General features: G+C 41.0%; 3 protein-coding genes and 1 long non-coding RNA gene across 18 annotated transcripts; 2 read left to right on the forward strand and 2 right to left on the reverse strand.

Moving 5' to 3' along the window:
* The first annotated feature begins 11,522 nt into the window (after positions 1-11,522).
* PAMR1 (peptidase domain containing associated with muscle regeneration 1) lies at positions 11,523-70,053 on the forward strand. 3 transcript variants are annotated; one of them, XM_063332297.1, is made up of 12 exons: positions 11,523-11,900; positions 23,848-24,024; positions 24,786-24,914; positions 31,098-31,212; positions 36,369-36,586; positions 40,591-40,698; positions 58,521-58,721; positions 61,375-61,587; positions 63,151-63,217; positions 65,436-65,668; positions 67,052-67,347; positions 68,841-70,053. In XM_063332297.1, exons 1-12 carry the CDS (start codon positions 11,828-11,830, stop codon positions 69,375-69,377), a joined length of 2,367 nt encoding a protein of 788 aa, XP_063188367.1. In that variant the 5' UTR covers positions 11,523-11,827; the 3' UTR covers positions 69,378-70,053. The 3 variants fall into 3 exon arrangements, with proteins under 3 accessions (XP_063188367.1, XP_063188368.1, XP_063188369.1); XM_063332298.1 differs by having other exon boundaries at positions 58,551-58,721; XM_063332299.1 differs by lacking the exon at positions 58,521-58,721 and having other exon boundaries at positions 68,841-70,052.
* On the reverse strand, positions 61,421-75,006 carry LOC134514453 (uncharacterized). The gene is made up of 3 exons (XR_010070738.1): positions 74,887-75,006; positions 65,062-65,166; positions 61,421-61,537 (listed from the first exon to the last, which is right to left on the reverse strand). It is a non-coding gene; the product is annotated as an uncharacterized LOC134514453 (long non-coding RNA).
* Positions 75,007-75,180: 174 nt separating this feature from the next.
* SLC1A2 (solute carrier family 1 member 2) lies at positions 75,181-173,440 on the forward strand. 5 transcript variants are annotated; one of them, XM_063332302.1, is made up of 12 exons: positions 75,916-76,602; positions 78,519-78,720; positions 132,391-132,530; positions 134,283-134,435; positions 135,080-135,330; positions 138,752-138,920; positions 141,877-142,003; positions 145,077-145,310; positions 149,001-149,195; positions 153,040-153,174; positions 160,587-160,818; positions 164,293-173,440. In XM_063332302.1, the coding sequence occupies exons 3-12, from the start codon at positions 132,401-132,403 to the stop codon at positions 164,365-164,367; spliced, it is 1,701 nt and encodes a 566-aa protein (XP_063188372.1). In that variant the 5' UTR covers positions 75,916-76,602; positions 78,519-78,720; positions 132,391-132,400; the 3' UTR covers positions 164,368-173,440. The 5 variants fall into 5 exon arrangements, with proteins under 5 accessions (XP_063188375.1, XP_063188374.1, XP_063188372.1 ...); XM_063332303.1 differs by lacking the exon at positions 75,916-76,602 and adding an exon at positions 77,905-78,018; XM_063332305.1 differs by lacking the exons at positions 75,916-76,602; positions 78,519-78,720 and adding an exon at positions 75,181-75,200.
* A 5,261-nt stretch (positions 173,441-178,701) lies between these two features.
* On the reverse strand, positions 178,702-240,139 carry CD44 (CD44 molecule (IN blood group)). Of its 9 annotated transcripts, none has more exons than XM_063333532.1 (13): positions 239,952-240,139; positions 216,136-216,301; positions 211,340-211,476; positions 209,838-209,909; positions 208,909-209,148; positions 207,245-207,340; positions 196,154-196,333; positions 194,233-194,394; positions 192,663-192,824; positions 191,632-191,811; positions 188,007-188,129; positions 186,499-186,577; positions 178,718-182,762 (listed from the first exon to the last, which is right to left on the reverse strand). In XM_063333532.1, exons 1-13 carry the CDS (start codon positions 240,016-240,018, stop codon positions 182,546-182,548), a joined length of 1,881 nt encoding a protein of 626 aa, XP_063189602.1. In that variant the 5' UTR covers positions 240,019-240,139; the 3' UTR covers positions 178,718-182,545. The 9 variants fall into 9 exon arrangements, with proteins under 9 accessions (XP_063189607.1, XP_063189602.1, XP_063189601.1 ...); XM_063333531.1 differs by having other exon boundaries at positions 192,699-192,884; XM_063333530.1 differs by having other exon boundaries at positions 192,663-192,884.
* Positions 240,140-288,358: the final 48,219 nt, after the last annotated feature.

Consider the following 288,358-nt stretch of genomic DNA (forward strand, 5'->3'; position numbering starts at 1 on the left):
ACGATGAATGGTAATCATCTGTCTCATGAAATACAGGCTTGCAGATTAAGACAACATTGCATTTTACCTTTTTATGTGGCATGCGGTCCTCACATAAATTCACCAGAGTGGGTTTGGGTTCACCTTATCTAACATCAGCCATCCTAAATTTCAGTGTTTACATCAAAGGTAGTCATCTAAAACCTCTTTCTAGTGTGTGGAGAAGAACAGAAAGCCTCCTAATGCTGATTTTTAAAAGAGTACTAAGAAATGACATACCAGAATTTTCTAGTTCTCTCCATTTATAATGAAGAGCACCTAAAGCACTATCTCAGATATCTATGTACAATCATCTACCATTTGGTGAGATGGATGCTATCCTCATGTCTGAAATGGAAGACCCATGAAAGACTACCAAATGCTAGAGGCCAGGACTGAGACACGTCGGTTGAACACCTTAGATCAGGAATAGAAGATGAAGCAGGAGAACCAATTTTCACTGATTGATTCCCACTGAAAGAGCAGAAATGCCACATATTATGAAAAGGAAAGTGATTGCTGTCTACTTTGGTTAAGCATTGTAATATTCCACCACATGCAAAAATCCTGTTAAGTGGGTCATTGAGTTGCTATTGTAGGCTTCTGCCTAAGATCTCTTACTCATAATGATGTGTGTGACAGTTGTATGTTTAGAGAAGAGAGATAAAAGCCGCATGTGAAAACTAATTAAACAGTTCAAGGCGCTGGTACTGGCTTCAGCCTTGAGATATTGCTGTTACAAAATAATCATCTAAAAGCCAATCCTTACTAGGTGACTTGGGAAAGATACATAGTTTAGAAATTTTACCATGCTAAAACATTTGGAAAACAGAGCTAAAGGCATCAACAGGAGAAGAATTTCCCTCAGAGATCAAATAGCTGGATGTACTCAGTTGTGGCCTGTCTTTGACGGTGACTACTTCTGAAGGCATGGAAAAGCCAACTTTGGATAGTCACAACATAAACAGTTCATACAGGAAATTTCTCTTTAGTGTTTGTTTTGACACTGTTTGGGAATATCCTTGTTCTTGAGCACATTTAATACAGGAGGAAATATTGTATTTCATTTACAATTTTGCCTATAAACACATGGATCTAGATGGTAAAGTTATTTGAAGTAGTGCACTCATATTAACTATGCCTATATTGCCTGAAAAGTATGGTCCAATGAGTGCCCCAGGACACGAATTGGCTATCTGCCATAGGGTGACCTTCCAGACATGGCCTGGGGTAAAAATGGAGCACCATTTCCATCACCATGTTCCCAGACCAGCCAAGAGGTAAGTCAAGAAAGGCAGAAAAGGAAATAAACCAGGCTCACAAACACTCCCAGAGGTTTCTGTTTCAATGTAGCATAGACATGGCCTTCAATTTCAGCCAAATTCGTATCAGATAATCATCAGGATCCTTATGGACCTGCTCTGAAGGCCACCATGGAAGGTCTTTCCATTCACTTCAGTGGCTTTGGATCAAGTTGTTTTGGATTAAAAATACATGGAGAAAAATCTAAAACAAACGTCAATGGCCAAGAGATTCTTCACATAGAAGACAATGACTGAATACAAACAATGGAATTATGGACAGAACCAAATATAAAGGAAAAACTGCCACATTCATCAATACTCATTTAGCACAAACTAAAAATTCTCTACTGGATCCAAGACTGGCACTTCTGAGGTCCTTCCTGACTCAAAGCATTTCCTAGACTACTCAACCCAAACTTTTCCATGCAGACTTCTCTTCCCTTGCACAATTTTATGTGTTATACTGCAATGGGAGTTCGGGAAGGTCTCAAGGAGCCATTAATAGATATCAGAAGTTTAAGGCTATGCTGTCATGAGACACATGCTCTCATTCTGGTTTCAAGATAGAGAAATAATAACAAGGAAGGAGAAATCTGGATTTTCTAGCAGGACCGAGTGCAATGGAATAGACTAGTACTCTTTTTTTTTTTTTTACTGCTTAAACTTGTAAGATTGAAGCCCTGCTGGAGAAAACAAGTTTCTATTATTTCTTTTCTACTCCTTTTTGTTGCTTCTCTTCTACAAAGAAAATGTTCAAAGTAATAAAAATCAATACCCTCTGTGTCAGCTGGCACGCCACCGAATGCTAACAGTCAAGGAAAGCAACAACGGTGCTTTGCTTCAACTGAGTTCTTTCAATCTTTAAAGGGAAGCAGCAATATTGATTTGTAATCCTGGAGGTTGCTACATAAATATTTACTAAAAAATCTGATACACCTATTAGCAATGAATGTTGAAGCCGTCCTATTTAGAAACTCCTGTCACTCTTTCAATGTTTCCGAAGTAGTGGTCTGGTGCTAGTCTGTTGGTAATCCCAGTGGGAAATCTGGTCTGACGGAACATATTTCTTTTTATTTCTTGTACAAAGCAGGGAGCACAATGCAAAATGAGAGCCTCATTCCTGTTTGCTGCTGAGGGTGGCAACTGCCGTAATGGCAGCAATACTCCACACCTCTGAAAGTGTAGGAAGTCCAGCCAGCCCAGGACTCGAGCAGAAAGCTTTCTGTGTGACCCCTGATGTTGTCTCTTCTACCAGTTTCAGTCACGGTCATCCACTAAGACTTTTAGGCTTCGAAAACTTAAAAGAAGAGTGTCATTTAGCCCCACTGAATTCAGTGGGATTACTGATTTAACTAAAATTAAGCACACACTTAAATTTTTGCTAGGTCAGATCTTAAAACACCATTGTGATCAGTATTGTGTAGTATCTTCATGGATATTTTAAACAGAGGTCTTATGACCCATACAAAATCTTCCATTAACTTGAATGAACATTTTGGCTAATTTTTTTGTGTGTATAGTCTTTTTCATTGATTAGCAGCTTATAAGTCTTCTAAATCTTCCCAGCTGATATAGCTGTAAGTAACAGAATTATATTAAGATGCATTTTTTTTGTGGCTTTAGACACACAGAAGAGGATTTCCTGATACAAACAGATCCTACTGCTCACCGAGCATGCATTCCTGAAAAGTGCAAGAGTTAGTAATTCAACAGATAGCAAAACAGATTTTCCCATAGGAATCAATGTAAGGGTGGTAGGTGGGATCTGTGGTTCAGAATTACACACAGTTTAAATACTGAGGGACAGTATGCTACAACAATATGGTATTTCTGATTCATATCCTGATAAAAAATGCCTAAAAAATAATAAAAGAAAAATTATTAGGAAACCTTTTTCATTTTTTTTTCCCAAGTTTTTAAACGAAACATCAATAGTGGTCTGGCATGCCAGAGTTTGAAGATGACAACGATGACATGGAGAATAATTCTATGATGTTATAACTGGTTGGCTGGATGAGGGCAGAGCAGCAGATGTCATCTACCTTGACTTCAGCGAGGCTTTTGACACTGTCTCTCATAACATCCTCCTTAGGAAACTGAGGAAGTGTGGACTAGACGAGGGGACAGTGAGGTGGATTGAGAGCTGGCTGTGTGACAGGACTCAGAGGATTGTGATTAATGGAGTAGGGTCGAGTTGGAGGCCTGTAACCAGTGGTGTCTGCCAGGGGTCAATGCTTGGACCAGTAATGTTTAACGTATTCATCAACGACCTGGACAAGGGGACAGAGTGTATCCTCAGCAAGTTCGCTGATGATATTAAACTGGGAGGGGTGGCTGACACCCCAGAGGGCCGTGCTGCCATCCAGCGTGACCTGGACAGGCTGGAGAGCTGGGCAGAGAAGAACCTAATGAGGTTCAACAAAAGCAAGTGTAGGGTCCTGCACCTGGGAAAGAAGAATGCCAAACACCAGTATATGTTAGGGGCGGACATGCTGGGAAGCAGCTCTGAGGAGAAGGACCTGGGGGTCTTGGTAGACAGTAAATTATCCCTGAGCCAGCAATGTGCCCTTGTTGCCAAGAAGGCCAACGGAATTCTGGGCTGCATAGGGAAGAGTGTGGCCAGCAGGTCAAGGGAGGTCATTCTCCCCCTCTACTCTGCACTGGTGAGGCCACAACTGGAATACTGTGTCCAGTTCGGGGCTCCCCAGTTCAAGAGAGACAGGGAACTACTGGAGAGAGTCCAGCGTAGGGCAGCAAAGATGACTGAGGGACTGGAGCATCTCCCTTATGAGGAAAGGCTGAGAGAGCTGGGACTCTTTAGCCTGGAGAAGAGAAGGCTGAGGGGAGACCTTATTAACGTTTACAAGTATCTAAAGGGTGGGTTTAAGGAGGATGGAGCCAGACTCTTTTCAGTGGTTCCCAGTAACAGGACGAGGGGTAACGGGCACAAGCTGGAACATAGGAAGTTCTGAACAAATATGAGAAAAAACTTCTTTACGGTGAAGGTGACAGAGCACTGGAACAGGCTGCCCAGGGAGGTTGTGGAGTCCCCTTCTCTGGAGACTTTCAAGACCCATCTGGATGCAGTCCTGAGTGATGTGCTCTAGGGAATCCTGCTTTAGCAGGGGAGTTGGACTAGATGATCTCTAGAGGTCCCTTCCAGCTCCAAAAAATTCTGTGAAAATCTGTGAAATATGCGGAAGCAGGATCATCGGGACTGCCAAGTGCCACATCAATGTCTGATAGGGACAGAAGAGGTGGACAAGATGCTACTTTTCAGTAACTCGTTTTTCAGCACATAGTTTTGCACTAGTTGAAGATGCGGATGACTTCTTTTTAAATAAAATTGAAGACATGGCTGCATATTGGTCTGAGGTTTTAATCAGTATATGTTTTTATATCAAGAGATCAAATTTTGCAATGCCTTGGTGACCTTGTGCAATTGTTCTTGGAATGGAATACTACTCTGAAAGATCTCAGCCACTTAATCTATTAGTTTGAGCAATCTTGCTCTCTCTTTCTGAATCATTATATTTTTATTGTCTTCATCATTTTATTCAGGCCCCCTCCTTTTTGTCAAGGTCAGTCAAGTCAATCAAGGGAGAAGGACAGAAAACTGGGAAATGATTAGCATAAGAGGGTGTTAAATGATGGATGGCAGAACTCCCCAAAGATGCATTGGGAAGATACATGGCATGTTACTGTACATTTCCAGATTATTTACTTGTATGACATGTAAGACAACTGTATAAAAGGTGAATTATTTCATTACTCCTTGTAAGTAGAATTTCACAGTTGTTCCTAACCATACTTTTTCACAGACCATTCATAAGGACATTTTGGCAAATTTGACCTACAGGGACAGGGAAAGTGAGCCTTAATTTCAGTTTTTATGGGAATGAATGAAAGGAGAAAAGGAGATCACAAAAAACCTGCACTTCAAACTAAGCTTTTAATTTGTTAGACAGCACTGCTCAAGTCTGACATCACTCCATTATCTAACTGCAATGCAGTTACAGCTCATGTGAATCATATTTCCAGAAGTGCTATAGTTTTACATGTCCAGTTTGGAAAATCAGACATTCAGCACCTCTGAAAAGTTGACCTTCCACCAATTATTTCCAACATACATTTTTCTGACCTTCATTTCATGCACACATTCATCTGGCTGGACTTCATGCTGCAGTGCTAGGCTGGCCTTCTAGGTGGAGAATGGTTCCTGTCTCAAAATCCTATTCTCTTCTTGGCTTCCACGATGACTCACATGTACCCAAGACCATAAAACATAAGCCCAATTTAAATAAAACCAAAACAGTTGCGAAATTTCTGTGTCTCTGTTGTTTTGGTGATCGGTTTGAATCTGCTATAGACACTAAATGTTTTATTCATGAACCTAGAAAGCCTTGTTTACTAACCTACAAAGCAAAAATGTACATCACAAGAATGTCTGAATCTACAGGTTGTTCATATCTACATAGGGAAATATGTAATTGCGGACCTTCTTTGTTGCCCCCTTAGACTGTAATATCAGTGTCTGACTGATTATTAAGAAGGCTTGACCACTGGCTAGTTTTAATTTCAAACCAAATCTTCCACCTGTTTCTTTTCTTACATGTTGCTATGGTGAAGATCATCATAGCCTGTATACAAAAGTGAAACACAGAAGGATCACTGAAAAAAAAATTGAGACAGATTAAGACATGAACTAACTACTGAAAAAAAGTGTATCGCTTGATGGTGCCATTAAGCAGTCATATTTTTCTGGCCATATTTTGCTGATCACCTGCCCAGAAATGTAATTGGAATCATAAACTTCAAACTGCCTTGATTTTCCTGACAAAATCTTTTTAACAAATACAAGCATTACCATTGTCATTACAAGTCCCATTAGGTCAGGGGCTGTAATGTGTATTAGCACTACAGTTCCTAGCTCTTTTGGCTTCTCCCATTCTCATCTGTTTAGATTTCCTGGACTGTGATGCCTCAGTCGCTGGGGATTAACATCCCTCACAGAGATGGGGATAATTTGTAGAGCTCAGGCCAGGAAAAGCTGCACAAAGTGCCCTTGCCTGTAGGCGCCTGTGTAGGTAGACTGATGCAATTCTACTGTGGTTCATAAATGCTGGATATTGCATTGCACACATTTGGCAGAACTTGAAGCCCAAAGGGCAAAGTATATTCTTAATGCTCCTAGAAACTTATAACATGTTTCTCAGGTGTTACAGTATTGTCTGGGATTTCTTTTAAAAGCTGTGTTTTAAGGGCAAACACTTTGTGATCTCTCCTCTAAAAGGTCCCCCTTATTTGATGATAATGTTTTGAGTGGAGGAATAAAATATTAGTGCTAATCTTTCATTAACTGCTCTTGCTGCTACTCTTAGAGCTCTAAGTCTGAGTCTCATTTGAACTTTATTTTCCCTCTGAGATACAAGCCATTTTCAGCCTCTCAATAGGTCCATTTTCTTTTACAATGTTTTTCAAATGGTTTCTTCAGATTTTGTTTGAGTGTGATGGGTATTATTGGGCAGTCACTAAAGTTCAAGACCTAACTCCACCAACCCTGCTGAGAGCGTGTTTGAGCTTAGATGATTCAAACTCGTTCTTTGGCAGAAGACTCCACCAGTTTCAGTGGGAAGCTTGCCTGTGAGAAGAGAGAGAAATGGGGTCCAAATGTTCTTGTAAGGACGTCCTGTGAAGGCATCCAATCTGTAGTAGTGTAAATGAATAACATTGAAAATCACAGATTTCTTTCCAGCAGAATCTCTGGAGCTTTGGAAGATCATTAGGAGTGTCTGGGATGGAATCATCTGAGCAGAAGTCACAAAAGAAGAAAGTTTTCTAATAATGTTCCAGTAACAGAAACAAGAGATGTCATCAGTCTGTGAAAACAGGGGAAAATAAAAAGTTCACTAAAATTTCAAAGACTGAAAAAAAAGGCCTTCTGGCTCTGAGACAGTGATTTTATTTCAAGTCAAAATTGATTTTATTCAGAACTATACATTCATCCCTAATTATTCTTCACTGAGTCTTCTCAAGCAGGACAGTCCAGAGCTTCAAGTACCAAATGAGGGTGAGGGTACTGTGTTCCCTTCTTGACCCGCCACTGTTTCAGGATATGAACTTCAGCTCATCTCCCTGAATCTCAGTTTTTCCCCACTATAAAATGGTGGCATTCTTTCTGTTCTCGCAGACTGGACCACACAGTGTTTTCATGTCTCAGATTTGATGGCAGATTATTAGAAGTAAAAGTTAGTGGTATTAATTACACATTAATTTTTCACTCAGTGGTCAATTATTGATTATCACAGGGCTTGTTTTACTCTGGGTTGAAATGAATTGCTAGGTATTTTAAAATTACTATTAAAATAAACTCTATCAATATTTGCAGCACTCTGTTTTACAATTCAGTTTCAGTGGAATGTAATTTTTAAACCTGTACTTAAGTATGTTCAGCAATAAGGCAGATACAAACATTGCAACCAAATGCTACAGTGAGATTCCTCAGCAGCACAGACACACGGTTAAGAGCTTTTAGCTTTCTTTCATGGAGTATTACATACAGCCTGAAATATCTGGACAGTGCGATCTGCCTGGTTTGGTGCCTGCCTCTTATTAGGAATGTGAGAAGTGCATTCAGGAGCACCGTGTAAGTTGCCCAGAGTCATTCCTGGGGCTAAAGCTACATCCCACCAGACAACCTGTGTAAACAGGCCACGTGCAAATCTGTGGGATCATGGCTGAATTCACTTCTTTGGCTGCTGAGCCGTTCTCTGAGGAGGCAGTGGATTCACCAACTAAACTGATTTTGCAGAAGTGCCAAGCTAAGTTAAGCACTGTAGAGTAACGCTGAGCGCAATTGTATTTCCTGGTGGCATAATTACCTTCCCTCAGAGACAAGAAAAACAAAAAGATATCATAGATCTATCAGTTTTCGCCTTCTTTAGCCCACTCCTCCATAAAACAGAAAGACCACTTTTCCACCCTAAAACAGAAGGTGTCCCTGCAGAGCTGCTCTTTGCACAGTCAAAGACACAACTTCAGCTACTCCATTTCTACCATGTTGAAAGTCTTGCCACAGGAACTGGCTCAAATAAACAAATATTTGTCGCCCTTGTGGGTATGTTTTCCCCAATGGTTCTGGCCTTTATGAGAAACCTAAGTATTAGGTCCTCTATATCTGGCCTTAATGCTCTGTTTCCCTGTGTCCAGTATCATTTGGAGCTCTGGGATTTCCCTTCACTTCACACACCAAAACCAGATTTTCTCTTACATCCTCATGAGGCTCCCCCTCAGAGATATCTGAGCCTCAGATATATGTAAGCCAACTTTCGGTCCAAAACGGACTTACTAGGTTAAATATCTTGTTTACTAGAAATAAGGGCTAGGAAATAAACTAATCATGATTCCACAGACATTAAAATAGTTTTGTGTTTCTTTGTGAAGAGGTAAGGGCTCCCCATTTTCACTATTTTCATATGGTCTGGGGGGCTTTGGTTTTTCTTCTTATTTTTTTTCCTCCTGCCACTGGCCAGCAATGACTTGTCAGAGGAACCCAAAGCTGGAATTATGAAAGAGTTTTGAGCATATGTGCAAGTTATCAGGAAGGAGCAGGAGGCCACTAAAGCAGGATTTCAGGGCTCTGGGGCACAAGATACCCATCAAGGGCTCTGGGGCTGTGGCCTATAATAGGGCCCCGTGGGACTTGGAGAGCTTTGGGAGCCTCCTCCCGAGCTGCCAAGCACCCGGAGCACCAGCCAGGCTGGCTCAGCAAAGATGGCTCATACACCAGGATCAGCAGTCAGGCTTTAGTCTGCTTGTTAGGACTTCTGATTTCAGATTGCTACGGACTGTCATTGCAATGATTCCTGTGCCCAGGGAAAGATTTCCACTTGACAGCCTTGGTTTCTTCACCTTTTACAAAAGCTGTGAACATTTTGCCTGTGATGTCATAGGGGGAGAACAGGATCTACTATGAAATATAGGGGTGTGTGGAATTACTAAATTACTGTACGGGTGTCCCTGGCAAGGTGCTGGCAGTGGGGACTGCAGGAGCTTCTGTGAAGAGAAGCCAGAGCTGCCCCATGCCCGATGTGGCTGGTTCCAGCCCGTTCCAAGCAGTTCCAACAGCCCTGTCACAGGGCACAGCCAAGCCCCTCAGCCAGGCTGGTGGCACCTCTGGGAAAGCCTGTTTAAGAAAGGGCAAAAACCACCAGACAGGCAGAGGAAGAGAGAAAAAAAGTGAGAAACAGTCCTGAAAACATTAAGGTCAGAGAAGGAGGAGGGGGAGGAGGTGCTCCAGGCAGAACAGGTATTCCCCCTGCAGCCCACAGAAAGCCCGCGCCCGAGCAGATATCCACACCACAGCCCCTGGAGGACCCCACACCAGAGCAGGTGGGTATTTTCTGAAGGACTGAAGCCTGTGGATAGCCCGTGCTGGACCAGGCCAAAAGTGTGAGAAGGAAGGAGCAGCAGAGAGGAGCTGCAATGGACTGATCGCAGCCCCAGTTCCCTGTCCCCCTGTACCCCTTGGCGGGGGGACACGTAGAGGAGTCAGGAGTGAAAGCATGAAGTCTAGCCTGGGAAAGGCAGGGGAGAAAACATGTTGGTTTACTTTTCTTTTTCGTTTCTCACTATCTAAATCTATTTTACTTATCAATAAATTGAGTCGAGTCTGCTTTGCCTGTGACAGTAACTGGTAACCAACTTCCTGTCTTTATCTTCACTGTACTGCTGAGAATGGGGGGGATGAGTGAGTGTCTGTGTGGGAGTTAGGCCCTTAGCCAAGGTTAACCCACCACAATTAATATCTATAGATCAACACTGAAATAGTTGAAAAGATGGTGTTTGAGAAGTGGAAACTATATGTTTATTGACTGATCATTACTGTATTTGCAGTTAGCATCGTTGCCACTGTTAGGAGCTATGCAAAAAGTCAAGCAGCAGCTGAGTGCAAAATGTCCTTCGAGTTATGTTATGTTGACATGTTATGTTGACATGTTCTGAATAGCACTATGTGCCACAACGGTTAAAATCTTGGCATCTATCTCAAGTCTTCCTATATTAGTATTCTCAATGGTGGGTTCGCATCAGTGTTAAGAGATTTAGAGAAAAAAGACAATCATGAATACTTTGGTATTGTTTTGTATGGAAGGCGCACAAACACGAGGAAGACTGTTCACAGTTAAAAGTCAATAGGTTGGTAGACGGACAAGCATAACCTAAAGAGATGTCTGGATAAAGGAATTCACGCTGTGAAAGACCACCTGAAGGTGTAATGGATTTTCCACTGCAGTAAACTACTCATGGTTTCCATTGGCTACTGCTCTCAAATTTTTGAGGTTGCTCAACATGTCTAAGAGCTTTACAAACAGCTGTAGGTATTTGTTAAAGCTTTTTGAGATACTTGAGTTTCTACTCCAAAGCAAGTGCCAATATTCCAGTTTTTCCCCCTCACAGTATATGCAAATTTTGAAAACTTGTTACAGAAAATAACAAGAAATCAGAAAGTCTGATTTAGAACTATGAAACATTTCTTTTGAATAGTATTGAAAAATTGTGCAAGAAAATAATTAAAAAAAGTAAAGTATACTGCTATGAAATGTGGGCTGAAGACCAGATAAGATCAGTAGCATGTGCTAATAGAAAAGGCAAACCAAAATATGATACAGAGATAAAATCCAAATTAAATGGTCTTCTTTGTCTGGATTGAACAGTTCCTCAATATCAACATGTTCCGACAAAACGTTTCAATATTGCCAAAATTGCAATTCCTGGCAGAAATGGACTCCGTAAGAATGTTTTGACTAGCTCAAGTGCGTGTATGCCAAGTGATTCCTTTTGTGTTTTGTGGTTTTCATCCACTGTGGAGCAAACTTTTAGTAAGCCTCCTTCATTCATCTGCCCCACCATAGAAATGCACGTCTATTTTAAGCACATTGTGAAGTGGAACAGGTCACTCGGCCAGGCTGCCTGCCCGGTCACAGGAACGTGGGCCAAGAATCCCTCTCTACACCCACCTCATGCCCAGCCCCACCGTCAGGGGAAGCACCTCCGGGATGCATCAACCCCTGCAAGCCCAAAGGGAGCATGTAGAAAGTGCCTCCTTCTGGAGACGTCCGTAACTTCAGCTCACCCACAGCAACCGGGATGACTCATACAAATAGATATTCGCATTTCTGTTTCTTCCTCCTCTACGATACCTTTCTTTCTGAGATGAAAATCGCTATCTCAGAGCTGAGCACTGAGCCAATAAACCCATCAGAAAACAGATCGGCTGCCAGAGTCCAGAAAGGGTTAAGGCAGCAGTTGGAGAGGTTTGGGGTGACGTCGTGCTTCTGGACGCCTGAGAAGTCTCTTGAAGGTAGTTCCCCTCTGGTGAGGATGAGAGCGAGCTGAGGTCTGAAATCCGAGATCCCTTGCAGCCTGGAGCTGGTGAGGTCCCAGTAAAAGCTGTTTGCCTGCTCTCCCTTCCCAAGCAGTCACATCGCTGCACCGGCCTGGGCAGTATGGAGCGAGCCCCCTGGACACATGTAGGACTCACTCTCCTCCAGTTCCTGCTCATCTCCTGCTTGCCAAGAGGTACAGTAAGTGAGCGTGTGCGTTACCGGCACGGACGAATGAGTCTCTTTCCTTCAGTGTGGTCACTGGGTTTTGATCTCATGTGCTGCCAGGGAAGCAGAGAGATCTGCAGGGATGGTAATAATAGAAAGAAGGGGCTCTGTTTTATTTATTTTTTTCTTGCCGGCATGGAGTGTGTGTGGGGGAGGTTTGCCCAGGGATGAATTCCAGGAAAACTTAATAGCCTTAAAGAGAAACAACTGGCTGGATTTGTTTGCCAATGGCCATCAAGAAAATGGTATGCAATCACTTCATTTACTACTGCTTTTTTTTTCTCTCAACACTCAGTGCTAAGGAAATGATGATAAAAAGAGGCATTTAAGTCTCTGAATTGTAAAGCGCAATTTGTTTAGTTTGGCAAGACAGACTTTCCTCTCCAGCCCCAACACCAAAAATGAAGGCAAGGAAGGAAAAAAGTGAAGGAAAAAAAGAAAACAAAAGCCACACATTGTTTCCAATCTGAGCTTTAGTTCTGCCAATATTATTCTTTCAAAGGGGAAGCCTTGTTAAAGCAGAACGATCTTTTTTATACTCAAGCCTTGCTCTAGTTTCTGCTGAACCAGCATGTATGCTTACTTCTTGATAAGGTTAAGCAAAAAGCATTTACTGTTGAGTGCAAATTTGCTGTTGTTATGGCCACAAATGTGGTCTGTTTACACCTGGAGGTGGCTGAGGCTGCTTGCAGTAGCTCGCTGTCAGCATCGCAGGCTGCTTTCTTGGGAGTTGCAGCCCTAAGGACTGGGAGGTGAGGTGCCCTCAAATCACTTACACTTCAAGCTGCCACAGATTGTGGCTCTCCTCGCAAGGTAGGCACCTCTTACCAGGGGAGCCGTCAGGTATGCGGGCCCTCTGATTGCAATGGCTATAAATAATCAGTGTCAAGGACGGCACTTCAGAGTCTGCCTCTCCAGGGGCCACAGCAGAGGGTCTGCCTGCCTCTGCAGTGTCCTTCCCTGCCAGCCCCTCAGGGCCTAGCGTGCAGGTGACAGGTGGTGACCAGGGACATCTGCCCATCAGGCTGGCCACCAGCACCTGCAACTGTACTGGGGGACTAAACTCCTGACAAAGTTTCCCCCTGGGGCACGAGCACAGACAGTTTCTCCACGCTTTTGTCCCACCTGAACTGACTTGTGCCCATGGTGGCTTGTCCACAGCCGTGTGCCACCTTGCACACTGGCCAGGCAAGGTGGCTCCATGACACCTGCCTTAGCGGCACAGAAATAGCCCTGCTGGTGGCAAAGCAGCCCTAGGCATGGGCTGTCAGCTGTAGCTAGGTGGGAAACAAATCTCTCTTGCTGTGGGGGCAGCACATCTCTTTCATGACAAGAAGCGGGCCCGCAGAGCAGGCAGGCACTGGACTGCTAGGAGCCCACTCGGAAGCAGTGATGAGGGGAGGCAGGAGGAGGGACGATGATGGGCAATAGGACCTGAGGGCTGTGGGTCTGCGAGCTTGGGAGGGAGGATGCTGGTCCCCTCCAATATCAGTTCCTCATGTGCCAGGAACAGTGCAAGAAGGGCCTGGGGGACACATGGAAAAAAGCTGTCCCCTTCAATCCCTCTCCTTCCTCCTCGTGCCTCCCTTGGCCTGCTGCTGGTGGAGGGGTGGCACAGGCACTTGCCCAGCACACAGCTGGCAGCATGAGGAGGGGACTAGGAGCTCCCCTCCAGCAGTGGTGGGAGGGGCATTCAGAGTCAGGGTAGCAATTCAAAAGTGCTGTGGCCATAGCATGTCAGGGCAGGTTGGAAAATAACATTTTGCCTCCTCCCCACAGATGTATCCAATTTTTATCCATATTTATCACACCCAGTTGCACAGGGCCTGCCTCAAGAGTTGGGGGCAGGAGTTGGGGAGGTCTGGGAATTGATTTTGGAATAAACTTGAAGTGCAAGTGACTCATATTTCCTTAAAAATATATGTGTGTTTCTGCCTATCTAAACCCTTCCCAACCTCTCTTCCCCTCCCCCTCCAGCCTCTGTCTAGAGAAGTGAAGGCCAGATGCACTCAGACGCATCCAGATGCATTCAATCTTAGCAAATGGGTTACTTCAGTTCACATGTTTAGGTTCCTAGCATGGACAATGGGAAAGAGACTTGCTTTTTATTTTGGACAAAAGCTGAAGTTCCTCACTCTCGACCCCAAGGTCACCTCAAGGGCACTCCCAGGAGTCCCTGCAAGCCTGCTGGTGCCCAGGATTTGGCTTTCCATCACCTCAGAGGGAGCCCTCACCACTGCAGCGTCGTGCAGGTGCTGCTGGCAGCACGAGCTCCCTTGGGGTCATGGATGCACCTCTCCTTCCTGCAGGACCAGAGTGCAGGGGCATACAGGGAGGGAGGCCACAGGGCAGGGTGGCAAGCTATCAGCAGGGACGGAGGGCTGGCAGCCTAAGGGTATCTGCAGTCCTTGGTTAGGGCTGGACTACACACCCCGGAGGAGCTGCGAGGAGTAACATTTGAGATGGAGGCTCAGGGGTTTTGCTCCTGTCTGTGTGGACTACTTCTATCTGGGCAACATGAACTGCAAATAAACCGCCAATATGTTCCCAGGTCTCACACCATTACAGCAAGCAAGCACTCAAGATGGGTCCAGCACCACTCCTCCATGTTTATAACACAAGCACATTTTCATGTTATGTGGTCATGAATTTCAATACCGTTGCTGCTGCTTCTCCACAGATGCCCAAATATTCTCCCCTATTGCAGAAGTCCAGCTTTGCCCCCCAGACCCTATTAGCAATGGCTGGGCTCTCTAACATCATTGATGTTGTCACTAACTCAAAAGTGCTACGTTCATTACCTGTTCCTGTTCCTTGTCTTGCAGCACAGAGAAAACAAAATCACTTCCTGATCACACTAGTATAATTTTTCCAGCCGGAATAAACTCCTCTATCCCAGAAAGAAATCAAGGCCTGAAGGGTAATGTGACAATCTCTGCGTTTTAGCCTTGCCCTTATCCTGTCACAGCCCTTCTCGGATAAAAACACAAGGCCACAGTGCTGATAATAAGATCACAAATGCCAGCTCAAAATTATAGAGAAGAAACCGAAGGAGGGGGATGTTTAGGGCAGACTTCTTCAGGTTGCTTTAGATGCTAAAAACATCTTGGCTAGTGGTACAGATGGCCTGTAATTTAAATCCAACTATGACAAAAAGAGAGAGTAAAAGGAAGCTGTGTGGTGTTTTGAAGGCAAGGGGAAGATGCATGCAGAGGAGAACGGGGTTTAAACTGGAACTGGGTCTGAAATGTGGTGAAAGCATGAACACACGATGCAGCTCTCTGGGCCTGTGGCTCAACCAGCCTGTGCCTAAAGGGAAAGGAGGGGATATAAGGGCATCTTGGTACAAGGCAATGGGGAAAGGAGTAGAGTTTTTGATTCCAGAGGTTTGGAGTATGCCTCTATTTTGCATGTTACAGCTTACCATCAGGGAACAAGGGCTGCTGAAATGTAGGGAGAAAGGGAACGGGAAGTTTCCAATAGGAGCGAGCATCCTACCCTAGAGCTACCTGTCAGTACTCTCTGCAGCAGTGGGTAGAGCAGCCAAGAGGAGGGGCTGCAGGGCACGCAGGTTTATTGAAAGTGGAAAATGGCGGGAATGACGCAACCGGTTGGGCATCACAACTGAGGCAATGTTGGCTGAGGGGCAGTGGGATTACTGAGGCTTTAACAGTCTTAGAACGACCAAATTGACAATCCTGTTTTCAGTTAAGACTGGAAACAGAAAATCCTAGAGCTATTTGTGTTAATGCTGGTGTTGCATTAACCCACCGTCATACAGCTTAGATGGGCAAAGTCTAGACCTCACAAAGAGGAAGCACAATTTTTATTTGGCTTTCCTTTTACTTACACCAAGATACTTGATTTTTAACATGGACACAGCAAAATGAGGCAGTGTGGAGAGAGATACAAGCTTTGGAAGTCACATGGGAAATCCTGTTAAGGACCTGATGGAGACCTCAGAAATAATTTTTTTATTGAACTAATAATTTTTCTCTCCTTGCAGGAGAAGTGTTGTGAGTTTATGATTTGATTGTCATAGCATAGCTAAGAATAGAAGCTTACAAATGTAAAAAAGGCACTACTGTAAAAGCACAATGAAGCAAACCTATGGCCTATCAGGAACAACATCAGGACTATTTATTTCTGAATTTATATCTACTAAACACTACATGACAACAGTAAACCTGGAATAAAGACCCTCCTATTTGAAAACATTAGGCAGACCGGAATTCCTGAATCAAAGGAGAATGTGCATTAAGATTTTTTTCTCTGTGAAAAATGATCTGAATTGTTAAAAAGGTAGAGCTTAAGACAAGAGTGGCCTTATCCAGCAGAACACGGTTGTACTTACACTAGACAGGTTTTTAATGCACTTCTTAAACAGAATATATTTTCTGTAGTAGCTTAGTCTGCTTTCAACACAATCCTGCACTTGGCACTTAAAAAGGACAGTTGAGTTAATGCACATTTATTAAGTGGACACATTCACCTTAGTATAGTAGATTTCCCCCTGTGTTCATCCACTGGTTTTGATTTTTTAAAATAGAATTCCTTTTCTTCCCCTCTCTCCCCCCCCCCCCCCCCCAACTCCTACTGCTGTGTGAAAGCATACACTAATGACCAGGAAAGGATGCTAATGGACTCTCTAGGAGAAGCAGTCTAATTATGCAGCAAAGGTCTGCAACCCATAAAGAAAACACACCGAGTAAAACTAAAATGGGGATGTATTTTAGCTCCTCCTTTAATTATCCCAGCTGCTAAAAAGAATAATAGGTACATGATTTCTAAAGAGAAGCAAGTGTTTTTAGAGACAGCATTATCCCTTCCATCCTATTAACACATCTATTAGGAAAAAAGGCACGATTTGCACAATAGGTTATCTGAGGCAAAAAGAGGTTAAGAAACCTGCAGTTTCCTTCATTGTTAATGGTTTGGGGTACACCGTTTTCCAAGAGCCCCAGTAAAAGCATCTTAAAGGGAACAAACCTTCCCTTCCAAAGTCTATTTCTCCGGGCCTTAGTGAAATCAAAGAAGAGTCTTACTATTCATCACAATAGAGAGTCAGTTTCACCCAATATGTTTCTCATTTCCAGCTGACAAATTCTAGATCTCCTGTGTGCTCAGAGTTCTTGTTGTTAATGTTAACGTCCACACACATGATACCTATGGGCTGGGGCCCAGCTTTCATATCCATGCAATGACAGTAGAGCTGAGTAAGAAAGGAGCAGGATAAAACAGTAATAAACAGGAGACAGACCTAAAGAAAATGTTAGCTATTACTAGATTTCACCTCTGTTGGAGCTATTTTTTCTTTAAATGAGAAAGCTTCATTTCAAAATTATTACGTGGCCCAACACGCCCTAATAAGAGCGTTAAGATATTTGCTCCTTCAAAATCAAGTGCTCGTTTCTTCTGCAGAAGGCAGTAATTGTTATTGAGCATCATGCTTAAAAATTAAAATACAATCAATTAAAAAGGGGCATATTCTCATCAGAGGAATATGGACTGGTTGAATAATCACTTTGAAAAAAGCCATACTCTATCAATTCTAATTTTAGAGACATATCTGTTCATATCTGCTTTTATTTACAATGCACTGTTAATTCGTACAGCACTTTTCAAAGCAACTTGAAATAATGCTTCTTTGAGCCTAAGTAATGTCTTACCAATGTGCTGATGGATAAATTGAGGCAGGGAAGGAGAACTCATTTTTGCAGGATAACAGAATGGACTTGTAGGATGGCAAGTTACATCAGTTTAGACCAAGATATGGATGTCCTTATAACGCACTTTCTTTCATCTTTCAGGAGTTATGATAAATATATACATCCCTCAGGGTCCTAAGGTGCTCTTACTTTTGGAGGGCTGTAGAGCACATGTAGGTTGTAAATTTTTTCCGCCCCCAAGGACAGATGGAGATGGCAAACTGTTTTTCTGCTGCATCAGTCCTCTGATCCCTCCACATAGCAACTAATGGCAGCACAAAGATAGAAGTGGGTATGGGAAGCCAGGGAGAGAAAGGAGGAAGGTGTCCCATCTCAGCAGCAGCATGGGCCTATATCGGCTTAAAGTGACTTGCAGCCTAAAACAGTCATTCTTCCAAAGAAGTGTTAATTGGTGTAATCAGGCTTGCTTCAATTTACCTTAGTTATTAGCCTTATAATTTTCCCAGCTCTCAGACCTTTGGAACAGAAATCCCCTTTCTTTCTAGCAAGGTATCTATGACTGACAAATTCACCATGGCAAAGTGTGCTGAAGCTGAAGTTTTACCATGATGAGCTGCCTAACCCACCCCTGAGGCAGCAATGTGCTTGTGAATTTGTTCCCGAATCACCAAAGCTTTAAGCCTGACCTAGTAAGATAAACCAAAATTGAAGTTGGTTTACTTGAATATCCCAAGGTACAAACTGCAGTTGGTTAGAAGCTCACTAATATGCAGATCACACTTTATTTGTTTCCACGCCCTCAAACCCTTGCTCACAGGTTCCCCATAAACAACCTCCCTGAAAATGAAAGCTAATAACTCACTACATTCTCCACCACTGTCTTACATTTCATCTACATGAAGGGTCTCTCTTCCTCTTCCCTTATTTCTTTTTTCTTTATATGGCTGATGAACCTTTTGCTATTATTTTAATTTCCTTTGGAAGGTCAAACTCAGCTTGGCTTTTGGCAGTTTTTCCTTTGTTCCTGAGCTCTAAGGCATAGCTTGTTATGATGATCAGTCTGTTTTTCCATCCCTGATAGGTCTCTGCTTTTCCCTTGACTGGGCTCATTGTATATGCCACAGGATTCATCACTATCCTTTCCAGCAAACCTTGTAGCGAATAGAACTAGTGCTTTAAGATGGTTTATCCTTGCAGCTATTTTTTATTACTTGGGCATGCTTTTTAAACTCAGTGGCATAAGAACAAGTAACACATTTCCAGTCTTCAGGGTGAGTGCTAGTGGAGCCTTCACTTATCTTACAAGGAGACTTCTGTCTTTTCAGAATGGTGTGGTAAAAACTAGCCTTTTGGAAGGTTGCATTTCCACTCAATTTCAAACAGTGTTCCTGTCAAACTTCCGTCATGAACCTTCCCAAGTACTAACAGAAGAATTTCTTGTGTGGTTTTTATCACCTCATTTTCTGAAGCCCTACAGTTTGGAACAGGAAAGTATTTGAGGTTTAGTGAGGATGGAGATGGCTGAGTCATATGTGTGCCCAGACAATGAGGGTGATAGTAAAAACAGACACACTTGTGTCAGGGAGATGATGACCACATTGCTAACTGTTCAAGCCCCTCTGCTGCACACCAGGCTGACCAAGCACACCTTGGCCAAGAAAGTCAGCACATTTTGAAAAGGTGAAGCAAAAATAAGAAGTTAAAAGGGAATTCTGGGCCAGAGAAATTGAGGGATGTGGGTGAGCCTGGCAAGTCAAATCAGAGCTAGATTTGCTGCAACTTTGTAAAGTGAATGACAGTAGAAGCTTGATAGTCCATCAGATTAAAACTATTTACCCTTCAAGCTATTGCAGCACCAGGAATAACTTACTTGCACTCCTTCCCTTCACTGGCTTCTGCACGTTCGTGGTACAGAGGCAGGCAGACAAGCATCACTTTTAAAAATGCAAAAACACTGATTCAAGTCAAAACCAAGAGCAAACGCTTTGCCTTTGCAGTTTTGAGGATCTGTGGAGAAACTGAAGTCCTGTTACTGACAGGGGAAGTCAGTAAGCATTAAACTACTCAGCAAATTGGCTGTGCGTTTCATTCGGTGCCAGCTTCTCTGTAGATGTTCTTCACGTCTGCTTTTCAGCACCTCAGCTCCCAGTGCACGCTCAGTGGAGACCAGAGCAGGATCAGCCGTCTGTGTGGAGGGGTCCCACGTGGTCCTGCTGTATCTTCTCCTTGCTGCGACTTACCACCCATGCACAGGTCTTAACAGAGGAAGCTCAGGCCCACCTGTTAGCGAGGAGGGCTCCCCAAAGTGAGGAACCTTTGGCTCCTCCAAAGCCCTAGCTCACCACTGGGGAGCAGGGGAGATGGCAGCATCGCTTTGGTGAATTGCCATCACTGTAACTCAACCCTCGGAGTGATGCTGCAAACAGGGAGGACGTTGATTGGAAACATCCCTTCCTACTGCTGTCTTACAAAATCCATCACTGAGAGACTTGAGGATCTGAAATGTGCTACAGGGAGTAGGCAGTCTCGCTAGGTGCAGATGTCGGCAAAAAGTATGAATGTGTTGCCATCTGAACCTGGAAACGCATGAGAATTACCAGCCACCCATGTATGCCTCGGTCTTCGTCTCCCACCTCACTTGTCCCTCAGGGTGGACTGAAGGCATTGGGTGAAATGTTGTGGTGTGCTCTGCCAGGCTCCTGAGCCAAGATGGTGTTCCCTCTAGCACCTCCCCAGAGGTTTGTGTCTGTTCCCAACACAGACATTTCTTGCTTGGTTTCCATGGTCTTGAGTTGCTTCCATGTGTGCTTTTTATGCCTAGATTTAATGAGCTTTTCTTCCATGATTAAAATCCCCTAAATTAATTACCGGTTTATTTGCCTGTCTAGAGACTTGTTTGTTCTTTTCAGCTAAATATTTTGCATGGGTTGTCAAGCAGCTTCTTCCTGCTTCTCCCAAAATAAAGTAAAGCCACTTTCTGGACTATGTTTGATGCTGGGAGACGCAGCCACTGTCTACAAGCTAGGCTGCCTGCTTTGGAGGATTATCAAAGTCCAGCCCACAAAGCACCCCGCAATTATCTCTGCCACAGCTGGCCAAGGCCTGGTTTACAGTATTTTATTCAGTCAATAAATCTCTCCCTGCTCTTCTCTGCCTCCTTCTCTTCTGTTGGGGTCATAATGGCCAAGTGTGGGTGTGGGGAGCTGCCAGCGGTTACCATTCCCCAAACGCACAAGGGGGAGCAGGGTTATGTCTCTTCCTCCCTGGAGTTCAGGCTAAGCTCGGTAACACAAACAAACATTCATTACACACGCTAGCGTCTCTGTGCATCAGCCTTTTAAACTTCTGAGGGAAAGATACTTATGCAAAACAAAAGGGATCCTGTCATTATTAGAGGTGCATAAAGTCTTCACACAAATTTCTTTAAAGAATAGCTTTTACAAAACTTCAGAATAATAGGTTTAATGGTTTCTGTGAAGAAAATCCCAGAGAGGAACACTTAAAAAAAATCTCAAATCCACAAATTTCCTTGTCGAGGCTATATGTGTTGCCCAAACTGCAGCACCTGAGAACCTGAAAGGCAATTACATTGTCAGAAAACCAAAAGACAGTTTATTTTCATTGTCTTGGTTCAGACAAGGGCAAGAAGTGAGCAAACAGCATTTCTAGGAAGCAGCAAATGTATTTTTACATTCTTTAAGGGCCAAGATCTGCTGCTCCCATCTTAACATTAAATATTACCTTAAAGTCAACTTACGCTACAAATACACCCATTTGATTCACCAAGAATAAGTGTGGTATCTGTTTTTTGGCCCCATTGTGTACACAAGCTATACATGTAAAAATAAATATCTATAAGCAGACACACATTCCCTCTACACACAGACAAACACACGTGTAGTATTTTATGGAAGCATAGAGAAATTTAGGTTGAAAGGCACCTCTGGAGGTGATCTGGTCCAGCCCGTTTCTCAGAGTTGTGTTGTTAGCAGCCTTACCTTGCCAGGTTTTGAATTCCTGCAAGGATGGAGACATGCGTTAGTCACCCCAGTGCAACTTTGCCTGTGAACATTTGGATCATTTTACAGATAGCAATTTCTCTTGGGGAATTTATACATACAACCCAAATGGATATAGCTATTTTATTAATAAGCTTTAGCAATCTTGAGAGAAATTAGATTTCTAGCTTGAGTTGGGAAACATGAGAATTTGAAGGAAGCTTTGCAAAAGCTCCTGAGTGTTGAGCAGTTATTCATTACTTGGACTTTGAGGAATCCTCCTTCAACAAGAAGTGAGACCTCCACCCCCATACATCACAGAAAGAGCTATTTTCAGTCATGTATGGTGAGATGTGTCAAACTGAGTGTCAGTTCTAATAAGATAATTAGACACGTGTAATCAATTTGCTCTGGAATCTGAATCAGATACAGTTCATAGATAAATGGCTTCATTAAAAAAGAATAATAGCCATAGGTTAAGAAGTCCCAACTTGGCCAGGTTGATTGACTGCTGTTCTGGGAATTAGAAGGCATGAGTTTGATTCCTGGCTCTGCTGTTGTTTTTCTCTGGGACCTTGAGCAAAGTCACTTCACCTCCCTTGTTGCTTCAGTTTCCCATCTGGAAAAAGGACTTTGTAGGTCTACAGGCAAAAGGCTATATAATTGCTAAACACTAAGGCTATTTTTATGCAAGAATTTATTATTGGAATAAAAAATTACAGAACCTTACTGAATGACAGAGGTGGTTTTCTTTTTCTTTTTGGAATGATTATGGAGGCGAGGAGGGGGAACAGGGGAATAGTAAGGATTAGCACAAACCGCCTCCTGGTTTCCAAACTCAGAGTGGCAGTGGACTCTCCCCAGTCAGTACACCAGGCACAAGGGAAAGGCTCAGTTCTGAGGAGCATGAAGGGCTGAATTTCATTTCCCAGCCAAAAGGAAAAACAATAAGAAACAGTTTGGTGGTCACTTCTATATGTAGTCAGTAAATATCATTAGGAGAAAAGATAAGCTTCCAGGACCCAGGCTTCATGAGGTCATGAAGAATCAAGTGAGACAGTGGGGCAAGGTTCAATGGTAGGGAGCTCCAGCAGACACAGTAATTAGGTTATGAGGCGCAATGAAACAAAAAGCAGCAGTGTGAGAAGGGAGCCAGGTACAGTCACGGACAGGAGTGCTGCACCTTAGAGATGTATGGCTTGTTGCAATGACAAGGCAGCCCTGTTACTCAGAGTTTAAAACAAAAGGAAAAAGGATGTTACCTAACCACAATGAAAGAAAAAAAGAAAACAGGGGAGGAGAAAGGGAAGAAGAAAGAGACATCTCATTATGTTTCCTTCATGTCTCATCTTTCTAGTCTGCACTCTCTCTTTTTATCATCAAACTCCATAAAAGCACCCATCAGGTCTGTCAGCTGATTAGGAGACACACTGACAGCACTGTGCACTCATCAGATTTCATTTTGTAGAATTTAGTCAGGATGCTGTTGGAGAAAGATGGGATCTGCACTTACTGTGGCCGTCTGGAGTCACAATCTGAGGTCATTTCCTAAAAGGGCACTTCCAGCATAGCTTAAATATGATCATATGAGGTTATGCTAAATAATAAAAAGATATTAACAATGCTACCATATGAGAAATGCCAGAAAACCCAAACTTTTAAAATAATGAAAAATCTTGTTTCCTTTGGCAGTGAAGCCGAGTGTAACACTGTGTGCTTCTGAGTGAAAATAGGGAGTTAAACCAGCTAAAACCCAGCCTCAAAAGTGGCTTTTCCTCGTGGACGCTCTAGACTTCAGGAGTAGCAAATTCACAAACAGAAATACAACTAAAATATGCTGTTATAGTTTAAATAATCTATACTGCATGTAAGGCTGTAAATCAATACTGCAATCTGAGTAAGAGATTCTCATGTGACGTCATCCTCTGTAGTTTTTTTAAACTATTTTTCTCACCACAGAAGTGGGAAGGCCTTGCAGTCAAAAGACTGACGTGAACATATTCCTTCCCTCTTTTCTGTTTGCCTCCTCTGGCTGGCACTGCAAAGCTGCCTGGGTGTCCTTTAGACACCCAAACCAAGCTAACGTTTTGGCCACATGTTACCATGTAGTTTAGGATTTCCTGGGCCAAAGACCTTGGCCAGCCTCATGCCACACATGATCTGACAATTGCTGAATAATAGATCCTGTCAATCCTCGGCAGATAATGGATTATTTCTGTGTGTCCCCCTCTCTGTTCCCTGCTTGCAGAGTACACAGTGATCAATGAAAACTGCCCAGGCGCCGAGTGGAATATCATGTGTCGGGAGTGCTGCGAATACGACCAAATTGAGTGCATCTGCCCAGGACAGAAAGAAAGAGTGGGCTACACAATCCCCTGCTGCAGGAACGAGGAGAACGAGTGTGACTCCTGCTTAATCCACCCAGGTATGCTTAGGGCCACACTGTGTTCACAGCAGATCTTTGGCCAAGGCATCAGTACATAATGGTAGCTGCTGGGCAGGGGAGCAGTGAGGGCAGGCACACCTCCCTGAGGCATGCGATTGCCCCACATCTCCTCAGGAACTCCCTCTGTCATTCTGCTGACAGTAGCAAGACACTTGGCCAGGTGCCCGTGCAGCAGCTAGCATCATCGCCAGAAAAAAACCAACCACTTTCTACCAGCAGTGTTGTCCACAGGGTGTCTTGGACAGGCTTGGGAGCTGCCAAAGGGTGATGTTGCAGCTGGCTTCACACAAGGAACGTTTCATAGGTGCTCTGGGATGATCTGCATCCCCAAGCCAAGAAAGGAGAGATGACTTGGAACTCCGACTAGCAAGGAGGAAAGGGCAAAGTGAAAGGCAAGAGCAGGAGACAGGACCAGGTTAGAAGACATCAGAATCACTTAGGATAGGACTGAGTGGCACCAGCATCCACATTCAGACTCCTGAGAGAGGCGTTTACAGTCACAGCAATGAGATTTAGAGCTTTGGACGAGTCAGGCTGGGAGTTTGACTCCAAATTTCAGAGTCTGAACTGCCTAGGGTTTGGGGGTGGAGGTTGGGTACAGTTCACAGCGGGGAAGCTGTCAGCACCACAGCAGTCACTAACATCATTGGCATTTTTTGTGGGAAAGAGAGACAGGCTGCTCTTCTGCCCACAGGACAATCCACTTTGGCTTTCCTCTAATGCAGTGGCTCTCCTTTCAGGCTGCACCATTTTTGAGAACTGCAAGTCCTGTCGCAATGGCTCCTGGGGAGGGACACTTGACAACTTCTACATCAAGGGGATCTACTGTGCAGAGTGCAGAGCTGGCTGGTACGGAGGGGACTGCATGAGTAAGTGTCCTACATGGGCAGGGAGGCATGTCACAGATAGCGAGCGGTGGGACAAAGCCAGAGCCATGCTGTGCCTTTCCAGCTAGTCCTGTACGGTGAGTCTTTCAAGGGGCACAGGCAGGAGAGAGCTAACACGACCAGGCAGTAAGCAGATCTGCACTGGGGAAAACTTCTCTCCCAATGCTCATATGCTAAGGATTGACCTGGGCCCCAAATCACAGGAGGTTACGACCCTACTAAATTTCTGGTTTGTTTGGGTTTATTTTAAAACTTTTAACTACTGTGCCTCTGGAAATCTCCATTCTCAGCATTTCTTGGACATATTTCAGCATAACTGATTCCCCAGAGGCCTTCACCAAAGCATAAACATTTACAAGAGCAACCACTATATCAAAGGGCTTCTGCTCTGTCCTTCTTCAACCCCTGGGCTGCAGAACTAGCCCTGAGGAAGTCCCAGTGCTCTCTTCCTCCTTCGCACAGCTCCAATGCACTCCAAGGCAGCTCTGGAAAACAGTGTCTTGCAACTGCTAACAGTGCCGTGATGGACCAGGAGTGTTTCAGGCTCTGGTCGCAATATCTGAAGGTTTTTTTCCCAACAGCATACAAAAGCTCCTGCTTCTTGGATTTTGCTAAGCTTTTGGTCCCAATGCTATCTTTCAATTATGAATTCCATAAGCTAATTGGATGCAGTTTAAGATTAATATTTCCTTTACCAGTTTCCCACTGGTGAAGGTATAGCCTTTCATCAACCCTCTTTCAATTTTTGTTGGCTGTCTCTTTGTTCACATTTCACTGAAAGGGATGAAAGCAGAGTCTGCTTTCCCTACTCTGTTCTGTCCATTATTCTACACACCTTAGTCTTGTCTCCTCTTAGTCACTGATTTTAAAGCAATGATTGAACCTGATTTCCCAACAAAGCCCATGACCATTCAGGAGGTGAAAGCAAAAAAAAATAAAATCATTGCTTCAAATGGCAGAATGTGAGGAATCAACGTTTCAGCAACAGGATTAACTCAACCTTGGTGCTTCAGAAATTGATAAACTTCCGTAAGTTGAATCCCTTGCAGTTTATGATGTGATTTCTAATAGCACTTTAAAGTCCAGTTTGCTCTGGGTTGATGCTAGAGCTCCCCTGGCACTTTTTACAAGAGCAGGGCCAAGAAAGAATCATTAGCCTATCCTTAGCTAATTAGCTTCCTCCTCTGCCCAAATAGATCCCTTACCTACAGTTTATTTCAGCCTGCTCTGCCAACTCGTTTTTTAAAGCAAATACACCCTCACGCTGGAGTCTGTTCTGACATTTTTGCAATACTGAACTTTTGCAGAGCTGTGTTTTTCCTACTCTCCTTCCTTGCTCTTTTGAGGGAAGCAGCGTGACACCGAGGATGTAGTCTCTTTTGTGTGGTTCTTTGGTACTTCAAAGGCATGGCAGGATGGGCAGATAGTGCTACTGTCTCTTCCACTCTTAAAGAGAAGCACAGGGGACAGCTGTGTTCCCAGCACACTCCTGAGTTCCCCTGCTCTGTCTCTCGTGGCTATCTCACTTTTGGCCTTAGCTCAGGCATGCAGAGGCTGCATGTCCATGCAGAGTGCTGGCCTGCAGGCTCACAGCTATGTGGCTTTGGGTCTGGAGGGTGGCCAGTGAGTAGCCTTCGAACAACAGCGCGCATTGGCTGCTGGAGCAGTGGATGTGCTAACACAACTCATTTCGGAGAGTGACAGCCATCTCTCTTTGCCACCTGGCAGGTAGGATCACATCTGGAACTTTGCAGCCTGCCCCAGGTGCCTTGCCAGTGGGAGAGTGCCAATAAATCTCAGAAACACAAGGCAGCGCAACCACAGTAACTGGGGGATGTAATCTGTCTACTTTATCCTATATTGCAAATGCCGGTGCCCTCTGCGAGCAAGTGCGCGGATGGCACACAGGACCTGCACTGACCAAGCTGGTCGTTGTCACAAGCCGCACACAAAGCTTCACCCCACACCAGGTCGGCAGCTGCGGGGAGCAGTGTTGCCGCAGTGGCCAGAAAGGAGGACTCCCCCGGGCAGAGCTGTCCCCAGCTGGAGCTTCTTCCCCACGTTTTACCTTCTCCTGCCCAGCGAGGCCCGCGTCTACCCTGCCCTTGCGCCGAAAGCAATCGACCCGCAGACTGCACACTCCCCGCCCACACCTCAACGCTTTAGGGCGGTTGCCCAGAGCATGGGCCGGTGCGGAGGAGAGAGCCGGGGGTGTGGGCAGGCAGCCCCCGGGCTACCGGCAGGGCTCCGGGCCAAGCCTCCGCCGCTGCCGCCCGGGGAGTGCCGGCCTTTGTCTCCCTCTCGCGGGGCGCGGCAGACGTTGCCGCGAAGCACCGGCCCCGGCCTCGGCCTCCTGCTCCCGGGGCCAAGTGCGCCGGGGCCGGCCAAGAGGGCGAGCAGGCACCCCACCAGCTCCATCCCTTCACTACCGGACCGCCGTAACAAAACACCCTGGGCACTGCACGGCACGGTCCGGACTCCCCTCCCGCCGCGCAGCCTCCGCCGCTCAGCCCTCCCGCCGCGCCATTTCCCTCAGGCGCCCCGGCCCGCCCGCAGGCGCCGCGCGGCACCGCTGCCAGGCGGGCGCTAGGTGGCGCACGGGGGCTCCGGAGGAGGACGCGTCCCCAGGCCCGCTCCTGTCAGACAGGTGGGGAAATGGCCGCGCGGGTAGGCACAAGGGGATAAGGGCCTGGGATGCAGGACGCAGCCGCGATTTAGCCTATGGGCAGGATTAATGCCTATTTAATACTGCAGTGGTGTGGGAGGGCAGCCGTGGGGCAGGCCCTGGTTACCCCCAGGGGAGCCTGCAATTGTGAGGGCAGGGTGGGCCCTGGGAGCCGTTTCTGGGAATTGCCAGCAAAAATGGTGATGTGCCTGGAGGGCTGTGGCAAGGAAGTATCATGGGACAGCCCACGCAGCCATCTAGTTTGTACTGTCTGCTGGCATAGCCAGACACATGGACATGGCTGAAAAACAGCCAAAAGACACCATATCGTTTGGTAAAAAGAGAAATGGTATAGGGTAGTCCAGAGGAATGTTATGAGGAAAAAGCACGCTGAATAGAGTTAATTGGGTATGGGGACATTTCCTAATGGGACTGTTTATTGGATTGGACTATCGTGCTCTAAAAGGCACATCAGAATCTAAAACTGGAAGAAAAATGACCCTGCAGGAACCGTTCTTCTATACCCTACACTCCAACAGCGTTTGTCAACCTCCGATTGTCACGTTGCTTCAGAACACCTACTTCATGCAGTCCCTGCGATGAACAACAGTACTTGTTGTTTTGAAGACTTTGCAAACATGAGTGTTTCACATGGCCAACAAGCAACAGGGATCAACAAGGCGTGACAAGTGACAGCTGCCTTCCCGTATCAGCCTGTTTCTGAATACCAGTAACGTTTTTACTCTCATTCTCCTCTGTTCAGTCCTCTTGACCTTTGAAGGAGCCCCACATCGATGCTGTAGCACTTGAACAGCAGATAATGAGTTCTTACGGGAGGTCTCCTCAGGACATCTCCCTCCATCCCACTCCATGGGCTACAACTCAGAGGTCTCCTGAATTGTTTTCTTTTCTGTTACTAACAAGCCTTAGAGGAAATCTTACTGTGGTCCTGAAAGCCGCCTTTTTTCACGAACAGGAACGGAACAAGGATGTCGACACTCTGCCAAAGTGGATTATTTTTTTGTAAATGAGGCAGAAATTGCCAGCATTTGTGTTTAGGATGTAAATTATTTTTGATAGCTTTCCAGGTCTCCTGCGGATTCGGAATGGGAAGAGAAAAGACTCCTTTTGATCAACAGATGATTGAACTCTTGGTCTGGGGAGTTAGCCTAACTTCTAGAAGGGCTAGAGATACAAGACTACAGATCTGATGTGATTGCAAAGGTGCTTCGTGTGGCGAAGGGCAGTAGATCTGAGAACTTTCTTTTGGAGGCGGTCATTGAATGGCTCCTTTTTAGCCTCTGAGCCACGTGCTTTGCTGGCCAAACCTTATTCCTTGGCACCAGTGTTCAGAGAGTTTGGGCTGTACAACTGCAAACAGAAACATGCATTTAATATGCTGTGCACACAAGTATCTCATTGCACCAGTTCTTTGGCTTTCCTTTGTTAAATGCATCAGAAACTCAAAAGCCCTTCAGGATGAAAGGGTAACTTTCTTTGAGGTGGTCCAAGCTCCCTGTCAAACCATCTAAAGATTTCTAGCAGCTTTGTCTCAGGTTGTTATTGAGGCAGGAGCCAGCAGCAGCACAAGGTCCTGTTTCTTACTGTGGGAAGGAGCATTATCATGTGCACCACAGCGGATCCTGCTGTACTCACTGAATCCTAATATGGTTGCTGGGCACAGTCATTAATCCTTGCCTTTTACAGAGGGAACTAAGCAAGCCACAGAGAATGAAACACTTTTGAGGAACTCTTCTGAGCAGGATTTCTGTTTCCTTGGGTCCTGCTTAATTAAGGGTAACCGAGGGTAAATGAACAAAGAATATTTCATTTGAGCAACACATTCTTAAGAAGAAAGAGGAGTAATTGACCTGCAGTTTTCACGTTTCCCCATAGACCAGATGCAGCAGGAATGATTTCCAGACACTGAGATCAATGAGAACCGCAAATTGGTACTTCACCAAATCAGGTCACTGTCACCCTCTTTTCCCAGAGGAAGGAAGGGCCCTGAGGTGCGTATTAAAACCCACCATTTCAGTAGGAAACATTCATCCTGTGTTAGTGGTTAAAAGTTTAACGTCCCTCTTTGGAAACAGATGGAAGGAGCAGGGCTTCCTGTTGGACTAAAGAGGCAAAAAAAGCAAGAGAATTGCTGTGGAGGTCTTTTGGGTTATTTGTCTTTTTACTTATCCTCATTACCTGTGGTGCGCAGCCTGTCAGAGTTCCCTGGTTTGGCGATGCTTTTAGACTCATTTGCAATTTCTGGCTTACGGATACAGCCTCATCCCCCAGCAAAGCAACCAGGCTTACCAGGGAATGTAGCCATTCATAAAGACATACTCAGGAAAGTAGAAACTGAGAAATTATCTCTGTTTGGTGCATAATTTTGCTAGCACTTGAATTTACAGATCACAGAAGGTTCTACAAAGATCGCTAAACAACTTTGCCTCTTGCACAGAGGAAAATACCATTAGCTATATTTTATAGCTGGGGGAAAGGTAGAGGTTACCAAAGGTGAGAGAACTCTCTGAGCTAAAAATGTTCAGCATCCAAGATGAGGAATTAGGACAACTATCCTTTGACAGCTGCCTAGGGACAGCTGCAGGATAGTCATGAAAAGATATTGCTTCCTCAATGTGTGACCTTATCTGCTGTTTGTTCAGGTCATTATCTTCAGATGGTTTTCTCAGACTGCGCTGAAATGACCAGAGTATTTCATCTTATTCTGTTACTGGGCACTGAAGTACATTTCATAGTATGGTGAAATGCTGAGAGTGACACAGACAGAGTGGGACAGGAGGAGAGGAAGGGTAGGAATGAACCTGAGAGAAGGGATGCGGACTGTGTATTATATATGTGTTACATTAAGTCATTGGTGGAGGAGCTGTGATGGTTATATGTCTCCATTGGCATGGTGTCATTAACATTGAAGGATGATGTGGTAAATCCTGAGGACAAACAGATGTCTTCTTTAGGAATACATCAGCTGTTTTTCCTCCAAGAATCTCCTTGTGAAGGACTTGAAACTATGATGTTGGGTGCAACGGCTCCTCCTCTCATTGTTTTACTCACTTGAGCTAATTCAAATGTTTACTGTACCTTTGGTGCTTTCCTACCATCTTCCTCAGCTTCAGTGATTACACAGGTCAACATGAGATCCATCAAAACTGTTCTGAGGTGGAGTGTCAGCCAGGTGGGTGGGTGGGCTTAATGAGGCATGGGACAAAAGCTGTAAGAAATGGTTTCATGGGGCTGTGTTGCAAACCAGCAATCAACTAAAACTTTTCTAAGGGTGCTCTTCACCTAAACGATACTCTGAGTCATAACTCTTTATAGCCATAGTGTGGCTGTCCCATTATTTCATATACTGCCTTGTAAGAAAGTGTGTATCTTCCTAAGCCATTCTGTCTTCTCATTCCAGTGTTTTTGCTATATGTATTGTCTTCAAATGCCTCTTGAAGGTCCCTTATACAGATTTTTTTTCTTCTTTTGCTCCTCAGGGTGCGGGCAGGTTCTTCGGGCTTCTAGAGGTCAGATTTTGCTAGAGGGTTACCCGCTGAATGCACAATGCGAATGGACTATTCATGTTCAAGATGGATTTAACATTGAATTAAGGTAGGTCACATTGACTTTTAGCCAGTGCTGGTTTCAGATGGATATTGGGGCATGTGGATAACCAAGAGTCAATGAGGAGTTGACTGGGAGCTCTGAAGCAGTGAAGGTACTGCCACCACTTTGCATTTGGTACCTCACCTCTTTTCCCTGGTCTAGTTTGTGATAGGCAGCCACTGCACAAATCATCAACACTATGCCTTCAATTTCCCTTTAGGACAGCTGGATGATAAGGAGAGTTTCTCTGATATTGGGCAAAATGTATCTCTCTAGAGGTGTCTTCAAGACCTTGACACCAAAGCACCAAATATTTTCTGAAGAGTGTACTGGGCTGAACTAAGACATTCTTTGAAGAAAAGTTGTAGGAACATTTTGATGTGATGTCTCATGCCAGGAGAGTTGCCGATGGGACCTACCTTGCATTTAGCCTACATTTTCCCTCTCTTATTTTTCTTTCACTCATTTTACCAGCCCTGTCCTTTACCAGCCTCCGTTATTCCTCTTACCATTCCTATGTAATTGGTTCTCCTGCAAGTCATTGCTCCTCTGACCTGTGTATACTTAGACCTGTTAACCCACCGCTGCTGACTCAAGCTCACAGTTTTTTATTGGGTATCCTGCATAGTGCAGGAGAGCCCCTAACTGGGGTAATTAGTACTGTTTTCACATGTGTGTAGCAGGGAGCTGACACATGGAGCAGAAAGCTTGGCAGGGGATTGTATTCAAAACCCACTAGCTAGTAAAAAGAGTAGCTAAAGCCTTCACGTTGGTATTTCACCAGCTTTGGAACTCAGGCAAAAGAACTATGCTAGATACACAGATTTTTTCCTATATGGTTAAAGAAAGACTTAATATTTAATAAGAGGAAGAGAAATCAATTGAATAGAAAAGAAGAGCTTGTGGCATTCCCACATTAATATTTTTTTTTCAGACTTGCAAATGCCAGCCTATTGTGTAGTTATGAGCAGCTGCAATTATTGACTGGATAGGGTTGGAGAATCTTGGCTCTGGAGAAATGTTTAGGAGACAGGGGAGCAGTGCTGTGAGGAGCAGTTTTGTGTTCTCGTGACACAATTTTGCATCAGTCTCGGCAGCTATGAGCTGTGCATACCTTGTTTTTAAAAGATGTTGTTGGGTAGGTGTATGATTTCCACAGCACAAGCTCAGAGAGGTGGTAACCTGGTAATTTTTGCATTTCTGAATACGGCTTTGTCAATTGTAAGGCTTAAAAAGTGCTTCAGGAGCTACAGGTGTCACCCTGTCTTTACTTTTATGGTGGTGGGTGTGAGAGTGAAATGGATCCTGTGCGTGCACATCACTAGTGAAAGCACCCAGCTCTGAGTAAAGAGTTGACAGCCAGGTGGCACCAGGGACAAGGTACAAGAAAGGGAGGAAAGGCAGACATAACAGCAGTACTTGCTGTGGCTGTGCTAAGGAGATTCTCATCTGTTTTCAAGGCAGATGAATGGGGAGTGCTGTAAAGTAAGCTAACAGATGTACTAACTCTTTGGAGAAATCAGACCTCCATTCTAGACCATGAGGACCACCTACATGCATGTTAGGAAGATGTTAGTGTCATGTGAGATCTGTACAGTTCACTCCATTTACCTTTGCTATTACCAGAAGATGTAAAACTTCAATATGAGGGGCATCCTGCAGAGTACCTTTTTCTTTCTCCCTGTATCCATTGTTCCTACAGGCAACCAAACACAATACTAGGCGTCTCCTTGTTGTGACATAACATTACATTCCAACTGTGGAAGTCTCCAAGAGCGAAGCCTGAGCTACCAACTTTCTGTTTTCAGCAATTACATTTATCTGAGCTTGTGTTGAGGTGAGGTTGTTGAGCTGAGGTAGTGTTGAAGAAGCCTAAACCCCAGTGCCCAGCCTGAGCTGAGCTTGATGTCGGGGTGCCTAAAGATCCCAGCAGATGACACGGCACTTCTAGGAACTGATCAGGAAGTGTCCTGAATGTCCACACTTAATCCTGCCACCCTGCAAGTCAGGAGGCATAGGAGGAAGCCTCCAGGGCAAACACAGAACATGAGGACCTGTACCTACCTCACAAGGTAACCCTGGCATGTGTTCTGAATCAGCTGAGGTTTTCAAGGTGGACCACCTCATTTGGCCACCAAAGAAGAGGTACTTCAGCAGTTAGATATTGTGGGAAACAGGTATATTTAGCCTAAGGCTCCTTCTTTAGGCTACCAGAGTCTTCCTCCTGGGTCTGCCATCCATGCTGAATTGTTGTCTTTGCTGCATTTTCATATAAACATGCTGATCCCCTCTGTGGGTGCTAACTCTGCTTAGAGTTGTAACACACCACCAACGTTGTGCTGAATCAGCACAACTGATAACAAAACAACTCCTTTCTTCATTCTCTCTGTGCACAAATCCTGTTTGCTGCTACTCTGATGGCTTGCGAGGGCAGGGATAGGGACAGTGTGATATAGAGAGGAATGAAGTGCTTTGTCTCTGCTTATATAGGGCAGGGAGATTAAAACTCTCAGGAGCATAAACAAATCTTCCCTTGCTTCAAGCTGTGCCACACAGTTATTTGGGGATTGGCTAAGCAGGGTTATTTTGATAAATGGTACCCAGGTTGTGGTGATAGTTTGTTTTCTCTGCTTTTTTCCAGCCTTATTTTTCTTTGGGTTGTGATGTATAGGCTCCCTCAGCCCAAGCCATTTTAGGGATGTCATACCACAGTACAAGTAGCTCATAACTTTCAATCATTTTCTTTAATGTCTCAGCAGAGATGCAGTTTTAAGTATTTTCCTTTGTCTAGAAGCTTTCCTTAGATGGGTTGGTGAATGTATTCACGCTGCAGAAACTGATGAAATCAAGACAATAGTTTGCATTCCATTTTGTATTTGATGACCTATAGCACTAAATTAGCATGCTTAGTTTCATAATATCCAAGCGAATTATGATACAGTTACAGTTTCACAGGTGAGGGAACTGAGGTTCATTACGTTGCCTGTACCTGTTATTTAAACAGCAATAGACCTCGTGGTCTGTAAAGGGTCCCGTCAACTGAGCCATAGCCAAGAACTTTTGAAAAGCTTTGGCAGGTTTCCTGACCTGCCAATTCTGATTCTTAATCATGAGATCCTGTGTCATCAGTACAGTGTATCTGCTTCTGTGCTAAGTTAAATAAAATGCAAATCAGAGCCCCCTATGCCTTTCACATCTGCCACCGTTTTCATGATTTTTTAAAGCAGAGAATTGTTTTTTCTGCTTTTCTCTTGCTTTTCTCTACAATTAAAAACAATATTCTGTGTATGGCACTCTCCTTCTGTGCCTTCACTCTGTGTGAGTATCTCTTGATATTCTTTGTTCAGGAACACACTGCTAGACAGTTTACATCTATAAATAGGACTGCTCCCATTATATGGTGAGGATCCCAGGAATTTTCTTTCTGTGCTTACACACATACTTATTTTTAATCAGAAATGTACCAGTTCAGAGAACCAGTAAATAATTTCAGGATTGAGTCAGGATAAACTGTAGCCTGATAAGTGAGACAAAGATAAATGGGTTAATTTGTATTGCTCTATAACTTCCATAAGGGTAGATCCCTGGGGTATGGTCTGCCAGTGAAAGAATGTTTTGAAGATGTAGTGTATAACATGATGCCTGTGAGGATATCTCTGGCAAACCTGACAGAACTAGAATTCAACTTGTGCATTTTATGTAAAGCTTAGTTGAATTAATCTCTCTCTAATGCATATGACAAGTAGATGTCATTTCTTTCTTATTCTACATTCTACCAGAGGATTTAAAAAATGAGGGGCTCTGCTCCATTGGTATAGCTTCCTACAACTGATCATTCATTTCTCTGTATGTAGTGTGTTCCTTATGCTCTAAAACCAATCATATGACCTAAACAAAGGTGACTGAGTGAAGAGGCCTCTTAAGTCAGCTCATAAGTTGTCAAAGAAATGTCATTCCACATAACATGGGGGCCTCCTTAGTATGGGGGCCTGAGTCCCACGAACAGAAGAGAAGGAAATAGGCTCCAGTACTTTCTTGCCTCTCCAAATGGTGAGATCCAGCAGCAGATACAAAATGTGTCTATTTGTCTCACCTCTTTGATGTGAAAATGCAGTCTTTGCAAACCACCAGGCCCACGCTGTAATATGCAATATGGGAGATTTAGCCAAACCCTAAATACACGTCTGCAGTGCTAGGAGTTCTCAGGAAGACTAAGTATACAACAGTTCATTTATAAAATATTCTGATGAACGGTTAGTAGCATGGCCTCTCCCAGGCCCACATCTTCTCATTCCTATCTGCTGTACCAAGGCTGGGCCCAGCACCCCTTGCCATTCCTTATTCTCCAGAGGCACTTGCTGTTTCTCACTCTGTTTCTCATTCATATTCTGGTGGGATGCTTTGGCTTCGTGCCCTACTGAATTCAAACAGCAGCATATAACATTGCTGTTAACGAACAAGAGCCTCGTGCAGTGGCTGGATCAAAGCTAGGAAAGACAGACATTGTGGGAAAAGGCTTTAAGTATTTCCCTTCTGCATTAGCTCCTTTCCCTTATTTCTGCTCTCAAAAGAAGGGCAAGTGCCAGACATTGGGGATTTATTACCATTTTGCTTTCTAATGCAAAACATGCTGTAATGTTTTGGATTCCCTTTCTCTGCCTATTTCTGCTTCTGTTACATCCCCGAGCTTTCCTTGTACCCCTAATTGCTGACTTCAGAACATTACAATGTAAACAGCTTTTGAGTCTTTGTCTTTGATACTGTTACTTTCAGTACTTATAGCTTTACTTAGGGGAAACAGAACAATTTTTTCCAACAGCCATGATAGAAATATGCCCCCTAGCGTGTCTGAACCTAGGCGAAAGTTCTAACATTGTAATGTGGTTATGGACCTGATGCATGTGAACAGACTGTGTGACTTCAATTTGGACTTCACTGTTCTGCCACTTAAATGCTCTCATGGAGCATCTATGTAGAGATGAGCTGGCTTCCAAAGATCATGATGCAAAAATTGAGATGAATTGCATGGGACTTCATGTGGTTAGGGACTTGTTGATTCATTGAGGGCGGGGAGGCACTAACATAACTAAACATCCAAATAAATCAGAGTCACGGTGCACAGGTGAGAGTATGCAGTCTGATTGTGTGTCCTTGTTCCCAAGATTTTCCATGCTGAGCCTGGAGTTTGACTATACGTGCCAGTATGACTATGTGGAGGTCCGTGATGGGGACAATTTGGACAGCCGAATAATTAAGAAATTCTGTGGAAATGAGAGGCCACCTCCTATCCGGAGCACTGGGTCTTCACTCCATGTCCTCTTCCAGTCTGATGGATCCAAGAACTTTGATGGATTTCTTGCTGTCTTTGAAGAAATTACAGGTAAAATAATCCAAAAGTGGAACATGCCACTCATTAATTCAATTTCACTAATCTCTTTCCCTGTTTTGCTTCATTAAAAACTTTCATGCTGTGTTGCTGACAGCAGCTTACACAAAGTCAGTGCAGTGAAGATTCAAAAGCTGTCAGATGGCATGCGAATGTGAGGTTCTTCCAACAAAGACTGAATTCCTTCTACCTGTACAAAGAACAAGCACATCAGCCAGTACAGAAAAGTGGCCATTTTGTGAGACTTTTCTGTTTGAATCTGAGAATGAAGAGCACAGAAGGAAAGAGAGGAATGGGCATGTGTATCTGCAGTTGCAGAATTACTCAGGTGTTGCGTGCAGGAACAGAGTCACTGTCTCGATTAACAAAAACCTGATGCAAAGTCTCATAATTAGCTCAGTGAAAATGCCCTAACATAACTCTTGTGTTGGCTCATGTATCATACCATTAGGGCTTTAAAAAAAATATTTTCTTTAATAAAAAGAAAAAAAAGAAAAAAGAGGCATTTCCCATTCTGTCATGAACTCAGTGTTATCAATGACAGAAGCAGGGCTCCAGAATTCCTGTGTTTTTGTTAGTACTCAGTGCTAGAGTCCCCCCACACTGCTTTCCATCGTTTCATTCTGGCTGCAAAATAACATTGAAAATGTAGCTGGCTCCTCATTTTGCCATTGCATTTAAAGCAGCCTCTGTGCTCTTCCTGGATCTTCCTTGTTTAGCTATGTAGGGAATTTTGGTCAAATATATCCACAGTACTCCTGGCATAGAAGGCTGATCAGATTGTGCTGCTTTGCCATAAACCTTACAGGATCTATGACACGCCATAACGTGCCTTCCGCACACCCTGGTGACTGAATTTCATTAGGTCATCCAGGGTATATCTGGCTCAGGAATTTTAGTTAGTTTGTATAATCCTTATATAAATACAGAAACCTACAGTGGACCAGCTGTTAACAATGATCAGGGATGTAACTAGCAATCTGAAATGTGCATACCACTGGATCCAGTGCCTGTGCCATTCCTTAGCCTGCGCTGTTCTTCAAATGTTACCTTTAGTACCTGTTAGTAACATAGCAGGAACAGTTAGCTATTGATAGCTCTCCTGGGCTTACAGCAGGAGAGGTGATATAGAACAAATGAATGTGGTGTGGTCTATGTTGCATAAGGGCTGCCTACACTCAGGGAACTAACATTTTCCATATGGTGCAAGCTGAATTGATTCCGTTTTCTCTGCCCAGCAGGGAATACTTGGTATTCGAATACTGTTGAGCACTTTATTTCCGCCCCATTTTTAGTGGTAATTATTCTGAGGCTGGGTGGCTGCAAGTGTGGTAATCCACACAGAGCACATTGCAAAGGGCTTCTTAGAATTTGTGAGAAGGTCTTATTGTGTACTTTATTATGAGGCTGTTCTGGCCTAATGTGTAGCTGCAGTGAAAGGCTTTTAAAACACTCCCAGTGTCTTTTTATGTGAAGCATTAACCTGGCCAGCAGCACAGTTTAGGGGAAGAATACAACGTGCACGGGGCAGCGTAGAATTGAAAGTGGGGGCAGCACAGGATCGAAAGCTCTGGCAGCACATTGCAAACTGAAGCATTTCCTCTGAAACACACAGCACTGTGGAAAAGCTGAGGTCCCCGCAACAGATTGCATGAGGATTGCTAGAGCAATTCCATGCTGCAGAGGAGAGCAGCAGCAGCAGCACATGCACTTACAGGATGTGGACCGGGCCATGGAGGTGATCTGATGTCCCCAGCACCTTAGTGCTGTAATGGAGGGGAATGAAGAAGTGTCTTGTGCTGTCAGAACTGAATTCCTTCCCTTTCTGTCTTCCCTTCCTCTGAGCTGTGCTGAAGCAGTGGCACTGACTGCACAGAGGTCACTGGTTCAACTGCCAGAAAGGTTTTGATTGATACGAAGTAAACTGCAAAGCCTATATCCCCTTTAGGAAAGGTCACTGCATGTGTAGTTATTAAAAGACAAAACCACAGAACCGGCTAGGCTGCCTGGTCTGGAAGCAGGTGTTAGGTCCCATCCCATGCCAAGTGTCAAATGGTAACCAGTAATTGGCTAGAGTTGAGTCACTAGAATTCACTCAACAGGCTTCAGATGAGAAGGATGGGGGGCTGGATGGGGAGGTATCAGGGTCTCTTAGGGATTAGACATATGCTGGATCTAGTTAGATGAAAGCCTGTTACTGAATTTCAATAACGCTTTACTTTCTGTATCGCCAAGCTAGTGATCTTTGACACAACATAGGGGATTTAACCTTTTGTAGTACTGTCCCACGTTGTTTGACTGAAGCCAGGAAATCAAGACTCCTTTAAAAAGAAAAATATTTAGTGTTCTTGAGTGTCAGGTGTTTTCAAGGGCAAGTATGTGGAACTTATCCTTGTTCACTTGGCATGCTTTTACAGAACCATGAGACAAACCTGGGACAAGGACAAAGCGGAAAGTTCACTGTCTTCAAACCAGTGACTACAATCTTCTGCTTCTCCCTCCCTTTCTCAGTGATATTTTACGTTAGTTGGATGCAGTACAATTGCCACAGTCAGACCTTAGTCTTCAGTGAGACTTGGGAGATGCTCATTGCCCAGCCATGTATGAATTGCTGTTACATCATCACCACATGAAACCTCCACAGAAATCCCTATGTGGCATCTATATATTTCTTGTCTCTTGCCATCTGGATATAAGAGACTCAAAGATTATGCTTCAAGTGAAGTCTTTGCAAGGAAAGCTGCTGATTCTGATATCTGTCATTCTGTACTGCAGCAAAACAAATGCTTTAACTGTAATACTACACAACCTCACCATAGGTCCCCCAGGGCTGGTTGCTCATGGTTGCAACGCTCAATGGCTGGTACAGATTCATATTTTTGTTATAATAACTGAAATAATCACTGTATTTAGTATGGAAGGACAAAGATGATCTGCAAATGAATTAGGATGCAGACCTTTCTAGCAATGATGATTTCAAAGTTTAATCCATAAGTTATCAAGCATGTTTGGATAATTCTTTAAGATGGCAAGGAATATGTTTCGTAGTCAATGTGAGCTGAAACTGAACTCAGCTTCTGGTATGGATCCAGATGTGAACTTTGCTTCAGTCTTTTTTTGTTTAAGATGGACTTGAAGCAGGGCATCAGATCCTGAACTCCTCAGGTGTTGGAGTTACTTGAATCTTAAATTGGATCTAAATCTTGAGATTTTGGCTCTACTTTCTGTCTGCTAAAACCCGCACTCATTTTGGAAAATAATCCAAGTTTAAATGATTTCTTTATATTTTTGACAGTAAATAATGTTCTACTCACTCATCTCCCCTTAGAGCAGGCACAAAAAAAAAAGTGTGTGTTATTGTACCTGTAGAATTTTCTGATATTAAATGGTGCAATTACACATTCTGATATTAATTTATCCTAATATGTACAGTTTGATGTCTATCACTGTTAGATTTGTGGTGTGCGAGAGCTTTCCCATGAGTCTTAGGGTCATCATGACCATTCAGAGCTTCCTGAACCCAACACCAAATAAGTGCTCCTCAGCAGCAAAGCAACTCCCAAAGCCTGGGATGACAAGATCTGAGACCTAAAACAAATGCCAGAACCATGGAACCCAAAACTTACCCCTAAACTTTGGGCTGAATGGCAGGAGACATGTAGGTTGATAATAAACTTCTTTAGTTTAGGCTAAGCTCTAAACACTGTTGGACCTTGCTGTAAATTACTTTTCTTCCACAAAGCTTTCTCACCACTTGACTATATTTAAAGGAAAATGGTAAGAGTAAGTGATGAATGCTGTGAAAAAAGAACTGCCCATCCCTATAAGATCCCCTCTCCAGTAAATAAGAAAGAAGAGCAGAAGGCTTTTTGACATGCATTAGGCTCTTGCCTGTGTCTTCCTAACTTTTAACCAGAATACGTAATTTACCCCAAGACACCATCAAGAGGAAAAAAATTCTGTGAGAGACCATGAACGTTCTTGCTTTTCTTTTATAGCTTGCTCTTCATCTCCATGCCTTCATGATGGAACGTGCATTCTAGACAAAAGCGGTACCTACAAATGTGCCTGTCTGGCTGGCTATACAGGGAATCGCTGTGAAAACTGTGAGTATACGCACTGTGTGTATGACCAGCCTCCAGGGTTGTCACTGATGCAGGCCATTAATTGTTAGCAGTCTCATTGATATGTAGATTAGGTCAGTCACAGTGCCAGAGAATGTACTGAGCTTCTTGTGGCATTTTTTAAGACACGTTGCTTGCAGTTTATGAAGACTTCCTCTGAATAGTTCTGGAGCTTTATATCTATGTGTAAAAAGGTAAAACAGAATTGGAGCTGGGAAACAACACACAAGAAATCTTGTAATGGACTAGCCTTATCAGACAGAGATATACCTACCTGCTATTTTTCATCGTGTGGATCAGCTGTTCTCTTCTAAAAGCACATACCCCAGCTGAGCCTTGTGCTTGATGCTCTAGCCAGAGACAGTCCTAGGAAGTTTGTCCTCCCTCACAGTCATCTGAAAGGTAGAGTTCTGGCACCATGAATGACAGAGACTTGGGATTGGAACAAATGAAAAAGGGTAGATTCTGTCCCTATCTGTGTTGGTGGTCCTCACTGTATGTATAGTCATATCCTGGTTTTGTCCTGCCAAGCAAATTGTGAAATAGCTGGGTTCAAATGAGTTCAAATTGATGATCTGTTCTAGTGATTTAATTCTTCATGCTTGAGCAAATGTCTTCATCTAACAGGGCTTGAAAGAGCAAGGAGGAGTAAGAATTGTGCAATATATGCTATGATAAAGGCTATATCATTGCTGCTAGCTGAAAGGAACATTGTGCAATATTTAAAGTCACTGAGCTAGAGCTCCAGCTGACCCTGGAGGATTTCAGTAATACTAATGAAATCCACTTGGGATCATAATTGGCACAAGAAAGAAAACATCGCTTACTGTGCCCTGTTGTGGCATTACTCTGGCTGTAAGGCACACGATACCTTGCCGACTTCCAGAGTTTTCAATTCTGTGTCAGAGCAGCCGATGTACACCAAACCTCACTACTTAAAAATCTTTTCCCCACATGTGCCATTGTCAGGAGTGGATTTCTCTCCTGGAATTGCTTTTACTTCATCAGGGGAGTTAAATTATGGTGACATAGTACCTCCTTGCATGGATCATTTTGAGATAAAAGACCTTTCAATTTCTACAGATCCAGAACTAGCTCATAAAACTTGACGTTTCTCCCAGCAGAACAGAGGAGAGAGAGTGTTACATTTTCTATAAATTTTTCGTTCTGAACAGCATGCTACATTCTGCCAGATTGCATAGATTCCTGATATGTTTTCTGTAGGGATGTTGCTGCTGAAAATCGAGGGTTCCTGACCTAATGTGTCTGTCTCTTCTAACAGCCTCTTTTCTGTGAGTAGTTGTTTAGCTTGTCATTTAGGGACTGGAAACTCCTGAGCTCTTTGAAACTGCTCCATTACTTTCCATTCCTGTCTTTAGGAGAGAGTTAAATAAAAGAAAAGATTCCTGTCTGTTTCAGAACCAACCTAAATTTCAAATTAATTAAATTTCCAGCAAACCTCAACCCTTGTTTTGTCAGGCTCTACACTACAGTCAAGGCAAGAAATTAAGCTCACATTCTTTAACTAGTTTCCAGCGTAGAAACTTCACCCATGCAGCACACAGAGCAAAAAACAGAGGTAGTCGAAAAACAATAGGATGAGACTTTTGTCTTATTGTAAACAATGAAGAGTATAGGTAATAACAGAATAAAAGGGAGGAAACACATAAAAATACGTACAGTAAGATTTTAAACATGACAGGAATCCTGTAGTTTCATTTGTGAAAGAACAGTTTGGGTGGATAAAATGCTGTTATTTAATGATGTTTGTGGCTGTATGCTTGCCTTTTGCTTATGCTAGGAAATATTTTTCCCAGCGCCTATATTGCTGCTTTCCATAACGTAGCTAAAGGTTGACTTTTTTTTTCTTGTATGTGAATAGCAAACCCCACAGTGGAAAACATCATGGAAAATCTCTGTTCTCTCTGGCTCCAAAAGAAGTTTTTTCTTAAGACATTTCCTTCAGTTTTGCCAAAACATATCCTAAGTATTTTCCAGTGTATAGGGGGGAAAAGGCAGAAAATTAAAGTTTGATTTGTTTTTTAATAGAAAAGGAAGAACTGGAAAAAATATCTGTGGCTGTAATTTTTTAAAAATTAGTCATGTAGTTTCCTGAACAGCATTGCAGTTTAAATGTTAAAGGGAGATCATGTCATGCTCAGAATCTTCTGTCTGTTAGGTCTTGCAGCAACTGTGCTGTCTTGTGAGGTGGAGCCAAGGGAAATAAATTTACTTCTGCAGAAAACAATCAGAAAATGGTCATTTTTGGAATATTGAATATGACTTTGGACACTACGAGGCTGATTCTTTCGGTCTGGTTTTCTTGGAGCTAGTCAGGCATAATCCCATTAAAGTCAATGAATTTATGTTGGTGAAAAAATAGGTGTAAGAGAGAAGAAAATTAGAGCCCCTTAATGTTAAGTGCACGTAGAAGATTTGAGGTGATGCAACAGAAGGTACCAGAGAGACATGAGGGTTTTAAAGAAATCCAAGGGATATACTTCAGAGGACGGGAGACTGTGGGACTATGTCATTGAGGAATAAATTAAGGGCAAATTAAGCAAATTCGGCATAGACATTTCATGACAGAATCAGAATTTTTCTAAGTCCCTTACCATCCCAATGCAGCTGTGTCTTTTTCTGTTACCAAGTTTAGTTTTAAAGCTGTGGGAATCACCATTAGAATTATGGAAATCACCTTAATGAGATAAACCACAAGGAACCTATTTTTTCCTCTGTTAAACTAAATTCCATCCATTCCATAATAGGATCATAAACATTGGTCAAGCTGCTTCCCTGCGGTAATATTCAACTCTTAATTACTGTCAGTTACAATTTGCAATATTAATAAAATAATTAAAGGCACAGGTTGCTTATAACTAGCAGTCTCTTTTCTCTTCTACTATGGCAGCCAGGAAATTGTCTTTTTGTTTACAATTTGAGAGGCTAATACAGTGATTTAAAGACTTCAACAGCATGAAGTGAAATGCAGGCATGTATCTTTCTAACAGCTGTTAATATCTTAGCCAGTGCGGTTTCAGGACAAGAAATATTTTATCTAAATATGTCTGATTTCACTCCAGAGACTGTTTTTTAAAAAAAACCCTGTATAAAATTGTAAAACAAATGCCAACCAATAGTGAGCTCTTTCCTTCGTCTGCCCTAAAACACAATAAAGAAAAGTCATAGAGATCAGCAACAAATGCCTTCTTACACATAAGCATGCTTTGTTATGATGATAGAGGAAGCAGAGAAAACTAATTCCTATTTTAAATACTTGGGCTTATTTCTGATATTAAACTGAATTTGCAGTATACCTGCATACCCCTCCCAGTGACCCCTTAGCCATGCTGACACGACTGAGGTCAAACTCAGCCTTTTCTGTCTGACCTCTGTGAATTTTAATGCAAATAATCCTGCAATCAGAGGCATTTAAAAAAACCCTAAACCAGATCATCTTGTTCTCTTAGCCTGCAATATTTTGAACACAGAAACAACTTCCTCAAAAGATGTACATTGGGGAAAAAGTAACAAGCTGACTAGTGACCTCATCCTGGTTCTCTGCAGCCAAGTACCACTCAAGTATCATACCGTCAATGACTGTACAGCATGGCAACTATTTGTTCAACTCAAACTAAGAAAGATCTTTTCCAGATTCTCAGTGTTGAGTTTGCCTGCTAAAGGTGCAGCTGTAGAGAGCCAGTACTTCTGGTAACCCATGGAAATTGCTCTCCCCCTCTGCTTGTCCTCCTCCTAGGACGGGGTGTTCTGACTCAAGAGTCCTCCTAGGGCTTGCTGGCCCCAGAGCAAGAGACCTTGACCTCATCCTGCCCTGAAATTTCCTGTTACCTTTATTTCAAACAAAGCCAGGCGAACTAGAGTTCCTATGCAAATAAGAGGAACTTGTGCTGAATGGGGAATTCAGGGCTTAGATTCGATTTCCATTTTTATTGTGTTTCTTGCTGCTGTCTGCCAAGAAGGAGAGGTTTGTTCTGCATCCTAATGAAGGGTCTAATCCAACTGACTAAGCTGTATAAACTAACTCCTTGCTGTAGCCTTTGATGTTGCTATGGCTGGCCTTACTATGTTCCAACAGGCCTCTGAATGTAGCTTTCAGGCCCTTCCCCACTGCTGATATAATCCCCTTCCATCCTTTTTGGCCCTATACAACTGTGACTTGGGCTGGTTCTTAGGGATGCCCTCACCCTTATTGGACTGATTGACTGATATTTAAGATAGGTAGAAAGCATTAATACTCCCCCACCGCCTGCCTTGTTCTGCTATGGGAGAAATGATCCCAGTTGTCAGGGCTTGGCATAGGTTAGACAGAGTTTTAATCCCAGCAGAGTCTAGAATGAGGCACTGGGGAAAGGTTATGACCATTAAACCTAGTTTCCTTACCTAACCATGGACATGTAATGCAGAGTCTTCTAAGGGAATGCTTGGAGCTTTTTTAAATTTTGTCAGAAAGATTCTCAGTAATAGGTTTCAAGGTGGGCTGTAATCACTGTCTATAATCACTGGTATATATTTTATCATTTGCAGACCACATGTGTTAGATCATGTGTACACTGTCTGTGAGCCCTTTCTTGCCACTCTGGCCTGGAAATCAGTCCTTTTCCAGCTAGGGAAAATGTTCTGAAAAGAAATATGACTCTTAATTTCCCTACTCCTAGCCCTGCCATTGGTTCTTTTGGTTGGTTGTTGGGTTTTGCTTATTTTTTCCAGTGGAAAATAGCCTATCACAGCTTTTTTAAAGGGACAGAGTTCTTCCTCACCTGTGTCAAGGTGGCTTTTTTCGTAGCTATGTCAAAGGGATGAGATTAATGCCACTCTTTCTCCATCACATTTCTACTGTCCTCCCTATAGGCTTGCATGTATAGAGTGGGAAATAAGAACCCAACTCCTGCTCCTGCCAAAGTACATATATATCTGGAGCTGCTAAGGAGTAAAGGCTAGTAGCCTTTTTTACTATCACAGTGCAAGAGTTCACCTGCCTTGAGACCCACACACTAGAAAAACCTTTAACTTTGCAGACCCATTAGGGGTTATAGGCTAAAGCTTAAACCAGCACCACCCTTCAGCCTGTCATACAGCAACCCTGTAGTGTGAACACAGGCAGGATGCTCTCAGGGGTGACTTGTTCTCCAGAACTTTCCTGGGGCTCCATCTGAGAGGCAATGTAGTATCGCTACTTGCGCCTTGAGCACTATTACTTGGTTAAACTACTCATTATGGGCAAGGCTGTTTAGAAGGACAGTTAGTTCAGACAGCGTGAGATAATCCTGCAGTGAAGACATGGCCAATGCAGTCATACAGGAAGCTACATTTACCCACATGTCTCTGCAAAGCTAGGTACTGCAGTCCTCAGAGAGGCTTTAAATAAGTCACTTTCAGAGTTCTGTTCTGGTGGAATAATGCCCTCTTTTGTTCTCCTGAGCTCATCAGAAGAGCATTGTGATGCTGGCTAGACAATTGCTACGATGTTATCCACGAGGCAAGATCTGTATTGTTTAGTGCCTAGTTCATGAATTTGAAGGGCTTGGCTTAAGATGGAGGTAGAGATTTCTGCTCTCAGTTTTCACTTCAGTGTATTTCCTGGAGGTTTCTCCCTTTGTTAGAAGGATGCTGGAACTGTTCACAGAGCAACTGTCAAACCACCAAATGTTATGTCTGGTGCTTTAAGGTAAGCTAACATCAATTTTGGGTTGTCTTAATTCACTGACCAATAAACTAAAGCTGTTTGGCTTTTTTAGCTGTTTGGCTTTACACAAACAGCCAAGATGCCCCATCAGAAACACCTGATAGAAAAACAAGGTTGATGGCTAAGGATGGAAATTGCTACGAACATCTGAAGCAATCAATAAACAACTGTTGCTTGTGAATCAGCCTGCAGAAAACTGCTCCCTAGGACTGCTCTTTCCTTCAACTCTGTCAAATCAATTGTTTGTCATGCAGTCTCTGTGAGGAAGTTGCTTTATATCATTTAGCAGTGTTTGATCTTGTAATATTTTTATATTGTTTTGAAACTCCAGTGAGTTAAGTGTAGCTGACAGCAAGGCTGAAAGAGACAGGACATCTGCTTTATTGACAACTCCTCTTGTCCCTGTGTTATTTTTTCAGTGTCTATTAGTTTTTCAGAAAGTGAAACATCTGGTAAAAAAATCATGGTATCTTGCCTAGAGCATAGCCCCAGGCATTGCTATCATCTAAATAAATCAGAAATTGTCTCTTTGTTAACATAATCCATTCAAAGATAGGCCTGCCATAGGAAAAGGGATGTATTTCTAAACCACATTAAATGGTTTCATAGGGAATCTCCACTTGCACCACCCCAAAACAATCCTGAGCTTTTTCCTCAGTCTGCTAACATGCCTTAGAGATAAAACCATCCACAGGATTCTCCCTGGTATGACTTGCCCTGTGGAAGGATGAATCAGTGTTGCAGGAGGACAGGTTGGACCAAGCTACATTCTAGGTATTCTTGCCACACTGGATGGGACAAAGGTAGGTACTTTTCCCTGTCATTTCATCACTGAATCACTTAGGAGACTAAGTCTTCCTGACAAGTCTGCTCTAATGTATGGCATTGCAAATCCGCTCTTCAGCACAGAATAACTGCATGCAGGCCAAAAAACAGTCTGCATCACTGGCACGCTTTAGGCTCACCCCAACCATTTGCAAAGGTCACAGGTGACAGCAGGGGTTGGTATACAGTTATAAGTTGCTGATGGAGATGTTTTCTGCCTCCTAGCTAAGGGGGAGAAGATGTATATTTTGGTTTCTTTGAAGCTAGAAGAAATGAGAGAGTAGATTATAGATTTGGGGTCTCTGCCTCTAACCACTCCTTGTTCTCTCTGAAGATTACTGATACACTGTTCATAGCTTCTGGGGTGCAAGCATACAGACTGCAAGTTCTTGCAGTGCTTTGCGGTAACCTTAAAAATACTTTGAAAGTTTGCTGGGGTAACCAGCACGCTTAAATGCTGACAGTTTCATTCTTCCGCTCCCCCCCCCCCAACCAGTTCCATTCAAAGGCTTTGTTCCTGCTTGAGGATTTTACTCTCAAACATCTCTGAGGCAAGCTACCTTGCCCACTTCCCTTTGTTGCGCTCATGGGCATGATTTCACTGTCTTGCATGCTGTTTGCAGCTGATACAGAGCGCTGCCAAGGCAGAATGGCCCCAGGTGGTACGAATGACGACACAAACAGCCAGGCAGTATCCCACTTTCTTATGGCTCCCATACTGCTCTTTACTTACTTCAAGAGCTCAGGAACTGCACATTTCACAGCCAAACAAATTGCCCTGCTACTTCCTTAGTAGTCTCCTGCTTTTTAGTTCCCTTCATTTTCTTTTTCCCTACACTCTCATCTCAACACTTGGTAACTGCCATCTCTTTTTCTTAAACAGGCGATGCCAGATCTTCCTTTCTCTCTGAAATCCAGCTCAGATGCCTGCAAAGGGCTGAATAAACTATTCTGTCAGCTATGCTAGAGTGAATCTGTATAATTAAATGGTGTTTTCCTGTTAACAGTTAATGCACATTCACAAACACTGTTTCAAAGCAACGTATATTTCTTTAGAGTGTCTTTCTCATCCAGCATTGCCTGGGCTTGTCCATGTTTAGCTGGAAAGCTGATATCTCCAAAATAAAACACTTTCAAGATGGTTTACTCTCCTTTGTAATTTGGTATAATAATGAGCGTATCAGCTTCTCTGTTGCCCTACAATCTTGCTCCTGAGCAGAAAGTGCTCTCCTCTGCAGTGTGACATTGTGCTGTTTTCCAAGGGACACATTGGGGAACTTATTCTAAATATTAGTTCTTGCCACTGATTACGAAAGTTAATGTTGAGGATCGTTAGGATTTCACTCATTCCAGTATCCCATGCACAAACAGGTCCAGTTGTATAATTAAATAGGCCATCCAAGTACCGGAAAGATTGTATCCAGAGACACAGCTTTCTAAGCGCTAAGAACAATAATGATAAAGATCAAGTGGCTAATTGTAAGCAACCACCTCCAAATTGCCTCCGGATGAATAAATCGCAGTGGGTGATCCAAGCATATTTTCACATGGATACGGTCTCATTCACAGAACCAGGGAGTTGGAAAACATCAGGGGTGAGTTCCAATTGGCTGGAATGGAATGAAAAGATTTGGATTTCAGTAGAGATTACGTCATAGTTTTCTGTAATTATTCCTAGCTGGTGGAACCACTGCAAAAGTGAAAAGGCCCAGAGAGCAGGGCTGGAAATCTACTATTGCTGGTACTTGGGGTTGGCTGATCTGCTGCTCTTGTTATGATTTTCTTTGACATTTCCAGGATAATGTGGCAAAATGCAACAATGAGAGGAGATTTGAACTTCGAGGACTCTTTCTTGGGGATAAATTAAGGCCAAAAATCTTTGTGGTGAATTGTCTGTCCCAGCATTTCTGGATGAGTTGTGGCTGGAGCTGGGCATGGATCTGGGAAAATGTGTCCTGGGGCATCACAGGAGGCATGAGGGAGGGTGGATAGTTTCCTTTCTTTTGAAACAGAAGTGAGTGAGGGCAGAGATTGTTTATCCAAAATCCTCCCTTGCTAGCAACCTGAATGGAAAGCTACTGCAATGCAGGGGGACGCTTTTGGGGAATAATCCTTGTTACCCCTCCAGGACTTGCACTTGATACTGAAGGCTAGTTCCTAAGAAGTGACGTTTAGGCACCTATTTGCTCTTTTAGTTACTGAAATCACCATGACATGGGCACCTTTGTGGAGCTGGATATTAGTATCTTAGCCTTGATGGCTAAAGTGCCTAGACAACGTAGAGGTTGGAGGTACCTCTGACAGCCCCACCTGAAGTCTCACCCACTCATTGCTGAGTCTGTGGTGACAGGCATGACCAAGCAGAACAGTGCTCCTTGGGTGCGTGTCTGTAGCTGTTCAGAGCATCCTTGTTCTTTGAGGTCCAAGAGTCTCCTTATTCCGGAAAACATTACTGTGAACACCTTTTTATCACAGTGGCTTCCTTGTCCTTTTCTGTACAGAATCTGCTGCAGTGTTTGCATGTATTTGTTCTCTCCTTTGAGAGTCTTGCTTTAAAAAAAAATAATTTCCAATGCAAACCTTAGCTCTTGGCTTTCCTTGTTCATCCCTTCTGGTTGTAAAAGTTGTGACCACACTCTTCTTTCACCTAAAGTGCAGAGCCTGTCAGGTCCAAAAAGTAAAAGTTCTGAGGGGCAGCAAACAAGACAAGCAGGTATGCTAGACATCACCGCGCCCTCAGATATGGCCCATGTAAACACACACCACCCCTGGAAGGCATTTCTTTCAGAGTCCTGACCAAGACCACCTGTCCTCCAAAGTGGTTCAGCTCCCAGCAGTGTGTTCCTGCTGTGGGGAAGAATGATCATCACATAGCAAAGTTAATGCCATCAAGCCTCTCCTGCTCTCATTCACATTCAGCTCTTGCCAGGGTCTGGAGGAGAACAGCTGGGCTACTTGTCAGTGTGTGGCTTCCTAGTCAGCAGCACTCTCCAATGTAGGAGAGGTGGGAGGTTCAGGGAGGTGGTGGCAAGAAGGTTAATATCCTTATGGTGGATCCCACAGTGTTTACTACCATTTATGCTGACATTTGATCTTGAGAGCAGCATCAGAAGATGCCAGGCTGTTTTCTGAGTGGAAGTACCATCACTATGAATTGAGCTCCTTGTAGGAGCAAAGCCTATGCTAAAATGATTGCAGGCTCAGGGAGAGTGTCAGCAGTGACACAGCAGTGTCCCGCACACTTACATATCTTGCTCTATGAGGTGCTGCAGGACCTCATGAATCCAATGTTGCTATCAGCAGACTTATGACATGCCCATCATCCCAGCACGCAGAGAACCTTGAAGGCAGACAGGAGCCAGACAAGAACGCTGGGACTCCTAAAGCATAAGTCTGGAGTCAGGGCTTCTGCCTCATAGTGTGTGTGACCTGATAGGTAAAGGTCTGGCAGCCCTGTGCAGAGGAGAGTGCAGAGCCTCACTGCTTCAGGATGGCCTGATGCCTCCTGATGCTGGCAGGCTATTTCGTCAAATCCATCGCCAAACTCATATGCTTGCTTGAAAGCCCTGCTCACTGCATATGAGAAGAAATAAAAAAAGTAGTTCTCCTGAGCACTCTGAGCCACAGCCTTCATAAAATCCTCACCTCATTCCCTTCTTGAGGACACAGCCATTCCAAAAACATTTTGACAGCCAATGTACTTATGCTTTTGGTTCAAGTTAATCTCTGTGGGTTTATGTGTTAGGCATTAACTGTCTCAGGGCTGGTATGCCAAGCTGCAGAGGGACGACGTCTCAGGAGAGCCATCTGAGTCCTCCTGCATATAATTTCTTTTCTGTCAGCAAACCCTGTGAGAACGTGGGGTGTCCTCACCTTGTGGATACATGCTGTGGAGAGAAGGGATAAGTGTAGGAATAAATAGTATCAGAGATTACATGGACTGACAGGGCTAATGGACGAAGATTAGGAAATAAACTCTGTCATGAGTGAAGGCAACGAATTCTGTAAGTCTGAATTCAGAAAATCTCTTTACTCACAGGGCTTTGCAATGGGCATTGCAATACCCAGCAGTAAGTGCTAAGCTGTTCACGGCTGGTTCCGTCCTTAACCGCTGTGCTTTGTGTTCAGGCACACTGAACTATCTGCTCCCAAATGGCTCTATCACCTTTGTGCAAAACACTGCGGCTGAGAATAAGGTGTGGATTACGTAATGGTATAATTATTTAATGCTGATTTCTGCACAAAGCTAGGTCAGTTTAAGTGTAAACACAATAAGAATATCAGGAGATGACAAGAGCGTTCCTAGCTCTTAATATGTCCATGCTATAGCTTCCCCAGCAGTAAAATGCAGACAGACACTAATTTTATAAAAAACTTTGGAAATACAGAGATTATAAACTTTAAGAACTGTTACATAATGATACTCAGGTAGTCATGTAATCAGACTTGCCCTCAAAACAAAAGTTAAAGCAAGAAAAAGAATCTGATGCAATCAGAGACTTGCAAGCCAAAAGCCAAACCCGATGGGATTTACCACTATTGACTTTAGCAGGCTTGGCCATAGGCAGCAACTGTAAATATCAGTGAGCTACATGAAGTGCATGTGGGTAGAGCTAGCTGGGAGTTTTCTGTTAGAATGGTTTCCTAGCAGTAAATTTTCAAAGAAATTTATATTTTCTGTGGATTTTTAAAAAAATACTATTTTCTTAATCAGAGAGGAAAAAAAATCACTTCCACATACTCTGCGTGTTATGCTCCCTCTAGCAACAGCATCTTGGAGCTGTGATTTCTGGGTCTTCCAAATTCTCTGGCTCCATAGCACTTGCCAGCCACTGCTGTAGAGCCAGGAAACCCCAAAGCTCAGGGTTCAAAATCCTAACGCTGATGTTCCCTGTGCAGCGTTTCTCTGGCTCAGGGGCTGTTGTAGCTTTTAGCAGCATGCTGGATCATGATAGCATTCACTGGAGGAGAAAATGTCATTTAGGCTTTCTCCTGAAAAAAAATGTCCTCTTTCTGAGGATAGTTATTTAAATTTCTTCAGTTTCAGTCTCTATCAGGCTTTCTCTGACAGTCATTAGACTGGTTTGTCTAGGCACCCAGGGTCCCAAAGCAAGTCCATAGCTCGCTCTCACTGCAGAAGACATATGCTAGGATTCATACAGTAGAAGCTGCTCTGCTCCCCTACTTGTTACCAAATGCAGTTTTTGTGGCCATTTTCAGTGTTTGGCCTCCACTGAGCACGCCAGCACAATTTATGCGAAAGCAATATTACAAGTACATAGAAAAATGCTCCCCAGAGACACTACTAAATAGTCAAAATATGCTGTATACGTTAGCATAGGTCAGCCTGAAAGCCAAATTCTGACTTGGAATTATGAAAGAAGATAAATTTCTTTATCAGTAGCAGTATTAAAAAAAACCCTGTAAGCAAATTAAAAACAAGACTCCATACAATTACAAGATCTTGCACCTAATATTTCAGGGTGGACAAAAATGGAAACGTAAACCTTTTATTAGTACCAGCAGTGACAAATGAGATTTATTTCAGGCATGCAATATATTATTGAAAGGTTATGCAGAATTTAGATATAATATATGATATGTGTGAGGGGATATATATTATTTAATGAGGAAGTGGGTGAGAGGAAGGCAGCAGTAAAAAATGGAGTTCATTTAATGAAGGGACCCTGGGACAAAAGCAAATGATAATTCCATCAGGCAGGATTTGAAGGACATTGGAGAGACAAAGGTGTAGCTAAAGAGATCATCTAATTTATCTCACTGGTGATTAAATGAGCATGAAAACTATTTTTAAATGGCAGAAAATTCAGATCTGAGGAATGTCTCTTACATATAATTTAAAAGGGAGAGGAATTTGCACTGTTACTATTAATAATGGAGCACTTTACTTAAAAATTCAGGAACTTACTGTTCCTCCAGTCTAGTTTTTCTCAGATTGCGGAAAGCTGTCTGTGAAATTTGGAGCCATTTTAATGTTCCATATTGGATAGAAATATTGATTTCTTTTTTCCAAGACACCAAAGTAAGAGGCAAGAAGGGTAATAAGTTTTATCAGAAATCTCTGAGTTTATTATATAGACACTTGAGGCAGCTCTGGTTTTTATTCTCTCTCTAAAAATTGGGCTGTCACAACTGAGCATTTCTGCCAGAGGTGCCTGTAGCCACCTTGTGTTAATCTCTTATGAACTGCACAGAGCTGTATCAGGCCAAAACTTGCCTTCAACCCTAAAATGACAAGGTTTACCTCTATGCCTGTATAGATTAATTGTGGAACTTCCCAGGAACAACATTGTGTAGCAAAATATGGAAAAATTAAAAAAAAAAAGTCACTAGCAGCTTGCTAGTGCCACCCTGTTCTCTCCAAAGTCTGGTACTTTTTTTTTTTTTGTAGCTGGAATTTCAATTTTCAAATTATGAGACTCCTATCATTTCCGCTTACATCCTACTGTGGCTTTCAAACATTTGTCAAGGAGACTTTTAAGAGTTTTTCTTAAATAACAATTCTCCTTTTCTTAATTTTATCCTGCCTGAATATATCTCTTTGTCTTGCTTTAAACATTTTATTTATCCTTTCTGGGTTTATCTTTTAGATTATTGTAGTTTTTAGCTTTTGTATGACCAGGGTCATCACTCTTAGCTCTTAGTCACTCTCAAGATTATATTTCCCTAACATTGGTTTCACCTTTCTCTGAAATCTCTCCAGTTTTTCTATTGTTTTCTAGATATAAATTCACCAGAATCTTTATAGGTGTGATGACACCATGGCATGAAGAATGGGATGAGCCTGGCCTTCATGGATTCTCTGAGTTGCTCAGACTTTTTTTGGCAGACCTTGAATGAATGTCTTTCATATCTGTCTGTCCACTACCATCTCACAGTAGAATTTTGCAGCCACCTAATCCATTTTCTGGGTTCCTAGTGGCTTTGGTCTTCTGTTTGTGGAGAGAAAGGTGCAGAGACCGAGCACTACAACCTGAAATTCTGACACTCTTAGTTCCATTTTGTCAGGGTTGTCTCAAACGTTATAGTTTGGAGTGAGTATTGCTGGTACATTTCATAGATAATTCTGTCTGAAGCTCTCTACCTGGTCTTTTGCTTCTTCCTCTGTCTGCTTTGCAAAGTGCACTGAGAGAAAAGGTAAGGTATTAATCTTGTGAAAAGCTAGGCAGTGATTGCTATTCAGAGGGTATTGTACTAACACTAGGGAAATATTGGTATCGCCTTTAAGTAGGGTAAGACGTATGGATGACAATTCTTTATTTAACCACTGGTATGTCAGTGAGAAAGTCTTCCTATGAGTTATCAAGACAGATTTTCCTACTCCTTCCTCTCTCATTTTGCTATGGACAAGTAATGCTATAGCCAAACACAGCACAGGCACAGATATAGCTGGGGATGGATAAAAGGTGGGATGTGTATGGCTGTGGGTGGGTGAGGGTTGTGAAGGGGATCCATCCCGCATGACTGTGAAATCTGGACCATGCAGAGAAGAACTGGTATTCAGAAATACTCAGTAGATGTTAGATATCAAATATCTTAGAGAGCTTAGAAACTGAAAAGAACTGAGTCAGCTAAGGTGGTTGGATTTTATGGCTAGTGTGTGTATCCAGAGGGTAAGGGCAGAGCTAGGTATGAATGACACTTACAAAATGTTCTTTTCCTTCCTTTTTGACTTCTGAGAAACATCTGTTGGAGAGTTGGATATGGTCTTACATCAGGAGAGAATGTTGAAAGACTTCAATAAAATATCTTAAACAAAGGAGGCTGTCCTAAAATTCAATGGAATATACTGCATATTCTGAAAGATTAAAGAACCAGTCAAATTCACACTCCTGATGGCAAGCTATTGACAAAAAGATGAGAGAGAATTGGATGAAGCACACAGGGGCTAGGATTCCCTTCACAAAAACTGTTCAAAGCTCCATTGCCTGAAGTGTTCACAAATAAAGGGAAAAGGTGCAGAAGAGCTGCCTGAAACATATTAGGTGAAAGGGATAAAAGGCAAGTCAAACTGAAGAGGGAAAAAAGCTCTAGAGCTCAAATCAAAGCAGTAGAGGCAAGTACTTAGAGTAACTGTATGTGACTTTCAGGCTAGATAATATAGCTGAAAACAGAGAGCTAAGCTGTGGTACTCGCATGCAGGGAACATCTCAAGATTCAAAGGCACATTTATTTTGTAGAGAGAAAGAATGAAGTTACAAAATGATCCAAAGAAAAAATAAAATGAGTGGCTGTGCCCCTAGTGGCAAAGTTTAAAGAATAGGACAGACCATGAGGGAAGATCCTGTGTTACAAGAGAACAGACAGCCAGTAGGTAGAGGCATAGGTAGCAAAAGGAATATGTCTAATAATAATACTTTGCTGTTTTGCCATCAGAGAAACCCCACGATGACTCTGTGACACAAGTGGGTACAAGCTAATGCTTATTATATCCCTGTGAGGAAAGGGGTGCTCTCATTTCTTAGATACAGCAGATGAAGCACCTTACCCATGGCCACAGTTTAATAGCTATGATTAGATCTCATGACCTTCTGCCTCCATATCCTCTACTCTAGGCCATAGTTACAGTACTAAATGAATCTGTGCATGAAACACTGAATTTACAATCATAAATAAACCCAGAGTTGTTCCATCTGGGTCGCAGAGGCACAGAGAATGTAAAGAAAGTTGGCAACCAGAGCAAATCAAAAGGACTAGAAACTAAATATCTTAATCACTTAGGAGAGTGAACAAGAACAAATACTTATAGTTTGTGGAAAAAACAGTAAGTGTAGCTTGGTGACATTTTTTCCAGGATGGACCCAGAACACAAAAGCACCAAAACATTTGTTCTGCAGAGCTGAACTGGACCACAAGCAAAACAGAAAACCTGTATTTATGATAAAAAGAAGTCTGAGTGGTGCACAGATGTTTCTAATCATCTTTTCTCATTTGACAAGCTGAGCGTGACTTTACATAGAAAAAGAGAAATATAAATGTAGTGAAATAAATTGCTGTTCACAAAAGGATATGGAGGGAGTGACTGGGAATAGAAAGACCATGACTGGGAAGACAAGTGTTCCGAGAATTTAAAACACCTAGAATATCTATGTTCCCATTGTTTCCCTTTCATTTATGTATGTGCTTTTGTGTACACATATGCACCTATATATTCATGTATATGTATGCATGCTTATATTTCATAGAATCATAGAATCTTCATGGTTGGAAAGGACCTTTGAGACCATCGAGTCCAACCAAACAACCGACAGTGTCTGCCACTAGAGCATGCCCTGAAGTGCCACATCTAGACGTTTCTTAAACACCTCTAGGGATGGTGACTCAGCCACCTCCCTGGGCAGGCTGTTCCAGTGCCTGACCACTCTTTCAGTAAAGTAATTCTTCCTAATATCTAATCAAAACATGAGAAATGTGAAGGACTGGGAGTGTATTTTGTTGAATTTTTTCATTTTTTTTTCACTAAATATGACACTGATGCAGAACACTTGCAGCCAAAAGAAAATGTTGAGCTCCCCTAACTGGATGAGTTTTGATTTGGAGCAGTGAGTCTAGGCCCTTCTCTAAAAATGTTAGACAGTTTTTCTTTCCAAGACATGTGTTTACTAGTGCACAAATGATTCTGATGAGTCATTGTTTGATGTTTGTAGTAATCTGTAAAATGAGGGGAATTTCTGTGGAGCCTTGTTCTTGCAAATGCTGCTGTTTTAGCACTGTTACTCAAGAATCTCTTCCTTATATGAATAATTGGACGGTCCACAATCCATATAAATAGATGCATTCATGTGTGTTCTGTGTAAAGATTACAGGGCTGAGACCTTAGAAACGCTTTTTCTCTGGAAGTGTAAAGGTCAAAATTTGGCTGTAGGTTAGTAAGCAACTAGCTACAAGGCAAAACAGAAAAAGGCAAATTCTAAAAGCATAAATTAGGGATGATCTCTTTAGCATTTATCTATCCATCTTCAGCAGAGTACCACAGCTCCTAGGTAAAAAAACCCATATCCATATCTGAATCTTGCACTGAATGCTTTCCTATGCAGTTTTTCACAATGAACGGCCAGACAAAACCCAAGACACACAGAGAGATGGAAACCTGTGTTTCACACATTGTTTTAATTTCTACATACAGAAATACATAAATATGATTTCTACATAGAGAAAATTGGTGACTTGGAGAAGGCGAATAGGGCATGGACATTCTCTGTCTCTCATAGCAGAAAAAGTAGAGCATCAAATGAAATTATCAGGTGGAAGGCTAGAAACCAAACTAAAGAAGGCGTATTTTTCACACAAGACAGTCTGTAGAACTCATTGCTACAGGACATTGTGGACACCAAGTATGTATTTGAGTTTAGAAAATACTCAGACAAATTAATATTTTTAAAAAAAAGATCACCAGGGTATGTTATACCAAGCATACCATTGTAGTTCAGGTAGCTCTTGGGCCCCAGGTTGCTGAATGCTGCCAGAATGTGCAAGGGAAGTATTCTATAGGCTTGCTCTGGTTTTATACTCCTTGCATCAAATCTACTGTTTACCACTGCTGAAGACAGGTTTCTGTGCTGGATGGACCTTTGTTCTGATTTAGTATGTCTTGTTTGATGCTCTCAGAGAAATCTTGTTTATGATGTTTACTCTAATACTCACTACTTACAGTAATTAAATAGACCGTTGTCTGTAAGTATTTTCCCAATAGAAAGGGTGGATATTTACCCTGTGGAAAGGGTAAATATCACAGTTTGGTAAATATCACAGTTTGGTGAATATCAATGTTCCTTTTTAATGTCATTATGATAATGTTTGATCTACACAAATAATGATGCTTTAATATTTCAGTGAGGTTATCTGTAAAACTATATAAAGATTGAAAGAAGAATTTGAAAGAATTTCAACATAAGGCTTTTAAGAATCTAAATTTTTTCTTGACCAAGCATGGTAGTTCATTCAAAACCCCTGTTAAGGTGGAAAGTGCTCCAAGTACTAACATTTTGAGCAAATGAGCCCTAATGATACAAATACTTGTGCACATGATCACTTCACCTTTCGGAGTAATCCCACTGAACTGAATGGATGTAGATATGTTTTGAAAAGTGGTGTATATGTAAGTGTGTGACGTTTAGACTGACGTCTAAACAACTTTCTAAAGATCGGCATATACCTGTCTTGTAATTTTGACTCCTGTGCCCATTTTAATTGTTTTTTTTTCAATGTTCTAAATAAAGAATCATCCTAACACAGTCCTGTTTTTGTAATAAAGTGGATTTTTTTGAAATATCTGAACTGTCAGTGGTGATGTGTAGGACTCCAGGTGCTCCCGCTCATGGTATTGTGGAAGGAGATGACTTTAAATACGGGGCCCAGGTTTACTTCAAGTGCAACGCAGGTTACAGCTTAAAAGGCAGCCGTGTTGCCTACTGTCAGCTTGATGGGATTTGGTCAACACATCATCCTGAATGTGGTAAGGTCACTTTAAGTTTTGATTCTTATCATATGTTTTGGCCAATGTATTCACATGAAACTAGAATGTCCAAATCTCACTGGAAATTTGGTAGATCCATGGCTTAACATGACGTTCTTTTCTCTTCCTGTCTTTAAGAAGCAGTAGGGATTCTTATTTCATTCTGCTGGATCCCAAGCCTGCAAGACTTGTTTATATAAATGTCTAACTGAAACATCAAATGACTGAAAAATAATTTCCTCAAAGACTTTAGTCGTACGTCCTTTTACACACAGACTGAAAATGTCGACGACCAAAACCAAGTGAGGGACATTGTGCAACAATGAATAGCTACTTCCATTACTATGTACCTCTGATACCTTCTCTGCAGAAGTATGGTACACTCTGTGGAGGTGACTAGGGGCTTACTGCACGACGACTAGACTCTTATTTCAGCAGAATTCCCATCCTAGAGAAAAACTGATAAAAGAGAAACTTCCATTCATTCTGGCTGTGCAAGTTGGGATGCCTATCATTCACATTGGTTCAGCTGTGAAATTCCAAGCCCCTTTTTCTCATCCAAAGAGACTTTTAATTTATCTTTAGGGTTTTTTGTATTGCACAATTTTATTTGCATATTCCAGAACAATTTGCATCAATTGGAAAAGTGCTTTTACAAGTGTATTGTGGCAAACAATGTAAATTGGAGGGGGAGTGTTGTGAAATAGCTGTATGTAAGTTCATCTGAAAGAGCAAGCAATAGGGATTCTTCTGTCTAGAGAGAACGTCTCCAGTTGCAGTAGATGTAATATCAGGATTGTGCTAAAGTCCCTGCTTCATGATGTCCCTGGCTAAAGATCTATTCAAAGATCTGTCTCTAGACTGGGCTGCTACTGAAGGTGGTGTAATTTGGGTCTCTCTTTCCCAGATGTCTTCTCTTTATTTTTTTCCATCAAAAAAGTCATAAACCTGAGCTTAGGAAAGAAGAGAATTACTGTTCAAGTTACTGATAGGCATAGGATGAAATAAGAGAAGACTTTCATTGACTTACTTGGTCAACCTTGGAAACATGCACTCCACTCATCAGATGATGCCTCTAGGCTAGATATCAGTGCAGAAAGCATTATACTATGGGTGACTCCCTGTAGTCTTTAGCTGCTATCGTGTTATCGGTCACTTGTGGTTCACATGTGAGAAGCTGTGAGGTACAGAGAACAAAAATGGAGCCAAATTAAAAGGACACAGGGCTCTGCTTCTCCCTTTCTTACTGGTTGAAAGTTCAGACGTCCTCTTTCTTTACTGAATATTACTCATGAGGAAAAGTATTTAAGTACATATATAACCTTCGGCATATGTTATAATCCAATGTTGTTAAAGAAAGCACTGAAATACATGCTTATCTTGTATTATATGCCCAATGATAAGAACATATGCTCTTCATTGAACTTGTACTGTTACGGTTAGCTATGTACTTCCATGCTTTGCTGAGCTGGGCTCTGTCTGGTGACATGAGGATATGGGAACAGGACAGGGCCATACCTATGCACTGTTACTGTGCTGATTTTACATGGGATTTAAAGAAACATTTAAGTTGTAATATATTATATGTTGGTGCTTTTCTGAAGTGAGGCTCAGCAGGCAGCTGAGCCTGAAACAATGACTTGAAGTGGTCATTTCTGGTCAATTGATATGTCTCAGTCTTTTCAGCCCTCCATAAACAGAGCAGTACCAACATTAGCTGTCTAAACGAGATGTTCACTGGTTATCGTGGAATGAGACATCAGACAGAGGAATTAAACAGAATTGTGTGTTACTGTCAGCCTGACAAGAAAACTGAGATGAAATCCAAAGGGGAAGAAAAAGAAAGTACCTTTTCAGATGCTAAACAGAAAGAGCAGAGGAGTGAAAAATATAGGAAAAAAACATTTATTAGCATCACATAGGGAATACTGTCACCCAGATTTAGGCCAAAAATTTAAGTTTATTGAGAGAAAAAACCACAACAACAAATAAAAAGAAGGGGGAAATACTGGGAAGGAGGAAGTAAAAGAGGTTTTATAGGCAGAACCTAGCATGAGTAAGCTTTCCGTATTAAATTTTTAGTATCAGTAAACATATGTCTGTATGCTGTCTTTCAATTCCCTTATTTCCCTGGATTATTGAGATCTCTTTCTCAGTGCTAAGAAACCAAAATGCAACCAAACACAGAAGTAAAATTAAGTAGTCTAGTTTTATTATCCAAGTCCAGTGAAGTATTGAAAGTACATAAAAGGGAAAAGAATGCCAAGGGCCTGTTTCCTGTAAATAGTTTAAGTGCATCCTTTTATGCTTTTGAAGTAGCCCTGTTAATTGTAATGGGACCGTAACATCATGTAAAGTCAAGGTTCTTTTTCAGAATTGTCAACATATGTTTTAAGGTCTTTTTAATAATTTGAGAATCTTATGCTCTCAGTGAAGAATAAACTGTGTATTATAAACAGACATCTGTATATTATAATTTCTCTTTTAACATTTAATCTTTTCAAAGACAGAGATCCCAGATGCGTCTTGAAAAGGCATCTTTAATGAAGTGTAGATTAGGTAGTAACATCTTAATGAAATGCCAAGCAATCTGATGAGTGAAAATAACGCTGTGAACTTTATAAAATGGTTATTATTTTTTCCCCGTCATTAGTTCTGGATGAAAAAAACTGCTCAGATCCTGGTGGCCCACTCAATGGCTACAGAAGAGTAGTGGAAGACACTGGGCTCTTGAATGGACGCTATGCAAAAATTGGCACAGTCATTGCTTTCTTTTGTAACAACTCATATGTTCTTAGTGGGAACGAACAGAGGACCTGCCAAGACAATGGAGAATGGTCAGGGAAGCAGCCAATCTGCATAAAAGGTAGTTTACCATCTTTTTTACCACAACTCACAAAAGCTGCTATGGTTTTACTGGAGTTTGTTTTATGTAATTTACACTTGCCAAACAATCATTTTTGCTAAGAACAAACTGTCTGACTGACACCCGATACCGAGATTGGTAGTTTGCTAGCTCTACTGGCTGCTAAACTCAGCCAGAGAAGATGCCATCATTAAACACAGAAAGGAATGTTCCCTAAGACCCTTATTACCCTCATTCTATGATCAAACCTGAGTAAGATCAAAATAAAATCAGGAGGGAACTGAAATAGAAAGAAATAATTGTCTCATTGGAGATGTGTCATAGGGCCCAGCTCTCCTCTCACAATCCTTTTAAGTCAATGGGACTAGTCATGAGTGTAAAAGGTTTGGTTCAGAAAACCACTTGAGGACATGCTTAAGCTATTGGTATTCATCAGATACACATCTTTAAGTACTTTGCTAGAAAGGTAATTATGCTGTTGACCTGGAGCTACTCTAAGCATGTCTGAAACCCTGAACGGATGAATGAATTTAGGCTGGGGAACTGCCAAATTCATTTTCCCAAAGCAATTGTTTGACACATATTTTAATGGAAAATTTTTTTTTAACTAAAGTAATGATAATATAAGGAAATACGTCTGTCCCTGGGGAATTTGCTTTATTCTGTTATTTTAGATGGAAATACTCTCTCCGTGAAGCACATAATCATCTGTGGAAAGCATCTTTACTGATGATAATCATTTGTGGAAAGCATTTTATTGATGTTAATTTTGATAGTGACATAAAGGTTAACATATGCAGTAATCACAAAGAACTAGATGTTGTTAAATCCCACAGAACACAAGTGCTAACACATACAGATAAAATCCATCCTGCAAGATTCCTTTTATTCCACTGTGCACAGCAGGAAGGAGATCCTGGCAGAGTTATTTGAACTGATAAACCTGAATATTTTATACTGCTCTTAAAGTAAATAAACTGAATATGCAAAATTAGAAATCCTGAATCTCCCTTCTGTTATTTTGTGCATATTCAGGTAACTCTGAGGTGTTCCTTTGAATCAGTCTCCAGCTCCTTCCAATGGGTGCACAAGCAAACAGATTCTTAGAAATCTGTAATATCCTGCAGCCTTTTCTGTACGCAGAGTGTGTGTCTTATTATCTGTGTGTGGCTACACAAATGGAAATTAAGTATTTTTTATATAAATCCATTATTGCAAAGGTTTGCTCAGATTCCAGACCATCAACTGTAGTAGTGTAAATCTTTCATTCGGCATGCAGACACACTGATGGACAAATCTTCCTCCATGGCTGAAAGTGCCAGTGCAGAAGACGCTCAGTTGCTTCCACTGTTGTAAATGGGACAGATCTGGCAATCTGTGGGGAAGATTTTTCCAAGGCTTTACGTTTTAGGGCCTGTCTTTATTTTAATGCGTGTAAATTACGGCCTCTTTTCTTAATCCAGTCACTATAGTTAGTGAGAGGAAAGAGTGGGGATGTGTATGAATCATAACACTTGAGCTGTGAATGTGGAAAAGTACTGTGCAACATTATATTTTTTCTAGCCTGCAGAGAGCCAAAGATTTCTGACCTGGTGAGACAGAAAGTACTTCCAATGCAGGTTCAGTCAAGGTAAGAATGCAATATCTCAACTACAGTTTAAAGAAAAATTGTGATTGCTTTTCCCCTCCTCTCCTTTCCACTCTGTGTGTTTAGCCTGCCTGAGCAGTTTAAAGAAAAATTGTGATTGCTTTTCCCCTCCTCTCCTTTCCACTCTGTGTGTTTAGCCTGCCTGAGCAGCCTTTCCTGCAACTCCACTGATAACCAAACAATGAGAGCTGCTGGGAGGGGAGGTCTGATAAAGCAAACGCCTGGAAGCAGTCAGGAAGAAATGCACAGTTAGACATGTGCAAACTACTGGACGATGACAGAATTAGGCTTGCAAGCTTCTGACAGGCTATGAGAACAGTCTAAGAATAGTTCCTTGGGGCTAATGATGTGTCTAACAATATGAACGTTGCCATCTTAGTGAAGAAATGAGTGGAGAGAGCACAAGGAGACAAGGGGGTATAGCAATGTAACCTGCTCCCATTAAGTTTCACCATCGAAAGCAATATAGCAGAATTGATATAAAGTTGGATTTGAGGTGGGCATGGGGGAGAGGAGGAAGTAGCGTAGGAGGGGAGGAAGGAATGAAAGATCGGACCCTGTCTGGGCTTAGCCTTCTGCTTATTTCTTGAAATAAGACCAACCTGAATTAGTTATGCTGCAATGTTCAGGTTCATTTTTTTCCAAGTAGTAATTTCTCATTTCAGGATTTTTTTTTTTTCAGTACATGAGTCATTTATTTTTAGATGTAGTGCAAGAACTGTCTTCATCTTTGGTTTTAAGAACAGCCATACCAGGTCAGAATAAAGGTCCAGCTCAAGCCATATCCTGTCTCTGGCAATGGCCCGAAGCAGATGCCTAGAGAAGACTTTGGGAACAAGGCGAGCACATACTTCCCAAATACTCTCCCACTCTCCCGCTCTGTGATGTATGATTGCAGAGATGGCCCTGAGAAGGCATCAGGAGGCTTTAGTAGCCATCAAGGGACTTTTCTTGCTTAAATTTCTCAATTCACTTTTGAACACATGGGTCTTTTTATGCTAAAAGGTTCAGATAATAACACCAGCTGTATGACAGCACATACATGCCCCCACCTCCATAGCATCATGATGGCGTCTCATGTTCGTGGACTGTTTTTGTCCCTTGAAGTAGGATCTCCATTTCATAGATTAATAGTGAGGCAAAGTGTGGATTATGCAATATTGCAAGGTCACATGTGAGTAGGGAAAGGGCCCCTGGCTGTCTAAACATGACCACAGCAGCTCTCATCCTTCTTCTAAAATACAAGAAACTCACCACTGCTCTTGTTCTTAATAACTACTTTCCTTGAGTGCTGTTATGAATTGCCTCACAGATTCTATATGATGGAGGAGGTCTGTGTCTCTCTGTGATCAAAAACTGAATTACCACATGAAAAAACATTCTTGTGGCTTTTCTGGATGCAGGCAGTACCAGAACTCTCAAGGGAAATTAATTTCCTGCTGAATTTTTCAGACATAAATAGGTTTTTTTTGGAGATATGTGCTTTTAAGCATTACAGCAAGGGACATGTTCTAAGCGATGAAGATTTAAGTATGACTGTAGTCAAGCTTATGGTCCATATCTAGGTTGGTGCATATACTTATTTTTTTAGTTATGCGCCATGTTTCAGCTAATCAGTACAATTTCTAAATGGAAGCTGAGCTATTATTACAATTATGAAATCTCTGTGGTGAGGCAATTATCTCTATTAATTGCTAAATCAAGCAACTTTATCAACATGATTTAATCTGAATCGATTCCTAATACTGTCTATTAAAATGTTCACTAGAGAAAAGATGTGCCTAACTCCTCTCTAGTGAGAATTAATTATGGCAATGCCAACTTACAGTGCAGTTTCTTTATTTAAAAATGTGGTATCTCAGTCCTTTTGTGAATCGCAAAAACCGTTCCACATTCAGAGGCAACTGGTTGCAAACTGCAAACTCCAGAAACTGTAAAATGAAAAAAAAGAGACACAAATAGAAAATTCATAAACATATGTGTATTTGTGTAAGTGTACATATGTATATATACGTAAATAAAATAGCTGGGATGTAAATGAGAGCATTGCTAAACTATGTTGGAATGATATTTTTGCCTTATTCTTTTGCAAGCAAACTTCATATGCTTTTAAATGATACTTACGGCTGGTGATAAAGCTATGGTAACGATCGCTTTCGTAGTGTTATTATTACCTTGTGGGTTTTGTGCCTTGAAACAGGGAAACACCTTTGCATCAACTTTACTCATCTGCATTCAGCAAGCAAAAGCTTGAAATCTATCCAACCAAGAAGCCAGCACTTCCATTTGGAGACCTGCCTCCAGGGTACCAGCATCTGCACACACAACTTCAGTATGAGTGCATTTCTCCTTTCTACCGCCGCCTAGGTAGCAGCAGGAGGACTTGTCTGAAGACAGGAAAATGGAGTGGGAGAGCCCCTGTGTGCATTCCAAGTGAGTCTCCAAGTGAAAAGAAAAAAGTATACATATTTGGGTGGGTGGAGGAATAGGATGCGTATTCATCTTAGATAATTAGCGGTGTAGGCTGCCTATGCTTCCAGCTGGGAGACAGAAGCAATAAAGCTTGCAGGATATATGGCTCTTTTTGTTCACCAGCAGAACTTGTATAGTTGATAGTAAAGGGATCAAGCTTTCAGCACTGTAGTTTGCCATCAATTTTTCTACTCTTTTATTAGCAAAAGGTGTAGCGAGTTTCAGTGCTGAATTGAAAACGTTTTCCTACTATAATTTCATGTTTGTCCTGTATTATGTACTGCAAATGTGATTTTTCTTTTGTCTCTGTACTTTGGCACACAGCTGACAAAACCATCAAAGTTTAAGCAATAGAATGGAGAGTCTGCATTTTAAGAGGCTTTTCCTTTAATATACCCCAGTAAAGAAGGGTACATATTGCAAACTGGAAGTCCAGATAAAATCTTAGACAGAGCTAGTGCACAGAGTAAGTGAGGGTAGGAACATCACAAGAGTTGGTACAACCCACTACTGCCATCAGGCAAACTGTGAGAAGTAGATCCTAACATCAAGCAAATTTTTAGAGTTCTTGTTTGTGGTTTTGCTTTGAGATAATCTCATGTATTGAAAAGTATTTCATTCAATCCTTTTCACTATGGGCATGCACACACTACATCCCAGGAAAAAGAAAATGTCCTAAGGGAGACTAAAAAATGTGACCACATGATCTAACTCTTTCAACTGAAGTAAACCTTTCCTAATACAGGAGATTTTACCCCAGGTCTGAGCCCGGGTATTATACTCCTAGAACAGGGCAGAGCATTTTCTTTTCCCCAGGATGACTGTTAATTTAGATGCATTTACTTCAAGGTTCTTGTTGCAAGACAAGTCTGTTCTCATAGGCATGAACTCACCTGTGCTAAGGTCAGTTCTGGGAGAGGACCTCGCAATTACTCTGTGACTGCCCAGGGTGAGGTTTAGTGCACTGCTGGCTTTATGGTGTTTTATTATAAGCAAGAATCAGGGATGTTCTTTTCATTTCTTTATGCAGTCATCTCCTTATAGTGCAGTTTGATAAGGTTGTCATGAAAATTCACCTGCTCAAGCACTAAATCCACGTTTCTACTTCAGCCAGGAACTCAGATAATAATGGAAAAATTGGAAGTTTTCTAAAAAAAGATATATAAAATATTTCTATACTATAATTTAACAGGTTGGAGACAGAGTTTAATTAGAAAGCTATCCCTCATGCTAACCATTGCTGTTTGTTTTCTTTTGGCACATCCTAAGCAGGAATCAAGAGTGATATTCAGATTCTTTGATGGGGAAAAGGCATTATCTCATTCTTGGTTCCTGTTTTCTCAGTCTGTGGAAAAGCAGAAAACATCACCCTTCAGAAGACAGTGACCTCTACCAGGTGGCCCTGGCAAGCAGCAATCTATCGGACGGCCAATGGGGTGAAGGAGAACAGTCTCCGGAAAGGGGCCTGGATCCTTATCTGCAGCGGGGCCCTGGTGAATGAGCGCACCGTGGTGGTGGCAGCTCATTGCGTCACTGACCTGGGCAAGACCATTGTGCTCAAGACAGCAGAGCTCAAGGTGGTTCTGGGGAAATACTACAGAGATGATGACAGGGATGAAAAGACCATCCAGAACCTGCGGGTGAGTAAGTCTGCTGGGAGTGGAAAATGATGAGCACAGACAGATGCTGATCACGCCTATCTTGTATGGGGAGAAAAAGGTTATCCTTTGAGCAATATATTGTTTTACACACTGTTCTTTGAAATGCATCTTTGGGCCTCAACTGACAGAACTGTCATGGCACAAGGAGGGCACATGCTGTAGTTCATTAAATTCCCCTGACACTGTCCAAGTCATATGTTCACCCCCTAACACAGATGACTAAGAAAATAGCTCAGGTTCCGTGGGCCATAATGCCTTGAGTGATATTGCCAGAAAAAAAAGTAGAAGAGATGCCAGCTACTGTCAAAAGTGATTAGCATAATTTATGAGGGAAACACTTGTGCTCTAGATCCTGATTTGACATCATGAGTGCATTTCACATCTCAAGCCCAAGGCTGTATAGCTCTAAACTCAAAAGTTGAGGCTCCAGCTCAAATCTGTCTGGCTGCAGCTCTAAAAATAGCACCTCAGACTCAATGGAATGGCTTGGTTTTTTCAAGTAGAACTAGAAAGGCTGATGTCAAAATTAGGAGAAATACAGCAATTTTGGCTGTGTGTGTCTCTTTTTTGGGGTGGTGAGGGTGGTGGTGTTATGTGAGTTAATTAATGGATTTTATCCAAGAAATCAAAGTTAATTTGGTTCTCTGCCTCCTTCCCCCCCCCCCTTTTTTTTTAGTTTCTTTCTCTAATTCCAGCTTTTTCCTATAAGGAAATATATTATTTTTTACAATACTTCTGCAGCATTCTGGAACACACTTCCTATTTTTCGCCAGCTTATTAGTTCTCTACTGTTAAACCTCATTTGAAAACTTATACACCTTTGCCTGCACTGCCTTTTTTTATTTTTTTCTCTTTGTGTTCTTTCTTCTGACTTTGCAGGCGAGTTGTGTAGTTATCTCTGTGAAGCTTTTTTGGTATATAGTATGCTTTATCAAAGACATAGTGCTGCTTCTTCAGCTAATCTGTTCTTGTAGTGTTTCATCAAGGTAACTAGCACTAACGGTTTGGCCCATTGCGTTATGTGATGTATTGCTAGCATTCTTTTTTGGTGGGAAGGTGGCTGAATTTCAATAAGAAGATAACATTTTAATTCAAAGTTGTTGTCCCGTCCTGTCCCCCCCCAAATTGTACAGGCTGAAGATGACATGGCAGGTAAGATCTTTTCAGTAAACAGTGGGAAAACTTGAACTGCACATTAACTCCCCATTTTGCTGAAAATGTTCTTGACTGCAATGTTTCATGCAATAAAAGCTTTCCTGAAACACAAGCAAAAAAAAAAGTCAGAAGATGCTTGATCTCTTTGCGTGTTTCTCATTTGAGTGAGCACTACGGTGAAAGAACAGTTTGGGAGTGGACGGTAGAGAAGTAGTGTGCAAAATAAACTAACATGTAATATAGTAGTATGGAAAGAATGCTGCTGACTTGTCATTGCTATTAACTCTACAATTCTTCCTACTCTTTTTCCTCCCCAGATTTCTGCCATCATAGTCCATCCCAATTATGATCCTATATTACTTGATTCTGACATAGCTATCATAAAACTCTTGGACAAAGCCAGAATCAGCAGTCGTGTTCAACCCATTTGCTTGTCATCTTCTCAAGACTTGACTTCATCTACAGAGGATTTAAAAATAATGGTTACTGGCTGGAAGGTATTGGCTGACATTAAAGATCCCAGATACAAGAATGACACAATCCGCATGGGAGCTGTTCGGATGGTGGATTCACTGTTGTGTGAGCAACAGTATGAGGATAATGGGATACAAGTCAGCATCACTGACAGCATGTTCTGCGCCAAACAAGACCACACAACCTTTTCTAATATCTGCCCTGCTGAAACTGGAGGGATTGCAGCCATAATTTTGCCAGGAAAAGCATCTCCTGAGCTAAGGTGGCACCTGATGGGATTAGTGAGCTGGGGTTATGATAAAACTTGCAGCCTAGAACTCTACAGTGGCTACACCAAAGCTCTTCTCTTCAAAGACTGGATTGAGAAGAACCTGAAATAAAAAGCTGTGTCTGGAAATGGCATTTTATAACTATCATAATATCTCTCAGTCTCTGCTGCTTTAGGCTTCTCATCCCAGTGATGAGCCATGTCTGGGATAAGGTTAAGGCAGACAGCCTGGTAATTTGTCCTAGGAGCAGGTGTTCCATCAGGCTACTTGTACTTAACCCATGACAGAGGGTCTTAGTGCATGAGAAGTTTTGCCATATTTAGCCTGTCTCCCCTGGTGGGAGGATGATGCTCTGCTCCTGAGTCTGACATACAGAAACAGGACAGCAAATTCTGACTGAAATTAATCTGTAGTGCAGAGTTCCCTAGAGAAATCAACGGTGAGCCTCTCCCAAAGATCCGTGGGACTGAGAGGATTAGGAGGCTGGAAAGAGTAGCCTGAGTTCATAATGATGAATGAGCTTGTTACGGTATGTGCTGTCTGTATTGCCATAGCACAATGTAATCTTTTTCCCTTCCAAGTACTTTACACATTTAAATAAACCATGGTTTGTTTTTTTAACCTACATACTCATGTCTGACATCATCTAGATTCCATGTTGCTTTATCTGTGTCACACTCTAGGGACTCTCTACTGCCCTTGTCTGTTTGCACGTGACTCTCACTTGGGGCTCTTCAGGTATGCTGAAAGGCAGAATTAGCATAAAATTCAATTACTATATAAATAAATAACAAGATTTTTTTTCTTAATATATGCAGTGCTGCTATTGTTGTGCATGAACCATTGCAATGAAATGTACAGGGGAGTTCTCTCCCATCTTTTATTCTGAACAGATGAAAACCTGAAACATACTTTCAAAAACATTTTTCCATGTGGAGTATTTCAAAGACCCAGGAATACCTCAGGAAAACTTTTGGTTTCCATCAGTTCACATACTTTTGTGGCAAAATAACTCCTCTGTAACTCTTCAGGGTGAAGAATAATGTCCAGGTCTCGCACTTAGCAGAGGCTTTTCTTGACTGGACTGTTTGACATCAAAGTGTAAGGTTCTCCCGTTGGGCATGTTGTCCAGAGGAGAGACTTTGGTCTTCACATGGTCCTTAATCATGGCTCTTTAACTAAATAATTCTCTATTCAGTTGTGGCTAGAGACTAGAGATGAGCCCTAGAAAAAGTTGGGGAGGAGGAACAGGGGAATGTCTTCCATCAGTGATGACTACTGGATAAGTCATCTATGACACCTTGGAATTTGTAGGACCTCCAAATTATTACCGTGCCCAAACCAGCTCACAGCAATAGTTGGATGTGAAGGCTGTGAATCTGATGAAAGGACTTAGTACTCTCACCAAGAAGGACTCGGATCCTGCAGCTGTAAGCTAACAAGTTGGACTTCAGCTCTGATTCTCTGATGCTGTCAAGTCATGTTAAGAGCTTCTTAGCATTCAGTAGTTTCCACCTACTTTTGAATCTGAAAATTGCTGCTAAAATGGCAATTAGTATTGGATGTCATTTGATGTAATTTATTTTTTGCTTTCCTGGGCCAAGTTAATGTGTTATGCTCTTGCACTTTTCTTATTTTTACAGGCAATAGGACCAGGTGATGTTGCTTGAATCAAAAAGTTTAAGGGCTACAACCAAAGTATATTGCTTCTTTTTATCTTGTTTGTCTCCTCCTTCCAGGAGATTATGCGTGGCTGACAAACTGCTTGACAACAGCAGCAACAAAAATTCTTAATTAAATGTGAAAAATAAGATGTGTTTCATTCCTCTTCTAGGAGGAACACGTGCCAGTGAACATTTGGTACTCCCCCAATGACAGAAGGGGTTAGAGGAAATTAGGTGACAATTTTGGAGAAGGGCAAACTTGCAGAAAGTCAACATGTTTCTTCCTAACACTATCGACGAAGAATGAAATGAGAAAGGAATAGAACTGTTTATTGGAGCATGGCTTGCCCAGTCAGAGCTCTTCCATGATTACATTAAATGACATTCTCTACACTAATGGTAAGAAAAATTATCTTCTAAAACAGAAATCATAAAGGTCTGTGAGCTGTTTTTTTCTCAGTTATGACATTGTGACTGCATTGCTCTCCATAGAATTATTGTTCTCCACTGCTACAACTGAAAGAGAAGAGGTGGCCCTAAATGTTTCTTTTCTCCAAGATTTGTCCAGTAGAGAACTAGGCACTCCACACAGATCAGCAAAAGTCTGCATTAATTCCAGCTTTAGCCCTCACTCTTCCCCTTTTACTAAAGATCAGCTATGCCTAGTATTTACTGATCCTCTAACTCCTCCTCCGTGTTGAATCTTGTCCCCATTTGACTTCAAACCCCTCACAGATCTGGCAACTAATAGCCAAAAGTTTCTGGGCTCAGGCAACAACAATATAGCTGTTCGCTGGCTTATGTCACACAAAAGTGAAACTTCCTCTTGAAGAGAAACTTGAAGGAATTAATGGAAAATCACAGGAGGATTGCTACAGTTGTGCATGCACAGAAGAATTCAAGCTCCCTTCTTTTTGCAGTCATGATGCTCTTCAAAGAAAGCAGAAGCAAGAAAACGGCCAGGCTTCTCTCAACCCCCAGGATTTAGATTTTAGCATAGTCCATTACAGAAAGATGAATTAGCTGTAGAATTTTGTTCTACTTCTGGACCTCAATGATTGAATCTTAGATTAAATTCTGGCTAATCTCTAAATGCAAACATAGTGTTTTATTTCTATTGTTATATGACATATGTATTCATATGTACAGGTACAGAATTATAGAATTGTTAGGGTTGGAAGGGACCTTAAAGATTATCTACTTCCAACCCCCCTGCCATGGGCAGGGACACCTCCCGCTAGATCAGGTTGCTCAGAGCCCCATCCAGCCTGGCCTTAAAACCTTCCAGGGATGGGGCTTCCACCACCTCTCTGGGCAACCTGTGCCAGTGTCTCACCACCCTCATGGTGAAGAACTTCTTCCTAACGTCCAATCTGAATCGACCCATCTTTAGTTCTAATCCATTCCCTCTAGTCCTACCATTACCCGACATCCTACAAAGTCCCTCACCAGCTCTCTTGTAGACCCCCTTAAGATACTGGTAGGCCGCTATAAGGTCTCCTCAGAGCCTTCTCTTCTCCAGACTGAATAACCCCAACTCTTTCAGTCTGTCCTCATAGGAGAGGTGCTCCAGCCCTCTCATCATCCTCATGGCCCTTCTCTGGACATGTTCCAGCACATCCATATCTTTCTTGTGGTAGGGGCTCCGGAATGGGACGCAGTACTCCAGGTGGGGTCTCACGAGAGTGGAGTAGAGAGGGAGAATCACCTCCCTCGACCTGCTGGCCACGCTTCTCCTGATGCAGCCCAGGATACGATTGGCTTTCTGGGTTGCTAGTGCGCACTGACCGCTCATGTTGAGCCTCTCGTCCACCAGCACCCCCAAGTCCTTTTCTTCAGGGCTGCTCTCAAGCCAGTCACTGCCCAGCCTATATTGGTGCTTGGGATTGCCCTGACCCAGATGGAGGACCTTGCACTTGGTCTTGTTGAACTTCATGAGGTTGGCATGGGCCCACCTCTCCAGCCTGTCAAGGTCCCTCTGGATGGCATCTCTTCCCTCCAGCGTGTCAGCCGCCCCACACCGCTTGGTGTCGTTGGCAAACTTGCTGACAGTGCACTCTATGCCACTGTCCATATCGCTGACAAAGATGTTAAACAAGACCGGTCCCAGTACTGATCCTTGAGGGACTCCACTCGTCACTGGCCTCCACTTGGACAGGGACCCATTGACAGCCACTCTTTGGGTGCGGCTGTCAAGCCAGTTCTTTATCCACTGAATTGTCAGTCCATCAAACCCATATTTTATCAGCTTGGAGACCAGGATGTCATGCAGGACAGTGCCAAAGGCTTTGCTCAGGTCCAGGCAAATGACGTCAGTTGCTCTCCCCTTGTCTATTGATGTTGTGACCTTCTCATAGAAGACCACCAGGTTTGTCAGGCATGATTGGCCCTTGGTGAAGCTGTGTTGATTGTACCCAGTCACCTCTTTGTTATTCTTCTGCCTCAGCAGTGCCTCCGGGAGGATCTGCTCCATAATCTTACCAGGCACGGAGGTAAGACTGACTGGCCTATTGTTCCCTGGTTCATCCTTCTTTCCCTTTTTGAAAATGGGGATTATGTTTCCCCTTTTCCAGTCAGTGGGGACCTCACCAGACTGCCATGACTTTTGGAATATAATAGAGAGTGGTTTAGCAACCTTCATCCACCAGTTCCTTCAGTACCCGTGGGTGTATCCCATTGGGTCCCATGGACTTGGTCACTTTCATAGGCAATCATATCAACATATCTAAGCAGCTGTACCATGCCTAGTATTCATAGAAATTACAAATCAGCTTGTCCATCCTGTCTGTCAGGCTGACCCACAGGAGTTCCGTACTTACAGCTTGAGCACAACAAGGGTTAATGTCTAATGCCAATAATGAGGAAAAACGGGGGATGAATGGTTGAAAAAAAACAACCTGTGAGCTGGCATCACTAATGCCTTTGATAGCTAGGATCTATTTTTAAGATGCAAAACTATTTCAAACATCTCTTTCTAAGCAGGTGAGGATCTATGCCATCTGTTGGAGAAAGGGTGTGAAATAGCACAACGTGTATAGCAACACATTCTCCCTCTGAGTAAAAGAGCTGTGCATCCTAGAAAGGCCATAAAGATGTCGCTATGAAAAAAAGAGAGCAAAGCAGTCTCTGCATGCTTACTCACTCCAATGGGTTTATACTTCTCCCTTTGTATGTTTTTGGGGCTCGGGATGTATTACATTACTTCCAAAAGCCAGGGTGCTTAGCTGAAAAATAGCACTGTAAAGAAACAGACTTACTGAAGTAGACGTTCTTGTCAGGCATACCTGCAGTGACTCTAATGGAATTGCCCTGGTAACTTGTTTCCCTTGAAAACCTAAGTCCATGGTAAGATTAAAAGAAAAAATGTGTATTTGATTAGGACTAGGGATACATACTAAGCTGCATCCTGCCATTTTTAAGGACAGGTACTGGAATTTGCTCAGTCGCAGGAAAGGCGTACTGGAGCAGTGGGAGCAGTGCGCAGGGTCAGGCAGCCTTTGCTCGGCTGTGCGTCCCCTGCAGCCTCACAGCTCTTTATCGTGGCAGGGAGCTTCCTGCATGGCTGCTGGCTTTGTGTGCTGCCTCCTTGGTGCAGAAGGAACAGGCTACGTCAGAAACATTTGTTCCCTGTGAAACGGAACATCAGACTTGGATGGAAAGACAGCATCAAGGTTGGCAGGCAGAGCCTCACCTGGGGAAAACTGAAGTGAGGGTGCATGGCAGTGTCTCGACATGGCACGAGTGCCCCCTGCCCCAGCACAGGAGTGTGGTTACCGAACAGGACGAGATCTTCCTGCACTACTCTGCAAACGTGGCCTGGCTGCTGCTCGCAGGCCAGTCAGTGGGCTGCCAGGCCAGGCTCTGGCTGGTAGCAGGATCTGTAAAATTCCAGCCTAAACCATGCTGCGGTTCCCAGGAGGAATGAGGTGAGGAGGAGGGGTCGCACCAGGGCATACCTGTGCTGTCCTGTGAGCCGAGCTGCTGTGAGTGCCCGTACAACCCTTTCTGCTCTGAAGAGCTGCCTGCCAGTGCGCTCCCGCCCGCGTTCCCGGTGGCTCACCCCCCGGCACGGCCGGGGCCCTGCAGCGAGGCTCAGCCGCGCCCCAGCAGCTGCTGTAAGCACCCCTTCTGCGGCCCCGCCGGCAGGGGAACCCGCCCGCGCCTCAACCTCCCCCGCCCCCCGGGCCTGTAGGCCGCGGCCACGCGTGGCGCCCCCCCGCGGGGCGGGGCCGGGCGGCGCTGAAGGGCGCGGCGGCGGCGGGCGGTGCAGGTAGGCAGGCGGCGCGGGGCGGGCCCGGGCCCAGCCGAGGGCGGTGCGAACGGGCAGAGGTCGCGAGGAGGTGCTGCGGACACCTGCGGGACGGCGGCCTCTTCCAGGGGTCGCGGCTGCGCGCAGCTGGGCCAGGCCCGGCGCGCTTGGGCTCTGCTACGCGGTCAGGCGGAGCCGGCGGGGACGCCGCTGCCGGGCCTCACCGCCCCCGCCGGGGTCCCGCAGCGCCGGCAGGTGTGAGCTCCGCTGCGGCGCCGCCCCCGCCTGCTCGGCAGGGGGCAGCACCGCGCCGCCGCTGGGCCGGGCCCGGGCGCCGTGCGCTCGGTACGGCAGCCCCGCGCCCTGCTCGGCCCTGGGGGCGGGCGGCCCTGCTCGCCGCCAGCCACGGCCTTTCGGTCCTGCCGCGGCCGGCAGCCAGATCCGGGCCGCTCTCACGAAGGGCTGAACAGACCGGGCCGTGCAGCCTTGGGAGGCTGCTGCCGCCGCTGCGTGGAGGGGCAGGTGCCTCGGCTGCGGGGAGCGCGGTCCGGCAGGCAGGGAGGCGGCGGCGTGCCCCTCGGCCGGGCGAGCAGCGGGACTCTTCTCCCGCTGGAGTGCCGGCTGGCTCGGCAGGGGCGAGGGGCATGAGGTGGTAGCCGGACACACACGGTATGTGTGTAGGGGAGCTACGGGCGGAAAATTCGGTCCTTCCCGTCGCTCCCGGCCGGCTCTCCGAAGTCCCGGCGGGCCCTCACGTTGCGAAGGGCCGGGCCTGCCCCGGGGAGGCGGTGGCGGTCGGCGGCGAGCGGAGCAGGTCGCGATCGGCAGCGTCCGGCCCTCCCACTGTGAGGGGCTCCGCCGCCGCCGCCCCCCCCTCCCCACCCCCAGCTTCTGTCAAGGAGCGGTTGGGGGGATTTATAGGAGTAACAACGGCTCGTGATGTCAGCCCGTGCCTAAAATAGAGAGGGATAGACTGCAAATCCACGGCTCGAGGGCTAAAACCTTCCAATCCAGCCTCAGCCAACACCGCGCCGATGTGAAGTCGCCCCCACCTCTCGCACACACGCACACACACACGCACCCCACGGCGAGGGGAGGGGGCCGGGGATCGCAGCCCAGGTGCCAGCGCCTCCTCGCCCCGCCGGCCACTGCTGGGCGGCCGCGGGGCAGCAGCGCCCGTCCCCGGGGCACGGAGAGCACTCGCTGGGGCGGCGGCGGCGGGCTGGGAGAGAGCCGCGGAGCGGAGCTGCCGGATCCTCGCCCTGCGGAGCACCCAGGATTACAAGGAATTGCGTGCTCCTTCCCAGACGCGAGCAAGGGTTATCCCAAAGAGCCAACCTCCTTTGCGCTCTACTATCCAAAATAATCCCTTGGACTCTTGAGAAGACAGGGGGGCTTTCGGGACCATGGCATCGACAGAAGGGTGAGGGGGACCGTCTCTTGGGAGGGAGGAACGGGGGGATGGAGGGGGTGGGTGTCCGCATTGTGCTTTTGGTAACAGTTTCCTGTGATCTGCTTCATTGTTAATCCTTGCCCCTCGCCATTCCCTAATGGAATAATTAGGGCAACCACAAGCAGAGGAGCCCCATGTAGAAGAGGGAGAGAGAGCAAAGAAAGAATTTCAAATATGAGCCACTGGAAAGGTTTTCATTTTCCTCCCGTCACTTCTTTATTTAACCCCCGGAGGGCAGATCAAGCTTAAACCACCTGCCTGAAAGAAGAGTCCAAGTGAATGGTTAACTCGGAGGTGGAGGGGGGAGCAGCCTCCTAAATATAATAATAAAAATCAATAGTTCAAAAATAATCGAGAAACTGTCCCCCTACTTGCCCCTTAAAAAGGCAGCAAACAAATCCAACTTCTTGAGGAGTTTTGCAATTTTTCAGTTTTGTGCCAAATGTATTACAGTGAAATGTAAGGAAGGGTGAAGGGTTATACAAGAGGCTTTAAAGAAAAGCAAATACAGTTCAGCCCTGGTAGCATCTCTTGGAAGGTGCTTTCTCCCTGCCCGTGACAGGATTGCGAGGATCAGACGCTTCATTGCTCTGATGGGGCTGGGGGCTTGTTCAGTTTACAGAGTGACTGGTAGTAGGAAAGAAACGAAAATGTTTCTTTGATCTCTGGTTGCCCTCTTATAATACTAGCTACTATTAGACTGCATCTGGTGTGAGCCTCCGCTTTATCCCTGGATGTTGTCAGGTTGTATCAGCATGATCTGCTCTGGATAGGACTCTCTGAGGACAGAGTGCAAAAGGAAGCTCTGTTTATATTGCTTTTGTGTCTCTCAGGCTGAAAGACTTGCTGAGCTGATTTAAATAACCTGACACTTGTCTGGGAGGGTGTGCACACAAGTGCCCCGTTACCTGGACAAAGGAAGGACCTGGCCCCCTGCAGAATGGCCCCCAAGCAGTTGGCTTGGGAGGAGTGGAACGTTAGAAAGTACTAGCTTTGTTTGCTTTAGAAAAAGGACGATCCCCCAGGTCCAACAGAGGGCAAATCTGTGGGGCTCTTCTGGCTCTTCACGGGACTGTCACAGAGGTAACTAACTTACCATTTGCTACTGTCTTACCTTCATGGGGAATTTCTGCTCCAAATTAGTACATTCTGGTTTTGGTAGCAGCCCAGCAGTTTAATCTGCCCTGTAGTATTTCCTCTGACAATGAAATCACTTAACTAGGTACTGTCAACAAATAATTGGAGCCACGAGGAAGAAGCTTGAAGATGGAGGAACCAGCCTACATCTGTAGGGTTGCAGCTCTGTCTTCTCTGTCCCTTCTGTGTCCTTGGACTTTGCTTCCCTCTGGGTGCTCCGGTTACCTGCTGTTTTCATTCCCTCATAAGGTGGCTGTAGAGGTCTATGCTTATTTTGGATGGTTGGGGGAATGTGTGATCTGTTGTGCAGGGGTTTAATAAGAGGAGACATGATGAGAAGTGGCTGTGTTAGGGGGATTTGTCAACTTTGGATGAAAGGAGGTTCTAAATGTGTGTAGAAAGAGAGGTGCTTTTAAAAGAACAGGTTGAATAGCTGGGCTAAAAAGGATCAGAGCGCCAGAAACAGGAAGGCTTCAACAGATGTGTGCTTTTGCTTTCCTTACTGGACAAAGCTGAATTGTCAGGGTGAGAAAAGAAACAAAAGTTTAGGCTTTGCTTTCAAACATTTAGGAAACTTACCTAGACTAAAACAAGCTGAAACTGTTTACTTGGTATAATTCAACTAGTGCTCAGTGATAGCTGAAGGAGGTGTGGAAAACAATTTGAGCGGGAAGCATTTCACTTGTCAATCCCTTTTTACTGGTGAGAACCTCTTCCAAAACTGAATTGTCATCTTTCCCTCCCCTCAGGTAAAAAGCTGAGGATGGAGATAAGCTTTACACTCTGTCCTAAAGGTCAGCAAACTCAGGCACCGTAAGGATCATCAGGCAAAGTGAATACTGACCAGACCTTGTTCAAGAAAGGCTTTCCACCAGCACCGGCACAGTGGGAAAAAGGTAGCAGAAAGTGCCCGTTGCTGCAAGCAGAGCAGTATCTCTCAAGCACACACAGGTACATGACGAAAGCTCTGCTGAGGTGGGGACAAACTGTATGCACTCCAGGTTTGTGTCTGGTGGCTTTTGGGATGTTCAGATAGGTATGTTAGTAAAGATCTGGAGTACATAAAGGCTCTATTTTCTTGTGATAGAACTACTCCAACCACAGTCATTTTTGCAGTGTGTTATTTCTCCTCTAACGGGAGTTTACGTAAAATCTCCAAAGTGGGGATGTCAGGGGTGTGACAGGATACTTGGCAAACAACAGAAGGCCCTGATACAGACACAGAGGAAGGCAAATCTGTATTCCATTGTTAAGAAGTAGTGGTCACTTAGAGCCAGGATTTCCTAGGAAAGATTTCCTTCTCTGCACCTTTCTAGTCTTTTTTTTTTTTTTCTTTTAATGTCTTATTTGGTTAAGCTTATCCATGTATGGAAATTTGCTGCCCAGAGTATGGTAGACAAAGGGAAACTTCAATTGGTTGAAAATGAGAAAGGAAATGTCCCCCAACATGGCAAAATCAGACCGGTACATCCTCTGGGTCTACCTTGCTGTAGTTCATAAAATCCTAGAATGGTTTGGGTTAGAAGGGACCTTAAAGATCATCTAGTTCCAGCCCCCCTGCCATAGGCAGGGACACCTCCCACTAGACCAGATTGCTCAAAGTCCCATCCAGCCTGGCCTTGAACACTTCCAGGGATGGGGCAGCCACAGCTTTGGGCAACCCGTTCCAGTGCCTCACCACCCTCATAGTGAAAATTTTCTTCCTGATATCTAATGTAAATCTACCCTTTTTCAGTTTAAAACTGTTACCCCTTGTCCTATCACTACACTCTCTGATGAAGAGTCCCTCTACAGCTTTCCTGTAGGCCCCCTTCAGATGCTGGAAGGCCTCCTCAGAGAGATAAGGAGATAAGGTCTCCCCAGAGCCTTCTCTTCTCCAGGTGGAACAACCCCAACTCTCTCAGCCTGTCTTCGTAGGAGAGGTGCTCCAGCCCTCTGATGATCTTTGTGGCCCTCCTCTGGACCCTCTGCAACACGTCCATGTCTTTAGGTTCATGTCTAGTTCCAGCTAATGGGGCTGTGGCTTACTATTGAATCCTGTTGTATCTTAACTGTTAAGTCTTCCTTTCATAAAATCCCCTTATTATGGATCTTATTACGATGGATTTTTGGTGTTCAGTTGGTGCTGAAAATGGGAGATAGCTATTTCAAGGAGGAAGGGCTAGAACCAAGTATTGATACTGTTCAGGGTTGCCTGTTTTTATGTTCTCTGTTTAAATGTCCTCTGCTGGCCATGACTGCAGACAGGGTGCTGCTGGGAGAAGTGGCCTTCCAATCTATGCCCGCATCGCCTTTCGTGAGTCCTTAAGTGTGGTTCAAAGATCCAGTGACATTAGCTCATATTCACACATTGCGGTGTCTGGGATAGGGCTCAGTATGTGGTAGGTTGAAACTATGGAGACTTACCATAGAAGAGGATTTAAGCATTTCCTTTGCTTTTACAGGGTCTGAAAGGACCTAAAGGTTAAATGAGATTGACCCTGTTGATGCCCATGCTTGCCTTCAGACCTTTGAGAAAAGTCCTGAACACCTTGCTTCACATGGTTTTGTTATGAATCTCATCTCTCTCTTTAATGTTACTGTTTCAAAAGAGAAGGAATGCAATACCTTGATACTCTGGCGATAGGTTTTAGATGTTAAATCAGCATGAGAATTTGTAACTTAGATATTAAACCTCAAGTGTTTAAATTACTTATTTTATCTAGTTGAGTGATGCTGTTTTAGATGCTCTAAAAATCTAGAGACGTATTTGTATTTTGTATACCTTTGAAGAGTGGGAGTTTCAGGTGTGAAGTTTGGGGTTGGGTCTGTTCCTTCAAGAATATAGCCACTAGGAGACACTATCGCTGCATCCGTGGTAGTAAATTAAACAGAGGCAGAGCAGGTGTCTGAGCCGGGAGCTCAGCCCTCTGTGTGTAGGTCAACCTCAGAGCAGTCTCGCCGTGGCTTTGGCCAGGCAGCCCTCTCCCAGTTCACAGGCATGGTTAGGGAGTCAGTGTGGGCCAGCGGCCATTCACAGTGGGCAGTTTGGATGTGATCACCATATTTTGGAAAGTTTAATAATCCTGGTATGGGCTCTTCCATTTCCATCCTGGTTCTAGAGAACAGTCCCAGGGCTTGTTTATGAAAAGAACCAAGATGTTACCCTTGCACAGGTGCACAGTTAACAGGCAAGTCTGTGTGTGCGTGTGTGTATGCACCCTGCTACAAAATAAACATAGTGAAGTGGAATAGTACGCTGAAACATTATTAAGTTTGAAAACACAGAAGTCTGTGTAATTGCTTAGTGTCATGATTTGATTAGTGAAATAGTTTTAAGTGCTTCACAATTTTATGTACACTTAATATAAATGGTGTTTATGTAATACGAAATGGCACGTATGCAGAGCTCCCATCCTGTTCAGAGTAGCAGGTATTCTGCATGCAAGCTACAGAGATCCCTGTTTTGATATTTGACTTCATCAATATCTCACTTAACAGGAAAAAAAACACCAGCCAACAACCCCAAAAGCCCAGCTGTGGTCCACTCCTCTTCTCCAAACGTGATTGTTTCCACATTCTTCTTCTATAGATACTGCCTGTCTTCGTCCCAAGTTTCACTGTCTTTGAAGCTACAGTTCCATTGTCATGCATATGGTTTGTCCGTACTACCTGATCAAACAATACGAGTTTCATCCAAATCAAGGAGCGTATGATTTGCTTTCTCTAAAATTACCCACAGCATATAGTATGGAACTCACACAGGTTTTATACTAGCTGTAGAAAGATGATTATTTGTCAATTCAACATAAAGTTAACACAGGAGGCACAAGTAATAAATACCTGGCATCAAGCCTTGTGGATGCAAGTTAACCTGTCAACATTTTTTGAACAAATCTGAACCTTAGGAACTAATTTATTATACAGGATTAGTGTTTTAGTATGAGGCTGTGGTAGTTTTGGATCTTTGAGTAGGAGTCCTAAAGCCATTTGCTGTGTTGTCAAGACAAAGCCTGAAAGGGAGATTGCCAACACATTATATGCCTAGCCCAGAGACAATGGGATACACCTAGTTGAGTCAGAAAAACTAGCTTTGCATTTCATGGTAGAGTTCAGGCACCTACACGGGAGAGTGGGTTTTCAAGATCTGCCACAATATGTACAACAAGCACACCCACAGATTTCTTGTCATCTGAGTTTTTACTCTGTAATTTACCCACAAAATTCCTCTAAATGGAAACTTGATGAAATGTGCTGGCACAAATGTTTAGATACTTCAGAGGATGAAATCCTCCGAGTGCTCTCACTGTTATTTTTGTCCAGGATTTGAACAGCACTGACTCAGGATGGAGATGTTTTATCCTATGTTCTTTCTCAGACATTTTGTGGAACAGATGGAGTGGATGTAGCCTATTAATTAGACATATCACATCGGGCTCTGACCTCATTTCACTGCTGTCAATTGCAAATCTCTCATTGATTTCAATAAAATAGAATTAGGCTCTACAGAAGATAATACCATGACACTCACGTTCCTTAGGCTAATTTGATGACATGAAAGTTCTCATGGTTTCAACCTTCAGTTTGGCCTTGAGCTACACTTTCAAAAAGAAGTTGTCACCTAGACGTTAACTCCATTTTTATACATATCCAGATCCTTATATAGATGCACAGGGATTAAAATACTTCTTATAAAATCTACAGAGACTTATTTATTCTGAACTTTTTGGAAAAAGCAGGTTATAGTATTGGATTAGATATACAAAGGCTAAAGAGAAATGGTGCTTATTTTAAGAATGGCTAAAGTTTTCAAAAGTCTTGCTTTACCGTAGCTTTCCATGAGATAAACACATATGTACACCCTCCTCCATGAACATACGTGCAGATGTATATGTACAAGTGTGCTAAGAACTCAGCATACAAAGCAGTACTGTATTTCTATACTAGCAAATTACTGCATTTAATTTTTATTCTTTGTCTTCCAGTTTCCCCTTGATCTCCAGGCTATCCCAACCAAGATCGCTAATAACTGTAAATTTGTGAGCAGTGTTTAAAGCGTCACAGTTTTTCAGTTAAAAAAGGCTGTCATTAAAACTCTGTCCTGTTTCACCTGCGTAGCAGTGTGGTTGGCATGCGGATTCCTTCTCAGTGTACATGGCAGTGGGAGCGCAGGGGCTGTGAATGCAGGGGGATGCGAAGCCCACACTAACCCTATAAAAGTGTGCTTTTATATATTTAATCCTACTTCTATATTAATTTCAAAGCCTCTCAGTGTACTTAAAGCTTTAAGACAATTAGCTACAATACATGTCTCGGTACTTGGGAAAGATAACAGACTAGGTGCAAAGATCATCGTGTTTTCTAACTTTCATCTAGAACATATTTGATTCTGTATAAGCAATTCCAAATTGGGGATCCTTACAAGGAAGAACAAAAAAGAACCAAGGCATAAAAGAATTAAGGAGCACTCCTGCTAATCACAGGTGCCTTTAGGAGAACAGCATGAAATTCACAAAAATGCCGTATTTCAGGTCCACTGACATGTCTGAGAAATCGAATTCATTGAAGTGTTTTAAAGAAAAGAAGGTGGAAAGGGAATTTGAAATTGAAAAACATTTAATTTTTACTTTTAAAAAATAAATGCTTAGTCTCAGCTGAAACATTTTAATTTCAAACCTATTTTTCAATTGAAAAAAAGGTCAATGACAAAAGGAAGACTAAAATGAAATGGTAGGGGCTCCAATACAAAGGAAAACACTTCACTGTGTATTAAGGAAGGATTTTGGGTTGAATAAAAAAATATTTGTCTTTTTTTGCTTTGTTTTTCGTCTTTAAGTTTTGTTTACAAACTCAAAACTTATCTTTTTTAGTGTGACTGCAACCGATCTATTTCTTGACTTTTTAAAAATATAAACACCAAGTAAAAAATAAGTATTTTTTCCAGCCTGCTTTCTGCTCTGTAGTATTTTTCACTATTTTCTCAACACAAGTTAAACTCTGCGCTATTCCTGTAGGCATTTAAATGTATATAGAATCAGAATCATAGAATACTTTGGATTGGAAGGGACCTTTAAAGGTCATCTAGTCCAATCTGCCCTGCAATGAGCAGGGACATCTTCAACTACATCAGGTTGCTCAGAGCCCCATGCAACATGACCTTGAATGGTTCCAGGGATGGCACATCTACCACCTCTCTAGCCAATCTGCGTTTCACTACCCTCAGCATAAAACATTTCTTCCTTCTATCTAGTCTGAATCTCCTCTTCTTTAGTTTAAAACCATTCTCCCTTGTCCTACTGCTGCAGTTCCTGATAAAAAAAAATCTGTCTCCGTTTTTCTTATAACCCCCTTTTAAGTACTGAAAGGCCGCAGTAAGGTCTCCCAGGAGCCTTCTCTTCTCCAGGCTGAACAACCCCAACTGTCCCAGCCTGTCCTCCTAGCAGAGGGGTTCCATCCCCTGATCATTTCTGTTGTCCTTCTCTGGACCCACTCCAACAGGTCCCTGTCTTTCCTGTACTGGGGACCCCAGAACTGCACACAGGACTTCAGTTGGGGTCTTGTGAGAGCAGAGTAGAGGGGTGGAATTACTTCCCTCAACCTGCTGGCCATACTGCTTTTGATGCAGTTTGCCTTCTGGGCTGTGAGAACACATTGCCGGCTCATGTCCAGCTTTTCATCCACCATATCCCCAAGTTCTTCTCCTCAGGGCTGCTCTCAGCCCCTTCCTCCCCCATCCTGTATTGATACCAGAGGTTGCCCCAACCCACGTGCAGGACTCTGCACTTGGCCTTGTTGAGCTTCATGAGTTTCATACAGGCCCACTTCTCAAGCTTGTTCAGGTCCCTCTGGATGGCATCCCATTCCTCAGGCACATTAACTACACCACTCAGTTTGATGTCATCTGCAAACTTGCTGAGGCTGCACTCAATCCCACTGTCTATGTCATTGATGAAGATATTAAGTAGTACTTGTACCAGTACACACCCCTGAGGGACACCACTTCTCACTGATCTCTATCTGGAAATCGAGCTGTTGACAGTGACCATCCAACCAATTCCTCATCCCCCCATCAAGTCCATATCTCTCCAATTTAGAGAGAAGGATGTTGTGAGGGACCATGTCAAAGGCCTTAGAGAAGTCCAGACAGATGATATCTATAGCTCTTCCCTTGTCCACTGATGTAGTCACTCCATCATAGAAGGCCAGTAGGTTGGTCCGGCAGGACTTGCCCTTGGTAAAGCCATGCTGGCTGTCTCAGATCACCTCCCTGTCCTCCATGTGCCTTAGCATAGCTTCTAGGAGGATCTGTTCCATGATCTTCCCAGGCACAGAGGTGAGGCTGACAGGTCGGTAGTTCCCAGGGTCCTCCTTTCTACCCTTTTTAAAAATGGGTGCACTGTTTCCCTTCTTCCAGTCACTGGGGACTTCACCTGATTGCCATGACTTTTCAGCTGTCATGGAGAATGGCTTGGCGACTACATCAGCCAAATCCCTCAGGATCTCATCTCATCTCATCAGGTCCCATGGACTTGTGTATGTTCAGGTTCCTCAGGTGGTCACGATCCTTGTCTTCACTTACAGTGGGAGGGACTTTGTCCCCCAAGTGCCCGTCTTATGGTCCTTCAACTCGGGAGGTGTGAGAAGAGAGGTTGGCAATGAAGATCAAGGCAAAAAAGTTGTTGAGAACCTCAGCCTTCTCATCTGTTGTTACTAATTTGCCATTCTTGCTCATCAGGTGGGGCTATGCTTTCTTTAACCTTCCTTTTCTGGTTGACATACCTGTAGAAGCCCTTCTTGTTATTTTTAGCATCCCTTGCCAAGTTCAGCTCCAGGCACACCTTGGCCTTCCTGACATCCCTACATAACCAGGCAGCATCCCTATACTCTTCCCAGGATATCTGATCCTGCTTGAACTGCCTGTGCAGTTCATTCTTGCCCTTTTGTTTGACCAGCAGGTCCTAGCTCAGCCATGGCGGTCTCTCCCCTTTCTTGCTTGATTTCTTACACCTGGGGATCGAGAGCTCTTGTGCTCTATGGAAAGCATCCTTGAATATCTGCCAACTCTGTTCTGAGGAGTTTCCCAGGGCGTCCTGTTGACTAACTCCTTGAAGAGCTGGAGGTTTGCCTTCCTAAAATGCAGGGTCCTGACTACCCTCCTTGTCTGACACGTGTCCCTTAGGACTGTGAACTCCACCAGTGCCGTGATCACTGCAGCCCAGGCTGCCTCCAATCTTGACATCCCTGATGTCACCAGTTGCATTGGTGACTATGAGTTCTAGTACCACATCCCCTTGGGTAGGGCTGTCTATTTCCTGCCTTAGGAAGTTACAGTCAAGGCACTCCAGGAACCTCCTGGATTGTCTACAGTTTGCCATGTTACTTTTCCAGCAGATGTCAGGGTGGTTGAAATCTCCCAGCAGGACAAGAGCCTTTGGGCGTGATGCCTCCTGTAGCTGGAGTAAGAAAGCTTCATCAGTAGGTTCCCTGTGATCAGGCAGCCTGTAGTAGACACCAACCACAGGGTTCCCCTTGTTGCCTCGGTCTCTAATTCCTACCCATAAGCTTTTGACTTCCTCTTGGCTATTCTTTAGGGACATCTCTTCACACCCTATCCATTCCTTAACATAGCGGGCAACACCTCCACCCCTCCTTCCTCACCTGTCCTTTCTGAACAGCCAATAGCCATTGATCGCCACACTCCAGTCATAGGATTCGTCCCACCAGGTTTCAGTAATGGCCACTATGTCGTAGCTTTGCAGGAGCATGGTAGCTTGCAGCTCCTCCTGTTTGTTGCCTATGCTGTGTGCATTTGTGTAGAGGCCCTTCAGCTGGGCTGTTGGCTGTGTCACCTTCTTAGAGGAGCACCCCTTGGGGTGTTTCACGAGTGTTTCCCTGTTGACTCTGACTACCTCAGGAGCCCCTGGCTCGTCTCCGTAAGACTTCGACTGTGATGCAGCATCCCCAGCATGGCTCGGGGCAACAGGTCAAAGGCCCTTACTAGCACCCCATCCCTCTAATCCTGATGTATTGTCCCACAGCTTGCCACAGAAAAGCCTGATATTATCGCCCTTCCCCTTCACATCTAGTTTAAAGGCCTGTCGATCAGACCCACAATCTTTTGGGCAAAGACCCTCTTCCCGCTTTAAGAAAGGTGTCTCCCATTTCATACCAGCAAGCCCGGTGCCGTGTAAGCCATTCCATTGTCAATAAAACTGAAATTGTTGTGGTGACACCAGCCACAGAACCATGTATTAATAGACTGGACCTGTCTGTTCCTTCGAATGTCACTGCCTACAACTGGAAGGAGTGAGGAAAAAATAACCTGTGCCCCAGACTCCCTCACCAACCTTCCCAAGGCCCTGAAGTCCCCTTTGATTGCTCTTGGTCTACGACTCTCAGCTTCTTCTCCACCTACATGGAAGATCAGTAATGGATAATAGTCTGAGGACTGTATCAAGCTAGGAAGTTTCCTGGTGATGTCCTTAACCAGGGCTCCAGGAAGACAGCAGACTTCCCTATGAGGGGGGTCCACCCGGCACATCGGACCCTCTGTTCCCTTCAGGAGGGAATCACCAACAACCAAGGCAATATGCCTTTCTGCCTGTGGAGACATCCCTGGTGTAGACTGCCCATCATCCACATCCTCATTTGACTGCCTTCCTCATCCAGAACCTCATATCTATTGTTCAGAGGTACCGGCGGGGGCAAGGAGGGAGTTCGTCTGCTGCCCCGACCATGAACTTGCCTCCGGTCACTCTTTTCATTTAGGCTTCTGCCTTCTGCCCCTTGATCCCGGTTACTTTCTGATAGGTGCTCCCATTTCTGTTTCAAGGAGGGCAGAGCCTGGCTCCATCCAGGTCTTATTTCTTGTTCAGCCTCCCTGATGCTCCTTAACCTTTTGACTTCCTCTCGCACCTCTGCCACCAGGCTGCGCAGATTGCTCCCCTGTTCGCAACACACACAGCAGTTCTCGTGGCTGCCCCCCATTACCAGTGAAAGGCTCTGGCACTCCCTGTAGCCTGTGACCCGGACGGCCGTGTGATTCTGTGGGAGCTCTCTCTGGGTTCCCACATCCATTCTGGCTAAGGTTGAGAGCACGACCTTCTGCCGGGTGGAGACAATAGCTAAACTCCTTCCGAGCGTGTGATGAATGCCCTTGTCGTGGTGCTCCCAGGTGATGCCCTGGCTGACGCCCACTCGCTGCTTGCTTACTCAGTGCACAGCGACCAGGTCGCTGCGCTCCCGAAAGACTTCTTTTATTGGGGGCAGGGGGGTGTCTACGCCTTGTTTAGATCTGCCGCCGGGGGTGCTGTCTCTGCCTGTGCCTCCTCAGCCGGCTCCTTGATAATATTTATCAATGAGATGTTACTATCAGTAGCGGTTGAGGATTTTGTGGAAAAGAAAAGAAGACTACTCATAGCTAAATTCAGACCAAAGGAATCCCGTTCTGGCGATCTGGATTCTCACCAGCTCCCTGCCTTATTTAGATTTGTGGAATTGTATAGGAATGCTTACGTTCTCCTTTCACTTTCTCTCCGTTTTTATTTTCCCCTTAAGCTTAAAATATCCAAAAACCTGACAACAACTATTTATTTTTAGAGACAGAGTGCATTTCTGAGAACTGCTGTTTCCGAGCACTGTTCTGAAACTGATGTATTTATTAACGGTGGCTGATTTGTAAAACTAGGCTTTTAGACATGAAAAGTACATACCTGAAGGATAGACAAGACATTTACCAGTGACGGGAAATACACTAGTGCCAAATGTACATCAAAAGCCAGAATGGAAAGATCCTTATTGGTAGATGGCCAGCTTAGCGCATTTCACAAACCTTCCATTACTGTTTGTTTTGTGGACTATGACCAAGAAGTACTCAGGAAAAGAAAGTCAAAACGTATCTAAAGCCGATTTCTTTAACAATTTCTGGCATAATGTGTCATGTTTCAACAGGTAGATTCTTTCTCATGGCTTATGCTCTTGACATAACTCCAGATTCTGCCTAGCAGGACAGAATAGCAGGAGACAGAAAAAACAGTCTATATCAGTTGAATAAGCAATTAGGTAAGCAAGGTAACACCCCACTAGGGCATCTTTTACATGACAAAGCGTAAAAAAAGAAGAGAACAGTGTGTTTTCTTGAAATTGGCCATAAACAAGTATTGTCAAGGGTCTTCCTTGTTTAAAGAAGATGCTCACACTTCTACTGAGCAATGGAAGATATTTTTACATACAGAGGCATACTAGAAGAAACACATGGAAACACGCGGTCACTATTATGTCCAAGTAGTGATCTGCCACCAAGTTGCCAGGTGTCCTTAGGACATAGTTGACAAACATGGCATAGTTTTAAATTGCCCCATTTGATATACTGCAAAATTTACATTCAAGTGGAGATGGCATGCATAGCTATCATCTGGTTTGTCTGTCTGGGTATTACTGGCCTCAAAACACATTTCTTAGGTTTATCAACAGATTCTCTCTGCTGTTTCACCATGTCCTGAGTTCAGTGTAAAAGAAGTATTTGGGCTCTGTAGAAGTTATCTTCACAGTCCCATCCCAGTATAAATTAGAATATTCAAGCAGGTGCTTTACTTTTCAGCCTTTGGGATCATTTATAATGGTTAGTGAGTGTACTAGATATCCTTATCTTGTATTTCATCCTCGACATATCCTTTGTCCACAGTCTCTGGAGAAGGTGGTATAGGAGTTGGCTAAGCCGTATCTATATCTTTGAGTGTCTTCTCAGATGAGCATCCCTCTGTCCAAGAATTACACTCTTAATTGCTTTTGAAATACTCAAATGATGTATGTGGAACAGAAAAGACTCCAGATTTTAGCCTTAAATCTAGTCCTCTTCTAAAATCCTTTAGTGTAGCTAACAGTAGTCCCTAACAAGTTGTTCCACTATGAGTGTTTTCAAACCACCAGGATTAACTTGCCATAGTGATTCATGTTTGTTTTTTTCAAGTGCCGTGAGGTCATATAAAGATTAGTTGGATTAGCAGAAACAAAGTCAGAAAACAATAATAAGGCAGCCAAAAAGGTGCATCAGATCCCATGCAGGCCTACAGTGTATAGCTAGAAAAACTGCTGTAAATACCCGCTGTAAAAAAAAATATGGTTAGTTTATCTATTTTGTGGACAATACTGAATCTGATTTCACATAAAAAAATCTACTCACAACTCAGCAAAGCATAACAATCAGTAACTCCCGCAGCAGGGAGAGAGACCTCCTTTGTCGTACTGTTCGACATCGGTAACAACCATTAGTAGTCTCCATCTTTATCTATGGACTTGTATCAGTGACACCACTCAAATACGTTTCAGTGAGTTTCAAATCGATGCACAGGTGTACATTCTATATGAAGATCTCGGAGTTTGTAAGTTTTGTTTAAAATGCATCCTTCTAGGTCAGTGGGATCATGCATTATGAGTTTTCCCGTGCCAAAATGAAAAATGAAAAGTTGTCTTTCACCATCTAGTTATTATTTGCCTATAACACTTTTGTTATGTTTTGTTTCTTTTTTCCCCTGTTCACTCATCCACATACATAGTGGGAGTTTGCTACAGCTTGTTTAGTGGCTGTGTGAATAGAGCTTGTACGACAGACCCTACATGCACTGCACTCCTTGATGCTCCCTGGCAGGCTCAGTAAGTGGACTCCCTTGTGGGAGCTTGTAGTCTCAGTGACTGTGAGTGCAAATATCCACATTCACGTGGATAGCAGTGTTCACATGCAGCATCCCACAAGTTTGCCCATACATTCTAGCATGCCTTGGACCTGAAAATTTTTCACTCTGTGTTTTGAACAGATCAAATAGTAAGCCCCTGACAAAAATTGAAGTATGATGATACCTTCTCTGTTCTATTTATACTATACGCCTCAATATCATATTTTTTCTTCAGACTATTGGGAATGGTTGGTAACCTGAACTAGTATCAGACTTAATAGTTGCTAGAACGAATTCATGATACAGATGTCAGGTTTTTCTTGAAAAGGAACTGGGGAAAAAAGGGCATTGTAGGATTTTGACAGTGTTGTCCAAATACTTAATAGGTGAAAGGTAGGTATTCTGCCCGTTTGTTACTTTTTAAATCTTTACTCTTTGCAAGTATGAATAAAAATTAGCTACAAAAGAATGTGAGGAAGGTGGTACACATTTAATTGCAGTTGTCCTGGCAAACTATGCATAGTTTATTCGGGTTTGCCAGTACAGATTGCTCTGACTATTTGCCTGTGTTCTGGCAATCACTTTTTGTCAGTTATAATATTCCTGTTTTACTCTTCCTTCAGTGAGCCTATTGCTCGTGTGGCTGGCAGGAAGAAAGCAGTGTCAGTGGAATATGCAGATCTTTTTGCTCAAGTCCAAACTTTCATAGAATACGTGATTTGTGTCACACGTAAATCCTATGCTTTGCTGGATTACCTGTTGATCTGAAAGTCTTTCTTTAGAAGTCCTTCACAGCTACTCACAAACATGCTAGCACTCTGTCTGGAAATGCATGGGCTTGCCTACTGTGAAACAAGCTATTTGGCTAATTGGCTGTGTACTAGCTACTACCTGCTAATTCCTCACACAGATACACTTATCCCAAAGCAAAGGTGAAGTAGCTGACTATACCTTGAAAGCGTAGGATAGCCAGCACGATACCTTTGCCTGCACTGCAATAGATTCACAGTGCAGGCAGGCCTTAGAGTTTTAAAGGCTTTGCCATCCTAAAAAAAAAATATCACATCGTCTTTGAATTCACTACGAGTTTCAGCAGCTTCGTTTTCTTTGGCTGGATTCTGAATGTGACTGCCCAGACGAGGCCAGAAGATGGGGTTAAAGAATTGATTTTGACTCTGCTCATTTATGACTACCAGCTAGCAGTACACAAACACTCTGCAAGTTTGAGCCTGGCAGCTAATAAAACTGCTGTATTTTATGGACAAAATGAATTTGACTCATACTTACTTGTCTTAGAAATATAACGCAGCTGTCAGAGCGGCAGGCCTCTCCTTGTTGCAAACTTTGCTTTGTTCCCTCTGGCACAATTCCCTTGTGCTGTGGGTGTAAAAGGAGCAGAACATTCATGAAACAAGTAGTGTGCAGTTGCTTGTGGCTCTTTTGGAGAAAAAAAACAACAGGTAGAGCTCAGAAATATTTATGTGATATGCAGAAATGGAGGCTAAAAAGCTAACGTTTCCAGTTGTCCATTCACAGGGCATTTTGTTAACGGCAAATGCTTAAATGGTTATATATTACTGTATATAACTGTTTATATATTACTGTATGTAATACATAAGTACAAGGACCCAACAAGGCTGTATAGGAGGGTGTAATTAGCACTAAAAAAAGCTGACTTGAGAATACCAAAGCAAGCCAAGTAGATGCTTCCCTAATGAGGCTGTGAGGAAAGTGCTCACAGATGGTAAGTGGACTTTTTTTTTTTTAATGAAATACCATAAATAGGCTAATGAAACTCTGTTTAGCAATACACTGACAATACCACTTCCAAGTTGCAGTTGTGGAGTAACAGCTTTTCCTGCCTTAGAAAAATACAAACCTGGAATTCAATTCTGCCAGCAGATGGACAGCAAAGACTCACTGTATTAAAAAACCAGAATTCATAATACTCGGATCTGCTTTATAGTACACAATATAATGTATTTTGAAAATTACATTTGAAAATTACATTCTTTGGGTGCTCCCCAAAGCGGAGAGGAAAGGAAGCGGTGGTTCATATCATCAAACACAGCTAATAGCATTTTTTTAAGAAGCGGAGAAAGATCAGTCTCTGCGCCTCCCTATTTGCTTAATGCTGCTGTATCTGGATTTAGAGTTAACATGCTGGTAAAACTCCGATCAGGACATGCAGGTGGATGCTTGAGGAAGAGAAAGAGGCTTGGTCAGAAGCATACCTAGAGAGCTGAAACTTTGTTATTGCCTCTTCAAGGTGCAAGTCTTTCAAACCCTTGCTGTGCTGAGGTCGCTCTCCCTGTGCTCTGGCCCGGAGGGATGTGAGGCAGCTCCGGTTGAGGAGAGTTGTGCGGCTGCATTAGCCCAGTGCTGCGGCTGAGCTAGCGTACCTTGTCTGTCAGCTGGGATTGTTAGCCTGTGTCTGGTATCATCCTAACCCTTCTGGCCAGCCTGAGCAGAGACAGTATGTTTCTGCCTGACACGCTGCTCAAGCCCTGGGAGTCAGCCCTTCTGCAAGCTGACCTCAGAGCGCCTTGCCTGGTGAAGCAGGAAGGACACGGCTGTCGCAGGGCTGAGATCCGATATCCGTCGGGTCTCCAGATAAGGCTCTGAACCCAAAGGACAATCCGCCAACAGCACCCATTTAGTTTCCTAGAGAAACTAAAATCCTGCCTAGACAATTAGATACAATTCTTAGTGCGTTTAATACAATGCTTTAATGTGGATAGTCATATTCCAGTGCAACATAGTACGAATTAACCTTCTCTCACCTGTTCTCACTGTTCTCTCACCCTCTTCTCACTGCTACCTTACTCACAGCTCATCCCAAATACATGCATGCTGAGCTTCTTTTTTCTCTTCGCTTGCTTTTCAGAGTTTAGGCACAGTGCAGTTTCTCTGAGGTTTCTTCTTTCCTAGCCTTAGTTTTTAATCTGAACCATAGCTACCTGATGGCTCTACTTCATGTTAGCATGCTTGTTGTCTACTGTAGGTCAGAGCGAATTCAGGGCTCATGAACGGTGCTAAATGAGCAACCCATAAGAACAGATTTCAGTCAGTATTTGTCCATGGGTAGGAAGGTCTCAGTGCTACTTCAATACGGTCTTCCAGAGAGGCCTCCAAATATTCAAGCATCTGATTTGAGTATGTTTGAAAAATCTCATCCTATCTCTTGCAGGGAGGGAATCCAGTCCCAACAGACAGTTTATCCTTTGGCTTCTCCCTGCTGTGTCTACCACAAGAAATGTTTTCGTGGTTTGTGGGACTGCTCCCTAGGAGCTGAAATCACTCGTTTCACATATATCACAAAACTGCCATTAGTGGTTGCACATTTCAGTCACAGCCGAGCCAGGCTGGACGCGGTCCAGGGATAAACCTAGCTGCCCTCCCTTAGGAATCCAGTTCCACTTGCTTGCAACACCAACACCTTCTGCTATGTAAAATTCACTCTACCTCTCCCAAAATAAAAGTCCTCACGATGTTACACTGTGCTGTTGCTATGACCATCATAGAAGAGTGGCCCTATTAGAGAAGCAAGGCTGACTACGTGTGCAACTCATACAATAGTGAATACACGTTATTAATAATACTAATTACTTGAAGCTGGTAAGCCACAAGACCCTCCTTCTGAAATCACGGACAGCACCACAAAGCATCCCATGCATCTGTCACCGCTCCTCCTGGCTTACTTTCGTGATCCAGGGAACATGCTCCAGGGAACTGAAGGAACTACGCAAACATGCGACAAAACTTTTGTGTCCAAAGGACTGGAGCCATTCTAACTCCACATTGAGGGTGGCTGCACATGTGGACGTATGCCCACGCACAAGTGGTGCTCCATTAGGAGAAATAGATCCTATTGTAATGTGAACATGAAACCCAGCAACTATTTTCCAGGAAGTGCAGTGAGAAAGAAAATGGAAAGGAAGAGTATTTATTGTTGCTTTCCCTCAGGCAGGAGATCTTGCAGACAGTGAGTTATATTTTCTGCTTGTTTTCACTGGTCATCACTCTACTGACTTCAGTGCAGTTCTGTCAATGTACATCAGCAGAGATGTGACCTGCTTGCCTGAAATCTATAGACTGTCCATCATTCAGTCAGTTGCACACTGTGTGTTTTGTGGAGCAACCTCGGCTTTAGTGTATACGCACTCTTTGTCAAGACATGCACTGTTCATGTTCAAAGCAGCCCAAACATGTTTTTATGAATACAGATCTCAGACATTACTACGGCAACCTAATACTGTCAGTCAGGAGTAAATTATTAATGGTTTTCAGCAGCAGAAAATGCAAAATCCTGTTCCTAATGGCTGTGCACTGTGGTGTCATGTGTTTTATTGAGAAAATAGTGCAAGACTTCTGTAGCACTGGGATTTCATAGCACATTATGTAAGCTAGATCTTTTTTCTTTTCTTTATATATTTTTCCTGGAGCTTTGTCATCTACTCTCAAGAGTTAAGCAGCTCTAGCAGTTTATCTAACCATTAACAGACATGCAGAATGTGTTATGTTTAAACATGAGTTTCTTCCTCTGAGATTCAAAATTCCAATTCAAAACTCACTTGTTTTAAAATTTGTATAGAAAATGCCTCCTGACATTTAATAAATTGCTATTTTAAATTTAAATCTGGGTGTTAACTACAAAAATCAAAATTTAGGGGGAAAAATGTGTCTGATGCCTGCTAGTTTGTTTTTTGCAGAAATAGCATGGTTGTAAAAGTATTGCAGAAGAGTTTAAGGTTTTTTTAATACATTCAGTAATCCACAAACTTTTTTCTGACCAATACCTACGTAGAGAAAGACTGTACTGTTCTAATTTTCTAAGAAAACAGAAGCTAAACTGATGAGCTCTGAAATTCTGGTTTTGCACTATTTTGTACTATTTGTTAAGAATTTTTGTAATGGATTTTCCTTGCGCAGATCTACCCTGTCCCCCAACATGTTTCAAACATTTTCTTTTAGAAAATTTCCTGGAAGTTCTTTTTAGGGTTTAGTACAAAAAGCATCATGAGGATAAGAGGGCAAAATGAAACATACCAGTGACATGATTTGAGGGCAGAATATTTTCCATCTTTAACATCAAGATCAGCGTATACTTCTGTGTTCTGGTATTGGCAAAGAGAGCAGCTGTTCTCCAAAGGGTCACACAACTCCTTCAAGCTTACAAAACTGTTTGACACAATGCTTACTTTTTCAACAGACTCTGAATAACTGCTGTTGTTGGACTTTACATTACGGCTTTAAAACTGCTCAAAGATGTGATCCTGCTTATCAATTTTTCTCCTGTATGTACGATCAGTTTTCTTCAGTTATTCAGATTGTCTTTATTCAAAGGATTTGATTGGTGGTTCCAGATAAGAATAATGTTTCTGGTAGTGTTGAATATTTGTCTCAAATGGCAGAAAGTCTTTAAAATGTGATTTAAAAAATACATAGGTATTATCCTCCACTATTCATGGTGAATGTGTTCTAGGAAAATATAGATGTTTAACAGATATACCAAGGGGGAAATTCAGTAGATGTAGCTGTGCTCAAAAATACTGGGGATGTGATCCTACCTTTTTTTTTTTTTTTTAGAAACAACTAGATAATTGAGTAAATATCAATTGCATCATAAATTTTTGCACCTAGAACTAATATGCCCCCCGAATGGTCTGTCACAGATAGGTGAATTTTCATGTTATATCTGGAAGGGTTGTATGCGGGTCTTTCACTACACTGTTGCTTCTGGCTGGAGGGAGACCTTTCTTTCCCAAATGGGTGGCTGAGGTAGGGTGCTGTGCATAGCTTTGCCCTCAATGCCTTGTGAGCAGGGACTTGCATTTTTGGGCCACATTCAGAGCTTGCCGTAGGGCTATGCAGCTTAACCAAAGTCCATGGATGTCTTCTTCCAAGCCCAACTTCTCCTGTAGTGATGGCTGGTATACTCAGACATCACTGCTGTACACTGACAATTATTGTTGTAATCTTTACTAGTGCAGATTTTTTTGCAGCTCTTCTCTTCCTCTCTTTACACACCAGCTAGGCTTTGATATGCAGGAATGAGACCACAGACAGGTTTTATGTGCGGGGTTTGAAATACAAAGCTGATGGTCTCGGACAGATATTATAATCTCATCAGCCAAATAGGTAAGAGCTGTATCTGCCCGGCTGTCCATCACAGGCCCTTAATGAGTCCTTTGGAAAAAAGATAAAACCAGGAAATCAGAGCTGTAGAATGCCTCGCTTTACTGCAACACCTGGCAGGTGGCATTGATCATTTCTAGGAAAAGCAATAAACTGAAGAGTAGGCAGCTTTTCTGACAACTGTTCAAGCCAGATTGAATTCCCCTTCAGTGCAATTTTATAGAGGTAAATGTGTGATCCCATTTCAGAGGGATCGGGATTCCTAAGCTGTTCAGCAAAGCTGGGAGCAGATCAGGCCAGACAGCTGACCTCAAAAGAGTGGCAGCACAGCAGGCTGCTTGGAGAAACTTGAAGTTCAAAGCACAAGCTCTTGCTTTTTGTCAGGTTTTTGTTAAAAGTAAGTTTTCTGCACTAGGCCACTGAAATTAGAGGGAGAAGCAGAGCTAGCCTTTACCATTATTGCCATGGGAAGGAGAAACAGTGATTTTAGTGGAAGTTTTAAGTAAGTTGCCTGTGTTTATCTGAGCACATTCTTCTGCTGGGCTCTGAGCTGAGATGTAGTGCTGCAGGTTGAGACAATTATATGTACCATCACGAAAGGGAGGAAATTAATTTGCTTAGTCCTTGTGAGATACAATTAAGAATATTCAGATGGAAAAAAAACACAGCAAAAATGAACTTGACTTTACTGAAAAAAATCCAAATGTATGCATGCATTTATGTATTAGTGACAAGATTCATTAGACGGTTTTGGAGATTCTCAGAGGAAGTAGTGGAAGATAAATTCTTTAAATGTTTAATGAGCAGGCTGGACAAATCACTCTAATATATCACAACGCACACCACCTGAATTGCCTAGGAAGTGCCCGGATGACCTACTAGATACTTGGTTTAGAGCTTTATTTCAGAGGAGAAAGGCTCTAATGGAAATAAAAAAAATGCAGCCCTCCTTTTTTTACAGTGGGATCCTGCTGTCCTCTGAAGTTTTGAGACCTTCTATCAGATTCATTCTGGACATACATGCAGTGTGCAAAATAGGAAGGAGAGCACTTTTTTTCCTCCAGTTTCTTCATCACTGCAGCATCTGCACCCCTGTACAAAAGCTGCATTTTAGCAGGAAAGAAAATATTCCTTTCCCATGTAGCGTGCAGTCTGTGGTGGGAAATGATCTATTTACTAAGGCCAAGCAATGATCCTGAAATATAATCTACTGAAAACTAGACATCAGGGAGGAAGAGAGGTGGCCTGTGGGGAATGTGCAGGGACATGACATTACCAGTGGGGTTGTCCTTAGATATTTTAACTGTTCAGTAAACCCAGATAGAATAATGATTCAGGAATATTCAAGGCATCTCTCTCTTGCTTGTAACTGAAAAAAGAAACATTACAAATCAGAGGGCAAAAAGGAAAGAAAAGAAGAAGGTAAAAGAAAAAGAAATAATAAAAGGGAAAGAAAAGAAGAAGGTAAAAGAAAAAGAAATAATAAGAGGAAAAAGGGAAAGAAAAAGATAAAGCAGAAGAAAAGGAAAAAATAAAAATCAGTAAACCATCATGAAAATTCACAAGGCTTAGGGATAATATGTATTTTTTGCTGGCTCTGTGTTGATTACCATTCAGCCCATGGGGGATGGCTGTAATAGACCTCCCGAAGGAAGCCTGGTGTGCAGTAGTATACGGGTGAATGGGACGGGCCCAAGCCTTTGATATGCTTAACATGATATGGTTTGAGCACAGTCATTGCTTCATGACTGAGATAAAACCAGAGAATTACCGGAAACCCCAGAAGGTCTGACTGTAACAAGAGCAATGCTGCTTTTTGCTATTCCCCACCCATCCCTAACATTTGTATGTTTCCCTCCATCATGCAAGCCAGCCTATGCAGAAAGCTGATGGCCACCAGGCTCTCTGCAGGCTGGCCTGTGTTAAGCCCTACCCTACTCAGTTGATTTCCCTGCAGATGTGTTAGAGGCATAGGCCAGGGGATTTAAGTGCTGAAATTCATGCCTCAAGAAGTGCAAAATGCTACAGCTAGAGTCTTGTTTATAAGATTTAGTCAAATATTTTGAGAGACATTTACTTACACTTAGGAGGCATTCCACTGCCCAGAGTTCAATAAACATCTCAAGCTGAAGAGTACATCTAGGTGTCATTTCACCAAAAAATGTGACTAACCCAGTGTTTTCTTGTATCTTCTTAGTTCCCTCCCTGAAATGAAAGGAGGATTATTTAAGCATGGGGCAGAAGAGTTCAAGCCTGGTTTTGCAATGCCTGCTCTCATAAGCAGTGCCTGTGAGGTTACTTGGAAAAATAAAGGCTGCATTCTTCCTGTCTGCAGAGCACATCAGGAAGCTAAAGCCAATGTATTTTTTTCTTACTGAATAAAATCAGACTAAGGTCTGTGCCTGAGACATGGTGAAATGAGGGGGTGCCTGCCAGAGCTCCCCCATTTTCCACATGGCCATTACTCCCAGCACAGATTAGGAAAATTTATTTGGTTCTCTATTTCTACCCAGCTGAGAGCAATCCAAGGTCTAGGTTGCCACTTCAGGACAGATTGAATCAGCTATTTGTCCTTGTCACAAATCTTTTGTGGGTGAAATGGCCTTTCCTGTAGCCATATGGCTGCTGTGCACACATGTGTGGATTTCTGCCTCTGGGACCTCCCTCACACTGGAGAAATCCCTCCTAATTATTGCATGATGGCCAAGTGAGCCTTAACGTTTTATGCCACCTGCAATAATCATACCACTGTGTCTCCCAGTACAAGGGAAGGGGACACTCAGAATTAGCAGCTGCAAGTCTGTGAACAGAAAAGAGGTGTGCCTGTCTGTCTCCCTTTTCCTCTCTGTCTCCCACGCTGAGGCTGTGGAGTTGCTAATCGCAGGCTCCAGTAGAAAGGCTTCAAAGACTGTTGATGGCTTTGGCACTGTTTTTATTATGTATTAAAATTTAACAATAACATGTAGCTAAAAACGCACCATTCTGTAAATTGAAATACCTTTCTCCCTCAGCCCTTCTCTTTTCCCAACATGTCCTAGTTAGAGAGGCTAAGATAAAAGTGAGAAAATAGGAGCAAGCACATCTGATGCGTGTTTTCCTGCCTCTTTGAGGTGCAGTCATTAACTGCAGGCAGAGCAGACAAATTTATGTGTTGTAGAACTGCTACAAAGTCCATGGTAAGAAACAGAAGACAACTGTGGTTCCCCCACCTTTTCCAGGCTGCACTAGTACTCGAGGGAAGCATTGCATGCCTTCTGGCTCTTCCCTGTGTCTTTCTCACCCTCTTCTAAGGGTAGATATAAAAGAGGATTAATTGAAAAAGCATTTGGTGTCTTTTTGCAGCTCACCATCAATCTAAGCTAAGATTGATCAACAGATAAGACTAGTCTGTGGTGCAGCAAAGATTAGTCAGGCTTAAAAATAAAACCCTTTGGAAAAAAAGTTCACTAAAAATAAACTGTCATGCTTTTGTCCATGAATAGGTACAAGGACTATAAATAGACACTAGTGCTTAAACCAACATGGAAGCACAATGCAGGAATGAATAAACACCTATATTGTTTTGTGAATTGTAAAATATGAATTTTAATACCTCTGCACTAGATGTGGTATGGTGGTACCCTGGGTTTTTGAAGGAAACAGAAATTCTGCGTTATTTTTAATGGTTAAATTGCCATTTAACCATGTTATTAAACAAGCATACATATAGATGTCAGTGGGAATCTTCCCACTAATGAACATTACTGAAATCTTTGGTGCCTAAAAAGGCCTTGATATTTGGAAAGTGGCAGGGTGCTTTACATCCCAGAAAACCCTGACACCACTGTTTGGGAGTTAGCATGTCAAGCCTGGTTCACCGAGAGTAGTGTGATTCCTCCATCCAGCACAAACTGTTAGTGAAGGACCCTCTTCGGGTTACTTCTGCAGAATGGATGAGTTTTTGTAACACCTAACTTTAGCCTCCTTGCTAAACGTTAAGTTCTTTTCCTTCTATCTATCTGCTACAGCCACAGATAGAAAATGGTTTCTGTCTCATAGAGCAGCCTATTTCATAGTGGAATGCTTTTCTGATCACCACTTGGTGTTATATCTTAGACTCCTAACTTTTTATGAGAAGAGTGGCATTTATTGTATTAAAGCTTACAAGAGATGCAGTCCAGTACTCAGTTCCCACTGTACAACCATGGAATAAAATTGGCCTTTTGTTCCAACCATAATAAAGCTACCAGTCTCTTGGTTTTATAATGTGGTATTTTAATGATGGTTTGGTATATTCAGCATAACCTGTTTCCATTTCACCAGCAGGGAAGATTCAGGGCCTCTCTTGCATACACCTTGCAAAAAGAACCTTTGTTTTATGAAAACTCTACCTTTTTACATCTGTTCAGGGAGCCTACTTTAACTCCGAGATCATAAATGGAAGTTATTTTGCTTCTTACTGAAGAATGTCAGGAAGATGTCTTTGGGGACTAGCCTCAGTTTGCAGTGTTATGCTGTTTATGTGTCTGGCACTTTGGGCCAAATGTACAGATAGCCTGTACTCTGCACCTCAGTGTACACTCCCAAAATCACACACTGGCCTTTGGATATGGAAAAATGAAAAGTAAACAACTTCGCAAGATGGAATCAATTGCACTGTTCAGTGGGTCTTAGATTAGATATTAGGAAGAAATTCTTTACTGTGAGGGTGGTGGGGCACTGGAACAGGTTGCCCAGGGAAGTTGTGGCTGCGCCATCCCTGGAAGTGTTCAAGGCCAGGCTGGATGGGACTTTGAGCAGCCTGGTCTAGTGGGAGGTGTCCCTGCCCAGGGCAGGGGGGCTGGAACTAGATGATCTTTAAGGTCCCTTCTAACCCAAACCATTCTAGGATTTTACGATTCTACAAGTGTTCTGCATGCTCTCATAAGGGAGTGTTGTCATTAGGACAGTAAGGCCAGTGATGTCTATCTTATTTTTCAATATTTGTTTTCCTTCTAGAAAATCTTACTTTATTTGTCCTTCTACATCATAATACTGGCTGCATTTTGAGAAGAGTCTTGAGTTGAAACCTGACAATTCTCATTGTAAGGGTGACAGTGTCTAGCTCAGTATAAGCTTGTTGCAAATTTAGGTGGTGTATTCCACTTTTCTAATAATGTGCTTCTTTTTTGTTATTCTGCTTAGCCACAAATGGGATTTAATTTGCTAGGCTTTCTTAGCTTCCTCTTTGTCTTCCGTCTGTAAAGACACCATTTGGGAAGCGTAATTAGAACAAAATAAGAGTTTAGTACATTGTCTGGATTAAAGCACCCTGCTTTTTGATGAATTTTTTCCTAGAATCTGAAAATAAAAGCACAATGGTTTATTAAGGAAGTAGTAAAGCATGAGAAAAAAAGGTTTAGATGATTAAGCATTGGCAGCTAAGTAAACTAATTGAGCAGACAGCAAAATGCTGCATTGTTGGTCAGTTTAGTTTTATAGCCTTGTAACTCTCTTATGCTGAGTGGTATAACAAATTAAACAGGAGGAATAAAACCTGTGGTGACTCTGGCCCAAGAGTGCTCCAGGACTTTGCCTTAGTTTTCATTTCACGTGCATTGCTACAATGCTGAGAGTCAACCAGTTGATGGTCTACGTTCTCACTGCAGTTCTCATTGACTCCAGTACAAATCGCCTGATGCCAGCATAAGGAGAATTAGACTCAGTAAAATCAGACTTCTCTAAGACTGGTGTAATAAACCTGAGGATCGGGTCATTTATAGACTTTTTCTAAGGAAGATATTTTAAAATGTCATTGTATGAGTGAGATTTAGATGTCTGTTCTATGGAAAATACCTGTGTATTATTATCATTGTAACATAGTTTCTGCAACTCATTTCTCATTTTTATTGGGGTGACTGGGATCTAGCATTCTGAAACATTAAGCACAGGATGGGTTGTCACGAAATACAGTTACTAAGAAGTACATTAAGGTTTGCACTGACTTCTCTGTATTGTATGTAGGACTCTGTTTTGGAAGAGAGCACCAAGAGTAGCTTACATCTACACAGGCAATTATGCAAAGGATGTATTCACATTCACACACTAGCTTACCATACATGAACTTCCCATGTTGATGATCGTTGAGATATAAGGACTGTGAGTCCTAATATTAACTTTGTAAAATAAATGCTGCCTAGAAGCGATGTCAATGTCAAATCCAGGGGAGCAGGGAAAAATTGTTCTTAAGAAACTTCAGAAATAGGCATGTTTAGACATCACTAATGCCTAAGCATTTTCCATACAGATCTTTAATTTTTTTTTCCCTCTCAAGGCAAAAGGTGCATAGCATAAAAGGATTTAGATACAAGTTTGCAGAGATCATCCCTGTGCTTGAAATGAGGAAGATGCACTACAGACTGATTTGCTCTTTGTAAGAGTACCAGGAGGAAGGGCAGGGTGAAAAAACACACTGGCTTTTAGTTTATATAGCCAGAACCATTAAGGGATGCAACACAAGGACCTTGAATATGGTAATGATCAGTGGAAAACAGCCTGCGGAGAGCTCTGGGCTATATAAGGACTACCAAAACAGGTACTTTGTCTACTACCACCAGCCCAAGAGAAAGACTATGCTGCTGAGCTGTGAGGCTTTCTCCTAGGTTTCTCTTCTGAGGCAGTTATTTGTGTGGATTTCCAGGATCAGGAGACTGTCAACGAGCATAAAGCGGCAGAAGCCTCAAGGCTCTGCCACGAGTCTTGCAGTGTTGAGTGCTGCATCAGCTAGTTTGAGTCACTGCATTGATGGGTCTCTGGCGTCGTCCCCCGCCGTGTGCGCTGATGGCCTCTTCTGCTAGGGAGCGGCTTCCCCTGTGCCCCTTCAGTCAGATTTCCTTATCGAAGCTGAAATAAAACAGTAATAAAAGTGCTGTGTTTCGGTAGTGGCCTTCAAACATGTTTCTGCGTCTTAACAACGCTGTTGTGGGCAGCATTAGATTTACTGTGCTGGCAGGTGAACAGAGGTGCAGTTTGGCAGATAACCAAAGTAACAGTGAACCCATGACAGAGTCAAGGACAAGTCTAAAGGAGTTATAACCACAAAAAATGCTAGTGAACTAATTCATCATTAACTAGGTTATCTCCACTAGTGTCTATAAAGCTGAGGTAGCTTACTACACTGTGAGTTTTCCCTTAAAAGTGACAAATTGTCCTAACAGTTGTCATTGTAACTCATATCTTGATTCAGATTCACAGTAGAAGAAAAACACTGATAAAAGAACTGGACTGTATATCTTCCTTTGTCTTTCAGCAGCTGTCTTGTCTCCTACAAAGCGTTTGGTGATGCCTACAATGAATTGTCTTCAGTTAGGCCTTTGAAATACTTGCCAGGTATCATAAAATTCCTGCCTATGTTTCTGGGCCAAGATCACTCCTTCTTTCAAGTCTGCCGCAGAACTTCTTTCTGGCTGGTTGATACTTTTTCCCATGGTCCATCAGTTGTGGGGTTTTGTTGTTTGGTTGTTTTTTTCTTGGGTAAATTTAAAAAGGCTATGCCTATGGGCAAAGCTTCCACTAACCTTAAAGGAAAAAGGATGTGCTCAGGAATGTAACTCCTCTGCAATTTCCTATAGCACTTTTAAAACATGTCCATGTAGAACATGGAACTTAGCTTTTACTTGGACTGATTGCTTTTATCTCTCTTTCAAGCTGACAACTATATATATTTTTAATAATATTTTTTTCAGATTTTCATGAACTTCGTATTTTTTCAATGAAAAGGAAATAAACAAATGCAGAGATCCTGTTTCTAGAAAGTCTAGAAAGAAAGAGCATAAAGAAAGTCTAGAAAGAAAGAGCAAAAAGCTGTGATGAAAAACATTTCTAAAGGCAAATGTTTTGAATAACTGACACACTGCATGTGTAAAACTAAATAGGATCCTTTCACTGTATGTGGCCTGGTAGTAAATCTTGAGGGCACTTTTCTCTTGTTCTGTTCACAAGAATGCCCCCTGAAACAAGGGGACTGATTATTCTTCTATTTCAGCTCACACTAATATTGCATGCTTTAAAAATAAATCTGTTCTTTCATTTGGAGCTAAGCTATACGCTCCCAAAAAGTCAGAGGGTGTTCTGCTTAAGGAAAAAATTAGGTACTTGTTTGACAGTGTTGTATGGAACCCTTTTTTGCCCAAGAGATGGCACATCTAGGCTTGGTATCCCCAAAAGGAATTTGCATAGCCAATAATTTCCATGCTCCAGGTACAAAAGTTTGGAGATGGGAGTATTCTTTGATGGCATTGCACACTCTAATTGCTGAAAAAAAAGATCTGAAACTCCCGTGCACAGTATATCAATATAGAATTTTTTATTATTATCATTACTTGAAAGCTTTACAGCTGAGCTAGAGAAAGCTGAGCTGAGAGTATAGTGTAAGTCTTTGGAAGAGGTGTTGGAGGGAGGGAAAGAATGGGTTAGTATCTGTGAGGTTGCGGGGAACAACTTCCATACTAGACAGAAACAGTATCGCTGCTCTTAACAATTTAGTAAGTCTGCCTTTTTGAACAGAGCTTTATGTAATGAAGCCAATAACATGCAAAGGGGATAAAGAAATGGGATTTTTTTCCACATCCTTATTCTTTGTTGTGTGTAAGAAAGTGCTAAGGCACAGACGTACATTGAATGCAATTGTTACACAGTATTTAAGATGAGTGCAAGAAGTGAGGTGGAGGCTTCTTTGTTCTGTGTACCCTCAGCTTTAAGTGTCGCGTTTTTCATTACAGATGCCAGGCTATTACAGTTGCCATCTGATGTAGCTTACTGAGAAAGAACCCAACTGCTGAGGGTGACAAAATGTACTACAGGGCACAGCCAAACCTCTGAGCACTCTTCACAGCATCAGTTATTCTCTTATGTTCAGAGGGAGAATGGTGTGCTCTCCAGATGTGCTTGCATCTGGGTTTTTTTTTCCACTAAAGCAAAATCTATTGTTGGCTGCATCATTCTGCTTTAGCAACCGAGGGGAGATTGCACGTAAAACCAGGAATGAGTGAATGATATTTATATTTACAAAAGCAAGAACGGGATAGCTTCTTCTTCCTACTCGGGTAAATCTCTTTCCTGACATGCAGCTCAAGATTTTCAGAGAGCAAGGAGGTCACATCCTCCTATCAGGCAGCCTTGAGGTTTGAGTGCTTTCTCTGAAAATCACTAAAAGAAGCTGGAATCCTCCATTAACTTTAGTATGGTTTGGTTCAGGTTCAAAAGCATGGGGTCTTTTGAAGAAGGCTTTTTGAAGAAGAGAGGAGATCTGGGTTTTGTCTCAACTTGTCTAACCTCTAGCAAGTCGCTCACATTAGAGCCCTGAGGCTCTAAGTGATTGTGCAGTTCTGTAGAACTGTACCCAAGGGAAACATGCTCTGCGCACACATGTAGGAGGATGCGTGGTGTGCCTTCTGCACCTGGTCATCTCGGTTGGTATGGAATAATGGGAGCTTTCTTTCCAGTCCCTTTCTGCTTCCTTTGGAGAAGTTACTGCTTGCAAAGGAATCACCTTGTGTAACTTTAGCCTTGGATTTTTCATTAAAATATAATATGATAATTATCATGCAGCTGACTCAGAAGAGAAATCAACTGGGTCATGCAGTGATATGATGTGCCTTAGAGGGAAGGACCATAATACTAGCCCAGGGTGGCATAATTACTATAACTCCTATAATATTTTAAAAGATACCAACTGCTTCAAGTACCAAGCAGTTTTCATTACAATCATTGGTTCTGGTTGTTGTGATTCCCAGTTACTTTTCCTGTCTGTAGCCTTTTTATTGGCTGTGGAAAAAGGGTTCCTGAGTCAACTCAGTGATAGCTGAGTGATCTTTAAGGTAGTTTGGGCCAGGCTAAGTAATCAAACAGGCTGTTTTTTTAAAAAACTTTGGCATTATCATCTCAGACAAGCCCATGAGATCATGACACCATTTCTTGTGTACGTGACCCAGCACTAGGAAGCTGCACGTACCACACAGCCCAAGCACTTCAGCACTTGAGCCTCCACCTGCTGAGCTCAGCCTCTAATCGTTGAGCGTAAGGAAGATCTTCCAAGGTAGCGTTTTGCTCCTTTGCAACCTGATGTGAAACTGTTACAAGCATGAGCAGAAGCATATAAACTACATCACATAGCAAAGGCATCCTTGTAAACATCTATGTTGTCCTCTCTTCATCCTCTGAACAAACCCATGGAAGTCTGGAAGAGCAAAGTATGACAGTCTTAGAGCCCACCAGGTCTGGACTAGGGCAGACTCGTACTTGCAATCATTTGCCATCAGCTCAGAGGTTTCACAGGACCTAGCAAATTCTTTTGAAACAGTTGTTCTCCCCCCTCCATGTTTGTTTTTCCTGCTGTTTGTTTTGAAGTGTGAATCTAGGTTGTACCTATATGTCCATCAGTAACCAATTAAGAGAGAAATCTGCGAAAACCAGCAACTAAGCAGAGAGTGACCACAGCATATTGTTTGCGGTCTGCTAACCTTTATCGTAAGTGCCAGTCACAGATGCAGCTCCCAAAACTTTATTGAAACAGGGTCTGAACCAAAGCTACATCCATAAACAACATTTTGTTCACTCCAGCAATTTTAATTGCACAGTAGTACAAGCTTTGTGCCCTTCAAAGATTTGAGGTTTGGGTGTACACATGACGAAGTTTGCTTTTGGGGGGGATTTTTTTCCTTGTATATTAAAGTCAAGTAAGAGAAAGTGTCCTTCTTCATGAGGTCCTGTCCTTATCTTTAGGAGTTAATGGCTCCCATTACAATTTCCCTCTTTCTGTTTTCCTTGTATAGACGCCTTTTACATCAGAATGCGACATTGTGAAACTGGAGTTAGGACATTCACATGCACTTAGAAAGAACAAAGGTGGCATTAATTCAAGTTGTCCGTGTTGTTTGCTTTCTTGCTTTCTTCTTTATTAATCTCTCACTTTGAATCTTTATCCCACATTTCATACTTCTCTTTGGTTACAGGTTGGTTGGCATAGGTACAGCAAGTTCGGCTGTTAAAAAAAAATAATCCCTCCCCCCCTCTTTTTTATTACCAATTGCAGTAAAAAAAAGTTACCTCAGTCTGTAGGGAGATGAAGGTTGAAAATCTCTAGCAAGGAGCAGGAAGAATTAAATACACGTGCACTGTGAGACAGCCCTTCTAAAGCTTACAGAGAGCGTAGGACTAAACCAGACTCCCGTCTTCCTTCAGACCTATACAGATGCTGCAGCCCTCGCTAGCCATACATGTCCCTTTTCCTGCTTCAGATACCACTCTGTACACTAAAACTGGTCAGGTGAATGAGTCTCACCAGGCATTACTCATGGTTTTAGGATTAAGCCCTAGTAAGAAGGTTAATTTTAAAAGCCCCATCGTGCCTGCTTGTAGGTGAATGGAGAGGGAAGAGGGAGCACAGGTGAGCTGCTGCCCCTGCTGTTTCGTGGAGCACAATGGTGTCTCATGGCCAGTGCCGGACAAGACAAAAGGGAAGACAAGTGGCTGCAGAGGAAAACAGACTTTGCATCTCTCCAGGGCAATACAGTTGCAACGCTTCTGTAACACCTTTCTCACCACTGCCATGCCTTACATCCTCTTCCACCAAAGGTTTTTGGAATAAGCTCCCCTACCTCGATAGCACCTCACACAGGGGTGATGTGAAAAAGCTGAATATTTGCTTGTTGAAAATAGCAACAGACAAGAAATGTCTGGTTATTCCTTCACATATCTAATGATACAATTTTTCTTCATACCACAGGGCTGGAGCCTGTGTGTTACATGCGTGCTGAAGCCATGAGCAAATGAGAGACACGGGCATAGGTGATGTTCTCACCAAATTCCACTTCAGGCATTATGTTATGGTCTATTTTCACAGCACCGTTCACACTACATTAAGAAAAACATATTTAATGTGTGGATGTTTCTGTTGTAAAGGTTCCTCGTTAGAAGTTTTTTCCCTTCTACATAGAAGGGAAGTAAGAGAAGCACTTCATATTTAAAAGAGCCAGACCTGTGGCCTGTAGGTTGGCTGCTGGACATAAGGAGACAGACAAAAGTAAACACTGAATAGCCACATTGAGCTCTGGTTTTTTTGAAACTCTGATTGTTTACATTCAACACAATTTTCCATGTGAATTTCAAGTTACTGGACTTACACCAGAAAAAGCATAGTAAATTTATTAGTATATATTTAATTTTTAAAGCCTAATTGCTGTTGGGATTTTTGTGTTAAGTTCATAATTAGTCTATGGGTTAAATCCACTAAGTAACATAGAACGGATGCAGCATTTTAATGTAACCGTTTTTGGGTTTAGGAATGCTAATATTAATGCTGACCAATAGTGACAGTAACACTTAAGGCTGCTAAAAATTTTTCACTATAACTTTATTTTGAATTATTTTTAGATTTGCTTTTGAGGGGAAAAAAATTCCTAGATGTTATGTGCAACCATGCATATGGTTGCCCATAATATATATATAAAATATATATTTTTCTATATATATTTTTACCTATATATATATATTTTTACCAAGAATGAGCAAAATCAGCAGCTGTAATTTTTTTTGGCTTCAGTAAGAAGATCCACCACACTTTGTCCTTCATCATAATTCATGTGCCCCCTAGTCAGAAATCGTAAATCTACTGCTAATTTAACTTCTCACTGAGGATATACACCGAAGAGTGGTGTTATGAGCATGTCTCCTGGCAAGAAGTGATGACATATTTGTTTTGGTTTTGCATGTTTGCATTTAGTAGACCTCCCGGGATTTTTCTTGCTTATGTTTTATGCAAAGAGTGCATCAAGGGCACATATGTATTGCTTTATTTGTGTTGGACAACTGATGTGGTTATGATTCAAAGAGGAAAGCATAACATTGCGTCAATAATGTTGTAAGTCACAACTAAACTAAAACATAGGGTTTCCAGAATTCTAGGATGCTTTATTTCTTTTATCATAGAGTAGTGGCTCATATCGTCTCAGGGATTAAGAAAATTGGGGTAATTTTGTGAATATGATTTTATAGCAGATGTTAAAACTGCTTGGAGAGTCTGTATGAGGAAGGAATGTGTAGACAGAGATCCTGAGGCATGCTTTCTTTCGCCCCTGTGGAAATCTAATAACTTCAAACGAAACTTGTATCAAAACTACCTTGGCTGAATTATCAAACTGTTGCAATGTGGTATGCGGTTGCTTGTCGTAGTATTTGTAATTTGGGGAGCCAGATGGTTTCCTATTCTTCTAAATAGGCTAGGCTAAAGGTCATATTATATCTTGTGACAGGAGGAGTGAATCACGTTAATGTCCCTTACGCAGATAAAAATATATGGACCCAAGAGACCTTCATTTAGCATATCTGAACTGAAATATTTGTTCTGGGAATATGTTAGGAATTTCTTCTCGCTGGATTTTTCTCACAACCTGAATTTTGACTAAGGAGTTTGAATTAGGAGTAGATAGGCACTCAATTGAGAGACATGGTAAAGTCCTGTCTAATAAATTCCTTTGCATTGGGGAAAGAGATTATTGCAGATTTTTATGTACTCCTCATTGTGGTCACGCATAGAGCTGGGTCTTTCTGTCCCATACACATCTACACAACCAAGAGAAGGAAATCATCTCTTCCTCTGTAAAGTGTCAGGAAAAAAAAGCAACAAAGAAAAAACCCAAGACAATTCATTAGTGGGCTGAGGCCTTAAAAAAATTCGTATAAATTGTATGTCTCTGTCAGGGTGTGAGAGGTGGCAGCTCAGAAAAGAATGAAACATAAGGAGATTAAAGGGGCAGGCCAGTGAGAGACAAAAAAGAGATGTACTGACCTTGGTTAACTTGGAAAAGCTAATTAATAAACAGGAAAAACATGGTTCAGGATTCAGCATGAAGGTGAACTTCTTTTACCTGATGCTTATTAACAGTCTGGGGCATTATTTTACAGGATATTAGTCTGAGGAGCTATTATTTCCAGTAGAAGTAGGCTGTAGGTCTAGATTGTAACATGCCAGTCCAGTGACTTTGTAGAAAACCTCTGAATAATTTTGTTCTTAGACTCTCTTCTAAGCAGAAAAACTTCTCATTGGGCAGTGTGGAGGATCAACCTTTTATATCCCAAGGGAGTTGAAATATGATCTTTGACATACACATGAATGAAGTAAGGGGCTTCCCCTTTTAATTAGACAGTGTCCATCTTATACAGTCTTAATGACAGTAACACTTCTTTCTGTTAAAAATGGAACTGGAAACCATAAGAGATACAAAGCAAGTAGATGTTATCAGAGGTATTGAAATGGGTGGCAGAGGACTGGCTTATACAGAGAGGGTGAGGTTATGTCACAAGGTAGTCATTGTGATCAATTTGCTGCTGTAGAATAACGTTCAGACTTTGGGCAGTGACCCAGACGTAGTACCAGCAGAGAGGGCTGATAGAAAGTGTTGGTGGGATAGCTGGTATGTAGAAGAACTAATAATGAACTAATTTCTATTGGCTATATGCAGTCTAAAGTATAGGCTTTTAGTCCAGAAGATATTTGAAGCACTTTGTTTAAGATGAGCTGCAGTGGCTTTTTGGTTGCACGCTCATCTTGTGGCTAGATAAAGAACTTTGATTTTCAGTGCCTTTCCTCTTCAAATGACATAAAATGCAGTGTAAACAACTTTTAACAAGACTTCTAATAAGAATTAACAGTCATCTGGGGAAACTGGCTAGGGAACAAATGCTCAGGCCATGGGGCACGTTGGAGTTGGTCTTTGGAAAACGATGAAATATGTTGGGTTACTGTTGAAGACAAGGGCGTGCTGGACTTAAAATCTTTCTACACAAACATCAGCTTCTGCTATTTAGCAGTTGTTCTTATTTTTACTGTTGATAAACTCGTCTCGCTGGTAGTCTTACTATATCAGTGTACCACAAGTAATTGAATTAGGCACAATGGCCATTTACAAATTAAACAAAAGGGGCCTCTCTGTAGTCAGCTTTCCTTTTCCAGCTAGGATAGATGCTTCCTTTTGTATAAGAAATCCTCTATCTCTGGTACCATTTAAGAATCTTTTGTGCTTCCAATGAAGAGTCTTCTGGCTTATTATAAGATTACATGTAGCCATATCACCCATAACAGGGAGTAAAGAAAGGATTTAGGAAATGACCAAAGACAGTTTCAATTGTACTTAACACTAAGGAGATTCTCTGAAGCTAGAGTACTTAAAATCGCATTCAGGGCACAGTCTGATCCCACAAAATACTGGAATTTAGCTAAACTCTTTTGGTGCCTAATGGGCCCTGTATTGTACAAATGCATATCAGGGCAGAAGTCCGGATAGCCTTCACAAGATAAATGTACTTGGTCTGTCCATGCCTACTTTGTTCGAAACAGCAGCACCTGCTTAAAGCAAACTGGTTCTTGCTGATTGCGGCAGCAGCTGTTAGCAAACCCAGTACTGAAATCTGGACTCTTGGTATCATGACAAAAGTGGTCTAGGACATGAGAGAGGGGGGGAAACAGCATTTGAAAATTCTTTTTGTTAGGAAAGTCAGAGGTGCAAGACCCAGCAACAATCAAGTGTAAGGATTACCTTTAAAACTTTTGCACTTTTATGAGGTGTTCTGGTTCTTCTGGCATTTAGCAAATCTTGATAAAGCAGGTATCAAAAGCAGATTCTGTGCTCTACTTCTTGCCCAAACTTCTGCAAAGATTTTAATGGTAGTTAGTGTAAAATCAGGGCAGAACCTCTTGGCAAGAATATCTGTGGGGGCTTAGGTTAGCATAGGTTCCTCTACTTTCCATAGTTCCCTGATACGTGGCAACACGAAGTACTTCTGCGGAAGTTTTGTATACATTAGGAGGAGCTCTAATGTATCAGATCTAGTGTGGTGGCGATGCTCTTAGAGTCCACAAAGGTTGGTTGCTGTAGTCCACAGTCAGGTTTCAGGGAATGCACAGCACAAACAAAATGGTATTGCCAGGGTACATCTATGGAGAACTGTGAACCCCGGAATGGTTTGCACCTACCTCACACTAATATAAATGGCAATAGAAATTGTCAAGGTTATGAATAATCCTGCTGGGTCTGTCAGGTGGTTTAGTTAGAAGAAAACTGGGGTGATGTTTGCTGAAGCTGCTTGGTCTGAACCAGCTACTTCAGGCATTGCCCAGAGATTCCTGTGGCTCTCAAGGCTGTCTTCTGGAACCTGGAAACATGAAAGTATTCAAAAGCAAAGAAGAATGATGGGAAGGTCATTCTTGGAATAGGCCTAAAGCTTTGTTTTCTCAGATAAGTTCAAGGCCAGGTGTGGGTTGCAGAGCATTTTCATACCTTCCTTGAACATGCCCCAGTGAATCCAAATGAATGTATTAGCTGGAGAGCTTTTTGTATTACATAGTGAGCAAGATGCAAATATTTGACTATGGAGGTAGAGAGGATTAGTCATGGAGAGAGTAAGATTTTCTGCTTAATGTATTTCTATTTCAGGAATATTTATTCTTTTTCTCTGAGTGGTTTTGGCTTATAACTTATTCACAATGAGTTGCCTGTACCTAAATGGGTGTAGCATGGCCACACCTTCAACAAGATTAGGTTAAGCCACCTTAAGGAAACCTCTGAGCAGGCCCCTGTCAGAACCGAGCATGGTCTATCCTCATCTGGTACAGGGCTGGCCTGTACCCCCAACATATCGCTTTGTACCCTGGAGAGGCCTTAGCGGCTCTCAGTCTGCAACCCAAAGAGAGATCAGGGAAAGCCTAGAGAATTGCCAGCGTTGTGTCAGTGGTAAGGAGGAGCCCGAGGTACTCTGGTGGTCTTGTTTAATGGAGTGGGTTGTTAGCAACCATCCTGTGGCCTTTGACTACTCCGTCGTTAGTGCTAAGCTATTCTAGTGTAGTGGATAGTCAAGCTCCATGTTTCTAGAGATGCATAGCTGAAAGAAGGAGATCCTGAGAAGCACTTTATTTTATAAAAATATACAGTTAAAATGCAAATGTCCTATATTGTCATTCAAAGGTGGGATTTCGTACGTGAATACAACAGGGTAAGGCCTTGTTTTGTACCTTTGCCTATAGCATGTGTGTTTACTCTTACTGGTCACATTTCATGTGTATTTTTAAGCATAGGTGAAGAATTTTTGTATTTGTTGTCTAACACCCATGCTTTCTGTTGCAAATAATCACTTGCAGAACACCTGCGAGTCATTATTTGTGCTACTAATAAATTTGCATGCAAGGCAGTATTGAAATGCATGGAAAATGTTAAGGGTATAAAAATCTTTTGTGTTAGTCTTTGCCATGAAAGGGATCAAATTACTAAAACCGAGAGCTAGAGGCAAAAATGCAGAGCTCATTAAATTGTCCTTCTCACTAGCTGCAGACCTTTGTCACTGCCTGGTTTGTGAAGGCAGGGTTACTTGTTGGGTCACTTGGATTTGTATGACACCAAGAGGTTGTGGTGGTGTGAGGTGCTATCCAGTGCCACTCTGCCCAAGCCTTTGCTGCCTTCTGCAAGTCTGCGCCAGCTCTCAAACCACTATGGGGAATCAAGCGTGGAGGTACATCAAGAAAGATGCAAGGAGTATACCTTCACCATAAATCATGTTTTCTAGCTCCTGTCACTCTAAAAATCGACACATTAGATTACCCAGGCTATTTCAGATCAGTCTTCTTTCCTCTGAAATGGAGCCCTTGTGCTGTTCAGGTTCCTAGAAAGAATCACGTCCTCCTGCTCAGATGAAGATGCTTTTTTTCATTAGATACTTTAAGCTCCAGTTGCTGGAGAGATTAAAGCAGAATAAGGAAGAAGGAGGCAGAATAGGAATAAATCCAAGCTTACAATACAGTGAATTATATTATAACATATGACTTAATTATCACCTGGCAATTAAAGCCCAGAACTGAAAGAAAAATACAGGAAATCCTGAGTGTCCCCAAATTTACATATTTCTGGACCAAAATTCAAGCTCTGTGCAGTCCTTAGGAAACTGGATTTTGGTTTAGCCCAGTTTGCCTTCTTGGACTGCATATCAGTGCATAAAATACTTGTTTTAGAAGAAACAGGTCATTTTTTACCAGCAAAACATATGCCCATTCTTCTCCAACAGATTTCTACTGTGTAGCAAGAGGGAGACAAGATCTTTTTCTTTGTAGGTGGTGCCATGATTGCCAGGCAAAACCCTTCTGAAGACTGCTAGAATTAAAACTTCATACCATGCCAGGAAAGCTGAGGACAGTTTTGTTTCCAATGGGCTTTATCCTTACTGAAGCTGGCAGGAGAGTTCACTGCGGCCAGTTGAAACAAACTTTACTTTTGCCCCTTGAAAAGTCAATGAACCTGTCAAGAAATATAATAAATGTAATAATTACTGTAAGAGGGACAGGGCATTGGTTCTGGCTTTAAATTTCCTAAATGTTGCTCTCATACGCTCCTAGAAAGTGGCTTTTACCTGAGTGCTGGGAAGCCCACCTGTGCATGCAGCATGGCGCAGCTGGAGTTTCTCTGCAGGCAGGTGGCAGGGGACAACAAGCAGTGGGGAATGGCCACCTGATACTGTGGGGGAGGGGAATGGGGACAGATGAAGGGGACAAGAAACAGAGAGAAACTGGTCAGAGAAAATGCTGAGGGCACCTTTTCAAGAAGTTAATCCTCTGGTGTTTTCTCTGGGGCAAACATTTTTATTTTGATGAATCTGCTGCTTTCCACCAGCTGAAGGAGCTTGCTTAATACGCGTGGGGATGACCACAGTGCTCTTGTAAATGTCCTCAAGGACACTTGTGTATTTTGAAACACACCGTAACCAGTGCTATATGAAGGGAGCTGTGACTGAAAGGCGTACAGTCATGGGCCACTCACAGAGCAATGGGGTGGTATTTGGGATGCCCCAACAGCCTAAAGAAGCAGTAACAGCAGAAGAACTGAGTTAAGTGTTTCAAGAATGGCAAGAGCAGCCTGTTTAATTCTGTTACAATAAATACAACCATGAAAAACTATAGTTTTGAGTAATCAGAAAGTAGCGAGGTTAGTGTATGAGACTTGAGTTGGACAGAAGACAACTGAAGAAAAATATGTGGTATGATGCCTGAGGAAAGACACAAAAATACACAATCACAGATTTTTCGTTCCTAGAGCTTTTCAAGTATTTTAGTGGTACAAAGTTTTCACCTTTGATTGATGTTACCTGCTAATTAATCAGGGAGAAAAGTACAAGAGTTTAAGAGACTCATTGTTACTGCAGGTTATGTGCAAAGGGCAGCAGAGTTTTAAAGAGCATTTGAAGAGACTGCTTCTTCAATTAGGTTTGTTAAGCAAAAGAAAGTGTCGTATTTTCCCACTTAAATCTGTATACTAAATACTTAGCTGAAGACAGGCAATTAAACTAGCACATACTGTGTTGTTTGCAGTGACCCAGAGCTAAGTCATGTACTCTGTGGATTTTTAATATCAATTTCTTTGCTAATCTGAAAGCAACATGCAAGTGCTGTAAGGTGCTATAAAACTTTGCATCGTAACTCCAGCACATGATCTTGTTGATGTATGCCTGTTTATAAGTTCAGCCTAACCTGAGCATTATCTTGCCCTACAACATGGGCACAACCATAGCATTACCTAGTCCCTTGTATTTTTAGTGTGTTCGTTTTGGCTGCTTCCCCACTTTGTTGTTTTTGACAGAATAAACTCTGGTGCTGAGGAATAAGCTGTAAAGGTAAATGATCAAAATGTCTGCTGGCTCGCACTGAGGACGCCTGTGGTACACTGTATTGACAGCCAGAGCCTGAGTGATAGTGCCAGGAGTCAGAAGCAGCTGTGATTCCTGCTCACTTCTGGCTACAAACAACAATATGACAGCAAATTATTGTTTGAAGTGTGCTTTGCTATTAAAGGTTTCAAACAACAAAATACAAATGCAGTAAATAAAAGGAATGTAAGCTAAAGCCTCCCATAGTCCTAAAAGTCAGAATTTTCTAGATGATCTGCATATAATGAAAAAAACATCAGGGTCTTTTAAATTAGTACTGGCTTCAAAGTCACTGAGTACTTAGAAGCCTAATATTTAGTCAGCATTAAAAAGATAAGGTAGGATACATACAGCTGTTAGTCAAAAAACTCTATTTCCCTTGATCATTATTTAGGCAGCGATTGCTTTACATTTGCGATTCTACTGTAAGATTCTTTTTACAAGAAACAGCCTAGTGAATTCCAGGGCTGTATCTTCCTGCAGTCATTGATTAGGGACCAGTTCAGTCAACCAAATAAACATATACTTAACTTTAAGGACATGTGTAAGAGCTGCTGATTAACACACAGCTGCGTCCCAGGAGATCACTATTCATTAGATTAAAAGTCCAGAAGACTGGGTTTGGGTGTGACAGTGTGCTGTAAAGTGAACCTCCAGTTCTCTCTATTTACTCTGACATTGGCCCAGGGACAGGCCAGTCAACACTGAGGGGTGTCACCCTTCACACAGTTTTACTAGCCCTTTTCAAACACACTTGAAGACATCCATTGCTTAGATGTTTCATGGTGTGGTCTTTTTTTATTTCTTGGCAGATTTAATCTAAAACTGAATGCGATTTTCCAGAGCTCCAACTTTGGGTGGACATTCAAGTGACTTCAGTAGAAATCTCAGTATAAACTCAGTAAAAGCCTTAGGATTTAGCTCATGGAGTTCATTATTTGGTTTAGACTTTTTATTCCTTGGGCTAAAGCATTCTGCAATACGTCACCATTTTGCTGGAGATTATGTTTACTTAATATGCTTTGGAATTTACCATGGAAAACAGACATAGTAAATGTGGTTGGGGTTAAGATCATTCTGTAATTTATGACTCGGGATGTAACTGAGCATAATTCAAGCTAAAACTCTACAAGCTTTCTAGTTGTGCGGCATATTCTACAAAGATTCCCAGTGCCATCCTGGGCTTGGTCTCCTTAAGCAGTCTGGACTATGTCTCACAAGGAAGAATGGGAAAAATTGCTTTTGGTGTGTGCTTGTATTTTCTCTTTCTAACTTTGTATTGAAGGAGCCATACAGTTTATATCTGGATAACACTTGAAATCCACAACACACAGGCTGATGAATATCAGGACAATACTTTGGGAAGTACTGTGCTACCTGATCATCTTACAGTCATGTCCTGGGTGTCTTGAGCTGGTCACTGTCAGAGATTTCAAAGTGGGTTAAATCAGCCATCTAGTTTGACCAGCTTCAGTCTTCATATTAAAAGCCATAAGGGTGAGGAGCACAGGATAATTTGGAAGATTAATCTCTTTTGATTTCCACTAACTTTGAAAAATTCAAGTTTCCGTGGTTGAATTTGGCTAAGGTTAGGAAATCCATCCTAGTTTTCACAGAAGCTATTACATCCTCATGCAGTGACAGTAGTTGTATCATGCAGAAAACCAACTGCTGGAGCTCAGAGCAATGCATCCTGCTGTAGAGCCTCACAACTTTTGGATAGAAAGATTTGTCTTCAACACATATATTAACTATGCTGCTCTGTCTTGAAGTGGAGCATCTCCCTAAGAAGGCACCACCAAGCAGAACTGAAGTAGTTCAGCTGAGGCTACTCGAAGTGTTATACTACAGTCAAGTGGACAATACTAAATAAGGAGCAAAAATAAAATATTCAAGAAAATGTCTTGCTAGGACAGAGACTTATGGAATGCCAAAAATAATCTTGTTCCTGCCAGCGATGAAATTCTCTCAACTCCTTTGCATCTGTAAAATGAGTGTGAACAGACCTAAGGGAGACAAAGGCAGATCCTTTGACAGAGTGGTGTGTGCCCTGAGGGCATCACATGTATTATATATAAGGTAGAAAACAACCCAATCATCTGTCTTCAGGCCAGAATCCTAAATATACACTTCTTTGGGAAAGCTATTTTGTATTTATGAGCTCCCATCTTAACACTGTTAGTTTTCTGTGTGTAGTTTCCTAGCAGACATCTCTGATGTGTTGATAAGGAGAGAACAATATAAACAGATCCCCTGAGCAGTCTATTTCTCTGAATGTCCATTCCATTTCATACAGCTACTAGAATAAATTACTAGTCCATATGAATAGGAAACTTTTCCCTTCTTTCCCAAGAATGGTGTCACGGTGTGTTTACTACTGGTTTTCATTTGTTTTAAAGGCACAGTATGAAAAAAATGCTCCAAACCTTAATTACGAAGGCACGTGAGAAAATGAAGAAGATGCTTTACACCTGGTGAAAATTATTGTTGCCTTTTATGAGTTCCTCTGTAAGAAGCCTTTTTGGTTCCAGCAGATGGCATGCACTCATCAAAGCCTGTTCTGTGTGATCATAAATACTGATCCAACGAGGATGCTGAGCTGTACAGCTAAAATAATGTCACAAGTGATTCTATTATGCTACACTTGATTTCTATAATCTCTTTAACATACTACAGGAAGTTAATATGTCTTCAAAACTAAGTTTCTTTGCTGTTTCAGGGCTCAGCCCAGGTAATTTTTGTTGAGACTGTTTTCAAGGAACATGAGCAGAGTTTGGCCAAAGCAATTTTGTTGGAGCAATAGTTGTGATTAAAGCAATCTAAATGTCTGGCTATAATATAAGCATATTGGCATAAAAAGAGAAGCAGGGGATCTGGAAAAAAAAAATTAACAAAATGAGCAAGAGAAAAGAATGACCAGAAGTTTATTGAGCAGGATGCATTTTAAGATAGAATATGCCATATGGTTGGTGAGAGAAAAAGCTTAAAATGTCTTTTTCAGCTTATGAGATAACATTGTACTGGTGAACACCAGTCTGTTCCTAATGTTCTGCCACGAGACCTCTGCACTTTCACAGAGGTTTCTGGCATTCAGAGATTGCAGTGGTAAACTAGCTTTATAGTTGTTTAAAATTTCCTTGTAAGTCAGGTTTTGGAGAACAGCTGAGAAACACCATTATCTATAGCCAAGGCAGAATTAACATCTGTTAGGGTATGTAGGAGCAAATTGAGACTTTGAGTTTCCATATACACTAATCCAAATTCTGACATTTTCTGCATAGAAGTTCAGCTGTTTTCTGGTAGTTTCCTTAGTAGTTGCTCTTTGTGCAAACAGTTTCTAACTATCCACAATACTTTCTGGAAGAGAGATTTCCCCCACAGGAAGCACTGAGAAATGTTTTAGAACAGAATTAGTGCTGGATTCAATGTTATGCGCTGGCTCGTTGGCAAACATCCCATGGAACTGAATGCATTTTTTAGTGAATTGGTTGCTTTTTATGAAGGTTATCTGAAGTCTAGTCAAACTTGGATCTATTTGTGCGCTTTGCAGTGTTTAGAGGAAAATACTGAAAATGTGAAAGGTCAGCTATCTCAGACTTTAGCCACTGGAAGTTGGAGAGGAGCTCTGATTTTTTTTTTTTTAGAACACTGTGCACCAATTCAGCCATGAGGGTTTATGTGGCCACTGGAAGCTTGTTCTGTGCAAGTGATGTCGTCCAAAATCACTGGTGTAGCTGCTTTCAGTGACAAAACCTGTGAGAATTTACTGCAGGGAAAAGAATTTAAAGAGCCATCACTCAAGAAATAAATTCATAGGAGAACTTGCATTTTGTTTCCCATTGTGAAAATGAAATTAATTCTTACTATCTATCTCAGAGCTCCTTGTTCAGTCTGCCTGTCTGTGAACTACTCTGAATTACATAAAAAAACCCCACACTTTTACTCTTTTTTGTCCCTAGCCAGCATGTCTAGGAGCTGCTACGTTTCTGGTCTTCTCACATTCTCACTGGCCTAGTATTTGCTCAGAGCCCTTGAAAACTATGTTAATTCCCAGTCATTTCATAGCCTTTTTCTTTGTGCTACCTGGCACACCCTGGGTAGAAGCAAATGCAAGATCATGATTTTACTTGTCATTGAGTTTCTGAGCATATAAGTATAATAATTTTTTGCACAAAGCACATCGTTATTATATCCTTTGCCATAATAATAACATGATTTATCCAGTAATTCTATTACTGTTCATCTCAGCCTCAGTACATAATTCTGGGGTAATGGAGCACGCAAGTTCCCAGGTTGTTATACCACTATAAAGCCCTATCAGAAATTTGTCAGATAAAAACGGTATTCCACGTATGCATCATTACATAAATTATCATCTTTATGGTAGGTATTATAATGTATGGTTAAAAACATAGTTTGTTTCCTTAGGCTCTGGATGATGGATAGAATACAATCCCTGTAGATAGAAATGCCCCTTGTTTATTCCAAACAAGATACAAACCAGCAGCCCTCCTTCCACAAAGAACTGATATCCCTTTAAGGTCTAAAATTTAGAGTAAATCTGAATCTTTATGATGTCATAGCAGGATTTGCTTTTTCAGGTTGATTAGGCTTGAGATTCAGGATCAGAAAAGCAGAGATAGTGAACAGTCAGAGCCAGAACTTCACAGAAATATGTCAGTGCCAAATTTAAAGACTTGTTAAAAAAAAAAGTTCATGTCCAGGTCCTGAGCTGATATGGATCAGAGGACTTGGCAAATTATGGAAGCTTTTTCTTTGTCAGCTAAAATGTGGGCAATATTACAAATTCTGTCTTCCTACAAACAACAGCAAATCTCTACCAAGGCAGTGTTATTTCACCCTGGAGATGTTCACAAGGAGAGGAGTATAAGTCTTGGGTCGCTCACTCCGCTTGGTAGGCTGGTCAGCACATGGAAATGCAAGAAGGACCTTTGGGTCTTTTAGGTATTTCTGTAAGGAGTGGATTTCTGATCACAAAAACTTTTGTCCTAGTAAAGTGCTGGGGATCTTCCTTACCAAGGACCATGGAAGTCCACAGGACACCTGTCTTGTGTGAGGTCTGGATAACTGCCTTGGCTTTGTTCTTAGGAACTGTAACATACTTTGTCATGCCACGAAATTAGAAAGTTAGTTAACTTGCTAATGTGCCTACACACAGGCACTCTGATGCACACTGTCTTTGAGGTGTTAAAATCAGTTTTTCATATGACCAGGTAAGAGATGGCCAAAGACACTCCTTTGTGGGGTCCCGGAGCCTGCAAAAGTTCATGGCTGCCCAGTGGAAGGATATCTGTAAAGCTTCCCTGTGGATCCCTAGCATCAGACCCACCACCTGGTGGGTAGAGAGTTGGCACTTTTGCAATTTAGTACATAAACTTCCATCTCTCTTCCTTTCAAACACCTAGGTGTTATCCTGATTGCTTTCTCCCTTGCCTACCTGACACTCCCAAAGCATTTCTAGTTCTGCAGTTACGTACTGGAATACTGTGTCCAGCTGTGGAGCCCTCAGCACAAGAAGGACATGGACCTGTTGGAGTGGGTCCAGAGGAGGGCCACGAAGATGATCAAAAGGCTGGAGCACCTCTCCTGTGATGACAGGCTGAGAGAGTTGGGGTTGTTCAGCCTGGAGAAGAGAAGGCTCCAGGGAGACCTTATAGCGGCCTTCCAGTACCTGAAGAGGGCCTACAAGAAAGCTGGGGAGGGGCTGTTTGCAAGGGCATGTAGCGATAGGACGAGGGGCAATGGTTTTAAACTAGAGCAGGGCAGGTTTAGATTAGACATTAGGAAGAAGTTCTTTACAATGAGGGTGGTGAGGCACTGGAACAGGTTGCCCAGAGAGGTGGGGAGGGACTCTTTATCAGGAAGTGTAGTGATAGGATGAGGGGTAACAGTATTAAACTGAAAGAGGGTAGATTTCAATTAGGTATTAGAAAGAAATGCTTTACTGTGAGGGTGGTGAGGCACTGGAACAGGTTGCCCAGAGAAGCTGTGAATGCCCCATCCCTGGAAGTGTTCAAGGCCAGGCTGGATGGGCCTTATGGGAGGTGTCCCTGCCCATTGGCAGGGGGCTTGGAACTAGATGCTCTTTAAGGTCCCTTCCAACCCAAACTATTCTGTGATTCTATATGATATGGAAAAGAAAATGAGTCCCTATGGAGAGGTTGCAGACTAAAGTTCACTGTTCATGGAACCCTGCACCATAAACCACATGAAGCCAGCAGATCACATTGAATCACAGTGGTTTTGTTAGAAAGAGGATAATTGTATTTTACACAAACAGGTACAGAGTCATAGAATCATAGAATGTGCTGGGTTGGAAGGGACCTTTAAAGGTCATCTAGAGCAACCCCCCTGCAGTAAGCAGGGACATCTTTAACTAGATCAGGTTGCTCAGAGCCTCATCAAGTCTGGCCTTGAATGTGTCCAGGAATGGGGCCTCCACCACCTCTCTGGGCAACCTGTTCCAGTGTCTCACCACCCTCATTGTGAAGAAACTTCTTCTTAATGTCTGATCTAAACCTACCCCACTCTAGTTTGAAACTATTACCCCTTGTCCTATGACTCTACTCCATGATAAAGAGTCCCTCCCCATCTTTCCTGTAGGCCCCCTTCAGGTACTGGAAGGCTGCTATAAGGTCTCCCTGGAGCCTTCTCTTCTCCAGGCTGAACAACCACAACTCTCTAAGCCTGTCTTCACAGGAGACGTGCTCCATCCCTCTGATCATCTTTGTGCCTGCTCTGCTGGACTTGTGCCAACAGATCCATGTCCTTCTGGACATATGCTATAATATGCTATGTAAAATCTACATTGCAAGTTAATAGGAGAAATCTTGCACAGGAAGAGGCTTTACCCACACACTGCAGTCTGTCTAAAGAGATTATTCAAAGCCATGTATGGGGACATAGACAGGGTGTGTGATTGTGAATAGAAAACAATTCCTTCCTGCCCAGCAGATCCATCACCTTTACTTCTCTTTCTTATTGTTCTGGTGTATTGCTGCAGCCCAGTTAATACATAAGTCAATACATAAATCAATCAGACATAAAGAGACACCAGGGAAAAAAAAAAAAAAAGAGAAGTCTCTGCTCCACTGTGGTAAGTATTTGTGGAAAGATATGTCAAAAAGGGACCATGTGCTTCTAAAAAAATATTTTCCTTTGATCTTGGTTTCAAATGGCCTCTGGACCTAGACTCAGAAGCTGGAGAAACTGTTAAAGAAGGCATTTAGTGAGCAGAAACCTCCTGCCAATTCTAACAGGTTTTTAAAAACGGAAACAAGTGGAGCCGAAGTTCAAAGACTGCAAACTCAGATAATGAAAAGTTGCTTTCCTAAATGGCCTCATGCAACAATATTTTAAAAAATAAGAATAAAGAGATGCATATAACTGCTAACTAATTCGGAGACAGGAGAGGATTCACACAGATCACTCTTCCCTGCAGGTTCAGTAAGGATGCTGCTGGTCAGCTATTTAAATATAGAATCATAGCATCATAGAATCATTGAGGTTGGAAAAGACCCTTAAGATGATTGAGTCCAACCGTGAAGCTAACACTACCAAGTCCATCACTAAACCATATCCCTAAGCACCACATCTACGTATCTTTTAAATACCTCCAGGGATGGTGACGCAACCACATCCCTGGGCAGCCTGTTCCAATGCTTGTCAACCCTTTCAGTGAAGCAGTTTTTCCTAATATCCAGTCTAAACCTCCCCTGGTGCAACTTGAGGCTGTTTCCTCTTGTCCTAACACTTGTTACCTGGGAGAAGAGACTGACCCCCAAGTCACTACAGCCTCCTTTCAGGTAGTTGTAGAGAGTGGAAAGGTCTCCCCTCGGTCTCCTTTTCTCCAGACTAAATAACCCCACTTCCCTCAGCAGCTTCTTATAGGACTGGTGCTGTAAACCTTTCACCAGCTTTGTTGCCCTTCTTGGGATGCACTCCAGCACCTCAATGTCTTTCTTGTAGCGAGGGGCCCAAAACTCAACACAGTATTTGAGGTGCAGCCTCACTGACGCTGAGTACAGTGATATGATTGCTCCCCTAGTCATGCTGGCCACACTACTTCTGATACAGGCCAGGATGCTGTTGGCCGCTTTGGCCACCTGCGCACACTGCTGGCTTATATTCAGCCAGCTGTCGACCAACACCCCCAGGTCCTTTTCCACTGAGCAGCTCTCCAGCCACTCTTCCCCACACCTGTAGTTCTGCATGAGGGTTGTTGTGACCCAAGTGCAGGACCCAGCACTTGGCCTTCCTGAATCTCATACCGTTGTCCTCGGCCCATCGATCCAGCCTGTCCAGAGCCTGTCCCTCTGTAGAGCCATCCTACCCTCAAACAGATCGACACTCTGACCCATCTGCAAACTTACTGAGGGTGCTCTCGATCCCTTTGTCCAGATCATTGATAAAGACATTAAACAGAACTGACCCCAATACTGAGCGCTGGAGCACACCACTTATGACCTGCCACCAACTGCATTTAACTCCATTCACCACAACGCTTTGGGCCCAGCCATCCAGACAGTTTTTTACCCAGTTTTTTTACCCAGTAAAGAGTATGCCCGTTCAAGCCAGGAGCAGCCAGTTTCTCTATGAGAATGCTGTGGGAATCGGTGTCAAAGGCTTTACAAAAGTCCAGGTAAACAACATCCACAGCCTTTTCCTCCACCACTAAGCAGGTCACCTTGTCATAGAGGGAGATCAGGTTAGTCAAGCAGGACATGTCTTTCATAAACCCGTGCTGAGTGGGCCTGATGACCTGGTTGTCCTGATATGATTATGATTAAACTCATTCATATGATAATGTTAAACTCACAGAACGTATACTAAATGCTAACTCAGAGGAAACAACATGATTTTAAGATGATCCAGGGAAAAAAGTTCTTCTCCTATTGCAAAAAGGCAAGTCATGCTTCAGGGTGTTGCTTGTAATACCAGTCCCCAGGTCAAATCAGGCTCTATGGTAAATGACTAAATCTCCACTCAGAATTCATTAATGTCTTACAAATTACAAGAAAAAGTCTACATAATGCAGTTAAAATTCAATAGACGGGCTTAGTGGCAGCAAGAGGCTTAAAATAAACCCCTTGTTAATGCAAACTAAAGCTTATGTTACTCTTGTTTGTAGTAGTTTTGTGTATTTGTTTTAATTTTTTTTTTATTTTTGTGGAGAGGCTGAGCCCTGACCACATATTTTATCGATGTAAAATACAGTGTTTTAACAACTGGACATCGCATCGCAGGAGTGATGCCAAAGCTAATGTATACTTTGCACAATAGAAGGATTTTAGCTGTTTCCCCTGCATGGCCTGTCATATTGTATCTGTATATCATGAGCTTTACTAGCTCCACTGTGGTTTGAAAAATATATCTAATCTAAGAAAATAAACCCCAACACTACAGCACATGCCACAGCACAGTGGAACAATATAGTCCCAGACTGTCTCCCAAAAGAAGCTCAGCAGCTATTGTCTTGATACAATTAATTAAAGCAGCAGACAACTCTATTTCAACTCAAACTAGAAGTTTCTTGTTAAACTGATGCTTTAGCCCTAATTTCACAAGAGTTGCTACAGATGAAGTAGACACTTTCCTAAATATGGGATAGGAGTAAGCTCATCATGTGGGGTGAGCAGATCCATACTCTCTCTTCCTGTCTTGAACATAGCACATGATCTTGAATCATCACGTGTTACAGTCTCTCTCCAGGGAAAGGAGAAGAGATACAACCCTGATCCAAGTCGTGCTGCTAACAAATATTCTTCAGGGCAGATTAAGCTCTCATTTACTCCCATGCAATTCCACTGATTGCTAGGACAAGCTCTGTCAATGAGGATTCACCAAGATTACTATGCACCAAACTTCATAATACTACTTTTTACTAAATTTGAATTTTCAACTGTGACTACATTTGAACCACCTGTCTGAGGTGGTTGTCGAGAAGACATTTGCAGCTCATTCACTTTTTAGTCTGAGGCCAAGAAAGCTAGTTCAACTTCTGACACGCACACACACCCACACACATCCCTTTTTATTTTTTTCCTTAGAAAGGCCAGTCCTCCTAGGCACAACTGAACAAGTACTGACATTTGTGCTTGCTGTTTACTCATTGCTTCACAAGAGAGCAGTGTTTGGTTTGACAGTAAACATCTAACTCAAGATATGTTCTTAGGCTCTGAACTGAAACCTAAGCCAATCTGTCCAAAGCTGTTTTCTCTCTTGCTACTTAGATTGAAGTAATTGCTACAAAACATAAACCAGTGTTTTTTTCAGTCAGTACTGCTCCCAGTGCTGTTCATCAATGACCTGGATGAGGGGACAGAGTGCACCCACAGCAAGTTTGCTGATGACACAAAGCTAGGAGGAGTGGCTGACACACCAGAAGGCTGTGCTGCCATACAGCAAGACCTGGACAGGCTGGAGAGTTGGGCAGAGAGGAATCTTATGAAATTCAATAAGGGCAAGTGTAGGGTGGTGCACCTGGGGAGGAATAACCCCATGCACCAGTACAGGTTGGGGGCTGACCTGCTGGAGAGCAGCTCTGTGGAAAGAGACCTGGGAGTCCTGGTGGACAACAGGATGACCATGAGCCAGCAGTGTGCCCTTGTGGCCAAGAAGGCCAATGGCATCCTGGGGTGCATCAAGAAGAGTGTGGCCAGCAGGTGGAGGGAGGTCATCCTCCCCCTCTACTCTGCCTTGGTGAGGCCGCATCTGGAGTACTGTGTCCAGTTCTGGGCTCCCCGGTTCAAGAGGGACAGGGAACTGCTGGAGAGGGTGCAGCAGAGAGCTACCAAGATGATGAGGGGACTGGAACACCTCTCTTATGAAGAAAGGCTGAGGGACTTGGGTCTTTTTAGTCTGGAAAAAAGACGACTGAGGGGGGACCTTATGAATGCTTATAAATACTTAAAGGATGGGTATCAGGAGGATGGGCCCAGGCTCTTTTCAGTGGTGCCCAGTGACAGGCCAAGAGGTAATGGGCACAAACTTGAGCATAGAAAGTTCCACCTAAACATGAGGAGGAACTTCTTTACCCTGAGGGTGGCAGAGCACTGGAACACGCTGCCCAGAGAGGTGGTGGAGTCTCCGTCTCTGGAGACATTCAAAACCCACCTGGATGCCTTCCTGTGCAACCTGCCCTAGGTCACCCTGCTGTGGCAGGGGGGTTGGACTTGATTATCTCCAGAGGTCCCTTCCAACCCCTATCATTCTGTGATTCTGTGATTCATGGTATTCCAGGAAGAAAATGCTATTTCCCTAAATCCTCCCTAAATACTTTGCTGAAACCCTGACTCTCTACTAAATAACCCTTAATAAACCTCAAAGAGCTATTTTGCCAGGTCCCAAAAATGTATCATTATTCACTGTCCTACTCTAAAATAGCCATTTGCTATGCTAACAAGAACCCCTCCTCTAAACAGCTCACCATCTCCCAGAACTAAAGACCAAATTAATTTCCAGGTAGTACTAACCAAAGCAGAGTTATTATACTGAGAATTACCTTCTTGATCAATTGACACAGCTGAAATACCTTATACAGATTAAACACTGTCGCTGCTAATTTACCCTGTCCACGGCATCTGTTTTCACCATGATCTTTGCCTACATTTTTCATTTAGATGCAAGATTATTTTTTCCCTCTAGTCTATACTCTAGGTTTATGCCAAACTGGATGAGTATTTGAGAGATGCAGAGTTCTTTCCCCATAACTGACTGAAAAGAAAGGGCCATTGTCACTCAAGCACTGTGTATGTAAATTGTTAACCTTTAACTTTTGTGAGGAAAGGAGTTATATTTGGTAACCAAGGAAAAGAAGCAAACAGTTTTTCCAACCTTTTAGGCCTAGTAACTTCAGTGGGAATATGAGAAGGAAAGAAGCAGTTGAAAAGAAATAGAACAGCAGATTTTCCCAGAGGGAGGTAAAATAAAACGTAAGAAAAATGCTTGGAGGAAATAGGAACAAAAAATCCCAAGGATGCTGGTGTTTTAATAACTTGTTTTCCTGCATTTTGACACCATTATGTGTAGCAACCAGCAAGAGAAACAGACTACAGCTTCAAAATTGCAAATTAACTCATATAGCACTGTATATCTCACATGAAAAACTAACTGTAAATATTTAGATAATCTAAATAATAATAAAATTATTATATAATTTTATAATATATTATATATATTATACATTATATATTTTTTATATATATGTATTTATATAATAAAAACCTGGTGCATAGTGTGGGGATGAGGGACAGTGGAAAGAGCAAGTAGCTAACTTCTTGATTATTCAGGCAAGAGGTTGTTTCTTTGCTTAAAAGGCAGTAAAATTGCAGTTTAATTTCTGTTAGTGCACTTACCTAATTGCCTTGGCAGAGTAGAGCATATTTGAAGTTGGTGAAAATACAGATTGTATTCACTTTGAGACACTACGGTACTCTCCTAAGGTGGATAAAAATAAATCTCCTGGGCTCAAAAGGGTTCCTCTCCTTTTCTAGGGATAAGTGCTGCCTCAAAAGGGAGAAGGATAGGTGATGTTGGGCTAGGCAGAAGATCATACTCAATCATTCAAAAGCCACCACATACATCTAGTTCTTGGTATGTGCTGTTTCATGTGACTACACATTCTCCAATATTTGGTTCATTTTTTTGTAAATCCTGTCAGTGTTTTCAAGTGCCTGTAGTTGGTAGAAAATATTATCTTCTTTGAAGGTCTCAGTTCTTAAAGCTCTCTGTGGGCCTATTTTGGAGCTTAACTGTTTGGCTTCTTGTCACTATGACATATGAAAATAATGAGCAGAATTAATTTATATTATCATCTTCTGGCTCCAGTGAAGTTAGACTAAAAGAGGTTTTGGTCTCATGGGTTTCAGATGAGCATTCAGAATGCTTCGTTTGTTTGAATAGCCGTAGAAGTTCAGTGTAGTGGAACAATGATTTATTTAACCAAGGTAATAATTTGCAAGTTTTGAAAGACCGCAAATGCTAAAATGCATTCTGCACGATTTTGTGGTACTTACCTATGCACAGAGGTGCCATTAACATAGAGATTGTATTAACAGCGTTCGGTTGCGTAGGAGGAGCTCACGTTGTTGGTACACTTCTGGCTTTGTGTTTGAGTCCCAGCACTGCACATGAGTTGGGGTGCAGTCAAGCTCCACTCTGTCATGCATTAATTTTTTCCTTCAGCAAGAAAATCTGAAGCACAAGAAAGCCTTATACATATTTAAACTCCTTCCCTGCATGCTTTAACATGGTACTGTGGCTTTCATGGTGTGGGTAAGCTGTGCATGTGAGCATGCACTAATGTGCACTAATGTCGGCAGAGGAGTGGGACACATTCCGGGGAATCTGGCTACATAAGGGCCCAGATTCTGCCCTAACTTACATCTGTGCATCTTCCACTGACTTCAGTAGGAACTTCTTGCGGTTATGTCATTATGTGACTGCAGGTTTCAGGTGCAAAACGTTCTGCATTCTGACAGAGCTAAATATCATTTACAAGATGCAAATAGAGGCACAAAAACAGCACAAGGAGGATGACTCAGTCCATAAGGCACAAGTTCATTTATATGATTCAGAGGTCAAACAGATTTTCATCTTCAAGTAATTAGATAGAAAATTTCTCATGCAAAATACTGGTTTTGTCATGTGCTACACAAGAAGCTTCTCTTATCCTTTGCAGAAGGTTTTTATTTCATTATTGTTTTCCCTCCTCTTCCCCACCACAACACACTCAAAAGCCTGGAACAATACTTTGTCTCTGGTCTGTGATAAAAATCTCATTGCTAAGAGCAGTGCTAACAATGCAAATGCTTAGATTTTTATCCTTTGTGGTAACATTTTTCATGTGGTATTAATCTGTCAACGCTTTTTGTAACAGATCTGCATGGTTAGCATTATTTCGGTATTGGGTCTTTTTCTTTAAAAAACACATACCAAGCAGAATTTCAGTCCATGCTGAAGGTTCACTTACGATCTTGAAGAACTGGAGAGTGTAAAACCCGTATTTTGCACTTGAGGGAAGCACACAATATGGTATTGAGTTCCTGGAAATTTAGGAATGTCCTTAAAGAGTTTCATGTCCTCGTTTCCTTCTCTTCTCAGAGGGTATTTGGATATCTACATTTTACATGGCTGAACTTTTGAAGATGATGGTTGTTACCATGCAAAAGCTCTGTGTTGTTTGACCACATCAGGCAGCACTTAGGAGTGGATGGGAATAGAAATAAGGCTTGAATACAAGAGCAGGACCAGAGGCCTGCTTCTGTATAGGAGGACTTATTTCAGCAATGGTGTCAGTGGAATGATACGCTTCCACTGTCTGTGAATTAGAGAAAAGGCCCGCAGATAGGGAAGCAGGTATTTGTGAGGTGGCTTTCCTTTGGAAGGTATGAAGCTATAGGCATGGCATCAGGTGGGAAAGGGTCCAGGAAACCGGACAAAATGTAGCCCAAAGCAAAATCCTAGAAGGACATGTAACATCATCAAGTGCTTCTGTTTACTGATCCATTCTGGTTCTGCCCAATCATTTCATAATGGCAGAGTCTCTAAGGTTTTCTTTTGAAATTCTTTCAGCTATCCATTTTTCAAAGTTTCAGAGGAATATATAATCAACCAACCTGTGGTGAATAATAGGTCTAAAAAAGTTATACGCTCATCTTCAGAATGCAAGTGAAACTAGATGTAATCCCCGGTTGCAAAGTTTGGATCCCAAGTCCCTTGATTTTGTGACACACTTCCATCAGTAATTTCACGGCTTTGTGGCCCATGTGCGTGAAAAATGCAAACATCTCATCTTTCTCATAATTCCTCAAATAACTGCTATACACATTGTCCCCTGGTTAATCCTTTTTTAACAACCAAATGTATTGGAAAGAAATGCCGTTTCACTTTGAAAGGGAAAATCATGAAATTATTTGCATCAAAATGTCTGAATTCTTGTCACGGGTCTAATCATAACTTTCTGTTGAGAAACTTTATGAAGACAACAAGCTACACTGTATATAACAAAAAAAAAAATTTGATTCCCTGGAAATGATTTAGTACTGAGAACATCGAAACTTTATATAGCTTTTCAGACTTGTTTTAGTTCTGTAGACCTCAGACTACTGTTGTAGAGGAAGATTTGGTTTCCTTTTTCTAAAATCTTGCCCTAGTATGGCAAGATCTCAAAAAATATATTTTCTTGATAATAAAAAATTTGTTCATTACCCATTTCTCATATTTAAGTAGACAGCCTTAACTTTTAAGGAAACTGTGTTTTACTTGTACTCATATTTTTAGTATTTTTTTCAAGTACATTTTAATATTTTGTATATGAAAAGGGAGTCTATTCCTAATGATCTCTCAGGCATTGAGAAAGTTAGAGGCAGGGCTTTCAAAGTCCTGCATTATGTGCATATCACTTACCCAAATATAAAATAGAGTTAGTCAAAAAACTTTTTCCTCTAAACACTGCCAGTTCAATGAAACCAAAGATTTTCTTGGGGAATGCATAGTTTTCTCACTAATTTTCAGTGGCAGTTGTTCAAGTCTCATTAGAACCAAGTTGAAAAAGATTCTTTTGACCTCAGCATTCTGACTATATTACAATAAAATGTTAATATTGAAGTGAAACATTTTGGGAAGATTAAACAAAATATTCTGGAATGCTTTATTTTGCAAATAAATCCTCATTTTTAAACCTTTTCCTGAATTGGAATTAAATAAGGTATTAAAATCTGCATTTTCCTGCTAATAGAAACTGTGTTCTTCAGCCGTCTCTCCTACTTAAGTAGACAGCCATGATCTGTGGGGAAGCTGAATTTTCCAGCTCAAGACCAATAGTTTAGCCCATGAGACAGCTGGGATGATATGTCATTCATTCTGTTTACATCTCCAGCATTTGAGAGATAACCACAAAAAATACTTTAAAGGCAACACCTTTAGAAAAAGAAACTATTGCTGTTTCAGAAACTTCTTCAGAGCAGTAAATATACAGTGTTTGTAAAATGTGGGTAGCAATGGAATATGCATCAGATTCCCCACTTACAGATGATGGAAGTAATCCAGACTTTCCTTTCACTTTTGGCATCTTGTGCTATAACTTTTACTTGTTTTTAATTTTTCATTCTAGTGCCAACAATATGCCTAAGCAAGTAGAAGTGCGGATGCATGAGAGTCATTTAAGTCCAGCGGAGCACAGATCCAGGAACATATGTGTGCAGTTCTGCCAGTCGCTCCACAGGAATCTGCTCCTGACTCTTACTGTATTCGGTAAGATACGTCTGCTGGTCTGGACATACTGTCTTTATCTGTATTTGCTCATGTAGCACCACAGACCCTGTCTGGGGTCATCGGCTGTTCCAGTAGAACAGCCAGAAAGTAAATAGGACTCCCATAGGCATTGTTGCCTTAGTTCAGGTGTGCAGGTTGTTACTGACACAACACAGAGCAACACGCCACTGAGATACATTCTATACCTGGTTTTGATTGGAGTGTGATCAAAGTCCCAAGGCCAGTCAGATCAGTGTCATTCGGTAGAACGAAATACACTACACATTTTTTCCTCTCAGTTACTTGAAAAAAAGATAAAAACTCTTCAAAATTTCTTTTCCTTCATCTTTTATCTTTCAGTTCACACTCCGCTGCTTTTAAGGTTTATCCCCCTCTCTGTAGCTGTAAGCCAGCGCTCCATGATCTCATCCTGAATGTTGCCTCTGGCTTTAGCAGCTTCCAAATATGGAACAGTTTGACATTTTATTGTGGTTTATTGGCTCTTTGCCTGTTTCTTTTTCACTCAAAGCCTAACAGCCAAATGCAACAAATTCATAGACATACTCTATTTTGTTATTGTTTGAAAGACCAGCTGCAACTGGTCTCGAGCTGCAAATTTCACATCCATATTTTTCAGCCTTCAAAACCCATACTGCTGAAGTGTTTAGATAGTATTTGCTTTGAATCATCTTTAGAAGGTGCCTGATGCAGTTCCAGAAAAAGTTTTAAAGACACATATATTTTCCATTGTATCAAACTGATACTTCAAAGAGTTATAGTTGCTGCAAATGGCAACTCAGGCTTTGCTGTCAATTTTTTATTACATTTGAGACTTGGGCTTGGGATCAGAAAAACAAAGACATCCTGAATGTAAACATAAAATATCCATTCACAAAGACCATGTTATGAAAGTAAACATGGCCTTTTTTTCCCTTAACAGCTTCAATCCTGAGAGAGGGGTTTAGGTGTTATCACTGTACAAATCCAAATAAGTGATGAAGGGATTGTTTGCGGTTTGAGAACGTTAGCACAAAGAGAAGGAGGCAGACCATCAAAGGGAAGGAGTAATAAATGAGTTCTAAGAATCAAGTTTTCTTCAATGGTAGGTGCCGTATTCCAGGTCAGGCAGTCCCTTCCAAAACCCCCCCCAAAACCAACCTTGAATCTGTTTTCCCTAACAGACTATTCTAGCTTTCCTGCAGGGTTTTTCTTAGGCTGTAAAATATCTACTTATGCTGACCTTGTTTTCAAGTGGTACCATTCTTATGCTGAGAGCTAGCTACTATGCTCCAAAGACCTGGGTACTAACCCTGGCTCTGCTGTCAGTACTGTATGGCCTTACATAAATCACTTCGACTCTTGCTGTCTCAATTTTGCCAGCTGTAGAACAGTGATGTGAATTATATTTGACTATCCCTCAATGTATTGCAAGGCCTATACAGTATTAGTAAACCTCAATAACATTGTGGCTTGCAGCAAATTTGTATTTGTAGAAGCAAAATAGTACATTAGGTGTAAGCTCAGCTGTCAGAAGATTCTGTATCAGGACTACTTCTCTTAATCATGAGATATGTGGTAAGCACGTTACAGTCTTGTATTAATCAGAAGGCTAAGCCTTCCAAAAATGTGTCTCTCTACCAAAAGTCAGCTGCTGTGTGCAACTGTTTTTCTTTTAGGCTGTTCTTACGTGTAATCAACGTGCATTCAGGTGTATTTATGTTACCTACCTGCTCTCTTTTATTCTTCTTCCAGGTGTCATCCTGGGTGCACTGTGTGGGGGTCTTCTTCGCCTAGCATCACCTATTGACCCTGATGTCATCATGTTAATAGCTTTCCCAGGAGATATACTTATGAGGATGCTAAAAATGCTGATCCTCCCTTTGATTATATCTAGTTTAATCACAGGTATGATCTATTAGCCATAAATACTTTAAGATCCTTGCTACAGATATCGCCTGGTTTGCTTTTTGTGATGTAGGAAGAATAATAGTGTGATTCTGTTAGGGATTTTTCACTTGCAGTGTGTATTTCAGAGTTAATTTCTGATTATCTTCATTGGCTTTGATATGTAGATGGTCAAGTGAGTTTATTTTCAGGCACATGCCCATATACTACCTTCCTGAACATCAGAAATTTCTTACTATGCTGTTTTACTTAATTCCTGGATTGGACCTTGCAAATAAGATGACATGACATTAGTGAGCCTCGCCTACTTAAAGCTGTGGTGTCAGCCAGACTATGACCTGTTTGCAGCAATCAAGGGCAAAAGATGGTATGATATCTTCTCTATTTTTCAATGCCTCCTCTGCAATTAGATGGAATCTTAAATGGTTTTCTTCAAATTAGTAGCACCAGACATTGTTCACATAAGAACTGGAGACAGAAGCTTCAGGAATCTATCTAGCGGTGAGCATATCACAAGGACAAAAGTAGGCACCTGTAGGCAGTCATTAAACTTTGCAAATTATAAAGGATTTTATTTGATGATTATTAAATTGGATATTGAGTCTCAATGTATTTTTTTGTTTCTTAAAATAAAACACCTGCAGGACTGTCCGGTTTAGATGCTAAAGCAAGTGGCCGATTGGGTACAAGAGCCATGATCTACTACATGTCCACCACTATAATTGCTGCTGTGCTGGGTGTGATTTTAGTTTTAGCCATCCATCCAGGGAATCCAAAACTCAAGAAACAGCTTGGTCAAGGGAAGAAGAATGATGAAGTATCTAGTCTGGATGCTTTCTTGGATTTGATCCGAAACCTGTTTCCTGAAAATCTAGTCCAAGCATGCTTTCAGCAGGTAAATACTTCTACTCCTTGGTAAATTTTTTACTTACCAGGGATGTCTATAAAGTTAATGCCATTGTTTAGGTGAATGACAGAAATGATGATGCTAAGAGAAATACAGGTCTTAAGTCTTGAGCAGGTAAGTGAAAGAACATTATTTATAGCTGCTTTGGTTTATGTTGCAGTTATTATTTAAATTCATAACTTTTTTTTAAAGAAGATGGTTTTTAGTTTTTTCCTCACTTTTTATACAATATATGTGGTCATGAATGCTGGCTTGGGCTGAACAGCTGATGAATTATGGGATCTTTCACCCAGGTTGAATTTGATCTTGGTTATTAGTTACAGAGCTGATGGTTCTGCAATGCCCCGTTTGTAATATATGGATGATCTTAATTCCAGCTGGTCGACAGTGGAAGCCAAAACCCAAACCTCTCATAACTTCTATTGCTGTATTAGGAGTCCAGACTAGGTAGGGATAATACCATGAAGTGGCTGACCCACCTACAGGTGGCCCCATCAGGCCAGGTTTGAAGCATGCTGGGAAAGAAGGATGCTTGCACCGTGTGTTTCTTGCTCTGTAGGTAGATATTTTTGTCTAAAAACTTTTTACCAATGCTTAATCAAAACAGCTTCACTTTGAGGGGTAAAATAAATGAAAAATGCATGCTTTCAATTTTCTGTTTAAGCATATTTCTTTTCTGTAAGGTGCTTTTCCATACAGCTAAAGTTTTTGCCAATAATGCAGACCTTTTTTTTATTATTATTATTTTGATGAAACAGCGTTGGTTGCCAAACCTGTTCTTAAGTGTTCCTATGTGAAATTGCATTGTAGCTGGAGCTGGGGTTACGGCCAAAGAATGAAGTGAAGTGAAGGGAGAAGAGGCCATGCAGGGTGGAAGAATGGAGGGCAACCTAAACTGTGAAAAGTGCTTGGATTGCTTCACTTATTCCATGGACTTCCACATAAAAACACATAGTCCTTGGAGGTTTAAAGAGAGAACATTAAAGAATGTTCTCAGTGTTTCCAAATCATCATGGGAATGTCAGTCATGTGATCAAACTGCGGGTGGCTAAACATCACATGTAATGTGAAATGTATTTTTGCAAAACTAAGTGAGGGGAGAACAGGGTGCTTATGTTTTTTTCTTCCTTTCCCTCGTTTGAACCGTGGAAGAGAGGAGAATTAGATTACTGGACGGTTGAAAGTGGTCATATATCTCGACAAAGGGACAGAAAGTGGAAGAAAGAAGAATTAAGCTACGCATGTCAGATAGTTTTCTTGGGACGTTAATATTGCTTTTCCAGGGTGTGATATATCAATGTTCAGGTCACTTCACTAGTTACGGATCACCAATGCCATTGATTGTTTTTTAAACTTAGTCAAAAAAGGTACTGAGCTTTTTGCTTTCCAGTGTGTGATTTTACCAGATTCCAAGCTAATTGCAAGTGAAAGCTTCTGCCACAAAGCCACCTTTCATTTGCAAAGTCATGCTCCTTCCTAGATGGAACTTGTGCCTTCTATTATCCCTTAACTACTCAGTAGAGAGTTAGGCTTTACTTGTCTCTTTATTTAGAAGGAAAATTGACTGCTTTTAGTGGTGTCAGCATATATTTTCTCTTCTCACATTTATACAGACTCTCTCAGTGAGCATTCAGTGTCTCCACGTTGCCTTGGGAGGAAGCAATTTTTTGCAGAAATCCTGTGAAGAATGATTTTGAAGGGTGCACAGCAATGGTACTGTGTAGCCGTGGTCTGTGGGGAAGTTTTCTTGCATTCCCTTTTGACCAGGCAGAAAGCAACGATGAGATTTGCCTGCAATTTTGAGACAGTTCATTTGCAAACTGCACTCTGAACCATCATGGGATTTCAGGATCTCTTGAATTTTTGTGTGGTCCGTGAGAAAGTCTTAATTTATAATGAAAACTGCTATTCCAGCAGAGACCTAAGATGTGCCATGGAAGAGAATGACACTATCGTCTATAAATATGACAGTGACATTTAAATTGTTTTCTGGCCTGAGATGTTGTTGTCAGAATCTAAACTTGCTTTTAGGCTCAGCATTTTTAGTGACTGTGGCCTTGTGCAAAGAAGGGCTGAAGACCTTTGACTTAAGTGACTGTAGTGGAATTTGTGAGTGTGTAGTCTAATGTTATTAATTTCTATGACTCTGTTCTTACAATCTGGATACCTCACATACATAAAAAAAATACTGTGTTGACAGCATCGCTCAGATAAAGTTTAACTCTGAAAATGTGCAGGAATGTTCAGTTGTTCAGGACAACTAAAGAGTTTCTCATACAAAGCTATTTAAGTTTTCTTTCTACATCCCCCTCTCTAGATTTAGAGAGCAGGTTTTGAGAGAAAAGACGTACAGTACTTTAAAATCTTATGGTTTTAAAATATATGGATTGAATCTGGATCATCATCCATAGTACTACAATGTCCATCTCAACAGGAAAGAGGTGCAAATGTTCTTTGAAAGGCTAATGCACCATTTCTGATGCCTTGCTCAAACATGTTTCTAGGAACAAGGAAGGTAGGGAGCAGATGGAAAACCATGGCAAACTGCTCATAGCTTCCTGACTATTTTCCCTGTTCCAGAGCCGTGAAGAAGGGGGAAAGGTTCAAGGTGTGAAGTGAGAGGAAAACATCCCTTCTAAAAGCAGCAAGTCACAGATCTCTCTTTTTCCACTCCTTCCTCCCTTTTTTCCTAGCCATAAACTCAAGTCCATTTCGCTCCCTACCATTCCTTCCCAGGTTTCCCTTTACCCTGCCTTTCATGTGCCAGAAGGGGTCCAGATCCATCCAGATGCTAATGTCTTCTTTTTTGAATTGGCAAGATTTAATAGGTATCTGGCAGCTTTGATGATTTTTCTGTTATCTGTCGCTCATAATTAGAGAGCTCAGGGGACCGTGCGTATTCCATTTTGAGCTCTCTCAGTCACCAAGTGAAGTGTTGGATTCAAGTTAACCATCAAACCAACTATGATAACTTCAGCTGGGCAGACCATCCTGAATAACAAGCCTTACTGATGCTGTGACTGATCTTAGAAGTGCCTGGCTTCTGGTGCTAAATAAATGGTATCAACATGTAACATACAATCTGTGAAGCACCATTTGTGAACCATCTGTATAAAGGGACTAATGATCGGCAAAAGGTTACATTGTAGTTGTAAGGAACAAGTAATTGCCGTTTTCATACTAGAATCATGAGAAATACTCTCAGGACTTTGTGACACTTGGAAATATTGAAAAGCAAACTTATTTTTGGAGGAGGGGGTAAGAGGTAGTGGAATGCATATCTAATCGTTTAAACATATAGTTCCCTGGAATGTCAAGTGAAGACTCTTTTTCTTATTATTTCCTGATCTCCCTTATGGATTAGATTCACTCTGTTTACATTCTCATCCTCCCTTTTTATTGCGTTCAGATCCAGACTGTCACCAAGAAAGTGCTGGTGCCACCACCCATTGAAGAACCGCCTAATGTCACAGACTCTGCTTTTGCTATGATGAATGAGACAGTGCGTGAAGCACCACCGGAAGCCCAGCTGGTCATTAAGAAGGGACTTGAATTTAAGGATGGCATGAATGTCCTGGGTAGGAAAAATTTTTGCCTGTCAAATATGTATGTTATATGTATGACACAGTTTTGGCTGTGACTGGGTAACCAATGTTGCATGATCTGCTCTTCAGTTCAAGTTTAGTCTCCCCAAATAATCATCAAAGATTATCAATTATTGGCTGCCCATTGGTCTCTGAGGTGAAAATCTAATAGTTTTACTAGAAATATGACTGTATCACAGAAACAATCAAGTGAATTATTCTGGATTGGCACCTTTGCAGGTATTAATTGGAGTACGGTGGGGAGGCACGTAGGAGGTACCCAAAATATCCTTTCATCCTGGAAGCAGACTACCTAGACTAATACTAACACATATTGGCAAAACAGTATGGGGGAGAACTTCAAGGGCCAGTGCTTTACCCACCCCCCGACGAATTCGAGCTCAGTTGTTTCCAGTAGGTGTCTCATGCATGGTGAACTAGAATTTGGCTTGAGGCAGAGCCTGAAGTGAGAGGTGGGGTGTTAACTGCACCACCCAAAAAAAATCCCAGAGAGGCTTGACACAGCTCTGAGTCACAACTCCCTCATTTTTTCATCTTGGCTGCTGACCTTTACCAGCTACAAATTATGAATAACTGCCATCATGCCATCCTGTCTGGACAAGCCAGCAAGTGGGGGTGGTACGAAGGCTTTGCCTATCTCCTACCCCTTCCTGAAGCACCTGTTTGGACTGGGGCAGGGGCATGGGGGAGCAAAGAGCTGCCACACCACTTTTATTTTCTCCTCTGTGCCTAGACTCACTGTTTGTCAGCCCAGAGAGGAGTGCACCCCCTCACCTTCTTACTTTCTTGACGTTGGTGAAGTTAGCCATAAATTAGCCCTCAATTTGTGGCCTCATTGGCACGCCTATGCTTGAAGATACACATACGCTGTGATAGCATGTCCAGGCTGACACCTGTGTTTATAGGTGTCATCCTCAAACTGGGACAGTATCTAAACCACTGCTTTGTCTAACCATCACTTTTTAGGAGCAAACGGCCCGTTATAGACTCCTTACAGCTGATGAGCTGCTCCTGCTGACGCAGTGGCTGCTGTGCGGGCAGAACTTTTCCAGGCGTTGGTGGGTTGGTTGGGAGTGGCTGCTTTGCTTATATGTAGGGGAGATAGCATCAGTAAGCTGATCAGGGATGATTTGTTTCTCTGTGAAACAGCCTGATCTACAAGAGCCAGGAGCCACTGTATTCTGTCTGCCTCCACAACTCCTCCTTCCGTTCAACATCTGTGGGCAGAGGAGCCACTTCCTTTCAAAGCTGCAAATTGGCATTTTGCACCCTGCGTGAGGCAGCAGCTCGTTGCTCATGCTGTTACCCTCACCTTCTTTTTTCTCTCCTGGAGCTCTGCTTATGCATGAAAATGAAACAGTATTTCTAATGTGAGAGATGCATTACATTTAGTACTCGACTTGTTTCGTGCAGGCTCTGTCATGGATAAGAAAAGAACTAGAAGGCTGAATACAATTCCTACAGAAAGGGAATACACAGTTTAGGTAGGGGATTTGCTGTAGTATTTTAACCACTGACTCTCAAATGTTGCAGAGTTATTTCGTTTGGTTTGGTGTAGTTTGGTTTTGAATGAAGAAGTGAAAATGTTGGGCAAATTCCTGCAAATGTGAACCAACCCGACTCTTATGACTAATGTAGCAGCTCGTTTGGAATTAATGAACAAAACCACCTACTAACATTTTCTGATGCAGAGTCTGAATTCCAGGAAGTTACTTGGTCTTTGACTGAAAAGCTTCTCATCATACTATGATTTCTCCATGCTCTGCAGCACACAAACATACACTTCACTTCCCTATTCAAGGGACTCAACAAAGATAGCTTTATGCTATAGAATGAGAATGACTTTATATCCAGGAGATTGGATTAAAAAAAAAAAAAAAGGAAGAAATTGCTAAACCCAGTGTGAGGATATGGGACAGCCTGTCTTTTCCCAGAGCTGAAATTCCCTTCGCTTGAATGCTTTTGTGTCCTCATGGGTTTTTCCTTTGGAATTACCCAACTGAGTTCACATTTGTTACTGAACTCATATCATGACTGAAAGTTTAGCTTCAAAGGATGGCTGAAGTTTCAAACAATCTATCACTATCAGTTAATAAACCCACTCTGGGCACTGAAAATTGCCGGATAGTAAAGCTTAGCATTGGAGACACAGCTCCAAAGTAATACATGACAGATGCACTAAATTGGTTTTTCACACTGATAGTCCAATACTCCAGACTTTCACACCTTAGCATTTAAATTTAGGAGCCAAATGTTACTCACATTGAATTCTATGATTATGTATCCACTGATAGCTGGTTTCAGTGTGGTTAGTCTGTTTAATGGGAGTTCTGTGGTTTAGCTTAAAGTGCAATACCCACCTTCTCCTCCCACCCCCACCTTCTTCATTTAACTGGAATACTCCTGGCCTGTAAAAGTTATGTTCTGGGGCAACTTTTGCCTTTCTCTGTACTCCAGGACTGACTAGTCTGTAGGCTGAATCTGTCAAGGGACTTCCGTAAAGCTTGGGAAAAACACTCCTGGTCTCTAGTGACTGTTTTAGCAACAAAGCAGAGTCATGATATGGCGCTGTGCGGCCTCTCCCACTTGCCAGGGGCTATGAGGTTTCTAATAATTGCATAGCACTGAGAAAATTACGCTATAGGTATTTTTTTGATGATCAGATCAATTCAGGAAAAAAGAAAAAAAAAACCATAGTTGTGCTGTGAAATTAGGATTTAGTAAAATATTGAAGAATAAAAGATGTTCTGAATGTGATCATGAAAGCTGAGAGTGAGTCCATATTAAAAAGTCCCAAGAGATGTATAATACACTATAGTTTTGAAAACTGGATTAGCAGGTAGTATCAAGAGATTGACTAGGCACAAAAACATCCTAAAAAACTTGGTTTAACTTGGGGTTTTTTTGTCTTACAATTTTTTCCCAATAGGTTTGATAGGATTCTTTATTGCTTTTGGCATTGCTATGGGGAAAATGGGAGAACAGGCCAAGATGATGGTGGATTTCTTCAACATCCTGAATGAGATTGTAATGAAGTTAGTGACTATGATCATGTGGTAAGTTTGAAGTTCTAACTTTTAGAACAAAAAAAGATTTCAAAAAACCTCATAAAACCCTAATATAGCATATAGTGACCACAGTTTGTTAGTAAATAATGTAACTAAATAGTTCATTTTTTAAAGCCGTGACAGGTATGTTAGAACCTACAGGTATGTTAGGGGCCTACAGGAAGGATGGGGAGGGACTCTTTATCAGGGAGTGGTATGATAGGGCACGGGGTAACAGCTTCAAACTGAAAGAGGGTAGATTTAGATTGGACATCAGGAAGAAATTCTTTACTGTAAGGATGGTGAGGCACTGGAACAGGTTCCCAGGGAAGTTGTGGATGCCCCATCCCTGAAAGTATTCAAGGCCAGGTTGGATGGGGCTTTGAGCAGCCTGGTCTAGTGGGAGGTGTCCCTGCCCAGGTCAGGGGGCTTGGAACTAGATGATCTTTAAGGTACCTTCCAACCCGAACCATTCTGTGATTCTGTGAACCACAGCAGCATTATTTCTATTTGGTGAGGATTATTTAGGACGCAATTTGAAGTATTTCTGAAGGTATTCTGTTCTTTGTTTACTGAAATCCAAGGCATGCAGATACCAGCAAAGGCGTTCAAATACCACATTGATTATGGAAGTTCATTGCATAGAAGGACACCTAAGCAAGCAAGTCCCTACATAAGAACATCTAAATTTTCCTGGGAGGTTTGCATAATCACACCGTATTAGCTAGGAGGTATAATTACAAAGAAGCCTGGAGACACACTTTATTCACTGTCTTCTGTAATAAAAATACCATCAAATAAAATTCCTGTGGTTTTCAGTGACGTGTCGTCCCTCCACCCATAGTTTCTGCAGCATCTGTGTCTTACAGCCTCACTGCAATGGGGTCACTGGAAGAAGGTATCCGTCTTGTCTATACCTATTCGTAATAGCAGTGCCTTCAAGGGAGTGACTTTACCCAATTAAGACTGAGCCCTTGTTTACATTTATGGATGGAAAGGGATTCTCTCTTTTTTTTTCTTTATTTTTTTTTTTTGAGATCTTTCTTCCAAGGGCTTCCCCAGAGCTATTTGTATGCAGTGCCAAGCATGGCCATATCACACAAAACCAGTTTTTCAGAACATAAAAACCCATTGCTATGTTTGGCACTGTACAACTGTGTTTTGTAGCTCCTAGGTCTTTGAAAGCAAAAATAGCTACTCCAATAAAACACACGTATCGTGGCTCATTGCTGCCCATGATTCCCTGGTGTCCCTGGAAGTGATTTCCTGAGTTACAAGGCTGCAGTATGCCTCTTCTCTGAGGCTGTAGATAGGCACAGTTTATAGGAAAGGGAGCAGGGTGCCTGAGGCACGAGTCTTCAGCATTATCAGTGTTTCAAAGGGAGACTGTTACACAAGAGTGATGCAGATAGCAGCAGCGATGTGAAAATGTGTAGAAACCAAAGAAAAAACTTGAAGCAATGACTCTGCATTCCTGTTATGCTTCTGCTTTTTTTGGTAGGTGATCTTGCTGCATAAAAACACAGGGTTTTTTTATTCACTGCTGCTTTCAATAGTTAATGTAACCTGCTGCTATTGACTCTATAGAGAGATGGTGACTATACTCTCATAACACTCCAAGAGCTAGAATTCACTCCTACTTCACTTAGCACCAGTTGGTACACCCAAGACAGAATACCTTGCCTAGAGTATAAATTTTCTGTAGTAGTCAGTGCTGCAATGTCAGGAAATCATTCAAGTTTAAGACATTAACTGTAAATTTTTATTTGTAACTGAAATGCTTTTTATTTCTCTTTTTGTGAGAAAGGACATTGATTTTGGGAATTCCACTTGTTCATCTCTGAGTGCAATTTTTAAAGAATTATTGTGGCCAGAAGCAGCGGGGTTTTTATGTGTGTTTATAAAGACAAATGCACTTCTTTATGCAGTCACATTTTGTTTGGTTTGTGATTTCTCTGCACAGAGTGTTGTAACTCCCGTGGCAACTCCAGACTCTCAGGAGCATGGCATTGCAACACAAAACAAATCAGACATCTGGCTCTGACACCATGTAATTCTTTATAAGAAAAATGCTTCGTCAAGTTCATTGGAACATGGCTTTTTATGATAACTGGTATAACAGCTGGCCTTGCATTTCAAGTGACTAAGGGCTCTCCAGGTTTGGGGCACGTTGCTTGAGAGACCATGAGAGTTTCTTACAGAAAACATGAAGCACTTTTATTCTGAAAGTCAGTTACCTTTGTATTGTCTTTAATTAAGCATCCAAATCACTAATCAGTTTTGAAAATATACATTACCATTTATTTTCAGAGAGGCATTTTGTTTACTGTTTCTCCACATGTTACACACATTACTTTCTCCCAATTTAAGTTTTATAGAACAGATAGAGAAAATTAATGTCACTTAAAATTATTTATACTTATAAGTATAAATATTGTCTTCTGTCTGGCATTTTTCACTATAGCTGATTATTAAGTTTTTTAAATAATATCCCTTCATTTCAATTTTTCTTTTTTTTTTTTTTTTTTTTATTATCGAACTGTGCTACCATTATCATCCTATTTAAAAGTTCCATTTATGCCATCAGGGAATCACATGGCTGAGATGACAAAAACCCTGCCCTAAGTAGGAAAGCACATAATTAATGAAGATTGTATAAACTAAAATGAATTTGTCCAAATTATTGAAAGAACATAATGGAAACATTTGCAGCCTTCAAGATAAAAGCAATTCATTTAACAAATAGCTTAAATGAAACAAGTAATGCAACTTTCTGAAAATGTGTAAGCAACGGTCTGCAAGAGTTATGGATTAAGAACAAATACTACACCACCCTTCATAATGATCCAAGCCTGTGTAACATCTTGTATGATGTTATTTCAGGATCAAAAACTGTTCAGGAAATGCATATTCCATTTGATGGAATGGAGTAAAATGAAGTAGGTGAGGAAGTTGCTGGAGATGGCCATTATTTTGTAAAAGATGATCCTCCTACTCTTCTCCAGTCTATGCTCAATTGAGCACAATTTTTATGAGTACACTGCAGAGACTAGTTCTGTCTATGCTTGTTCTTTTTCTCCAGGTATTCCCCTTTGGGCATTGCTTGCCTCATCTGTGGAAAAATCATTGCAATCAAGGACTTAGAGGTAGTTGCTAGGCAACTTGGCATGTACATGGTCACCGTGATTGTGGGTCTTCTCATCCATGGAGGGATCTTCCTGCCTCTGCTCTACTTTGTGATAACAAGGAAAAGTCCATTTTCATTCCTTGCTGGGATTTTCCAGGCATGGATCACAGCACTAGGCACAGCTTCCAGGTACACTTCAGAAATAACAGCTTGCTTTATTTTTTTGCAGATTATTAGCTGCTGTTTAGAGATAATACATTTGGTGTTCTGACCTTCACTGCAAAATCATTTTATGCCATTGATTAAAAACTATTTTTAATTCAGCCATGTTGAAATAAATAAAAATAACCACACATGTTTGGTATCTTTTAGAGAGGTTGTACAGACAGCTGCAGAGAGTTGGGAGACCCAGTTTTGTTTTCTTTTCTGACATTGGCCAAATGACTTGTGCAAATTGTGTTAACTCTGTACTTATTTCCTCAACTAGGAAACAATGATAACTCTATTTATTTTGAAAGCATGGTAAGAGCAGTCTCGTTGCATTGGGGAAAAAAAATGAAACAGTGCTAGGTTTCAAGAAAGAAATGAAAAAACCTCTCATTTTATTCTTTCATCCAGTTTGGCAGAGTAAGGGGACTTCACTGAAGAGCTGAGCATTTTAGACTCGATGCTAATGCACAGAACAGACTCAACAAAGTGTGTAGGCAGCTCAGCTCTCAGTAATAAATTGACGCATTGCACTGGGGCAGTCAGCTCTTCCACTGAAAATAGTTTTCATTTAAATTTTAAAGATATTTTTTCTTCAATAAATGTTTATTTCTGAAGAAAATTTAATCTTCCATTTTAATTAAAAACGTGAAAACAAAAAAAGCGTAGTTCAAAACTGACCATCAGAAAACTGAGCGGTCTTGATTTCAGGAATGCCCTGAAAGAACTGTAATTAATCTGCCTCTTTGGGTCAACCCAAATGATTCCGCTGGACAACTTCTTCCCTGTTGAACAAGAGACTCTGGGGGGACCTTACTGATGTGCATAAATATCTGATGGGACAGTGCAGAGAAGATGAAGGAAGTGGTGCCCAGTGGCAAGACAAGAGGCAGTGGGCACAAACTGAAAGACAAGAATCCCATCTGAACACAAGAAAAATCTTTTTACTGTGATGGTGGTTGAATGTTGGCACAGGTTGCCCAGAGGAGTTGTGGAGTCTCCATCTGGAGATAAACAAAACCTGTCTGGGCATGGTCCTGGGCAACCTCCCCTATCTGCTCCTGTCTTGAGCAGGGTTGTTGGAATAGGTGACCTCCAGAGGACCTCAACAATTCTGTGGCTCTGTGATAAACAATGCGGGATTATAGGAGATATAGTCAGGCCAGGAGTTTCAATAAACCACAATTTTCCCTAAGGCTTTTGTTCATTGAAGTGTTTGAGTTTCCACTTAGATTTTCAATACAAAATTTACAGTGTCCATACACAACATTTTTTTTTAGCATGAAGTAATGTTTTTCTGCTGGAGTACCAAAGTGGAAAAAATTAGGGGATTCTAAGTGAGTCCAGCATATGGATTTACCTGGATACTAGCTTTACCACCTGACTGCTATCCAGATCTAAATTACTGGCTGAACAGAAGTAGACCGGTTCATAGCAACACAGACAAGGGACCGCATGACAACAGTCATCATCATATGATCTAATGTGGTACCTCTGGAAATTGCAAATGTTTCCTATTCAGGGACTTATTAAAGCTCTTTGGCCAGGCTGAGGAACCATGGAAAGCATCTACACGTTGTGCTCTTCTAATAAAGAAACCTTGTCTCCCTGGGCTGCCCACCTGTCCTTCCTCATGGTGGCAGAGCTGAAGAGGGAAGATATTTGCATAGTCCCTGCCTGCTGAGCCCACTGGGGTTCATTGCAACAATGGTAGTCAATGGCTGGTACACATCTTGTGCCAGTGATCTGATTTGTAACAGTAAAGGTAAGGTGGGACTTGTATTTCTGAAGAAAAAGAATCTTAGCTGACTGAGTTTCAATGTGTGTAAGTGAACTACATTTTTTATTCTATTTTTCTTTTAATAAGATATGGGAATATTTTTGCTGTAGGAGGCAAAGTGATCCTGGGACTGACTTGAAAACTGCATAGTAGTTATTGGTTAATGACTCACTAGATATATTGTACTGTCTGCTATAAATATAGCTGCTAGAGTAACTTACAAGACAATCTACTACATTGTTTTTACAAAGTATTAATTGCCTCTGGTGTGGCTAAACCCACAGAATATTAAGCATTTGATTACCTTTCATTAAAACCATAGTAAAATAAATCATAATTACAAATATATTTGTAAAGATGCTAGAACACAAATGATTGGTACTGTGTATCTCGCTTATCAACATCTGTTAAAAAAATCTCCTCTGTGAACAAAGAATGGTACGGTCATGTGAGCGCAAGGTGGGGATCTAAAAGCTCATATCTTCTAACTCGTGTTTCCATAGATGTGGGACAAGAGGAGTCATTTAGGAAGTGATTCAGGCATCTGCCAGTCCAGAAGCGTTTGAGTTTTCCACAGATTCCATGCAAGATAGGTCAGCCTCATGTGCTTGTTCCAGATATCCTAGGACTTTTATTATGAAACTACATTTATTATGAAACTACATTTTTATAGTTAGGTATCTCAGTCATTCCTTAATCACCGTTTTCCATGGTTTAATTATTGGTAAAATGGAAAGATTACATTTTTTGTACCCAATAGCATCTCTACGGTAGTGGATGAATGAATGAGTTGGAAAGGCCCTGAAGTTGCAAGGCACTAGCAACACTATGCTGCGAATATTTATCTGAGAAAATCTGAGTCGAGTCCTTTAGTCTTCTATGAGCAAGCTAGTATTTTTGTAGGGGCAGTGACACCAGAATTAGTGGGACACAATAGCGAAAACCTTTGAGAAATTTGCCACTTCAGCTGAAGAAAAGCAAATAAACCACAACATATGTGCTCCATCTGCGTCTGTATGAAACACCAATTAAAAGGAATATCCCCAGGTCAGCTTTCTATTCAGAACAGCTTCTCAGGCAACAACCAACTTCATTTTCTGGTGGACTTGACCTCGGAGATAACACAGAAAACTAAGGAACCAAAACATGTTCCTGTATTGGGTTTCATGTTTGTTGTGGCAAGTCCTTTGCCCAAGGCAGGCAGACCTGCTAGGGAAGGGAAAAAGCAGAAGATATTTGCATCAACAGGGAAGAAAGAGTATGTTCTGTTTTCATCAGTATTTTTTGACAAAGGTGTTTTATTTTGAGCAAGTAAATGTAATAGCCTGAAGTATTCCCACGAAGGCAAGTCACTGTGGATCTGTGCAAGGAGCTGTTCCCCTCTTCCATCCGTCTTTCTCATCTTTTCCTGTCCTCCAGCTGTGTTTCATGTCCTTTCCTGTCCTCCAGTATCTGGGAACTCCATGGGTTGTATCTTTTTGCCTGGCATTTTCATTCCTTAATGCAACACTGGTTTGTCCAGAGCAAATTCACAATCAAAGAAATTTAGGATTTGTCTCTACATTCATAGTTCTGTCCATCAGAAAACATCTGGAACTCATCTTTTTTGAACAAAATGCAAGAAATAATTCATAAATGAGTCTGAAAAAAATCATCTATACTCTCTCAAGCTCTAATCCCTACTTTAAGTCATGTTAATGTCTTAGCCTCAGTTCCACCTCCAGCTAAATGTAGGCTTAATTTAAAAATTGGCTAAAACCGGCTTGAATCATAGCAGAAAGTGGAAGTAGGAAATCTAAACAATGATAGCAGAATTTCTGACTTTGCTCCCTTACATATATACATTATATTGTAGTTATGTCTTCTCTACTTTTTTACTTTCTTTCCTTCAGTGCTGGAACATTACCTGTCACATTCCGGTGTCTTGAAGAAAATCTAGGCATTGATAAGCGTGTAACAAGGTTCGTTCTTCCTGTTGGAGCAACTATTAACATGGATGGAACTGCCCTTTATGAAGCTGTGGCTGCCATCTTCATAGCACAGATGAATGGAATTGAGCTGGACGGAGGCCAGATAGTTACTGTGAGGTCAGTACTGTAGGCTTTGTTTCTACAGACTGTAAAATGGGAAACTTCGGCTTGGATGTTTTCTCAGTAGCTGTGGGACTCACTGTGAAATCCATGGATTTCTAATAGTGATATGCAAAGGAATGTCATATACATAGGTCCTTGTTCTCTGGTGACATGCATTTTCTATCATGTGCAGCTTTAGTGCATGTTGATAATGTTTTACACCAGTTTTGCAGTTGACAATACAATGTGAAGTACCACATTCTCTGTCGAGTGCAATGCCTTTTTCAGTATAGAGGGTCGCTACAAGTGATATATGGGGCATTAACTTTTTAGAATGTGTCTGTTTATATACATTGGATGGAAAAACTGTACCTTAAAAATGTATCCATGTATTTATGTTCGCCTGTTCTTTTTCTGTGACTTTGGTGAACAAAATGGACTGAAAATATCCCAGCCTGAGGGTGAGATTGCCTGCAGCATGGTCTGGATACTCGGATTTTTATCTCTAACCCAGCAAATATTAGCTCTGGTCTTTTCATATCAAATTGTCCTACCTAGGACTAAGCTGATTATCTGGAAGGACAAAGGAAAGTACCCATTAAAAACTGATAAGAGTGATTGAAACTTGTTTACTGTAATGGAGTTTTAAGACTTATTAGGTAGGGTGACTAAAAAAAAGCGATGGCAAAGTTATGACTGCTGCAGCTAAAGTTAATTTAAAACGGAAAACTTGATGAAGACACCAGGACCAATATTTTGAATAGTTAAAATGGAAACCACAAGTGAAGGCTGCCAAGTTTGCCTTTTTCCTGTAGTTTTCACCCTCCCACCATTTTTTTTACTAAACCTTTTTAACACTAAAGAAAGTCCTGCAAAGGGATGTCTAATTCTATATTTCTTGCCCAGCTATACTAGTTCCACATTTTCCATTTCTTTCCCTCCTGCCCCAACCCCTGAAATCTTAAAGCCAAGGTTTCTAAAAGGCTCAGGGCTGCTTCTAATGAAGGCAGATGCTAGATCTGCATGATGCATATTTGCTGCTGAGAATGAAATCAGTCATTTCACAGATGCCACATATTAAACTAAATTGAGACCAGGGAAACTGAAGTCAGGAATCAGCTGTTGTCCAAGAGATTTAGTAGGCTTGAACCCAAGTTATGCCTCTTCTCTTCCTCTGAGGGACTGGCCCATTACCTCTTCCTGATCTCACAGTTTCAAATCTGGTGTAGTCAGCTTTGTGACTCACATTTACTAAGCAGGCAGCAACTTTGGGCTATCTGTAAGAAAACCATTAGTTCTTCTTTTCATGAAGTATAGGGTCTGCAGGCTCTTTAGGAAGGACGGGCTTTCCTGAAGGATACAGGGTCATTAGGAAGGACAGGCAGGGGAGACAAGGAGGGGGTGTTGCCCTCTATGTCAATGACCATCTGGAGTGCATGGAGCTCTGCCTGGGGATGGATGAGTAGCCAACTGAGAGTTTATGGGTCAGGATTAAAGGGAGGGCAACGACAGGTGACATTACAGTGGAGATCTGCTGCAGGCAACCTGACCAGGAAGACCAAGTGGATGAGGCCCTGTATAGACAGATAGCAGCAGCCTCATGTTCACAAGCCCTGGTCCTCATGGGGGACTTGCAACCACCCTGATACCTGTTGGAGGGACAACCTAATAATTAGGTAAGTTTCCTGGAATGCGTTGATGATAACTTCTTTCTCCAAGTGATAGAGGAGCCAATGAGGAGAGGTGCTATGATGGACCTTGTTCTTACCAACAAGGAGAGCCTGGTCGGGAATGTGAAGCTGAAGGGCAGCTTTGGCTGCAGTAACCATGAGATGGTGGAGTTCAAGATCCTTAGAGCAGTGAGGAGGGTGCACAGTAAGCTCCCTGCCCTGGACTTCAGGAAAGCAGACTTTGGCCTTTTCAGGGATCTGCTTGGTAGACTACTATGGGATAAGGCCCTGGAAGGAAGAGGGACCCAAGAAAGCTGGTTAATATTCGAGGACCACCTCCTCCAAGCTCAGGAGTGATGCATCCCAACAAAGAGGAAGTCAGGCAAAAATGCCAGGACGCCTGCATGGATGAACAAGGAGCTCCTGGAGAAACTTTAAACTCAAAAAGGAAGCCTACAGAGGGTGGAAGCAAGGACAGGTAGGCTGGGAGGAATACAGAGAAATTGTCTGAGCAGCCAGGGACCAGGTTAGGAGAGCTAAAGCCCAAATAGAATTAAAGCTGAGGTACTCAATGACTTTTTTGCCTTGGTCTTCACTAGTAAGTGCTCTAGCCACACCACCCAAGTTGCAGAAGGCAAAGGCAGGGACTGGGAGAAGGAGGAAATGCCCACTGTAGGAGAAGAACAGGCTCAACACCATCTTAGGAATTTGAAGGTGCACAATTCCATGGGACCTAATGAGACTCATCCATGGGTCCTGAGGGAACTGGCAGATGAAACTTCTAAGCCACTAGCCATCACATCTGAGAAGTCGTGGCAGTCCAGTGAAGTTCCCACTGACTGCAATAGGGGAAACATAACCCCCATTTTTAAAAAAGGGAAAAAGGAAGATCTGTGGAACTATAGGCCCAAACAGTGGTGACTTCATTCCCCTGCAGCTGTGGGAAGGTTGGCAGGAGCATTTCCTTACAGAGCTTGGAAGCAATCACTTACCAGCTCAGGCTGGAAGTGCCTGAGGAGCTCTGGCACCACGTGCAGAGCCTGATGGCAGAGCAGAGCATCCTCCGTGCATACCTGCTGGACCTATCTGGGTATTTCATAGACCAGGTTGCACTCTAACCCAGACACCTGACAAACACACTGCAACCTGGATTGTCTGGGTCAGACCCAGACATCTGCCAGCTCTAAATCAGACTGATATCCTCACAGATTAGTTCTGTGGCTAACGGCCGAGGATTTCCCCCACAGAGACCTTTTTCCCCTACTTCTGTTTTGGAAACGCTTTCAGATATTTTGGGTACACCCACAGAAGTACAACCGTGTTATTCATCTCTGTGTTTAAGAGGACAGAGAGAACTTTTTCTTTCCTTGTTCCTTTCTCTCCATCTCCTCCTCTCTCTCCCTCTCCTTCTCTTCCCTGTTTTCCTCCTCTTGGCTTGTTCTCTGACAAATTTGTTTTCCATTCTTCATAGGATTGCCCAACAATATTGATATTTGTTATAGTCTGTGTTGTATTCTTACAAACATTCAGAGCACAGACATTCACTCTATTGGTCTTCATCAAAAAATGAGAGGCAAGAACAAAGGCAGGTTTGTTTTTATGAAACAGTCAGATGAATTTTGCTTTTTCATCTAGGTGTACCAAGCCTAGATAATGAAATGTATCTAGGCTTGGTACACCTCTGGCTTGTACTGTAGGAATTTTGGATACTAAGACTTTTACTCTTCTGTATCTGATAACAACCATTTTCTTGCAGCCATTACCTCACAATTCAATCTTCATGTAGCATAAATAAACAGAAATGAACCACCCTCAAAATTGAACTTGTAGCTACCAAACTTCAGCAAGTCTGGATGATCAAAACTCGGGATTCAAAACCCTGAATGTGTTAGTAGAGTTCAGAAAACAGCACCAGGCCGAAGATGTGAATGTCATAACCAACTTACAGAACTTAAAACTCTCAGAAAACTCTCTTACAACTCTCAGAACAAACCCCATAGATCTGACCTCCACTAATAAATATTTTTGGAGAAACAAGCATGAAAACTATGGCCTGAGCCTGAGTTAGTTTTCTGGGAAGAACTCGTTAAAAATAAGACCTTCCTAATGATCATATGAGTATGCAATGAAAATGTATGTTACTTTTCCTGCTACCCTCATTTGATTTTTGGTTTTGATTTTTTTGGCAGTTTGACCGCCACCCTTGCAAGTGTTGGAGCCGCCAGTATTCCCAGCGCGGGACTTGTCACTATGCTTCTGATCCTTACTGCAGTGGGTCTCCCTACCCAGGACATCAGTTTGCTTGTTGCAGTTGACTGGCTTTTGTAAGTTGTGCTGACTCCACTGCTCAGTGCAGAAAAAGTAGTGAAGTAATGCTTATCCGTAGTGCTTTTCAGCTGTTGATCTTAAAGAACTATAAGACTCTCCTCTGCAGGTGAAGCTGAGGAGGAAATAGGCTATTTGATGAAGTAGGAGACACTGAAAGGAGCTTCTGAGCTGGTTATAGAGCTACTGAAGTCATTTTCTATGAGCGAAGGATCTTCTGGTAAGGTCCCTGGGCTCACACTCCTATATTTTCCTTCCTAATGATGCCTCTCCATCACAGACATAGCTCAAGAGCAGTTTTCTGATCTTTGCCTTCATATTTCTGTTCCTTACAGTTCTGGTCTAAAATTTAGGATGAATGCTGAAAATGCATGTTCCATCAGGATGTTGTCAGCAAGTTACAGGGTGATTTGGGCATTTGTAGTATCAAATGTACTATGCTCGTAGTGGGGAAAGTCTGTTCTTTTTGTACATAAGAAAGTATAATACTTTGAAGAACGAAACTGTTCTAGAGCAGGATATAAACCAAAGACAAATAGAAAGGAAACAGAAAGAAAGAAGGTCATTCCATAGTTTGATTTTACTGACAGATCCCTCAAACTGGAAAGACTGACTTTCATTTTCAAGGACTTGAGACCGAAGTTCTTCAGTGCTATTTCAGGTCCTTTCACAAGAAATAGCTAACCCAATACTTTTATTCTTCATTTGAATATCGAAGCTGTAAATGTAGACAGAACATATGCCAAGCCATATCCTTTCTCATATTGTCATTTGACAACGTGGATATCTTTCTGTCATCTGCACAGAGCTGACAGGGACTCGGTGGTCCTCTAAGTTGTACTGGCCTCTAGAGGCTTTTACATTGTCCCGTATGGCTGCAGCACAGTATATTCTTTTATGTGGTAAAGACATATGTTTCTGTTACGCCAGTGGTAGTGCCTGGAATGAGAGATGTGAGTACCGCTCTGTACTATTTATGCGTTTCCTCCTAGGCTAGCAGTCTCAGCTGCCTGCTTGTGGTAGCTTTCAGTCCCAGATACACTACTAAAATTATGGAAGAAGGAATAGCAGAGTCGAGAATGTGAAGATAAACTAGAAAATTAATTTTCTGTCATTATCTTTTGGCTTGTTGCGAAGAATTCAAGAACTTGGTCAGTCCTCTGACATGTATCTGCTGTTGCTCTATGTTAGCTACACCTGCTGACGTGTATCTATCTACTGCTGTACTCTGTCTGTTATTACCTATCTTGCCACTAAGAGTGACAATAAGGCAATAAGAGTAAGAATAGCACGCAGCTCTGGTTTCTGCTTCAGGGAACAATGAAAGAGGAATTTACAGTTTGGGAAGGCAAAGGGAAAAGATGACATATATCTTATATATAACTGAATATCATGATATCATGACTCAGAATGGTGAAATGAGGCAGGGTTCAGCAGTCGGAGTACAGCTGGTATAGGGAAAAATGTGATATTCTGTGGGTTAATTATATTTATGAGGTCATGGTTGAAAACAGGAAAGCAGTATATGAATCTGCAGCTGGGAGGAGGAGAGCAAAAGAGAGGCACATACTCCTTTTAAATATATGTTTTTACTGGCTGTCAAAGTGAGGCAAATAGGTAGGTTTCTGCAGCTGGTAGGAGGATGTGCAAAAGGAGCCCATAGTTGGGTTTTTTTTTAGGAAAATGTCATTTTAAAATATTTCTGTGAACTGAGAAGCTCTGCCCACACTATCAAACCTCAGAGCTGTAAGTTTGCTGGCAGTTCAGATCCACTAGTAGGAGTTGCATTTCAGGCTTTGCTTCAGCAGCATTGTTACTGCTGGCTCATCCAACCCTGCTTAGGAAATAAAAATGTCCATCCTGCCGGGAAAGGCTGGAATAGGCTCTCTGTTCCCAGCTGCTCAGCTGAATCCCTGGGGAGAACCATCTTTTGCTTCTGGGGCTATTTGAGGGATTTACGGTGTTGTTCGAGTAACTGATCCCTGAGCCTCAGATGTGCCAGCGATCTCCCGGCTCCATCCCATCACTCCTTTGATTTCCAGCCCGGTTAACTCCTTGTCTCTTTGCAGGATGGTTGGCTCATTATGTATGGAGCTGTAGTGGTGGTAAATGTAAGTATAGGAAGGATAGTACTTCTGAAAGAAATATTTCAAGGTTGTCTTTCCAAAAGAAATGCCAGGCAAAAGAACCTTTCAGCACAAATGGTTGGGTTTGGATCCTTCTGGCCTAGCAATAAACAGTGCAATTGCAGCATGATTCAGAATTGAAAGCTAATGGGAAACGAGATAAAAAAGGAGATGAAAGCTCTGTGTCATGCCACTAGTGCTGCGAAGTTAAGACAAATTTTGCTGGTGGAAGTATTGTGCTAATTAACATATGTCAACAGCTAATAGCTTTATTTTCCATCTTCCAGTGGTTGTATTGTGGTAGCCACAATGATCTAATGAGATAAGGAAAACAATGCTGCTGACACTGCTGATGTTAAGAAAAGGCACACAAGTCAACTTTTTAGCAAGCTTTTGGGCACATAAACCAGACCTAAAGAATATCTGAAATGAAAGTTCATAGAAAGATATTTTCTTTACTTACAAACATTATCTTTATTCATTTCTTTAGATCATCATATTACGTTACAGCAGTATTTTTAATAGACTGTAGAAGAGAAAGTTAATAAAAATATTTAAGACCCAATTCTAGCCACTTTTCTGGAACCAGTGTGTAATTGCAACCAGAAATATTTGAAATAGCTCTTTTATAACATTTCAATTCCAGATAATGAAAGCTTTTAAAAAATGTTGCACTCAATGAGTTTTTCAATATTTCTGATGAAAGAAAATATCAGAATATCAGTTGATTTTACAGTACTCCCATCATCTGAAACTGTGGTCTTACCAAAACCAGTTTTGCACAATTTGGTCATGGTGTAACATAAACCTGACTTTGATTGTCCTTGAACTTGTCACTCTCTCCTTCAAATTGGAGCCAAAAGGTTTCTGTATTGATTTCTTCTAAAGCCCCTCCAATATCTAGAGATTAGGTTCTTAAACTTTCCCCCTCCCATGCGTACATACACAGTGTGAGTTCTTTCATCAGGCAAGCTTCCCAAGATTTCACAACTTTCATAGTTTCTCAGTTTAAAACTAAGCACAACACAGCGCTGACATTTAATAGGACAGTAATTATATGCCAACAGCTGGAATAAAACTAGCTTCTTTTGCTGTAGCCAGAAGCTGGCTACTTTCCAGATGTGAGATTGACAGGCTTAGCAAATATCACAACACAACCTCAAATACAGTGGTATTTTGCAGTGAAGAGAGAGGAATTAGAGAAAATAAGCTTGGATGGCTGATCCGGTATTTAAACCTTCATTCTGTAGCTCAGAAAAAGATTGCTTGAATTCTGACTCTGTTCCTTGGCTTAGATGTAAATTCACAATGTTCAGACCCAGTTGATGTCTGGATAAGGCCTGATGTAAATCCAATTAAGCTATACAAAACAGGAGCTCTTTCCTGTAATGACAAAGAGGTAAGGCAAGTTAAACATGTCACCTGGTCTTTGACTGAGCAGGTGTGCTAAGATTTCAATCTCCTTTCTAAAATCTAGTAAGGTTGATATACTGGGTTCAGGGAACAGAAATAACCTTTTTTCATACTAGCATGCTATATAGGTACTATGACATTAATAACAAGAGAACTTGATTAATTTCTTCTCATTTCTGTTCCTTTCATCTGTATTGTTAAGCTTCCAGTTCTTCTGATTTATGCCAGTTTGAGGAAATTGGGCATTAACACTTACTAGGAGTTAAATTACTTCCCAGTTATTCCAAAGCCCATTCTTACTAGATGTTGACTTGGCTTTTGAGAGAGAACTTGGACTTTCAGTCCCGTGATTCCTCACAGTAGCTGTTATGGACAGCGCAGAAATAGCTGTGTTGGGGCAAGTCATTTACTAGACTGCAACTTTCCTATATTGATTTTGTTTACATCATTCTAGCATAGCTGGAATTAATTGCTCGATTGTTTTTAACAAAAGAATAAGTACAGTCTTCTTGTCTTCTTTGTTCTTCTTGGGGTGTTCTTTAGTCCAAAAGTGGTCAGTGACCCTTTGCTGTTGATTCCCGACAGCCAAGACTTTGTCCTTTCTGTTGTAAGGAACTTGTTTACTTCAGTTCACGCAGTTTAGCATGTTCGGCAGCAGTGTGCAGCTTGCATCGCTGAATCTCTTGGCTAGTAGTACATGCATATGGGCTGAAACATCTCCTCAAATACCCCTTTCAGAATTTGAATTGTGCCTCAATTAGATTTATGTCTTTTCTCCACCTTGTTTTTTGGCATCCTATGCTATCCTTCCATCGTCTGGCATCAGTGAATCCTTTCAAAATTAAATACCGCTCATACAAAAAAATTAAGCAGATGTTCTTTTCGTGGAGCTATATTGCCGCGTTCAGTATATTTGATGATCTTAATTAAAAATTACACTCAGAAAACCATATTTTCCTATCCTGCCGCTCTGACCAGGTTTAAAACACTCTTCACAGGAATGGGATGAGAACTGTATAAAGCATTTCATCTGTGTGAAGCAAAACTGGAAGGATGTTTTCCTCCAATGGGTTGTTAGTTTGTTTGGTTTTTGGGGGGATTATTGGAGGTGGTTTTTTTCCTTCTGGATATTCTTTTGATGACACTGTCCTGCACAACATCCTTGTCTCTAAATTGGAGAGGCATGGATTTGACGGATGGACCACTCAGTGGGTAAGGAATTGGATGGATGGCCTCACTCAAAGAGTTGCGGTCAACAGCTCAACGTCTAAGTGGAGACCAGTGACGGGTGGCATTCCTCAGGAGTCAGTACTGGGACCAGTGCTGTTTAATGTCTTTGTCAGCAACATGGACAGTGGGATTGAGTGCACCCTCAGCAAGTTTGCTGATGACACCAGGCTGTGTGGAGTAGTCAACACACTGGAGGGAAGGGATGCCATCCAGAGGGACTTCGACAGGCTTGAGAGGTGGGCCCATGCGAACCTCATGAAGTTCGACAAGGCCAAGTGCAAGGTTCTGCACATGGGTCGGGGCAATCCTAAGCACAAATACAGACTGGGTGGAGAATGGATTGAGAGCAGCCCTGACAAGAAGGACTTGGGGGTTTTGGTGAATGAGAAGCTCAGCATGAGCTGGCAATGGTTGCTCACAGCCCAGAAAGCCAAACGCATCTTGGGCTGCATCAAAAGAGGCACGGCTAGCAGGTTGAGGGAGGTGATTCTGCCCCTCTGCTCTGCTCTGGTGAGACCCCACCTGGAGTACTACATCTAATTCTGGGGTCCCCAACACAAGAAGGAGATGGACCTGTTGGAGTCAGTCAAGAGGAGGGCCACAAAGATGATCAGAGGGCTGGAGCACCTCTTCTATGAGGACAGGCTGAGAGAGTTGGGGCTATTCAGCCTGGAGAAGAGAAAGCTCCAAGGAGACCTTATAGCAGCCTTCCAGTACCTGAAGGGGGCTTACAGGAGGGATGGGGATGGACTCTATCAGGGAGTGTAGTGATAGGACGAGTGGTAATGGATTTGAACTGAAAGAGGGTAGATTTCGATTAGATATTAGGAAGAAATTCTGTGGCGGTGTTGAGACCCTGGAACAGGTTTCCCAGAGAAGTTGTGGATGCCCCATCCCTGGAATTGTTCAACGCCAGACTGGATGGGGCTTTGAGCAATCTAGTCTAAGTGGGAGGTGTCCCTGCCCGTGGCAGGGAGGTTGGAACAAGATGATCTTTAAGGTCCCTTCCAACCTAAACCATTCTATGATTGTATGACCAAAAAAAAACCGAAAACAAACAAAAAAAACCTGCTTCAACTAAGATATTACTCGACAAACTCCAAATATTTACATATTTGGATGATAATGTAGATAGGGAGAGGATAAAGTTGAAAGGGAACACAGTTTCACAGCTGGGAAAGGCAGGTTTACAGATATTTAGAGCAAAGATGTTAAAAAGGGCTCAAAAGTCTGTATGGCCATGAATAGGCATGTGTAATGAATGTTTTTCAGTTTGGGGTTTATTTATTTATTTATTTCTCAGTGCTTTACAGGAAAAGGAGATGTCACATTAATCACGTAAATGTAGTAGTAGAAATACTAGAAAGGGGTCTTTCTAATTAATCACTGCCACAGGAAATGAGGTCTTACATGCTGGCCTATCTGTCCCTTGGGAAATGTCCACGCTGTTCAACCTGCCCATTTTATGTAAATGAGTCTTCATGGGTATACCTCTGAGAATTAATCAGCGTAATCGCTTCTCTGACCTACTTGACAAAGCTAGACTCAGTTGCTGCAGTAGGTTTAAATTGAAACCCTTGGTGATAAGATTTTTAGGAGTCTTATATTTATTTCAGATAGGAAGAGGCAAATTAGATTCTAAATGATTTCAGTATGTGTAACACCGGCCTACCTGCAGTAGGAAAGACAGCAGGAGCCCATAGACCTGCAGTGCTCTGTAAGACCATCTCCCATTTTTGCAGAATTCTGGGTAGGCTTGTGGCAGAATTCTGAAATCAGGGAAAATCCGCAACCATCAATTCCCTGCTGACAGAGAGCGCCACACTCCAAAAACAAGACAGGAGAAAAGTGGCATGTCTGTCCAATGGCATCCTTTCCAGGAAGTGCCAAAAACCATGTTTCTTTGTAATGAAGCACGTGAGCCTCTGTTGGCACCCTTCTACAAGAGAGGTTCTCATTACTGAAATGCTGTCACAGGGTCATCATTTTGTAGGCCATGACCTATATTTGGTTGGATCATATGCCAAGCTCTGGCGTACAGTAGGGTGAGTAGGCATGCTGCCATGCTAACAGATGACCATCTGTAAAGATGGTGCCAGGAGAGGAGCTTTGATAGCCTGAGCCTTATGGAGATATTTCAGGCATTTTTTCCCCCATAGTTTGCTCGCTGAGAATAAAGCCATTTGTTAATCCACCCCAAAAATGACAGCACGTCATCAGGTCCAAAATCCTTCTCTCTAGCTGCATTACATTCAGTGCTCTGATAAGTTCAGATTAAACAAAGGGCAATGATGTGAGCCTGGCACCCTGACATTGAAACCTCCAGCTCCAGAAGCAGATGCTGGGGAGATCTCAGTTAAGCACAGCTCTGCAGTTCGGTTGTGTCTCTAGCACAAGTTCTTTGCCAAAATCCATGAGTATGAGCAGCTGTGACATGGGAGTTTGCACATCCTCCCTGTCTGAACAAGTCCTCTGGGAAAGCAGGCTTTTTCAATTTTACTTGAAAGCTCACATCTTTCTGTTCTAAAGATGCCTTAAACTTCCTGAAATAAATGCAGTAACTATAACATTAACAGGGCTGTCGTGCCCTACTTTTTCTTCCTGTCATGACATTCAGCCTCTTCCTTTTGCTTCTTTTGTAGGGACCGGATGAGAACGTCAGTCAATGTGGTGGGGGATTCTTTTGGTGCTGGCATTGTCTACCACCTTTCCAAGGCAGAACTTGACACCATTGATTCCCATCATAAAGGGCATGAAGACATTGAAATGACCAAGACTCAGTCAGTCTATGACGACATGAAAAATCATAGGGAAAACAACTCAAACCAATGTGTTTTTGCAGCTCACAACTCAGTCATAGTAGATGAGTGCAAGGTACCTTTCACATTTATGGATATTGAGACATGTATATAGCACTGCATGCTTTATTTTTTTTCATCTTATTTTTTAACCTGCATGTATTTTTCAAATCGTTCTGCAAATAACAATGTGACAAAAACATCCATGAATTCCAGACATTTTGAATGAGTTTGAGCAGTTCAAAAGATGGTTTTTTGCACTCTTCTTAAAAGTTGTCATTTGAGGGGAAAAAATCATGTACATTGTTTACATATCAAAAGGCAAGATGCAGCGTATTATGGAATATGCCAAGATGCAGAGAATATGGCATCACCTTCTATGGACATTTGCTTAATTTTCTATGGCAACAAAGAACTTAATTGCCAACTCAAATGAAGGATAGCTGCAATTCAGATACAGGTGTTGTCATTTGCTGACTGCCTTCCATGATATGCTGTTCCGAGATGGACATGTTGAATGCACTTTAGCGTCAGAATGTTCTTGTTCTCATACAGCATGCTTACGCTTTGCTTCCGTCATCATTCCTGAGTCATTAAGGCACAAACATTGTATTCTGTCTCTAATCCTTGCTGTAACTAACATGGATTATTAATAGTAATGCTAATGTCTTGATCAGAGCAAAGTGAGCTTGAGAAACCCCACCAGTTGAATGAGAAAACAGCTGGGGAGGCTAGTGGTTAAAAGTTTACTAAGGACCCATCGCTAGGACGGGACAGTTTAAAATCAAGAGTTTTTGAAAAAGAGGAGAAAGAGAGCGAAATAAGCTGAAACTTTTAATTTCATAGTCTTTTTTTATTTATTAATACTCTGACTGGATCCTGTACACAGTGAATTTGCCAGTGAGCCTACCTTAGCCATTTAACCAAACAGATTCTCTTGCATCTTCCAGTTCTACAACTGAGCCAGTATCTAACTGTGAATGCCTAATGTCCGTTATCAGATCACCTTATATATTGAAAATAAAAGTCCTATTCTGTCACTTCCGCCTGTCTCCAGCCTCGCTAGAAATATTCTTTAGAATATATTTTATTCTAATGCTTACTTCTAGATAATGTCAGGCCAAACCTGAATTTTCAGGGGAAAAAATAATACTGAATTCAGGAAAGAAAAAAACTTTCATCTTATCCTCAGTTTTTCCCTGAATCTTCCAAGTTTTTAATAAAATGATTTTTTTAAATGAAAACAAACTTTTTGTTCTGATACAGCTCTCCCCTTCCTCTTCTAACACACTTTTTTCCATGAGAAATATTAAAGAATTTTTTTAAATGATAAGAGAATACATGCTTATACAAAAAGAAAAATTGTCATTAATTTGTATTTCTCAAAAAAATGAAAGGACACAGGAGAGGTAAAAATTCAAAGGAAAAAAGAAACTCCCTGAAAAGAAAATATTTTTTTCATTAAAAATAAGCACCTGCACATACACACACCAACACACTTCGGCTAACTTCTTTTGGAACTTTTGGAAAACTGTTTTTCAGTGAAATAGACTATGCTAATTTCAGTGTGTTCAAGACAAATTCAGCTACCATATATCAGCCTGAATCAGGTTCGTGGAACTGAATACTGATAATTTTATATCCTTCCAGTCTTTCAGATTTGCACAGAGATCCAAGTCAGGCTAGAAAGTAGTAGCCCGTTGGTGTGATACTTGTCACGCTTTCTTGTCTCGTTCAGTTTCTCTTACCATCTGCCGCAGTTGAGGCATTAGCTTACCTCAAAAACATGGATTAATGGTGCAGTATTTTATCCTAAGCACACCCTTTAATTAAAATTTAGGACCAGTGATTTATGAGCTAGAAGTGTTTGTCCTTTTTCATTGTTTTAGGATTGCTGTGCTTGTGATCTCATTTTGCACTTTTAAACTCATGAAAAGAGCTAAGGTTTACGGGATTGAGCACAAGACTGACTTTGAGCAGTCACTTGTCTTGTCTGTGGGTCTGTCTGGAAGCTGCCAAAAGGATGTGATGTTACACTCTACTTTACAAGCTATGAATGTATGCTGACATTTGTGAAGCGTTTGGATCATGTTGAAGTGGTCTACAGCTCCCAGTTGTTAGAGTAGCAAAAGCAACAGAGTGAAGATTTGGGACTTCAAAATAGCCAGCTGTTAAATCTGAAGAGACATCTCTTCATACTGTCAAACGCACTGGTGGGTTGAAAAGCTCACTGCAGAAGCTCTGGTCATAATTTGGAAAAGCTAAGCTACTAACATGTCCTTTCTATTTACTTTCTGTAATATATTCCATGTATAATGCTAGTAGTTTATAATTTTGCATGGTCAGTGTATATTTTTAATAAGTCGTTTACCTTTATATGGGGGTAGAGTGGTTGTTATTGCATGATATTTTTGTATTTTTTTATTATCTTATTTCACATGGCTCTGTGATTTTCACTTCTAAGCTGTTCATTCCTGCATTTGCATGTTTCTCCCTTTCAATTATGTAAGAAAAACCTTTACTTTGTTTGAAAAATCAGTGCATTTTGTCATGTTTCCATGTCCCAATGCTTCCATGCATCCAGTTTATCCAGCATGGGGAATTTCAGCTCTGTCTTTAAGTTTACATTTGAAGCTGAGGATGTTAACTTACAAGGTAAGTTAGGAAAGAGTGAGCCGTCCATTTAGAATAAAGTGAAAGGCTCTCTCACAATTATAAAAATCTAGATCACTTTTGTAAAGTTAAATTGACATTTTACCTTTTAAAAATGGAGCTATCTTTCTTGAAGCGTGGGTTTATTTATAGTGATTTCTGTGATGCAACATACTGGCCAGTGTTTACTGTGAGTTGGTAGATCACTACAGGTCTTCTACCGTACTTAAAACATAAAAACTTTAGCACATATCTCACGTATCTTTACGGGCAAAAGTGATGTTTTGCTGTACCTTCTGTGAGACAAACGTAGTATTACTGTGAATTTTTCATCTGACTAGAGTCAAAATCTTTCACTGCATTGTCAGAAATAGCAGTATGATGAGCAATACTTTCACAGCATATCTTTTCCTCCATTTCTTTCAAGGTAGTGTAATTTTAGGTGAGTGTATAGGTATACATCTATGATTATTCTAGCCTTGCATATTTTTCATGTCCTTGCATCAGCTATCCTGCTTTGCTAAGGAATTCGACTGAAAAAAATATGACTTTCTACATTAAAGAAAAAGTAATCTGTTTTTGAAATAATCCAGAGAAATGTATAAGAGAGAGAAAGGAGTAGAATCTGAAATATTTATTAAAAAAACCCCTACAGCAAAGGCTAAGAAAATATGGAACTTTTTTTTTCTACTGCTAATGTTTTCTAGTCAGTATAATAAGTGAACAGGAGTCTCACTATTTGGGAGCGTTGTGAACTCTGAATAAATATATTTTACATGTATAATAAGCCACGGTGTATGTAATTCCTGTAAGTATCATGATCTTCCATATAAAATTCATGACTTTTTGTCAAAGTGCCTTGGCCTTTAAGTTGGTTGTTGATGGTAATTACTTGCAGGTAACACTGGCAACCAATGGCAAATCTGCAGACTTCAGTGTTGTTGAAGAAGAGCCTTGGAAACGTGAAAACTAAGGGAAGAGATTCCTAGCTCCATCTTTAATAAGCCCTGAAGCTATCTCCTGGCAAAAGATACCACGATTGAAGAAGATTTCTCTTTTTTTCTGTTTAACATCTACAGTTCCTGCTCACTTAATTTCTTAACTGAAACTTAGCAAAGATCTCATCAAGTCATTGTAGTGTCTTTGCCAAGCAATGATCCATAACCATCTGTCTCCCTTGTGTTGCTGTTTGGATGATCCAGCTGGAGAATTCTCCATGCAGTGCAATGTGCTCTCACCCACCTCCCCTTTCATTCAAGACACAGAGAATGTAAATGCTGCAAAATGGGAAGATCAAAGTGCCAGTACGGTTCACTACAGGGACTCAGGGTCACAAATACAGGAGAAATATAGTACTACATAAACTTTCAAGTTTTGGTGACTCTTATGGCATACCTGATCTATTTAGCACTGTATGGCTAAAATATCTTTTGAAAATGTCCATAAAGATTTCTATTTGTTGTAATAATAACAAGCACTGTATTTTTGTGCCTAGCTCTACTTTAAACTGAGCTTAGATCCAGGGACAAGATTAATGTATAGAAGTCAATAAATTATCCCAGACATTTTGTTACATCAGTACAATTAATACTTGCCAACAAGACAAGACCTTAGATTTGTATGTGCATGGGATGTATTTTTATCAGCTGTCCCAGGGCAGGTGCAGCCTTTATTGTATGATGGGACTGTGCTGCTTTGTGACCACAATGCGTCATATAATACAAGACAGTATTATTGCAGGGGTGGTCGTTCCTTCATTAAATCTGTGCCTGATGTACAAAATACAGAATACCGTGGGCTCAGTTATGCCATTCTTAATCAAAGTAGGTAGCACCTTACTATTCAGCCTGTCCACTGATGTCAGAGGGCTTCCTTATGTGGATGGGACTATTCAAGTAAGGCACGACTAAGATTGATCACGGATGTCATGATTGGGTACTTGATAATGACTTATAAACAAATTCTGAATCCATTACTCTAAGAAAGGGAGAGTTTTTGAATGTGATCATCAGTTGCATTTGTTATGAAGTGAAAGCCATCTTTCAGGTATGCGTCATATTTCAGAGAATGGCTAAATCCTGAATTCATTGCAAAGCCAAATTCCATGTAAGGTTAATAGAATTTAGCCAGGGTTAGGGCTGAATGAAGAATAAACCAGAATTTCAGGATTTAGATCAGTATATTGAATATACATCTCTCCCTCTCTCTTTCACAGAGTAACAATTCATATAGCTCTCTAATGTCAGAGAAGAGTTTCTTAGAGCACATGGCGTCTGAATTAATGAGATGGTGTTTTGTCAACATAATATGGCTGACTCATCCTGTCAGAAGAAATTACAGTCACAATAATCACCTTGTGAAATGTTTTTAAAGGTGCTTGTTAATACTCAGCAGTTTTAAGACACTGGTGAATGCCATTGTACTATTAGCAATGTTCTGTAGCAAAGCTGAGCCGCATGGCCTTGGGAGGCTCTACCCACAGAACAAGCTTTCTGCATTTTTTGAGGGAGCTCTCAGAGGTTCTGAGAATGAAGCAGAATATGAGCATACGGTGAACTTTAAAGTGGAGTCGAAACATTTACGGACATAGGCCATTCAGTGTCTGTGCTTAGACCTGTCAGGGGTTTAAACAGGAATAATGTGTTAACTGTAGAGTTTGGCTCTGTAGAAGCTATTAAAATATAAATATAAGCTGCTTTTGCTCATCTGCATTCATATAAATATCTACAAAAACGCACATAGACCTGAACCAGCCAAGGCTACTTGCATGATTAATGATGTGAAAGATCAAGTCCGTTGTCAGAGTATCCCTCATTTAAGCATTTGTTGTTCTGGAATATTTTTCTTGCCATTGTATTTTTGTCCTCACTTGCATGCCACGGCTACAATCCTAAGCAAAATGGCCTATATAAATTAACAAATATTGAACCACTGTGAATTCTATGGGCCTCTACCATTTATTAGAGGTGGAGAACATTTCCAGAGGCCTCCTGAAGCATCTTGAGGCTTTTTTTTTGAGGGATGGAATTATAGGATATTCAGAGAAGTGATAGGCAGGTTGTCTTCTCTTTTCTTCAGTAATTGGTATTAGCATACCCAGAGTTAACCTATAGCTAGCTGCTGCTTCTCCCGGTTTGCATTCAAAGACATTTTTACCACGGGGTTATGTGCCAGAAATGTGCCTGAGACGGTGTGTAGGTACTCCAAAATGTTCCGTATTCCGAGAATGCTGGCTCACATTAAGTGAAATTTGCTGTGACTTGGTTGGTAGTTATATCCAAGAATAACACACAGTGTTTACTCTGGTTTATATCCAGCATTCTCGAGCTGTTTCATGGCACAGCTCGCCCACTGATAGGTGACTTTCCATCCTCTTCATTGTAGCAGTTTCTTAGGATTAGCCACACCACTTTCTTGCCTTGAAAGTACCTTTAGAAAACTGGCCTGCACACTTTTAGCTGTCATTTGAAACCATTTAGCAGTTGGAAACAAATAGGAATGCCAGCAACATGTGACTAGGCAGCTCCACAAAATTACATGTTGAGAAACACTTAGCATATGCTTATACTTATCCACTTGGGACGTACTGTCCTTTGAAGAGTGCTTCTTTGGATGGAGACAAGGGGAGGAAGGAATGAGATGCTAGAGAAACCCCACCCACATAAGGGAGAATAAATTTGGGTCTTTTGATAGGACTGGAATAGCAGACTGTGATTTTAAAATAGTAATTCTGTAGATACAGTAACTCAGGGACGATTCACAAGATAATTACAATGGTATTTCTCTATTTAAATGTGGATGTGGGAGAAGGAGAAATGTTGGTTTTGGTGTACTCCTCTGCTTTTAGCCTGAATGAATATTTAATACAGTGTTACTCCAGCGCAGCACTATATTTAACCATCAAAAAGCTTTCAGTTTCTCTGGGAAAATTTAAGTCACTCTTGGCTTGCATTTCTTGATTTGCTCATTCCACATGAGGCTGGGTTGCTATTTAACTAAATAAACAGAAAATAACCCAGGGACTGACCACTTCAGCTAATACCAGGTTTCAGCAGGCAGCGCTGGTTACTGGCCAGTCCCTTTTTAGTTTCACCAGGAGTGTCGATGCATTAATTTGTACCTGGCAAATCTTTTGTATTTGTTCGCAGTGCTGGGGTGGCAAAGTTAAAGGAAAAGCACAGTGGAAAGTGATTTGTTTTCTCTGTAGTTCTAAACAAATTAACATTTCTTTCTACATTCATCTTGTTTGCTGCTCTGTCAGTTCCCCCCACCCATGTCTGTTCAACTGTGATATCCTTTTCACAGCACACTAGCACGTGGAAAAGTCTAGACCAGGCAAAGACTCAGTTAATTGCACGCTTAATTAACTACATGCTTATGCATTTGCTTTATGCGTTTACTGCTGCAGCTAGGTCGGCATGCTCTGAGTATCTGTTCATTGAAACGAAAGCTGTTCGTTAAAACTGTAGGAGAGGGTGGAGCCCTTTGCTACTGAATGTTTCTTCATTGCTTCCCTTAGAAGACAGAGGCTACACCAGCATTATAAGAAGCATGCGTGGGTCTTATACACGAAGGTGCTTCAAATAGGTAGGGGATAAGCCTTTAGAACCATATTATGGGATGTGCTCCTTCCTTTTGAATCAGTGTGAAACTCAGTATGTCTCTGAAAAACTGTGTTTGCTGTAGTAAAACCTGTGCTTGCAATGCTCTGACTACATGAAAGCCTCACTGAGATCTATGGGAGTCACAGGCTTCCAGGAAAGGTCAAGTCCCTTCCTGTCTCTGTCTTATTGTGAAATAAGACATTTCACAATCCTATCCTAGGGAATAGTCTTTGTCTACTATTTATAATGACATTGAGTCTCACATTCAGAAGATTTCTGCCAAGATGCTTCTTTTTTTGCCTAATTTTGTCTATGCTGAAAGTCCAGCAATGAACTTAAAACTCAGCACAAAAATAAGGATCACTATCAGTATGTTTTTTTCCATTTCTTCCTTGAGATACAGCTGATCTCCATTTCTTTCTCAAAGCACATGGAATTCCAAACTTTTTGCCACTTTAAAATGAATGAGTAATAAAGATTTCTGATTTGTTTTCCATCCTCCCAGCATCATTAGTTTTCCATCAGTAGATACTCAGAAGAGCAAACTGTTCATCTGAGAAGCTGCAGCAACAGTGTTTGAACACATTTATTCTGGCAACTGCCTGGATTTTCTTTGCTTCCTCGCCTTCCCTTGTGTTGCAGCGTTGTAGCAATACAGCAGCAATGGCACAATTCCCCAAAACCACAGGCAGTATTAAACCTCACCGCTGACAGTCACTTCTGTAATTATCTTTAAAAGGGCTCTGAGCATTAGTACCACGCTAGAAGAACCCTTTTGTGAAGATGTAAAGGTATAACTGTTTCTCATTTCATTCAGTTCCATTCGTCTATTTTTATTGCTGCATTTGAATTAATTTACAGACAGATAAATAAGAGCACTTTATAAAAATGTACTGTAATATTAATCTGTTATGAGCCAGAAGACTATGCTTGATTTTATTATTGTGACTTCTAAGGCCACAATTAAGATATTTTTCCTATTAGTTATTGTGGTGTATAGTATTAGGTGTGTAGTCCATTGGGACAATTCACCTCGGCTGTAATTCACCATATAAGACTATGGAGAAGCTCCTGTTCCCAGCAGAAAGCACTCTTGGGAAGATGAGTTATTTTCTTCTCTCCAATCATATTGATGACTCTGAAGGAAAAATATGTACCCAATTTCCTTTGTCTGAATAACGATATATAGAGTGTAGCTTCAAGTACTGAAAAAAAAAAAAGAAAAAAAAAGGAATTGCAATACTGAAGTGTCAAAGAAGGCAGTCCAGCTGTAAACATTGTTCAGCTTCGCCTTATTTTTGGAAGTGTTACGTTCTTGCTCACAATTTACCTGAAACAATGTATTTGATGTATATTCCTTCCAAAGTCATTGATCTTTCTTCCCACATAGACACCAAGGCTGTGTGTCTCCGTGGTCCTCAGACAAAGCGCGGACTCTGCAGTTCTGCATACCTAAGGCAGGATTCCCAATAAAGTCCCCAGCAATAGTGCCTGGGAACAGACTGCACAATGGGTGCCTCCCTCATTTTTTCCTCCTAATGATGTTTGATGTTAAATTGAAATCTGCTGCTATGAATGAGTCAGACCGTTGCTGATGCTCAGGTGCTGGTAATTCTTATATGAGTGGGCTCCCTGGCACAAGGCTCTGAGGAACCATCCCTCGCACGTGCCCACCATCCCAGAAACACCTTCCCCCTGCTCAGGGGCAGCCTGGTGACTTCCCACTACTGAGTTTATACAACTGCTAACAGATAAGATGGTTGTGCACTTGCAACTATGAGTTTTACGGAAAACACAGGCTCCAAACATTGAAAAAACCTAGAACATATGACTGAGGCACTGAGTAGGTCTCTACTACTGCAGGATGGAGATAAACAACACGTAGGCTAATGTAGGATTTGGGAAGGCAAGAAGGTTTGTGAGATTTCTCACTTCATCCAACTGTTTCTCCCCTTTTGCTTCTAACTACATTCTGCTGCAGAGCCAATGCTGATCAATGCCAGCGTCCAATCCTTCTAGTCTCATTTTTCAAAATTCAGGAGTTCTGTAATTGTTTTTAATGATGCTCTGTGCTGCACACCATTACACAAAGGGAAACTGTCATAGGCAGCATCACACATCCTGGATTGCCTGGTACCTGTATATTGCTTTCTACATGAATAGTATAGTTTGCAGGGATTTTTGTATCATTATTTTCTAATTTTTTTTCTACAGTTTTTCAAAGACTGTATGCAAACTGTGTTTACAAATTGATTTTGCAGTCAGTATTGTAGATTTTAGGCTTGTGAGTTCTTGTGTACTACAGGTTGTCCTTCCTTCTTAAAGACAATTGCATACACTTCCATCCAATGTATCCTGCTCCTTTCTTAAATATATCCCATTTCCTATGATCTGGTGTGAATTCTAGCTTGTAGAATGCACGAGGACAAAGCTGCATATGTATTTGTATTGTTAAACATTATATGCTCAATACTGATTTAGTCATTAATACAGGTTTTAGGGATTTGTACTTGTTCTCTGGAAACTACAGTGTAGACTGAACTAAATTACCTCGTGCCTGTAATTTACAGACACACTAATATTTTCTTATACTTTTTTCTATATGACCATACAAGGTAGGGGGATAATCCATTAATGATGACCTGTACCTTAGAACAAAACCAGCTTTCTTATAACATTTAGGATTGATGAAATATTTTTGTGTTTAGTGATGAATTATAAACAAAGCACAAAACGTGAGAAGCAAATAGGAGTTTCAAGATGTCCTTAAATGCTGCAGTTCATTATGGAACAGTGTTATAATAATCTGAACAATCTTCTAGATTGACTGTCTTGGACAATCGTCCCTCATTTTTCCTGGTGTTACCTTTGCCAAATCCTGCAGTTCTTTTTTAGGATCGGATCACGCATAATTGACTGACTCAGAATAGAGCTTATAGAAAACTGGAGATCTGGGTAGGCAAAAAAATATGTTATCAGGTACCCAGTCTGCCTTGCTACAATACAGCGTATGTGAGTTCAGCCTGTGGAAAGAGTTCATGATTTGGCCACCTACCTTTGCCTTCTTGAAAAGGGACCAACCACCATGGGACCAGTGTAATTGGGTAGCATCCTCCTGCTTTTTATGTGTTTTGAGGAGAACAACCACTATATTTTTTGACCTGGACAAGTGAGACCTGCTTCTCTATTATGGTCATCTGTTCATCACTGGGCAAATACCCGTTGGCATTAAGGCTGTGGTTATAATAATTTCTATTTAATTAACAAGGAACTGTTTTTAGAGGAATAAAAATAAATTAATATAAATATTCATAACTATTACATCACAAAAAATCTTTTATGTCCTACTAGCTCTTTGACTGTGATTCAAAACATTGAATATCAAGTAGTGCTGTCCCAGTGTGACTGAGTATCTCTTCAACTATTCAGAAATCTATGGGGCCATGTTATTCTGCTGAGGTTTTGGAGAATAAATTTCTAGTAGATATACATGTAGGAAGTGTTGATATATCCTTGTATTTTAATCTCTTTTTTTTGTATTTTAAATCAGATGTACCAGGTATTATCTTAATAGGAACCACAGGTAGAATAGTGCTGAGTTACTAATAGCTGTAAAACCTTCTTGATACTAGTTTTGACAATTTATTGAAGCATGATGTCCAGTGCCTCTCTGCACTTAGTGTAGATAACGTAGCTATCAACATTTTCAACAATTTCAGTGAAATGGTGTATACAGTATGTGTAGCAGTGCTTTAATTTAATTGAATTGCTTTCTGTGTATTGAGCCATAGTAGAAAACTAGACTGTCTTTTAAAGTTCTGTTCTACTTTCTGTTTTTCATTTGTATCTGGATTTGTTTCCTTTTGGCCATTCAACTGATTAGGTTCCACAGCGTAGTAACCGCTTTATCTGTCTGTTACGGAGTATCCTGTTCTGATAACAGTCAGAATCATGTATGCAGCCAGCTTCTTGTAAATATGTTATTTTTAGTTTTCAGCTATCTAACCAGTGTGGTATGTGTTAGTACCTGCATGTGCATAGTTCCCTGGCAGTGAGTGAAAGCGATCCCAGCATAGATTTGCTGCCTTGTGAATGCAGTTGTTATGACATTAAGAATTAATGTTCACCTAGAATGATTAGTTTCTGGTTTGTTTTATTCTTGTCTGCTTGAAATGTTGGAACGCTCTATCACCAGAAGTTTAGTACGTCACTGTTTAAATTGGCAAAATGAATAAGGGGAAATCGATCTAACTTCATTCCCGCTAAATGCCGCGGCTGCTTTTGACACTTCGTGCACCGTGTACCATTCAGCCTTTAGTCACGTCATGGCATCGGGGGATATCTCTGAGTCACTTCCAGTTCCTCCTTGCCACAGACGCCAGCAAAGTGCAGTCACAGGGCTGTGACTGGGCAAGGCTGCAGGCAGCAGGGGGCTGCCAGTTCTCTACAGAGTGCCCGAGAAGTCAAAGTAGGAACCTCTGCTTCATCCCTTTGGCAGGAACAGTCTCTGAGAAAGATGAATACGCTGCTGGTATGCTGTTTCTTTCATTGGTAAAAAAGGGTCTTAATAGTTCGTGGAAATTAAATGCAAAGCTAAATGTTTCTTGAGCGACTGTAGTTGTTGCACAGGCCTGTAATTTACATAAAGCATGTCTGATCATGAAACAAACATATGAACTGTATAGTCAGTGACAAAAATCTGAAATCAGGGCTACAGTTCAGCTCTGTGAGAAAATAAGACCTTTCTGGGGCAAAACCTGAAGGTGGTTCTCAAAGAGCTCGGGGCAGCAAGAAGCAGCTGATTCATTCCTAAATACCCTGGGCCTGGATCTCATAAATATAATCCTCCCGTGTAAGCTGAAAGAGATCAAAATCAGGTCCCAAAGCCCAGGACGTATCCTGCTTAGTGAGCCCCATTACGACCCCTCAGTATGAATTGCACACTACAGTACTGTGCGCTGCTTATCCACCAGCCCTTGCCCCCTCTTGAAAGCGACCAGGCACGAGCTGGATTGTTTTGACATGTTTCGTGTAAAAAGAATAAAAAGGAAGAGGGATAAGGTTGGTCTTTTCCTTACACTCAAAAAGTTCCGCAATTTTGAAATGACAGACTGTACAGTATCTATAGCACAGTTTGTTTCAAAACTAGTGAATGCAGATGATAAAATGTCTCCCAACTCTGGGCTCTGTTCTTGTATATGTTAGTTGGAATGCCTCGAAAACTGAGTCTGTTTTTGTAGTTCAGATCCTTTCCTCTTTAAAACGATTGGTAGTCATTTGTTTTTAATGCTTTCTTACAGTGTGAACAGATTTTTGTAACTTTCATGTATAAAACAAGCTAGACATTCTTTCTATGCTGGAAATAGTCGTGAATATAATATTTCACTAAGTGTTGTACCTCTTATGTACATATCATCAATAAATGTTGATTCATAATTTTCATGGCTTATATCTGTGAGTTTTAATGCCAGCCTGGGCTCAATATGGGAATGCTTTGGGTAGGAGTTTAGTTTTGGGTAGGAGTTCGACTCTCACAGCAGTCTGTTGTGAGAGGCTGCCTCTTCTGAAAACTGCAGGCAGGGTAGAAGATGGACCTGACTTTGCCAAAGCATTAGAAAATCTCACCCCCCACTGTATCCTCCAAATATTCCAGGGTGCTGCCTGCAACTGAGCTCATTTGCCACAAAGGTCAGGATGCACTAACTACAGTTCTGGGCAATGAAGTCTAGAGAAGTGGGAAGAGATGTTAGAAGAAGAGGAGGAGGATACAATGCAATGGTTGCAGTTGCTTTGGAAACCTGCTTCACTCTCCTGGCTGCTAAAAAATAAATCTCTTCCTCGTAGCCTTTCTAAAAAAATAATAAATAAAGCCTGTAGCTGAGCCCTTGGAACACTTTGTAGAGAAATCAACTCTATTTAATACCTGAATTAAGAGATGCTCATGGAGTGCCCAGAGGACTGGCGGTTGCTAGGTATGGAGAGAAAGCTCCAACATTTATGCTCAGAGTAGCACACGGTACAGAAATAGCCTAACTACCGCCGTGGGATCAAGACACGTAACCAAAACCCATCTTGTGAGGTTTAACAGTCTGCACAAACCTGGGCTTACTTCTTTCTAATCTAACCAAGGCCAGCATCCACTTGAGGAGTTTCCAAAGAAAATCCAGGCATGGCAGGAAGTGGCTTTGGCAGCACTTCAGCTGGCGATCTGCCCTCTGAGTCAGTAACGAACCAAGTCCTGATGCAGTGCTAGGAAGATCTTAGGGCAAAAGATAAATCTGAGGCCCTGGCTATCTGTTGCCATTTCTGTACCATGTTGCCGCTTTCTGCCGGAGGTGGAAACTTCCTGATCTGGCCTCATTAACAACAGCTGTTAATAAGTGCATGCTACTGAAGTTTGTTGTGCTCAGGATTCCCCATTGTTTACATATTTTGTGCGCCCTGTGTACATTCAAATTCCTTCCATAAAAGATGGTTATTCTTTTGTTACACATCATGCCAAAAAGTTTGAAATGGAAGGCTTGGCGCTGTGACCTATGTTTGTTGCTTTTTTCAAAGCAATGTTTCTGCAAAAATGACCTAAAAAAACCCCAACACATGCAGGAACCAATTCTGCAGTTATGAGAAGTTGTCCCTTTTGAAAATACCTACCCCAAAGGCTGATCCTCTAAGCCCCCGCAAACTCCTTGTGTTTTCTCTTTTATAAGAAAAATATTATTTCAGGCGTGTCTTTGTATCTGGAATGTGTCCCTCTCTACTTTTGCTATAAGGTGCTATAAAAGGCAGTGAGTCATGAACCATTGGCCCATATTAAGAGATATTTTTATATCCCCTCTCAGGCATGAAAGAAAAAAATGAGAGAACACTTCAGGGCTGCTAAAGCTTAAACAGTCTTCTTTGTATTAGATAGTACATGTAAACAGGACAGGGATATGAAAGAAACAGGTGGCCCCAACTGACAGCGTTTTAGAAGGAAAACAACATTAAAAGTGACACTCAGTTGGGCCAGCAAGAGTTATTTGCAGGAAGCGCGTACACTGCAAGAATGTACAAATATGCCAGCAGGGTTTAGTGCCACGGTGCTGCTGAAGCTCTTCCGAGCTGTGCAGGGCCCTGTGCCGGCATACAAAGCTGAGGCGGCTTCACCGCTTTGGCGGGTGTCTGTCTGCTTGTCGCGGGGACGGCATGCAATGAAAGCACTCTGACGCTACAGCAGGTGCAGGAAGGAAACTAGATTACATGCAAGATCAGGTCTTGCGGTCGTGGGGGCGTTAGCAAGGCAGGCGGGTTCTGCAGTGATAAGCAAAACGTGTCTGTGTAGGCAGATAAATTACAAAGCTGACTGCTGCCCACCAAAACTCACAGGGATGGGATCTGAAGGAATTAAACCTCACACTGTTTATGGTGCTTCTGCAGTACAAGGACAAGTATTTAAGAAAGCAGCCTAAGGTCTGCTCTCCTTTCCTGTAGTCATTTGTAAGACTGATATACCTCAATTTGGCCGTTTTCTTACTGGGGCGCCCTAAGGTGCTCCATCGATCACTCTCCTGTGGTCCACAGACACCATTTGAGAAATGCTGCCACAGAGATGTGCAAGTGAGAAAAGACGGCTGACTCCCAACTCTGTGAAGGGGAAAGAAGAGGGACCAGGCTAGGAAATTCACTCAAAATTCATTCAACTGTTTCACCTTATGCTACCGGTATTACCTAACTTGCCAGGATCAAATAAACCTTTTTTGCATACTTTTTAGCAATGATTTTTGAAGGCACTATTCCACGTGAATGAAGATTGCTCTAAAAAAGGCCCCCTGAGGAAGACCGGCACCTTTGCTGTTAATCAGCAGCAGGCCGACCCTCTGAGCTGTCTCTGAACCTCGTTTCTCCTATTTTTGACTGTCATGTAACCGATGGGTAGGCTTTATATCTGTCCTCTGCGCAGGGAGGGAAGTCACCCTTCTTGAACAAAGGGTATGTTTGGTTTTTAAGTCACTAGCTGAACATACAAGCGTCCTTATCTAGTGTTCATTTCAGACTTTCTCTTGATGACTGAAAGAAACATTAATTAGAAAACGAACCACAAAATAACTGCAGGGAAGTCGCCGATAACTATGAACTTGTCTTCGCTGGTGAACGTAATGACCCACTGCTGCGAACCAAAACATACTTAATTGAGTGGATCATCGTAAACCAGTGTTACAGTATAACAACCCCCATGTACTTGCACACCAGGCTACAGATAGAAAGGCAGCAGTTAGACGCAAGTTTCCAGTGCTTGAACAAAGACAAAACAGTCAATCATTTGGAGATCCAAAAATCAAAACGCACCCAATAACTTTTTGGGTTCATTTTAAGATTTTAAAGAAAGATCTTGAAGATTTTAAAGATTTTTAAAGACTTTTTAAGATTTGCTGTGAGGCTGGTATCATTGGCAGTTGAAGTCCGGAGCACTCACAGAATACATTTCTCTCCCCTGTTGTGCTGTTGTCAGCTGAGATTCCTGTGTCTTGGATACCAGACTCAGCGATGACAGGCTCATCTTAGAAAAACTCAGGCTGAAAGACGGGCTCAGGTTGAAAGCTACTCAACACTGACTCTCTGATCTCGTTACAGGAAGGGTGCTGCTACCAATCCGCAGCAGCAGCCCTGGACCAGGTGCTTGTTACTAAAAAGGGGAGACTGATAAAAAGTGGTGAATATAAACTCAGACTTAACATCCAATCATGAGGCAAAATCTACCCAGTTTATTACTGTTTGTTCTGGGTATAATGAAAGCATGGAGTCTCAATTCCTGCGAGGAAAATGTGGTCACTGAAAATGATCCAAGCTTTTTTTTTTTTCAGATTAAGCCAGAGGAAAAAAACAAAAAAAAGCCTTTTGAGTATGTGGTGCCAGAAGCTAAAGCTTGATGGCAAGTAAATTTAGATTTAAAGCTAAAACTCTGCTGTAACCAAGCCATTTATACACTGCAACATGGGACTAGCATACGGGCATTAAAGCTGACCCCACCCTGCTGGCCTAAGGCAAGGCTTTCCGGCGCCGGCTACAAAATGTACAGCCTCTGGAGAAGGGATGGAAAAACGCCTTATCACACCCTTCTTTGTCGTGGGTTGCTCTGGGAGTCTGAAGGAGCTCAGGACTAAGTCAGCAGACCTGGAACCTTGAGCCCCCACTGCCATATGCTGATTTTTCCACTGTCAACCTACAGGTCCCTAACTTCAGCCGTGCCTTTGGCATCGCTTACAAGGCGGCCTCTTGCCTCAGCCTTAGCACCGGAAAAAAGCTGCTGGTGAGCTGAAGTCTAACTTAGGTGAGCGTTTCAGAGTGAGACTTCTCCCTAACATTCTTAAAAATGCTTGAGGGTTTTCCAATAGATGAACTTAAATTTATGTCAGATCCCATTCGACTTGACAGATCCTATTTTACTGTAAGTTTACAAAGACATTTTTTCCAATGGAAAATAAATGACTTGTAAGAATTTTATTTTAGTACAAAGGGAAAGCTATATTATGTATTAGGCGTAGTGAATCTTCCAAAAAATAAAGTAATTTTGCACAGCTAGATCTTCTATCTGGGATATTAGAATTAGCTAAAACTATGTCTATTTCTGAAAACAAGAAATAGTCATCCTCTCATTTCACAGTCTTTGTGGACTTCTTGTGATCCAAAACGTCGTCATTTTAATTTTTTTCTTTTTTTTCTGAAAGAAAACACAAAACTCATTACATTCACATCAGCGTTCAATGCACAAGTTTGTGTGGCAGAGAATGTATGACCATGGGTTTCACCCACCAACTTGTTCATCCAAAACCCTGTAGAGTAAGAAGTTTTAATAAAACGTTTGAGACTCCTGGAAGGTATTGCTCAGGCAAAGCCTTTCTAATGCTTGCTGGAACCATCCAGACAAAATTGAAAGAAGGGTGTGTTTGAAGTACATATGAAGCTTTCACTGCCTCTCCTTTACTTGCGCTTTAACAATAATCAGCACCTTTGAGGTCAAAGGGGCTTCTTTGACAATGGATCTGCTGCTTCAATTTCAACTTTTAAAAAAAAACCCGTGCAGCAGCACAGTTGACCTACGTGGATGCCGCTGTAAGTCTGGTACTTTAAAAACAGGAAGATGAGCAAGAAGAGAAATCTTCTTGAAAACTTGCTGTTGCTAACCTTACTCCAAATGGGTGAGACAGGAAAGACAAAAATTACAGTCTCTGTGCTGTACAAAAGACACTGTTACTCATCTCTGCTAAATTTGCGCTTTGCCTCTCGTTTCTTATGGTCATAGCTGCTTACTCTCAGCATGGTGTTGGTGGGTGCCACATGCAGCATGGCACAGTAATAATGAGAAATAAGCTACCAGGAGAAAATTATTCAAAATCAGTTTGCAAATGAGGTGCTGAATGTAGAGGGTGACTTGGAGGTGGGGAGTTCACAGGAAAAGGCCAACTCTTTTTTCTTTCTCAGAGCTGTGAAACATTCAAGTGCCAAAGTCCTGGGGGTGTTGAAGGGACTTTTGCAGCAGAGCACAGAAATTTCACTCTCTTACTTCCTCTTTCAGCGACTGCATCCTCCCCCCACCCCTAATTCCCCTAGGTTCCCACCCCCAAAACACCTTTGTACAATACTTGCCAGCCCCCTAAGGAATGAGAGTTTTGTCACCCACTGCCACACAGCTGGAACTGCACCCCAAGCAAGAGCCCAGAGCAGCGTTTTTCCTGCCACCTTTTTATTCTTTTCCCCTCCTCAGAGGAAAACCAGTCAGTGCCTGTGGTTATCCAGAGGGTTTGTATTTGACTAATCAAATCTCTTACAACCAGAGAAGTCAGAACCTCGAATTGTTTAATAAGGCTAAGAAATAATTGTTGGCTAATGGCCTAATATAGCATAAAATAAACTACCGGCTTACAAAATACCCTGATGTCTGTGTATGCTGAGGCAGAACAAAGTTCTCAGAGGATTTGATTTCTTTCCTTCATTTACAGAAAGAGTAATTAGGATCAGCCCTATCAAGGATGACCTCTGTCCCTGCCTGGCATTTTTTCTATATGCTAAAGATGCACCGGGTAACTGTCTCCTAATAATATCCCAGGTAACATGCTTTAAACTACTTGGTACAGAGGCTATTATTGTTGACAAAGGACACACAAAAGACATCCCTATCATGAGAAAAAAACTGTGCAGAAATACAAGTTTGGAACTGATGTTGTAGAAAGGGTTTAAAGCATCCGCGTAGGCAGACGTGACGGCCACATATCCTATCCCTGTTTTAATCAAACATTCCTTGTAAGATCTTCAAGAAAATACAGGTGAAGCAATCACCCTGGATTGTTTGATGAAAATTTTACATTTTCCTAAACGATGCAATCCCTCTCTTAAATATGCTTGCTGCTTTAGACAGTATTTCCATGAGAGAGGTGGTCTGGATTACACATTTATTTAAAACTCTTCAATACAAAGGAATAACACAAGCTGATCATGGGGTCTGTTCTAGGTCCAACCTGGTCTCTTCAGCATTTTTAGGAGAGCTCTTCATTCTTCCCAGGAACCAAGGGTAGACCTAGATCCAACTTGTCTGTCAGCACCCAGAAGGAAGAACTGGATCTTGCAGGGCATTGTGCTCTCCCAAATGCCGTTGGTTCCGGAGTAGCCATCAAGATCTTACTGGGTTGATCTTAAATTGGACCAAGTTATCTGCTTCTAGAGGGAAACTGAGTTAATTGCTAACTCCCAGAGCGCCTGGGGAGCCTATGGGAGGCTGACAGAGCAGACAAGGTCAGGCAGCATTCAGCTGAACCTGACTTAGAGTTTGCAAGCACAAAAAATGACCCCTGGCTCACCGGTACCAAACACGAGTATCCTGCTGAATATTTCTCTCCCACTAATAATGCTGGTCTTACTTTTTATCCTCAATGTGGAATCGAGTTTATTTTTGGAAGGTTATTTTACAGTTCAATGTGGTTTTAGCAATACTATTTCTAGTTACAATTTAAAGATGATATTTTCTTTCATTCTGATTAATCTGTTAAATAAATATGCAAATATATCAAGAGCTTTATATAAAAAATACATATACACAACAGACGAGCCCTCAAATAATAAAACCAAGATTGATAAAAATATGTACTATATTACACATATGAAATGGCCATCTAGTTTTGAAACTATAATTAAACTTAATTACACATGAATCACACGATGTCTAAAAAGATTCAGCATATATAAAATAATGGCATTGACTCTGTAAAGAGAACTTGAGCATCTCCCTGTTTGAAAATATAAAAGAAGTCAACCAGTGACATTTGATAAATTAGGAAGGAGTTTGTGGATTTCTCCATTAAACATCTGAATACGGAGATAAATAACCTGCCGAAGACGACTTATTTTCTTTTAAAGAAAAATTTAGCCTTCAAAACAATGAAATATCTCCTTTCTGTTGAGACCTATATTCAATTAGGATTTGAAGAGAGGAATAATTCTTCCTCTGAACGTCCATACTTAGTGAAATGAGCACATAACACCAATTTAAACACAGCCTTCAACAGACCATTTTGATTTATAATGACAAATAGAAAAGCTTGCTTAAAAACATTACAGGAATTAAACAAAAATAAACACACGGAGTAAACAGACTTCCCACTGCACGGTTCAGTATTAAAATACATGAAGGATGGAGAAGTCTGACAGCGGACCACAAGTACCGATAGCGTAAATCACCTTGACCTCAGGCTTCACCTTGTTTAAACACTTTCGGACCGCAGGCTGCGTGGCTCTTCATAAATGAAACATGCTGACCTACCTAAAGGCAGAAACCATCCTATGTGTTCTTTAAAATCACACCTCATCTTGGGACCTTTTGCCCAGGTGTAAATTGCCCTTGAGATCTGCCTGCAGATACCAGGGCACTCAGCAAGTCGATGAAACACATGGGGAACTGCTGGAGGGCTGTGACCGAGAAATACAACCAATAGTCTTGTACTTTATGTTCCAGTGAAGATCAGCGCTAGCTGATGCTAGTATTTAGCCAGCTGAATACTCAACCTCCAAATTGCTTCAGATGGAGAACATAACATGTTTTAGCAGAACAGTTCTGAAGACAGGTGCTATTTCCATTGGACAGGAACGCTCTAGTAACCCTGCTATAGTATATTCCCGACCCCACAACTGACACAGACCACTGGTTGGAATGACCTTATACTGTTTTTACTTGCATTTTTTTGAGGCAGCCCAATTAGAAGTTATTATTCTCCCTCCATTCCAATATGCTTTCTTAAAAATGGCACAGACCACTGGCAGTAAATAATTTTCTTTCTGACAATTCATATCTATATAATGCACAGCATCATAGCTTAATACAAATACTTTACATAACAGACACATACGGACAAAACAAAAGCATGTAACAATGCAGCTACTTTACTGTATTACAGGGCTGGGAGAGTTTCCTTTAATTTTCTTTGATCTTTTCTGTAGAATTTAAACTCCTGGTACCAGTAAGCAAGCAATGTTTCTTTTGGTAATTTTAAAAAGCAGAGGGAAAAATGTGGGTGAAATAGAATTCAGAGGAAGTGAGCGAGATCACAGAAAGGCAATTTTTAAAATATCAGCAAACCGGTGTAACATAATACTTATAGGGAAAATAAGTTTTACTAGGCTCAGCATCTCCTAAGTGAAATGGAGCAGAAGAAGATAGAGACCTATTCTTCAGGAATAAAATACTGATGTCTTCCCTAATGATCTCCAATTGTTTGATTTGTGCATGTGTGATAGAGCTGGGGTCATTCTGTTTTATTCATTATCCTAACTAACAGACTCATTAAAAACATGCACAAACTATGACCAATGAAAGGGGAAGAGCAATGAACACCTCAAAAACTCAAGGATAACTGTCTAGATTGTTAGGATAATAAAGTATCAGCTCATGTTTTCATCTCTTTATTCCCCCTGCCAAGAAGACTTGACCACAGATGTTTTGTCCTTCCGGGTTTCCCTCATTGCAGACCAAGCCGGAAAGCATTATAAAATGTCACTTCTTGTTTATACTGGCAGACTCTTGATTGCACCTACTGCTTTTCCTGGCTGAAAGGCATTGCTGAAGGATTCTGATGTTTTAGACATTGTATAGGAGGCCTTTTTGGTTTAAACTTGATTTTTGTTCTTGACATTTGTTCCTCACTTACTCTTGTACCTTGGCAAGTTTAGTACCTTAAATGCCTGTAAGGTGGAGTGACTGGATACTTCTGGAGCTCCGCACAGCAAAGACTCTCCATCTGGGGAACAATGACATAAACTTCCTCCTAACACCCAGGACACAGTAAGTGTCCTCTGTGGAGGAATGGGGAACTGAAAACATTATGCAACTCTCGGGGGCTGATTTCAGAAAGCAAATGTCAATTTTGTAACTCAGACATTATTGTAAAGTGATTAAAAATGAATAAAACTTATATTTAATTATGTTCAAAAGACATCAGTAGCACAGTGCATCTGTGAATTCCTGTCCAAGTTCCATGTGATTTTGATTTCCCCAGCTCTGATCTACTTGTCAACTTGGTACCATTACACTCCACTCTTCATGTCAAGCTCCTGATGATTTTGTGTTTCGTTAACGGTCAGGAATTCATCACATGCTCCTGTTGGGTCAGTTGATGGTTCTTTATGAACCAAGTGCACCATTTCTTGTGATTTGCTGGCATCTCCATTTAATCCACTCGTCTTCCTGTCCTCCACTGCCCCTTTACCATTGTTAATCACGAGCTTTTTCTTCTGCCCACATCTAGAAAGAAATAAAAAGAAAGTAAGTACTGTAAATGGAGACTATCAGAAATATGAAAAAAATTGAAAGTCAATATTTAGGAAAAAGCACCTGGAAATGAAACTTGTCTTTGCCAGTGCAGACTTATACAGCACTAAGTGTAAAGTTTCTCCATATTGCATATTTTATTTTTGAAAGCATCCACCACCATATGTGTAAAATTTGGCAGGAGCTCACTTATTTGTTTTGTATCTATTGTTACTACAGATAGGAATAACATGCATTACTCAAAGCTAGAAAATATTTTCTAACATTTGGATATATCCACATTTATGAACTTTGCATATACCCCACTATAAGGGCAGGGTCATTCTAAAACCAGACTTGGGACCACAACTTTGAAAATGCTAAAGTCCTTGAGATATCAGAAAATTTGGATCAAGCTCTCACCTACAAGATAACTTTTTCTTCTTTGGCATAGGCCACTAGGCATTTCGGGCCTAGAAGCCTGCCAACAGCAAGGAAATCTGGAGAACTTTTCTTGCTACTATCAACAGCACAGCTCCTTATGATATTAAGGTAGGAAATAGCTACTGTGCTTTTACACACTAGCTACTACCCTCACTGCAGTGCTGCCCAATAAACTCTATATGTAGCTCTGAATGAACACACACTCTCTCTCTTTTTAAAAGTCACCAGTCCAAAACTGATGCTTGCTGGTCAATGTGGGCTGGGTATTCCTCAGGGTAGTAAAAGAGTACTCGTTACACAGCTGTCAGATTTGCCCCAGACTGTTAAGATGGTTCTCTGGCTACACAGTGCTGAACACAGTGACAAAGGATGAGGAGAAGGCTGAGGTACTTAATGCCTTCTTTGCCTCAGTCTTCAGTAGTATAACCAGTTGTTTGTGAGCACACAGACCCAGCCTGTATTTCTGCTTGGGATTGCCCTCACCCACATGCAGGACCTTGCACTTGGCCTTGTTGAATTTCATGAGGTTTGCACAGGCCCACCACTCAAGCCCATCAAAGTCCCTTTGGATGGCATCCCTTCCCTCCAGTGTGTTGACTACTCCACACAGCCTGGTGTTGTCGTCAGACTTGCTGAGGGTGTACTCAATCCCACTGTTCGTGTCACCGACATAGACATCAAACAGCTCTGGTCTCAGTACCAACCCCTGAGGATCACTGGTCGTCACTAGTCACCACTTGGACATTGAGCCATTGACCCGCAACTGTTTGAGTGTGGCTATCCAGCCAATTCCTTATCTACCGAGTGGTCCATCTGTCAAATCCGGGTCTCTCCAATTTACAAGGATGTTGCGCGGGACAGCGTCGAACGTCTTGCACACGGCCAGGCAGTAGATGTCAGTTACTTATCCACCAAAGCTGTAACCCCATTGTAGAAGGCCATGATATGCCTTTAGTGATGCCATGTTGATTGTCATGAATCACATCCTTATTTTTTGTGCCTTAGCATAGTTTCCAGGAGGATCTGCTCCACGATCTTGCTAGGCACAGAGGTAAGACCAACCAGCCTATGTTTCCTGAGGTCTTCCTTTATTCCCTTTTTGAAAAATAGGGGTTACGTTTCCCTTTTTCCAATCAGTGGGAACTTATGACAAACATCGATTTAAAAAGAAAAAGGAAATAATATAGCCAAGTAATTTTCTATTCACTGAGAAGGGCCAATTGCTTGTTTGAAATGCTTGAATTCTATGCCATATTGAATCCTAACTAGAAAGGTTAAATCTATTGATTTCTGAACCAGGAAGTTAACTACCTTGAAACCAAGGCCTGCCCTTCATTAGGCTTTTTTCAGACAACCTGAAGGAGGCTGAAATGAGGATGCTACAGTTAGCATTTGTTTAAAAAATGGTGCAGCTGACAGAAAAAACTCTGAACGTTCTTAGTTTTAAAATAAAGTAATGCTTGAAATGTTCTCAACTGACTGCTCAGCTAACACTGAAATGCTCGATCCTCCTTTCTCAGCTATCCAGTTTTCTTACAGCACTGCTGCAGTGTTAGTTTCAGGTTAGTTGCCATTCACGTGCAGTCTGCCGACTGCACAGTAACTACCTCTCTATGGATTTTCAGCATATTATCACTTAACAGAATAGATGAAGAAAAGATCTGTGACTTACTCCTGTTATCATTCGGATCCTGATAAAGTGAAAGAAAAATTCCACTTATTTCAAGCATACCAGAGTATGTCCCTGCTTCAAAACGTTTTCCTCACAGTGATTAACACATATTACTAGGTTCTAATCTATGCATTTGCAGACATACGTGCACCCACATTCTCTTTCTCTCTTTGCGACTCACTCCCAGCTGCACGGAAGCTCTAAGTAAAAGATATGTTTTCCATTCGTGGTACAATTTACAGCTCTGAGATTGTTTCATTTCTTGTCAGATGCAATCTATAATTAGCCGTAGTGGCCCTGTTTGTCTGTTCCTATGGTGACGCTGGGTTGAGAGGGAGGAAACAATGGCAGTATCTACTTTTAAAGGCACAACAGAGTAACATATAAATAAATAAGCCATGCTGTTTGGGCTATGTACCTCCAGAATCACTTCACAGAAAGAAAGTTGTAGAGTTTTCTGCCTCACCATATGCTTGATAGCTTTCTTATTTCAACAGGTCTCCAATGATACTGTCAGAGAAGCACCAATACTGTGGATACAGTCACCGGGCAAGCATACCCAGTGGCATCTCACTACTGACTTCAGCAAAACTGCATCAGTTTGCTCTGCCTGACAATTTGGCATTTAGCTTGCACGGTTTTGTGTCATAGAAGCCTTCTGTATGGGCAGGGACTGCCTGGGTTGCTCCCTCACCATGGTGGCAGTGCTTTATTCTAGCACTCATGCCACACTTTAGAGGACCTTGACACTATTTCCCAGAAGCATTAACATGCTCTTTCCTTCAGCCCACAGACTAGGAATAAATTCGCTCACTGCCTCCTCAACAAAAATCTCCACATATTAATCTCAACATATAATACAATCTATTGTATTCAAGTAGAAAATAGTTACTCCGTCACAGTGTTACTTTACCATTCAAGTAGCAAAAAGTTGTGTAAGACAATTGAGAAGTAACCTCAGAACAGCCCCCAGAGAAAAGAAAGAGTTAAGAACATTACAGCCTATTCGCGTTTCCTGGCTAACTTTGCTCTCAGATCACTGCAACTTTCTATTCCTCAGCTTCTTCATCTGTGAAGTGGAGTGAATGAAGCTGTTGAGTGCTCTGATAGCAATGTTAGTATACATCCCTCTGACTGCCAGCTGTGATACTGCCTTTTCTTTGCAAGGAACAAATTAATCCTTTGACAGAGATTGTCTAATACAGCCCTTCACACTGTACACAGACACACTGTTAATGGTGGAAGATTATACCCAGCTCATCCTGTAGTTGCTACTGTCTGTGTCCATCTCACATAGTTTTCACTCCCAGCGGACAGGATTTTCCTATTAATAAGTAATAGTTAGAGAATAACTAATTCTCTGTGACCTATATACAGTTAGTTTCCGTTTACAAGTAAAGACCAAACGGTTAATACAGCTACTGACTTTGCATGGTTCCATATGAGTGTGAAGACTGAGGTGTGACCTGGGCCTTCTCATCCCAAGTCACACAGCTTGGCAGAGAAAGCTCTTTCCCGTGTTACACTACTCTGCTCTTTCACAAAGCTTTGAAGCCTTACGATGAAGAAAATAGCAAGGTAGTTTGTTTTGAAAAAGTAAAGGGGCTGCCTTACCTTCTCCGACTGTTAACAGCAATGCACACTGCAAGAATCAACGCAAGTGCCACAAGAGCAGCAACTATGATCAGCCATTCTGTGGGGAGGGTTGAGAGAGGGGAGGAGAGTGTGTTAGCGTATCTCATGTAGTTTTGCCGTTTCACACAACTGTAAGAACACAAGCTCTTTTATATTCTTTAAGCTGTCAGACTTTTTTCCTAGCTTGCATGAACGTTTGCTTTACAAAGTGCTTCTGTGCAAATCAAATACATTTTCATCGTTCAGCTATATGTAGGCCAGCTCAGATGAAATACCCCATCACTGTTAGTACCTATAAGCATGGTACTTTGGTGGGCATAGGCGAAGAGGAGTTGTATCCCCGATTTACTCCAAGAGCAAAAGAAAAGACTTCGCAATGAGACACCTGCAATCCTAGGCACAAAAGCAGGATGACTTTCAGGTAGAATGAACTGTTCATTCTTTTAATTTAAAATCTTACTTTATTTTGGGGGCAAACTCTGAAAAAAAGCGGAACTACAAAACTAGACGGGACCCTAAGAGGTCATGTCAGTTCATTTCACTCCAGTGAAACAGGGCCAATAAGAAGATGGCTGAGGAATATTCCATTTCTTTTAACATTTTTAGGAAAGGAGATGCCACAACCTTCCCAGTGGCCTATTCTTTATGCTGTCCTACCATTATAGATAGGTATCCTCTTCTAAGAGCTATCTATCTCCTTTATTCTGTTTGAAACAAGTCTCCCTTGTTTAACAAGTTTCCTATGTTTTATTTGAAACAAATTGTTTCTTCTAATTTGTTAATTATTATTACTTCCTGGTGATAAACAGATAAGCATTCATTTTTTTTAGCATAATTTTCTCATATCTCCCTTCAGGTTTCTCTGAAAATGATAAGTTCTTCAAAAGGTGCTTCAAAGTTACCTTTCCAAAATTTTCTTTGTGCTCTTCTCCATTTTTTTTTCTATGTGATTAACACAATGCCTTGAACTGAAAACAGAGCTTCAGCTCTGGACTTGGTAGGCCTAAGTAGAGTGGGATAATTACCTTATCTGTTCTATGAATTACTTTACTGCTAATATGTCCCAGAATACATTTGCGTTTCTTTGCAATTGTGTCATGGTGTTGGCTTCTTTCTATTCCATTTTAATCTGCAAGATTTATTCTGCAACACTCAGGTTATTATTTTCAGCAAACATTCTTGTGGATATGATATTTTGCATATACCTTTACTGAATTTTTCCTGATTTCATATCAATTTATAAAGGTTATTTGGATCTTAGTCCGGTTCTCCAAATGCATGATTTCTCTCATCATGATACTGATGGAAAATTATATGTATTACAACATGCTCCATTTTTCAGACTACTAGTGAAAATACTGACTATCATCTGACTCGGAACAAAGTCTGAACAACCGTACCAGACCTACATTTTCATCTCTTACTTCAGTTCATATTAATACAATTCTGTGCTTATATTGTTAAAACATATTACTTCAAGAACCTACCTGGTACCTGGGCTGACCTTTGTTGTGAAACTATTTTTGTTGTGGTGGTCTCTCCGGGGAAAGTAGTGGATTCATAATGTCCCTTGTGTGGTCCTTGATTACCATATATACTGGAGGTAGATCCTAAAGAACAAAACTATCTGTTAGGCCAAATACACTTAGTGAATATTTAACAGTGAGGTACAAAGTCTATGACTTTTGCAATTAAAAAACCATATTCTAGAAAGTTCATGCTGAAGTCATTAAAAAGTATTTATACCGAAAACTATTACATAGACTATAATCATCATACTCATCTGAACTATGGCCAGTTTTAGCTTTGTGAATAACAAAACTCATGCTTTTCCCCTCCTGTCTCTCATGTGTTTCAGTTTTGATTATGCTATACTTTTGTGAACCAAAATGCAATTATAATTGCCTAGAATTTTTCTGGAGAACATGTAAAGACATGGGAGTGTTGTCAACTTTTTGAAGAGGCTTTTGTCATACACATCAAACATGTGTGTTCCATGGGGAAAAGAGAGTGAGAATAGAAGAGAGAGAGAGAGAGAGAAAGAAAGAACGAACTTTACTTTTTTATCTGAACTTAAAATGACCAATAGGGAGAAATCTTGAAACTTTTAATTTTATTCCTACACAGGATAAAACTGCATTTCAAAAACTCTAATGCTTTCACAAAATACAATAGTTCTCTGAATGGTTTTAAATTTGATAGCTATGAATAGAGTGGGACTTTAAAAATTCAAAATATTTTTCCTAACAGAAAAAATGCTCTTTGTAAACTTAAGGATGGATCCCCCTGTCCTTTTCAATAAGTTGTGTAATTTGGTTCTAAGACGGTATTAAATCTTAAATCAAAATGCATAGTTCCAGACTTAAGTATTTGCTATGCTGGCCATACCACTTGAACTTTTACGCAATTACATTTCTGGCCCACACTGTTGCCATACTGGTATCCCAAGTCTAAAATTACCAGCTGACTATAGATATAGTGATTTTGTTTGGGACTACTGCTTCATTATCACTACAAAAAAGATGTTAGAGACCTCCACCTCTCTGAATTCTTCCAGACTCTAACAGAGCAAATTAAGCACTTACTTACTCTAATCAGCTGTAAAGTTCTTTTTCTTTAACACACATTGCAACTCGTTTCTAGCCAGCATTTCTGATCTCATTTCCTAATAGCAGCTGGCAAACACAAAAATGAGAAGCACATTTTTTCCCTCTGTTAAGCTTAGCCAACAAGTAGTTAATGAATCTTTCAGATGTTTTCATTATTTTTATTAACAAGAAACTTACTGACTGGTGAGTTGTTTTGTGCTGTCTCACCACAAAGGATGGAGCACTCATTCAGCAGCTAAGGGTCCTCCTCTGGCCTCCAAGAAAGCCGACCACGAGGAACATACTCATTTGTCTACCCCACATACCAGCAGGTTTTTTTTAAGGTGCTTTATATCATCCTTGAGAAATGCCAGAGGTTTTCCACCACAAAGCCCCTCAGAAAGACACTCAGACATTTATTGAAATTTATGCGCTTAGAGAACTGCTACATTCACCCTTCCCCTCCCCTGAGCACTGAGAAGCAGCAGCAGGATTCAGGCATGTCCCCTGCTGTTCTGGCTCTGGGGAGGTGCTTGCAAGTGAAAGGGAGGGATCCTCAAAAGCTCATTTCATTCTGATGACATACTAGATTTCTTTCTTTTGACAGTTATTTTTTGGGTTCCTACAGTGGACTGATTTGTTATTCCATGGACGCTTGGACAACAGGTCAGTCATTAGTGTGATGTCAGACCACAGCTTAAATATTGCTGTAGAGAAAAAGGAAGTGAAAGACAGCATTATAGTACATCAAGCCATTCATTTGTTCAGAGAAAGCCTTTAACTATACTCTGCCAACACATTCATGAATCTTTTCCATTCCTTTACAGCTATATGGGGTGACATTACAAATTAATGAACCCTTAAATAAATAAACTATTTAAGATGATGGTAGTGTCCCAGTGATTCCCTTGTACTAGGTTTTTTAACAAGCGCCAAGAGAAGATAAATGAAAAAAGGAAGAGTTTTGGGAATATGGTATTATGAGCCTTTGCCAGGGCACTGACAATGCAAAGATTTGATGCAGACGTTCGCCTTGAAAATGATCTTCAAACCAGTTCTTACAGGTTTTATCTGCTCAAAACAGGAAGTAGCAAAATTTTTTTCATAGTGTGTAATGTCTGCACATAAAATTAAGGAGGCAGCTTGGATTAGTTAAATGAAAAGGGCAGCAAAATCAAGAAATGAGTTTGTTTTAGTAGGAAACCATTATTAAAAATAGATTTATCTTTTCAATAAAATTCTGTCAGATACACATGTTGCACTTGTATTGCTGTGCTTATGGCAAAACACTATAACTCAGGAAATTTTCATACGGTTGATTTTATGGGGTTTATATAAAATTCTGAAAAAAAAAGAAAAGTAGGCCAAATTCTACTTGACAATGTATGAATTACATACAGAAGTTGTGGATGTCCCATTATGAAGGTGTTCAAGGCCAGGCTGGACGGGGCTTTGAGTAATCTGGTCTAGTGGAAGGTGTCCCTGCCCATGGCAGGAGGGTTGTGACTAGATGATCTTTAAGGTCCCTTCCAACCCAAATCAATCTATGATTCTATGAATTAACAGATATTAATTAACTAATTAGCAACAGAATTATCTTTAAAGTGTTTGCTGTATAATGCCATCAGAATATTGGTACATAATCTTGCTTATGTGCAAAGTATGTCCACAGAGCATTGGCCAAAATCTACCCTGGGATGGCTTAGTGGACTAACCAAGAAAGTGCATGAAAATAGTATTTGAATTAGTGTGCGTGAGAAGTAGCATTTGGAAAAAACCTTACTGTTAGGATGATTATTTGTATGGAAAATGCATTTGGGTATAAGGAAAAGTCCCTTCATTTCCCGTACTATTAACATGTGACTACATACACAAAAAAAGAAAGGTTGTATATAGTGTAATAAGACTTTTACTGTTAACTGCCCTAACTCCCTCAGAAGAATAACCCTTTAAAAAAAAGTTGTTCCCAACTTCTAATGTCAGTAATAGCCCAGTAACATAGCTATAATTAATCACCCGCAAGATACCAACAGCAAATACACCTAGGAAAAATAAGGTTTCACAGAGAATTACCTTTCTTTTGATACATGCTCAACCAATGTAGTGGGAATACAGATGAGGGGAAAAGTGACTGACAGTTAAGTGTTACATAGCTATCATTTGTGCCCAGCAAAAAAAAAAGACAACGTGCTATCACGTATGTATGGGCATGAGGAGAAAGTTTACACTTGCTCACTGTAATAGTTGTGTTACCACATACAGATAACAGCATATAAGAAAAGGTTATTTGGAAAACATCATTTTCAGCCTTTTAGCAAACGTCCTCTGCTTTGCATAGGAAGAGATGCCCTTTAATGACTTCTTATAAAGAGGTTATAAACAATAATAAAACCCCAAAAGGAAATAATAATATGACAATAATTTACAATTATGGTTAGTACACATGATTTTGGACCATCGCCATTGTACAGAATAATAACTGACTGACGGAAAAATGAAAATGTTCATAATTTGTAGTTCTTACTAGTAGGAAGAGAGGTCTGCAATTGGTTAAGACGATCTTCAATGCCTGGGAAAACTCCAGGTATCCAACTGACATGGGAACTATCTGTGGTGTTTCCTTGTTCACTTTCACTTCCAGATGGAGTGGCAGGTGCCAGTGGTTCCTTGGTTGCTTTCTCTCGGTTAACATCATCCACGGACTCTGTGATTGCCATGATGACGGCATGATCAGCTTTAAAAGTGAGCGCTCACAACACCACCACCCACATTATTTCCCTTTCCTGTACCACAGCAAGCCAGAAAGTAAGTTCATTTTCTTCATTCAAAGCGCAGAAGGAAAGAAGACATGAAGGCTTCCCCTTCTTCCACACTGTCACTGGCTTCTGAGAGACCCTTAAGCACCACATACATACTCCCCGTGTTGGAGGGAGACATTGGCTACATACACAGATCCCAGTGACAGATGGAGAGGGAAGACCTTCAGAAGAAGAGACCACAGTAGCAACAACCTGACCCTGTAACTCAGGAGTGAGCGGCCATACTGCAGCCAGATCCATGGTGGTCTTGCCTAGAAATCCGCCGGTGAGGAGGAGTAAGGAATTGAAAGCAGAATTTATGGGACGTAATTCTTCTATGTTTGCCCTGCCCTCACCGCTGGGAAAGCACTTCCCCAGAGATAGGGCTGCTGCTGAGTCACAGGAACAAGCCATCTGATTAACCCACCAAAGCACCTCCACCACACCAATGATGGGGCCAAAGCATATCAAACCAGATCCCACTGATACGCAAGAAAGGAAGATGGGGTTGGGGATTCAGAATCACCAAAGCATGTGTCTTGCAGAACAGTCAGGAGGCCACCAAGGAACATGCTTCAGCAAAGGATAGAAACTGCCAAGTGTACCAGCAAGGACTCCCTTATGCTTTGTCCAGAAGGTAATTTTATCAACAGCAAAAATCCTACCACAGCAAATCCACAGTGAGAATGTAGACCCCCAGGATGAGAAAGATACTGAAAGGAGTCAATTTCAGAAGAAATAAGGTCTCATTTCTCACCAGGCATGAGAAATGTGTATGATCCGTTATTCTTACTGGTACTCGTCAGAGGAGAGTCATCACCAGCTTTGTTTGTACTAGCTGTGGTCCTGGTGAGGACCTCATCCCCAGGGGCATCTCTGGAATGTGTGATGCCTTCAGTGCCCTGTCCCGGTTCATTATCTGAAGGCAGAGATGGCTGAGTCGGGTCTTCATGGTGGTCACGTCCAGAAGAGGCAACAGCTGTTACCATGATGATTTAATCAGATGATAATTCCACGTGTGTACTGCCGTGCCCCTCCCATTCCTACCAGGTTCAAGTCTCCTGTTTGCTTTAAACCACTGCTACCCTTTTCTCAACACAAAAGAAGAGAAGGGAGACCTTCTGTCCTCTCATACATCATCACCGCTCTCTCAATATATTGATCAGATATTTTCATTGTCTATTCTCATCCACTTTTTTACTTAATTAAAAAGATTCCTAAGGACAGTGGACACAGGGATAGGACATAGAGACAGCAGTCAGGAGAAATCCCTGACCTGTGTCTGATGGTGGCCACAGATCCTCAGCTTCAGGGACTGTCAAATGCTGCTACAGTGGGTTTTATGTTATGTCAGTACTGACAGTAAAGAACCCTTTCTACAGGCATTGATTCCTCTTTGTTGCTCAAGACTCTGTGAGTGGTGACAGGTTACAGAAAATGGTTATAATTCATTGTTCTGTTCATGGCAGTCATAAGACTAGCCTTCCTCCCAGAATCAGCTTCAAATTTTGGCATTACTGAAGGATTTTACCTGTTAGAATTAATTTGTGGTGTGGTGTTTACTGAACCCACCACCCACACTGTTCTTCTCTTCTTTATATGCAGGTTAGACTTTATGGTTTTTATTCTAACTGGATCATAAAGAAGAAAATTAAATAGGGTTTTCTGTTTATTTTCATTGTCAGCAGTTTCCCAGCATTGTCTGTTTAAGAAAGGATTAAAGTTACCTTTCCTCTTATTTCAGGAATAAGTCATGTGTTTCTCATATCATGTTTTCAGAACATTTTGATAGTATAAATGGTATGTGTTATATGTGACTGCATCATGATGTTGTCATGACAGTTTTGTAAATGCCTTTCTCTCATCATTCTACGAACCAGAGGGACAAATGTTTCAATAAAATCTATGAAAAGAACACTCTTTCCCAAGATGAATATTCACAAATTAAAAGCATTACCCTGTTGATGCATAAATATACTTAAGTATGAATTCAACTTCACGGTAAAAACAGTTTGTCAATACCAAATAATATAACTTATGTAATGAGCAAGACGCAATTCGATAGTCATGCTTCACTAAGGAACAGAAAGCACTAAAAGTGGTATTGGTAAGTAAAAAATAAATGTTTTATACAGAGCTAAAATTGAAAACTTCTATCTTACCACCATGCAGCCAGACCACAGAGAAAACTAATGACCCTATAATTTATATCATTGTCTTAAAGAGATCAGTAAATTACTCTTCTCTACAAGTTCGTGCAATATCTTTCCAGGCCATCTGAGAGGCAGCAGTGATGAAATGTACATAACTGACATTTTTACTAGTACCTGTAGTGGAAGACTCTTTTTGATGATTATTCTCTCTGGAAGGAATAATTCTATCCGTTACAGCAGGTTGTGTGGCATAGTCCTCTCCCTTGTCCCAACCTGGATACACCAATGGGTCTTGCGCTGAGTCGTTCTGTTTGGCCCCATGGCTGGAGGCCGTAGCTGTTATGATGATGGTGAAGCAATTATGAACTCAGTATATAAAGATCCATTTCTTATATTATTCTCCTCTTCAGTTCTTGTCTCTATGACAGGCCTTGCTCACATGTCTACTACATTTAATGGCAAAGAGAAGTAAAGCGGATTTGCTTCTCATGCTGGTTTATGTTTAGAAAAGCTGGCTGCTGTCACCATTACGACTGACTCCTTCCTCAAACTGAGCATATGCTTTTCAGAATCAAGATATCTCATTGTTTTTCAAAAGTATTTCCCCGAATCATGCTGTTGACTTTGTATTTGTTGAATATCAAACCAATATGCACTGATGCAGAATTAGGAACAACAAAGGCAGAAATAACTGTAAGAATACGATCAATCAGTAAGATTTTAATCACAGAATTTGAGTGTATTGACTATATCCATTTTTTACCCCCTCAAAATTTCACTGCTTTATTAGTCGCAGCGTCTCCGGGAAAATTGACAAGGAAGTCTGACAGAGGGGAAGGCTAGCACATGCTGCACATTTATGAATGGTGCACACAATAAATAAGACGGCACTCAAATGGAGAATATTTGATATTGCAGTTATTTAGAAAAATATGATATTGTCCATATCAACCAATCTGCAGCTTTTATTAGACAGTCACAGCAAAAGAGTACCCAACGTAGCATAACCCTCCTTAGCACCCCCCAACCCAATCAAAAAACCCCAAGAAAATCGCCACTGCATGTTAAAATTTTAATTGCGACTAGGCCAAATCATATTATTATAATAGTATAGTATTTATATACATCAGTAATATATTGCACTGTATCAGCATATTTTTAAAGGATGTTGATGAAACACATGGGTTTGATATCTTAGAGGAACGTGGGCTTAGGGACTGCTGAAGCAGTGAGCTACTCAAAACTGCTGATAAGATTACATTTAGTTGAAGGAGTAGATTCATATTATACAGCATGTCATGATATGCTTATCTTCAGTGGCCTGTATTTGACAATCTGCAAGAGCAGATGATGACTGTGTTAAATTCACTGTTGGCAGTGCTTAGTACAGCACATCAGTCACTAACTAGTAAATTTCGTATGCTCCCAGGAACAGAAACTAATATCTGTCAATTTTTAGTTACTACCTTTAGAGTATAATTTGATCTTTTGCATTTCAATTGCTTTGACCAATGGAAGAGAGAAGCCTCTCTTTTATTCTACGCTGTGCTTGTTTTCTTCCCTTCATCAGCAGTATCATCTTATCATAGTTGAAAACTGGGATGAGTAGATACTGTAGATAAAAAATTTTGATATAGTTGCCATATTAACAAAAAATGAAAAAAAAAAACAAACAGGTCCAATAATGACTTGCAGCAGGGGAATGAACACAGCTCCCAAATATGTGAAAAGTACAACAGACGTGATTATTTTTCCATTTAAACATTCACTGTTTCCTACAGATACAACCCTGGTAGATAGCCTGTTAAAACCTTGTGACTGCATGACACAGAACACAAAACATAGGAGACGGTTCTGAAATTAATCTACTATAGGTCTTGGCAAGCAATTCAAATAGGAGAGAAAAAAACCCCTACAGGAATAGGTCTGAAGAAGACAATAATTAAAAAAAATAATGTAACATCAGAATTGCTCAGGTTGATTCACAGAACCTCTGTTACGGCCTCAGAATGCAAAATTGTTAATAAAAAAAAATCCTAAAACTAAATCTTTAGTAAACCCTGATGATTTACTAAAGCGTGACCTGTAATATTACCTGTATGAGAAGATTCCTTTTCAATATCATTTTCACCTGCAACAGTAAATTCACGTTGTTCAGTACTCCCAGTGGTAGTTGCAGGATTATGTTCTTGACTGATCCATCCATAATGATCACTGTGCAATAGTGGATGTTGGGTTGGTCCTTGACGGTCTCCGTTTTCACTTGTAACCAGTGCTGATAAGATGATGATTGAATCAATAATGATCAAAATACCCAACACCAGTCATAGTCTCATCTGCATGGTCTACACAAGAAGTGTGCTTGGCTTTTGTGTTTTGACTTTTTTCTTTTAATTGTTGCATTTGAAGTGAAATGGAAGATGAAAGAAAACAGAAGTCCTTTAAAAACCCCATCACACAAAAGCATCACCAGGACTGGAAGAAGATTTAAGTGCACTAGAAATTATCCCAATGGCCAATGGCAGAGAAAAGCTATAGGAGAAGCAGTGACAGAACACATAGAAACAACAGCTTGTATCTCTAGTTCATGTTTACTAATACTAACTTAACTGTTGAGTCTGTGTATTCTGCCTTTTTAAAAGTGAAAAAGATGATGAACTTTCTCTTTCGAGTTAATAGGTCAATTACACAATTACAAGGCTGGCTCCAAGGAAATTGTCATTTCTTCTGGAACTGGATGAATGAAATAAGTAGGTTCGTATCTTCAAAGTTGAAAAGCATACTTGTTTTGAACTCAGTAATAATTAAAGCTCTTACTGATAAAATAAATGAATTGCTCACTCTTTAATTTGCTGTTGTTTACATCGCAGAAGATGCAGTCAGAAATCACCTGAAGTACCACCACCACAAGAGATTTTCTAATGAACGTTAAAAGGCTTAGAAAAGATATGCCAGAAAAGAAAAGAAGAAAGAATACCTATGACACTAAGATGAGCATTAGAACTCGGTTTGAAATATATTTGCCTTAGGTATCGAATGTTTCGATGAGTGATATATTAAAGATAAAGCAAAGGTTCTTAATCAGAGCATGCCAAGAATGAGGTGGACCTGTTACATATGCCATAAGTCACCATCTGGAGAAACCAACGCTATTTCCCAAAAAGAGCAAAACTGGAAGAATATTTATCTTCACATTCAGGCAATTAAATGTTCATAAAAAGGGCACTCGTGCAAATGTAATTAATTATTTTTGTAATTAAACCAAATACGTATAGAGTATCTTGTAAAAAAAAAGAAAAGTTAAAATTAAGTAACTTATGAATACAACCAATCTAACAATACTTCAGAACTAAAAGATGATTTTGGGGTGATTATAGTACCTGTTCTGATGCCAATCGTATAAACTGTCAGTGTTCAAAACAATCTTGGAACCAGAAAGACAGGTATCTATCTAGCTATCAGAGACAGATTGTATAAATCCAAAGAACTACTACAGGATGTAGAAAATGATTGTTTTTACAGAGGTATAAGAAGGTTTTCCACAGGGTCCAGTGAAATGTATTTCTTTTCAGTAAAATCTAATTTTATGCAATTACAAGGCTGTCACCCAATCAAGCCATACCTCCAGCCATTCAGTTTTGAACCTCTCCTTAACAGGGTAAAGCCGTGCATTATAGCCAAAAGATCCTAAAAACAAAGCTCATAGCCAGTTATGCTTTTAAAAAAAATTTAACTGGAAACTATTTAGGTACACAGCAAAAATAGCTAGAGAATGCACTCTGTAATCCTTTTCTTATAGCAGTCTTTAGGCTTGAAAAATCATGAGCACACTTTCAGTATCGCAGTTGGCTACTGGCACTAACACTGATAGGAGAATGTTTGCATTCACCTGGAGGTAGTATATTATCCTTTGTAGCACAGTTTCATGTATTTGAATCGCTAAGTCCCTTTTTTGTCTTTTGTCTTCAGATTTTACAATAGAAATTTTGAAGCAGATAAAAGGGAATATATTTTTCTCACCAAGGTGGGTCACTAAATGTTACAATCTGCTCAGTTTTATTACACTACTGGTAGTGCAAGTTTAAAAATCCCAGAGACGTGAGGAGAAGTGGCAAGTAATGAAGACTACATGCAAAAGATAGACTTGAAATGACAGATTAATGTTATAGATGCCACCTCTGAGGGCTCTACTACAAAGGTATTATACTGAAATGAGGCTAACGGCATGGGAATTGCAACCAGCTGCACCATAAGAGTGTCATACTTCACTGAATTATGTCACAAATTTGAATATTATCTGAAATGCTAAATTGCTTTACCCCTGCCCGCAGAGCTAGGATACTGCTCCTCTTCGTCTGTATAGGCAGGGTTCCAATGATCTTGTGTGGAGATTTCCAGAAGTGCTTTGTGTTGTGAATCCACAGCTGTTAGGACAATGGAGGATTCAATGCTGACCATGCTTTACATCTTCCACTATTACTTTACTGTTAGCGCGTGCCATAAAGGTGATGGAAATAGCTTAACAGTAGTCTCTCCATTCTTCTTATCAAATCCCTTTACATCAAACCAGTTGTTCTTTTCTTTGCATTTGGACAGATGCAAAGTTTCACAAGAAGAACGGGGAAAACAAGCAATAGAAGAATAACGTACAGCAGAAGTAGTGCAAAACGATTACAGCAGTTATAGACATTTAAAGTCAAGTTTGAAGAATAATGCTGGATCTAAAGAATATGGTAGATGTCTGAATACATGTAAAACATGCTTGCTAAGTACTCAAGAGGTACTCAGATTCATGTTAAAATATCCACCACTGAGCTCAGAAGCTACAGCCAGCAAAAAACCAAAACCACCTTGACAGCCACCAGGAAGCCAATATTAGTCAAGAAAGTTATAATACAATTGAACAGATAAAACAAAACTTCCACAAGAGTCTATGATTAGAGACTGTATACATTTTCACCCATGGAGCACGCAGACACCACTAGGCCATAGAAGGTAGGTGGAATGCAATGCAACACACAGAATAAGTCACCCATGCTGTCTCAAAGATAAATACATTAACACCAGAATACCCAAAACTTAGGCAAAAGAATAAAAAATCCCAAAGCAAGATGACTTGCTCCTTTTGTATTTTCTTCTAAAAATGAAGAACACTGCTGAAAAAAAACCAAATACTCCACTATCTTCAGAAAAAAATAATAAAATGCTTATAAATAATTATTTATAAACACTATTCAGTAAACAAGTGCATAGAGAAAAGACATATTAAGATGGGATCAAAATAAATTAAAGTAAATTAAATTACAGAAAAGGAACGGATTATTATTTTTGTATAAATAAGAGTGTTAGAGTATAGTCATTAATGGCAACATCTATTCCAAAAAAAACCCCCAGGACCGGGACCATTCATGGGTCATAAGGCCAAGTAGCAGACTGCGTGCTTCAGTGACACACAGCATTGGGCTTTGATCCTCATATATGGTGGTTTTCTGGTTTTGAGACAAAATGATTTTAGGTATGGATGGCTTTTTTAGCTAAAAAAGAGCTATCAGATGATCACTGTGAGACTATGCATGTCAGAAAAATAAGGCTATGTATTAAAATATCTGAGTTATGGTATTGGATCATGCCTAAACATCTGAGGCCACAAAACAAATGAGATTATGTTAGAAGACTGCATGGGAAGAGCGTGGAAGATAGTAAATATGAGGCTGTTTTTCTGACATCTCCCAAAGAAAAGGCCACTTGGGGTTTGACCTCCACAATTTGTTCCTGTGTCTTCTTCCACATCCAGGAAGATTACTATTATATAGATGTAGATTACAAATAATATGAACTGGAATTATTTTAACACTGTTTTTCCAAAAAATAAAAATAAACTTTTTTTTTCTTGGAAAATCATGGGTTAATCCATGCATTCAAATAGACATGAAGCAGGGAAATGAAGTTTAAGTAGTGACAGAAGAGATTTTCATTCTATCAATATGGACCTCATATGACTTCTCCTATCATAAGAGAGACATTTTTTAAGAAACAATTGATGAGGAGGGCATCCAATTTTCACACAATATATGTGTGGCAAAGGAGGAGGAATATTGGGTAGGAGAGGAAAAAGAAGAAAGAAACCATCCAAAGAGGAAGGAAGTTCCTTACTAGTACTTGGAGCATACTCATCCTTGGCCACACTCCTGTCCCAGCCCGGAAACACTGTTGGGTAAATCATCTCCTCCGAAGAGTCTTCATCATCTGAACCATTGCCACTTGAGGTCACATCTGCTGTGATGATGTTAAATCTGCCATGAAGCCCCCACCCACAAGGTATTCTGCTGACAGCAGTTATGCTTTCCTGTGTTCTCTACATGCAGCCTTATAGCCACAGAGGAGAGTGTGCCGCACCATGCTGCCCACGGTCCATATCTCCTCCTGGTTCTTCTACCCACAAGGGATTCATCACTCTGCCATGGCCCTGCTGAAGCTGCCCCGACATGGCTCCTGGCCACACTTCAGTGCCCTACGCATGCTTGCAGCACTAACCATATTCTGCCCTCTTCTAGCAGAGTGAGCATAGTGTTGAACTATTGAATAGTGAACTATTGCATAGAGCACAGCGTTGAAAACATTTTCTTCCTTTCTCCCACAAGTCCTTCTCACTGGAATAGTCTACTTCTAAATTGCTTCCAAACCCGAAAGAAGAACAACCCAAGTACATCCTTTATAAAATGACTCACATACTCATCCCTTTCAGACAAACAGAATACTTCCGCAGTACATGGACAATGGGGACAACTGTTCTATCGCTACTAAATGTACAGTCAGTGAGCCATAGCCCAGTACTTTGCTTTTCCCAATTCAAACACATGGTAACAAAAAGCAGTGACGTATACCACACATTCAACCCCCTCCCCAACACTTAATGCTTCTGAACCTTGCCGCCCTGGTGCTCTGGTTATTCAGCCCCTAATCAAAGCACCCTCTTAGCATGACATTCTTTACCCTTGGTGGCTTGCGTGGGCTCTTGCATCTTCTCTCCAGGATTTGACCACCACCAGTGGTTTGAGAACGGATTCCACTGAGCTTGGGTGGTGGCTTTCTCCAGGTTGTCGTGATGAGGCCCTGGAGCTGTTAGGACATGGTTCATTCAACCAAGATCTTGTTACTATTTCTTGAGAAGCATTTTTCTCCAGCAAAGACAAGTCCACCAGCACCAGCACCCTGAGCATGCTCATGCCACTGAGGTGGATGTGAGTGCAAGGCAAATGTATGAACCCATGGCATCATTACATTCCTCAAACACTTAGCCAGATGCAAGCACTAGTGGCAGTCACAAGAAAGAGCATGGTCCCTTGAGAGAAGCTTCAAAAAGCCCTGGGGTCTTTGCTAGACCTTCACATTCAACAAGGTTGATGAGCTCCTCACAGGGTTTGCCAACAGGAGAGATCAGATAGCCTTAGATAGACTCCAGAATGAGGAACATCCACCAAAACTAAATAAAATCACGTTCAAAAGGTGAAAGAAGTATCCATGACAGGCAAAACGACACCCAGAGATAAGCACACCCATTAGTTTAGCCTTTTCTTCTACTGACAACCCCATGAAGCCAATGCTGCCAAGTGCCTGGGTGCAAAACTACAGCCATTGCATTCAAAGACACATGCACTCCCCTTGGCCTAATGCTGTCAGGAAAATCCACACCAGAAACACTTTCCAGTTAGGCGTCAGCATAGCATGGAGAGACAGGTGCAGCTTTACTCCTATCACATTACAAATGCTCAGTATTTTCTCAGAACATAGCATTTCACATAGTAATGTTCCATAGGTTTGTGACAGGCATTTGAGGATAGAAAGAGATTTTTGTTTAGAAAAATTCCAGGAATCTACAGTTGCCTTCTCCACTGTTCTAGGCAAGCCAAATAGGTATTGCCATGCCAATAATTGTGACACTTGTCTAGAGGTTGGAAACTCCCTCCAAAGAGGAATTATTCCTTGATAAACATGCCATGAGGGAAGCCCACAAATCAGACAGGAACGGAGATAAAACATCAATTCTAGAATCAATGGAAGATGATGCTTCTAAGGATATGGACCTCACAAGATCTAAGTGGGGTTCCCTGTTGGAAAGGGAGACGTGTTTGAAACAAGAGTTGATGAGGAGGGCATCCAATTTTCACACAATATATGTGTGGCAAAGGAGGAGGAATATTGGGTAGGAGAGGAAAAAGAAGAAAGAAACCATCCAAAGAGGAAGGAAGTTCCTTACTAGTACTTGGAGCATACTCATCCTTGGCCACACTCCTGTCCCAGCCCGGAAACACTGTTGGGTAAATCATCTCCTCCGAAGAGTCTTCATCATCTGAACCATTGCCACTTGAGGTCACATCTGCTGTGATGATGTTAAATCTGCCATGAAGCCCTCACCCACAAGGTATTCTGCTGACAGCAGTTATGCTTTCCTGTGTTCTCTACATGCAGCCTTATAGCCACAGAGGAGAGTGTGCCGCACCATGCTGCCCACGGTCCATATCTCCTCCTGGTTCTTCTACCCACAAGGGATTCATCACTCTGCCATGGCCCTGCTGAAGCTGCCCTGACATGGCTCCTGGCCACACTTCAGTGACCTACGCATGCTTGCAGCACTAACCATATTCTGCCCTCTTCTAGCAGAGTGAGCATAGTGTTGAACTATTGAATAGTGAACTATTGCATAGAGCACAGCGTTGAAAACATTTTCTTCCTTTCTCCCACAAGTCCTTCTCACTGGAATAGTCTACTTCTAAATTGCTTCCAAACCCGAAAGAAGAACAACCCAAGTACATCCTTTATAAAATGACTCACATACTCATCCCTTTCAGACAAACAGAATACTTCCGCAGTACATGGACAATGGGGACAACTGTTCTATCGCTACTAAATGTACAGTCAGTGAGCCATAGCCCAGTACTTTGCTTTTCCCAATTCAAACACATGGTAACAAAAAGCAGTGACGTATACCACACATTCAACCCCCTCCCCAACACTTAATGCTTCTGAACCTTGCCGCCCTGGTGCTCTGGTTATTCAGCCCCTAATCAAAGCACCCTCTTAGCATGACATTCTTTACCCTTGGTGGCTTGCGTGGGCTCTTGCATCTTCTCTCCAGGATTTGACCACCACCAGTGGTTTGAGAACGGATTCCACTGAGCTTGGGTGGTGGCTTTCTCCAGGTTGTCGTGATGAGGCCCTGGAGCTGTTAGGACATGGTTCATTCAACCAAGATCTTGTTACTATTTCTTGAGAAGCATTTTTCTCCAGCAAAGACAAGTCCACCAGCACCAGCACCCTGAGCATGCTCATGCCACTGAGGTGGATGTGAGTGCAAGGCAAATGTATCCAAGGCTTTTAGTGTAAGTGAAGTTCGAAACATTCTAGTAAAGTATAAGATTGTGTTACCACCTCTGGAAAGTCCAGTAAAGTCAATGAATTCTGCGCAGAATTGTACAAGTGACAGATCAAAATATGTACTGCATTTGAAATATGCCCCAATATTTTGTCAAAAAGCATTCAAAGCTAATAGAAGCATGCACACCACAGAAACTGAAATCCCTCAAGCAAGCCAGTTGATAGTTTAACCTTTCTCTCTGCTGTTATTCATCAAGCAGAGTTTGCAAGAAAAGCTGCACTTCAAGTCATACACATATTCAACAAAAGAGAGCAAAATGTACTTTAAAATGTTTCTCTGGAAATATTTTTATTCTGGGAATTCCTTGAAAGCAATATTTTTATCAGCTTTTAGACCATCTAACTTCTATATCTTGAAGATGAAGATATCATGGACTCTCTTTCATTAGGAAAAAAAATCTTTAAATAATTAATGCAGAAAAATACCTTGAAGACTTACATCAAAGACAAGAGTTTTGATCAATTTTTGTGCATTATATGAATGCACTGGAGAGTTGCATACCTATGAATCAAAGTTCTAATGATCAACCAGGATAAACTGATGTTCTCCAGTCTGCAGTAGTTATGTTTTGCCTATCCGTAAGCTGCAAATTGTACGAAGTGTATGGAATGAAACTCAGAACCACACCTTTTTCAAAAAGTGAGCTATTTTGGCAGCAAAACCAAACAGATTTTGCCTTTGTGAAAAGCAGTCCTTGACTGAGTAAGTATTTTCTCTTCTCACAGTCACAAATTGCTCCTTAATCTTAGTACTACTAGTACTACTCTGGCACTGGTGTCAGAAAATAGGAAAGTTGGACATTCAAAATCTGACCCCTGAGCAACAGACCATCAAAACCCAAGTGGTCTCAGATTCGGAGCTTTGGGATGGAACTGCGAACAAAATGATAATGCCAAAAAATTGGTTAAGAAGAAAATAACTGAATAACTAAATAATTGCCATCTGACTTGCTGTAATCACAGCAAAATTCAGACCTCTACCTGCTTTCCACAACAAGCCTTAGGAGCTCATTTTCTGAAGTGACGAATATGTATTCATGGCTTCCTTCCACGTACAAAATACCCATGCAGATGCTTTCCTGTCAGATCAGCCAAAGTATGGTCATAAGACTGTTTTCATTGATGAGATTTTTTTTCAGGGAATGCTCCAAACCAAATAAAATTAAAATCTACAAAGGCATAAAAGCATCTATGGATGAACAAAACCAGTTGCAGTTACTTGCAGTTACTGTTTGAGTAACTAGCTCTGGTAACTTAGGGAAGTAGCTCATCGATCAGCAACAGAATTTTATGACATCTGATCCATGGCACATCTACAGATGAATCATAACTTGTTAATAAAAAAAAGCAAAACTGTTTCAGCCAGGAGAAAAAATCAATGGCAAAGCCCCGTCAGTGTATTAATCTGGACCATGAACTTGATGGAGAACATCACCAAAAATGTTCAAACCCAGAGCAATAATTAAAGGGAATCATCTGAATAAAAAGGAGCTGTGGCAGTTTCCCACTTTAAAACCATATCAAAGAAGTGTTTTGATCAAGCTAGATCAAGCTTTTCACCAAGCCTTAAGTTTACAAACTGTGTGTAGTATAGACGGAAAGCCACCAGTTTTATTTCTCACTTTCACACACTACAGAATTACATAGATGCATTTTTAGCCATCTATCTGAAGATCTGTGTTGAATAGTTTTCTTTACATATTTCTTAATTTTCTACTTTCCTGTCTGTGGGATTTTTCTCTGAGAAATTCAATCATGGGCAGGATATTCCAATGAACCTGCACTGTTGCACAATGTAAATAGCAGACATTAGGGCATGGCTTTATCTTCTTTTTTGTTTGTTCTCCATGTAACTTTCACCTATGCTACTAAATATTTGATGATTTCTCACGGAGATGCGTAGTTTATACTTAACTTCTGAAAGGAGTGCTAAATTACTCATTCGTTTGTAATGCAGTAAAATTAAATGAAATGGGTCTGTTTGGCTTTAAAGTGATGTCACTGAGTAATAGCTAAAGCTATCAATAAAGCCCAGGTGCAGTACCTTCACAACCTTTTTTTCCAGAGAATCAATCTATCAACCCTAAACCAAGAAGAAATCATGCCAATGTTATCACTTCTGTCGTACACATATATCAGTATTGATGTATTTTATTACATAGCTCTGTAGTTATTTTGATGTTTTAAAATCTTAAATAACACTAGCTTTCCCCCTGTAATATAGTCATGCCCATGAGAGAGAGATCTGTTAGCAACAGGAAGGGACATATGTATTTAGGATCAATACATTTGATAATCAAGTAGTAAAAGGAAAACAGAAAGCTTTACTGCCTAGAAACAATGCACAAGTTTTTGCAATGGGTACAGAAATATCTGTACAAGGCAGCACTAAGTCACACGTGCATACAAAAGCAAATAAATATGAAGGAAAAATCACCACCAGAGTCAACGGTACAAACTCCCCACTGTTACCAGGTGGGACTCCCCACCCGCTACCCCACGCTTTCCAGGCAGTACTTTGTAGCAAAACCTTTCACTCAAAACAAGCATCAGGAAATTCTCTACTTGCTTTCAAGGTTTAGGGGAAAATGAACCGGATATTTCTTTTTTCCATCTACATATTTATACGGTGTTACTAACCTTCACATGCTCTGAGACAAGATGCTTGGTTGAATGATTTGTCTTTTAGTGAAGTTTTTGCTAACTGTGTAAGAGTTCTTACTCTTACCCTATGAGTACTGTAACAAAGACACCATCCCTCAAAGTCACATAGACCATTTGGCCATCTATCAGCAACCAACAAACAATTAAGCAAAATGCTTACTACCACAGGCTTCCATGGTGGTAAAAAAAAGAGTCAGCAGGAAGAAACTTTCATTTCTATCAGTTCAGTCTTTACTACATCATGCCTCTGTAGATCTCCTCTGTATAATTAAAATGCTCGCCCTTTAGTTGACTTTAATTTTTGGGGCAAAGATCTTTAACAATCTAAACTTAAGAACTAGATAGGTACGGTTCCACTTTAAACATGTAAGATGACTTTAAAAGTTTTTCATTTGCTGTAGCTGCTGTGCACTCCATATTTGAGAAAAACATCTCAAGCAATTTTTCCCACTCAGTACAGCTATTTAAGAACAAAGCAGAGAAAATGGCTACTGTTCTTTGGAGCCCTCAAAGCCTGTAGAGCCACCACAGGCCCCAGTTTTTTCTCACACATATTGCCAACAGGAAGGATGAAATTAGTTTTTGCAGTGCACAAGTGGCTTGGCAATTGGAACTGATACTTAAAGCACTGCTTTGGTGAGCGAGGCCATGGGTTTGGCGTGGGTTGCCCACATTCACAACCATAAATATATTAGAATCACAGACACTTTCATCACAAATTGACAAAAATGTCCTTTTCTACATCAGAAATAAATTGACTTCAAGTGATAACTGGTTGCACTAATTTGTGGTGCCTCATGGAGTAAATGTGATAAAAAAGCAGTGAGAAATACAAAACAACAGCCTTTCTGAACTCATATATAAGCATTGATGTAAACATACAGTAAATGTTTTTGCTCCCCTTGTCCCACAGAGTGAATTTTATTTCTGACTTACTTAACCAGTCTGGAAAGTACTGCCTTTCAACGTTTTTCCAAAATTGCAGGTGATGTATACTTCACCACTTACCAGAATGCTCTGCTGTAAGAATAAAGCAATTTTAATGCAATCTATATTTGATGTAGTTATTATAATACATAAATCTTACTAGTACTCGCAGGATATTGTCCACCATCTTTTGCAGGAGAATTATCAGCTGCTGTCACCAAAGGGATGTCAGGTGATACAGGAGAAACTTCGTCATCTGTATGGTGATGGATGAATAATTACTATTTCATTAGCTGAATTGCTACTCATTATTCACAACTACTTTGATTATTCTATACTGCAAGACTATTCTATACTATTCCTTCATTTGTTGGTCCAAGAGAGAAGAAAGATACAGACTAGGTTCTTCAAATAATTCAGTGCCAAATAGCCTTACTTCACTAAATAGTAAGGATATCGCCAAAACAAATAATTTCAGGAGGGAAATGTATTAAAATGGTAATGAACGTTCTGGCAATGACCTGTTCATGTGATTCAAGCTCTAATTGTACCTGTATACCAATCCCCCATCTGGACAGGGATTCTAGAACAATGAGTGGAGTTATTTGTATTCCCCTCTTTAATGAGATATATTCTCAGTTTTAGTCCAAAAATCTAAACTCCGCATCTAAGTAGAGTTGATAAGAGTTGTCACGGCAAGCAACTGAAACACATGGCATACAACTTGGGGAATGGCTCTGACCCTAGTTTGTTAGAACCAGAAAGTTAGGATTTACCTTTTTTTATGCTAATTACATGGAAAAACTAGCATAACATGTCATGAGTATACCACAAATGAAAAGTAATTTTATAATCCTAATGCTTCTCCTCAATCTTTTTTTTTTTTTTTTAAAGTCAGTATTTATTGAGGATAATGATGCAAACTACAGATATCCTTCACTGGAAAGTTATTGGTGATTTTTGGTGATTTGATAAAAAGCCCGTAGTAAGAGGTCACGCAGTAAACTTTACTATATTTAGAGGATTAATTATATTTGTATCCCTTAGGTTCAATGGGAGCTAGTCTTTCAGACCTCTGATAATTTCAGCCACACAAGTAACATAAAAGATGAAATAAAATACATGCCACTTTCACAAGAAAGCAAGATACACTTGCAAGCCACTCTAATTCACTAATTTTCCACAGTGCAGAGTGCCCTAGACAAGCATGTGGCATTTGTATTTGGTAGGGCTTCATGAAAATAGAATTTGGGTTTACCACCTAAAGGAAGAAGATACTGATAACATTTTAGTTTGACATTTTCATCTCTCTATGCATTCTGTAATATGCTGTAGTAAGATGTCCTAAAAAAACCCCTGTATTTGTACAAAGAGAAATCACTTGTACTGTAAACTCCTTCTTGTTCTTATTACCTAATGTCAATTCATCCTTTTAGAGAGCAGATAAGAATCTTTGATCATTATCTTTATATACCCATACCTTCAGCCTCACTAACCTCTCTGTGTTCACTGCTAGATATGGTTTTGAGCCTTTAATGAAATAAATATTTTAATAAGAACAAGAGCAAATTCTTAGAACCGTCTATTCTCAACATTCTGGCAACCTCTGATATGTGGCTGCTTTGTACTCCCATGCAATCAAAAAAATCCTTAGAAATCCAGAATGCTTCTGTTTTCTTTCAAAAATACACATTCTCCTTTTACTTCTGCAGGATACAAATTAGAGATGATGCTTCTCCTTCCCTCATGATCTCCTTTAACCAGCAATGTAGTCCTTCACTCAGTTATTATAAAGAGAATATAGTGGCAACCTACTGTCCTTACCAGCGTCTTTCCTAGGAATTTCTTTTTCACCCCCTCCAGAAGAATGATCTGGCAGCTGTGAGACTGGAGTAGCACTTCCATAATATGAGGAGCTGGATTTCCCAATGGAGGTATCCATGGGAGTTGTGTCATGTGTTGATCCACTACCTACGTTTTCATCATCTGCACCTGAGGTTGAGGACTCTCCGCTATGACGTGTGCCATCTGCATTGTAACGTGAGCCATCTGCATTGTCAATGACTGTTGGAAAGAGGAAATTAAGCAGCTGATAATATGAAGGAGCTACATAGTTATATTTCAGTAACGCTAAACAGTTTAAGTCCTACAACAAAAAACTAAAGAGTTGTGGATTAGTATCAGTTCATCCACTTTTGCCATGCTATCTAATGCGTCTAAATCATACATCACTAAATTATGTCTAATGTGTATATGCTAATGTATATATTTGTCCAACATATAGGGCCTACTCTGCATCAAATATTTTGATATTTTGATCAGACAGTTTGATTTTGAACATAAAATCTTGGCCTCTGTTCAGTCAATCAGAATTTTAGAATTGGGATAAAAAATTTATTATGAGAGTTTTCTTCCAATTCCAGCTGCTTTTCTAACCAGCAGCTCAAATGAGATGGAGAAAGGTTGCTGTCTTAAGTAAAGTTGTATATGTCAAAGAAACATTAGCAGCTCTGAGGTGCTAAAAATGACAAATACCTATATAAAAAATGTTTGGTAGCACCTCCAGACAAACCAAGCTCCATAGTATTTAGGGGAAGACAAGTGATCAGTTGCTTTAACTGCTGTCAAACATCTGTCTACTTCTTTTTCCTATGCTTGGCTTGATTTTTAATATTAGCAATTGTTTCTGTAAAAAAAGATAACCAGATCCTAAAAACGAAACAAGTGGCAGGTTCTTCTAATCAATACAGTACCTATTTCACCCTGATTATTGAGGAAAGAAGTATCTAGGCTTTCAATTGGCTCGCATGCTTTGTCCCTCGTTTCTGTAAAAGAAGGAAAAATAGAGAATATCAATTTGAGAAAACTGAGAAAAAAAGTCACATGTATACCCATAGTAACTGTATATAATCACAAAATGTCAGCTTCGGATGTGGACAATAAAAAACAAATTTCCAAATCAAATGTTATTCACTGATCTACCTGTGTTCCCTTTTCGCTCCTACCCAGGCGAGCCACTTCAAGATTGTTCTGTCAGCTAACGATGAATTTCTCCATTTCCATAACCATTCCAGAAAATGGTTGCAATCAATGTCAGTTAAAATAGCCCGATGATGCAGTTGCAATGCAGACAGTCCCACTGTCTTGGCGGCAGTGGCAGCTCTAATCATTTTTAGCTGGAGGGACCCTGTCCCCTCCATGGAGGGCTCTGCACGGGCAGAGGGTGCCCTGGTTTGGTGAGCACTGCTTCCTCCAGCGGGCTGCATTGCCATGCTCGGGGCCAGTGTGTGAGCCACCTGCTCACAGTGCCAGAAGGGAATCAGACTCGTGAGGAGTTATAAAGCTCTGGTGGGGATGGACATCACTGTAGCAGGAGAAGAGTCATCTGTGGGTGACAGGGGATGGTAGCTCACATAATACCATGCCAATGCAAAGATGATTTTTAATGATATGACCACCACAAAATCAAAAAATGTCACTGTCACTCAAATCATCAATGACTTTTGCCTACGGTTTTCCATAAGGTATGCTTCCACTGTGAACGTAAAAATCTACTGAAATTGAAGACACTTGAACTTAGTCCAGATTTTATCTTCAAATACTGTGCTCAGCATCTGTCACAAGATTATCTACATTTTCCTAATAATTTAGTAAAATATTTCCAACAATTAAAAAGTTCAAAACCTTAGAAGAAAGCAGTCTGCTTCCAACATGCATCACTATCTAATTGCCTAATGTCTGAACGGAGATTTGCCACAGAGAAAATACTGGATGAACCTGCAAACAGGAGAGCAGCAGCCATGTCCGTGGGCCCGGGATGGCCACCCTGGGGCTTGGAGCTGCTGCAGGTGGCAGCCCTCCTAGAATCCCTTAACACAAATAACTGCTGTTCACCATAAAAGCTCACGCGTGCATGAACAGAAGAGCTGAGTGCCATCGCCTACAACAGTTGTCTTTTAGATTCACTGCTGCAGTGGTTCACTGCACCAAGCCATTATAATGAACCGTTCTGAAGCTACTAATATAGTTCCAAGGGCAGAAAAAGGTTTAGTTCAAAACACACTAATGACAAAATGGGTCAAATTCACTGCTGATATTACAGATACACTTCCAGAGCCTGACAAAATGTATTTCTTCTCAGCTGAAAAACAGATGATATTTAACATAGAAGCCCTCACACCAGTACCTTAAATAGATTACGTACGTTATTGTTAGTTAATCTGTATCTGAAATACATCATAAAGCATATACATACCTGTTGCATTGTAACAGTATGCATCATACCGACCAGTTGTGTTCACTGAAAGTTTGTAAACGCCAGTGTGATTTGCTGCACAAAGATGATAGGGATTGATTCGTGGGATAACAATATGCCCCACTACAAAACCATACCTGTGATAAACAGAGGAAAATACATCTTATTACATATTGTAGCAAATGGCATAAATGTTCTAGATATCTCAAACATGAAAAAGCTATGAAGAAGCCATTCTTTTCATCTTACATTATTTTTAAAAAGTCCATGTGTTTATGCATACTTTTTGTATATGAAAGGTGTTCCTTTCTCACATCAGTCATTAGACTCCATCAGACTCACATCAGACATCAGTCTCCAGCCACTCAACACCATTTTGCATGTAATTTCTAGAGCTAAACCCATTTTAATTAACTGAACATCTTATTATCTAGGATGATCGGTTCTAGAGCAAGGCAATGAAAGACTCGGAGGCAAGTGCACTTTTTATTCAGTGTGAGATTGTATCACCTGACACTAAAGACCTGGGGAAAAGGACTTGGGGGTACTCATGGATGAAAAGCTGGACATGAGCCAACAATGTGCACGCTTGCAGGCCAGAAGGCCAATCGCATCCTGGGCTGCATCAAAAGAACTGTGGCCAGCAGATGGAGAGAGGTGATTCTCCCCCTCTGCTCCACTCTGGTAAGACCCCACCTGGAGTACTGTGTCCAGCTCTGGAGCCCTCAGCACAAGAAGGACATGGACCTGTTGGAGTGGGTCCAGCGGAGGGCCACGAAGATGATCAAAAGGCTGGAGCACCTCTCCTGTGATGACAGGCTGAGAGAGTTGGGGTTGTTCAGCCTGGAGAAGAGAAGGCTCCAGGGAGACCTTATAGTGGCCTTCCAGTACCTGAAGGGGGCCTACAAGAAAGCTGGGGAGGGGCTGTTTGCAAGGGCATGTAGCGATAGGCTGAGGGGCAATGGATTTAAACTAGAGCAGGGCAGGTTTAGATCAGACATTAGGAAGAAGTTCTTTACAATGAGGGTGGTGAGACACTGGAACAGGTTGCCCAGAGAGGTGGTGGAGGCCCCATCCCTGGAGACATTCAAGGCCAGGCTTGAGGCTCTGAGCAACCTGATCTAGTTAAAGATGTCCCTGCTTACTGCAGGGGGGTTGGACTAGATGACTTTTAAGGGTCCCTTCCAACCCAACACATTCTATGATTCTTTTTTTCTTCAGGGAGTCACATTTTCTTGACTTTAGGCATAATGTACAGCTCAGTGATGTTTCACACAGAAATTTTGGGGCTCAATTTATAGTACCTGAGCAAATTTAGAGAATGATTCTAAGACACATCGCTTTCTGTAAAAGCTGACAGCTTAGTAAAATATTCAGATACAACACTCATTCATCCACAAATTCTTACCGTATCTTTCAGTTGAACAATGTGGCTATTGTGTATAAAGCTTACACTTTTCAGTGACGACTGTGGTTAACAGAACTACATAATGCACAATGTGTTATTACTGTTTTGCAATCCTGTAACACTTGGTTAACTCCAATGTACTTAGCTGGGAGGTGTGATAGAATGGTAATGAGAACTGAGGTTTGGTTTGGGTACAATTTATCATGGAGCAGTAAATTTCATAGCTTTGCAGTTTTTTATCTGTGGCCCCCATTCCAGTTACGTGTCTATTGTGCAGATACTTGCAATTCTGAAACTCTCTTGTAAGTGGAATCATAAACTGCTTTACTCACAATTCCACCTGAGCCTATGATGTTGACACTTAATCATCCATTAATCATCACGTGTTATGGTCTGTTGATTCATCTTATTCATTCACAATTCTACATGTATTTTGATGATTGCATGTAGTATATTTTTTCTCTTCTACTCAAGCTCGGTAAGAGCCTAGCCTTAATGACACGGACTTCTAGCACAGGATCAGCAAAAAGTAAGAGGGTGGAAGGGCTGACCAGAAGCAAGGGAGAAATAAACCCTATCTATACGCCTTACCTGTCCAAATCTGTCGTCTGCTAAAATGTGAATTAGGGAGAATTGTATCATTAATGAAAAACTACAGCTCCCCACTGCAAAAAACATTTCCCTCTACCTCTTCTTTCAATTATCTTTATATTTCAACTTCAGAAATTACTTTCCATATTGCAGAATGAGCAATTAGCAATTAGCGACTGTTAATTGCTAGCACTAGAAATCTCTACTGCTAGGCATTTAGTTAGGGTCCTTAGTCTCTGCTTATTGTGTAGTGCTGGACAATTCAAAATTCTGAGTATGTTCATATGCTAATGTTAGAGAAAGAACATGCCTACTATGTTATGCAGGACTTCTCCCTCAGAGTAAAGAGTAAAGTCTTTATGAGGTACTATTTTAAATGACATTCCTACTTCTCATGGAAGGATCTTCTGAGAATTATCTCCCTGGCACTATTGTCCACCTCTTTCACCACTGTGCAGGGCATAATGCTTGTGAGAGTGAATGTGCCATACGCCGTCATCAATGGCAGCGCATGGCATTTATATGTATAAGAAGGTTTTCAAGGCACTGCACATGCACCTTTCCATGATTACAAATTCTTTGTATGGATCCTATTAATTTGAAAGGAGCTTTATTCAATTCTCATAGGCTTGCAAGTCAGAAGGAAAGAAGATGTGTGCATTAGGCATTAAAGAAATAAAGCACCACTGACTAAACTGAAATGAAATTCAGTTACAGCTGGGGTTACAACATTGGTGGATAACAGAAGAGCAACTGACATCATCCACCTGCATGCGACATCCTTATCATGGATTTGACAGATGGACCACTCGGTGGATAAAGAATTGGATGGATGGCTGCACTCAAAGAGTTGCGGGTCAACGGCTCAATGTCCAAGTGGAGACTAGTGACGAGTGGTGTTCCTCAGGGGTTGGCACTGAGACCAGCGCTGTTTAATGTCTTTGTTGGTGACACAAACAGTGGGACTGAGTACACCCTCAGCAAGTTTGCTGATGACACCAGGCTGTGTGGAGTAGTCAACACACTGGAGGGAAGGGATGCCATCCAGAGGGACTTTGATGGGCTTGAGTGGTGGGCCTGTGCAAACCTCATGAAATTCAACAAGGCCAAGTGCAAGGTCCTGCACGTGGGTGAGGGCAATCCCAAGCAGAAATACAGGCTGGGTGGAGAACAGATTGATAGCAGCCCTGACAAGAAGGACTTGGGGGGGTTGGTGAATCAGAAGCTCAACATGAGCTGGCAATGGTTGCTCGCAGCCCAGAAAGCCAAATGCGTCTTGGTCTGCATCAAAAGAGGCACGGCTAGCAGGCCAAGGCAGGTGATTCTGTCCCTCAGCTCTGCTCTCGTGAAACCCCACCTGGAGTACTACATCTAACTCTGGGGTCCCCAACACAAGAAGGATATGGACCTGTTGGAGCGCGTCCAGAGGAGGGCCACAAAGATGGTTAGAGGGCTGGAGCACCTCTCCTGTGGAGGCAGGCTGAGAGAGTTTGGGTTGTTCGGCCTGGAGAAGAGAAGGCTCTGGGGAGACCTTATAATTAAAGGGGACCTACAGGAATGATGGGGAAGGACTCTTTATCAGGGAGTATAGTGATAGGACAAAGGACAATGGTTTTAAACTGAAAGAGGGTAGACTGTGATTAGGTATTAGGAAGAAGTTCTTTACTGTAAGGGTGGTGAGACCCTGGAACAGGTTTCCCAGAGAAGCTGTGGATGCCCCATCCCTGGAAGTGTTCAAGGCCAGGTTGCATGGGGCTTTGAGCAATCTAGTCTAGTGGAAGGTGTCCCTGCCCATGGCAGGGGGGTTGGAACAAGATGATCTTTAAGGTCCCTTCCAACTCTAATCATTGTATCAAATAATTCACAGGAAACAGCTGCAAGTAATATTGATGCTAGTACTATTTCTCCTGGTACCAAAATGAAAGTCTTAAAATTTTTGAGAAATGTCCACTGAACTTTTCCAATACAGTCAGTTAGAAGATAAATTCCATTTCTCCACAGTTGCTGTTTATTTTAGATTGTAATAAAGTTAAAAATCTACTGAAATTTATTTCAAATCTATTATGGTTTACCAACATGCATCTATGTCATTTTATTGAAAAAAATAAAAACACAACACAAAAACCCCCTTCAAATTTACATCTCCTGAGTTCAGTCTCTTTTCTGCATAGGAATGTTTAGGATGACTTGCATAATAAGTGTATCGTGTATCTTGTAAAGCAAGATCAGATGATAATCTAGTCTGATATATAGAGAGACCATAGGACTGTCCTGACTTGAGACTTGACTACTGTTTGAACAGAGGTCATCCTTGGGGAAAATATTTTATCTTGATGAAATTTTGGTGTGACAAAGAATCTACTACAACCCTTGTACGTTGTTTCAGCCAATAATTATTATTGTATCCAAAATACAATATTTTGTTGTATTAGTAGTCACTTAATTTTCTGAAACTTATCTTACCAATTTATCAGTGATACAGTATGATCTGAACATCTTCCTGATTAGTTTATTAGTTTTATCAATCTTTTGTTATCTTTAGATTTTAACTGTAAGAGGTCATGATCTTTTAAAGATAATTGGTAAAAAGTATATGCAGTCAAGGACGTAGTTATTACTGGACCCAGTGCAAACATGCACATGCTCAAAGATGTTTTGCTCATCACAGAATACAACTCACTTGAGGACTGATATGGCCATCTAATTAACAGATATATGAAGTCAACGGTAATTATTACACTATAGCATGGATGGATGGACTTGTAATGATACATTATTTTTTCAATAATTTCTTTACCTGCAAGTTTCAAATCCAAGTTCATGAGCTTTCTTCAACTGCTCTAGTGTTGACAAGGTACTATTGAGAGCTCTACAAAGTTCGACTGCTTCTGATCGTGTGAGACTGTAACGACCGTTTTTCTCAACATGAAAAACTCCTCCATATCTGCAACTTACATTGAATTCTGTTATTGAAAGAAAGGGAAAAAAACGAATTACAAATTGTTGGACTTAATGCTTCGCTGAAGACCTGGAAATTATTTATTTTAAACTATAGTGCTTTCAATGCAAAAACAAGCATAAACAAGTAGCAGCTACCAATTCATTCAGAAAGAGAGCTAGCACTTTCAATCGCCTTCTTCATATTTCCTTCTTTGGGGTGAGACACAAGCCAAATCTTCAGCCTTTCCAAAAACAGCAATACAACACACTTTGAGGTATGTAACACTTTTAACATATCATTAACAATAACACGCAGAAGATGTAAATACACTGTGACAGTCTCAGAAGCCACATTACTGCAAAACTAACTGAATATTCAAGTGTATTTTGAAAACAAATGAGTTCATTCATAAAAGAATTCTTTAAAGATGAAATGGTGTATAATCAGAGCCTATATGATCGTAAGGCTCCTTAACTATCCCACTGTGATCCCTTCACAGTGAATCCTTTTAAATGAATATATATATCAATCTCCAGTTTCACAACTAGTTTAAGCAACATGTTCCTATTATTAGCTAGACAAAAGCAGAAAGCCTTCATTGGTTTGATGTTGCATGATATATCTGAGACAAAAACTAAGTAAACTGCACATATATTCTGAACTAGAACAACATTATGCTGTTAAATACTCCCTGAAAGATAATCTTTAAGCTCATCTTATTCAACCTGCTGGGGCAGATAGAGAAGCATGCAATACACACTCTAAGCATTCATATGGATGAACTTCATGCTCCCTGATCATTCATCTTGACAATATTTCCCTCCATTTTGAAAGGCTTCCTCTTGCTGAGCTCTCACTGACACACAAGCATCCTACTGCCAACCCTTGTCAGAGTTTCAGTATGTACTGCAGTAAACTTATTTAATTTTAAATGAAGCCATAGATGGATTTTAATTTAATAATATTATAAAGATTTGCACATGGACATAATTTCCATTGGCAAGCAGTATGAGGATAAAAATAATGAACAAAATAAAAACAAGTTAGATGCCACAGTTATGTTGTGCAATTTGTTTTCTGGCCTTCAGCCTGGGAACCCTGAACAAGCAGTACATGCAAAGCTACATTCAAAGCTAATTCACTACAGACATTGAATGAAAGGTACAAGGGCTAGAAGCTCTGAAGAGATCATACCCCATCCATCTTTATGTTGGAAAGGTACTGCCTACACAACGCAGCAGGTATAGTGGGAAAATACTATAATCCAAGGACAGGCTGTGACTCAGTAAAATGAAAGCAAAAACCCCCATTTGTTTATTTTATTTTTAACAGAAACAGCTGAGAAAGAGAGAAGGAGAAGAAGGAGGAGAAGGAGGAGAAGGAGAAGGAGAAGGAGAAGGAGAAGGAGAAGGAGAAGGAGAAGGAGAAGGAGAAGGAGAAGGAGAAGGAGAAGGAGAAGGAGAAGGAGAAGGAGAAGGAGAAGGAGAAGGAGAAGGAGAAGGAGAAGGAGAAGGATTATCACGTGTGGAGAAAACAGGGAAAGATCAGAATGTTTCAAAGCGACACGAAGTTAATTTTGCTCCTGCCCCACCTTTCCCTCAAGAGAAAAAAGTCGCTGCAACTCCAGACTAGAATGACAACTGCAAAACACAGTTAATTGAAGTAGCCTATTATCACCAGTGAAGAGAGAAGTATGACTCATTTTTATCTTAACGGGAGTTCCACGTGCAAGAAAGAGAAAAACAGACCAGTCTTCCCCAAATATTAAAAGGGGGTGACTCTACTATCTATTTGAAATTAAAGATGCCATATAATTTTTTCCTAAAAGACACAAAATAAAATTAATGCACATTTGCAGTGACACATTTTATGTGAATAACAAGCAAGCTTCCTAATGTCATTTTGGCTTGACATTCTATTTTCTTCTATAGTATAGATGTGAAAAAAAATGATAGTAATCAAGGCGTGCACTCTTCCTTAAATCGCTTTTGTTCATTGGTAAACCGAGGTTATTCTATCTGCAGTGTATCTATTCAGTGTAAACTGCAAAGAATGTTCCTTTCCACAGGTAAAAGGAAACAATCAAGGAGATAAAATATGAGATTAGATCCAGACTGTATGGTGTGTGAGAAGACAACCATTATTCACAGCATACATAGGAGTCCAATAGTATTGATGACTGCTTGTCCTAAGGAACTCAAAAGCTGTGCATCCAATCTTAAATACTTTTACCATAGGCAACAGAATTAATCATTATTGTTACTTGGATTGCCTTTCCACAAAAAGCACGTAAAAAATATCTCTTCTCCTACCTGCCCCACCAATTATTTAGGCTGACAAAAACATTTAACGTAGACAAAATCAATATACACTGCATAGCTGTTTAACAGTTTGATGATTAATATTCTTATTATTCTTCTTCTTAATATTTTTCTTATCATGTTATAAAAAAATACCAAGATGGCATAATTTTTAGTTTTGTAAAATTTATGCAAGACTAACATGTTTTCTCAAAATACATTGATTTTGACACAGCTGTTTTCTTCCGACAAAAAATACTTCTATTAAAATTTCTCTGATGACAGCCATGTCTTGAGAGATTTTGAAGGCAAGAATGAGGAACCTGTGTGGAAGAGGACACCAACAAACGCATTTTTTCCTGGAGGACTTAATGTCCTGCTGAGTTTCACAGTCCGAGGAGAAGTTAGTGGATTAACAGAATGATAATCTCAGTAAGTTCCCATACACGATGCTGAAATAGCTGCAGTGCTTCCACAAGTTCCAGCCGCAGACACGCACAGCACTGGTCGTGGGGATAGCTGATGGACTAGTGACCTTCTGTGGCCACACCCCACACTAAATAGTACCGCGTGCTCAAAAGCCATTGCCACATGTACCTACAAGTCACAAATATAGTCAACAGATATTCAGGTTGCAGATCCCAATAGATGTTTTCCTATGACAGCACAATGCACAGTTACTCTGCTTGGAAGGGAGTGGCCCGTGACTACTGCTGTGGGAGGGAGCTGCTCCAACAGCTGCCACGTTAGTGCCTTCTGCTTTGGCTCCGAGTGTTCCATATTGAAAGCTTGACATTATTGTGGAAGTCGTCCAGTGAGCAGCTATATTAAACATAAATGATCTAGGCAGGAAAAAGTCTCACCTTTAATTTTCCCCTCTTGATTCTCTCTCCCCTGTAGAAGAAGGCAGGCCTAAATTTGTTAATAATTAAACATACTCTGTGAAGCCCAAGACTTCATACTAAATTTGGGTATCAGATCACAAAGATGTTTAGGTTACTTAAAAGTTACAGTGATTTTGGAACTACATTTGTCTGGAACATCAACATCTTTTCTGATCGCCTTGGGCTAAATTCTGAAGAGCTTTCTCTATGAAAGCCCATACCTCATCCACTTGCTTTGGATTACATTTGAATCTTGCAGCCTGTCCCAGATGCACTGAAATATTAAGTGAAGTTCACTTTTGTGAACCCATCCATGGTTTTAAAACACTACAATATGTGCTCCATTACCACCCAGAGATCTAGTTGTAATCAGAATCCCACTTACTGGCAGATTCCTTAAACTCCAACTGTTGAAAATAAACAGGCTTATTTACACAAATAGGCTTAATGGAACTACTTGCGGGTTGCAGTTACGTGCATGTACATTTTCCATGTAAATGCTCAGCCCGGCTCTGCAGCATACATACTGTACACCAGAACACTTCTGGGAAGTATCAGGCTTATTGCACATGTGCTGACCAACTGCACTACATGCTTATACAGAAGGGCCAAAGTTCCCGGGAAGCCTTGCTCATGCAGCGGTGGGAGATCACGTGGGTGTCCAGGAAACCCCGGGTGAAAGTGTGGCAATCCACTTCTCAAAACTGGTTTTGAAGCCATCCAATTAGTTGGACTTTGCCCTAAAGTAATGTTGAGACAGCATGCTTTGTTTTTATTTTGACGATATCTTCTACACCTACTTCCAAAAATGTTTGCAATATTGCTGTAGTGTATAAACTCTGTTCATGAAGCAGTGAGTGCAGAAAAAGGGCTACAGCAGTACCTAAAACTCACATGACATTTCACAGTCTAAGCAAATTGCGTAAATCCACCAACTCCTCTATGAAGACAGTAATTTTCACATTTTAAAAATGCCAAAATATAGATGCAGAGCATACTGCCCAGAGCTGTAATGGAATCTGGAATTTTTACTTTATGGTCTCGTATTCTAACTTCCAGACAATGGGGACCCTTAACTGAATTAATGAAAATATTTCTAGTCATATCAATACAGAACTTATAAAAAAAAAAAGATGGGGTCTAAACTAAATTAACACCTTAAATTCTTTTTTCCATGCCAAGGCTTATAGACTAATTTTGAGTTAAGGAAGAAACGTGATTGACAAATCCAAATCTAAACACATATTCCACCTTTTCCCATAGTGCAGGAAGGTCAAATCCATTAAGTTTATGTTGATGTTACTTAGCTGGCTTTAACACAGTTACGCAAAAGATGGATATTTTTCCTCTGTTTCAAGAGACAAGGCAATGCAAAACTCATACTGTGTGCCAAACTACTACTGATCCCTTCAAGCCTTTTTTAAGTTTCAAAGGAGCTGATTCAGAGTGGATTCACAATGGAATCACAATCAGCACCCAAAGCTTCCCTTCTGCCCCCTCGTACAGCTGGCAGGCTTTGGGGGCTGACAGGCCGTATCTTTTCCCGAGATCCACATGATTTGCTACAGCTGAAAGACAATATTGTTTAATAATAGCTTTTAAAAAAGGCAAAAAGTAATAGACATGCCTGAATTGTCATCATCATTAATCTCATCCAGACCGTGAGACTTGGGTGACTCATCCCAGAGCGATGGAATGCCCCTAAGCCTGTGCTGAGTTTTATGAGCATGCAGAACATCAACTTTCAGACAGGCCATTTCTCCCTGTCTTTCCTGGGCTTTCTGGTGCTCTGTCTTAAACAGCTGCATGCAAGCTCTTCTCTGCTATTGCCATTCACATATCTAAACCAGGCTTGCTTAATATTTTTCAGCCCGAATCACTAACTCCAGTTCCACGATTTGCTAGCTAGAGCCCACTGGTGTGATAGAATTGGCTGAGACTGACTAAAGAGCATTGTCCTTTCATGAAAGTGTGAGTTACACCCTGATTATTTACATTAGAGGCTTGTTAGAAGCTGTTACAGTAAGAAGCCAGGTGCAACCTCCATCTCCACCCTGGTTCTGCAACCCTTACACATATTGAGTAACACTGACTCATGCAAACTCTTCCCATTGGAGTTGATTTTCCATAACGATTTTTGATCCACTGTATGGCTGTTTCATGCACTGCTCCCTGCTTTTCATTGTTGTCAAGTCAATACCTAGAGGTTTCTTTCTCAAGGTGGATGCTGTCTTATATTTAAAAAAAAAATATTTTAACAAGTGCAGAGACACATCAAAGCAAATGAAGTGTAAGATTTGCAAGAACCCTGCCTCCCTTAAATGAAAACCTGTAGAAGAATACTTAGACACTTAGTTTGTTAACAGACTTCTTGGTAAAACCACAGTCTGCATTGCATGGCAACCAGGAAATGTTAGTGTGCTGTTCTCATGGGGATTTTCCTTGTCGGTTTGTGGTTCAAGATGACTGATAGGTCACCCGGATGTGATAAACTGGGGCTGAAAACAGGGACAGAACAAGGGGTTTGATGGTGCAGATCGTTTTCATTCTCTGTTTGCTTTAATAGAACACAGTTTTTACATTTATTGTAAGAAGTTTGTTCTAAATTTATTAAACAGATTTCAAACTCTAGGCAGATATCTGTGGGCAAATGTTTCTTTATAATCACAGATTATTTAATCTTGTACCGACACTCGCACTGATATCTACATTTTGAATATTAGAACCTGCTTTAATGCGTGCTAGTAATGAAGTAGAGAAAAGTGGGACACTGGAAACAGATTAACATCTGTTTAAAGAGACTCATAGTAACTATGGTTCCTGTGCAGGCAAATTTAGAAATTGGGCCATATAAATCCTAAGGTCTGAGAAGGTCTGGACAGTTCAGATCTCAGTTCTCAGTTCAGATCTATCTCCAGTTGCTGTCTGGTTTTTCAAATGTTTCTCAGGAAAACTTCTTCATGGATAAATAAGAACGCATATTTTACTCCTGACTAAAGGAAATGCCCTCTGAATACAAAATTTCATATGGGATGGATTAATGAAACATTTCAGGATCCAAGACATTTTGTCAACAGATATACTAAGCCCAACTACCGCTATTTTCACATCTGGAAGAACTTGAATGTGCAAAAATATCATTCAGTGATTACCTAATACACTACAATACACATGGGCTTGGATAGCATTATTATTTGCTGAGTATTCCACTATTTGTTTAGAGGCTATTAGTGAAACTAAAGCAATTCGTAGCCCAGACAACTGTAATAGGCTTTCACCTTTATGTCAGAAGTTGGACTAACGCCCAGGTCAGTACTGATGAAAACCACTGGATAGCTGTTTGCTAGGTTATGTAAAATGATTCATTAATCCCAGTCCCAGTCACTAATAGATACATGTTGACATCATTAAAACACACCTATACCTGAATCCCTCAGGGCTTGATGTGGAAAGTAAAATTGTGCTGGGAAAATTTGACTCTCAACTGGGATGACTCCACACTCATCAAAATTTAGAAGTCAAATTCTGCAGGATCCACCTGAGTTAAGCAAGTATGTGTCTATGAGGCTGCAGTCCTTTACCATCACAAAAAAAAAAGCGCCAAGGATCAAGCGACATGTATAATCATTTAGTGTGGCTGGGTGATGTTTTTCTGTTCTCCCAGTTATGATATTCTTGCTCTGCTAGCCACCATTCTCTACAGAAGGAAGAAAAACAAACCTGGAAATAAGCCACCTACACCATAAGCAAGGCTTCTCCAAATAGTGACAGTGAAAGTAAGTCTTTACAGACTCTTGGGAGTTGTCAGATGAAATACTTCCCTTGGGTTATTGCCAAGCTGTGAAATTTAAAATGATTTACAGGAAATACATTTCCAGATTTAATGGGAATAAATCGTATTTTCAGTTTTCGAAGTATCCCTTATGGATACTTAAATAAAGCAAAACAAGGGTTTTGTTTTTCAGTTTGAAACTACCTTTCATTTTGAAACATAATTAATTAGCTTGCACAAAATAAAATAAAACAATTTAAGAAAGTTAAGTTTAAATGTTCACATGGTTGCAATACAAGTAGATGGTTTAAAGAACCCAGTCCAAAATTTCCCTGTAGAATTTTTTAAAACTTCATATTTCATTTCAGACTGGCATAGGAAAATATTAGAAGTCCTGAAAAATTTCATGGGAGAGAAAAAAGAACATAGTTATAACCCTAATAGATTGACGATACTCAGGGGAAAAAAATTCTCTGCACACCTGGCTTTTTAAAGACAGTAAAGTCCAGGGAAACACTTGAAAAGGAATTTACCTGCATATTGCAAGGAGTGCCTGCTATAAATAGAGACAACATACTCTTAGTAGTTGGGTGAGGTGACAAAAAAGTGAAGATTTCTCTCCATAGATCCAAAAGCATAAAGTCAGACCTTTCTTTGAAGTTGCGCCAAAGCTGTTCCTACTACCCAGTTACATTTGAGTACCTAATAATTTGGGCTGAAAAGGCAAATAGGACAGTAGCTTCCTCACTCTCCTGTACACTGTTAACTACATAAAAGTCATGACATAGCCATGCTAGCCCTGGGACACAAGTGGGCTCGAGTGAATCTCTGAAAAGGAGAGATGTGGCTAGGGATATAGACAGTAGCCAGGGAGGGATACACTGCAGTAGGAGCATCTCCTTTCTCAATCAATTGTTAATAAGTATTCCTTACATTTCTGTGTTACTTCAGTAAGTGCACCCTGGAAACAGGGTGTGGGACAAAGCTCAAGCTGTTTATTTCCTTCTAAATTGTTCTTCTTAACAAATCTGCCTACTGGCCACCGAAGCCATTGTCTCTGCATATATTTACCAATGGGCAAAAATTTTCAGTCTCTTAATCTGATAGCTTTCCTCGTTACTAATTTTAAAAAGTGGGTGTGGGAGTGGCACTATTAATGAATCAAACATTCATAGAGTCACTCAAAATGCAAGTAAATACAAGAAATATGTTTCATTCCTCAGCAGTTGCTGCGGGAAGAAAAAAGTCTGCTAATGTGTCTTCCAAACATACTTTATCTGCTTGGCAACTGTTGCTCTAGTAAACATCCTGAGTGAGCCTATACAGTGTCACCACTTACGATAAACTTCCTTGCTGCTGACATTAATATTATACTTTTTGTTCCACCCAATAGCGCGCAGAAAGTTTTCAGACTCCACTAGAACATGGTACAGCTGTGCGGCACCTCAGCGGAAAAATTACAGGCAGTGAAATCACAGTCCTGGAATTAGACAGTTATCAGATATGCCCCCCTCGAGATGATGAAAACATAATCATCATTGTCGATACTAGGAAAGCTTCAGGCTGTACAATGTGTAGTGTAACCCCAAAGGCTGAGTAACAGATTGCGAAGCAAATCAGTTGGGATCCGTTCCATGCAATCCAGGTGAAGAAACATACATGAAACAAAGCTGGCGAAGAATAGCTGGAGTCTCATTTTCGTCGCTTGACTGAAAGCAAATTGTTTAGTCATTTGCAGTAAAAGCAAGTGAGACACAGCGCTGCTCAGCAGACAGATCCCCAGCCTGGAGCTCAACGGGCCTTATGCCTGGTGCCTGCTGTTATTTACCTGCCGGTATAACCTGGATAAACCAATTCATCTCTCTCTACCTCAGTTTGCAACTACAACTAACCTCCTTAAAGTAATTTTAGATTTACTGATAAAGAATGCTGTAAAAGCAAAGAACTATTACATTGTTATTTTATTATGTTCTTACAGCTTTTACATTTGGCCTCCACCTAAGCTTTGACAAGTCTCAGGAAGTCAGATTTTAGTTCTGTGGTAATTTAGATAAGAAATTAATACAAAATCAGACCTATGATTAACAAGTCCAATTAAATGACAGATCTTGAATTTTAACTATTTGCAGTATGCTACTCAATAATAATACCAGGTGTGATTTGAAACTATTTTTCACATTATATTGAATTTTTTTTTATTATTTTTTTGGTAAGCAATTTCCAAACTAAAAAACTATGCTTTTTATATTTCCTCTGCTCCTCTGAGTTATACAGAAAACCCTCTAGTAAGTATTCTCAACACTTTAAACTCATTTGTAGATTAAGTTCATTACAGAAAAGCAAGCAATGACCAAAACTGAAAAGGAGAAAAAAAAAAGTTTAATAAGAAGTAGAACATCTATTGACTTTAACAAGGCCACTTCACAAGAAAACAACAGAGAAAGGAACCCCAAGAACATTTTTAAAAGCTCTGAAAGCCAGCCAGTTAAAACAAAGATAACATTAGTCTGTCAGACATACTAAAAAGAAGGCGGCTGCTTAGAATATACCGCACAAGGGAAGACATGTCAAAGGACAAGTCACCCATGCAGACTTCCTAGGAACAAATAATGGCAGGGGAGGACCACCCAAACAGGAGACATATCAATACTTATTCCAAACTCAGCTTCGCCACAAGGAAGATAAACTCGTGCCCATTTTCTTTCACAACTCCTCCCCATGTTTTTTCAAATGTTTTTGAGGAAGTTGCTCATACAAACTTACAAGGAGGTACCTTACAGAACAGTACAAAGTAGCACAATATTAAACACTTAAATCAAGGATCAGAGTTGTTAATTGCATATTGATTAAATATACCGTCCAATAATCCATTGAATTTGGCCTACTGGACATCAAACTACAGAACTAAAACCTCCAGTGCAATGCATGACTTAATGACTCATACCAAATTCAGATTTCTCAGATTAAGAATATAGCTGTAACATTTGTATGTAACTTTGCAGTTTTAAATGCGGATAAAACGCTACTTCTGAATATTTGTGATTTTCACAAAAAAGCAGAATAAGGTATAGTATCATCTGCATTCTGAAGGTATCTAGAATATGGAAGGTTCTAAGTCCTAAAAAATTACTGAGTGAATGAATGATAATCAAATCAAAACCTCAAGAAAGTTACTTATTAGAATCAATGGTTAGCAAAAGGCAGCTGACCTGCTTTGTATGTTACACTGAAACCCTGCTTTATTTCCACAGTGGGATTTTGAGTAACTTCTGCTAGCAGTGCTGTCTGGTTAGTGTTATGCACAAGACCTTACAAACTCTGTGATTTGAAGAGATCAGAAATGCTGGATATGAAAGAGAAAGTAAAAAAACAACCTTGGAAGAAAGAGTTCTCTGAAGAACAGATCGTGGAGAAAAGCCTGAAGAGCTTCGTTCACAGGCAATAATGAAAGATGAACGTTGAATATCCAGTACAAGCTACTGCAGTTTCAGAGATGGAGAGTGGGTTGATCTCAATGTGTTCCTCTCCATAAATACCCCAGAAGTACTCAGCCATAAGTACATTTTCAATAAAGCAATGGCAACCGTGGTATTCTTAAAAGCATTGGGAGGCATACTACACACTACTGAAAAAAATAAAACTCATGAAATGCACGTTTCATTTTCAGTTGCTGAAGACCTTGAAATTTTAGTCTGGATGTATTGGGACAGACTAAGTGAAAAAAAGCCCTATCAAACTTTAGATTTTCATTGTCAGAAAGACTTGGCTTGGGATCTGAAATTAGTATGGTTCAAATAGGAAGCTACCTTTGGAAACGATCACTTTGTAAAATCATGTAATGATTAACACAATCTACTTAATCAAATCTCACATAGAATCTACAGGAATCAATGGGAAAGGTCTTATGCTACCTTAAATCAGCGCAAGCTTCGGATGATGGAACAAAACACTGTCACATCCACTGCTCCCTCTGCTTTTTCCCTAATAGCAGAGAGGCAGGGATCCCATAGCCTGTAAACAGAATGGCTACGCCAGCAGGCAACTTCTACTGGAATTTTTGGTGGCAAAATATTTCCATTTTCTGGACTCGGTCACTCTATCCATCCATACACTTCAGTTTCAAGTATCTTGAGATTTATACTGAAAACACCGACTAGCAAGAAACTTTCCTAAGATGCATGCAGGTTATGTGTATCCCAAGCTAGATGTTCCGTTAAATTTCTTTAATAATTCTTACAGCCTTTGTTTCAGTAAAAAGGTATGTTTAATAACTGGAGTTTGCAATTAACATTAGTATGTACACAATGCTGTTGCTATCACAAATGTAGAATAATTATATGCCTTGGGTTTAATATATTTTTTTCCTATTTTAAGAAAAAAAAGTATATTTAAATTTAACAATTCATGAGAGGCAGTGAAGATTCACTTGCATGAGGGAGGAGTGGGAAAGAGGCATTGGCAGCATGGCCTTGATATTCTGTGAACTCAAATACTACATTAAATCCTACATATATTTAGGCAGTGGAGATACGTAAGGGCAATGCACTACTGTTTGCATGTAATCATCCTCAAATATCGAAGAATCATTTTGTCGCAAAAATGCTAGAATCATTGTGAAGCCAGTGATCTTGCTGTGATACTCGTTGATTCTAGTAATCTTCCATTTTAATGAGTTATAGCTGGATTTTATAAAAAGATCCAGAATTAAATCAATGTTTGAACAGCAAATGATACGAGCAAAGACCTCAATTCAGCTACTGTGAGTTCCATGGCATTGGAAAGCATCATGAAGTCAGATTCGCTCTAAGCAAGAGTCAATTCAAACAGCAAAGCAGGAATAAGCCATCTCACTAAACAGAAAATCCTAGATAGGTAGTAATTTATTATTAATAAAGCACTGCAAGATATACCCCACCCCACCCCACCCCGCCCAGGAAATTACTTATATTCTTGAAGCAAAATTCATTGAGTTGTCTGTCAAGTACACTAGACAAAGCAAAAAACTGACCCTGTGCATCCCATTATTACCATGTTGCAATAAGTATTAGCTGTAAGCTATGTAAAGTACAAAAGATGGATTGAGACCAGTAAGCTTCTAACACAACTGAAAAGGAAAGCAAGCCAGTAAAGGACTCAGGTTAGAAGTGAGAAGATCTCATCACGTACTTGCAAAAAATAAAAGCAGGAAGTTCTTTAAACAAAGCAGAGATCGCTCTCAGGATTAGCAGAAGTAGCTGACACAACGTGGAACCACTTTTGCGGATGATATGCTACGAGTCATTGTGTATAAATCCCATTTGTCTTTTTTGAACAGTCTGAAAGCGTGTCTTAGACACACCTTACTATATTGATTCCTGATACAGTGCTATTTCAGCTGACTCTTGAAGCTATTTGCTCTGGAAGGATGGGAGATACTGGGGTATCTCCCAATATAGCCATTAATTCAAGATACCAAACCAGTAAGTTAAAAAGCAAAAGGCAGACTTACATTAGGACTTGAAGATGTTGCTATGACTATTATTGTGGATATATTTGTATCATGTTAGGGGTGGAAAAAAGGTGTTAATACGTTGCCTTGCAATTGCTGTGAGTCAACAGTAATATGATTGTGACTGGTGTTGATAAAGTGGCATAACCTGAGCACTATGAGTAATAAAGTCAGATAAAGTACTTGACTGAGACTGTTGATAAATTCAGTGTAGGTATGCAACCAATGGGTTGTAAAGGTGTTTCAAAAACTGGGAAAATACTTAGCTCTTACTCATAAAGCGTATTTTCTCACATGGATTGTCTATCTGAAGTAAGGATTGCATAGCCATGCTCAATGATGGATTACCAAACAGTTAGTAACTGAAGAGAGTTTCCTGGTTTTAAGATAACAGCTTTCCAGAGAATGCTCCGGTCCTCTGTACTCTTGTTCACTTCTGTACCAGTAGAAGAATGTTTGCACAAGTGCTTTTTTCTTATGAATAACAATAATACATATTTCTGCTGAAATAGCCCTGTATGTGAAATCATAGCTGCTTTCTGAAATTCAAGTGAAAGAAGCACTAATCTTGTTGATGGAATACCAGGCTGGGATTTAGGAGAAAATGTTACAGCTGCGTTGCTGGGTGTCGTATTTTGCTTTCTCTCTGTTTCCCTACCTGTGAGGTGGGGATAAAATAACTGACTTCCAAAGGGCTACAAACCCCCCTAGTTATTATTGTCTGCTATCAGCATATTTGTCAGTTCACTTCTTTCTCATGAGCTAGGACGATATTTACTCTGGTAAATGACACCAGATCTAGACTTAAAATTTTAAGTTCTATGATAATTTAAACACATTCAGCCTGATTCCAACTGTACTGAATGTGTTGATGAAACACACCAGACAAGACAGTAAGCCTCTCTAGAACAAGTGCTGTAATATTTATGTGAACTCCATGTAATGCAAGAAAAAGAAACACTACGCAGAAAAAAATTCCATCAGAGACACCACCCATTTCCGAAGTCACACGTTGAGAAAGCATAAGACATCAAATCTCTTTCAAGAAGTATTCAAGTTCTTCTACGGTACTTAGAAGAATACAGCAGAGGATAAGTGGATGGAATACATCTTAGACATATGTTGACGTCCAAATATTCAAACGTTTAAGGTGCTGTAGGATATACTGAGGAGAGACCACTGCATTTTGTTACTAATCCCCACCTTGAGCTTTGAAGATGTGGATGTGTATCATCAAGTAGATGTTATCCACAACACTGTTGTAGGTTATTAATGGATATAACCCTTGCAGGGCCCAAGACTTTCAATGCTGTGGCTATGCTATATTTTTTAAATTGAATTGTGACAACACAGAAGCAATCGAGGAAAAAAACATTGCCTATATTTTATTTTGAAGGGTAACCTAGTCAGGTAGAGAAAGTTTTTTGAACTTTTCCTCCTTTGCTCAGCAAAGGAAATAATTAAAGAATTAATTCATTTGCAAATACAAAATTTTGGATAGAAATTTCACTGATCTTTAAGGGCACTGTTGCAACATTTTACCAGTCTTGCATTGTTTTGTATGTAATATATTGTGTACTCTGCACTAATTTACCATAGGGCTGTCCCCCACTGGCATGTATATAAATAATAGGCATTGTTAGGCAAAATAAAAGAAGAAGAAAAAAGACCTCCAGCTCCAAAAAGAAACACAAACTACTTGTTATATGAACTACCTGGATAAAAATATACTCTCAGCAAAGTGTTAACAGAAAACAAATTTGGATTCAGTCATTGGTCTTAATAATCTCCAAGTCACAGAACATGCATGGATGATCGGGTTTTTCTCTAATCCACATGAACCCACAGAGACAGAAAATACTGTCTAGCACTTATGCCTAGAGATGCTCTGAAAAAAATGAATAATTGTGCTGGTCTCACCGTTCCGTGATGCTCTAAGATTGCCTCTGCTTCGCTGTTTTAAAAGTCAGTAAATGCTGTTCTCTGTTCAGTGTGAACACAAAATATACCACTACTAGAAAATGTGTGAGACTTGGCAGGTCAAAGAGATGTTGAGAAAATCACAGAATGGTTCGGGTTGGAAGGGACATTGAAGATCATGTAGTTCCAACCCCCCTGCCCCGGGCAGGGACACCTCCCACTGGACCAGGCTGCTCAAAGTCTCATCCAACCTGGCCTTGAACACTTCCAGGGATGAGGCATCCGCAGCTTCCCTGGGCAACCTGTTCCAGTGCCTCACCACCCTCACAGTAAAGAATTTCTTCCTGATATCCAATCTAAATCTACCCTCTTTCAGTTTGAAGCCATTACTCCGTGTCCTATCATTACGCTTCCTGATAAAGAGTCCCTCCCCATCCTTCTTGTAGGCCCCCTTCAGGTACTGGAAGGCCGCTATAAGGTCTTCCCAGAGCCTTCTCTTCTCCAGGCTGAACAACCCCAACTCTCTCAGCCTGCCTTCACAGGAGAGGTGCTCCAGCCCTTTCAGCATCTTCATGGCCCTCCACTGGACCCGTTCCAACAGGTCTATGACCCTCTTGTGCTGAGGACTCCAGAGCTGGATGCAGTACTCCAGGTGGGGTCTCACCAGAGCAGAGTAGAGGGTCAGAATCACCTCCCTCAACCTGCTGGTCACACTTCTTTTGATGCAGCCCAGGATGCAGTTGGCTTTCTGGGCTGCAAGAGCACATTGCTGGCTCATGTTGAGTTTCTTGTCCACCAGCATCCCCAAGTCCTTCTCCTCAGGGCTGCTCTCAAGCCATTCTCCATCCAAGCTGTATTTGTGCCTGGGATTGCCATGACCCAGGTGCAGTACCTCGCACTTGGCCTGGCTGAACTTCAGGAGGTTTGCACAGGCCCACCTCTCAAGCCTGTCAAGGTCCCTCTGGATGGCACCCCTTCCCTCCAGTGTGTCGACCGTGCCACACTACTGTGATCTTTTCCCACCCCAACAAGCAGCCAGGAAATACAGCCATAAGAAAAAAGAATGAATAGGAGTGATCTAATAGAAATGTCAGGAGACACACGTGAGCATCTGAGACACCTTTCCATGGCGGCTGCCTAGAGGGAAGTTTCTTTCCTGCTTTTGTGGCTTGCTTCAGAAAACCCCGGATCCATTTGCTCTCTGTTGCGGTGATAAATGACCACCACGGAAAGGTGTCTCACATCCTCACAACATCTGCCTGTTACTGCTTTAATACAAGAATTGTGAATGGGATAGCTGCCTGTCTAAAACCTCAGCTATGCCCGTTCAGTGGTGAACTGGAACCACCAAGTATCTGTTCTCTGTAGCCTATAAAGTAATTTTGTATTCTGGAAATGAGGAGTTTAAGAGTTTAGAGCTCAACATGAGATTTCAAGAAAAATATTTTTATTTTGTGTGCCAGAAGAGTTTTTGCTACTCCCAAGAAGGCAAAGTGACTCTTGCAATATAAGAGTAGTATTTTTTTAATACCAGTCTTCTGATGTCACTGGATTCTCCTGCCCTTTTAGCCTGATGTTGAACATAATGACAGTAAGTCAGACTTGCCAGCACAGTAGGCTGAAATCAAAAGAAAACCATAAAAAATACGAATAAGAAAATTTTTTTGTAATGTGAGTCTTCTCTGAGGCCTGTCTCTTGAAAGAAGAACTTGGTCTTTACATTTCAGTTTGCCTGAGAATGACTAAGCTATTGAGCAGAAGTTTTAATGGATCAAATGGATTTAACCTTCTATCCCAGACGCAGGCTGCCAAGAGTCTATCAGATTTATTGGACCGTTTCAGACAGATCTCCCAGAAGGACAGAGACAGATTAGTGGGGAAAAGAGTAAACAGGTGTGAGAAAAAGTTGTTCAAAAGAAAATGTGGACACTTAAAAGATCTACCTAGGTACCACCTGGATATACATAGTTGCTGCACAGTGACATTCAAACTTCTCTGGACTTGTAACATTCTCGCCACATGGCCTTCTGGCATTGTGACAAAGTGGCCCACCTTCGGGTTAGAGGCAGTGGATCTGTTCTTGGCTCCTCCTCTGACTTGCTGGGTCATTTTAGGTCCCTCGGCACTCAGCTTTCCCAGAGTATCAAGCCTTTATGTGGAAATATCCCCCAGGATCTCAAGAAGCTAGCTGATAGTTATCACTAGGAAGTATTGCTTCAAACAGGAGAGAAACTTGACTAAATTTAAGACATCATTCTTCAGTTAATTATTAAATCAATTTTAAAGTTCTTGAATCTAAGAAGTTTGTCAGTATGACAAAAGATTTAAGTCAGTTATCATTTGCCAAACAGCTTCAAACATCACTAATCATAAAATGATAAGTCTTGATTAAGAACTTTTTAAGAAAAGTATACTTTCTGTTGCCTAACAGGAACCAAGCCCTACTGAACTGAAAGTAGCTGCCAGTCTTCAGTGTGTGTATAGATAGCATGCACAGAAGAAAACAGGATAAAATTGTCAGACCGACAAAGAAAAGTTTTATCTGATTTTTATAGCACTGCTACTGGAGAAATTAATTTGAACAGAACATATATTATTTCACTTCCATGTTCTGTGTTCCCATATGTTGAATTTATACATAAGCGACATATAGGAACAGAAAATAAACTCCTACATTTATAAATATGAGACTCATTAGCAAAAGAGGCGTTTTTTCTGCACATACATGCCTGAGTGGTGGAAAAGGGAAAGGACATGTAAATTAATGGAGGACACCTACTCAAGCAGGAGGAGGAAGAATAGTGCAGTGAGTGAATGTAAAACTTTGAGTTCAGGCCTCACTCTCAGTGTCTTCGTTATTAATGAATCATGTTTCTTTATAATTGGCAAGTACTACTTTCCCTTGAACCTGCCCAGTTAACTATTCCATATTCCTTGTGCAGAAGCACAGCTTCACTCCGAGCACTGTGACGGAGTTGGGAAGACCTGGCTACCCCTAGCAGCGATGTACTGTATCACTGCCTCGGTGTCCTCATCCGCAACAGGGATACTCCATCTTATCTACAAGATGGGCATCAGCTGATGGCAAAGCATAGGTAAACAACTAATCACTACCATCACAATCACCCCTCCAGCACCGTTGAACTATTGCATTTACATGCTGTAGAAAAAGCAGCTGCCAGCTTGCCTAGTCTGTTTTGAGCGAGCACGTGGGGCTCTACCTGCTCTCTGAAAATGGCTGCAGCCATGCTGCTCTGGCAAGCGTGATACGCTTGCTGATAAGCCTCACTGGCGGCAAGATATTTTCCTTTCAGAGAGGCTGCCAACTTACGGCTGGTGCTTGACTTTTAGACCCTGATTTGGATGGCAGCTTGCTTGCTGCCCGGACAGAGCTCACGCATATCTGCTCACAGAGTCCTGGGTGGCCATAGACCATATGCCGAGTTCCAGTTAACCTCTCATTTCTGTATGAGAATGCTGCAAGAAACTATTCATTACATCTACCCACACATACCACACCCTGTTTCTCTACAGACACCTATGCATTAACAAAAATAACAATAAAAAAAAACCCTAGGGAAATACACTTCTGAGAACCTGTTTTGCTGTGGGCATTGCTAACATGCTGCCACTGTCAGACACATATATTCAACAAAAGCTATGTCACAGAAGATTTTTTTGCTATTATACATTTTGTCAAGGGCAGCTTCTTATTTACAAAAGCAGGTATTTAGTAAAACAGACATTAACTGTGTAGTTGATGGCGGCTGACTAATGTTGTTTTGCTAGGCAGCTGTCAGCCTGTACGCTGGCAACCTCTTTTATAACCATCTCGCATTGCTTTTGGAATGGTATCTTTAACAAAAAAGGAGATGGAAGTTTTACCACAGCTGCTGCATGTCTGACTTTTTTTTTTTTTTTTGCAAAGACACAACACAATCTCTTAGAACTTCCAGCTATTGACCCTATCTCAGTCATAAACAGAAGCACAGAAAAAAGTGAAACAATGTATTTTTCAAACTGAAAATGTAAGTAAAATTCAGGTCTTCTCTGTGATTTTTACTTTGAATTGGCATGCTCGAGCTTCCATGTTAGTAATTGCTAAAATTGTAGGTTATTCCTCAACTCCTTTATGTCTTGTCTTCTTTTTTTTTTTTCCTGTTTCACAATGTGAGGGTTGAAGGTTATTGTACTGAAATACGATTGCTCTGCATTATATAATGCTGCCAGTGTTGTCATGTAGAGGAACTGGAAAGTCCCAAAGCCAGTGCATACAAAAGAGTTCAATTATGTTCTTAACTGTAAGCACAGACTCCAAAAATTACTGCAGGTTTTGTTGGGCAGGAAAACAGTCACGGAGGTTTGAACTTTAAATTGCGATTAGCTGAACTTTTGATCTGACTGAAAAGATTCTCCAAGGAAAACCCCTCTTTCTCTCAGTTGCCATTTCGCGGTACTGCCTGCAGACTCATTCATATGACGAGCTGCTCTGTCGTCCCTTGGGTGGGGTCAGCTCTGGCAGCCACAGAAAGAGAGGAAAATCACAGCCAGCTGCTACTGATATTACTGCTGGTGCCACTGTATGGAGGCCTGTGATTTGGTGGGGAGGAAACTGATAAACATTCAGGACTGACACAATCCTCTCTGCCACCAGTATAAGCAGCAGCCATAATGGTCACTGATAATTACAGTGTGTGATGGCTTTGAAATAATTATTACCTCCCTGCGAGTGAGAGACAACTGCTGATAAACTTCTGGTCTAGTCTGGAAAATGACTAGCAGCTATGCTAAACTGGCTTCATGCCTACAGTCGTCAATAACCCATGGAGAACAGTCCAAACCACCAGATATATCACAAAGAAACCCTTACAGGTAAAGCCAAAGAACAAACCAGACTGTGGATGTGGGATTTACTTGGTAGCAACCATGATGTATGTTATCAGAGATGTGCTGGTGACAAACCTAACGTCTGTCCTGATCCCCTCACTTTGCTGGCCTTCAATTGAAAGTTTGAACTTGTGGGTGGGGGAGTTGAACTCTGAACTTGCGGCTGCCTGGTGGGGGTTAAACCATGACAGAGCTTCTCTAGTCTAAGAATGCAATTTAGTGTTGAAAAATGAAATTTGAAAAAGCATGTTCTCAGGTACCAGCTGATGTTAAAATATCTCATGTTTTGAACACTGTGAATTGTTCCAGTAGAATGTTGTATTGTTTTCAAAGTAGGCACAATTAATGTGGTGGGTCATGTTTTTTCATGATTACTTTCTCTATGAACTTAGAGTTGACAGGTAACTGTATATTTAGCCTTGGTCCCGGAAAAAGCAATTTTAGAGGAGAGTTTGGTAGAGCACCTTCCCTCACTCTCCACCATAGGGTCCTCTTCTAAAAAAAATAATGTTTTGTAAATAACGGGACACGTCATATGAAGTTGAGAATTATCATCTTCTATCTTGACTGTATTTTCAAACACTTATCCATTAATGCAGGAACAGAAATGCGAGGCAAGAAGACCAGAAAGCAAATGGAGAAGGCTTCTTACAGGACCTCTGAAATTCCAAAAAACTTTTAAGTTCTTGGGCTGACTTATCCTCTCCATATATAAGAAGCTCTATATCATTTTTTCTCTGCTTCTCTACAATGTATTTCACTACCAGTCAACTACATTCATAACTAACATTATCCTTTTATCAAAGAAGAAACAGTTACCAGAGGTCTTTTACTCCATCTACTTAGCCAGTAGCACAATCACCAATACCCAAATTGTCCTTTAAAGAGGTTTATCTAGTCTGTCCTTATCTAATGTGTCCTTAAAAACAACGTCTCTTATCAACCTATTTTCAAATCTAATTACTACCACTGTCTAGCCACTCCCTCTGAATACCATCTCTTCTCGGGCAAGAACATTGCCATCTTACATCGCTTGCCCTTTGCTTTTTAATTAAACCATGTCCCACAGAGCTCACCAGAGCTTTTCCCTCCACCATATCAGCAACACAGTTTTTAGTTTTCCTCATTTTTCACATTTCTATAGGTTCCACTCCTATTATACATTAACTTGATCGCTGCTGTTGCTATCTTTTTTTATTTCTCATTTATTTCCCCCTGTCCTGACAGTTGCTATCCAAATTAGTGGAAACGTCTGCAAGGGTTTACACTAGGTTCTTGCTTGGATACATTTCCAATTTCTTCTCTAACTTAAATTCTTTAAGACTTCATGCTATTAGATTTCATAACTGGTTTTAGTTGCTTCCTGCAACCTACCGTGCTCCTTACCGTACAACCAAACATCCCTTTGAGATCTACATTTTTCCTCGCTATATTTTCCTGCTCTCTTCCATAAGTTCTCTCATTTGAAATGTCAGTTGACCTTCAATGAAATAACTTCTTTTACCCCTTCATTAAACTATTGAGAACCCATCCTTTCTACAATTATTTTAGCAGTAATGAGCTGTTTATACCTGTCTATCAGCATCTCAGGACATCTCTTCCTGCTGGCACATTCTTGCTACAGCAGAACCTCATGCATGTTTAAGGTGCTAGATGAATAAATGAAATATTAATAGTGTCTTCAAGCCCTGGCCTATGAATGTCATGGGAACTGTTCTGGAAATAAAGACACACCAGGTATGGAGGAACATTTCATTTAACTTTGGCTAGAGCTACCAGTGGTTTTAAAAGCATTCAGTTTAAAAAGTTCTTCCTCAATTGTATGATGTTATCTTTCCTCATTAAGCCTTTCACTGACTTCCTGTTTTCAAGGTAATGGTTCTGCATTGTGGTGAACACCAGTAACTAAAGAACCAACAAACATTTCTCCAAAAACTGCAAGACAATCCTCTGCCATGGTTTGTTGGCTCTGTGCGTGAGAGTATTTCAAGAGCAGGTATATAACCTTTACATTAAATGATGATGGAAGTTCAAGTGAACTTTATTAAAGTCCAGTTATTTTGCAGCTTTGGGGAAATAGCCAAGATACACACTGTAAGGACTAAGTGAAAACAAACTAGCACAAAGAGCTTCTTCATACTGTTTTATTTACAAATTTACATGATGGATATATAAGCTGAGGCAGGCAGGTCCCTTCCTTTGTGACTGACTGATAGCTGTAGTAGCCCTGTCTCAGAGCCTTGTACTGACAGTCTGGCAACCTCTCCAGTGCTGATAGCTAAGCTCCTTCCTCCCACTAGTGGACTCATTCTCCCTCCCTTCATTTCATCTTTACTACTACTTCTATTCCAGCTCCTTCCAGTTTGGGGGTCAAAATTCTAGGATTTGCTTTGTGTTAATCCAGGAGAACTTTGAGAGAAATATTTTTACATATACATTATGCTCACAGGGGAAAATCTCCCCCAGAATCACCATTAACCGAGATGTCGGCATCTATATACTCCCGGATCCAGACTCCTTAGACAACAAAAGTCGCATCAATTCCATAATATACCTCACTCACATGCCAGTGACAGTATGATCACAGTGGCACAGAACTCAGGATGAATAAGTTTTTCAGCTGCTCTCTATATCTCATCTGTGCTTTAGTAATCATATTAACAGTAACGCCAGGTCTTTTCTAATTTTGCCAAATTCTGTACTAAAAGTATCAAAATTCCAATTTAGGAGCAGATCTGAATTTTGTCTTCAAGCAAGGTGTTTCCCAACAGCAATGGCACCTACTCTATGATACGCAGCAAAGTCACAGGTTTACAAAAGAAAATAAAACCACCATTAACTGCTTTTTTGATGTCATTACTGACTACAAAGTCATGCTGGAATGTACCACATACCAGCTAAAATATGTTGTAGCTATAGCCTAATACCTTGCTAAGCCATTAAGAAAACTTCCCTGTGGGGCATATGGGAAGTCTGGCATACTTGCTGAAGTAATGTAACTATGCTGAAGACTAGATGATAGGGTTTTCTGCTATGTCTCACTGTAAAAACGCATTACTCCTAGAGTCAGTGCAGATCCTGCTTCTTTAGGACACTCCTGGAAGCTCATAAAAGGAGAAATCAGTTGGGTGCATGGTAACCAAATGATTATAATACTTACACAGCACACAGACTTGGACCAAGCCAAGGTTTTAAACACATCTCTGGCATACTTTATTTGCCTACGGAATCTCTGCCCTTTCTCTAAGGGCTTTATCCATATATCTGATCTTAGCAAGAGTGTTCTGGTACAACAATTTTAAAAAGAAAAGCAATGAGGGTGCGTCACCTATCACAGATGCACTGGGAAATATTCACTCCAACACACCCATTCATAGCCCAGCAGTGCTGCGACCATTACAGAAGTATCCTCTGCTGCTAGAACAAATGATATATAGAGAGATATATATTTACTATGAACACACACACACACACAGCCTTTGGGTGACATTGGCCATGAAAAAAAATGTATTTTGTTAGACTTTTGGCACTGATGAGTAGAAAAATAATGTAGAAGCATATTTGTTATCCCTAACCACAAAACACCTTGAGGCAGTTTCTGTCACAGTGAGAGTCTGTTAAAAGCGTGGCCATTTCCCTCAAACGCGGTTGAGCCTGCACTATGTGAAATTTCAAAACCATTTTGTCATTTTGGACATGCAATTTTTATTTTTTTTTCTCTGTATTAACATTTTGTTTAAAAAAAGAATATTTGAAACAGATAACCAAGGTACAGAAAGTTAATGGTAAACAACTTTGTGGTCACTTCTAACCCCCTTTGTTCCAAAGCCTCATCAGTCAACCCAAAAGAAACCTTAGGAAGTCAGAAACAAGCATGCCTGGCATAAAAGCTCTCCAAATTTCAGGCACAGATCACTGCAGTTTTGCTTCTGTTCAGTGAGGCTGTGTCCAAATGCACTATCTGTGAGCTGTTAGTTCAGCCCATGTAAACTCAAGAATGCAGTTGCATGCTGCTGGGGGTGTCCATCCTCCCATCCCTCCTCTTTTCTCTAATGTCTGAAACAGAGCCGGGAGAGCAAAGCATGTACGTAACAGCAGTCACATCGCCAAACCAAGCTTTACCAGAGCTATTATAAATTCCCTAATGTACTCCTGTTCTTGGTTTAAACTTAACTTTTATGATCTACAGTTCACTTTTTATGGATCTGGAATTGCCCTTTACAAGCAATACACAGCTTTCCATGATCATACAAACCAGCACAGCTGAGGTTACAGTTCTAAGGTATTTCTGATAACTCTTACAAATAATAAAACTTTATATAGACGCAATAAAGCTGTTAGCCATCTAGCTGACGAACTCCTGCTGTCTGAAACAAACTTATCAGCAACCATAAGTGTTTTCATTCATAAATAAAACTTACGCGTTTCTGCTAGACAAAGCTTCAGCAAACATAATCCAATAGTCGCCCATAAGGACAAGCTGGTCATTGTTTTACCGGAACTGTTTTGCAAAAAACAGAAATCCTTTCAAGCTGCAGAAAGAAAAAAAAAGAAAAAAAAAAAAGCCCCGATGCTTGTTAAGCCCGTAGTCAATGAGTCTGAAGTTTGCTGCACTTTTTATTCTGATTCAAAGGAACTGAAGCAATGACATAACTGGGAGGGGGAGCTCATTCAAAGTCACACCCATATTGCAAGAAAGTTAGCCAGCAGTGGCAGGAGGGGGGGGGAGCTAGCACTGACTAAGCAGCCACACTCGAGTTTTAAAGAGGCACTAAACCTCCTCTTCTTACACAAGTAGCATCGAAAGTTATACTTGCCGTGCCTGCAGGAAAATTTGTGTAATCTTCATGATTAGCTCAGAAAGGCGCTGTTTGTTATAAGCTTCCCCTCCCGAATTTAAAGTCTCCTCCTTATCACAAACCAGGTGAACATAAAGCACTGGAGTTTCTGAACCCCAGCAAATCGTCTACAACTGCATGAATGTTTCCCTGAAATATTTTGCTTATTTTGTCCCATTTGACTGTTTTGTCTTTTTGCAGTTCAATTTAAAACGAGCAAAATGCCCACTCTGCAATGAACCTTTCTAAAATGTTTCTGTTCATCCCTGGAAGATAACCTCAGGCAGAAGGTAAGCTGAAGCAGCTCTGTCTCCCACAGCCCACTCTACCCTTGGCTTCTCTGCGCAGGCTGCTCCAACAAAAATGGTAACTAATGCCAGTGCCAGCAGTGATCCTGAGGACTAAGGCTGATATTTGATTGTATTGATGGTGTGAGGTACAGAAGGAATCGTTCTTCCTACTTCTGATTTGCAAAGCAGAGAAACAGGATGAGAACGTGTAACAGTCTGACGTTCAGACAAGGTCTCAGTTCCTAAGGTACGTATGTTCATTGCAGTGTGGGGTTTTGTGTGAATCCAGATGCCACGTGAAATTTCTGGTGAAAACCTCAAAGCCTCTGTAGATAAGCGAAAGGCAAGCCTGTTGTGTGCCTTAGCAATTTCTTGTGGTGTTTCCATGCACTGGCCTCTCTTCAGAGCTGCAGAATTGCAGCAGTGGTTTGTGCGCAGTGGAACGCGGGGTTGATCAGGGATCAGCAAAGCCAGTACATCTCACCTTTAACAGCCAACATGTGGCAATGACTGACATCCAGTAATGCTCCGATTTCAGTTTCGCTTGGCAAATTTGAAATGAATAGTTCTATATCAGATTACCATTTTGTCAATCCTCCCACTTGAAAGAATTTTCTCATTAATTTTTAATCTCTGTTAAGACAAACAATGGAAGAATACAGGCAGGTCTTTCCAGCCACAGCCACAAGAACATTACACAAAGAGGTTTTCAGGACTTTGCCTTTTCTTTGACATTTGACTTAGAGACAGCTAGCTATCCTTTCCCTCAATCAGCCAAATTTTTAGCAACAGGTTCCAACAGGCTTTTCCTACAGGTCTAGAATATCTAGGAACAACGTGAAAAAACTTTCCTTAAACCAGAGGGGAATCTTTTTATTAAGAACCTAGCAACTTTGAAGTTACAGATAAAATATGTTTCAATGAGTGAATACGCTACTTTTTCTTTTGAAGCAAATGGCTTTAAAAGCAAGGAAAAAACAATCTCCTAAACACCTCACTGTGTATAGTAGTAGAAAAGAAATAGTTCTGTGAATTCCTGTACATTTATAGCTATGCATATTTTGGCATTGAAATATATGAATGATGTTTAGTAGGACTTAAAATGTGCACAGTTAATGCATAAGTTTACTAAGCATATCTTCAATTGCTAAATGACTTTTAAAATTCACACCTATGGATGAAACAAAAGAATGGAATATTTGATTGAAATTTATGTAACTTTGAGTCTTATTTTTTGATAAATATAAAATACTTCTCTGTTAACATCCTATATTCACAATTATATGGAAAGAAAAAATGAAAATAAGTTTTCTTTGGCACAGGTAAATGGAGAATAACGTCTATTCCAGGGATATGGGCAAGCGTTGCAGTTGTAAAAGTCTTCTTATACCAGGGGTGGAAATTCCTAGTCTCTTCACGGTCTGAAGTTTCTAATTCTAGCCTTCTGACTCAGATTGTGAACAGGTTCTTTTCTCAATACTGAATATTATTTGATATGCATCTTAAACTTCTCAGTACTTCTGTGTGAGATGCTTTTGCAGGAATCCCCACAGAGGTTGAAATTCCGGCCTAGCTGAAGTCAAAGGCCAGAATTTCACTATCAAATGGGAACAATTGAAAGGTGGTAAGAATGGAATTTTGTTTCTCTCAAAATAGCTGGCATTTCTATTGTAAAAATACATAAAGTTCCAAAAAGGAAGCTCCTAATTTGAAAAACATTTTTTTCTGATTATCAGCAGAAAGATTTTTATTTTTTTAATTAAAAAAATCCTTCTCTGCACATATTTTGGTGTAATTTTGAAGATTATTATGGGAAGTTGAAGAACATAGTCTTGGTGAATATAAAAAGCACAAATCTCGTTAGGTAATTCTGGTCACAGCAGCACACATTTTGCGCAGACCACAGCTGGTCTGTGAGACTGGCTGTAAGTCAGTGTCAGGGGCGGTGGGAGGATTTTATACACATTTAACTGTGATCTCAATAAGATATGGTATTTTTAATAAGATTTCCTCCTATGTCCCTAGACTACAATCTCATTTCCTGCATTTTGGACCAAGTCTAATTTCCACGATCAACCCTGGAACCAGGTTTTGTAGTGGAAACGGTTGTAAAGGCTTCAGCGTAGAAAATCCTGTACTGCACACTTTTCTTGGTCTCTGAGTGCTGATGGGAAGGCATAAGAACAGCCTGTGCTGGTTTAAGCCAGAAAAGCTACTCTTTTGGCTGGGGGGCAAAGCACTCCCTTGGGAAGTTGGGCACCCGGTTCTACTTCCATCAACCTTTTGTTCCTAGATGTAATTTACAGTCTGTGTCCTGCACAGAGTTAGGAAGATGAACAACAGCTCTTAGTTGTTTACTTCTGAAAAAGGCAACAACCCACACTGGCACCTACTGCATGCATTCATCAGCCTGTTTTACTGGTTTGCCCCAGATCCCTAAACAACTCAGTAATCCAACACAGGCAAAAAATTTTAACAGCCAGAATTGCTCATGTAGGCCATAAGAAACTCTCTGCACCAAGGTTTCTCCTCTGGCAGACCATGTGGCCCTATCAGCTTTCTCGTTCCTAGCACCGTCCCAAAGCACTCAGTCGCTGGCTGACTCTCATGGCTCCCAGCAGCGCGCAAGTCACAGTACCAGTCCCAATTCACGACTTTCACACCACGATACCCAGTTAGTGACTGCATCGCTGTGGAGACGGGCAGGAAACCTGCACACAGCAGCTGCCACCAGATGTCCAGGCATTGCAGCACAGACATACTGAATGCATCAGTGATTACTCGAGCCACAAGCAGCTGCGTAGAGGCCTGGCGGGTGGGGGGAGTACAGAGGGAACTAAGGGGAGAAGGAGAGACATTTTCTCTATAGGTGGTTTCGGTCTGTCTCTGACCCTCCTTCCCCCTTGTCAGCCCTCCCAGCACACACCACGCAACAGGAACCCAGAAAACAATGCATCAGAGCATGAGCTGCCATCTTTGCTCTAAGCATTCTGTATTCCCACTTTCGTTTCTTTCATTTGCAGTTTAACAATAGGTAAATCAAGTTTATACTGGCTCATCTCCAGGATGTGCTCTTTCTCGTCTCACTCACTCTCCTCCCCACTGTCTTTCAATTCTCTTCCTTTTGATTTTGCTTCTTGACTTCTACCTGAACTTCTCTATGTCGTCTCCACTCATTTCTTCTGTTTCTTGGCTCCCATCCTTTCTCATCCACTGTCCCTGCTATTCAGCAAGTTGGAATAATTAAATCAAACATTTAAGGCACCAGAAGAGCAGGTGAGCTTTAAAATGCAAACATTCACACAACTCAGGAAACACTTGATATTTGCATAAGCAAACACTTAACTGTACCTACAGGTAAATCTTTAGGAGCTTGTATGCCCTATATGGACCTGAGCAGAGCCCTTCAAAGTCAAGGGAAGTTTTCTACTGATTTTGAGGAATTTTCAGTCAAGCCAACTGTGAACCAGGTTTGGTGTAGTCCCAGTATCTGTATTATGATAATTCTGCATAGTGTGTTCTGTTTTTTTCCCCTGTATATATGTATAATCTGAGAGGACAGATTTACAGGCACTGATAAAATGTTTTCCTGTCTAAAGAAAGTAAAAACCAAGTTTTAGTTGTATTCATTCATGGAACAATTTCTGTTCACACCGGGTCTGTTTGTGCCAGACTTGCCATAGCCACATATAACACAGCCACGTTTAGGCTGTGCCCTAAACATAGCAGTGTGGGAATGAATAGTTAAGCCTGTCTTTTCCAGTTACGAAGAACACTAAAACCAGACCCGGCCTGTATATAAACAGAAACTTACTGAATTTCAGCAGTCTCCCTGTTAGTCAGTTTATAACCCCCGTGAAAGGTGGAAGGGAAGGAAAAGCATCCTAATTTTAGGCCATAATAGGCATGTTTGTTTTCAGAGACAAAGATAATAGCTGGTTCCAGTCTGGCTCTAGGAGGGAAGGTGCAGGTGCGTGCACATCAGATGATAAACAGGGTGAGGAGTCTGACAGGCATAGCAATGCTAGGTTTTGGACTGCTAAATTTGCTGGGTAAAGTACACATCAAGCAGCGTAACCCTCTTATATGGCTTTAGGTCATGCATTGCTACAGCAGTAGCATCTTCTTCCTCAAACAGGCGGTCCTTTTGCTTTATTGGATGTGCAGACATCAGCAGCAACTATCATTTCCCCCTTCCCCTACCCCCCCACCCCCCCCCAAAAAAAATAATTTTAAACCTTGTTTAGTTCTGCAGGTTACACGATAAACATAGTCAGGAATCAATAAACTTGTCTCCTCCTGGTCCAACGACAGTAGCTTGCTTACTGAGATTTGATCGTTTCTGCCTGGGCATACCAAGACAAAGCCAGGACAGCTGTCTCCCTGAGCCCAACTGTAAAATAGGGAACCCAAGGAAGTGCCTCAAGTCCAAATGGCACTAGGTGCCCCTCCATGGATGGAGAATGCACAAGGCAGGAAACCTCCCCAGTCTGCCCCTTGGAGCTCACTCAGAGCATCTAGAAGTGACAGTTAGGAAAGCATTGCTCATTTCTGAGCTCTACATAATTTTTGTGGGAATTATCAAGGACAATAAATGACAACTTCTGAGGGAAATTGCTTTCTCTATATAAATGTCATGGTTTGAGCCGGACTGACCACTGAAAGCAAAAGGTAATCCTGGGTGATTCTACAGGGAGGAGTTTTGTGTGAGGCTGGGACAGAGGCATAGAAAATAGGTTTCATAAAATTAGTGAGACAGAAACTATGGTTTTGCATGTTTCCATGTTCCAGAATTTCCAGTAGAACAATAGATAAGGGAGGAGCTGAATGCTATTACAACACAGTGAGTTTATCTTAGAATTCAGAATTGTCACACTAGACCACACATCCACTGCCCACTTAACAACTTGGCATAAGTAACAATGAAAGCCAATATTTTAGAAATTAAAAATAAGCACTCATTTGGGATATTATTACATAGCTGGTAGGAGTTCAATTATGTATTGAGGTTTTTTTTCCTCTCATTACGTACCTAGAATAACACGGCTATGTTTGAGAATGCATTTTTCTTACTGACCAAAAGCTGATATTACTTATGGCTTATTTGCTTTATCTTTTCTTTAGTAACATTGAGTGACAAAACTTACTGAATTTAAGAAAAAATTATTACTTTGAATATGATTTTGAAAATTTGCTTGCATTCAGTTGCAGTCCGTTTGTGTTGCCTGTTGAGGGATGTCTGAGGTGACAGGATCTACCAGCAAGAGATTTGAGCCGGATAGAAATTCTATACAGAAAAAAAGAAACTAAATGTCTTATGCAACTGTAAATTACAAAATATGCACTATGCTGGTGATTTATATAAATACACTAATCATCAAATGACACAGTATCACATGATCATCATTGCTAACCAACCCCATATAATTTTTTGGTTCCTGCGTACTACTTTTTCAATCATTTGTGATTCGTTGGTAAAGAAAACTTTTGTCCAGGAATTTACTGGATTCTTCTGAATAATGCATGTCTAAAATATTTGCAATATGCTCACAAACATTTAATTTGCAGAAATGTACAACTGCCAATACATAGCATATTATGAGTTCACCTCTAAAACATTACTTATATATGCTAAACATTTTATTGAAGTGTTGGAAGGATTAAATAGGTCATGCCTGAACAGCACTTCGAACAAGTCAGATCTGGAAAGCTATTAAGACTCCTTGAGATGTTAAAGTTTCAGCCAACTTGCACTGAATTTACGAGAAATGATCTACGTCTGAGTCATCTGAGATTTCAAAGATACGATAAAAGAGCAAATGCAGTGATATACAAATGGATATAGGAACTAGCAAGAGAGTCTGCAGTTTATCTGCTGTTCATTGTACCTGGAAGTCCCATCAGTAAAAAGCCCCTTTTCCTACCTTTTGCAACGTACATTAAGATAAAGATACACATAAATATTTAACTGAGATTCAAACTTGACTCGGTTTGCTTTCTATAACCAACCTTTCTTTAATTGTTACAAGAATTTAATGAAAAGTTTCCCTAGGGGAATGGGTAGGAGAGGCAGAGATAATAGAAGGAAGAAAAACTGTCCTGTTGTTCTGATAGGTCTGGTATGATAATAAACTGTGCACACCACTGTCTAGCAAGCAGGAACTGCTAGCCAATACCACAAAATGAGTATCATACTAAACAGGCTTTTGAGAGTCTCGGGACAAAATGGAATCTGTGAAGTGCACTCATGCAAAGCTTCTTTCCCTTATACAGGAGAAAAGTCACTGGTATTAATTAGCTCAGAAAGACCAGACCTACATCAACATCAGCTCTTACAAATGTATTACTCCCTAAGTGATAAATTATATGAGGCATATCTCAAGGGGCACAGATGTGAGATAGAGAGGCTATGAATGTTCAACAGTCTAGTTCGAATAAAGATATAAGGGTACTAAAGCTTATCTCAACTATTTAAGGATTCCTTTTTAACTTCTCCCTCCCATATTCAAATTAAGTTCTTCAATCCCAGCCTGGCTAGTTTTTCCTCTCTTCTTCATCACATATTTCTCTGCAGACTGGTATCTGAAATCCAGAGTTCACATGGCCCGGTCTCTTCTTAATTTAGCAATTCCAGAATATTTGCACTTTTTCTAACTTAGCCCATTAGAGAATAACTGAAGCACTCATAGAAAATGAGAAATAAAAAGGTAGAAATATACCATACACGGCTAGTCACATGCAGACAGAAACTCTTACTGAATGTCTGAGGAGGTTCAGATTGCATCTCTGAAGAGATTGCTCATTTCCTTCCAAAATATGGTTGCATCACGCAGTGGGCACAGCAGATCCTTTGCACAATATTGTTAACTATGAGAATTTCAGAGGCTAGAAATATCAATTTTCACTAACTGCAAATATAGGTTACAGTCTAAATTATTCAGATTGTGATTATCTCAATTAGAATGCACTAAACACACTGCACACACAGAGTATTTGATTGTACGGTTTGGGGTTTTTTTGGAAGACAAGGATTCAAGTCCTTTATCTGCTCTGACCATTTCAATCACAGCTGCTCTCACAAGAGCGTGCACTAGCTATGGACAATTTGGTCCTCCTAAAACTGTGTCTCTCAAGCGTGCATGTTGAAATAGCTCCATTTGGCTTGGACAGTTAGGGAGGCCAGAGAGGGAAACCGAACCTATGGCTGGACGGCTTTGTTTGACACTCTAGTGGGAGAATCAAGGTCCTCTTACTTTCTCAGCAAGTAGGCAGTTTAGCATGTATTTGCACATCTGCATAGCAAAGAAAGCTCTAGCCTGCTGTCACCTGAGCCTGCTTCAGAGCTGAAAACATTGTAGCCACAGTTGTATGGCATTGCATATGAGGTAATTAGCCTTGCAGATAAACCTAACTAGCTGGGACCAGCTACATTCTGGTAGTCATCTACAGCTTTTAGGAACTCAGGCTTCTACACAGCTTGGCATTACATCATGTGGAAGTACCAGCTGGGTACATCTCTTTGCTCTCTCATCCTGTACACTGGTCATGTCCCTAGTCCCTTGAGGTGAGCTTACCTGAAGAGCAGAGCACATTGCAGGATTTAGCCATAAGTCACCAGTAACACTGTTTGTGGCCTTTCAGATAAGAGAAGGGATATCTCCCACTGAAGTCTGGGGCAGTTTGTCCTTTCCCCACCTCCCTTATTTTTTTCTTTTGCAAGGCTCTGCAGGACTTCAGATTCTGCTGATATGAATTTAGTCTGAAGCAATAGCCTATTCAGTAACAGATCTGGGCCTTGTGAAATAAGTTTTTTGCCAAGCAGGAAGTCTGGCCAAGCAAGAGTAAGAAAGTCTCTTACTCATCTCCGTGTGACCAGAGCTATGAAGGATGACAGCGTATGAATTGTGCTGTCAACTGAGAGTCAACTGGAGTAAGCAATGAAATTCAGACAGGAGAAAAACTAAGCTGGACATTAGGAAGGTCCTGCTATGATACCAGCTATATAGAGGAATAGCTTCTGAGAACAAGCTTATCCTTGCTGAATGATGGATGGGATGACTAGACCTTTTTAACCATGAGTCCGTGATTCATTTAAGAGGAGCCCGCATCTCAAGTGCTACACATGAAACATCTGAACAGTCACTGAAACCAGCAATAGGAATCACATCATGGTGGGATTTGCCACTTCTCAGAGACTTTACTGCAGGCAAGAGGTGCTTTCAGTCACACAGCTTTCAAGTTGAAACTCAGCTAGTAGCTTCCTCTGTTTCGTGGAACATAAGTTAATTACTTTATGGGGAAGAACTTCTGTATTTTAACCTCTCTCATCTCTATTCATATTATTGACCATCTCGCAGACATCCTGGATTTTACATTCCTCAAGAATACATTTTTATCATGTGGATAAATGATCTCTGATGGATGAGAGATTATCAGTAGATAGCCAGTTACTAGGTGAAAAATGAGGAATAGTCTGAGTATGAATTTATGAGATTCATTCTTAATGGTCTTTTACTTTGTGCTCCAAAAGAAACACCAACTTATCTACACTTTCTTCCACTCAGTGCCTTTGTCACGGGAAGACGGCACCATGTTCTGGGCTGTGCAATGCAATTAGATTCTCACAGGATCAAGATCTTACAATAATTTCTACTGCCTCATAGATTCGGTAATTGCTTTTACACAGAAATTAGAGAAAAAATATGGTTTGATGCTGGACTGAATTGAGAATTCAAGTCACAGGCATTGTAAAGAAACAAACTATACAAAAAAAGAGTTCTCCCAAAGAGACACACAGTGATCTTCTAGGTCAAGTACACTCTCATTGTCATGCCATTACACATTCTTTAGTGTTTTCCACACCAAGATATTTGCAAATAATGGTTGCTTTTAAGAATGGTAGGTGGTGCTAAGCAATATTGGAAATACTAACTGTGCAGCTCCGACTTGTTTCATAAATTCTTATGAGTGGAGTGGTACAGAGCGAAAGAAATCTAGAAAAAAAGTGACACAGGATTTGAAACATGGGTGCCAGGACTGGGCTAAACGCATTCTTTTCTGGTTGGCATTATTTTAATGTGGTCAATGCATCATTTCTGAGCTGCAGCTCAGAAGCATGAAATATATAATGCCTTCTTCCTATAAATATGGTAGTAGAGTAAGGAACAAGTATAAGATCTGTCAGGAGATATGTTCTTTGTCACTGAAAATATCAACTCTAGAGAGACAGAGATCTCAAGCAAAATGTAAAAAAAGTCCTTCAGATGACTCTTTACAATGCTCATTCATGTGCATGATTTTAGCCATGCAACACTGACCATACAAGCAACACTAAATCTGAGAGCCACGAGACAAGTTATAGAAAGCTGGGGAAAAAGAGGGGAGTTCCAGCAGAGTGTCACATGGTGATGGCTCCTTTTCGTTTCTGGGGCAGAGCTGAGTTGAGATGGACACACAGGGCAAGACAGCAACAGCCCTTCTTTCCTACAGGCAGAGACTCAAATTCACCAGAAGCTTTGGTCCCGGCAGAGCTTTACACATTGTTAAATAATCCCAGAATGAAGCTATGCAATGATCATGAGCAATAGCTTGATCCTCTGTATATTTAGGTTTTGGCCTCTTGTCATGGATGTAAAAACTCTAAGATGGAGTTGGCCTCTTAGAGATGGAAAAGTAATTTCTTGATCTGAGTAGAGAATCCTTTCCTCTATCATTGCAAAAATACTTTTTCCCAATAGAAACACAACTTTTGACAGTTTGAACCCACTCAGCATTTTGAGATCTGTCAGCTAGTCTACAAATTTCTGTGGAAAGCAGCCTGAATTCAGATGTTCAGTCCATATTCAGAAGAATTACAATCAACGTGCAACCCAAATGGCACTCAATGACCTCAAACATAACAGTACAATAAAAGGAGAATAAGATACAAAATGAAGTCTTAGAAATTTGGTCTATTCCATGCTTGAGGTATTAAAATCAAGGAGGTTGATTTCCCCATTTTGGTTGTAAAATTTAGCTTTAGTTAGGAATCAAAACCTATCCCTAAGGCTGAACACTTACAAATGCAGGATTATTTCCAGTAAACCACTGTCTCACTAGGCCAAATACTATGTTGACTTTTCTTCCTATGCATACCCTAAACCTCAACAGATTTTAGAGTGGAAACTCCAAAGTCTCAAGAATGTCTATAAACCTCAGCTGCCTTCTCTGTTAAATCAAAGACACACCAGAATTTGCCTCTCTGATGATTGCTATGAGATGGAAAGAGGTGCAAACAGCAGAGAAAAGGTGAGCCTAGAGAGAATTCACAAACCTGCTTTAAACCTTAATCTCAAGTCAGATACAAGCTTGAGAAAGGACACACGAGCCATGATATGGACAGAGACCTCATTTCCACCCAGCAATTAAGACTGTTGTCTCAATCAGTAATCATTTGCACATAATCACCACCTACTCACACTCATTCTGGATAAACAGAAATTTACTTCACCAAACACATTTGTTTAATTACTTTCAAAAGCTTTTGAAATGGAATCAGAAGACATTTGTGGTGTTTATAAATAAACTCCAGTTTCCAAATGAACACATTTTTCTCAACATCCACCTTAGTCCAATCATTTCTTTCCTCTGCACGTGGCTTCATGGCCATTTACACACTTTGTTATGCTGGGTGGGTTTTTTTGTGTTTTGTTTTCTTCAGGGGGCATGGGGTTGATATTTTTGTTTTGATTTGAGGTTTTTTAGTTACAATTTATTTTAAACTTACAGAAATCCTCAACACCCTCTTAAGGGAAATAAAGGCCTCAGCTATGCAAGTAGATTATAGGAAGTACCACACTGGCATTCAAGGATGGCTTGGTTTAACTATTCTTCTGTATTTCTGCACAGTTGTTCTGCTATTTGGCTTTCCATGCCAAATGGTGTTAGCTTTTGTGAAGACATTTGTTTTAAAGAGGAACTGTAGCAGAAATATAACTTTTGATTTGGTTGTAAGTGTCCATCACTTTAGGTTCTAAGTATGCTTTTAAAAAAAAGTAAAAAATATAGTTGTGATATCAGGCTTCTTTGTATCTATTTTCATTTTGACATGGAAATGAAGGATGAAACCTACACAGTAGCATGCAGTCATCCAAAGATGCTTCTTTGTAGTCTTGTGTGTGTAAAACAAGAAACTTTATGAATCACCCATCACAATTAATGAACAAAACTACAAGAATACATGAAAAGGGGATTCCTAAAGTACTTCACTAGAATTCAGCTACGGCATTAACCCAAATCAGAGAACCACTTCTCACTTCTGTGATTTCCTTCGGACTCTTAATCCTGATCAGGTTTAAATAAGGTAGGTACTAAAACTGTCAGGTCTTTAAATGCAAGGGAAATTCCACTGCAAAGTCACTACTGCTACTACTGACCATATCTTAAAAGAGAACAACCCAGTTTGCTCTCTTTGGTGTGTGAGAGTAGTAATTTATTCTTTCACATACTGCTTTACATAGGTAACTTCCTACATACTTCTGATGTTAGATAACTACATTCAAGCAGATGTTCAGAGCTGTGATGCTGGGTGAATGGAAATATTTCCATAGAAAACTGAGAAATCTACTTAAGCCTCAGAGGAATGTAAGACGGGATTTTAGAAACAGCCCTATTCCTCTCAACATTTGCTGTTGTAGCCATAGGAAATGCCCTTTATAGATTCCATGTAGAGATACTTGACTTGTCCACTCTATAGGGAACTCCAGATGAGCTTCTGACTTCTATATGGGGAGCCATAGGGCCGTCACATGTAATTATTAGGTATTCAAGTGCTTTACTGGATCTAATCTAAAAAAGTACACTCCTCAGTGTCATGGTTTGGGCCAGGTTGGCCAATGACAAGGCAACAGACGCTCTTCCCCAACTCTTGCTCTAAGGAGAGGAAGAAGAGAGATGGAGAGATTTGTGAGTTTAGCAAAAAACTAAACTACTTTAATAATTATAAAATAAAAAAGGATATAATGAAATATATACAATATATTCATATATACACAAAACTGTATCACGCTCCCAGTGAGATGACACTGGCAGGCACTGTGAAAGTTCCAGACTGGACTGAGTGACAAATGGGAACTGGAACACACTGACCGGGATTAAAAGGCAGATGAGCTGACAGGGTCCTCCTCAGACATCAAGTCATTGAAGAAAGAGAGCCATTAAAGATGCAGTCCATTGAAGAAGAGTCCACTGGAGAAGCTCAGAAGATAAAGAGCCCTTGGAAAAGACTCATTATAAGAGGAGCCAACCTGATTCCTCTGATCCCTCAGCTTTTATACTGAGCATGGCAGATGGGATGGAATACCCTATTGGTCAGTTTGGGTCACCTGACCTGTCCGCAGGTGTTACCCTTCCACAGGGTAGACAACCAACTTGTCTGATCCTGGCTGCCAGAGCAACAAGTATAAGGAAGAGCCACTCTCACTGAACAGAAAGTTGGCTCTGCTTCACCCCAAACCAGGACCAGGACGCTGAAAAATTATGTCAGACTTGTTTCAATGGGACTATTTGTCCCATTGGTCTTATATTTGTGAGTTTAAATATCTTGCTGAATGAGGGAGCTTGTGTTGCTAACTTATCACTGATTACCACAGAGACATTATTATACTCCAACTTTTTTCTTTTTATGTTACTTATAACCAGACAAAATTAATTTGAACTGCTGCCATTGTATTTGTTTATCACTGTGCACTGCTTTAAATCCCCCAAACTGGCTACTTAGGATGGGAGGCAATGGCAAAACAAATTTTCTGTGTTTTTTCCTGAAGTCTGTAATCTAAATTTTTCCCAGGCAAATCACATTTTTAACTAATAAGATATGGAAGACTGATACGTAAGATAGCAAATTATGAATTAAAATGAGATTTCTTTGATGTTTTGCGGGATTATCTTCCATTTTTTTCCAAACAAATTCAGGAAAGACATGAAAGTTTATTACAGGGAATACCAAGGAAAGAAACATCAATCCTACATTTTTAAGACATGAAAAAATTAAAGCTTTTATCATATTTAATGTGTATTGTAATTGCTTTATATAATCCTACATTATTCTCAGCAGACCCACAGTATGTTTTGAAATGTATAGTTATTTGACCAAATCATTAAAATATTCTTTGATTCCTGACAATTCGTAAATGGAATGAAAAGTTCATGCTTTCAGCTCATTTCAGACCTCTGTAGCTCAAAACTGTAGCCAAGTAACGATAACAATAATGTCTTTATTTCTGCCAATGACTCAGAATATAGTAAAACACGTTTTCCTCTATAACACCGCATTATTGCATTTTCCGGCAGTCAGAAACTGAGTGTCAAGCACTGAGAGGCATGAAGAACACCTTGTTTTGCTTAAGAAATATCAGATAGACTGTAGCAATGAAGAGATGGGGAACTGAGCTAGGAGGGAGCAAAGTAAACCGCTATTTAAAGAAAACAGGAAAACAAATTGTAAATAAGGAAAGTTAACTTAAAATGTGATTTCAGGTGAACATTTCAAAAGATAGATTTACCTGCCAGGAAGTAAGACAGTTGAATTTGTGAAAAAGATTCAGGTGTCTCAAGGTCTTGTCTCTGTCTCACTAGAATCTATAATGCCACAGTAATGACACTAACTACAACAGAAGCACATGTTTGCTGGTTTTTTTCTTTCCTTTTGTGCAGTGTCTCCTCTGAACAACTCACTGAAGAAATTTCTGACATCTCATTATTTTAATATTTGAACTTCCCCTTTCTACAGTCCCCAGAGGGTCCCATTTCAACCCTGCTACAAATATTCTCACCTATTCCATCACAAAAAGTACCCAACATTCTTAAGTAAACTTAAGAAGTAGGCATTTCACATTTTTTCAGTCTTTAACTAGGTTTTACAAAACTCTTGTTAAACCAGTTTTTCTCTGGCAGGATGTTAGGTAAAAAATTGAGGCCATATAAGTTCTCTTCTAAAGATTCTTTAAAATTTTAAATAAAAGATGTGTATGACAGTGATTTACCCATGTTCTCTGTTTGGTTGGTTTTTTTTTCACATAGTAAGCAGCCTAACTTCAGCATGTGGTAATTCTCAAGATATCTGTAATGACTGATAGCACATGGTTGAAGATACTGGATACAGAGACGTGTTCTGTCACATTCCCTCTTGAATGCAAGTTCCTGTGGCTCTGTACAGTCATTAATGGCTCATTATACTGGCTCATCAAGTGCCTATTTCATACTCCAGGCAGCTTCAGTTATTCCTAACTGCTGCTCAGAAACTATAGATGACTGCACATTTTGTTTGAAAGTTTTGTTTTGTTTGAAGTCCTCAAGACAAAAAGAAATTCCCAAAGACAAAGAAAATTGTTTACCTGCTAAAGAATCTCTGAAACACAACTCTACTAGATTTCATAATATCACCTAGTATAAGAACTGTTGACCTGTACTACGTGCACTCAACAAAAAAACAATTTTTTTTTATTCTGTTTTACTCATTGGACTAATGAGAATTATGTCAAAAGAGAAGAGGAAAGTTGTTGAATTAAATTTTTAATTCAGAGAAACTTTCTGCCCGGTCTGTTGCCCTTTTGTCTTCTTGATTAAATAAAAATTAAGATGAAGAATGTTCTTATGTGCTCTCACTTTTTTTTAAAGATATACATAAGAGTGTATATTTATGACTCCTGACTCCTGTCAATATCGTTGCATAGTATGTTATGAGGTTGAATCACTTTATCACCATGTTCAAAATAATTTTTTAGAAAGACAGCTTTTTTCTGCACTTTCTCACTGCACTTCAGAGCATCCACATTTACTGTATCTGTGTAGAATACATGGGCAGCAAGGGAAGTACTGATACTAGTGAGATTTTTTCCCCTACATGGTTAGCAGACTGTAAGATGTGCTCCTGCAGCAGCAATGACTGTCAGTTTTTCTACCACCAATGAGATCACAACTAGAATTATAGAATTTCCCCTTCCATTGCATGTGATGTTCTTTCCTTTCTTTTTATTTGATTTCTTCCCCAATCCTTCTGCCCTAAAAGACAAAATCTGAGCATCTACTTCCCTCAGCACTTTAAGCAAACTGGTTATCATCCCTCCCAGCTCTCAGGTTAGAAGTCTGTATTTTAAAGAACTTTGCAATTCTGACTTAGAAATTGACTTGATTGCATGTTTATAAGAATATGTGTTTACATTTATGTTCTCATCTATGAATATTCCGATCTTAATAGAATAAATTATTAGATTAAGCGAGAAAGTGAAGCAGCGCTAATCGGCACAGAAATGTTTGTGTTGAGCCTAATAGTTTCTCCTTCAAAGGGTCAAACTACAATGCAAACAAAACAGTTCCTCCAGAATGGATATTTGCATTTGAAGAGATGAAATTAAAATATTTGTTCATCAGTTCTCTCTTACTATGTTGTCCAAAGAAAGTAATTTATATTCTACTGCAATTAGAAATAACAAGATAGGTCAGTGTTGCAAAAATCCTTCACAGGTCTCTCTTACAACAGCACTTTAAAGAGGAGAAAATAAATGATTTTGTGCTCTAAGCTGATGTATGTGGTCCATTGGCTTGAGAGGGAATGCACATAATGATGAGAATTTTACAGCATGTGAGAAAAAATTTCTAACAATGAGGCTTGTTTTCCTATACAGTCAGTCCCAAAGGGAATAACAATAATAATAGGGCTCAGCAAAGCAGTGTGTAACACAGAATATTGAAAATATTCTTCTTTGCCAGGACCAACAGACTAATTTGTATGTTTAAGCCACATTCTTTTGGACTTATGGAGATGTGTACAATTGAAAAATGAGCTTAAATAGATACACTACTTCACTGAGAGGATTTGAAGATGCACTGGAGTACTCATAAAAATTTTGCATGGTTTGTGCATAATTACTTCCATGGTAATAAAGAAAATATTTGTACAGGGACAGAGAAGATCAAGGGTTTATAAAGAGACAATGTATCTGCCTAAATATTAATGCAGTATGACTTTGACAATCTTCATGCACTTTTCCTACCAGCCTACATTAAGTAAAGCCCTAAATTATTTCAGTGACCAAGAATGCAGATATTATTTAGAAAAAAGTCTCAGGAACATACATAGTACTTCCACAATAAGATGTCCTTAGAGTTAGCTGGTATTTTTTCTAAATAGCAAGTGTCATCAATGATTCAAAAATCCAGTATATTGTCCACTGATGCCCTTGATAACCTTTCTTACGTTCATTTAATGAAGAACAACGAAAAAGTTTGCAAAAACTTGCTTAAGTCCAGAATAAGCAGGTTTCACAGGGAAATTGGATACCTGCACCAATTACATCACACTTTTGTGACCTCAGAAGTATAGTGGTTGCCATCCAGAACAACTCCTTTTTAATATATACATCCATCTGGGATCTTGAATCCCAGCATCCAAGCTTCACATGATTGTAGTCACAAGATACTGAAGTTACCTCGAAGGGCAGGAGCAGCAGAATTACCGCCTCAAAGTACCTCTCATAGTCGATATAGCTGTATTTTTCTTTCCTAATATGGTGTTTAGCACATATGTGTGTTTGGCTAAATAATGCTTATACAAGATACTGACACATACAGTGTCAGTGGCTGCAGTGACCATGAGATGGTGGAGTTCAAGATCCTTAGAGCAGTGAGGAGGGTGCACAGTAAGCTCCCTGCCCTGGACTTCAGGAAAGCAGACTTTGGCCTCTTCAGGGATCTGCTTGGTACAGTACTGTGGGATAAGGCCCTGGAGGGAAGAGGGGCCCAAGAAAGCTGGTTAATATTCGAGGACCACCTCCTCCAAGCTCAGGAGTGATGCATCCCAACAAAGAGGAAGTCAGGCAAAAATGCCAGGACGCCTGCATGGATGAACAAGGAGCTCCTGGACAACCTCAAACAGGAAAAGGAAGCCTACAGAGGGTGGAAGCAAGGACAGGTAGGCTGGGAGGAATACAGAGAAATTGTCTGAGCAGCCAGGGACCAGGTTAGGAGAGCTAAAGCCCAAATAGGGTTAAATCTGGCCAGGGACGTCAAGGGCAACAAGAAACACTTCTATAGGTATGTGATAAAAGGAAGACTAGGGAAAATGTGGGCCCTCTCTGGAAGGAAACGGGAGACCTGGTCACCCGGGATATAGACAAGGCTGAGGTACTCAATGACTTTTTAGCATCGATCTTCATTGCCAAGTGCTCTAGCTACACCGCTCAAGTCACAGAAGGTAAAGGCAGGGACTGGGAGAATAAGGAACCACCCACTGTAGAAGTACAGGTTTGACACCAGCTGAGGAACCTGAAGGTGCACAAGTCCATGGGACCTGGTGAGATTCATCCACAGGTCCTGAGGGAACTGGCAAATGAAGTTGCCAAGCGACTATCCATCATATTTGAGAAGTCGTGGCAGTCCAGTGAAGTTCCTGCTGACTGGAAAATGGGAAACATAATCCCCATTTTTAAAAAGGGAAAAAAGGAAGAGCCAGGAAACTACAGGCCAGTCAGTCTCACCTCTGTGTCTGGCAAGGTCATATAGCCGATCCTCCTGGAAACTATGCTAAGGCGTAAGGAAAATAAGGATGTGATTGGTGTCAGCCAACAAATCATGCCTGACAAATTTGGTGGCCTTCTATGACTGCGTTACAGCTTTGGTAAATAAGGAAAGAGCAACTGACTTCATGTACCTGGACTTGTGCAAAGCATTTGACACTGTCTCGCATGACATCCTTGTCTCTAAATTGGTGAGACATGGATTTGATGGATGGACCACTTGGTGGATAAGGAACTGTCTGGATGGCCTCACTCAAAGAGTTGCGGTCAATGTGTGTATGTCCAAGTGGTGACCAGTGATGAGTGGTGTTCCTCAGGTGTCAGTACTGGGACCGGTTCTTTTTATCATCTTTGTTGGTGATGCTGACAGTGGAATTGAGTTCACCCTCAGCAAGTTTGCCGACACCAGGCTGTGCGGATCAGTCAATGCACTGGAGGGAAGGGATGCCATCCAGAGGGACTTTGATGGGCTTGAGTGGTGGGTCTGTGCAAACCTCATGAAGTTCAGCAAGGCCAAGTGCAAAGTCCTGCATGTGAGTTGGGACAATCCCAGGCACAAATATAGGCTGGGTGGAGAATGGATTGAGAGCAGCCCTGAGGAGAAGAGCTTGGGGGTGTGGGTAGATGAGAAGCTCAACATGAGCCGGCAATGGTCACTCACAGCCCAGAAAGCCAACCGTATCCTGGGCTGCATCAAAAGAAGTGTGACCAGCAGGTCGAGAGAGGTGATTCTGCCCCTCTACACTGCTCTGGTGAGACCACACCACCACTGCATACAGCTCTGGGGTCCCCAACACAAGAAGGATATGGACCTGTTGGAGCGCATCCAGAGGAGGGCCACAAAGATGGTTAGAGGGCTGGAGCACCTCTCCTGTGAAGGCAGGCTGAGAGAGTTGGGGTTGTTCAGCCTGGAGAAGAGAAGGCTCCAGGGAGACCTTGTAGCGGCCTTCCAGTACTTAAAGGGGGCCTACAGGAAAGATGGAGAGGGACTCTTTATCAGGGACAAGGGGTAATGGTTTTAAACTGAAGGGGGTAGATTTAGATTGGATATCAGGAACAAATTCTTTACCGTGAGGGTGGTGAGGTACTGGAACAGGATTCCCAGAGAAGCTGTGGATGCCCCATCCCTGGAGGTGTTCAAGGCCAGGTTGGATGGGGCTTTGAGCAGCCTGGTCTAGTGGGAGGTGTCCCTGCCCGTGTAATCTTTAAAGTCCCTTCCAACTCCAACCATTCTATGATTCATTTTCTCAGAAAATTATTGAAGTTACAAGTTTAATCAATTGCAGTAATTGCATCATCTTTGCTTTCAGTAAGGTGAACTGTAGTAATTTTAAAGAACATATTAGCAATAATGAAATGAGATAATGCATAAGGTTTTCTTTAGTCATTCTAGCAGCAGATCTCAAAGGAGTATGAGGATGTATCTATTTGAACTTTAAAATAATGTGGATGAAAATAATCTCTACTTACATGCTTGATTTCTTCAGATTAATTTATGCTACCTTATTTATTTTCACATCACTTGCTGCAAACTGGATGCATAATGTATTGTTCCTCGGTCTTGATATAGAGATGCTGATTTTCTGTCCCTCCTTAATTATATCTGTTGATCTGGGAAAACATATTATATTAGCTTACAAAATTTGGAAATTTGTTCAGCTTTACTCCCACTGAATTAAAATTTGGGGCAAGGGAATAATTTTTCATAAAACCAAGACTACTGACAGCAACCGCTCTAATTGTCTTGTTACATGAGAAGAAGAAAACTTTTTTGCAAAAGCAATTAAACAGCCTCTTCTCATGTTTTTGGTTTAGAAGATCCTATTATCAAATCAATAGGAGCAAAAAACAGAAAAGAGAAGAATAGTTCAGACATAGATGTGATCTAAGATGTAAATATTACCACGGGTGTACAGAATCTCATTTCCAGTTAGTTATCAGTCATAAACAAAAAGAAATACACGTGGCTGTTTGCTCTTTGCGGTTTTCAGTTTCCTGCCTAGTAAACCGTTCTCTGCTCACAGGTTTGAAATATTGCATGCAGCTGTACTAAAATACAAGGGACAGGCCGACCATATGAACTAAACTGCTATGTATAACTGATCTGTCTGACCATTTTTTTTTACTGCACCGTATTTTACAGAAACCTTATTGGAAATTACTTTATATTCTCCTACTCATTAAAGAGGAAGATATTAAATAACAAGTGAGGCAAGAAAACAGAGACTCCTCTAGAAACTTTTCCATACACTAATGATTTCCTTTTTACAGTCACTTTTTTCTGATCTCTCAAGTAGTCAGATTTTGTATAATTTTCTGGTATGACACTGATTGAACGTGTAGGTTTTCTGTTAGAATACCCGTGTATACAATAAACATACATATGCTGCATCTAAGTCCGAAATCGCTTCTGTCATTTTCTCCTTCGTGTTCCACACTTTCACTGAAGTGATTCATACAGATTCTCAGCTCTGTATGCTTTTATGCTGTTCCTGCTATTGTCAAAACTCATTACCAGCTGCTAATATATGAAGAGCAAAGATTGTGCTCAAATTTTGTCAAAGGAATTGAGCAATCAGTTTGAAAATCAACATTGGCATTAAAACATTGTGATATTCTAGATGAAAAACATTTTTAAACTTTTTTGACTCTTTTCTATGCTTTCAGGCCTTCAGCAAGTTCTCAATTAAATTGTCCTTAAACACTGTTTATGGGAAAGTAATGCAGATAATTTTTTACCGTCAGCTCTTAAAGCAAGCTGCTTCATTTATATAATTCATCAATTGAACTGCAACAGACATTATTTAAATAACACTTTTCCTCTTTGACTGATTTTTATGATTCAGTTCCACTCCTTTTCCTCCCCCTTTTCTTATTTGTTCTCTTCAATTGTTCAATCCACTAAAAATTTCTTGCAAGAAATGTCAAACTTAGTATGTGACACAATTGAGGAGATAATTCAGATATTTTATTTACACTATTTAGTTATGTTTAATATGAGCTCACAAAGAACACTCTTATCTTGAACAAAGAGGGCTCAGATTTTCGACTTCCCATTCTTCAGCTGAAAACTTCTGTGGTTTGTAAGGCTGGACAGAAAGATCCAAGCAAAAGGAAGTTAGATTACATAAAGGCCATGTGCTTCCACTATAAAGGAAGCCACGCAAGGGAGGGAAAAAACCCATGAAGTTTCCTGTGAAGAATCTACCTTGCCATAGCAACCAAAGGTTTTTTAGAGCTAACAGATGAAAAGGTCAATAATCCCTGATTCTTGAAAATACGGGGTTTAGTTCCTATCGCCCTTCTCATGTCTCTACACCAAAGCAGCTCTAGAATTCTTGTTTCTATTTGATTCAAATGCTTAGCAACAACTTTCAGATGCTTACAGCAGGCAGAACAATACTGACACTCCTGAAAGTTTTTCTCCTAGATTTCTATGTAGAAATGCAGTAGGTATGTAGCGGTCAGAACCATATCACTGCAGTCTTTCTCATCCTGAGAACTGACAAATCCCTTTTCCGTGGAGCACTAGTCGGGGTACAAAGATGCAGCTGAGATTTAAATAATGGAAGATAATGATCCAAATGAAGACAGAGAATGTTCCAGCATTCTCTCAGTAGTCTTTCCATTTTCACTCCCCAAATGCATGAAAGAGTTGTTCGTTGCATCAGGTGCTGTGCCAAGGAAGAAAGTAATTTATGTTTTTGACCTTTAGTGGTTCATAATACTTATGCTAAATCTCCCCTTCATCACATCGCTTGCCTCCCATGTGCTACCTAGAAAACACTGAATCTTCAAACTGTATTTTCCTGTTTAGTTCAGGAACAGAGAAATACTGCGGAAGTTGTTCCTAGATAGAAATAACTAGTGAAGACTGTTACTGTCTCTATCAGGTCTGATGAAATGGTATTAGATTACTAAGAAGCTGACAAAGGAAAAATAAAGCTTTATGTTGCATTTTCATTTGTACAGTACAATCTATGTTATCTTCTGTAACCGCAAGCTGGTTTAGCCTCACACTTAAATTGCCCTATATTAGCCAGATTTTAATGGCTACACTTGTGCACTTCTCCAACTACGAATTGTTTATCCAAAAATATAATAATCTATATAACCTAAAGAATGACTATCTCAAAGAGGAACACACTGTACTGTGTTCTTTGCCACAGTCGCATTAAAATCAAAAAATCTTCCCCTCTGTCCAGAAACCCACCCAGAAACAACAGAGGGTTAGTTGCTGAATTGTTAGCGTGTTTGTTTACCAGATCTGTTAAACTAGTGGGGAAATGTCCAAAATTCAGATATGTCTTGAATTCCAATTAATAGTATTCCAAATGCTATCCAAATAGTATCCCAAAATGTTCTTTTGAAAACTATTGCAACTACCAAAAAGCAAAGTTGTCATGCAAAACTCCTCCGAATAAATTATATTAAAGATTGGGTACAGATCAAGACAAGAAGCTGTCTGAAAGCTCTCCTTTAACAACTGTGGAGGAACATAATCTGGAAATTAGGAACCACTCTCCCTTCTGGCTCAAATCCATTGCTGTCTTTTGAGTTATTCCAGGCTGATCTCAGACTTGTAAGAAGCAGGAGGTAGCCTTAGCTTTTACATTTCACTTGGTCTGTTCTGCTGGATTTTGGGGATATCTACACTGCCAGCTTCTTTCAAGGATTTGATTCTGTTGCCTTTGTCTTCCATACCGCACTTAAGCTCCATCACTTCTGGGATATCTTTCAAACTAGGACAATTAGGTTTTTGCCCAACTCTGTTCCAGTAGGCAGTTTGAGTTAAGATCAAGGCATGCCTTGCTCTCCCTCACTGGCTCCCTTCTCAACTGTTAATACATCCAATCTTGTGCCTAGCTCTTTATGCCATATCTCCCTGTATGCAAATACACACTATCAAAGACATGTTAGAAGAGCAAAGATAAGGTGGGCAACAAAGTGGCCCTACAGTTACCTTTGGTTTCTTGTAAAGAAATATTAATGGTCACTTGAAATTGTTTAACATTTAAAAATGTTAAAATGCCTCAGGCTCGACAGTAGGTCAGAGGGAGAGGTCTTCAAAACCCAAGTGGACAACCTGCTCTAACTGACCCTGCTAGAGCAAGAGGGTTGGACTAGATGACCTCAAGTGGTCTCTTCCAATCTCAACCAGGTTTCTAAAAGGACTGAAAGTGCAAAACTTGTAGGATACCAAGCCAGAGATGCACCTAAATGTGGATTGTGCCCGATTGTCCTAGGTTGAATGACCTGGAGAACAGGCACCATCCACAGAGCAGACCAAAGGTACATAATCAGTAATCAGATAGCATTTAACCAAGGCAAATTTAAACCTGGATTTAGAAACAGGCTCATCTGACATAAATAGGCCAGAAAGGATTAATTTTTATCTGTACTACAGAGAACTAAGGCAATCACTTTTAAAACAAAACCAGCAAACATTTTCTTGTGTGAGTGCAGTGCAGCAGCTGTAAGTATGTTCAAATCCTCCTGCTATGCAGATCCATGCAGAGAATTTAGACACTATTTATAAATATAAAACCACTGAAATTCCCATTGTAGCAACTTGTATGTTCACAAAAAACCATTTCATTTATTTTTGCATCCTTCTCACTCAATACAGTCCAACTTCTTGCTCTCAATGAAATCATCTTGCATAAATATTAAAAGCAACTAAGTTGAGGAGGTTTTCCAGAAAAGGAACTGAAATTTTTAATGAAGAGTAATATAAAATGAACAGATTGGAAATCTTTCTTACTGCATCAAATCATCTCCACTTCGAAAAATCTGAGAGAATCAGATGCATACATCTGCAAGCACGTCATTTTCCATTCCTCAGTTTGTTGCCACACCTCTGTAGAATCACCATCTGGTCCTACCACTAGACTATTTACTAGAATGGTAATCAGAGACAAAAAAATGGAAACACTGTTTTTTGTTCCTGCCTGGACTGCTACCTTTATTTCTTCCACTGAAGCTTACTCATCACTGATCCCCTGTGAATACTCTTGCACAGGACTTTGCATCTATCAAAGCAAGGCAATGTGTAAAATAGTACTTTCTGGAATTTACAAGTTGACATGGGTATGTTCCTTCCAGGCAAGACTTATATCGTTTTAGCTGATATTATGCATTCTTGCTACAGGAAAGTTTCCCATAGACAGAAAGTTGATGTCTTAGATTTATCATTCAAAACCTCTTAAATGGCCACATTTTGTGAATTTTCCAGCATTTTCCAGAAGATTTTTAGTAGCTACATGAAAAATGATTTCATTTTCGACACAGCTTTTCTCTTTTCAAACATATAAATTTAATTATTCCTCCTGTATGAAATTTATTACACTGAAACCTGAGGAATCTCAGGGTTTTCACTTTCATAGAGTGAAAAAGTCAGTTTTGTGGCAATTCATAATCTTTATGAAATGACAAGACAGTGAAACTGCAAAACTTCCTGCAAGCTATATTGTGTTGTTACTTTTACAGAAGTAAAGTGACAGTGAAGCTACTTCCTTTTTTCTTTTTTTTTTTTTTTTTTTTTTAAATAACCTTCACTTTGAACACTGAGCTGAAGACATCAGCAGTGAATTGGCACAATCTCTCCCGGCACTAGGACACATAAAGTGAAATATGAGAACAGGTGAGCCTGAGTACAGTGTTCTGTACTCCCTTCTGTTTATCTATCCCGCTTATTTCAAGCCGTCTCACAACCATCCTAGATTGTTTCCTTTCCCATTGATTATATATTCCTGCATTGAAGGGACCAGATAGAACCATACAATTCTACCACTTTCTCATTTTATGTCACACACAATTCTCTCCCCTATTCAACATCCCCCACAGCAAAACTCAATTGTGGCTAATAATGCATGTCCCCTTTCTGACGACCTAATGCACTGATAATCTGGAATATCCTGCAAGTTTTTTTCTTAAGTGAACTGCAGTGCAATAATGAACAGAAGTTACTTTATTAGAGCAACAGTGTATATATTTTAATATTTTATATATAACGCATTTTTGTATACGCTATTTACACATCAAAATTACAGGCCACTCCAGATAGGCCATTAACTCAGATGCTAAGACTCACAAACTGTCTCCAAGTGATAATGTACATACCTACACTTAGCAGGCTAGCAGTTCTCTGAGGAGCCAGTACTTTGGTGGTTTATAACATCTAAAATGATGACAGGCTATTTTAACCTTTTAATCTTACCTCTTGAATAAAGTAAAAGGGAAAGGTTTTTTACCCGCAGGCGCTTCCATAGATGTGACAGAGGTGAAAAAAGAGTAATTTTTTTCTCCTTGGGTACTATTGGAAATGCTACTTAACCCACTCAATGTGTGATTAAGTTCACAGCTGCGTTCAGAAAGATGAGTCTTGGGAATCGTTTACTGAGAAGTGTGTTTGTATGGAAGAACTAAGTAGGTCCTGCACTGTGGATTAAGGGAACAGGAGTGAAGAACCAGAGACTAACTGTTCACAAAGACTGAATACACATTTAGACTGTAAGTTTGGAAAGATTTTCCAAGATCCCCCAAAGCAGTCCAAACAGTCACCTAGTCACAAAAGTGACTTTCTGTGTTACTCTGATCTCTTATCTTAAAAGTCCCATGAATACTATGGACTATTTCTAATGGAGGGCTCCTCCAGAGCCTTCTTGCTCTCATTTTCAGACTCCATACAGTCACAGCACTTCTATCTGTTTGTACTTGTATTCTTTGGTTTAAGAGGTTGTCTCTTTGTAGTCCTCCTCATTCATGTGCAGAGAACGGTATCATCTTTTCCACTTGCCTTTCTAAGCCAAACAATTCAAATTTCTCTTGAGTGTCTCCATTCCTTTAATCATCGTACTTGTCCTTCTTTGCACCTCTTCCAACTTCAGTCAGTTATTCACATACCCACCATCTCCACTAGAAATGCTTTGACTGATAGCTCTCAGGACATTTATCTTTTCCCATGGATATAAATCTTGTTGGCGACTAATAGTTGTCCATTCTCTCACCCAAATTCATCTCCTTCCTAAGTTGCCTGCCCATGTGGTAGTCACAATTCATAATAGTTTTGTGAATATTCTCTCCGTTAAGTGCTTTTCTCTACTTTACTGCTGAATTCAATCTCATTTCTATTATTCTAGTCCTCAATGTGCATTCAAACCTTCCTGTGTGATGATCCAGTTCTACCGTGTGATGACAACAGATTATCATCTTTGTCATCATCAGTCCAACCCTCCACTCCCAAGGTGTTTCCTTACCTCTCTTCTGCTTTCCCAACTCCTTAACACTTTACGATTCTTGCATTCATTCCCTTCTTAATTGATAATTTCTAATGTGGCCCTATATATGAAGCATTTAATTCAAATAAATAAGATCTTCCCCACTGCCAAATAATGACCTGATTTTCTAGAGAAAGAGATTCATTGTTTCCATCTTTGAGTAATCCTGTCCTTCAAACTTGCCGTGAAGGCTTACTTCTCTTTCAGGTTGAACTAATGCACCTGCGGATATGCAGATATATACCTTCCTCTGTAAGTGTTGATAACACATTTTCTTTTCTTCAATGTTAATCTGAGCACTATAATAAATAGATGCAATGGCCCCATGAATTTTTGCATGCTAGCTAACTTTGAAACCTGGGAAAGAGGTTCATATCGATTTGCGTTTTGCATCATAACAGATAAATATCTTTACTCCCAGTCACATCCTCACTGCACTGAATATATTTTTCCGTATAAACTTTTTGGTTTATATGGCTAACGGACCTTTGAAATCTTTTTAACAAGGTCTGTCTGAACGAGGTTTCTGTTGATTCTTACTGGAGCCATACGGTTCATGTCCAAGACATGGGGTATTTTTGGTAAGCAGACAATTGTCCATTCATTCACAGCCCTCTACTTATGGTAATATCACTCTGGAGGTACCTATTGTCTATTTAGGCACAGAATGCCTTGAATAAATTTTCCCTTGCATGAGAGAGGAATTCCTAATAGCTCCGCAACATTCTAATTAAGCAAGTGCCAGTACTGTCTACATGCAAGCTTCTCAGCTTTCCTGCTCAAGTAACTTGTCTAATCAATCCCCATCCTTTATAAAAGAAAAGGATTTGTTTTTCTCTCTCAAAACTGAAAGCCTTATTCACGGATCTGCTTTTGGTTATCCTTCCCTTGATTTATAGTGGATCAAGCCACCATCATTGAAGTCACAAGTATTTTCTGTGGACAGGTCTTCTATATCATCTTTGTAGCATGTCTTACTACGCACCTAAATCAAGCTAAATATCATCACCCTTTTCTAATTCAGGGAACAGTCCATGAGGAAATATGTTAACTATCAAATATGGGTATGTCTAAGGCTCATCATTGTAAGTGGCATTTCTTTTCTAACTCTTATCAAGAAAGCTAAAAATCTCACAGTCATGCAATTCCCAAAAGTAGTTCCTAAAACCATTAGAAATCTGAAAATATCTATACAGTTTTCAGTATTGTCCTACAATAACTTATTTTACTATTCTTACCTAGATTTCTTTTTGGGCCAAACCTATGCTCAAGCCGTACTACCTCTTTTTTGTTTGAATTTTTTTTTTAAGGTTTTTTTTTTTGTTCGTTTATGTCTGATCATATTGTGAATGTGTTGCATTAGCCAACTGCCTTAACTCCAGCTAAATGTATAAACAGTTTTTCTGTATATGGCATACCTCTCAGTACCTACAGTCCAATCGCAATTCTTCCTTATTCCACCATGTTCCTCTTATCCCCACCCTGTCTAGTTTCATTTCCCCTACTAACTCAACTTCCTCTGGTGTGCTACCAGACTGTGGTATTAGTATCTAAATATTTGATTTCTCACTGACCATACCCAGTCTCTGAGATGAGGTGTAATTACTTCGGTACCTATCGTGTTCCCTGTTTTCATCTACATGATTCTCTTCGCTGTCTTTCTGTCCACTGAAAATGTTCTTTTGCGGTTTGTTGTATACTTATTTGTCTGAATTATGGTCTTGGTGAGCAAATACTAAGCCTTGAAATCATACAAGTGTCTCCCCACCTTCTTCCCATGTTCCTTATTTTAAAATTAATATGTCTCATTATCATTGCAGAGATTTTTTCAGGTAATTGGATAGAAGATAATTTGAAGTAGGTCATCCATTAGGTCTTTACCTTTTTTACACGTTATCATAGCACAGTTCATAATCAGTAAGAATATATAACAGTCAGAAATGCAACATACCACCTCCACGTGAGTGTTGAGGTTACCGGCAGAAAAGTATTATGGTGGAGGGCTGGGATATAACAGTATATTATATCTATATCTACATATCTATCTAACCCAGTTCCAATGTTCAAGCTGGTTCCTGCACTATATTTTTAGACATTTGTCCAGTCTTATTTTTTAAGTCTACTTTAAAGCATTTTGCAGTCTCATAGTTATACTTCCTCCAAATGTTTCATTAATTCTTGTGCACTTCCTTTGCATCACAGTAAATTCCTCTCCTTCTTTGGCATTCACATACTTCAGCTTTTGCAGACTGTTATAACAATTCCCTGAGTTATCATTTCATATTTTCCTCCCAAGTCAATATTTCCAGACTTTAATCATTTTGCTGCCGTGCCTTGCTCTATAATCTTTGCAGTTTATCAACAGCTTTTTATGTGAGCCCTCAACTTACACAGAATATTCATCCTGCCTTACCAAACATGCATTATCTAAAAAAAAAACCTGAATTTTTTTCCACTGTCATATCTATGATTTACAACGTCATTACTGAATGAAATAATAGAATTATAATACTTTTCATGCTGACAAATAACTGCTGCTTGATCATTTCTCCTGGATTTGGTCATGCTTTGTCTCATATCTTGTAGTACACCTTTTGGGGATGAGGAAATATCTTTTTCTACAGTCTCTGGGCAGCACATCATAAACTGATGCTTTGCTACATGAGGTGGATCAGCATTAACCACGAAAGAACATATAGAGACTACAGCCCAATATCTTGTATGAATATAGAACATCAAACACTGGGTTTTGTTCTTGAAATGGTTTGGTTTTTTCTTTTCAACTCCTTGGCATGGAAAAAGGTAGCAGAGGTGATATGGTATCTGTAGAAACCAAGAAAATACGATGAATCTTGAACAGTTTGTTACAGTGCAATTATCCAAGGTTTCTAAATTTGCCCTTCAAATCTCAATTTGAATACGACTGCATAAATGTGCATTCAGAAACGAAAAATTTTGACCCTAAACTTGTTCTTATCATGAAGTCTGAATAATTATCATCATGAAGTTTCAGGCACAAATACTAGGTATTTGAATGAAAAGTAAGTCACCACCGTTGTGAGAAAAATGCCTTCAGCGGCATTTGACAAAGACCATTGGGCTCACAAAAAGAGGGCCTATAGACTTGCATTAACCTCCAATTGCAGTGTTGATTTACAGAGGAAACACTCTTAGTCTCAGAAAGCAGACTACAGATTGCAATTATTTTTCCTTTGCAGAGACATTGGAAGAAGGAGAGTATTAGAAAGGGTCTCTGTGCTTTTCTCACACAGCATTTGACATTATGAATTTCCTTGCACTTTTATTACTGTGCACCCAGGCCTGGAAATACAGATCCTAACACACTCAGAGTGAAGTGTGTGGTCATCAGCTGTAAAAATACAAATGTAGCATTATTACCTTTTGTCTTCCATTGAGTCCAACTTTTCCTTCATGGACATGAAAACAGATTTGGCATGTGCCTCTCTGTGAATGTAATGGAACAGAATATAAATCCTTCAAGAGCCCTACATGGGATTTTTGCAGGGTGGAGAGTTGGGGCCGGGGGCAGGAGGGGACGTCCCTCTTTTTTTTTTTTTCTTTTTAACAAAGAGGCAGTCTTTTGGCTTGCAAGTAATGGCATAGAAACTCAGCAACTATGGTTCAATGTGACTAATAAAAATTAGTTATAGAGAGGAAGCAAAGAGTTGTGGAAGAGAGAGAGAGAAGATAAAAAGGAAGAAATGTATGAGAAGAAGAGAAGGGAGGGAAAAATGAAGGGGAGAAAGAGTAGAGTATAAAATCTTTCCAGTGAGTTCTGATACTGAAGAACATGTACGTACAAATAACTGTGTCACAGATACCAGAGCACTAGCACTATTAGCACCACTGTATATTTGACTTTTTTTTTTGTTGTAAGAGCGTACAGCTCCCCCTTGAAGTTACTTCAGGCAATTCAAAGGAAACATTAGCTGCTCACAGAAATCCTAAGAAATCTGGAGAAGTTCCAAGATACTTTTTTTTTTTTTGCCAGCCATTTTGAAACAAAATCTACTGAAGGAAAGTGAAATCTGGCTCATTTCCTCTGCCTGTATGTTCCAGAGCCCCACAAAAATGTTTCCTTTTTCTTCCTCCATTCAGGGATCTAGCTCAGTTTTTCATGAAGTATTTTTAGGTCATGTTTTTATGAAGAATGAACAGCACTAAGAAAATGCCAAAGCATTATGAAAAGAGAATGGAAAATTTTATATGCAAGGTTTATCTAATAGCTCAAATATCCTCCCTACATCTCTGTCTTTTTGAAAGGATGCCAGAAAAGGCTTAATTTCATTTCAGTATCATAGATCAGGAAGAACATTTTATTGTATGCGGGAAAGGGGAAGAAAGGAGGGAGAGACTGGCTATGTAGGGAAATGTCTTCTAGTGAGGAAAGAAAATCCTTAAATAAATCAGTTTCAAAGCTCTGAGATTGGAAATAAAACGCACAGTCCTATCATTTTAGATTGTTGTTTGCGTTCCAGGTCAGTCTTATGTAGATAGAAACATACTTCCATTTGCTGGTGGTTTAGTAGCTGCTATTGGTTGCTCCACCTATTAAAGACATGTAATAATATCTGTTTAAAAAACGAAATTTTAAAGGTCTGCTAAATTTTGAAACAAATTTTTTCTGTGTGTCTGCTGTGTTAAGGTAAAATTAGTTTTCGGAAAATTTCAACCAGAATAGTTCGGTCTTTTCAAAACATAAATTAAGGATATATTGTTTTATTCAAATATCCAGACTTCTGAGGCTTTTTTTTTTTCTTTCAATTCTTCTAACACCCACATACATTACAGTTTTACGTGGTTGCTGCATCAGGAGCATGCCATATTCCAATATGAGTCCTGCTAAAATTCTAAGAGTAACCGCATCTCATATAGTGGCTCTTTGCAGCTATGATTATCAAATATTCCACCTCCACAGGGCATGCCCAAGCATGAGGCTAAGCACAACTGTCCTTGAAAATGCCAAATTCCACGTAGCCACACAAATCACAGAGAAATAAAGAAGCTGTCAAAGTCAAGGAGAGGACAAGACTTGACCCATATGCAAGTGGACTGCAAAGGAAGCCTGTTGAAAGACTGGGCAGGGAGAGAAGCAGACCCGGTGTGACTTGGTAAGGAGACAGGCCAGAAAGCAAGAGGGAAATTGCAGTGTAGAACAGAAGCAATAGAAAAGCTCGGCTTTGTGTTGAAAGAAATAAAAATGGCATCCATCTCCACACTGATACTGTTTCTCTCAAGACGTATCCCTTCCTCCTGCCAGGAGCATTGTCCGACTGGATGTACAGTAAATGCATTCCAGAAATACGGTCATTCCACACTAGAGCCTCACTGTCATCTACATTTTTTTTCCTCTAGCGATGGTCTAACATCACAGTTAACTGATTCAAAGTGTGATAACAACTCAAGATAGTTCTCTACAAGGCAGCACTTCTGGAGCCTTTTTTTCATTTAACTTTTTGAAAACCAAGCAGGCTGCATAGAACATCTCTTTTTATTGTTTGCAAGGTTAAGGTTCCAAGATGAGGAAATACCAGCATTCATCACTGTATAATCATAATTCAGTCCTGTTGTATGCATAAGGAAGCCAACTTCACGATTTCACAATTATGTATTTTCCTCCTTAGCAAAACCTTATTCAGCATGCATGCTACAAAGCACTCTGGGAGGGCAGGAAAGCTCTGAAGTAAAAGTGATTATTGTTGGTAGCACCCATAATCTTCAGAGAGACTGGGAGGTGTATAACAGTTAGAATCAGGGACTGCAGGAGAAAAAGGTGTGGTCAGGGTTGAGGTTAAAGGCTCAGCTGAATTCCTCTCTCTGCCATGTATTTTCTACCTGAAACTGGAAAAGTTACTTGAACCAATATTTTATTTTTTTTAAAACAAGTGAAGGCTGCATGTTAACTTCTGGGTGTCTGAACTCAAGCTTCAGCTCCAGTAAAAGAAGTCTCATTGATTCACAGCTGTAAGTGAAGTCAGGACAAGGTACAGTTTGAAGATATGAAGTTCAGTTCACTCCTACGTATTCTTAAACGTGATTTCCTGCATGTCACATTTTTGTCAGAACTGCACAAATAGAACTGTTCTGTCTCAAATCAAGCTAATTTTTTCTTTTAATCATAAGACCTCCTGGAAGTGATATGATTTGCTTGTTTCAGGGGCCTTCGTAAAGACAAACTACGGCTTTTGAAGCATTCAGGCACTATAGGAAAGCACAAGTCATCTCAAAGCGCATGGCTTCTTGGTCATCAGGCACAGTCCCTAAACACCAAACACAGAATAATGAGGCATAAACAAAACACTAAAAAGGTGCTCATTAAGTGAGCGCTGTCTATGTCATGCACTGAGTCTGGAGTCCTGGGAGGGTGAGGAGAGGAGGAAGCATGTGATCATGCATTGAAGAAAGCATTGCAATAAGATGTATAAAGAAACCAAAATCATGGAAGCACAAACAAATCTGCTCCTGCTATTTCCTACTTTTTGAATGTTTGACTTTGGGACTGTCATACCGTTCTTTTTAAAGTGTACAACTATGTTAATTGAAAATCTCTTGATCTAATTGTTTCTTATGATACTTAGTGAGGCACCTAGGGATAGCTATCACCAGGTTAAAGACAGTGGCTTTGTGGGGAAGTGAGCAAATAAGAAACAGGGAGAGGGAGTACTGAGTGTTAAGCTAGTGAGATAAGCGTATTCACAGACGACCTAGGGTAAGGAGAGAGAAAAAAACCCTCACCCCAAACCAATTTCAAAAACTGCCGGTTGCCATGCCATTTTCCCTGGAACTTCCTGATTATTTACCAAGCTCACATATGACAAAAACAACCTATACCAGCTAAAGCGCCTGCATCCTCTAGAACCTCAGCGCTGGCAAAGACAGAATTGAACAGACACCACTTTCTTCCTTTGGAGCACCTCTCACCAGCAAACCTCTTATCTCCCCCTTCTTGAGTATAGTACAACCTCTTGACAAAGGGCTAAAGCTGCTCTGCTTGCCCTCAACCATCTCCAAGCAAGCTTAGAAAATTCTGCTGTGATTTTCTCCTGCAAAGAACAATTTCACTAGGCAGAGTAGCAGAGACCCTTTTAAATTAAACTGCAACTCTAATATCTCAGCTACAGCTTTTTTAGACAATTTCTGGGCTCTTTAAAATATAAATCCAGTAAATGTATTCATCCTGTACTGCTTAGTATGAGGAAATCCTTGCCAAAGAAAAAGACCCGTGCTTTGAAACTCCTGGAGCTCACTGTGGGAGATGTTCCACTCCAGTCCCACAGAGGACGTTTTCCAGTTCCAGTCTCCAGTATCAACTGGGGAATGGCCTGATACAACCAGGGGGAAGCTTAATGTCAGGGAGTCACAGGGAGACTGAAACAGCAGATCACATGCGGTAAGAGAGAAAGAGAGAGAGAAACTAAGGAAGGCTCTGTAGACTGTTAACAACATAATTTAACCGAGTGCAGATCCAGATAATAGTTACTTACCACATGAGATTGTAACCAGCATTCTCTTAAACTGAGAATGGGAAATTACACCAGACTGGGAAAATCTTAGCTTCTGCAGGTGTTTTGAATGTTTTTCTCCTTAATTAGCATCCACTAAAGGCATAGCAAACATGTTATTTGTTGGTAACAACCCACCCAAAATATGAACTAGTAAAGATTCCTATGATTCAGACATACATGGGCTTTCAAATAAAATCCTGAAGGGGATATAAACTTTGGAAGTTTTAAAGGAATGAAGAAATTAGGCTAGAGGACTATCCAGTGTAATATCTTGTCCTTGAGTGAGCAAGATGTGACATTCTAATAGAGAAGAGAGGAAAACCTGGCACCACACACTCTTTCAAGTACCAGGATCAAGCTATTTATCTGTTCTACTTAAAAGAACTCAACGCAACTCATCTAATGCCACTCCTAAACTATTTTTCAAGTGCATGTGTTTTTTTTTTTCCTTAGTTAAAAAGGCCTTCATATTCCAAGCTGTGAATCCAGCATTATTCAACAGAAACTTGATTAACATAGTAGCCTCTAATGGTGAAGTTCACTTTTCTGTTAGGTTTACTTTCCGTTCTAGCAACATTTTATTTTGTATTTCCTGAATGCTCTGTTCCAAGCACTGCCAGTTTTGCCTCTTTAAGAGACAGGAACTTTGTTTTAGTACCCTTCCTATCTGATAGCTAATGTTTCACATGATTTTGCTGTTATCTTTTGACTGGCATGAAACAAATGATCTTATGATGCTGTGTGGCTTTTGTGTCAGATAATGCTGCACAATTTACATCTCAACTTTAAAACTACTAAGTAAAATGCAAAACACATAAATTTAATTTCTCCATCCATGAATTTTACACAATATCTGGTCAATGTTTATTATATGGGTACTTATAATGGGCAACAATTGCTATTTATTTAGCAGTCCATCATCATCAATTGACTCTAACTACAGACTACATTTAAGGATAAATTTGTCTGTCACTGCAATACAGCAATTGACTGAAAGCGTATTGTTTTGACAGTTGTTTATTTCAGATAAATACATGTGAGAATTTAAGGAGGAAAACCACAGTGACTTGGAATCTAACCAGAATTCTGGGTCCTGTTCTTAAATGCAAAGGAACCTTCATAGGCATAGTTACAGTAAGGCAGTCATCAGCACTCTGCAAGCAGTCGATTTAATCCTGACTAAGGCCAAATGTATAGCCAGATGGGTGAAAAAATGGAGAGCCCTTCTCAGAGTCATGGGCAGGATGCAGAGAATGAAACTAGGTCCCCTGTTAGTCAGCTGCACCCCAAAGCTTTACTGCCCATTAGTCAACAGCTCCTTATTCATGGGTGGTGACTAATACATTTCCGTGGCACAAACCTCTTCTCAGTCACACCCTGAGCTTTTTCTCTCACCCAGGAAATAAGCCGCAAGAAGGTTGCTTTGCTGCTTTTCTGGTTCCAACAGTACCTTCTTTTGTAATGCATTACTATGATCATTGCTTGTTTCTGGCTCTTCCCGTAATAGTTTTCCAGCTAAAAATTTTTTCCAAAACAAGTTTATGATATGTTGAGGGGGCAAAAAGAGAAAGTATGTAGGAAACAAGTGATTATTTCCTCAAGTCCTGAAGATCCTCACTGGTCTTTTTCTGCTGCAGAATATTTTAAAATAAAGTTTGCTTTGCAGAAATACAAAGCAGCCCCCAGACACAGGCATAGACAGTTTGGTACCTGTAGTCTCTATGCTATTTTTTTCCAGGCTGTTTCTGTGTTCTCTTGTAGGCTTGTACATCAGGTTTTGGCTTTTCTCAGCAGAGTTCAAGCACGTGGTACCCACATCAGAACAAAACGCAGGGTGATGTAACTCTTGCTTTGCTCTTTCAGTTGCTCTCTGTCCAAACGCCTGCCAAAGTAATCAATCAGTGCCTAGAAAAGCAGAATCTTAGATAATGATTTGCATACAAACTTCTCTGGAGAGAACAGGCATAATATATGTTAAAACAACGCGAATAAATTCAGAAAACAATTTGCAGATGTGTCTTTCATATACAGTTGGAGATAATATTTGAAAGAGTTTGATCCAGTGAATTCACATTTCAAAAACTGCTGGTTGCCAAAACAGCGTACATGTGTTAATTAGGCCCTCTATGTTGGTTTTTTTTTAATCTTCACATACCTGCAGTGTAATGCCAGGTATATATCATATAACTGTGTGCTGTTTGCAATTTCTGTTCTAGTTTGCACAGCTGTTTGGTTTGTCTTATTTTGCCTAAAAGCAAACAGAGAACGGTGTTAATAAAAATATGCAAGTGTCCTAGTATAGAGTAAGAGCTTTAAAGATTGAAAGTCTCTATGTCAATGTCTCCTGAATAATTTCATTACAAAATTTATGAGTACTTTATTATTAATCCAAAGCCCAGAATGCTCCCATTGGCTGCAGCAAGGGCTGCCTTTGCAAGCAGGAAAGTAAAACTAAAGGCAACCGAGCTAGTTCAGGCTTGTTATTTCTTATGAGTTGCTTATGGTGATCCCATAAAAGTAGAATTAATAACCGAGAAGTTATTATTCGGCTGCCTCTGCCTGCTGTGACGCTGAGCATACCTCCTACTTTGTAACTCTCCACTCATGTCAAAAGAATGTTTACATGGCTGGCAACAGAGCAGGCTACATGTAAAGACAGCAGTGGCCTGCTAGCCTTTAAGCTTGCGTAACTCGATTTTCCAGAGATGGGTGAGATGATATTTTTAAGCAATTTAAGTGAAGGAATTCAGTGTTTCTAAGTTAACAAGCACCAAGCCTGGGAAATCCCTGCTGTTCAGTTTCCATCCAGTAACTCTCACTAGCTTCAAGACAGTCAAGAGCCGTTTCACAAGTACTTAGGCTGAGATTTACCTGAAACTGAGAGCTAAAACCAGCACTGCCTGTATTCCTCTTGAGCACACCATGACTGTAGTTAACAGACAGCATTTTTATTTTTTTTTGCAGAATAGTTATGTCAGTGACTAAGCCACAACAGTATTTAAAAACTAATGCCTATGTTCTCCTTACAGCCATTTTAAGAAAAGCTTTATTTTTTTATAAACCTAGCTCTGCATTGCTCTAATTTTCCTATTTTCAAGTGACAAGGGTATATCATTGTCCATTTACACAGAAATCATATGGACAGTATGCAGACAAGATTTTTTTCAACTTACCCAGCGTTTTTTTTCCTTCTGGTTTATATCAAATGACTACTGCAGACTTCGCGTTTCACAAACAAGAAATTCTGTCTCTTCTATTAAGTAGCACACACCTTTCTATTATAAACTTTTACAGTAAAATTATACCTAAATAGAAGGAGATATAATCCTGATTTCTTCTGGTCACTTTGGGTAAAAATCTCTAGTTAAGAAGGTTCCAGAAATTCAGTGAAAATATCTTGGAACCATATAGTCTAAATAAAAATAATTTTGAAATAACAACTTGACAATAAAAAACATCACCTTTTTATTATATCAACATTTAAAGTCCTCTAAAATCTTACTACTAATGATTTATTAATTGTGATACAAAGTTGCTTTTTCATAAGGTGTTGTTTGTATAACACAAAGAACTATTTGGGCTTTGTTTATGGAGTTATTCTGTGCCAATTTAAGAATTATTTTTGCAAGACCGAACAACTAGGAAAGTCCTCTGAGAAAGGGGAGTTACCTTAGTATGCATTCTTCAATTTACTATCAGAAAAAATATTTACTGGCTTGATAAATTGCTCTCTTTCTTAGATATTATGTGTATGAATAATACTGGCATGACATACAAGCCATGTGTTAATTCGGGGTATTTTCTGCATGTAGACACGCAGACCCCACCAATAGTTACTCAGACTCACTTTCTCCAAGCTTACTCAGAAGATACCCAGGTACATTTCAAAAAGAAAAGACAGTTAACTGACTCAATGAAAATGATCAGATTTCCAAAAGTTATCCCCCTGATGTAATAGAAAAGTCTTTAAAAGAACAAATGAGTCACGTTGCCATAGCAGGACAACGTTTGCATGCATTGTAGCTATGCAGTATAACCATGGAAAAATCTGGGACAAGGGGATAATCATGCTTGTGTAACTCATGCATACAGGCTTTGCTATTATCTTAGACTAGCTCGACACAATTCAAGACTTCCCTTGTTTTCATTTGCTGTGAACTCTTACACGCTGTATATGACAAATTCCTTCACTGGCACATACAGCCAGGATTATTCCACCCAGAAAGACAGGCATTGTAACCGCAGTGTGCTGCAATTCCCTTGGCACTTTCAAATGTTAATGTCTCTTAAAATGGGAACACCTGCAGAGAGTGGTATCAATTGTTTAGAAGACAGCACTTTCACCTTCTCCCACCAAGCGTTATGCCTGAAAGGAAGAAAAGAAGGTATTTACACCTTTCATTTGCAGGAGACATCACTTCCATCTGCAAAACGCGCTGCAGGCAGGAGGGTTATTTTGCACTGATAAATGTTTGGCCTTTCCTTTCTCTGAGACTTGAAAAGGCAGAGCACTGATTCATTGTGAGACAGCAATACCAAGAAATGGATGCCTACAATGAACCACACCAAAACGTGGACTCACACATACCTCACGGAAAACCAGGAAGTATTCAGGGGGTCTCAGCTCAAGGCTGTGGTCGTCACCAATCTTGTCTCAGCATTTTGATTCCATGTAGACCTATGGTTTGTGTCAGTAAAATGATTTTGATTTCTGACACCGAATATGCTTTGAAAGCCCAAATGCAAAATTCACTAGGATCACATGAGCTAAAAAGTGTGATCAGATTTCTTAGCGTTCTTAGGAAATAATGATTACTGTTCACCTAACAATGAACAGTAAGATAATCTTTATTTATGGGAAGTAATAATTAATAGGGCATAGACTTACTCCTGAGAGCTGTGACTCAGGACACCCGTCCGCATTAGCCTCTCTGCCCGACTGTCTTTGCTTTTGAATGTTGTGTTCTTGGCTACATAGTGGCTCTCTCTCATGACATAGGTAAAGATAACCAGGTGCCAGTTTACCCTCTTGTCTATCTATCGCTTTTTCCCTGGAAGGGTGAACCCTTGTCAGAGGAAAGCACTGAACCAGGGTCTTATACTCTCTGAGTAAGTCTAAGTGTCAGACTTCCTTTCAAGAGAATACACGCTAAAAACTCCACCACCACTGAGCCAGCATCCTGACTGAACGGACAAATTGGCCTCTGAACTTTAGAAGGGGGGTTCTTACTGGGAATTTCAGGTTTTCATATACCTCAAGTCATGACTAAAGAAGAATTCGAAGCCCAGGAAAAAGGCCAGATTTAAGAATTACTCCTCTACTGGCCTCTATCAGTCTACCTTGAACAACCAGGCTGGATTCTAGCCCCATTCTCCATGCATTGCAAGGTGCTTAACATCCAGGAGATCCTTTTCAGTAATATTGACAGTCTAAAAAACTCAGAAATCCCAGGGCATGAATTAGGGATATAAATTCTGGTACTGGGACAGCTGTGTGCAAAAGGTATGTGGGAAAATCTCTCATAAAACCATGCAACAAAGTTTCTCAGTCTCTCTCTACCTTCTGAAAGAAACAGTGAATTGCCCTGTTTGGAAACATATATTGTCTCACAATCTGTAAGGCAGAGTGTTGCAAATCAAGAGATTCCTCATTTGCCTCCTCATAATGTTCAGATGCTGTCTGCCAAGAAAAAAATATTTATGAATTTAAACTTCACTGGGCAACACCAATACAATCATTAGAAGAATCTGATGAAAACATGTATTCTTCTGTCATGCGTAGCTAACATTTACTCCACAAGATTTCATTGGAATGAGAAACCTCCTTGCATGCACCTCTGATCACAGAGTCTGGGAAGCCTCATGTCCGGTTCTCCTCATGAGGGCTGGGTTCTTCCTCTTTATGTCTTTGAGAAGGGAAACAAAACAGAGTTTCTGAGCTTTGTCAGCTCCTATACAATACTCTATTTCCCTCTTGGGTTCATATCCACATTTACTAGCAGCTTCAGGTGAGAAATCATATAATATCACGAGAGCATGATCTCCTGATTATGACCTGATAGGTGTATTATGGCAGCAGAAAGCACAATATACATGCAGACAAACATCAGCAATTACTGTCCACGGCTAAATAACTGAACTGAAGCAGCATATCTCATCCTGGAAATGTAAGACTCCTGTTTGTTTAAATGCAGCTAGTCCAGCATGACATTAAGCCATCGGAAGTATTAACTCATCTCTATTTCTGTGCCCATATTAATACTGCGCTACAGTCAGCATTTCAAGTAGTTACTTTCAAAGGAGATGTGACATGCATAAAGAGGAACTACTGATGTTCTACTTCCTTTGCTTATAGCAAAACTTATTGGTTTCACTCAGCTTCCCTTCCTACCTAATTTTCATGCCATGCCAGGGTGAGGCCTTTGCTCTCAAAAAAGTAATAAAATTTTTCCACTAAGTCTTTAGAAATGTGTCTAGATGATCAAAACAAATACCAAAAAAGAAGGTCCTGAAAATTACTTTACCAAAGAGATCTGTAGAGTTTGATGTTGTCAACTGATGACCTATTCTGTGTACAGAACAATTTATAGGCTATATCACCATGCATGAACACCACAATTTGCTGAATCACTAAAAACCAAACCCAAATTTAGATGACAATCCAAATAATTTCCAGACAAAAAGGTTACACTGGTGTTCAAAAGAGTTTTCACCGTTTAAACTAGTGGTTGTGGTAATTCTGTCTTTTCTCATACACTGCCAGAGATTTACATAGGTAAATTATGGGATGAGGGATCACATCTGAACGGGTTTACTCTGAAAAAGGTGTACTTTAAAGATACTACGTCATAGGTTGGAGTGTGAGCTAGCGACAGTATGTACAAGGTACGTACTGAAAAGGAGAAAGAAACTCCTATAGCAGATGCAACCATCAAACCACTTGAGATTGAAAATTCAGTTGATGAACATGGAGTTTGATTCTCAGAGCCAGCTGCATTTAGGGAAATATGACGTTATTCACCTTTGGAAGAAAATTATTTGAGAAACTCCCTGAAGTGGAAAGAAAGCCACCCACCTCTCCAGAACTAATCAGAGGAGTTAGCTATGCAAACAAATTTCATTAGTTATCAGAAGGTTTTGGATTATTAAATCTCATGGGCCAGGGTGTAATCACTGGGAAATTCCCACCCTCTCCCCAGGTCTGTGTATAACTTTGAATAGATTCCTTATGTGTCTTATTCCTGTTTTACTCTATCTCTTCTATCATGCAACACTACTGAAAACAGGATGCACAGGTGAACTGTTATCTCCCATGTTAAATTGTTAGACTGTAAAGAAGAGACTGGAGCTCCTGTCCCAGTGAACTTAAACTCTCTCTGCCTGAATATTTTTGTACCCTGAAAAGACTCTGCAAAGATAACTTAATTTAAGTTTATGCTTAGAGGCTGGGAGCCACAGGAGGAACTAGACAGAATATTGGTCTAGTGTCCTGTAGGTGAAGGTCACCCACAGTTTTTGATCAGTCTGCAGACCTGCCAGCAGACCAGCATCAGACCATTTATTTGAACAAGTCTAAAAAAAAATAGTAAAAATAATGAGTATAAAAAAGATCATACTATGCTTTCTATATAATGAGATCAAGGCAGTGGCTGGATACTACAATCTGGTTGTTATAGTAACAGGTGTTTTAAAAATGCATAGGTTATATGTTGCAGTCTACACGCATTGCTTTACCAAGAAATCTCCAAACTATATTTTCATGCTAATAAATAGCATGTAAGCAAATGTCTGTTTAGAGGAGAGAGGGCAGGGTTGCTTTGATTTGGTTTTAAGTGCATCAGCCTCCACCATGGATCTCAGCAGCTCCTCAACAGCATGCCGTAACATGGCACAATAAGTTTGAAGAAATCCAAACTGAAGCTGTACAAGGAGCTTTCTAAAGAGGCTGGAGACAATTAGCCAACGTGGAAGATTTCCCACAATGCAGTTCACTACACAGCCCCTTTCCAGTCCTCTGCTTATTCCACTATTTTGCTGTGACTATCTTTGTTAACTTGCCAGCACATTCTTAATAGCTAATCACTGCAGAATATTATACAGGCTTGGAAACTATTCAATGAAACTATTTGCACAATGCAGAGAGAGAGAAAATTGCCTTTATTTTCAGATGGGACAGCGCAGTTAATATCTTGGTCAGATCATAGAACAGTTTGAGTTGGAAGGGACCATTAAAGGTCATCTTGTCCAACCACCCCTGAAACGAGCAGGGACATCTTCAACTAGACCAGGTTGCTCAGAGCACCATCCAACCTGACATTGAATGTTTCCAGGGATGGGGCATCCACCGTCTCTCTGGGCAACCTGTTCCAGTGTCTCACCACCCTCACTGTAAAAAACATCTTCCTTATATCTAGCCTAAATCTACCCTCTTTTAGTTTAAAACCATTAGCCCTTGTCCTGTCGCAACAGGCCCTGCTAAAAAGTCTGTCCCCGTCATTCTTATAGGCCCCCTTTAAGTAGTGGCAGACCTCAATAAGGTCTCCCGGGAGCCTTCTCTTCTCCAGGCAGAACAAGCCCAACTCCCAGCCTTTCTTTATAGAAGAGGTGCTCCAGCATTCTGATCATTTCTGTGGCCCTTCTCAGGAACTGCTCCAACAGGTCCATGTCCTTCCTGGGCTGAGGGCTCCAGAGCTGAATGCAGTACTCCACGTGGGGTCTCACCAGAGCTGAGCAGAGGGCCAGAATCACCTCCCTTGACTTTCTGGCCACACTTCTTTTGATGCAGCCCAGGATACAGCTGGTCTTCTGGGCTGCGAGTGTACATTGCTGGCTCATGTTCAGCTTTTCATCCACCATCCACCCAAGTCGTCCTCCTCAGGGCTGCTCTCAATACCTTCATCCCCCAGCCTGTACTGATACCAGGGCTTGCCCTGACCCAGGTGCAGGACCTTGCACTTGGCCTTGCTGAGCCTAATGAGGTTCACATGGGCCCACTTCTCAAGCTTGTCCAGGTGCCTCTGGATGGCATCTTGTCCCTCAGGCATGTCAACCACACCACTCAGCTTGGTGTTGTCTGCAAACTTGCTGAGGGTGCACTCGATCCCACTGCCTACATCACTGATGAAGACAGCAGACAGTACCGGTCCCAATACGGACCCCTGAGTGACACCACTTCTCACTGATGTCCATCTCTATATTGAGCTGTTGACCACCACTCTCTGGATGCAACCATCCAAACAATTCCTCCTCCACCAAATAGTCCACCCATTAAATCCACACCTCTCCACTTTAGAGAGATGCATCTCATCAGGTCCCATAGAATTCTCTATTTTCAGGTTCCTCAGGTAGTCACAAACATGATCTTCTCTTACAGCTGGAGGGACTTTGCTCCCCCAGTCCCTGCCTTGTGGTCCACCTACTTGAGGGCTGTGGGGAGAGAGGTTGCCAGTGAAGACAGGTTGCCAGGAATTTGTCCCACCAAGTTATAGGAATGGCTATTAGATTGTAGCTTTCTAGCAGCATGCTGGCTTCCAGCTCCTGCTGTTTGTTGCCCATGCTGCGGGCGTTGCTGTAGAGGCACTTCAGCTGGGCTGTTGGTCATGTCACCTTCTTACAGCAACACCCCTTAATTCCTCTGAGGTATTTCACTGGTCTTTCCCTGCTGGCTCCTATTCCCTCAGGAGGCCCTGGCTCATCTCTCTAAGACTCATGCTCCAGCATAGCCAGCCCATCTCACAGTGACAGGCTGAGGGCCCTCACGAGTACCCCGGCCCCTCTAACCTTGGCATGTCATCCCACAGCTTGTCACAGGCAAGCCTGACATTATTCCCCTCCCCCTTAACTCTAGTTTAAAGCTCTGTCAATGAGCCCTGCCAGCATGTGAGCAAGGACCCTCTTCCCCCTTTGAGAAACGTGAATCCCATCTGATGCCAGCAAGCCTGGTGCTGTGTAGGCGACCCCATTATTGAAAAACCCAAAACTGTGGCAGTGACACCAGGCACAGAGCCATGTATTAATGGACTGGGTCCATCTGTTTCTTCCAATGTTGCTGCCTGCAACTGGAAGGAGAGAGGAAAAAATAACCTGTGTTCCAGATTCCCTTACCCTGAAGTTCCAAGGCCCTGAAGTCTCTTTCGATCACCCTTGGACTATGCCTTGCGGCTTCATCTCCACCCACATGGAAGGGCAGGAATGGGTAATAGCCTGAGGACCGTACCAGCCTAGGAAGTTTCCTAGTGATGACAACCCAGGCCCAAGGGAGGCAGTGGACTTCCCTAAGAGGAGGGTTGGGCCAACATATTGAATCCTCCGTTCCCCTCAGAAGGGAGTCATCTACAGCTATAACCCGTCTTTTCTTCCTCATGGAGGTGGTCATGATACATGAAAGGCGGTAGGCCTTTCTGACCTTGGCAGCACCTCTGGTGAAAATGGACGGTCATCCACATCATCCACTGACTGGCCTTTCACATCCAGAGCCTCATACCTTCTGTACAGAGGCACCTGGGAAGGCAGGGTGGGACACCTGGGAATGTTCAACTTGGAAGTGATTTAAAATTAACATTCAAGTACAAAAGATCTAATAAGCCATGTAAAGAAGTGGAGAGAAAATTACCATTATTAAAATGTCAGAAGAGCCAGTGGTAATTATACTTACTGTTGACATGAGTGAAAGATCACTTGCTTCCATTCAAATACTCTCACATTTCATACTTTTCATATTTTCGATCCCACAGGGACTGAAAACAGTGGCCAGAGCCAGATGCTGCTAATGAGGGTTTACTGACCCTCCCAGGCAAGGCAAGTCATGACCCAGGTACAGACTCCATCCAGGGATTCCAGTCAGGAGCAGAAGATGGCCAGAACCAAGACCATCCAAAGGGTCTCTCTGAGGAGACAAGCTGCCTACAGCCAAGGTCTGGTACCTGTAATTGACTTTTCTTAGTAAATGTCTTTCTGTAGGCTGCAAAGCTTCATGAAGAATATGTTATTTAATATGCATAATTCTGGAGCTATTCCTCCAGGTAAGGACTTTACTCCAAGTGACTTGCCCAACAGGATTATTTTCTGCACCTTCTCTTTATACTGACTTCTTGGTCAACCTGGGGAAATCCAAGGAAGTGTACACCCTTAGAAATCCCATTTAAACACTCTGAAAAGGGTGGTTTTCCTTAAAAGTTCTTTTCTGGACAGGTTTATAAGGATAATGTCTTCTGATAGTGTCTGCTAAGGTCTTTAGCAATATTGCATTTATGATTTACCATGGCTCCGTTGAAGGTACTGTGTCATCACATAAGCATAAGATCCAGCAAGCAAAATGCTTATAGGTGCTACAACAGACAAAAAGAAGAAAACTGCTTCAAGGGAGCAGGGCAAGGGAGAATGAAACTACTGCACTAGCAGGAAAGAGACATGAGAAAAGAAGACCAGGTAGTCTAGGAAAAAAAAATAAAACACTGGGTACACAAGGCTTGCTGGAACTGGAAAGGCCAGCAACAGGAATGACAGGGAGATGCTGTGAACCAATCTGCAAACAGAGGCCTTATGGATAGTTCCATACAGATGAAAAATGAACCACCAAAGAATCATTCTCTGGTTGCTTTCAACAGAAATGTGCCCCTTGTTCTGGCTTTCTATCCCTAAACTCAATGACCCCTGAGTAGAAGATTGACTTGATAGCTCTTGCCTTATTTTAGTTGTAGTCAACAGTCGCAATGCTGTGGTTGATCACCATATGTTTACCCAGCAGGCACAGCAAAGCAAGCTTCTGGTCTTTCTGGAGTCTATGAAAACTACAGGGAAGAGCCTGGTGTTCATAGGTCATAGTGCATTTGCCTTCTTAGAAATCAGAAATTGCTGGCATGCTGCCAAACACATGGGCCTATTGTAAGAATTCTGCTGCTGAGACAAGAGCAATGACAAGCACTTTCCTTTCTTAAAAGCAAACTGTAATTAATGACTCAGTGAGATGCAGTAACACTGCAATAAAGAGTAGAGATGAGGCCTATTAGTTATGAAGCACAATGGAACATGTCTCAAGACGAAATAGCAGTGTTTGCCCTCTCTCTAATACATTGCTCTTTTTTCATTAGCTTATACACTGCCATAGAAATGAACGTGCTGCTTTAAAGATAACAGTTAGTTTTGTGATTTGGCAGTGGATCTAAATGTCAAGGATGGAAATCCTGAATTTCTTGAAGTTTAAAGATACTAAGTGTTTTATTCTATTATGTGCTGGAGATAAAGGCCTGTGGAAAATTCAGGTCACAATAAGAAGAAAGTTTCTTCCAAATCTAGGGGACAGTTGTATTACAGACTTTGATTCCTGTTTCCTTCTCCCCATACTGGAACTCGAGAACTTGTGAGTGTGTTTTATATGCCCATACTTAGTTGCAAATATTCTGTTCTGCATCACTCCAGCTGTTACAAGGTAACACAGTGTCTTAATATGTGGATTTTTTTAATCAGTCTTTGGTATCAGCAATTCGCTTCCTCCTGCATCACTCTGCCTTCTGTCCCTAATGCAGGCAAGTTTGGACAGTTTTCCACACCCTTTGATGCATTCTAGAAAACACAGCTCACTTTACAGTAAATTGAACTGAACTTGCTTGGTGATATAGATGCTATAGAATATTTTAACATCAGAATGCAAAGGTAAACCTGCTTAAAATTCTGACAGATTCATGGTAAACAATGCACTGTGAAAATGCAGCCTGGAAAGTTACAGCTGTTTCCAAAGCTCCAGAAAGACTGACCAGTCATACCTTACCCTAGGGATGATGTACAATAACATGTATTTAGTTATTATATGAAAATCTTCCCTAAGATGCTAAAGAGCAATAGCAATTTTATAAAAGAATCTGCCATACAGGGCAGGAGGGATGTCTGGAAAACAGATTTGACTTTCTGAAATATCAGAATTGAATAAAATTGCTGGAGAAAGTAAAGGCAGAATCATTGAAGTACCATGTTCTCATGGTGAATACACAAGAGAACTTGTTTAGGTTCAGTAACTGTAAAAAATGGAAAGAGAACGATGAAAATAAACCATGGTTTTGTTGTCTATAGCTTGTTTAAAAGGGTTGCAAGAGATGCTTACTTGGGAGAATCTTTGCTTCTTAAACCATGCAAAATTGTGTATCAGAGAAAGCATTACATCTGTCTTTGCAGGTTTGTCCTCCAGATGTGGTGGGGCGATGTCCCATACTGCAGAAATCTCAGAGTGGAAGGCAAAAACTATACTCTATGCTGAGAGAAACTGAAGAAGCTTCACCAAGAGACTGCCAAGCCTCATACAGTCCTCTGACCAGTATCCACTGCTGTTGTTTCATGTGGGCACCAGTGACACGGCCAGGAGCAGCCTGAGGAATATCAAGAAGGATTATAGACCCCTGGGAGTGGTGGTCAGGGACTCTGGAGAACAGGTAGTTTTTTCATCAATCCTCCCAGTCAAAGGGAAGGGGTCAATCAAATCTGGCAAATCAACAAATGGCTACAGGACTGGTGCCACAGACAGGGGTTTGGTAAAGACCATGGGACTTGCTTTGGGGAATCTGGTCTACTGGGGCCTGATGTGGTCCACTTGTCAGAGAAGGGGAAGAGTATCTTCCATCAGAGGCTTGCCAAGCTTGTGAAGAGGACTTTAAACTAGAGTTGCTGGGGGAGGGGAACCTCAATCCATCCCACTCCTACCAGTATGATGCCAATGCCAGTAATAGATGCCCAAAGCCTGGAGAAGGGTTGCAGGTCAACATGAGAGCACCTGGAGGGCAGAACAAAGGAATACCAGCCACTCCAGACAATAAGTTAACTTCATCAGGAGCCCAACTTAAATGCCTCTATGTAAACACACATACCATGGGGAATAAAGAGAAGGAGCTAGAGATGTGCACATGCTTGCAGGGCTATGATCTTATTGGCATCATGGAGAATCATAGAATGGTTAGGGTTGGAAGGAACCTTAAATATCATCTAGTTCAAATGCCCCTGCTGTGGGCAGGGACACTTCCTACTAGACCAGGCTGCTCAAAGCCTCATCCAGCCTGGCCTTGAACACTTCCAGGGATGGGGCATTGACAACTTCCCCGGGCAACCTGTTCCAGTGCCTCACCACCCTCACAGTAAAGAATTTCTTCCTAATCTCCAATCTAAATCTACCCTCCTTCAGTTTGAAAATGTTACGCCTTGTCCTATCATTACACTTCCTGATGTCTCCTACAACTGGAGTGTTGGAATGGAAGGCTCTTCAGGAAGGACAAGCAGGGGAGATGAGGAGGGGGTGTTGCCGTCTATGTCAATGACCAGCTGGAGTGCATGAAACTCCTGGGGATGGATGAGGAGCCAACT

Source organism: Chroicocephalus ridibundus, chromosome 4 (assembly GCF_963924245.1).
Source record: "Chroicocephalus ridibundus chromosome 4, bChrRid1.1, whole genome shotgun sequence".
NCBI lineage: Eukaryota > Metazoa > Chordata > Aves > Charadriiformes > Laridae > Chroicocephalus > Chroicocephalus ridibundus.

Bases quoted from the DNA above. Each gene is read 5' to 3' on its own strand.
- PAMR1 (XM_063332297.1), top strand. From the start codon at position 11,828: ATGGAGCGAGCCCCCTGGACACATGTAGGACTCACTCTCCTCCAGTTC. The intron at 31,213-36,368 runs GTAGGTCACATT...CTTGTTCCCAAG, and splicing joins GGATTTAACATTGAATTAAG to ATTTTCCATGCTGAGCCTGG. The intron at 36,587-40,590 runs GTAAAATAATCC...TTTCTTTTATAG, and splicing joins TGTCTTTGAAGAAATTACAG to CTTGCTCTTCATCTCCATGC.
- SLC1A2 (XM_063332301.1), top strand. The intron at 135,331-138,751 runs GTAAATACTTCT...TATTGCGTTCAG, and splicing joins TCCAAGCATGCTTTCAGCAG to ATCCAGACTGTCACCAAGAA. The intron at 153,175-160,586 runs GTAAGTTGTGCT...CTTCTTTTGTAG, and splicing joins GTTGCAGTTGACTGGCTTTT to GGACCGGATGAGAACGTCAG.
- CD44 (XM_063333530.1), bottom strand. From the start codon at position 240,018: ATGACCAGCTTGTCCTTATGGGCGACTATTGGATTATGTTTGCTGAAG. The intron at 209,910-211,339 runs GTATGTATATGC...CTTCTTTTACAG, and splicing joins ATACTGTTACAATGCAACAG to AAACGAGGGACAAAGCATGC. The intron at 196,334-207,244 runs GTAAGATTTATG...TCATCTTATCAG, and splicing joins ACAATATCCTGCGAGTACTA to CACTGGTTACAAGTGAAAAC.